Source organism: Grus americana, chromosome 6, assembly GCF_028858705.1.
Source record: "Grus americana isolate bGruAme1 chromosome 6, bGruAme1.mat, whole genome shotgun sequence".
NCBI classification, from domain to species: Eukaryota; Metazoa; Chordata; class Aves; order Gruiformes; family Gruidae; genus Grus; species Grus americana.
In genome coordinates this window covers 10842785-11080683 of record NC_072857.1, presented here as the reverse complement: position 1 = coordinate 11080683, position 237899 = coordinate 10842785, and the positions used below count along the sequence as shown (strand labels likewise).

The 237899-nt window shown below is 42.3% G+C and overlaps 12 protein-coding genes and 1 long non-coding RNA gene across 36 annotated transcripts; 4 read left to right on the top strand and 9 right to left on the bottom strand.

The window, feature by feature from the left end:
• The first annotated feature begins 789 nt into the window (after nt 1-789).
• On the top strand, nt 790-17742 carry LOC129208021 (glycerol-3-phosphate dehydrogenase [NAD(+)], cytoplasmic-like). The gene is made up of 8 exons (XM_054830090.1): nt 790-959; nt 7578-7755; nt 9529-9669; nt 10877-11015; nt 12735-12847; nt 14309-14542; nt 14693-14799; nt 16111-17742. Exons 1-8 carry the CDS (start codon nt 919-921, stop codon nt 16205-16207), a joined length of 1050 nt encoding a protein of 349 aa, XP_054686065.1. The 5' UTR covers nt 790-918; the 3' UTR covers nt 16208-17742.
• Nucleotides 11038-14744, bottom strand: LOC129208022 (uncharacterized). The gene is made up of 3 exons (XR_008577660.1): nt 14624-14744; nt 12238-12306; nt 11038-11232 (listed from the first exon to the last, which is right to left on the bottom strand). It is a non-coding gene; the product is annotated as an uncharacterized LOC129208022 (long non-coding RNA).
• Nucleotides 17743-19300: 1558 nt separating the features above from the next.
• On the bottom strand, nt 19301-36263 carry LMLN (leishmanolysin like peptidase). Of its 2 annotated transcripts, none has more exons than XM_054830089.1 (17): nt 36084-36254; nt 35631-35728; nt 35504-35534; nt 34911-34993; nt 34317-34434; nt 33305-33483; nt 32547-32652; nt 32196-32290; nt 31211-31328; nt 29775-29882; nt 28026-28102; nt 27275-27385; nt 26476-26608; nt 25747-25906; nt 24875-25005; nt 23931-24141; nt 19301-22259 (listed from the first exon to the last, which is right to left on the bottom strand). In XM_054830089.1, the coding sequence occupies exons 1-17, from the start codon at nt 36246-36248 to the stop codon at nt 22183-22185; spliced, it is 2001 nt and encodes a 666-aa protein (XP_054686064.1). In that variant the 5' UTR covers nt 36249-36254; the 3' UTR covers nt 19301-22182. The 2 variants fall into 2 exon arrangements, with proteins under 2 accessions (XP_054686064.1, XP_054686063.1); XM_054830088.1 differs by having other exon boundaries at nt 22153-22619; nt 36084-36263.
• Nucleotides 36264-37946: 1683 nt separating this feature from the next.
• On the bottom strand, nt 37947-60049 carry LOC129207760 (protein mono-ADP-ribosyltransferase PARP14-like). The gene is made up of 17 exons (XM_054829142.1): nt 59481-60049; nt 58393-58532; nt 58267-58300; nt 55811-56050; nt 54982-55218; nt 51425-53715; nt 49605-49841; nt 49120-49341; nt 48608-48671; nt 47497-47646; nt 46744-46806; nt 45177-45344; nt 43593-43799; nt 42895-43503; nt 42173-42318; nt 40674-40848; nt 37947-39125 (listed from the first exon to the last, which is right to left on the bottom strand). The coding sequence occupies exons 1-17, from the start codon at nt 59671-59673 to the stop codon at nt 38836-38838; spliced, it is 5466 nt and encodes a 1821-aa protein (XP_054685117.1). The 5' UTR covers nt 59674-60049; the 3' UTR covers nt 37947-38835.
• Nucleotides 60050-61317: 1268 nt separating this feature from the next.
• LOC129207759 (protein mono-ADP-ribosyltransferase PARP14-like) lies at nt 61318-81443 on the bottom strand. 2 transcript variants are annotated; one of them, XM_054829140.1, is made up of 19 exons: nt 81106-81433; nt 80882-80988; nt 80769-80802; nt 79746-79820; nt 78790-78984; nt 76979-77239; nt 74895-75131; nt 71772-74026; nt 70140-70373; nt 69630-69851; nt 68912-69002; nt 67806-67955; nt 67205-67267; nt 65998-66165; nt 64917-65123; nt 64224-64817; nt 62876-63021; nt 62154-62328; nt 61318-61930 (listed from the first exon to the last, which is right to left on the bottom strand). In XM_054829140.1, the coding sequence occupies exons 1-19, from the start codon at nt 81296-81298 to the stop codon at nt 61641-61643; spliced, it is 5697 nt and encodes a 1898-aa protein (XP_054685115.1). In that variant the 5' UTR covers nt 81299-81433; the 3' UTR covers nt 61318-61640. The 2 variants fall into 2 exon arrangements, with proteins under 2 accessions (XP_054685115.1, XP_054685116.1); XM_054829141.1 differs by lacking the exon at nt 70140-70373 and having other exon boundaries at nt 81106-81443.
• Nucleotides 81444-83657: 2214 nt separating this feature from the next.
• DTX3L (deltex E3 ubiquitin ligase 3L) lies at nt 83658-90555 on the bottom strand. 2 transcript variants are annotated; one of them, XM_054830910.1, is made up of 5 exons: nt 90381-90555; nt 89851-90080; nt 86896-88431; nt 86315-86532; nt 83658-84695 (listed from the first exon to the last, which is right to left on the bottom strand). In XM_054830910.1, the coding sequence occupies exons 1-5, from the start codon at nt 90553-90555 to the stop codon at nt 84626-84628; spliced, it is 2229 nt and encodes a 742-aa protein (XP_054686885.1). In that variant the 3' UTR covers nt 83658-84625. The 2 variants fall into 2 exon arrangements, with proteins under 2 accessions (XP_054686885.1, XP_054686886.1); XM_054830911.1 differs by having other exon boundaries at nt 86315-86402.
• Nucleotides 90553-104491, top strand: LOC129208348 (protein mono-ADP-ribosyltransferase PARP9-like). Of its 7 annotated transcripts, XR_008577788.1 has the most exons (9): nt 90553-90692; nt 91196-91233; nt 93154-93986; nt 94847-94922; nt 95364-95738; nt 96494-96642; nt 96924-96946; nt 97062-97232; nt 97729-97900. XR_008577788.1 is itself a non-coding variant. In XM_054830913.1 (8 exons), the coding sequence occupies exons 3-8, from the start codon at nt 93162-93164 to the stop codon at nt 99434-99436; spliced, it is 1905 nt and encodes a 634-aa protein (XP_054686888.1). In that variant the 5' UTR covers nt 90553-90692; nt 91196-91233; nt 93154-93161; the 3' UTR covers nt 99437-104491. The 7 variants fall into 7 exon arrangements, 6 of the variants coding, with proteins under 6 accessions (XP_054686888.1, XP_054686893.1, XP_054686894.1 ...); XM_054830913.1 differs by lacking the exons at nt 96924-96946; nt 97062-97232 and adding an exon at nt 99129-104491; XM_054830918.1 differs by lacking the exon at nt 97729-97900 and having other exon boundaries at nt 97062-97698.
• On the bottom strand, nt 97684-107777 carry FAIM (Fas apoptotic inhibitory molecule). Of its 4 annotated transcripts, XM_054830929.1 has the most exons (6): nt 107713-107777; nt 105389-105446; nt 104599-104734; nt 103997-104225; nt 103393-103442; nt 97684-102171 (listed from the first exon to the last, which is right to left on the bottom strand). In XM_054830929.1, the coding sequence occupies exons 2-6, from the start codon at nt 105430-105432 to the stop codon at nt 102022-102024; spliced, it is 609 nt and encodes a 202-aa protein (XP_054686904.1). In that variant the 5' UTR covers nt 105433-105446; nt 107713-107777; the 3' UTR covers nt 97684-102021. The 4 variants fall into 4 exon arrangements, with proteins under 4 accessions (XP_054686904.1, XP_054686905.1, XP_054686906.1 ...); XM_054830930.1 differs by lacking the exon at nt 105389-105446; XM_054830931.1 differs by lacking the exons at nt 105389-105446; nt 107713-107777 and adding an exon at nt 107326-107455.
• On the top strand, nt 107489-119473 carry CEP70 (centrosomal protein 70). Of its 7 annotated transcripts, none has more exons than XM_054830922.1 (16): nt 107489-107600; nt 108537-108636; nt 108793-108916; nt 109220-109400; nt 109717-109886; nt 111156-111215; nt 111895-111994; nt 112381-112469; nt 112829-112903; nt 114017-114119; nt 114808-114978; nt 115637-115783; nt 116292-116460; nt 117748-117862; nt 118816-118895; nt 119261-119473. In XM_054830922.1, exons 2-16 carry the CDS (start codon nt 108576-108578, stop codon nt 119320-119322), a joined length of 1707 nt encoding a protein of 568 aa, XP_054686897.1. In that variant the 5' UTR covers nt 107489-107600; nt 108537-108575; the 3' UTR covers nt 119323-119473. The 7 variants fall into 7 exon arrangements, with proteins under 7 accessions (XP_054686897.1, XP_054686901.1, XP_054686896.1 ...); XM_054830921.1 differs by lacking the exon at nt 107489-107600 and adding an exon at nt 107832-107943; XM_054830920.1 differs by lacking the exon at nt 107489-107600 and adding an exon at nt 107925-108057.
• A 458-nt stretch (nt 119474-119931) lies between these two features.
• ESYT3 (extended synaptotagmin 3) lies at nt 119932-153544 on the bottom strand. Of its 2 annotated transcripts, none has more exons than XM_054830908.1 (23): nt 153117-153544; nt 147071-147112; nt 146380-146514; nt 145753-145829; nt 139293-139359; nt 138596-138685; nt 137465-137520; nt 134703-134823; nt 133556-133729; nt 132948-133030; nt 132454-132502; nt 131710-131799; nt 130796-130858; nt 130634-130702; nt 129214-129279; nt 127743-127829; nt 126760-126909; nt 125802-126244; nt 124530-124619; nt 123829-123960; nt 122298-122403; nt 121700-121749; nt 119932-120773 (listed from the first exon to the last, which is right to left on the bottom strand). In XM_054830908.1, exons 1-23 carry the CDS (start codon nt 153453-153455, stop codon nt 120737-120739), a joined length of 2616 nt encoding a protein of 871 aa, XP_054686883.1. In that variant the 5' UTR covers nt 153456-153544; the 3' UTR covers nt 119932-120736. The 2 variants fall into 2 exon arrangements, with proteins under 2 accessions (XP_054686883.1, XP_054686884.1); XM_054830909.1 differs by having other exon boundaries at nt 152868-153442.
• Nucleotides 153545-176420: 22876 nt separating this feature from the next.
• CFAP221 (cilia and flagella associated protein 221) lies at nt 176421-202912 on the bottom strand. Of its 4 annotated transcripts, none has more exons than XM_054830207.1 (27): nt 202777-202865; nt 201869-201966; nt 200123-200211; nt 199059-199243; nt 198515-198615; nt 197419-197505; nt 197218-197313; nt 196636-196736; nt 194140-194243; nt 191850-192009; nt 191202-191325; nt 191004-191115; nt 190674-190782; nt 190002-190089; nt 188187-188276; nt 186746-186841; nt 185498-185588; nt 184074-184201; nt 183549-183629; nt 182466-182573; nt 182146-182322; nt 180531-180689; nt 180021-180115; nt 179384-179473; nt 179063-179182; nt 177705-177734; nt 176421-177101 (listed from the first exon to the last, which is right to left on the bottom strand). In XM_054830207.1, exons 4-27 carry the CDS (start codon nt 199195-199197, stop codon nt 176978-176980), a joined length of 2610 nt encoding a protein of 869 aa, XP_054686182.1. In that variant the 5' UTR covers nt 199198-199243; nt 200123-200211; nt 201869-201966; nt 202777-202865; the 3' UTR covers nt 176421-176977. The 4 variants fall into 4 exon arrangements, with proteins under 4 accessions (XP_054686182.1, XP_054686183.1, XP_054686184.1 ...); XM_054830208.1 differs by lacking the exon at nt 202777-202865 and adding an exon at nt 202650-202765; XM_054830209.1 differs by lacking the exon at nt 201869-201966 and having other exon boundaries at nt 202777-202912.
• A 4749-nt stretch (nt 202913-207661) lies between these two features.
• On the top strand, nt 207662-229647 carry SCTR (secretin receptor). 2 transcript variants are annotated; one of them, XM_054830469.1, is made up of 13 exons: nt 207662-207861; nt 211780-211903; nt 216574-216684; nt 220660-220763; nt 221050-221147; nt 222121-222253; nt 223151-223304; nt 223396-223456; nt 224159-224228; nt 226906-226997; nt 227093-227231; nt 227392-227428; nt 228455-229647. In XM_054830469.1, the coding sequence occupies exons 1-13, from the start codon at nt 207817-207819 to the stop codon at nt 228535-228537; spliced, it is 1251 nt and encodes a 416-aa protein (XP_054686444.1). In that variant the 5' UTR covers nt 207662-207816; the 3' UTR covers nt 228538-229647. The 2 variants fall into 2 exon arrangements, with proteins under 2 accessions (XP_054686444.1, XP_054686443.1); XM_054830468.1 differs by having other exon boundaries at nt 207668-207861; nt 227392-227433; nt 228455-229635.
• Nucleotides 229648-232999: 3352 nt separating this feature from the next.
• Nucleotides 233000-237132, bottom strand: TMEM37 (transmembrane protein 37). The gene is made up of 2 exons (XM_054830467.1): nt 236904-237132; nt 233000-236007 (listed from the first exon to the last, which is right to left on the bottom strand). Exons 1-2 carry the CDS (start codon nt 236922-236924, stop codon nt 235435-235437), a joined length of 594 nt encoding a protein of 197 aa, XP_054686442.1. The 5' UTR covers nt 236925-237132; the 3' UTR covers nt 233000-235434.
• Nucleotides 237133-237899: the final 767 nt, after the last annotated feature.

Here is a 237899-nt window from a genome sequence, read left to right as displayed (position 1 = left end):
CGGTCACCACTGAGCCTACAGCCCCCCGCAGGGAAGGGAGCCTGGGCACGGCAGGACGAGGGGAAGCAAGAGTGCAAGTGCAGGGAAGGTAGCAAATGCAGCTCTTTGGCTTAAAACTGAGAGAGAAGGCTGCTTTGCAGAGGAGAGAGGGTGTAGTGGAGGGTTGAGAGGTAAAATGTGGGCATTTGTAGGGCATTATGCATGGTTAGCCCACGTAGGGGTAAAGGAACAACACTCCATTTCATCCTTCCTTGCAGATAACTTTTATGTGATGTCCCATATTAAGAACTGTGATATAGTCCATGATTGATTTATCAGCTGAATTTGGCTCTGCAGATGCACTCATAACCTTCCTCTGGTGTGCTCCTCATCTGTCGGAGAATTTAAGCCGTTATGTGTCTGTCTGGCAGGACAGGCGGGACCTCGAGACGTTTCTCACTGCCCCAAGGGCCCAGCCTGTATCCCTCCCATACCTCACCACCTTACCCACCCTGCAGAAACCCTCGGGGCTCCCGATGGGCAGGAAGATCCCACACCACAAGAAGTGCCGGCCCCCCCAACCTTCCCCACGCAGGTCCTCATCCCCGTGAATTTCGGAGAAGGCATCATTTTCCCCATTCCCCCCTCCGGGGCACTGAATCCTCCCCGCCTTCAGTCGACCCTCGTAGGGCAGCCCCTCGAGGCAAGGACCGACCCGGGCAGAAAAGCCGCCGGTGCTGCAGGCGGAGCCGGGGGGGCTGGCACTGCCGCCGGGGCCGCCGCCCGCTCACGCCCGTTTCTCCCGCAGGCGCCGGGGGCCGGGCCGGGCCGGGAGGGGCGGTGCTGGCAGGCGGGCCGGGCCAGGCCGGGCCGCGCCGAGCAGAACCGCGCCGAGCCGAGCCGCCGGCAGCAGCGCCGGGCGGGAGGGCAGCCCGCAGCATGTCGCCGCTCCGCGTCTGCATCGTCGGTTCGGGGAACTGGTGAGTGCCGCAGCGCGGGGGGCCCCCCTCCATCCTCCCTCATCCCCTCTGCCCTCCTCCTTTCCCTTTTTTCCCATTTCTTTCCTTTTTTCCTCCCCTTTTCCTGTTCCTCCTTCCCCTCCCCCCCCGCCGCGGGCGGCACACCGGTACTGCCGTGCTGTGCCGTGCCGTGCTGTGCCGTGCCCCGGGTCGGCTCCCCCGCGCCGCTGCCGGGGTCTTCGCAACAGGTCCGGCGGGCGGCCCAGGGTCTCCATGGTCCTGAACCCGCGGCCGCGGTCCCGATCTGCTCCTGCCTCAGCCTGGTGCACTCCTTGGGCAGGGACCGTCGTCCCTGAGAGATGCGCCAGCCAGCGAGCGCTGGAAAGACACGAGGCTCCTCATCGCTGGGGTGTACGAACCATGTAAAGCCTGGTGACAGGACAGCGAGATTCCGGAGAGCACCAGAGCTGTGCCTCTGTGTGCCTGTGGCAGGGCCCCGGCAGCTCAAATGTAAGCTTTGAATAGTGAGGAGAGCTGTGGTGCCCTTTGTATTCCTTTGAAGGAACTGGGGCGCAGGCTTCATTTAAAGCCATGATTTATTGGCACCTTTCACTTCCAGCCTCCTCAGCATGTCGGCTTGCATCTTGGTGCAGATGCAACCTTCTACAAGCATTGCGGTCAAGTCCCTCGTTTATCCTTATCCCCATTCATAAGAATATATCTGCTACTGCTCAGTCCCTTCTAGCCTGGACAAAAGCACGGCTCTCCAGAGCTCCAGACCCCACTGAAGTCAGTAAACTGGACTTCACATCTTACTTTTCCTACCGTTTATGTAAGCTGAGCACAAACAGAACAAGAAGTACGTGCATGCATTTGGGATTAGCAAACCCAGCCTCCAGGTAGTTCTGTGGGTTGTTTTTGTACAAGGAGGGCAAACTCCTTAAGATTTTTAAAATATCTGACAGCTAAGTGGAAGCAAATGCCAAAAAAAATCAATAGGTGAGGGAGTGGTTGCTTGTGAGCTGCTGACAACACGCATAGTTAAAGCATGGCTCTTTGCCTTCTTGCCTTGCAAAACCAGTCTGCTGCTTTCTGAGCCCCCACACGTGTGCTCTTTCCAGATCACGGGCTCCTTGGGCATGACATCTCTCAGATACAGCCTTTCGCATGTAACTGCACAGCTAAGTCTTCTCTGGGAACTCATCACCATGCATCTGCCTTTCTCTGGCCCTGACAGACACAGTCCTGCTCCGTCATTTCTGCACCAGCATTTCCCCAACTGCCACTTTCACCATGTCATTCCAGGGCTCGCGTCCCTCCCTTGCCACCCTCTTCTCCCTCACCTTAACCACAGGTATCCAAGCCTGTGCGGACAGCTCGTTGTCACTTCCAAGCCTCTGAACAGCCATGGCTGCACATCTGGCAGTCAGCTTTTACCTTTGGTCAGCCCATGGTGACAGCCTTCATCATTCTCTTGCTGCATCCTCAAGCAAGCATCTCCTGCCTTTCTCAGGTTGTCCCCTTGCCATAAGGCATTCTCCAAAGCCACTTAGCTGTCTTCCTTCAGATCTGTACTTTAAGGACTTTTCTTTTTTCACAATGTGTACCTACAAACTTAGAAGGAGTTATGCTATGGAGATACAGAGACCCCAGCTCATTCAATACTATCTACTTATTCATACCACCTGTCTGCCTGGGCCCATCTCTTGCTTCCCACCATATACATAGACTGTAAAATATTTGGGGAAGAGATAAACATTGTGCTCTGATGTTTAGATCACATCTATTCCTAGGCTCTGAGGCAGGACAGGTTGTCTTAGCATAACATAGAAATATAATGTCTATCTTTGCCAAACATTTTTTTCTTATGTTCCTCCTGAGTATTTGGGTGACAGTTCAGACTGCAGCTCAGAAACACAGTTGACATGTGACACAGCATGTTGCAATAGCTTGTGTCAGCTGTAGAAGTTCAGCAGGTCACAGGGACTCACTAAGTCAACACTGCCAGGAGGCTCATGAGTGATGTGGTTAAGCGAAGCAAGTGCTGCTCCACATTTTGTGGTTGCCAGCCAGGTGCAGGAGGGTTTGTGTTTACGTTAATCATGGTTCAGTTATCTGTTTTTAAAAATAGAGGTTTAATTCACTACCTGACCGTTCAGAATCCAAAAGCTCTTCCAATCTTCTTAGATTCATTTGGACTCCAAAGTCCTCAGCGAAGATCCAAGCTGAAGTAGGTTCTCGTCTTCAGCATGGACAGATGGCCAGGCTTTTTATGGAGGTGCACGGAAGGAAAACAAGAGCCAGTGGTCATAAATTGAACCATAGCGTGTTCTGACTCAAAATATAAAGACAGGAGGGAAAAAACCCCCCACAATCCTATGAGAATAATAAAGCATCGGGGCAGGTTGCCCAAAGAGGACGTGGTCCTTGGAGGGTTTTTCAAGACTCAACTGAACAAAGGCCTGAGCAACCCATCTGAACTCAATGTTCTTCCTGCTTTGGAGACCTCTCACAGTCCCTTCCAACCTGACCAATACTATAATTTAAAAACTTGGGGTGGTTGGCTAAGAAAGAGACTAGAAGAAGACATGATCACCTTTGCCTCAGTCTTTAATAGCAAGACCAGTTGTGCTCTGCGTACCCAGCCCCCTGAGCTCGAAGACAGGGACAGGGAGCAGATTGAAGCCCCCGTAATCCGAGGGGAAATGGTTAACAATCTGCTACGCCGCTTGGACGCACCCAAGTCTATGGGGCCAATGGGATCTAACCAAGGGTACTGAGGGAGCTGGTGGAAGTGCTCCCCAAGCCACTTTCCATCATGTATCAGCTGTCCTGGCTAACCGGGGAGGTTCCAGTTGAATGAAAGTTAGCAAATGTGATGCCCATCTACAAGAAGGGTGGAAGGAGGATCTGGGGAACTACAGGCCTGTCAGCCTGACCTCAGTGCTGGGGAAGGTTACGGAGCAGATCATCTTGAGTGCCATCATGTGGCACGCACAGAACAACCAGGTGATCAGGCCCAGTCACCATGGGTTTATGAAAGGCAAGACCTGCTTGACTAACCTGATCTCATTCTATGACAAGGTGATCCACTTAGTGGATGAGGGACAGGCTGTGAATGTTGTCTACTTGGACTTTAGTAAAGCCTTTGACACCATTTCCCATAGCATTCTCCTTCAGAAACTGCCTGCTCATGGCTTGGACAGATGTACTCTTTGCAGGGTAAAAAAGTGGCTGGATGGCCATGCCCAAAGATTTGTGGTGAATGGAGTTAAATCCAGTTGGCAGCCGGTCACAAGCAGTGTTCCCCAGGGCTCACTGGCTGGGGCCAGTTCTCTTTAATGTCTTTATTAATGATCTGGACGAAGGGATTGAGTGCACCCTCAGTAAGTTGGCAGACAATACCAAGTTGGGCAGGAGTGTTGATCTGCTCAAGGGTAGGAAGGCTCTACAGAGGGATGTGGACAGGCTGGATCGATGGGCCGAGGCCAACAGTATGAGGTTCAACAAGGCTCAGTGCCGGGTCCTGCGCTTGGGTCACAACAACCCCAGGCAACGCTACAGGCTTGGGGCAGAGTGGCTGGAAAGATGCCCAGTGCAAAAGGACCTGGGGCTATCAGTTGATAGCCTGCTGAATATAAGCCAGTAGTGTGCCCAGGTGGCCAAGGCGGCCAACAGCATCCTGGCTTGTATCAGACATAGTGTGGCCAGCAGGACTAGGACAGTGATTGTGCCCTTGTCCTCAGCACTGGTGAGGCCACACCTCAAGTACTGTGTTCGGTTTTGGGCCCCTCACTACAAGAAGGACATTGAGTTGCTGCAGCGTGTCCAGAGAAGGGCAACGAAGCTGGTGAAGGGTCTGGAGCACAAGTCTGATGAGGAGCAGCTGAGGGAACTGGGGTTGTTTAGTCTGGAGAAGAGGAGGCTGAGGGGAGCCCTTATCGCTCTCAACAACTGCCTGAAAGGAGGTTGTGGTGAGGTGGGTGTTGGTCTCTTCTCCCATGTGATAACTGATAGGACAAGAGGAAACGGCCTCAAGTTGCATCAGGGGAGGTTTAGATTAGATACTAGGAACAATTTCTTCACCGAAAGGGTTGTCAAGCACTGGAACAGGCTGCCCAGGGAAGTGGTGGAGTCACCACCCCTGAAGGGTGACCTGTAGACGTGGTGCTTAGGGACAGGGTTTAGTGGTTGGACTTGGCAGTGCTAGGTTGACAGTAGGACTGACAGTAATGATCTGAAAGGTCTTTTCCAACCTAAACGATTCTATGATTCTATCTTCAAGCATCTAAAGGAGAAAAACAATATTCCACCCTTCTAGAATAGAAATGGGGTTAAACTGCAGTAATAAAGACTTAGGTTAAATGTGAGGATGATCTTTCTAATACTAAGGATAGGAAAGTCCTGGGATGGGCTGGCTGGGGAAGGGAAGAGACCTGTCACTGCTGAGGTCTTTAGGACCTCCTCAGGAAAACTATTAGGAGCAACATAAGTATATTTGACTGCCCTTTGTATAGGGAAGGGACTAGCTGGGGTCTGTTAAGCTCTATTTTTTCCACCAGATCTGATGTATGCCACAAACACTTTCATATTCACATATGTAAATAATGGGTCTTATTGGAGTTATTCTACATCAAAGCTTTCTCATTGTACTGATAGGAAAACTCCAGATAAAAGCTTTCTTTTTCTTAGCAATCACTTCCAACATGAATTAACATAATTGGGGGAAAAAAACCCTGATTGGCAGTTTTCACTTACTTTTAAAAATTATCTAAAAAGAGTAGATCTCTTCTATTATTCTTCACTAAATTGAATTTCAGAGAAAGTAAAACCGTAGCAAAGTCTTTATACATGAGCGTCCTCGGTTTTGTTTGCATGAGCAGCCCTCTTCTGCCAAGCCTGTGTAGTCTGCCGAACTCTGCCTTCACAGACAAAGCAATTCCTCTTCTTCCCAAGGCTGATCAGCGGAGACTGAATTTCAAATGGACGAAGTAAAACAGAGGCTGTAGCCTCTGATCGGAGTCTCCAGCGTAACCTGGACAATGAATTTAGGTCTCAGGTTTATCCATAAAAATAACTTTTCTTCTTAATACACATTTCTTGTGTTGAGCCACAATTCATTCTCAGCTCAGGCCTTGATTGTGCTCTCCGTTGACAGCAGGGTAAGAGAACCAGAATATAAGTAATTTTAAAGATCATATGAACACATCACAGGACTATGCCTTTCTTTCAAAAAAGTAGAACTCTTACGGTAAAGGTTCACCCCTAAAACATTTCCCTAAATATTTTAAAGGCCCAAACTCAATCATCCCTTTAAAAAAGAAACAAAAACAAACCTCAAAAACCCCAACCTAAACAAAAAAAAAAAACCAAACCCACCCCAAAAGCATTACAGCAGTTCAGGTTATAGCATATAGTCAGCGCTGAGCAAAGTCAAACCTGATCTCAGTAGGATTTCTTTATCGTTAAAGATTAAGATGAAGCCCTTACTCTTTTATTACTTATTGAGCAATTCAGCCTTGTGCAAACCTGTTACATTAAAAATGTGATTGAGCCAAGGGGAGCCAGTTACAATGTGGTTTCCCTTTGAACTACTGACAACACAGACCTACCTGGACTTCGTCTCGGATGTACTCGAGACCTTTATCAGCTCCAGAAAACAGACCACGGCTGAATCCTGCTCACGCTCTTCATTGCAGGTGTGCTACAAGTGGGTCAGAGGATAAGAGTGCTGCAACTGAAGCTCCTCTTTCAGTTGTCTTAGCAAAATGGCCAGTACTTGGAAGATTGAAGTAGCATTAAAATGGAAAGAGAGAGCAGAGGAGCAAAAATAATCACCCCTCCTCCTCATGTAATTTAAAGAGCATTAAGCAATGCTTCCAATATTTTCTACAAGGTTTTTAATTCTCTCTTGCCAAGAAAAATAAGTGAATGTTTGCAAGGCTGCAGTGGTGATGGGGAAATAAAATTATTGTCTGAACTGAGAAAAAATGCTCAGCATGACTGAAGAAGAGTAAACTGGATGGTTAAAATATCCTCAGGCTGTAACTATTACAAACCCTGTTATAGTGATAATTAGAACAATAAATAAAGAGAAAACATCAGGTTGAAGTTTTTTTTTTAAAGAAAAGAACAATTTCTGAGGATTTAGCTCGTACATAAAATCCTTATTGCAACTGTTTGGTTATTGGTGGGAAAGTGGGATGCATCCATTTTAGATGAGATGCGCAAAATCCGTCACAGCAAGATCATTCAGCTCTGCTTTACTGCCTGGATTATTTTACATTTGCTGGTCTTCAGAAAAAAAGAATTATCCAAGGAGCAAGAGAAATTTTAATCCCCGATACTGTATTTTTAGTACTGTTGATGGCTCATCACACTCCCACTTTATAATCTTTGATATGACTTCAGATCCCTTATTACAGTTATGTTTTTTCTGGTTCTGCTTTCTGTGTTTTTAAACCGAGGGGGGTTTGGTGGATGGTAGTGGATAAAGCTTTCTAAGAAACGTAGCAAGCACACTTGAACAGCTTTATAGCACAGGCCTTTTTTCAGTTATGTTTAAAGTAGTTTGTGTTTCCAATTCACAATAAAACTATTTATTTCCTATTTATGATCTCGATTTTTGTCTTTTTAAAGGGGATCAGCCATAGCAAGAATCATTGGCAAAAATGTCCAGAAGTCCAACAGATTTGATCCTACTGTCAAGATGTGGGTATTTGAAGAGATCATCAATGGAAGGAAACTCTCAGAAATAATCAACCAGGAACATGAAAATGTTAAATATCTGCCTGGATACAAGATACCCAAAAATGTGGTAAGTTTAAAAAAAAAATAAAAAAAGAAATCACTGAAATATTTTTATTTTTTATGAGGGAGACAACATCTGGCAAAATTAAAATGAGGAAATAATTCACTGCTTCCTTCTGGTTTTCCACCTAACTCACTCCAACATTGACAGATAACTCACTGGAATATAACTCACTTCTGTTACTTCTGTTTGTCTTCTATGTCACACGCAACTTCAAACACCCAACTGTGTCGGGTGCTGGTAATGCAGCATCCTCCTCTCTGGCAGGAATCAGCATAACTCTAGAAATGGCAGGCAGAAATCTCTCTACACAGAGCTGAGATATTTCAAACCCACAACATCATCTGGGAAAAAGAGAGAAAGCTACTGCTCTCCCTTTTTCTAAAAAAGAAAATCAACAGCACAGCTAACAGCTGTAGCTTACAAGGAGACGAATAATGAGCTCTCGGCTCATGGGTGATTTCAGGATAGCAACACACTGCTATAATTAATAATGCTGTAAATTCCACCAAAAATATAAGGTATTTAATTTTCATGAACATTTAAAATACCAAGTTATGCATCTCTACTTAAATTAATCAGCTTAGATAATTTACTGCTACTGAAGCAAGCAAGGTGACGGTTTTGGACTGTTTGAGATTTTGCCAAATGCCACTGGTTTGTGAATTAAAGAAAGTACCACCGCATTTCTGCAATGGTTGCAGTTGTAAAAGGAAGTTAAGACGCTGCACGTGGTGGGTCTCCTTGCTTGGAGAGTGGTTATATTTAGTACTCCATTTAGTGCTGCAATTGCATATTTGCACTCCCGTGGTTTGAACTTGGCACACAGTTCTCCTGGGTTACAACTGACATGTGACTGTTGTTTTTACAACCCTCTAGCAGATCAACAGGCTTGTCATCACTTGAGATCAGTCTCATCCTGTCTATAGCAAAGTCTGAGGCTTTACCAGCAGAAATCAGCTGGTTGCAGTAAAGCCTGGAGGGACCCTCACACCTTCATCTCCGACTGAGGAAAAAAACCCAAAAACCAACCTAACTTTTTCCTTGCGTTGCTCTGCAACATTTTGGAGAGACAGGAGCACTGCCTGTACAGCGCTGCCAGCCTCTGCCCCGCTCCCACTTTGCAGTTTTCCCAGAGAAGCAGCCTTGCTGGCAGCAGTTCTGGTCTCCCACCAGGAATCCCGCTTTCTCTAAGGCAGTATGCTCCAAGGGCGATGTTTGATCTGTGTGTAAACTGCTTGTGGTAGCAGGCTCAAAGTCACCTGCCGCTGCGTGTGCAGCCTGGCTGGAATTGTTGTTCTGAGTAACACTAGCATCTGGAGGAGATACAGCTTGCTAGTTAGTAAGCATGTTGGGTAAATTTTTCTAGCTAATGGTCAAGTTACTATGTATTTAAACCAAACAACCCATCCCACCCCAAATATGATAAAAATCTCTGCCTTTTGATACAGTCTATTCCTCAGTAGCTCTCGGCTGGTGACCTATGGGAAATAAAGACTGCCAGAAGCAGCTCTGTCTCACCACCCTGCTTTGTTCCCGGGCTCCCTGGTGCTACCACTCATTCCAGCAGGACCATGGGGTTTCTCATGGGCTGGGCTGGGCGGCGAGTTAAAAGCAAAATTATAAAAAATTCAAACCTAAAATAGTTAGTCTACTTTGGATATTTCAGAACAGAACTGCCGTTGCTTGCATGAAGAGCTAGCACTTTGGTATCTTGCAAGGTGTGAGGATTCCTACCTGGCATGAGGGGGCTCATTCCGGTTATCATTCTTCTCCCAGGTGGCTGTACCAGATGTGGTGGAAGCAGCAAACGGGGCAGACATTTTAGTGTTTGTTCTGCCACATCAATTTGTTGGACGAATCTGCGAGCAGATCGCAAGCCAGATAAAACCCGGGACATTTGGGATTTCCCTGATCAAGGTAAGTTGTCATCTCCACAAGACTCGATCTGTATGGAGTAAATAGCTAGCTTTAACTTAAGGGTAGGAGCTCCAGTCCTCAGCTGCGTGCTCTGCATAAACATGAGCATTTCTTTCTGCAAGAGTTAAAACTTAGCCAGCCTTCTGCTGCTCGTGTGGCCACGGAGCGAAAAGGATGGGGCAACCCAGCCGGGCAAAGAATAACCATCTTTGCCAACCATCTTTAGCCTGGATCAGTTCCCACTCGGACCAGCCCAGAAGTGAAAACGGGCAGAGGGAGGGCTGCGTAAGCTGGTGCTGCTGCCAGAAAATACTCATCAGACTACAGCCTCAATTAACTCTTAACTGGAACAAGGGCTGGGTCAAAGTGCCTCTTCCAAGTACATACTAAAGCTGTCCTTGGCAGCATTAAAGCGGCACAATAACACTAATAATTTTGCAGAACTGAAGTAATTTCAATCCAGCATGAATTGAGGAATCTCTTTTTAAGGTTAGAGGTACCAGATTATGATAAATCTTAAGAGGAATTAATATTTTAAGAGAATCTTAAACTTAAAGCCAACAGCAAGGCATAAGAATATAGTCTACTGCTTCTTCTATTGCTTGCATTACAGGAAACATCCAATTTAAAATTGTAATGAAAGAAATGTAATTAAAGTTTTCAGACTGCAATACCAGCTCTTCCCCTTTTTTTCCCTATATAGAAATTATCTCACACGCAGCAGTATACAGCAGAGAGGAAGGAAATTCCTGCAAATTTACTTCTTTCTGTAGCTTAAAAAAACCCTGAGACAGTTCAGTATACTCCTTAATACCAATGAAGCACTCAGATTAATACTTAGATCTTGCAAAAAAGCCACTGCTTATAGGCTTAATTTAACAGTCTGGTTCTGTACTAGAGGATTTTAACACGAAGGAAAAGTACAGCATCAAAGAAAGCCTCAGGACAGCAGCTCTGGGTGTGAGGCCTCTTGCAGGGTTACCTTGACTGTCGCTACCTTCTCCCTGAATTTGCCTTAAATTTGCAGTTACCAAAGTACAAACCCAGTGCATATTTATTAATGGCTAATGCTAGTGAATATAAGACCCAAATCCTTCCAATTAAAACCAGAGAGCTGCAGGCAATAGGACTGTTTCTGCTTTACCAGTGCTCTGCTGCTGTCTTTCCTATTCCAATGACTTGGTTTTGACTATCATCTTTTATTCAGGGGATCGATGAGGGTCCTGACGGCCTGAAGCTCATATCTGACCTCATTCGAGAGAAACTGAATATAGAAATCAGTGTGCTTATGGGGGCCAACATCGCCAAAGAAGTGGCTGATGAGAAGTTCTGTGAAACCACCATTGGTAACTATTGCAAAGAGCAAATAGAGCCGCTCGCTGTGGTTTAACTTCACCTGTGGCTGGGCAAAAAGACAACCTCTGGAGGCAGCAGGGGCTGTGACGGGTCCCAGGTGGTTCCCGAGTGGTGCAGTGCTCGCTGAGCTCAGTCAAGGAGGCAGCATGATTTCCAGTGAATTTGGTGCTGGCAGGATTGGATCCAAACTGATAGTGGGTTTCAGTGCTGAAGGATAATTGAAACCATTAAAAAAATTACAGCTTAATCCTGTTTCTGTAGGAGCTGGCAAGAGCCACCTTTTATGTCTGTAAACCTCAACACTGAGTACAGTTGATACACTATACAGTCTAGATAGAGAAGTGTAATCAGAAGCTTGTATGTGCTCATGCTCCCTGAGGTGTATTTCTCCATCTTCAAATTTCTTTGTTGCAAAAACAAGAAACCAAACCCAAACAACAACAAAAAACCCCCAGTAACACTCTGTTCCTCCCTCTCACTCAGCCTGCTTGCCAAGATGCAGCCTCAGATCCTCCTAGAACTGGGTCTGACTTGACTTGGAAAGTTCATCCAGTAGTTTTTTAAAACCCATTGATTTTTTAAGTCAGCAGAAATTAAAGTTACATCCTTCCATAGCTAGGGAAGGAAAAAAAAAATTGTTGTTGCAATACTGTTCCTTACAAATGTTACAGTAACAGTGAACACCGCACCAGCTGGGCATTTCTTGCTGGCAGAGCAACTAGGCACAAATAGGACTAGACACCATGAGGAGAGTTGAGCAATATTGATTTTCTTGGGGGGGAATTTAACTTCTGCTGGCCCAGTTTGAAGCCATGCCGTGATGATGGCACTGCAAAGAGCTTTGTCGCTTGCTTTTGTCCTCATGGAAAGCCACACAGCCCAGAAACAGCCACCTCAAAGAGACTGGGTATCCCCCAACATCAATTATTGTTAAGAGCGAGAAGCAAACCCAAAGTTTCTTGTGAGATGGGGCAGAAATCCCAGAGGTACCAGAGCACGGTGCCTCAGGCTAGTTAAAACACACTGCTGAGCTCTCCCTGAAGGAAACCAAGCCACCTCGTATAAAAATTAAGTGAAACTCCATTCAAAAGTCTCTGCGCAGCTGGGCAGGGGCTCTCTGGATAAAGGCAAACCTCAGCCCCTTTATCACTGAGGGCTCTCTACCCTCCTCCCAATACCTAGGGCTAGCGCTGTAATGACATGATACATCACCTCAGTAGAACTGGTAACAAAAATGTTCCAGCAAGTGCCAACGTTCAACTTCATCATCTGTGGACCTTCCTGTAATTGGGAATTAATTGGACATTAATCATTTGCACCCCATAATAATACTTAGCAATTACACCGCTTTACATTTTCAAAGCGGCAATTATACCATTGTGCTGTACAAAGCGATTTGTGATTATTATCTTTAGCAAGGTTTGTGGTTACACAAGCTTTCTCAGGCAGAAAGACGTGTTAGGGTCTATCTACTTTTAAGCTCTTTAAAGAGATATTAAGCAATGCTTAATGCCCTGGGACTCGCACACATTTAACACTGGCTTCCAGCAGCAGGAACTGATACTACACCATCTCTTTTTTAGCACCACCAAGTCAGGTTTTGGGGTCACAGTAAAGTAGTCCCTAGGACCTTATTTCAGGTTTCAGTTAATTGTGCCTACTCTGAAACACTATGAAAATGCTTTAACTTCCTTCCTTCCTTCCCACAGGGTGCAAAGATGAAAAACAAGGGGAGATCTTTAAAGAATTAATGCAGACTCCCAATTTCAGGATTACCGTGGTGCTTGACTCTGATACAGTGGAGATTTGTGGAGCCTTAAAAGTGAGTGATTTCAAACTAAAATGTTTTTATTAGGGCCAAATTCTACCCTCACCTGGGTCTTCTGTAAGCCACAGGGTCTCACATGAGTCCTGCCACCGTATGAGTGAGCACAGACAAGATGTTCATTTTCCAATCTGTTAAAACGGGAAAATTTATTTAAAAATGTAAGTGCTGGCAAAGCAGTTGAAAATATTTGTATTTTTATCTTTATTTAACCAGAGGCACCTCTGCCTCTGAGGTCAGACTTTAGTCCGCGGTATTTTCTTGTCTGTGTATTGTAGGCAAACGGAACAAAGACTCTTACTACATACAGTAGCTCCCACTAATAACTTATTTTCATAGTTCAAGTAGTAACCTGCTAGAAAGTGTGCATCAGAAGCCATGCTCTGTGTTGGCAGCATGTCTGTATGGTGTTCAGCAATGCCCACATCGAGATCCCAGGCTGGATCAGAGCAATACCAAAATCACCAAGTTTCCAATGAGGGGGCACTTCAGTGAGATTTGGAGTTTGTTACTTGTCCTGGAAGTGACTCCAGCCTGTGATCCATTGTACTTTTTTATACATTTAATCATTAGTACTTCACTAATTCACCTGTCCTTGGACGAGGGAGGATTACTGGCTAGGAAAGAATTGGTCCTGTTTAACCTTACATACAAAAAAAAAAAAAAGAGTTTCTTTACATGCAAAACCAAATACCCCCCAGATTTTGCTTTTGGCCGCAGACTGGAACTGGGGACAGGCACAGAGGGGAGAGAGGTTGTTTCTGCTTTGTGGGCAGTCTTTGCTCTTCTTGAAATCATTGCTTTGGCATTGCCTTTGCTAAAGAAAACCCCCAAACATCTGCACTGGGGTGCATACATGTCTGGAGCAAACACTTCAGCTGCAGTACTAGGTGACATATTGCTTATATACAGGGAGCTACACATACTTAGGGACTTTAGGGGAGGTGGGAAGAGAGGTGTGCAGGACAATGGTGAGGAGTTGTGAAGATGTTTAGGATCCCAAGAGATTTGTTTTATTATTAAATTAGATTATTAAATTAGAAGCCCACAGAGAAAACCTAGAAAGGCATGACTCCATGTGGGATATTTTAAATAGTTAAAACAGAAAGGTCAGTGAGTCCCAACTTGGAACTACCAGAAAAACAAAACATTAATTGCATACACACTACGTGACTGCAATATTACTACATTAAACAAGTTGCTTTGATTTTTGCCCACTAGAATAACAGAGAATACTTTATAATAATCTTCTAGAAGCCCAGCTACTTTTGTTCAACAGTAATTAGCTGTACACCTTCATAATGTGAACTCATGGCCATTGGAAACTGAACCTTCTTGTGAATGGGGTGAAGACAAATGTGTAGGACTTTCTTAAAGCTGAGTGCACGCTGATAAACTGCACGTCTCACCTGACCGTTTCCTTTCCTCCTCTGTTATTTTGCACTAAACTGTTTTTAGAACATTGTAGCAGTGGGAGCTGGGTTCTGCGATGGACTGGATTTTGGTGATAACACAAAGGCAGCAGTTATACGCTTGGGCCTTATGGAAATGGTGGCCTTTGCCAAGATGTTCTGCAAGGGACCAGTATCAATAGCCACTTTTCTGGAAAGCTGTGGCGTCGCTGATCTAATCACAACCTGCTATGGGGGACGCAACAGAAAAGTAGCGGAAGCCTTTGCTCGCACAGGAAAAGTAAGGAGGATTTTGAAATATTTTACACTAACGCAACAAGAAGTCCTTCTGTGTTTTACAAAGGCATCACTAGCTGTTTACCTTCTCGATAACTGCTGGTATCGCAGCAGTATCCCCTCTGATCCAAGTAATCAGTCTCCTCTCTTCTAGTCCATTGAGGAACTGGAAAATGAGATGCTGAACGGACAAAAGCTGCAAGGTCCTCAGACCTCAGCCGAAGTCTACAAGATTCTGAAACAGAAAAATCTGTTTGATAAGTAAGTGCTTTGATTTAAAAAAACCAACTGAATCAACAACAAATTCTGAGTGATTCATAACCTCCTTAATGGTACTTATGTTTAATTATCTTGTTCATTTCTGCAACAACTGCTTTCTACATCTTGGGCCACCGTTAGAGCTCAGCTTCACCTGACTCCTCATTGCCATGGTCAGTAGAATGGGATGAAGGCTAAACAGCGTTAGAAGAAACAAGCCACAGACATATAGGAAACAAAGAAATAATCCAAAGGAGCTACCTAGACATCCCCATCCCCCTAAACAGGATTGAAGGGCATACACACAGTCAGCTTGCAAACATGGTCTGTGGGTCAAAGGGTTTCTTGTTCTCAGTATATCACCGTCACAGCTTGCAGCAATACTGCTCTCAGTGCAAACGTTAACTAGCTTATCTCAGTATAAAACTCAGGACCATACTCCTAAAAAAACATTTTTATATGCACTGAATAGGTAATATGTGCTGATATCAATGTTTCAGTGCCACAAATGATGCTGAGATAAAAATTACTTCTAATTGTTTGGGATGATGTAAGATTATTTATAATTTGAAACCTTTGTCTCAGCTTACACAATAGAAAAGCTGAACTTCCCTCCATCCCATTCCCTCTCATACATTAGCAATATTGAGAGGTCAAACACTGCTAAATGAATGCTTACAAAAACCCCCAAAACCTATTAGAATTAATAGATATGGAACATTCGAGTGGCGTTATCTTTCAAAAATGAGAAAGGAAGAGAAAAGCTCATTTTGACAGGACGTGAACTTTAAATCAAAACTTGATCTAATAAGTATCCCTATAATTGCACTTAGTTACACACTCAGCTCCAAGTCATTCAGTGGACTCATTTTTTACCACATAATGACTAAGATAGCTTGTAAGAGGGAAAGAACCCTTTAAGCCAGGAAAAGAAAATCATTAGACATTTTCATTCTTTTTAGTCTTTTAGGTATCAGTAATGAATACAAATAATATATGCATTTTGAACACAGGAGGAAAAACAGAATATGCAATTCAAGGTTTTTTGTAAATTAAAGGTACCAAATAAGAATTTTGTCTCCAAAACAGCTTTTCTCTGCTGTCACCCCCAAGAATTGCCCCTAGCTCCTCTTAATCACTCTATAGAGTTTTCCAGTAAAGGCACCTCCAAGTTAAAATTACGTTGTAGAGAGAGATAAAAGTTTTCCACTTTTAATGTAACAAATAAGAAAATATTTTTTCCCCATTATAAGTGGAATGGAATTGTTTATATAAACTTTTAAAATTATTTTCATTGCTACGTGCTTCTTTTAGGTTTCCATTATTTACAACCATCTACAAGATCTGCTATGAGGGTCAGTCGATCCAGGATTTCATCGCGTGCCTGCAGAACCACCCAGAGCACATTTAGAGATCCCCTCTCCTCACCTGGTTGCATCCTCATCTTCCCCGGACTTCTGTCTGCTCCATGGCAAATAAAGTAGAGAAACAGGTTGTGTGACAATGCTTGCTGTAAAAGCAACAAAGAATGTATTTCAGTATCCTCATTGTGAGGGTAAAAAAAAAAAAAAAAGCCTTTAGTTTCAACATTATACCCAAGGAACAGGAAACGAATGTACAATTTAGGAGTATTTGATTTGAGTTAGTAATGTGAGCGTTTCCCTAAAATTACTTTCTTGTGGTTTGAAAACAGTTCCCCTTGTAATTTCCAGAACAAGAGCTCTATCTAGCTCGCATGAACCTCAACATTTTGCCGACTAATATTACTTACAAAACAGCACAAGATGCAGAAAAACTGAAGAACACATCCAAACAGAAAAATTATAGTACAAATAAAAAAAGGACAGGCAGCAATAAGATGCAATCACCTGGGCAAATGTTGGGTTTCCGTAATTCAAACACAAATAACATTTTGTATTTTGTGACATTTAGTCCTTCCTTGATTTTGTTTCCCAGTATAAGCTTCTTTGGAAAACTAGGTGTTGTTACTGTGCTCAGACACACATGAACGTTCAGCAGATGTATAAATCAAAGAGTTTGAGAGGCGAGGGGAAGGAGAAAGAAGGGGTTTTGGGGGGCTGGGGTTTGATTCAGATTCAGGACACTAGGAATCCTCAGTAGTTGTCTGACCTGTGTTAACTTACCATATTCTGTTGAGATACAGAAAAAAAAATTTGGAATAACCACATACATTTATGTCAGCATCAGGATTTCTCAGCAAGTCACAGTCATTAATTGGCACTAGCTGAGAGGGGGGAACCGGAGGTTGACAAGGAGGGGTGTGCGTGACCCAGCTTGCAGTTTCTGCAATGCTGTTATTTTGAGGACGTAACAAGTAACAGTAAAAACCCTCTGTGATACTTGACTTTTTTTATATACACATGAAAATGACCGCTAGAGACGCACAGAAATCTTGTAAAATTGCATTTGAAACTGGGTTGCATTTTAACTCCACCAGGAAACTCCACTGGGCTGACACCAGTGCAGCTCCCCAGCTCTTTCCAGACTGTGGACAAACACCCTGGTCCTGCTGCAGCTTAAACAACGCATCTTACGCTCTGGAAGAGAGATCTCTCTCTCCACTTCTGAATTTTAAACACAAACTGGTTCATATACCAGGTTGTTTTTTTTTATTTTGCTACCAGTGGCATTGATTTTAGAAACAGAAAAGTTTTTAAACCTTATAGCTGTACTTGGGTAACTTTACATACCTGATGTTTTTCAGAGTTAAAGCCATCTATGAAATGAACAGGGGCACATTTTATAAGCTTTAATACCCTTTTGAGAGACTCCTATTTTGAGACAAGGCAAACAAAAAAGAAGAGTAACCTACTTTTGCTTTGCTTTATCTGATTTTCCAAAATAGCAAAGAGGAAGGCAAGTGGTTCTTTTTAATCTCTATATATTCACTGACCTATTGCTTAGGCAGGAAAAAACAAAACAAAACAAACCCCAAAAACCTAATTATAAAATCGTCTCCACTCTGCATTTTAGAGGAATGTTGTTATGTTTCACATTTATCAGAGTAATATATATATATATGAATGTATTACTTGTAATTATAAATATAATGTAAAAAAATCTCAGTCTTACAGCTAGCTGGGGTACCAGCAGCATCACTGATCCCTGCTGAACAGCGGTGAAGGTAGCTCAGCTCCTCCAGCTCAGAGTCCAGTCACAGCCAACAGCTTGGGGCTCGGCAGGGCAACGCCAACATTCCTTCCGCTGAAACGGGAATCACGAGGGCAAATCCTTTACACGAAACAGGGAATTATGATCTTCCATTTCAAGTGGAAAAAAAAAAGACTTAAATATTGCGTAATTTTTCAGTATCAAATATGTGAGGATTGGATAGAGAATTTAGGAACCTCCTGACTTCAGCAGGCTGAACTTCTGATAAGTCATGTATGAGCTAATAACAACATAGAACATTTTACCTTCAAAGTGTATCAAACAACAGTTTAATAAAGTGATGAATATGCAGACAATGTAATTTCAGTTTTCAAAATTCTCACAAAATAAATAACTTGTAATGGTGGTCCTTTATTGCGCTTACTCTTGCAGTTAATAACTGTCAGCTCTCAAACAAAAAAACAAAAGTCAGTTTTCTACAGACATTTTATTGATTTTTTTCTTCTTTTGTATGACTTTTTTTTTTTACACAGTAAAATAAGGAAAATTTTACTCCATAAATAACAAAAATTAGCCCTTATATCTCAATCCAGTCAAAATCTATGTAAAATAGTTTATTCTCTATTTACATTCTGTACCAAAATAGGAAACACATGTTCAAGGTCAGCCAGTTCTCTCAAAACAGTTATCTTATCTCCAAGGTAAGCTTCACATTAAAAAGGCAACATTTGCACTTTGGAAGTCTGGTGGTGTAAGATCACATTAGTTAGTATACAAATAGATCCAAATCCTGAGGAGTGATACGTTCAGCCAAGGGAAAGCAGCCTGGTAAATGTCGCAGGGGAGAGACCTAGAGGCTGAAAGCCACTCCTAGGAAACGTGTGGAAGGAAGGACATACGCCTCCCTCTCTACTGGAATATATTCAAGCAGAAAGATTTGCAGGACAGGGAGATTTAAAGATCTAAAAATGTAAAAAGATTTAAGAACAACTGGCCCTTCTAAAGGACTGTGGATATGTCTGCTCTTAAGTGACATCGGTCTTCCTAATTTATTAGTGCACAGCAGAAAGAATGAGCTGCACTGGACCGACAGTCGATTAACAGAGGTCAAAATTCTCTCTCAGTAATTAACCTACATCCAAGGCCACGACAACCTCCCAAGACCTCAACTCATTTCCAGAGGAATGAATTGCCTGCTTTTCACTGTGGATTTACTTGCTGCATACTCCAGCCAAAAGCTATCCTTCCTCCTCGTAATTGTCTGAAAAACTAGAAAAATGTGTTCCTAAAATATGACTTGCCTCGACTTCTAATTGAAGTGTTATAGATTTGAAAAAAAAAAAAAAAAAAAAAAAAAAAAAAAAAAGACTGCAAGACTAATTTACTTCCGTAGCCAACACGGAATGTTTTTAAAAAATTAAAACTGTAGACATTATATGCTGAAAATGTTTCTGCTACAGACAAGCTAACTCATTTATCTCTTGGCGCTATTTCCAGGGCTACCGCTGCTCTGTCTACTCTGCTGAAAACACAAAGGATTATTTGGGCTATATTTCAAAGTTTTCACGTGTTAAGAGATGCAATAGGATGGACTTGCCACAATATGGTCAGGACAACTAAAGCAGCTGCCTGCAAACTTTGTATTTATTTAAAGCCAATACCAACCTTTACTGGGGAAACTACACTTAAGGCTACGTAACCAATTGGCTTAAGCTACAATTTTAGCTGTGTTCTACACTCAAAAATGGCTTACGCTTCCTACTGTATTTATTTTGCTCTTAAAAACCCAAGACATGTTTTTACTTAATTCATCTTAAGATTTGGAAGTTCACAGCAGGCCAGAAGCTTAACTCAAAGACAAACAGAACTGAGGTAGTCAGTTTTACTGAAATATTCTCTCTGACAGACACCAATTAATTCTCACTTTAAATTGAGCTTGACACAATTCTCGGCAATTCCAACACAACTACAGCTGCTAACGCACTGACAGGATATAACATGTTGGATTTTGACCACTTAAAGTACTTTCCCTCCCCGACTACCCAAAGTCACATCCAGTTCTGCAGCTCACAGCTGGCTGAAGGGCTGCATGTCAAAGAAATTATGACTAAAATCTCAGATTATTAAGGCAGTAAGAGCTTTACTTCACTGGATTCACTGATGCAGCTACTCAGCAGGTATGGGTGAATCTGACCACAAGAGCTCTAACAGGAAAATAGATTTTTTCCCTGTAGGTACAATGCACTACAGCCTCTTTCTTTAATTAATGCGTACAATTCAGAAGTAGGTAAGCATTGACTTTTTAAGCCATCTTTCAGTTTTCAGTAAATTCTCAGGAAGAGAGAATAAAAGAAGAAAAGCCCTCAAGATAAACAACTGCGTAGAAGATAAAAATACTCACTTAAATATGACAAATTTCACACTTACACAGACAGGAGACTAGCATATCAAATACGGAGCACAATAAATAAATATCAGTAAAAAAGTTTAACAATTATAAAGTTAACCAGAAAGTTCAGACAGTGCAAATATTTCACAGTAAGAAAAAATAACTGATAATTTCTTTTCAAGTATCAAAAGCATTGTTGTTGAGTGATACCATTTAAACTGTATTATTGCACAACAGACAAAAAATACAATATCAGCCTCTGGGACCTAAGATGTATTCTCAAACTTTCATGTTTTTGAGAAATCAATTTACGCCGACTGTTGATTGTGCATATATTAAAATAATCAGTGTTCACTTATTAATCAGAGTGTTTCTTAATTCAAACTTGTACACATTTAAAGCATTTGATTCCTAATTTGTATTGCTTCTCAGAAACACCTACTTAAGGCTAGCCTAGGCCTTGTAAAATTCGAAGCAAACTTAACCTGCAGTTAAGAAGGGGAACTAGCCCAGTGCAAGGCACGCTCTCAACCGCAATGTCTTCAGAAGGTTTAGGTTGCAGTTTACCCACCTCAGCAGTGTCATAAGAGTTTCTTTAAATAAATAAATAAATAAACCCAAGTCCAGTAGGCACAAAGATTTTTTTACAATTACCATGGAAGTCCCATCATTAAACAAGTTTAATTGTAGCTATAGGAGTTTTACTCCCTATCCCTTTCAGCCCCCTACTTTTCATTTTAGAAAGGGATCTAGTCACTGACAATTCTAACATCACAGCACATTTCTCCATATATTTGCATTTTTTAGTGCACTGGGCACATCTGCTCCCACAAGTTTAACACTTTTCCAAGAATGAAAATTATCCTAACAGGACAGACAATGGATTGGACCACGTGTCTCTTTTACTCCGAACAGGATTATTTGTAACACATTATAGACTCAGAAACAAATAAAAACATCCTTACAAGTGTCCTATAAAGCAGCTGTCCTTAGACAGATTTTGTTAATTTCCTTCCTCTTCTATATTTTGACCATCAAGTGATTAATTTTGTACCAAATTGTGCCCTCGTGTGGTTCAAAATGTCTGATTCTCAACTTATAAATACTATGGATTATTTGAGTAATAAGTCCAAGAAAAAGTGGAGAAAAAAAAAAGACATATTAGACTTTTCTATGCACATTCAATATAGGTTTTGGTCTAGAGAAGTCAATACGGTCCTGTAAGATTATAGCTGCCATTGCTACTGGCTTGCCCTTCAACAAAAAGTGAGAACAACCGCATTTGTGTTTATACTATTTAAAAAAATAATAATGCCATTATTTAAGAAACAAATCAAAGGTAAAAATAATTGGAAAAACTACCCCAATTTTACAGACTGGGTGTCAGTACTGAAGTGCATTTGACTAGCAAATTACTCTGAGAATATTCAAACATTTGATGTATTAAATTTCACAGTAGAACTGGCACATGCTAAATAAGAATGGGATTTCTAGACAGTTGTCTTGGTTACCAGCCTGAAATTCCACTTCATGCATGTAGGAAGGTTTAAATGAACCCCGAGAATTAGCCGCTTTACCACAAACTAATATGCATTCTGAGAAGCCTCAAAGATGCAGAATCCAGGTGTGGAGACAACTGCCAACCACTGGTCCATCCCATTAAATTATTTCTTTCCCCCATAAATTGTAAGAATTGACAAAACAAACAAAGATTCCCACACCTGTTTAGGCCTGGGTTGTTAGCAGTGATGACAACTGATTTTTACATGGCTTTTGAGTAAACCACTGAGGTATAACTTCCAGTTTGAGGCTGCTTTGCTACCAGTCACACAGAGGACATAATAGAAAAACAACCCTCAGTTCTATTACAGAAGAGTTCTCATTTCAAATCGTGACCGAGTTGCCAGGTAGTCTAACACAGTTGGCATAATGGATCTTGTTACTGCATCAAAAAAAAGAAAAAAAAAGTTGCAATTCAGAAAAATACTGGCACTTATTGAGAGGACAAGGTAAACTTTCCTCTTCTCAAACTCTGGCTGCTTTTGTCAGTACCTCCCTGACTACTGTCTGCACCGATACTTGCCAGGAGAGATGAGGTTCAGCAGAAGACAGCTGCCTGCAGAGACAAAAAACCTTAGTGCTCCACAATAAGGAGTGCAACATGATGGTACATCAACTTGGAACATCTTCTTGCCCTGTGCTTAACTCTACGCGCAGAGAAATAATCCTGTTAGCAGGGGAATTAAGTTAGCCATCAACAGCCAAAGGGTTACAACCAGGCTAGACGAGCAGGAGCATAAGTCTAAAATAAAAAACAAAACACCATAAAGCTTATAAATTTGCTGTTTAAAGAAAAGATAAAATAACAAATAGAACACTAAAAAACCCCAAAGAGCAGTAATCTGCACTGATTTATTCTAGCTTTCAAGGCTAGGAATTCAAACCAACCAAATAACATGATTATTCCCTTTATAATTAAACAAATTTCTGCATTCCTTCACTAATAGCAATCAGAAGAACAAATGAGAAACATTTATCGATACTGCAGGAAAAAAGCAGGAAGTTTCCTATGGCATGACTGGGGAGAAGCAGCATTTCAAAACCAAAGACTCTCAAAAGACTGTTTTATGAACACTTTTGATCTGTATGGCTATAAATCATATAAAAACCCAAGCCACAAAACACCAAGCTGAAAAGAAAAGAAAAGAAAAAAAAAGGGGGGGGGAAGGGGAAAAAAAGGGAGGCGGAAAACCTAATACCTGCATCAGGGAGTTTGTCTGTATGGTAGGTAAGCACACAGCCATGAGGCTTATGAAAACCACAGACACAAATGTAAACTTGCACAGATTAAAACCTTTTTCTATACATACACACACAGAGATATATATGTGTATTTGTGAGAAAGCATGAATACAAATAGATGCTAGATGATGTGAATCTCCTAGGTTACAGCTTTCTCATGCTAAAGTCTAACCTATAAGAGTCATTCCACCAACCACTGAAATGTCGCTGAGACAAAACTAAACTATTTGAAATGGTACACACAAACCCAAGTGCACCACTTTGAAAAAAAGAATCGAGTGTGTAGGTAAACTAGGTTTATTTTTTTCCTTGAAAGCTGCAGTAGAGACAGCACATCCAACAATTAAAGAATTAGTTAAAGGTTTAAAAATAAGCCACTAGTGCAAAATGCTACAAAGACCATTCTCTTTCATCAAATGGCTTTTTTGAAAGCCTTCTGTTCTTGACAAAACGCTAACTGGTAGTCAGAGAATTAAGCTTTTTTCCTCCCTCAGAAAGCAAACTGACACCTATTTTTCATGTTCTGGATTACAGCATTAACATTGTCAATGGGAAGTTACACAAGTGAGAACTCACTTTCCACCAAGGTGATGATTTTGGAGGTTATAAAAATGATACAGCCTTCAAAACACAGATCAGATTTTCTCATAAGTTGCTAGGCTAAAGCTAGATTTCTGGGATGATTACCAGAAGGATACATGACATGAAGTAGTTCTTTCCTGTTCCCTGGCAGTCAGAGTCAACACAAACCTTTAGTGTTTTCAGACATTTTATATTAAGTTTCACTTCAGCAAATCATAAGGCAACCTACCAATTGGTGCAGCTCTTGTTAAGTTAGAAGCTGGAGGATCCCGCTCTGGAGGACAGGAGTCACAGAAGTCCAAACAGGCTGGGCAAATCAGATTCCCGACATGTATCCAGCCATTCATTTGAATGCTCACAGTTAATACCTGACCTGAACGGCTGCACAAGTACACAGTGTCCATGACCCAAACATGCAGCCCTTGAGGAGAACAAGAAACCTTAAAATAAAAGAATAAAAGTCAAGTCTGTATTATGATTTACCACAAATATGTTTTGGGGTTTGGAGGTTCTTTCAGTAAGTAAATACTACATTCAGTAAGCAGCCAGTGTTACGGCACAGATCAGCTGCAAGTATTTTAATGCACTCAGAGCAACTATTTGGTTCAAGAATGCTTTAAAGCACTGACTGTACTCTTTTGGTGCAATTATGTAGATCATCAACTGAGAACGAGTAGAATTTGGCTTCTGCTAATGACTCCTTTTTTAGAGTTGTATTGTTGTTGGAAGTGACACCTTTAGTGGGGTAGTCCCAGGGAGGACAATGAAATCTAAGTGACATGTGCACAGTGCTTTCCACCTTTCAAAAAAATCAGAGTGACTAATTAACGTTAAGCTTCAACAACAGAAGATTCCAATATGAGTATTCCAACTTAGCTATGGAGAAAGTGTCACAGGGGTAAGATGGCTGAAGTCCCTAGCAAGCCTGGAAGTAACACCCAAGCCATCCCAGCGGTCACACGCTTAACTTGATGCGTGATCTGAACTACAGGCTTATGGTTGGAAGATATTTATTTTCAAAGCATGGTGTATAATCTAGTGATTTAAGGCAAAGAAGATCACGTACAGTGTCCAGGTGAAGAGTTCTAACAGTCAGAGCCTACATTTTATGCCTGACTTTACCCTTTAGTGTTATTTTAAAAAAATAAAGACAAAAACCCCACACATACTTACTTGGTAACATCCACTACCCCAGTCAGGGTAACTGAGTTTCCTCCTGCACTGTTCCATGACAAAAGCAGATTTCTGAATAAGACATACAGAGTTTGGTCCGTATTTCTCTGCACCATAGTTTTTGGTAGGATCTAAGGTAGAAAGAACATACTGAACTGAAACTTACTGGGGGGGAAAGTCCACATGAACTTAATATGCTACAATTAGTCAATATCTCCACACACAATTCAAGGTGTACTTTTGAAGTCTTTCAGACTGTTAATCATTATCAATTTGGGAATTATACTGCCTTGAATATAACCTGGGAAGAAACCCAAGATTTAAAAACAACAACAAAAAAAAAAGCAAGCGCTTTCCATCAGAACTATGTGGATGTGTTTGCCCCCAGGGAGTGCTGGCTGCAATTGCTGACTTGAGGGCAGAGGGTGTTTGTTTGTTTTTGATACAACTGCACAGACAGGTAATATCCTACAGCACTCTGGAGCTCCACAATATTGAACATTTATGCACTGCCCTGGGAGACAGCCCATGTTCTGTTAATTCACAAAGCTCCTTGCCTTGAACAAAAAATCTACAAAGGTGGAAAGTGGAATAATTTTTCACAGACTCAAAAACAACAAACCAACCCACCCCTACCCTTTGTCTTATATTTGGATCATTTGGGGTTATTTTCTGTTCAGTTATTATGCAATTCTTGTATTAGATGTGTTTGCTGACTCAGTGTACAAGGTGTTGTGCGCTTCTCACCCCAGCACAGCTTTTACACAGCTAGCAGTGCAAAACTAATTTCACATCCAATTCGTTTGAATATATAGCAAGTCCATTCCAGATTATAGCCTCATAAATACCATACTGAAGTCCTGAAAACTGACCTGGTTGGTTTTCAATTATTCTACAGTCTGAGCTGCGTTGAAATTCACCACTTAAATGCCAACTGAACTCTTGGCTAAAGGGACAATAGTCAGCAATTTCTACTGAGCCACCATAATAAGGCAATTCTTCTGATGGTACTCCATTAAGATTGTCAAAATACTGAAAAACAAAATAGGTAGTGAAGCACTTTGCGCAAAGACAAGCGTACAACTATTTTTTAAATATAACCAATCACTACAGCTGTAAGAACATCAGCTATTACTACTCAGGAATGCTTTTAACAGCAACTTAAAATATCGATGAACCAGATAAGCCAAAAGTGTTTAAGAATACTTAAATAATGCAGAGATTCACATTTGCAGGTATCACTCCCCAAAGCATTCTCTGGGTTGAAACAGAATCAGTTTCTTGGCATGCAGTGACAGAAGGCAGCTGGCTGGGTAAAGAAATACCTCAAACAAAACATTCTGGGGGACTTCTGTTCTACAGCAATGTTTCCATCTGATATTTGGTTAGATGGCCAAGTGCCATCCTTATTGTTTTATTAAGATCACAAGGCTTTTTTTCAGCCTCTAGATTCCTTATAATAAACTAAGCAGATATTTTTCACAGTGTCTACTCTTGTCTACTAGTTCAGAAGAAAAAGAATGCAAATAAATACAATCACCTGGCTGCAAAGCACAAAAATGAAAACATGCAGTTATTTGGTAAAGTAAGATCCATTATACCTGATATTCCTGAGGTAACTGCTTTGGAAACTTCTGCAAGTTGCACACTGCTACTGCTCTTTGGTCCTGTCTGCAGGTTAACTGCAAAGGATTACTCCTCAAAGTGTCACAGTATGGACTGATTAATTGTCTCCTTAAAAAAAATAAAAATAAAAAATCATCACGTCAGATCACTGTAACTGCTTTTCATAATTTAACTAAGCAGCCTGTCAAGACTGTTCCCACTCTCCCCCACAATCAGTCAATCACACAAAGAAGCACCAACAGCTTCTCTGGAGGCTAATTATTATTGTTTGTCTGGTTACAACCTTTCTAATTTAAAGAATATTACGCCAGCAAACAAAGTTACAATGTGCTCACCTGTTTAGTTTTAATGACATTGCTTTGTAAACTTTAAAGAAAAAAAAACATACAAGCAAAACAGGCTCACTATGCAGCTGTGCCCTAGAAATTTATGAGTATTGTAACAAACTAACAAGGAAGGCTTTGTTTTGAAGATGGCTATCATCTCCTCCTGTTGCTTAAAGGAGAATCCAGTAAAGCAAACACTTTTCGATTAAGTCCCTCCCCTCCTCTCTAAAGCCTTCTTATAGCATACATACATTCTACACTCTAAGATGTTTGGCTCTGTATTTATCCGTGGGATGCTTCTGTTCTCAGTACATTTGGTGTGCTCCTCCTTGGGTGCGCATTCCTTGTTAATCTGTATCTAACTCTTTTTACTGTGTTGCATATGAAGGGCAAATGTAAACAAGCATCAGGGTTTCCTCTTTATTTTTTAAAAAACCTGTATTCTTACTTTAGTCTCTTTTGGTCGATCCAGAATTTACAGCTCTTCATTACAAAGTCACAGCCTTTATTGCGTCCCCAATCTAATTTCTCTGCCATGCTGTAATTTGCTTTATACCAGCTGTAAAGGTATTTTGAAATGAGAATATAGTTACTTCAAAAATTAGTGTTCTGATTAATAAGACAGCAGTTCAAAGAACTTCATACTATGCCTTAAGGTCTTTAAATGATTAGAAAAAGGGAAACTGCATCCCTTTCTGCCTATAACAAAATATATTACAATTCCACTATTTTCAAGTCACAATGAACTAAAAGAAAATTGTATTGCTTATTTGTTCAACAGCAATGCATCATGATCTGCAAAGGAACAATGCATACAGAAAGATGACATTTCAGACAATTTTGCTTTTCCTCCATGTATGCTTTCTATCTGCAAGAAGAGCTGAAAAAATAATCAATATGTACTGCATGCAACTGAGAGAAGACTCATATTAGGGGAAAAAAGTATACAGACACTACAAATAGTACTATGCATTACAATGCATGTTTTTTTAAGGCTAGATTAAGAATGGATGGGTTTTGAAATACATGAAAAATCAACATAGTAGGTATAACTCCTTGTCTAATGTAATGCTAATTATGGCAGTTATCTACCGTGTTGCAGATGGATAAGCACAAGTGTGTCAATTCCAAATAAAATCAAGTACAATGAAAACCAAACACAAATGAACAAAAAAACCCCCATTCTTACTAATTCTTACCCTGTGTCTTCCATTAACGCTAAGGTGATCCTGGAAAAGACTCGATTCTGTGTATGGGATCCAGTCATTGCTTCATTCTGAAAGTTACCAGTTACTATTAGCAAGCCACTGAAAATCATTATTGTAAGAAAATGCTTCCTATGAAAAAGCATTTTACTTCCAGTCCCTTCTTACTATTGACAATCAAATCACAACCTCTTTCATAAAAGGGATCAAAAGTGCAACTCCCTTCTCCGCTCCACCCTACAAAGCTTCAGAATTCTAGAAGTCAGAAACCTCATTCCAAATTCCAGCTAAACCTTACTCATGACCAATATGTACTCTTTTTTCTTTAGGTAAAATAAACCTCTTCCTTCTTCTAGCATATTTATTAGTAGCAATCACATCACATCTTCTGTCTCCTTTTGGTAAGATAAAAGTGACACTCATTTAATTTTCTGTGCAAGATTGACTTTTAATTTTCATAGAACTTCTAGTAGTCCTTTTCAGGAGTGAGGTGCACAGGATACCTGACTAAAGGAACACAGCACTCCAAAGGAAGCTTTATTAGTGTGGCAGTGGAATTTTCCATATCATTTAAAAAGCAAGTTCACACCATCCTCAAAGAGCAACTGCAGTCACCTTGAAGTTTCCTAATCATCTTATGAATGGCAATTGTAACACCCGCGTCTTTTTCTTCCTCAGTCATTTCCAACCGATAAACTTTAGGCTTACAGCAAAAGTCACTCACCCTCAATTACACAACTCTGGGATTTCTATTACTGAACTTCATCTCATTTCTATTATTTCTTCAAAACATGTAATTTCCCAGCCTCTCCTCTCCACTAGTGTGGTTAGGAGGAGTTACCACCAGCAGACTTATTAGTGTCAAATTTGCTACCACTGCAATACCTAATGAAAGGCGGAGCAAGACCAAAACCAAACTATATGGGTTACTTTCCAGATACACACTTTCTCTGGAAAGGTGTAAAGGAGACTAGTAATTATCTCCTTTTTGCTAATCCTATTCAATGCTTAGAATTGTCCTCATTCTAATTGCGGTCTTTTCAGTTGGCTTTAAACTACTGTTCCACACCAAAGGTCATTGAAAAGCAGGAAAAGCTAACAATTTTGGTCTCAAGAAATACACATTTTTCAAGATCACTTCCACAAAAAAGTCTGTCCTGAAGCATTTTCCTTCTTGTTTACCTCACTGCATACAACAGTAACTACAAAGAGTATCTCTGCCCAAAATATCACACAATGCAAAGTTATAAATAAAAATAAGCTTAAATGTCAGGAGGGAAATACGTGTTTCCTTGATCACACAACATTCTGGCAAAACTGAGATGGCAAAAACTAACCCCAGGGCACATGAACTCAAGATAATGAGTAGACAGAACAATCAAATATTTGATGTATAAGAGGCAGAGGGTGACAAAGCTGAATTGCCTCAAAGTAATATCCCCTTTCCCCTAAAAAGGGAACATACCTTCTCAAAAGGGTAAATGGCAGACAAAAGTAAGAGACATTTAGTTTTTTAGTAATCAACTTGTCTCAAACTTGTACTCTGAGACTTAGCAATAAGGTAAAAAGACACATTTATCTAGAACTTGGATGTTTAAGTATTTGTAGTTTAGTACTGTTCGTGATATATTTCGGTGAGGTTTGATACATCTGCATTTTCAAGGCTCCAGTATAAACCTAAAAATAAAGGTGGGGGGAGCAGGCATTCCCACATCACCCTCCATTCCTAATATCAAGACTAACCTCCAACAATCTCTTCTCCCAGTGATTGAGCTCAGTACCCATGCCACCTTGATTTTCAAGTTCCATTCCCTCCAGAATTGGACAATTAAAATGTTTTCGAGCTTCTTCCTAGAAAGAAATCATTTCAACACAGCTCTCAGAATATTGAGATGGATATCCGCATGCAGTCCTAATCTTCTAGAATTAACTTTTAAAAGTATTTCAGCATTCCTTTGTCTATGGTCTTGTTTTCCCCTGAATGTAAAACACTTCTACTCAGAGGCTAAGTCAGCAAGTAGCTCAACACCAAGCCTAGCAATCTGTCTACTAATCTCCTGGAAATTAACAATGGAAGTTTGCAAGAATAAGACAGCAGCAGAATTAGCTGAGAATAGCACACTAAAGACCATATAAAAAAAACCCAGCTAAAACCCCCAATGTAGGAACACTACAACCCTGCTTCTGTCAAATGTTTCAGAGAAAAATCACTTTTGTATTAAGAAGCTGTATGTGTCAACTAGTTTTGCATAGGGAAGTGTTTTCTGCAAAACATTTGGAAGTCCTAAGAGGCATTGCAACTGCTGTGGTCTTACAGCCAGGAGCCCAGCCTTTCCCAGTGCAGCACTACCCAGCAGCACCTTTATTGCTCTGAACAGTTGGACCAGCATGGCCAATTTTCAAAACAGGGGTAATTACACCAAGTTTGCTCTATATATTGTGTGAGATTTAAAACAAACAAAAAGATTATTTGTGGCCAAATATGATTAACACTGTAACCGATTTCCGATACCAATTTATTACACTTAAGCATATGTTCTGTTGGGGTGGGGGGAAGAATCAGAAGCGCGGGAAGCAAGAAAGATTTCCAAGAGTACTGGAGGAATTACTTTTTAAACATGACAAAAGGTTAACTGCATTATTTTGTAATCCATAAAATTAGAAAAAGATTAAAACAATGCTTTTAAAGAGAAAAGCAGAAAACAGGATAAACTTATAAGTGAGAAAAGCAGTGACAACACTATCTGTCAAGGCAACGGGAGTACTGAGTGTCTAAGTCTGTGGAAAAACATCTAAAAAGTAGGATTAAGGAATCTATCTAGTATCAATTTTGCTTAACCTTTTGTAATTTCCTTCCAAGTCCCTTCATTGTCTCTTACTACGTCAATTTATTTATTTCATACTGTCTCTGTCAACCATTTTCTACTTTACTTTGGATACACCCTCTCAACTAATTAGATTGTCTTAATCGCATAGTCTTTGGGGCATACTTTCAGGAAAAGTGTTAGGTATTACTCGAATAAGAAATATTTATGCTAGGTTATTAAATATTTGTGTTAGGCTATTAAATATAAATATTTATGTTAGGTTATTACTCAAATAAGAAATATTTATGACTGAAGAATGTGATGGCAACCTATGCATACAAGGTGTAAAAGTTTAAGTTAATCCACACTTACAACTACACGAGGTGTTATCAGAAGGTAAACAGCATGGCGCAGCATTTTGCCACCACGTATGTCCCATAATCTCACTGCTTTATGAACGACTTTATTGCTCCACTGATATAAACCTAGACTGCAAGAAGAATGTTTTGGTTACAAATCTTTCCTACAAAGACATGCTACTGTGAAAAGATTTATCTCCGTCAGAAACAGAATCATGAATAATGTCTATACTTCCTCATGCTTTCTGAACTTTAAATTTAATTATCCAACATTTCTCCTTCGTAAGATATGCGTTCATTACATACACAACTCCAATATAATGAGCCAAAGTAAAACTATTAAAAAGATGTCTGTAGACTCAAGATATATTTTCTACTTTTTTACCAAAAGTGTAAGAAATGAAATAAAAATCCTGAGAATTCCTATTATAAAAAGGAAGGCGAACAAAACCTAAAGCTCTCTACCCTTCTACCTCCAAAAAAATCAGAGAAGAGCATTTCTACTAACAATTAAATGAAGAAAAAAAATTCAAACTGTTAATTTCATAACAGGTCAGAAAAATCACACAGCAGACTACACACGCAGCAGACTACACACATTGTCAGTTCTGCATAAACCTCGAATGATATATGTCTTAAAAATGAACTGCACTGACATTAGATAGACTACAGAAATTTGGTAAGGTGTTCAGAAAGCATCGAAATTTAAGCACAGGTAGTTTTAATACTTAACTTCAAGCCTCCTGATAAATAAAATCTTGCCTTATTTTGTAATTGTGGATTAAAAAAGTGCTTAATGCCAATGTAAAGAAAGACGGGAAAAAAAAACCAAAACAAAAAACCACACACACCAACGTTTGAACATAATAAATGCAAAGCATTCCAATAAAGGAATCAAGCTGGATTTTCAACAGGCTGACAGCAAGAATACATTCTAAAAAGGCAACGTGAAAACATCATTCAATGGGAGTACTGAGAGATCAAAAAAAATAAAATACCTTTCATTGAAAGGAGGGAATCCGTCTGCATATCTTGTTGTCAAAGGTTTACCATCATCGTCACGGTAAAATGCAAACAGTCCAGCAGAGAAACCCTTCAAGTTAAAAACCAAGCACAGGGAAACCTTTGTTAAGACATTCATATACCAAGTCAAATGTCTTGAGTGAGTTATCACACCCACACCAGATACACCGGAAGTACTGCACCTCAAAGCAATTAACACACAAATTGAAGGAGGCAAAAGCAAGAGCTTTCCTTCACCAAACATCCTTCTCTTGCAGCAAGCTAAAAGTAAGCAAGAAAGCAGGCACAAATTTCAGGGAAACGCATTTTATAACATCAACCCTTACCAGTGCATGGATAATCTCGTGTTTCACTGTAGACAACATGCCAACAAATTCCTGAGCTTGCGTTGAAATCATGTTTGGACACAAGTTAGCATATCCTGCTATTGGCCTGGAAGACAGTTTTAGAATTAGATTGTTTTCAGTAAAATACTAGCAAATTCAAATCATATTCACTTGAAGAGGCAGAATATTTAAAAGAAAATGGAGTCTAATGTAAAAATAAGTGCTTCCAAACAACTTCCCCAATCATTAATAAATAGCCTGTTAACAATACAGTGACTAGTTTACCGCTGAAATGGGGAGAGATGGGATCAATCTCTATATTCAGTATCCTGCACAGGTGCTGGTGACAACAGTATAGGAGATCTGAATTTTGGGTGAGACACTACAGAAGTACAAAGTCTCTGTTACAATGATTACAATCAAACTAGAAACAAAAGCCACATAAGTAAGGCCCATTTGCATCCTTCTTTAAATTCATGCAAGCATGACGTTCACTTCAACAGAAGCAGGGTCTTGAGATAAAGTTTAGGCAATAACAGTGGAGGATTAGCTTTGACTTAACTGCCTCAGCTTTGCAAGTTAAACGCGATTTGATGCTTTTGTGGTTTTACATACATATAGTGCTGGTCTATTTCAATAACGACTTCTACTTTGCTATACTATACAAGACAGGCAAACAATTAAACTCCACATCTAAACAATTAAAAAACTCAAAAATTTAATTAAAAAAAAGAGTTTGTACCAGAGCGAATACTTGCCTGTCCATTTCAGCTTCCAGTTGGCAGTAGGCCGCATACGCGATGATATTTTCATGGCCGCACCTTTCAGTAGTGAGAGCGCTGACGTAAAGTACAAAGTCAGCATCTCGAACCCCTTCTTGGTCAGGTAAGCCAGTGGGTCCACAGTGCCATTCATTCTCTTTGTACACCCTGCATTGCTTTGACAATGTTCAAATGGAACAAGTAAAATACATTAGCTGTGACAGAAATCTTGTATGACAAAACTCAATTAGCCTGAAGCCAAGAATAAATCCCATTGTAAGACAGAGGAAGATGAGAAAACTCCCTACAAAGACAGTAAAAAACCAACAGAGCAAAGGAATAACTTTCAAATGACTAGCTCTTTTGATTTGTTAGGCACCAGGAAGGTGGCAGCTTTTGAAAAAAGAGCTAGATATCCCAAAATTAGTGCCCTTTATTTCCTACAAATTAAAAAACAATATGGTTCACAGAAATAGTATAGATAAGTAGCAATTGCATTTCACATGTAATCTCGTATTTTTTTAATACTGTAGTTGAAACTTCAAGCTAAGAGAAAGAAAGAAATCTACGGATCACATACTGTAATTGAATCAAAAATTCATGCAAGAAAAAAGTTAGAAGCATTTCCTGCACCATGCCTCTGGTTCAGCAGACAACCTCTTCAAGTAAGTTTGTTGGGGTTTTTTTAAGATCTTATTATTAATTTTGTGAGAATCTGACTCACTGATCAAGGTGAATAATGAAATGACTACTAGCAATTTAACAAGCTTTGAATCTCATCCTCTCTGTACAGTTCATTATAACATAGGCTTACAGAACAGTAATCATTTTTACTTGACTTTTGGTTCAACGGCATTAACTAAAGAAACTCCCGGTAACTCAAGTTGTTCTATTCTGTCACTCAAACTTAGTTATCTCCCACAAACAGGTCACTGACGCACAATTAGTGATATTAACTTCTTTATTCATTTCCACAAACAATAATATTTCAAAGGGATGCCTAGCTTACCTGGAGGTGATTCTCAGGAACTATAACTGGCCCACATCTTGTATGGTCTGCGCAGGCTCCTTGGCAGTATCTGTGAGGGTCAGCTTTCCTCCTTAAATACTGGTTTGTTGCACACTGCCTTCAATCAAACATGAAAGACAGTCAACATTGGTTTGTAATTAAAAAGAAACTGTAGAATAGTCTTACAGCACCCAACAACCCTGTAACACAGATACTTAATGTAACTTCCATGGTGAGAAATGTTATTTATCCTGCTCTGGAAGACACAATGCTTCTGGTCGTTAATGGAGCATCATCAGGTTCAAAGAGAGATTAGGAACAGGTTCATAAACGGGGGTACATGTAAAAGGAAACCGGCAGCACGTATATCCTTTAAAACCTCTGACATAACAAATGTAGGTATTGATTGTAGAACGTGGCAGATTTGTGTATTCCTCCTAAATAGTATCTGTTACCACCACTGGGTCAGATGGGTCACTGGTCTGATTCAGGAGGGCATCTCTTACACTCTTATTCTATTCTTATTTTAAAGGCTATACAACACAACATTAAATATCAAATATAGCAAGTGATCTTCAACAAACTTTCACATACCTGCTTAGTAATATAGTACCCGTGGCTTTACGCACTTGAAATGTCTTCTCCAAATAAGATATAGCTTGTGGAAAAAGTTTGTTCTGAATAGAACAAAAATAAAAGTCACCCAGTAGCAGTACAGACATAACTCATCTTAAAAGCATTAACTACCAAGTTACATGAAACTTGCTAAATGTTGTGGTATAGCAGAAGAGCAGAAATCCAGAGTCCAACAAGTTTAATTGTTATCAAACCAAAATATTTCCTAAATATTTTGGTATTCTCATATTTTATTATTGAAATGACAGAATGAGAAGGGAGCCAGTATTAACTTGAACGTACAGCTTCAAAGAGGCTTTAAAAACGATATACATATTGCTCACTGAAATCTTTTCACCTTGGGAAAGAGCAAACACCTGTCAAACAACATTCAATTTAACACTGGAAGTATTTGGAATGGAGGCATAACCTGTACACAAAGCCGTGGTTTCCCAGACTACAGGATATGAAATTGCTGGTATTCAAAGCCTTTAATTAAACTTGCCTTAAACTTAACTTCATCCATGTAATAAAATACAGACAAACAAAAAGGGGATGCAAATATGACATACCTTTATAAGGTGTCTTTTCTCAGGTAGCAAACTATATTAAAAAAAAACAAAAAAACAAACAAGCTTTAGTTAATAGGATTTCCATTCTCAGATATGGAGAAAAAAAAAGTTGCTACATTATACTCACTCTTCAACACTTCTGTCATATATAATCTTAATTCTTAGCTGTTGATCCACATTTCTCTTCAAGACATGATTTTCCTTCAGAGGAACTTGATAGACAACCTGGCACGGAGAGGAACAAGCCGCTGGATTAGGGGCTCACCCGGACAGCCACACCAACGAGCGCTCCCAACCCTTCACTCCCTCTCGGCTGCGACAGCCTCTTTTTGTCCATTTTCAAGCAAAGCCCCTTCTTGCCCTTCTCCTCACGCACCGCCGCGACGGTCTGTCAGAAGTCGCCCCGCACCCCGCCCGCCGCCACGGACCACAGCCCGGGGGGACCACGGGGCCAGACCCGCCCGGCTCGGCCCGGGTCAGCCGTGAGGGGACAGACCGACGCTCCCCCGCATAACGGGAGCGGGAAACGGGGGATCCCTCGCCCGCACCGCCGCCTGAGGACCCCCCGCGGCGGCCCCACCTCCTCGTCGCTGGGCACGCGGTGGTGACAGGACAAGGAGGAGGAGAGAAAAACGGCGGCGGCGCGGCCGCAGCCCAACAGCAGCAGCGCGGCGGTAAAAGCGGCGAGCAGCGGCCGGTCACAGAGGTAAGACCAGGGGCGCCCGCCGCCCGGCTCGGCGGCCATCTTCGACTACCCTGCCACCGCGTCGCCATGGAGGCAGCGCCGTTGGTAGGGCCCCCGCCAATAGGCGAGCGAGGAGAACCAGAGAGGGTGGGGCGGAGACGACGGACGCTCCTTATTGGGCGAGGCTCACAGAGGGGTGAGGGGTGGGGCGGGGGGGGGGTGAGGTGAAGGTGGCGGAAGGCGTGCGCGATGCCGCGTAAGGCAGCGCCCTGCAGCGTAACGCAACGTAGGGTTCTGCAAGGCAGCGCAGTGCTGCGCAGTCGAGCCTACTGCACAGTAGCGCAGAACAGTAGCGTAGAGCACGCGGCAGCACCGCGCAGGGCGATGCAGTACTGCGTGGAGCAATGCATTGTATATGCGTCTGTGCCGAGAACGCAGCGCACGTAGCGCAACCCAGCACTGCGCAGAGAAACGCAGTGTGCGCAGGGTAACGCGGCACTGCGCAGTGCTTGGAGTGCTGGGAGGGTGAGGAGAAGGCAGCGCAGCACTGTGCGGGGCGATGCGGTGCCGCATGGCGCAATGCAGTGCAGCACAGTCCGGTTAGGTACAGCGTGACACAATGCAATGCTGTGCAGCGCGGTGCAACCTAGTTAGGTCCGCGCAGTGCGGCGGGGAGCTGCACATCACATTGCTGCACGAGATCAGCGCACCCCACAGGGCTCTGTTTGCCTTGCTGCTGTTAAAGCCAGTTTCAGGTTGGGGTACCAGGTCCCCAGCTCAGCAAGACCCCTCATTCTCTCCCCCAGACCAAGCTCCTTGTCCCTGGCAGTCCTGCGCCTTGAGGAGTTTGCTCCAGGCCAGGAGTCTGAAATCTACTGCCTTGAGGCAAAGTTCCCCTTCCGCCAGCCCGCTGTGGCCAACCCAACCCAGGGCTCGAGTAGGGGGCTGCAATTTCATCTTTCACATCCAACACGGCTTTTTTTCAGCTTCTCAGTCCGCAAAGACCATACAACAGAGTATCCTCAAGTTTCTAGTACAGAAACTAGGAGAGAAACTTCTACCACCACCACTGGGGATAAAAATTGTCTGGGTTTTTCTACTGCTTCATCTTGCAGCTCCTGCTGCTTTCCAAGGCGTTCAATTGTAACGAGGGCCCTGGAAATAGAAAGCGGTGTGTCCCAACTCACACAGCAGCTCGGTGACAGCAGGGGGAGAAGCCGGTGGACGCCTGGTGCCGCCAGTTAAACCGAGTCACTCTGGCTGCTGCAGCATTTCCACACTACAGAAAAGCATCTTCACCTTTTCACAGGGAGCAAAATCTATTAAAGCAGGAGCGGGTTAAACTCTGTCTTGCTCTGATTGGGAATTTAGGCAGGACATTCATCTGAAGTGTTGCATGGGCAGCTGCTGTGAAAAGCAGAAATTTTTTATATTGCCACCTCTATGTACCGTAAGCACTTTTCCCTTTGCAGGCAGTGAGAACATTGCTGCGGGGTTTTAAGACATCCTGGCGGCTATTTGCAGCACAGGTCTCCTTTGGATTACAGCAGAATAATTTCACACCTGGCGTATGTCTGTAGGCACAAATCTCAGACGGTACAAGAAAATAATTTTGTCTTCCAAGCCTTTTCAGCTTCTATTTATAGCATCACTGTAACATATTCAAACGTAAAGCAACACTTCTAGTTGTTGCTTTGTGTAAATAACAGTAATACAATGTACCTGTTTGAAACTACTTTTACTAAAACCACATGCATATGACTTTTGATTGGCAGTTTTAATATAATTGTAAGTATACAGCTTGCAAATACATATAAATTTACTCTTTACAGAACTTTAAAAATTTTCAAATGGTTTATGTGTGGTAACTGACTCGCTGCAAATTGGTAATTCTACAGAAAGGTTAATACTTCCATACTGACCAGAAGAAATTCAAAATCCCTCTTTACAGTCTTGAAAATTCCAGAAGCAATGGCTTTGTACATGGAAGTGGATATACATAATGCCAGAGACTGTGAAGAATGGCCCTAAGAAACGGGTATGAATACAGGAATGTATACCTATGGAGTAACAAAGTATGCCACAACAGTGTAAGGGGAGTGAAACAATGAATGCAAAGTGTATGCTCAATATTGGATTTTTTTTTTCTTCAGGACTCTCAGCATCAACAAGGGGGAGTGGATGCCTGAATACACCTTTGGCAAGTGAGGTTATTCCCCGAACGTGGAGTATTTCAAACAAATCCTCACAGGCAGCCAGCCACTCAATGCTTGATGGTGAATACTGGAAACAGGAACACGCATAGGTGCACTGACCCACCCTCTATCTCTTACTTCAGGCCACGTATAAGGCCAAGCAGCTCTCTCTCCTACCAGTCCCCTCTACCGTGCATAGAAACAGGTCAGGGCTGGTCCCACGGTTCTTGCCTACACCTCCACATAACTGAATCTGAAATGCGAGTATTGAAATAGCATGTTCTAAATTATTTGCTTATCCTAGCCTCATTGTGATGATAATTTGAAGGCATATTTAAACACATGGATAACCACTTACCTTAAGAAACCTAGATGTAAAGAAGAATCAAGAATGGCCCTGTTAATTCCCACATGTCAAAGGCACTAAAATTTTCCACACTATTAAGAATATTCTATTTTCTGAAAGTAATAAGGTATTCAGGATATGCCTGAATGTCATTAAATACAACGAACATTGTTGGATTATTCACATTATCAACCACGCTGTCGTACAGGTCAGTAGGATCTGCTGGGTTTTGTGGTGGCGGAGTGACTAGTCCTCTGCTCCCAGCACAGTACTGCCCAGTGAGGACCCTAGCCAAGTACATATATCTTCTGTTGTCTGTATCCGGTCTGGAATAAATATCCTGAGCAGAATAACTTGCATCAACAGCAAAGTAGGTTCCATTTCCAATGGTTGCAGCTGTTTGGAAAGACAACATTTTCAAATATAGTTAGTGTTCTTATTCCCATTAGAATCTCTAAAAAACTGCCCCCCTCTTTTTTTTCTCCACTCTATCAACGCTCAGGTTTTGACTGTCCTTTCCTACGGGGAAAAGGGTTCCTCTCTCTGTTTAGCCTTGTTTAGCCTGAAATCCATCAAATTGCAAATCTTCAGAGCCTTTTCAACTTAAAATGACTATGTAATTGTAATTACAGTTTTCTAGTTACACTTCACAGCAAGAAGTCAGAGCAATCATGTTTCTTTGTCAGAGAGATTTCTTTTTTCTGACATTGGTAGAAAGCTGTTCAAGCCAGACAGGTCCTTCCTATCTGGCTGCTCTGATCTTTGGCTATTTTTGCATGGCTACCCAGCCTCAGAGAAGGGAAGCGTGCTTTTCCTATCGTAAATCGTGGCCAAGATGAAGAGGTGGATGTCAATGCTCACAGGCAGAGAGAGGACATGGGGATCTAGGGTTCTCACTTCCTGAGTAAATCCAACCTCATGGTACTACCAAAGAGCAGGAAAGCAGAACTACATCTCCTCTGGTCATCTTTTAAAAAGAAATGGTGGCTGCCATTTCTATCTGTGCTCAGCCTGGTATATTTTGTATATGTTGGGCTTCACTTTTTCAAGAAAATACCAGCCTAAGTGCCTCTAGAGGATCCAGACAGAGAAATGTCTACTTCTGGATCCAGACCACACTGAAGTGTCAACTAGATCTGAGTTAAGCTGTCCAGCTCTCTCAAGACCAAGTCAGCCCTAGGCACTTACGATTATGTCTTAAGGAAGAAAACATTAAGAACACAAAGTAAGGACTTTTGAAGTAAGATTGCAGGACCTCTAAAAACAACTGGCACCTCAATTCAGCCCAAGTTTCACTTCTTTGGATCCTGTCCTTCATCACTGAATGCTACCAAATAATACACATAAACACGACTGTAGGAGAGGAACTGGACAAAACAGTCTTTGAACTAATGCAGAAAGTCTTTCTGCTAAATATTTAATAGTTACCTGTAACAATTATTAAAGGAGAAGAATTAATTCATGAATTTCAACTGATTTCATTTGCATAAAAATGGTAGAGGAGTGAAATCTTCTGATTGCTTGTGCTGCCCTTATCTTTGGAGGCAACAGGAGAAGTGTCTGCACCCCTACTTTGCTACCTGCCTTTGTCTAAGAAGCGAGGAAGTACCAGCAGTTAGCGGTTGGTATCTTAGCTAAGGATGTCAAACAGCATTCCATGTCCCTTTCTGCAGGCAGAGCATACAAAACATTTCTCAAAAGCTGCCCAGGCTTGATTTCAGAGTAGACGAGCTTTTTCTGATACCCTCTAGATAGCGGCATTCATCAACAAGGGATTAACTGAACAGGTTAATTCCTCCATCCACATAGATTATTCTCTGAGGTTTATTATTTTATTCTCCAACTTTATTCAGTCTTCATGTTGTGCTGACAGTACTATAACACTGAGATTCCTTAGTACCTTATACACATCTAGGAAATTAACTGCTTTGGTTAATGACTCACCATTCTTTCCAGCAAACCCACGATTAAATCCATTGTAGTTGATCGCGCTCAATGAGGATGCAGCTGTCCCATGAAACAGAAACTTCTCATTATTTTGATTTTTGTTCTTTGTAGAGAGAGCGCTTGCTTTTATTTGGTATGTCTGCCAGAGGAAGGGATTTTGTATTCTTTCAATCTGCAGAGTTACAAAATAGAACTATATTTATACTGGTAGGGACCAATATTTATCACAGCAGAATAGCAGTAAAACCAAACCAAACTGAAAGAATGAAAGTAATTTTCACTATGCCCTGTCAGCATGTGGTTTGGGTTGCAGAACCAAATACATGAGCCTCCTGAAAAATCAGGAACTAAGTATCTTACAAGAGGTTTTCAAGCTCGCTTAATTTTGGCATACGCTTGTCTTGCCTAGTGTACCAGGTACATAGGCAATCATGGCAGCTACGTGGTGTCAGTTTTAGAAACAGGCTGTTGTACCACTGCTAGAGGCAATGATGTAAGATGCCTTCTGTACACCCTAATTGTTTCACTGATGATTTTCTCACTAAAGGGTAGACTGTAGTGATAGCATTACGTTGAATTTAACTTCCAAGCTGAGATCTAGAAGAGAAACTTAAAATTACTTCCTTTACCATGTAGCTTAGCAACCCATAAGAAACTCCTATATAAAAATAAATTGGTGGGAGGATAGATGTTGCTGGCTCCCTATGCCAACAATGTGAATATAGCCCGGGGGAAACAGCATATCTGCGTCAAAGTATAATCTTAAAGGCATTGCTGTAACAGCTTTTTTTTTTCCCCCCATACAAAAAGACTTCATGTCATGACCTAATTTGTCTTCTGTTATACAGTAATATTTTGTTCTACTTGTGTCTTAGTGACCATGCTCATTGAATCTCATGATAGAAGAAATTTTTTCAAACACATATTCTCACTCTTAATTTCATTGTATTTTCTCCTATTTATCACTCTTCTTGATTCTGAATAATTCCATTTTCTCCTTTGCAATTAAATCTCTGTGCACTGTGTTACAGGCTTTTCAATAAGCAGGATCAAATCTCAACACTTTGGTTAAAACCAATGGTCTAGCCTGAAAGGCTCTGGGACTGACAGGGAAGTAGTAGTAAAATGGTAAAAAGCGTTATGGCCAGTCTGCAAGGACTTTGTATTTTCCTTTGTATTCTGCATGCATTTGCTCATGCTTCCATTTCAATATAGAATTTCCTAATTGGAAATACCACAGTAACTGGTGAGTGCCACATTAGTTGAACACAGAGTCAGCCTGAAGACTGATGGTCACTGGTTCTGCATTATTAGAAGGCAGAAATGGCAGGGCAAATCTTAGGAAATTTGATTTATATCCACCCTGTACAATCCTGGGGAGACTGACATATGAAAAGTGTATTAGGTTGCAGACACCTTAAAACCAAATATTTAGAAAGTATATTAATGTTTTCAGCCCAATAATTCACTTTTTTTTTTCCACCATAGGATTTCACCTTCTCTATGACAAAGCTGGGACAGGTTCTCTTAAATCTGTTCTGAACTTCCACGTATTCCTGGCACGATGGCTTGAGATTCACCAGTTTAATCCGTTCCTCTTGCATGTCTTCCCACTGCGCAGGGAGCTCTACTGACAGACTATCTGTAAAACAGAGATTGCATTATTACCACAGATACCCGGCTCAGCTTTGTAGGCTCATCTTACAAACTGACTGCACGTAGAGGGCTGAGGACAGTACCTTATGCAATACTTTATACCAAAAATATTCTCTCTCTTCAATACATCACTGGCTCTGTAATGCCTTGTTAAGACTTTACAGTTTCTCTAGTCTAATTATCCCCATACCATTATCTAACTAAAACAAGACTGAAAACCACAGAAGAATTTTACACATTCTTCATACACCACTTTCTTTGTCAGACTTAAGCATGACATCTACGCTCACTAGTCAGATACGTATGGATAATATTTGTATTTAAAACAGATGTTCCAATTTCAGTCATACCTGCAACTAATTATGAAACTAAACCTCCTGGCTATGGCATACCCAGGGAGGGGAAAAGAAAAACAAACAAGCAAAAATGGAGGAGAAAAAAAAAAAAGGAAAAAAGCTATGGAATAGTTTACTTCTTTGGAATACCCGAGTTCACATTTATCAGAATTATCATTCAATGAGAAAAACCTTTAACACTGATTATTAACAAAGCTGTAATTTACCTTCATTCTTTGGCATACGTTGAATGTTTATAGTTTTTCCTTGGTCATCATGAGCCTGCAGAGTATTCAGATCCACTGTGTAGTTGTTCTTGTTAATTTTGACAGAAAGATGTGTTTTTTTACCTATTTTGGCATCTTCCAGGTGCATATTTGTCAGTTTATCAAAAGCAACAAAGCTGTCATTGCTGCCTGAATACCTCCATTCCACCAGGTTACAAACAAGTTCTGCCTTGGATCGTTCTTCTTCAGTATCCTTAATTTTTTTGATCATTTTTTGAACTTCCACAGAAACAAGCCAGACATCCCTGCTAACACCAGAAATTTTAATGTAAGGAGGGGAAAGTTTATTTTCAAGCTGAATGGTAACATGCTTGCTTCTCTGGAGATCTGCCAAAGCTTCAATTTGCCTCTCATCAAAATGTTCAATTAGCTCATCTGAAATATTGATTTCAAACTGTTCCTTTAAAATTAAGGAATTTATCCAGGACTCAGCTGCATCCACATTTATTCGGCTTTCTCCACAAATGTGAAATGTGGCTAAATCAACTTTCTTCTCCAAAACCATAGCCTTTTTCTTCTCAGGGGAATGTTTTTTGCCCCAAAAAAATGCTGTGAAGAAATATATGTTAACTATTAGTTTTAAATAAAAGATCTTTAGTTTTATCTGCCCATGGCACACAGAAAACCCACCTACTTACATTTAAACAGAGACATCCACGAATCTGCTGTGGATGAATCTGAGTTTTCTCTTTTCTTCATGCTTTCATGAAAGTCTTTCAGCATATTTGTCTGGAAGATGATGATTTTAATTTTTTTCAAATGCTTGACTGATCTTTTGCTTGCAAATTCCACTATAGCATCCAACATGTCATCAGCTACCTTTGCTGGACTTTGTCCTGCTTGACCTAAACAAAAATAAAAGGCACGTATCGGTGAACAGTACGTCGATCAAGGCAGCATACAGAAAACAGAGACCACATCCCCAGCTCATACAGACTTCTGTACATCTCTCCTCCCCCATTATGCTTTCTGGCCAAAGCCCCAGGCTTAACCCCAGCTTAACTCCTGGAGCTCACAGGCTTAGATGTAGACACTCTACGCAGACCCAGGAAGCCCTTCTGAGGTTCTCCCCTGCCATTTACTTTGAGGCTCCAACAAGCACTTCAGCCTTAGCATCCCCCTGATATTTTTAAACCCACATATCATTAACTCTATCCCTGTCTTTAAACCAGGTATCAAAGTCAAACCACATCAAAATCAGTGGAAGATTTTGGCACAAGCCTACAGTATATAGGTACATATAGTATATTTCAATAGGAAATGTAGTATATTTCAACATACAAACAGAAACATCAAGCTCAAAACAAATGCTCTCATTCCCCTACAACAAGCCTGAAGTGCAACCCAAAGCTTATCCTGAAACATCGGTGCCAATTTCAGCCACACAGATGATGCTGGCAGTTCAGGGGACCTGCCCTATTTCTGTGGAGTCCACGCACTGACCCACACACCAGCTTCTACCCTAATGTGGCACACTGAGCAAGGACCAGCTCGTGATTTCTTTTTCCAGTCACGGGGAGCCTTGGTCTGAGAAGGATACTCTGCTTTCTTCAAGCCCTGCTCCCCAAACTAACAAGAAGCTTAAGTCAAATAAGCTAGCTTGCTTCTAGCCCTCCACTGGAACAGGTAGGTTGAAACAAGACCTACAAAAGGTATAAACTGCAAATACTCTGTACCCAGCCCACAGTTTCTGTAGTCAGCCATGCAAGGTTTTGGTCTCAGGACAACTCCAGGTTTCTTTGCGTACAAACCCCAAACCCAGCCATTCTGTGGGGCTCTGAAATCCCACAGCAAGGTCTATGAGAAGTTTGAAGAAAGGTGCAGGGTCGCCAGCTGAGATTCACAGTCTGTTTTGGGGCAGAATGTCTTTTATGGAGCAATACCTTTTCTTTAGGTGTTCTTGCTCAATCAATATTGACTATAATATTTATACTTTTTTTTTTTTAAAAGCAGCATTTTTGAAGCATATGAGTGGTGTTTGAACTGACCACAATGAACTCTCAGAAATTTCAGTTTACAAAGGGGGGGGGGGAGGGTTTGGGGGGAGGGGGTGGTGGTGTGTGTGTTTGTTTTGGGTTTTTTTGTTTGGTTTGTGTTTTTTGTTGGGGTTTTGTTTTTTTTTTTACAAGTATACTGTTATCCATATCAGAGGTATTAACTTTGTCCCAGTTTCTGAACTACCTCCATCACAGCCCTCATCGCTTTCCCAAGAAAACACAAACCTGTTCCAATTGCCGGGAAGGCGACAGATTTGTACATCTTTAGCTCACACTCGTGAAGGACTTTGGAGACCTGACTCTTCACGTTGTTATCGTGAATCAAGTGGATGATTTTACTGCACAACAGTTTTCCACCTTGGGTAGTAATAAAACCACTTTGAGACTGCCCAGCTGGAAGAGAGAAGATAAAGAAGGAGACATAACATTTTCAAAGTGGCTATCTCTTCTGATAAGACAGCTGGTTGTATTGATGCTAGTGTACACTGGAGTAATACACACTAGCGGAGAAGTGAAAAAAGCGGAAAGAAATCTATGGTGAGCTACATTATCCTGGTTTTAGTTGATTCTGGTTTTCTCTGTAAATATTCTGATTGCAGAACTTCTTTGGAAAAGTAATTCAGCTACTTGGGTGTTTTCTAATTTCCCGAGATCTCTGCTACAAACTGGTTTCCTATTAAGTACACTTTAAGAATTTATCTTGAATTTAAATACAGCTTGCTTATTTAAAAGCATGCCAATAGAATGTGCACAATTCATGCATATGAAAAAAATCCTTTCTTATGCCCCTTATTCTTTGAAAGCTCAAATTCTTATTCTGCAGAAGAGCTGAATGGTTGAAATAATATCACTAAGGTAATGACCAACTGATCTAAGAACTGTGGTATAGAATCTTTAAAAAGACGTTTGTGTTCTTTCAGAGCACTCATGTTTGATTACAAACACCTCAAAGTGGAGTTACATTGTGAGGATGAATGGATTGATGAAAACAGAGTTGCATACCACTTCACTGGTCACAAAGGTAACGACTGACTGCAAGATGTTCTGCATGCACTGAGATCAGGCTGATAAACAGGAGAGCCTGCAGAGCCAAAGGCTGGGAAAAATATCCAGAAAACTCCATCCTGAAAAAGTTAATTTCTGGACTCAGAGCAGGGACGTTTTGTTTATGCAACCAGAACATGTTCCTTCCTGCGCTCGTAGGGGTCAACCACAGTGAACTGGGATTTTAATGCTCTTCCGGTCTGGTATAATGCAGACTACAGACGAACTCGTGATCAGGGTGATAAGCAGAGCTACATTATTTCAATAAAAAATAATTACGTCTTTGTGAATATAAGCCCAGATTTGCTATTAGCTTTTAAAAAACCAGTCCTGCACATGCCTACCCCTAAAGACAGTCTTCCACCACTTTGTTTAGTTTTAAAATGTCAGCTCTCCTGTAGCTGACAATAGGTGAGCTTAAAAATTATGCTCAAGTCAATGGGACTGTTTCTGTTCTTAAGTCAGGAACATGCACAAGTAATTTCAGGGGTAAAGACCTTAAATTAGATTAACTTCCAAGCATTTATTAGCATCAGAAAACTGTATCCATCTTCTCTTCAGTTGTGAAAAGAAAAATTCTCAAAGCAGGTGTCACGACAACAGGACTTTTCAGAATTCCTAAAAGTGAAAGCTATGTTTTCAGATAAAATAATTATACCGTCAGAATAGAGAATTATAAAACATCTTTAAGTTTTCAGAGAGAACAAAAAAATAATTGAATCAAACAAAATAGTATGCTTTCACATACCATGTTGAGCACATTCTCCTGCTACCTGGGAACCAGCAGCATCCATAATTGCTTTGGAGACCCCTTAAATTATAGAAGAGAAGCATATACATTCATTAAGTCAATTTAGCTATTCCTACCAAAAACTCTACCCAACTTCTATACTCTACAAACACCTCAAATTCTCATAGGCCAAGATGTCTCAAAGTGCAAAACCTTGCCAGTTCCCCTAAGTGCCCTCCATGACACACTGTACTGGCTGTAAAGAGAACGTTGCCTTCATTATTGATTAGAAATCATTAAGAATAACTCTATTTTATTGTTTCACCAGCCAACAGTATGCCCCTCACTAAACTCTGATTGCTTTGAATTATATCATTTGATCTCCTTCATGCTTGCAATTCACAATGTCACCAAAGAATCCTCTGCTTCTTACAGGTCAATTTACCAGGGCTTTGGCTTAAAGTGGAACATATTAGGACAAGAGCAGTTTTGAAGAATTAAATTTGATCTGAAAATTCCCTTTTATTTAAGCATTTTTGTTATTAAACAAGAAAAATCTGGTCAGATGTCTTCTGTTTGAATAGTTTGGAAACTAAAAGGAATATGCAGGACATGTAAAAAAATGTTTAAGATCTATTTTCTGACTGATAACAGCTTTCTCATCTGAAAAATACTTCATAAAAGTTTCACATATGGACAATTCTTTCTCCTCCCCCCTTCTAAAAGATAGCACAAATTTATCACTGATGAGTTAAATATTCAGTACAATACCTGATGTGGCATCAAATGTGTTATTAGAGACGTTTACAATAACCTCCGTATCCTCCTTGGTAATATCTCCACCAATTACTTGGAGCATAATGTCACCAATTTGCATTACATTACCTCCCAGTAATGGAGTTGAAACATGCCTAATGAAACCTGCAACGGAAAGAAAAACACCTTAACACACTCCTCCTCTAGTTTGGGCTATTATTCTCTTCCATTGATAGAAACTTCAACTTATCCTTTTGAGGAATATGCTCTAGGTCAGTTTGATGGACCTAGAGAGTCTCAGCCTTTCTCTTTACTCCATTTCTGAAAGCAGAAGGGTGCAGTATTCTTCCTGTTTAAATACTGTGAAAGTGAAACTATTTCTATTCCTGTAAATTCACATAATATAAATTCAGAAAGGACTCTTGGGCCTATCTGATCTGACCAGCTCTGTAACAGAGCTTCCTGAATTAATTCTTACAAGAAATGGAGTATCCAGCTAAAGCATTTCCAGTAATTCAGATCCCATCCCACTACTTCTGTAAGTTATTTTGTCTTTACCCTCACAGATATAAAATTGTTCCTTACTTCTAGTCTAAACTTATCTAATTCATATTTTATCTGCACATTCTTAACTTCCTTTCACTGATACTCACAGCAACGGAGAAGAGAGCTATATATTCTTATGAATAAGCCTCTGCCGTTGACACAGTTCACTCCTGTTTTTGCTACTGTGTCACACTACTGTCAATTAATAAATGGAAAGGAAATTATCCATTCTGTATATGTCTATATAGGAGATTAAAGGTACAGAAATACATGTTATTTATGGTTTGTTTGGCAAAGTGGTACTAAGTTCTTATACCCTTTGAGTAGGACAAGCTATGGTTCTCCTATCAGGATATCCTCTTCCATGTGGTAAGACTGGCCTCACTAAGAGATGAGCATGTCCTCAACAAAATACATTTCTCTAAGATTTTTACAAATGGAATTTAAGAATGCCAGTCCATTAGGAAGAAAAAAAATGCTTTGTGTCTTGAGGACATTTCATCTGTTTCCTGATACGTATAAAACCACTTTACAGTATTTACATTCCCCCGTGTCCCACCTCCTGCCCTACACAACTTACTTGACTGTGATGCTGCAGCATCGCAACTTTCAGCTAGCCTGCGTTCTAGTTCAGTGGTAAAAGCCTAAGAGGAGAAAAAAAGGTATCAAAGATAGTATTTCAGAATTTATATACCAAATATTTCTACAATTAACAGTCATGTACTCTTGCTGAGCCATCTGATGCATTTATACAGTTGTGTTTAGGTATCATTAACAAAAGTGGAAGCCTCAGTGTGGACAGTGTGATAATAGATACTGTCTTTGCATTGCCAGAACTCCTCTGTCAAAAGATAAGCGAGCATCTACAGGTGCCAGCAGTGAGGCCAATTTTGTCTGCAGCTTGTGCTTGCTGAGAATTTATATTTCAGACACACTGAATGAGACACTGGAGAGATATCCCACCGTCACCCACCCACAGCAGTAAGAAAGTGCTAAATTACTCCCTTAAGAAAGCAATACAACTAAAATACATTGTTAAGGTGTAACTAGAACAGTATGTAACATAGATGGCTTTGTTCTGAGAAAAACTACCTGAACATTATCAATATCTTTTGGATTCAGGAGAAAATGAACATCCTGGAGAGTCTTCCGAGTGTGACTACTACTGAACTTGAATACCACGTCAAACATTAACTTAGAAACAATGGTTTTAGGAAATCCAAATCCTCCAGTTCCAATAGCTGGGAAAGTGATCGAATTCAGTCCAAGTTCTTCTGTTTTCTTCAAGCAGGAATTGATTATATCTTCTAGGGTCTGTAAAACACAGCAAAGATGCTGGTTGTTTTTTGTTTTTTTTTTTTTTAAAAAAAGGCATCATTTATTATTAGTTCCATAGAGACTATGCTGGGATGAGAAAAAGCTCTTAGTGCATCAAGGCATCTTTAAGGTCATGCAAACAGAAGTAAATGGAGTTGAGTCATCTATGCTAGCTATTTTAAATCCTGAAACTTCAGGATAGGATTCCAAATAAATCTGTTTTCAAAATATTGATTTTTTTTAAAATAATTAAAATGTACCTTCAGGGTCTGTCCTTTATTTCCATCCCACACGGGAAGTATGGCGTGAAGCACGGACTTGCAGGCCAGAGCACATCCACTGGTACAGACCACACTCCCTTCACCAGCAACCTGTCTTTGTTTTTCTTCGTCAAACTCTACTTGGAGTGCTGGTCCAGCCTTTTCCAGCAAAGCTTTGCAAAGAAGCCCCACGCCAAACTTCAGATCTGTGCCAACACTGTTGACAATAACATCCGTCTGCAACAAAATTACAACAAAAAAAAATCTATAGCCAGATTTCAAGTAAAATATGCATCAAGACTAATAGCACTGCCAAAGCAAAGCACAACATGAATAACAAGATGCCAACAGAGAAATAACCTGGTTTTCTGCACAGCTACTGCATACTGAGTATTCCTGGACTTGTAGGAAACCTACAGAAGGCAACATCAGACCCACTGTGAGTACCAACATCACAGCTATCTATGTGTGAGCAGGTCATCCATCCATCCATCCATCCAGGCAGAGCTGTCAAGCCCTGCATGGAGGTGAGGCTGTGACTCACCTTGTCCTGAGCAGATGCCAACGTCTGGGCAGGTGAAATAAACCCAACCTCTGCAGTCTGCTTCATCCCCCTCTCCGCAGACTTTCCTACATTTCCTTGTGAAGAACTGCAGCAGCATTGTTCCTTTGTCTCTAGCATCATCACAGGGTGCAACATATATGTATCATATAAGGCACATAATGTAGAAAGTTTAATGTCCCTTTCCTCCTTTTCACTGAAGTGGGATTGTCAGAAAAGCAGCACTTCATGCACCAAAACGAGGTGAAGGAAGATGGTTGTGCTTTCATGAAGTAAAACAGGCAAAGCCCCAAATCCTGGTGTTTGCTTTGCAGTTCCACTGGAGGTCTTTTAATTACAACGTATTTTAAATGTGTTGTATTGAGCTTTTTTACATCTATTGCTCTTTTATTGGAATAGGCTTTTACAGGCACCAAAATGACAATGGAACCAACTAATATTGAAACAATAGGACAATAATGTAGGGACATTTTAAACTCCCAAAGCAGAAAAATCAGGGGCAGTTGAAGGAGAGAAATCTATCAAGATGCACTTTGCATCAGTGAAGAAAAAAACATAAGGGAAAGAAACTACGTCAGAGGTGTAAGTCTTAATGGTCTAGATAAGTAGTAATTACAGTCTTTGTTAGCAAAAAGAATGAAAAAAGAAAATGGGGGGGGGGGAAGAACCTAAGTAGAATCAGGTCTAGACTTTGGCAAAACAATCTAAGCATGCCCTCTTCTATGGGGTTGCTTTTTTAAAGCCCAGTAACTTCTTCATAGACAATGTTTATGTCTTTCACCTATCCAAAGAGTAGGGAACTAAAAATAAGCTACATCCTTGCTAGCATAACTCACAGCAGTGGCCCAGACAGGTGCTGATTTCCTGTGATATCTGACCTGGATAGCTATAGATCATATAAATACTTTCAGAAAGTATTTTAATATTACCCTTTTAGGAAAAAAAGCACACTGTTGTGTTTTTTTTTTCCAGTGTCTCAAACAGGTTGACCTTAGATCTAGAGAATGAATAAAACCTAGCTGGGAATGAAGCATCCCGAAATTCAAAGCTGCCCACTAGAAACAGCTGCAGAAAGACAGATCCCAACCCGAAAATCATCAGTTTCACAAGCTTGTATCCTTGTTTAGGTAGAACGCAGTTGTTGTTTCCTTAGGTAGGAATTGCCTTGAAAAACAATATAACCTACTATCATTCTTTTTCTATTTGAATTTAAAGAATCACATCAAGTTAGAAAGGAACCAGAAAATTAAAGACCTACCGTGGCCTCCTGAATGTTTTTCTCCTCCACTCGGATGCGCAGTCCTTCATTTGTCATAACCATCTGCAAATCATCTCTAGCCATCTGCAGATTCTCTTTCCTCTTCTTCTGGCTTTCTCCCAGCTTATGGTTTTCCAAGTGCTGCGTCAGCAGTATCGAGGAGGACGATTCAGCTGTAAACACTTTTTTTACTGTCTCACTCAGTACCTGAACTATTTCTTCCACGTCATCCACAAGATGAACTTCCTTCAAGCTGCTGTCCCCCATGGATTCTTCCAAGGTCTCCTTGATGGAGGATACAATGGAATTCGCACAGGTCTGAATCGGGAAGCCAAAAATCTCTCCACTTATAGCAGGTAGAGCTATAGAACGATGATTGTATGTTTCAGCTAGTTGTAGACTTTTCTTCACTGTCTTTCTTAACAAGTACACGCACTTTTCTGCTTCAAGCTTGCTCCACCTGGGCCCAACAGCATGAATGACATTCTTGCAGGGGAGTTTCCCAGCGCCTGTGATAACGGCACACCCAGGCTGCAAATGCCCATTCTTCCTCACCAGCTCGTCACACTCCTGTTGCAGCTCTGGACCGGCCGCTTTTAACAGTGCCTCAGCAAGGCCACCGATGTGTTTTAAGTCTTCATTAGATGCGTTTACCACAATATCAACAGGATAAGTGCACAAGTCAGCTTTATACACTGCTACTACAACTCCATCTGGCAGCACTGTCTTGTAGTACAGCATTCTTTTCTCTTTATCATCAACTTTTTCACCCTTCTGTTCTTCTTCTTCTTCCAGACTAATCAAACAGCTAAATTTATGCTTTATCTCAAAAACTAATGCATCTTTCCTATCATTGAAGAGCTCTTTAGCTCCCGGTTTATCAATTGTCACCTTTTTCAAGTGAAGAGATGACAGAATTTCTTCAAAACTGGTGACTGCTTTTGACACTTCTGCTCTTGGTCCGCTCACAGAAATACACGGTGTCTTGGTGTCAAAATGTACTGTCATACCTTTCTCTCTCAATTTAAGATAAACATCAGGTTTTAGCTTCTCTACAAACTGCACTACTATCACCGACTTAGCTGGGATTACTTTTGCCATACGTGTGTTTGTATCTATAAAATCACAAAGTTTCTGATAAACTTCTCTTACAGCATTAGAAAAGCCAGCAATAAGCACTTTATTTTCTTTTCCAAAAGCTCTACCAATGAGTACAGTTTCCTGGGAAGAATTGTACTTCTTATACAAGGAGGCAAGAAGACTCCTCCACTGCTTCTTTTTAATGACCTCAGTGTCCTCCATGCTGATGCACTCATATTCTAACTGTGTCTTCATTTGCTCTTCTGCTTCTAAAAGATCTTTGGGAACATCTCCAAATAGCAACACAGTATCATCCTCAAGCTCATAAAAAGCATTAATTTTTTTCCTAGTGAACAATATCTCTGACATTGTTTTACTATCTACATGCTTTAGATAGCACAAGACATGGTGATCAAGGGTAAGTGATGTACATGGCATATTCAATAGCTTTTCCAGTAAGTCAGCTTTGATTTTATATACTTCCACAGGTAATCCACACAACTGAACAGTTTTTTGTGTGTTATCATACCAGATCTTTAAGCAGGGATATTCTTTGTGAATATTCTCTTCTAGCCCAGCATTGTGCAAAACGGCATACCTCCCTGGTATCACTGGCACAGCAATTTCTATGCTTTGTTTTTCCCTTTCACTTTGCTTCATGGCTTTTTCCATGCATTCCCTGATTTCTTTCTCTGCACCATCCACTGCTGCTCTGTTGCCAGCAATCACCACCATCTCCTCAGAAATATCCGTTACAATCAATGCAACATCCTTCATCAATCTGTTTTTCACGTCTTCCCAATCCACTGAATTTACTTTACATTTTATAGCTATGTAATGTGCCATGATACGCGAGAACCCAGTAGAAGCATCTTGCTTCCATGTCTTGATCAACTTAATCTTTGGTGGCTTCTGTTCAGAGAGGGATGATGACGGGCACAACATAATTTCTGGGTGTGCACAGTCAGTCTGGGGCCATTTTAGCTCACAATGGTAAATTGCCATTTCGTGGTTTATGTCTTGGATCATGTTAGCCTGCCTCTGTAAAAACTGCCAGATGTACGGATCTATTGGTACCCCAATGGGGTCTGGCATCTTGATAGCTGGCCTTTCTTCTCCATAGAGAGCTGTTCCCAGGGAGTGGTAATACGGATGCACAGAAATCAGTGTCTGTTCCAGAAAATGCTGCTTTTCCAAGACAGTGTTTAGATCTAAAAGTTAGCACACACAAACACACATCTATCATTAACTTCAAATCAAGCAAATTACTCTGTTCTTAGAACTGTCACATTGAATAAAATAACTTTTTTTTTTTTATCATTTGAAAGAGTGTCACGGTTTAGCCCCAGCCAGCAGCTGAGCACCATACGGCCGCTCGCTCACTCCTCCCTCCACCCCAGTGGGACGGGGAGAAGAACTGGAAGAAAAAGGTAAAACTCGTGGCTCAGGATAAAGACAGTTTCCTAGGTGTGGTGGGTTGACCCTGGCTGCAAAGGAAAAGGAAAATAACAACAATACTAATAAAAGAATATACAAAGCTGGTGATACACAATGCAATTTGCTCACTGCCCAGCTGGTCCCTGAGCAGCAATCCCTCCTTTCTGGCCAGCTTATACACTGAGCGTGACATCATATGGTATGAAATATCCCTTTGGCTAGTTTGGGTCAGCTGTCTTGGCTGTGTCCCCTCCCAGCTTCTTGGGGAAATTAACTCTATCCCAGCCAAAACCCAAGACTACTTCTTGCTCTCAAAATAAAACTCTTTGTGCCACTGCATTTTTACTTTTTTTTTTTTGCCATTTTAGTTGGAATGCACAAAGGAAAGGAATTATCATGTTGGCAGGGACTTTGAACCACATTACAATGATCCAAATTACATACTAACTTAATGTACAAAATATTCTTAAGCATTCTGAGAGTCAGAAGAAAAACAATCACCTGGTAGATATCTTTAAAAGTAAAGGAATTTACTAAGCCAGTAGTCTCCTAATACAGAGATATTTACCAGAGGTTGTGCTGGCACAAAAACGGGACAGCGATTCAACATGTGGAACAGCAACAAGATTGTTCTTTAGCTCTGTTCTTTCCTGATAACAAATATCTTTGATCTTAATTAGTTTCTGAAAGCTAACTGTGAAAGCTGAAGTCCTTAACAAATTCTGCTTCCTCTCCCTGCAAGTACAACTCATCTTATACTACACATAAAAACTTCTGTAAATGGGGAAAAAACCATCAGCGGGAACAACCCATGCACAAAGCAGGTATTATAATGAACCTTTGGTAACATTAAAACAAAAGATTCTGAAACCCTAGGCACGCAGCAGAATTTCTAAATCCAGAGCACTTCCTAGGAACAGAACAGCATACGCTGGCTTTAGCAACAGCAAGCCAGGCTTCTCCTAACACCCAAGTTTGTGGTCATTTTCTTTCAGGTCCTCTGCCTGGGAGGACTTTGGTCAGGTGAAGGACAGCGTTACCTTTGTGACTACCGAAAGTAACGATGGCTGAGTTCTCCTCAGGGAAGAGCTGGATGTCTGACACGGTTCCCCCTCCGTTCCGCGCACTCTCAAAGTAAACCATCATGTAGTCTGTGGAAACGCTGGCCGGTATGTTTTCAGCCTTGATGCTCCGGGTCAATTCAAGAAGCCTGGCAGTCATTTTGAATTCTTTAACTCTCTTATTTTGTGAACATGTTTTGACAAATTCTTCAGTATCTGTAAAGAGAAGAGCAGTATGAACTGACTGTGTTTTCCTGGGTCATTATCAGCCCTGGCTACCCCTTCTGGCAGAGACGTGAGCTGAGTCTACTTCTCCCTGTCTTCGGTGCCAAAGAACTCTAATAAAAAAGGGGAAATGCACACAGCCATGTTACTCTCTGCTATTCACTGCCACTACATCTCTGTTCCCCTCTTATTCATCTCTTGTATAAACTAAGCACTTCTCACTGTTTCACTGTCTTCTCAAATGGAGACATTATATACTTCAATAATTTGCAGAACTCATCTCCATGCTCGGTCTGCTTCTAACTCTTCTCCATCTAACCCAAAATAAGGTAGAGATAAGGAAACATTCTCATCCAGTTTCAATTAATGAAGAGACCACAATTTTTTTTTTTTTTTCAGTGTAACATTTGGATCACAGGCATTGTCATGGAGCTGTATATAAGACTTACATCTTTCTTGAGAGACTACAGTCCAGGGACTTTTTTAAAAGTGTCCAAATCTCTAATGGGAGAGGAATCAAGCTCGGAAAACTATTATTCGTACATATACGTGGAAATGAACAATGGTGTTCATCCTGTCTTACCGATAGTTTTTATAAAGGTAGCTACGGCAACATTTATTTCAGGTATCACTTCCACAGTGAAATCATCATCTACTGTCAGGCCGCTGATGTTCTCCAACAGTATACGTAAGCATTTTGGACTGCATCCTTGTATGTTTTCAAACACCACCGAACGTGAGGTCTCTGCAGTGTTCTCCACAGGGCCAGCTTCCTCTTGGGATCCACTGTTCAGAACAAAACTCTCTGCTTTCTGCAAGGCTTCTGCATCATTTTCAACAGAAGGAAATAAGCCACATGACATATTATTACACAGTTCCTGGAAGAAACAGGTTTTGCTTACCCTTTCTCTCCTTTCCTTTCCCAAGAAAAAAGATCATCTAACCAATCAAATACTGCAGGCTACCACAGGTCTTTTTGGGATCCAAAACAGCCCAGATGGAACATTCTGCAGGGCTGCAGGCAGCTTCTCTGGTGACACAAAAATAGCCTTGAATAAACAGGTTCAATACCAAGGTCATTAGTATGTCTCTGGGTAAGAGACATAAATAAAATAAAATAAAATGCATTGAGATAATTGGCCACAGTGATCAGGCATGGGTGAGGGCTGTGTGAGAGACCCTGCAGCCTCTGCATCTGTTTCTTAGCCCAGGTGCAGGCATAACAAGCCTGAACATAGCTCGGGACATTTGCAGGCACCATAAGCCACCAGTAGCTCTGTGTGATTTGATGCAAAGCCTCCTGATGACCACTGTGCCCTACTATCAGTGCGGCATGGCAGTGCTGAAGGACCCATGTGCACAGAAGGCTGGCAGGGATGCAACAAAATTTTGCGTTCAGAAAATATAACGGGTGCCCACCGAGTACCCCGGAAGTCGAGGATATTGAACAGCTGCTAGAGGAAGGCACGTCTCCAGCTTTGCAGACAGATGAGGGTGGAGGTGGGAGAGAACCTCCGAATGGGAAGCATGTGCTCCGCCACGTGCCTGAGTAAAGTAAAAGCATCACCTAGGTATGTGGTGACATAACTGTCTAACAAGTCATGGAAAATGGCGGTCACAGAGCACTGCAGCGTGGTGGGGGATTGGCACAGGCCAAAGGGCACCCCAGGGTGCTCAAGATGGCCGTACTCGCAAACAAAGGCAGCTCTCCACTCCTTGCCCCAACAAACACAAGCAGGAGCACAAGCCCCTCTCAGTTTGGTAAACCAGCAGATCCCTGCACCGTGGTGGAAAGACAAGCATCAAACGAAACCCTGGTGTTCACTACCCTCAGTATAAACTTCCAGGACCACCATCTCTGGCTGTGGCAGGTATGACAGAGGAGAGGAGCTCGGTGGAGCAGTTGTACATCTGACCGGGGATGTGGGGGCAGGGTAAGGTCTCTGCTTGCTTTTCCTCAAGAACACCCAAAAAAATCCCTAAATCCTGGGGTAGTGCCCAACAGGTCAGCTGTGGGGGGGCAGCCCCGAGAAGAAAGACAGAGAGACAGGGTGGGAAGGCTGGGGCAGCATAAACAGGCTGGCTCTGCCCACTCGCGGGGTTTACAAGCTCTCCCGAGGTACAACAACAACTGATACCAAACCCATAACATTTACAGAAGACAGCTGCCTTTGAAGGCCTAGCAGCCTAAGTCTAACAAGAGGAAAACAAAAGAAATAACCACAGGAGCAATAGCTCTACAGATGCTAGTTATTAATTTCTAGATCACTGACTGGAATCATCTGGTCCACTATGTCCAATGACAAAAGTACAAAAAAGCCAAAACCAAAAGCTAGGCTGACCCAACAAAGGGATTAAGAGCAGCATCTGGAGATTTTTGAGGTCCCATCTAATGTAACTAAAAAATAGTAGATGACAACTTTGAGTACCTCAATTTGGAAGGAGGAAAAGCACCCAAAATGGCACTGAACAAGAACTTTCTGATTAACTGGTCTGTCTTGGGGCTGAGTATTTACTCTTCACAGATGCAGGTATATTTGGGTGTGCAATACTGTTTTCTAGATTGCTTTCTGAATCATAAAGCTTAGGAGAATGTTGCTGAAAGAGGACCTAACCAAAGTCACTGAGATACTAGGGAGATGCACCACTTGCCTTCACAGACTCTCCTAAACGTAGGGAGCACAAAACCACCAGGCCTGGGCTTAAGACCTTCAATTTAGGTGTTTCTATGCAGATCTTAGCTTAGAGCTAGGATAAGGGAACTAAATCCCTCTCTGGAGACGCTCCCCTGATTAAAAAGCCTATTTTAGAAAGTAAAACTAGGCGCGTGGTCTAAGTCTGGCAAGGTGAACTCCATCCTTGGTGATCAAGTCTACAGTGGCCCTGGCCAGACACCTTTCCCTGTATCACCTGAGTCAGGCTGCCAAACTCAGAAACTTTCAGCACAACTCCACACAGAACTGAAGCCCGCTGTGGAGAAAAGCACCAACATTTTCATTTTACGAAGAATCAGCACGTGGAGCGATGCTAACATTTTACCTTTTGTTTGAAGGTTGCTTGTGGCATCCAGAGACTAAAAAAAAAAAGAAAGCAAAATATCAGTGACTGATTTGATACTCTCACCGCTATTTCAAAGCTCTGGTTAGGATTACAATTTTTATTCACCTTTGCAGGAACTAATTTTTCTTTAAATGACTCCTCTTCAGCAGCTGGTGCTGTTTCAGGCTCTGTGACAATCAACTTCAATTTTCCTTTTTCTCCCAAATGCAGCTCATGAGACTGTCTCTCAAGAACTCGTTGCTTCACTAAATAAAACAAGAAAACCCCAGTGACAATCTGAATAGAAATACAACTTTAAATTACGTAGCACTTTTCCACCATTACATTAGGAGGCATACATTGTCCCACAAAATGAAACTCATAACGCTAACACAGCACAAACGAGGCCTTCCTTCCCAAAAGAAACAAAAGAACAGCAGAGGACACTATTTCCGCAAAAAAACCCCCACCAGATAAACAAAGCCCAGCTCCACCACGTCTCCTGGCTGGCATCCAGTGGGCTGCCCTGCACCAGGGCTGCAGCATGGGGGTCCCGGTACTGACCCCACACCTTGCACACCTTCTTCCAGCCAGTGCCAAAATGGCTTGAGGGTCTACGTCCTGAACTTACCAGCTGGGTGAGTCAGCAACTGGGAAGCATAATAAGGAATAAAGAAAAAAAAAGTGTATGTATTTTAACATAACTGCAACTAAATGCTTTCCACCTTGTTGAAAGTTTATATAAATACATGCACGTTATATATGTCATATTTTTATATATATCTGTAGTTACAATATATATTAAGTGATATTAACATTGTTATTATTCCAAGTGTAACCCAGAGAACACTACTGTGCATCAAAACTAATATATATGTACATATAACTGGTATGATATATTTACTAACTAGTGTTACTCAAAATGCAACCTAGAGGCTAGCACTAAGCACCAAATTTAAGCATCTATATAAGCAAATACACATTATATATTGCATATTACAGGATGTATATGACATTATATGCTATAGGTGCATACATTACACACTAGAACACGTACATTATATGTCATAAGTCAGTGTATATACTTTAACTTGCAGAAGGTTACGACTTTTAAGTTACAACTCGCAACACACTACTCAGTACCGTAGGGAACTCACACACTAACCGGTTCCCCGGCCCCTCCGCCCTCGGTGGCCCCCGCCCCGGCCGCTCACCCTCGGGGTGGATGAAGCAGACGAGGAGATGCCCCGGCCCGGTCCCGGCCCGCAGCTCGCACTCGCCGCCGCCCGAGCGCTTCTGGCTCTGGAAATAGCAGAGCAACTTCTTCCTCAGGGCGGGCGGCGGCTCGGCGGAGCCCCAGTCGCCGCGCACCAGCAGCGGGAAGGCACCCGGCCGCTGCCCCGCCATAGCCGCTCGGCCTGTACTCGCTGCCTTTCGCTTTCGTTTCTCGGCGCGGCGAGGCGGGGTGGGGTGGGGCGGTCCGCGGCCTTTCCCGGCAGGCAGCAGCAGTCGGCCCGGCCCGGGAGGCCGCGGAGGTGGGCAGGCACAGGGGCCGAGGCGGACGCTGGGCCGGGAGGGAGCCTCCCTCCTCTCCAGTCTCCTCCGCTACCGTCACCGTCGGTCGCGACACACCTGCCCCGAGCCGGCTTCTCCTCAGCCGCCCCGGGCGGCCGGTTCCCCGGACCTGCGGGTCACAGCTTCACACCTGCGCCCTTAGGCTCCTTCCCCCGCCAGAATTTCGCAAAACTGCCCCAGCTGCCGCTGGCGCTCCCTCGCGTCGTACAACGCCTCCTCCCTCCCGGGGCTGGCAGCCAGAAGTGCATCCCGCTGCCGGAGGCGCAGGGTCCCCCCGGCCTTTACATTGTAACAACTCGTTTGGAGAAGCGGCGTGTTTTGCTCATCACCTGCGCAGAGCCCACTGCTGCAAGGCTTCTGCTCCGTGCTTGATGCCCTAGGCACGGTAATGCAAGCACTGGTGAAAAAACACCTTGGTCTCCACAGCTTCCTATGGTTGAGAAGCTGAGAACAAGTGCCTTAGTGTCCCCTGGAGAGAGAGTTCAGACTGGCACAAGTGACCCACCGGCTGCAGAGGAGCACCCCGAGCCATCACCTCTGGCTCCTGTCACACTGATGGACCAGCAGCCGCATGTATTTCTTACAGGGATCGATTAAGTCTAGTTATTTCAAAAGCAAAACTTAAGATGTTCACCCCCCATGCCCATACCTTGCTTTCAAGCACTACAAATTCAAGTGTCCGCATTTTTCAGCGGTTAGAAACCTGACATAACCACAAGCAATAAAGCCCAGAGCGAGTGGTTCCAGCACTGCTGCAGAGGGAGCAATGGGGTGTGAACCAACAGGCTGATGCTTACAGCTCTGCCAAGATACTTGCAGGTTCACATTATTTCACACACTTTTCCTAGAAAACGTGTCCCTTGGCAATGTTTACCCTGCAATGATTATTGCTCATGTGGTTACACCAACCCATGGTAAAACCTTAAAGTAATAGCAAGTAGTGGAAGATTTTCTCTCAATCATCCAATCAATTAATAAGTCAAAATGATAGAGTTTAAGGAGTCAACAGTTTCTAGAATGTGGAGGTGCTGCATCACTCTGCTTTTTATATCTTACAGTAGCTAAGACAGACATTTTTATATTCCATCAACATGCTACAAAGAAGATGATGTTACTTTGCTTGGAACTCTGAACTTTGGCTTGCTAATGGTCACCCCCTTGAGATAACCTATTTATTTAAGCCTTAGCAACCCCCCCCAACCCCACTGCGCTTTTCTTTGCTCTTCTAACAGGAAGGTTGTTGCAGCTGGTATTTGACAGCAGAAACACCTTCTCAAAATTTACTTTCCTGTCTCTCTTAGGCTACATATAAGTAACTCAGGCAACTTCAATAACCTTCCGTAGAACCTCTTGTTAACCTGGGTTATTGTATTAAAAACAAGCAAATCCGTATTTGAGATGTCAACTTCATTGAAGTTCATGGGCTGAAAACTAATGCTAAATGTTCAGAGAAGTTTAGACAAACACAAGCCATTAACTACAATTAGTTCTTTTATTGAAACCGCTGTATGATAATCAATGATGCAGATTGTCATTGACAGAGTGTAGGAAGCCATCAGGAATGCAACATCAAGCCGTGAGTGGCTGAGCCCAGGTGTTAAATATGCTCAGCTACTTCAAGTGTAAACAAGCCATCTAGTTCAGTGCTATCAAAAAGTGCCAGAGGTTGCTTAAATGTAACCAAGCTTTAAGAAATTAATTTTATAAAACCATTTACTATTTTCATTGTATATTTTGTTATGTGTTTCTGACCTACACAAAGACTGCACATCTTTCAGTCTTCACTGCAACCAAAATGCTTATCTAGTGAAAGTGATAAGGTATTCTGGGTAAGCTTGAATGTCATTAAATATGATGAACATGGACGGCTGATTCACATTATCAGTTGAACTATCAAACAGATCGATAGAGTTACTAGCATTTTTTGCTGCTGGAGTAATTGATCCTTTTCTCCCCAAAGAATATTCTCCAACAAGGACTCGAGCCAAGTACATGTACTTCTTCCCATCCACATCAGGTTTAGAGTAGGTGTCACTGGCAGAATAGCTGGCGTTCACAGCAAAGTATGTTCCATTTCCAAAGTTTGCAGCTGTAGTCAGAAAAACAAATGTTTGTGAGCGTATCAGTAGCAGCACTCACTTATCGCCATCTACAGAGCCTGGGAATCTCTTGACATTTTTGCTTTTTATTTGCAATAGGGAGATTTAACAAAACAAATAATTTTGCATACAAGGCAGGACTGTACAGATGGCATGGCAAACCAGGCCTAGCCCTATTCAGAAAAACAAGAGTTGTTTTGAAATTCACATTACCGTGCATTCCAGCATAGCTCCGGTTAAATCCACGCTCGTTAATTAAGGTTAATGACTCCTTACTTGTCCCATGAAACAGAAGCCTCTCATTATTTCTGTTGCCATTTTTGTTATCCATTTCACGCTTTTTTATTTGGTAGGCCTTCCAAAAAAATGGGTTCTGTACCCTTTCAATCTGCAAAATTTGGAAGTAAGACACATTAATTTTCTCTAGGTTGCTGTCATGAAAAACACCAGTGTATCAACAATTCAATTTGCTTTCAAGATTCTCTTCCTAGCTCCAATGCATGTATACCAGATTATGAAATAAATTAGTCAAATCACTCCAAACTTTGGCATGACAGACAGCAGAAACCAGCCCAAAACATGACAAAAAGACTCCATGGGAAATAATATAAGACTGTTTCACAGGTTTCTGGGGCATAGATGACTTGCCTACCTGCAAAGCACACATGGCTTAAGCAAGCAAATGCTGTGCTCTAGTACAGCAAAAGTGATTTAAAGAAAGAGCAGTCTCACTGGGCGCTGAAGAAGTGACTGCTTAAGACTCGCTGCAAATATCTTAACAGCAACATTAAACTGATGCTGATTAAAATTAGTGACAGCCATAAAAACTTGCCCAATTCAGAAATCCCAGTGGAATTTATTTTTCCATTGTTATTAATATTCTTCATCACTTGTTATCAAAGTATTTACACTCGGAAATGATGACATGCTTTTACCTTTTCAATTTTGAATGGCTGACAGGTCTTTAGAAACCTTTCCTGCACATCTCTATATTCTCTTGTTTCTGGTTTTAGTTGCACTATTTTGAGTCGCTGGTTTTGCATATCGTCCCACGTTGCAGGGAGCACTGTTGACTCTTGATCTGCAGAAGAAACAGAGTCATATTTACCCAAATCCTCTGCTTAAAATGAAACGTGCCCTGCTACAAACTCTTCTAAATGCCAATACATCTAGCTTATCACTAGTGTCTACTGGTCTTTGTCAGCCAAGAGTATTCCATGGGTCTTTTACCACAGGATTGGGGCGCTGTAGTTTCTAGTTCGCCACTGCACTGGCAATTGATGTGCCTGAATTGGTAGTTCCTAGACAAATCTGTTCTTCACAGCTCAAGAGGGATCCTTTGCAGCATCTTTTACCAGTAGCTTTTCCTGCAAATCAAGTTTTTAAGGACATGGAGCAAATGCAGAAATACCAGGTAGTTAATTCTCATCAACTAGGAGCAAAGCCTCTGAACAAGGAAGGTTTTAAATTAAAAAGTTCAAGAATATACTCTCCACCTGAAAAGCAGAAGTCTTCCCTTCTTTCATTTCACACGAGGCCTAGTATCTAGCTGTATTATCAAACAGTAACACTGACTGATGCATATGCTACAGACATCCAGCATTATAGGTTCCCTCAATTACAAGTAGGAAACCCTTTTAATAAGTGACATTGTTTGGTAAGAGAACAAAAAATAAAAATCTGAAAATATGTGCAGGAGGCATCACTAAGACACTGGGAGCTGCACAGTTACTTAAACCTGTCCACTTTCGCTTTCAAGTGTGGACAGAAAAAGTTGTTCCCATTAACATATAATATGTGTCCCTATAAAACTGAGTCACAGCAGGACAAAGAAAAATAATACACTCGGAAAAGTCCTGTACGGATGAGTAAGAAAAAGATAGCTCCTTATATTGTAAAGGATATTGTATTTACTTATACAATATGTATATTGTATTTACTTCTGGTAAATGGAAGAGGGTACATCTCAAGAACAGAAGCGAGCTGCAATTTAGAATGACAACTGCTACAAACATCTAATTCTTGCTAGTAAGCCTGTAAAGAACCTCTGAACATTTCAAAGTGTTCAAAAAAACACCTACATTTCAAAAAAAAAAATTAAACAACTGCAGATTCCTGTCTTTTTGTTTCCCAATTCAGTTCCTTTCTACATTCTCCAGAAATGGACCTGCACAAAGCTCCTAACAATATTTTGCATATTCTTACCATTTTTTACTCTTACTAGGCTGGATGCAATTTGGTTTTAACGTGGGAATGTCAGTTTGTCAAGATGCTTTTACTTACCTTCAGATTTATCAACACGTAAAATGGTTATACGTTCTCCTTGGTCATCCACAGCACATCTACCTTCTATATCCACTGTGTATTTTTTCCCATCAATGATGACTGAAATATCTTTCTGTTTTCCCAAGAAAGCATTTTCCAAGTGCATATTTGTGAGACTGTTGAAGGGCACATAGGAATCCTTTCCAAAATATTTCCACTCAATTAAGTTTTGTAAGAGTTCTGCTCTGATCTCTTCCTGTTTAGCAGCTTTTACCTTGTGGATCATTTCTTGAACAGCCGAATAAGCAATCCAGACGTCTTTTGCAACACCTGAAATTCGAATAGAGTTACCATCCAAATGAAGAGCAATTTTTAATTTCTTTTGTAGGGCATGCAGTTCCTCGCTCTCCGCTTCACCGAAATGAAAGATAGACTCATCTATGATTTCTCTTTGAAACTGTTCCTTCAAAATTGCACTTTTTAACCAGCTTTCAGCTTCTTCCACTTTCTTTTTGTTTTCACCACAAATCTGCGCAACAGCCATGTCGATTTTCTTTTCCAAAACTGCTTTTTTTCTTTCTTTTGGGGGCTGTTTCTCAGAGTTCCAGAATGCTACATTGGAATACACAAATATTGTAGTTATTATTAACCATTGCCAGCTGGTGCTAAACAGATTGATCTAACACCTGTATTTAAGTGACATCTACTTACACGTGAACTTGGAAAGAAATGATTTGGCTACTGATTTAGGAGGATTTTCTCTTTTCTGCATGCTTGTAAGGAACACATTCAGCAGATGTGGCTGAAAGATGACAACTTTAATAGTTTTCACAGATGGAGCCAACTTACTTCTTGCAAAGCCAGTTACTGCATCTAGCATGTCATCAGCTACTAGAGCTGGATCACGGCCTGCCTCACCTGAAACAAGTTATAAACATTTTACCTTTAAAATGTGTTAATAACAACTGTCACAAATGGTTAAAGCATCTTTCAAAGAACAGTTATGAACACACCCACAATCACTTGGATCATAAACAGGTCAGAAATAACTTCAGGGTGGCAATTAGGAAAGGTTTCTATTTACCAGGAAAAGGAGGTTCAAGACCACCTTTCCAGCAAGGGAAAAAAGGAAGTTTACTTTTGTTGACATGGTGACTGATCAGGTTATGATGTAGAAAATATGGCTTCGTTACCTAATAGGCCACAGGCTTGATGCTCAATGGCCCAGTAGCCAACTGTTTGCCCAAAAAGCAGATCTAGTTTTATTGATGCAAGAGGTCCCTGCATGCATGGGCCCCAGTTCTGGATTCTCTGACTCTAGGAATTTCTGCTGAACTAACTGAAAATAGCAACAGAAGAAAAAGGTACAATCTGGCCTTTTTGACAGGTTCACATTCCATCCGTATCAACCCCACTTGTGCAGCTGCTAGCCACAGTTGCATCATCTACCAGTTTCAGCAATAGAGAAGTAGCTCCCTGGATACTCTCTGATGAGGTGCCCACACATATCAGGCTGCTGTGACAGATATTTATGGTTCTCCAGGAAGTACAGACGTACCTTTGAATCCTTGTTTGCAACAAAGCGTCAGCTCTAGAGCACTCGTATTCTTTACATGCTAACTGACTGCAAGGAGTGAAGCTTTCTAGGTCTTCATAACCTTCTAATAACAGTTTTAAAGTTTCTGAATATATTTTCACCAAAGAATAACCCCTTCAGATAAACCCAACTCATCGCTTGAACCCTGAGATCAGCAGAATCACATGTGCTTCATTTCAAAAAGGGAAGACAGACCTGTTCCAATTGCTGGGAAGGCAACAGAGGTGTACTGCTGTAATTCACACTCCTGAAGCACTGTGGAGACTAGCATCTTGATATCATCATGGGCAACAAAATGAATTATTTTTTTGCATGGCAGGCTTCCCGCTTGGGTGGTGATATAGCCCTTGTGAGGTTGTGAGGCTGAAACATAAGCAGAAGAATGTAATCAATCCACAATTAGCCACAATATAGATGTGTACTACTCCTCATTAGGAGATAAGAAGTGATGACAAATATGCTGCAGGATAAGCTTCAAGTCTCCTTCCACAAACTGTGCAACCCCCTCTCTCTATTTTCACTTTCAAGGCACAGGGATTCACTTTATGTTTGTAAAGTATTTGCCTCGTTTGGCAAATAAATTTTGTGTGCGCCTTTATTTGTCAAGTTTGCTCTGCAGACTTGGAAAACTTCATGCAGACTAGTACTACGCTGTCTTCACACACACACACACACACACACACGTGCGCGCCATCTACCCTCAGGCTGCCGAGCCTGAATTACCCTCTTGGTCTGTGCAACAGAGGTTTACATCTTATCTCCTCCACATAATTATTTTCCTTTGGTTGGTCTTCCAAGCTGACCTGCACATCAGCATCTTTCCTACTTCCCTTATTTTCTATGGTTTTAAACCACCTACTTGTCTATCTTTACTCCTCATTCATTATATTTGCTGAATTTGGTCTACAAATAAATGCCTCTTCTGAGGCAGGAACCCAACTTCACTGATTTTCCTTCTTGGTCACACAGAGGATGTGGTAGTGGGTTGCTAGTTAAGCCATTCGCAAACATTTTCTCACTCAGGAACGACAAAAGGAGTTACAGGTAGACAGTTGCTTCCAGTGAGGTATGGCTTCTCTATTTTCTGCCAACACCATCCCTTATGGCTCTGTTTGATGTAGACTCAATTTTTTTTTTTATCATAGAAAGCTTTACTGGAATAAGAAGATGCAATAATGAATACACTTAGTTCTTTACATATGCTTAGAAGCCCTCTCGTCTTGAAGATTTTTCTTTTCCTTCCCTCATTAGATGTTTTACAAACATCGCATTAACTGATAAAAAAAACTAGCTGATGTAACAGTGCATAATACAGATGGATGTATGGTAGGCACTGAGAAAGTATTCCCACAGATTCTGTCATGCATGAACACCTTCAGAGAGGAGGTCAGAAGTGTTGTACCTAGTTGAGCACATTCATCTTCAACTGCTTTTCCAGCACCGTTCAGAATTGCTCTAGAGACACCTTAAATGAGAAGAGATACATGAAGACACTGTTACTACTGTTAATGCCATTAAAATTCCATCTGAGGCAGAACTGTGTACCACATAGTATCTAAAATATCTCAATCCTGATAACGGTAAACGTTATAATTGAAAAGCACTGTTGCCTAAATTTTAGGCTTATGCTTTTCAATTCAAAGTGATGTCTAAAGTATATAACAAGTTTCACTGAGGTCAAAACCTCACTGATGTTTGTCTTCTCCTTTAGTCTGAGAGATGTCCTATAAAAAGATTCTATTAAAAAATTAGAATGACTGGGTTTCCTTTCTGCAAGAGCCTTAAACATGCTATCCTGTAACATAGATTAACAAGAAAAAGAAAGTTTCAGACACTTCCTAATTGAACCTTCGTACCCTAAGAAGCAAAACATAAAGCCGCGTTGTGAAACAACAGGGTTTGAAACATTGAAAAAAAACCCCAAAAAACCCAACTTCCTACTCTCCTTATGCAGCCCTTCCAACCACACGTTCTGTTTTCACACATAATACCAACTAAAATACCTGTTTTGAGTTTGAAGTTTTGGTTTGTTATGTTTACAATGACATCTCCCTCTTCCTTGGTAATATCGCCTTCCGCCACCTGGAACACGACGGAGCCAATTGTTATTTCATGTGCATCCTGTGCTGGGGTTGAAGAGGTACCGGAGAAAGCTGCAGGAAGGAAATACAGACTCTGAGCAGAAGGGAGCGATGAGGTAAGAGATAAGGGACATGTTAATGGGCACAATGCCTACAGAGACCACAGTTTGCCTTCAGACTCAGCCTGTGAAGAGGACTGCCTGCCACATTAACTGAAAATCACTCCTTCTCACAGGAGTCTCTGATCAACCTTCACCTATTCCCATCATTGCTATTCATGCCGAAATGGCAGAAAAAACTTGTTTTGCTGCATACTTGGTATACAGACACTACTTTGTGACATTTTACTATATAAGCCTTTGCAAAACTCCAAGGTAAGAGAGCAGCGAACTTTCCAAGTCACACTCCCTTGCTCCTCTGTATCACAGAGTTTTCAGGCAGGTTCTCTACTGCATTGCAGGAACATTTTACCTATGCGTTATTTGTAAAAACTTGATTAAGTTTTCAATGTATAACTCATTTTCTACACTCTGCAGTTCCATTAGGCTGGATAACACCAAAGATTTAGTTTGGTTTTTGCTATTCATCTGAATGTGTAAAAGATTTAAGAGTATTCTAAAGAGGCCACTTTAAGACATATAACCAGGATCTCACCTGCCTTTCCAGGACAGATAATTGACTGTTCACAATCTAATCAAGTGCTGAAGCAATAAGAGACAAAGCCCTACTTGTGCCCTCAGCACATGATACCTTCTGCTGTCCCGATTTGGAGGGACACTATCCAGATAATGAATCACAGGTACATTTTTTTTTTCTTAGCATCTCCAACACTGTTTTGGACATTACAGACACTCAACCTGAAAATACTACAGCAGCCACTTACTGTTACTTGGAATTTGGCAACAACATGCTCACCAAACAAATATCTAAACATCCATAATGAAGGCATTGCCTGGAATACTTAAAAGAATAATAATAAAAAAAAAAAAAAAATCACTGGGCACACAACTTCTGTGAAACAAGCTTACCTGTGCCTTGGCTAGCCTTATTTGGAGAAGTCTTCTGCACTTTAGCATCTACATTATTTCTACACCTGCTCTCAAGTTCACCTGAAAATTCCTAAAGAAGGAAATTACAATCAATCCCGGTAGAAGTCTTTAGATTACACAGTAGCAATAAAGGTTTGAAAAGTAAATTAAAGAACATATAGAAAGAGCTTAACGCAAATTACTTCATACTATCTGCCATAATGCTGGTGGCAATTCTTGATACACTGTTGTTCTCAGAAAGCAACATTATTCAGTGTGAGCAACAGACAGAATTGATAAATAGCATAATTATTCTTCCTAGAAAGACATTAGCACTCCATTGAAAGCACTTCTTTTTCCAAGAGTGAAGGCATCTATGCAGGAGCTGCAGCAAATTTATCCATAGGCAAGTCCTATGTACTGAAGAATTAGGTGAGTTTATGAGATAAAGACTAATTACACTTTTGTCTGTATTATTGCGAGGGAACAGAAAAGGACAGAAAGGGAGCAGTGCTGTACAAGACAGGCAGGTGACTATGAGGGATAGAACCAAAAAGAGAACTTTCTGTACAGAGAAAAGAGACTGCCAGCAAACTTTTTCTTTAGTATAAGAACAAGCATCCTGTGGATTCTTTGGAGATCATCAAATAGCCAAGTATCATGAGATAGACTCAAATAAATCAGCATATAACAGAGACAGAAAACCATGGTAACTCACCTGAATATTAGCTGTATCTTTTGGATGCAACAGAAAATGAACTTCCTCAAGAGAATTTACTCTGTTTTTACTACTGAATTCAAACACCTTGTCAAACAGTAATTTAGCAACAACAGGCCTTGGGAATCCTAAATTCCCTGTCCCAATCGCTGGGAAAGTAATTGACTTTAAAGATAGCTCCTCAGCAATTTCCAGGCATTTTGTGATGATGTTGCCCAAGACCTGTAAAGCACAATTATTTTTTTCAATTACTGAAAGTAATATTTTTCCAGTATGTGCAATGTAGCACTTTCCCTTTTAGATATCTCTTGGTATTAAAACACAATAATTGCATACATCACAAGGAATATATTAGTCAACAAGGGACTGGCCACACAGTTAAAAAAAGAACAGGCCAAACTCTCTCATCTCCTATGACACTGTCCCCCATTTCAAAGGCAAAGTGGCATTAAACCCATTATAAAGCCCAGTCAAATTACAGTTCAGGCAAATAAAACCCCTTAAACCAACCTTTGCAGATGTGTGTCTCTGGGACCACGCAGGTACGACAGCATGAAGCACAACACTGCAACCTAGATTGTAACCTTCTGTTTTCAACACAGATCCTTCCTGAGGTGTTTTTTGTCGGCCGCCTTCTTCTAAGCCCATCTGAAGCATTTGCCCTGCCTTGCTTAGCAAGGCTTTAGAGAGTGGCCCATTACGAAGCTGGAGATCTTTGCTAACACTGATGACAACAATGTCTGTCTGAAAAACACGCAAGCAAAGACTCTAGCTTTTAAGTATCAAGTCTTTTAAGCATCAAGTTTAAATTTTGCACTGATTAATCAAATATAGCCTATCTGCTGATTTACAATGTAAATGTTTAGGACAGCAATCCGAGAGTGAACAAAGTTCTGGAATAAATCAGAAAAGTTATGCTCTGTTCTAACACCATGAGCCTGCCCATAGCCACGCAAAAGCTGAGTTAACAGTGAAATTAATTTAAAGCCAGCAGGAGAAACTTAAAGTTCTGCATTTCTAGTCTACTCATTCTACTTCCATTTGAAAAACTTTTACGCAAGTTTATTCTCCAAGAGAAGCTTGCAGACCAAAAATCTGTGTTCACTGAGGTAAGCAGGACCTTCCATACAGGACTGGTCTAGAGAAAAAGGAGAAGCTGAAAACAAACAAGACTGGAGGAAAGCTAAGGAGAAAGAAGTGAGCAAAGCAGTAACTTAGAAGGGAGAGAAATACAAAGGGCTATGAACATTACGTCAAGCACTATGTTCAGCTCCTCTATATTCTGCCCTGACCAACCAGAGGAGCTGCATGCACAAGCTGTGGGAATCATCCACTCCTGAAAGGATTTGCTGGCCACTATGGAAAGGGTTCTGAAAGGAGTTGCTTCCAGTATTGGTGATCCCAGTAAAGTAGCTATCAGCCAGCTAACAGCAATTCAATACTGGAGGCAACTGGAAATCAATTAGTGAAGTTGGTTCTCCATAGGAAATGCAATAGCAACTGCACATTGCGTGCCACTGTTCACCAGTGACATAATGGGTAATAGTTCCCCAGATTGATATACTACAGATGCAGGGAGAACCAGAGGGGTGCTGGGCCCAGGACTCAGAGGTGCACAGCTCTGCTGCCTCAGCACCACAGTGGATCTGGAAGCAGCCCAGCTGCTCTCACATGGCAGGGCACTCATGTTAACCAACACTGAACACCCTCTTTTGCTTTTGCACTAGTACCACACTCCTGTAATCAGGATTTCTGGGAAGGTCAATGCTGTGTGCAGGTGGTTCCTGCCTAGCAAGGTAAGGTCAGGGGGGTTTGGAGCCCAGAACCACCACTCTTGCTGACCACCACTCTTGCTGACCCCAGTTGCTTCTGCTAAACTGTAATGCACTGTGTACCATGGGGATCTGTGTGCCTGTGTTAGTAGCTGACAAAACGCAATGCTACGTAAGACACTCATCTAACAGCAATTCTTATTGTCAGCAGTGAGAGCTAATTTCAATAAGTTGTCAAACACGTTACATTGCTAATTACAGATGGTGATCTAAGGTTAGCCAGGTTTTGGTTTTGCATTTGTTTTTTAAAAACAAAAACACCAAAAAAACCCACTTGATATTTTAAAAGCAGGTAATTTAAAACACTTACTGTAGCATCTTCAATGCTTCCTTTTTTCAGCATGATGTCAAGGCCTTCCTCAGTTGTTACCAATGGGAGGTTCTCACTACTTTGAGTAATTTTGCTTTTCCTAGGCTGATGAGCTGTACTTGTCTGATGCAGTGACCTGCAGGAAGGTGAACGATCCGAAAACACTTCTGTCAGTGCCTTGATGAAAGCCTGAATGTTAATCTCTGCAAAATCCACAAGATGAACCTCCTTTAAGCTGCTGTCCCCCATGGATTCTTCCAAGGTCTCCTTGATGGAGGATACAATGGAATACGTACACAGTTCCAGCGGGAAGCCAAAAATCCCTCCACTTATAGCAGGTAGAGCTATAGAACGATGATTGTATGTTTCAGCTAGTTGTAGACTTTTCTTCACTGTCTTTCTTAACAAGTACACGCACTTTTCTGCTTCAAGCTTGCTCCACCTGGGCCCAACAGCATGAATGACATTCTTGCAGGGGAGTTTCCCAGCGCCTGTGATAACGGCACACCCAGGCTGCAAATGCCCATTCTTCCTCACCAGCTCGTCACACTCCTGTTGCAGCTCTGGACCGGCCGCTTTTAACAGTGCCTCAGCAAGGCCACCGATGTGTTTTAAGTCTTCATTAGATGCGTTTACCACAATATCAACAGGATAAGTGCACAAGTCAGCTTTATAAACCCCTATTACAATTCCACCCATGGTCACCTGCTTATAGGGCTTGCTTATATTACTGTGGTCTTGCTGTTCTTCCAGCTGTTGTTCTGACTGCTCTTCCAGCCTAACTAGACACTTAAAGTCTTGTTTTGCACTAGCGGCAAAAAAGGGTTCTCGCTCTTTGAAATACGACCTTGCTCCTGGCTCTTTAATTACCACACGCTTATAATGCAGGCTGGACAGAACTTGCTCAACTAAGGTGACTCCCTTCAGCACTTCTCTTCTTGGCCCACTCAAGGATATAACTCTACATTTGTTCTGTGTGCGAAAGTCAACTTTCACGCCTCTATTCTGTAAGTCACCCCAAACATTGGTCTTCTCTTTCTCAAAAAACATTATGACTGCCATAGGCTTTCCTCCGATAACCTTTTCTTCATATGTGTTTTCATCTATAAAGTTAAAAAGTTCCTCAAAGGCTTTTGCTACTGCTTGAGAAAAACCAGCAATGATGACCTGATTCGCTGTCTGAGTGACATTTACAGCTTCAGTAGAACAGTTTTGCTTGGTAAGCATGCTCCATTCCTTCTTCTGGAGGACTGACTCATCCTCCAAAGCAATGCTTTTATAGTCCAGTTCCTTCTTTATTTCTTCTTCCGCTTTTAGGAGATCTTCAGGAGTACTCCCTTTCAAGATGATAGCTCCTGTGCCAAGCTCATAAAAGGCATTAATTTGTTTTGACATAAACAGGCTCTGTGACAGGGTTTCATTATCAATATGCTCTAAAAATTGGAAAATATAAGGGTGGATATCAAGTGTTTTCTCTGCCATCTTGCGCATATTATCTAATATTTCTCCTTTTACTTTATAAACTTCCTCAGGCACCCCACACAGGTTAATTATCTTCTGCAAATAATCGTAAGTTATCTTTAAGGCTGGGAACTCCGTACAAACTTTTTCTTCAAAACCAGTAGTCTGTAAAATTGCATATTCCCCTGGACTCATTACCACCATTTCTTCAGTTCTTTGCTTTTCTCTTTCAATTTCTCTGGTGGCCTTTTCCAACAGGAACTTCAGTTCTGGTGCAACATTGTTCACAATTTCTTTTTCACCAACTAGAACAAGTAAATCCTCGGAAACACATGGGATTACCAGAACTTCATTGTGTGTAAAGCTGTTTCTAACTGCTTCCCATACCTCTCTGCTTCCTTGACATTTAATTGCTTTGTACTTCGATATGCTATGTGAAAATGCTGTGGAAACATTTTCATTCCATGTCTTGGTCAATCGAGAGAGTAATCTCTTCTGCACAGACAAAGTAGATGAAGGATGCAAAATAACTTCTGGGTCTGCACAGCGCGGTTCAGGCCATGTTAGTACACAATTACACTTTGCCATTTCACAACTTATTGCCTCAATTAGCCTATTATTTCTCAGCAAGTAACACCAGATATGCGGATCCAGAGGCAATGTAATTGGATCTGGCATCTTTACTTGTGGCCCTTCCTTTCCATATAGAGCTGTTCCCAGCGAGGTGTAGTAAGGATAGACAGAGACTGGCATTTTGTTGAGCGAATGCTGCTTTGCCAAGATATTGGTTATGTCTAAAACAAACAAACAAAATCCCAAACAATTAATGCTAACACTTAAAATGAAAGATCTTCTGGGGTTTTTTTTTAAACTTTCTTTTCTACAAATAATGATTATTATGTCTAAGAATAGTTTTACATTCATTTTCTCCCCTTCCCAGATAGAAATAATTTCAAATTATTGAAGAGTTACTGGTTTTAAATGCCAGAAACCAAGTTAGAGGGAGACAGTTAAGAACCAACACTGTCCACTCCAGGGGGAGGCACGCACAGCGCTGTCTCTGCCCCCACTTCTGTTATATATGGTACTTGGTAGTTGTCTGGGCTGTTACTCAGCAGTATCACATCACAGCTCCTCCCTTTCCCCCCCAAAAAAAAGCATCTATTTTCTTCAACTTCCTTTCAGCTCTCCCCTTCACTGTAATGTCTCCAGCTTCCCCCTTGCCCTCCACCTTCCAGAGATGCTCATGTTTCTTCCACTAGCTGGACAAGCCACAGCACCTGCTCTCTGCCCAAAAAACTGTCCAAGAAATCATCCTCAGACGAGCCAAACAGCTCACATTGCCATGGGGCAGCTGGTGGTGAAGGCGGTGGGGAGAAGTCTCCTGCACTATGTGGGGCTGTGCTTTCTCTGTTGAACTCAAACTCTGTAAGGATCAAGATCTGGGTGAAATAAACTGTGCATAAAAGGAAAAAAAAATCTATGCCCCATGCCCAGCTGGTCCAAAACTTAAGCTTGCACTCCAGTTAGCAGAGACCTGCTGAGAAAGCACCAGATCTGCTGTTTTATGAAGGCAAAGTAGGCATTTCTCTAGAAAATCCACATTTTGATCTTTAAGGGAAGGGATCTCAAAGAAATAAGGGCTTTGTATTTCTGCTTTACCTTTATGGTCACTGAAAGTAATGATAGCTGCATCTTCATCAGGCAGCTGTTGAACATCCACCACTTGCGCACCTCCGTTCTTCTTATTTTCAAAGTAGATGGTTATATAGTCAGTGGATATGTTAGGTGGTATATTTTCAACCCTAACGCTTTTTGTTAGCTCAAGGCACCGTGCAGTAATATTTTGTTGCTTTGCTCTGTGGTTTTGATTGAGCATTTTAGCAAATTCCCCTGCAGCTAGAAAGAAAAGGGAGAAGAAAAAAAAAAATAAAACCACAAGATGAAATTAGGTCACTTTTCTACTATGATGTTAGCAGACTATTGCTGTGTGCATTGACCAAAGCACTGAATTACAAAGCATCTATCAACTTGGAGGTGCCCACAAAGCTACTTCTTTCCACATATTCAGTGCCTGTCATCTAGCATTCACCACATGGTTGATCACAATTGTTGACTACAACTACCATAGTCAGAATTTGTCACTAGTTTTCCTACTGAGCAGCACTGGGTCTCTTTAACCCTGGAAGGGTTTATGGCTTTATACACAACTGATCAGATGTAAGCTAACAGTTTAGATTTGGATTCCTTCAGTTTTATGATAAATACATTCTATTTTTGGCTATTTTTCCTCCTGTTATCATCACAGTAAAAGATAGTCAAGCCACTTTTATGTCTGTCAAGCAAACAGGCAATTAAGTTTTTAAAGGATCCACTTATTTCCTAAAGGTTACACCAGAAGTTTGGGATTGGACCACGAGATGAGAAGTAAATAATTTCTGACTGCTAAAGCAGGAAACCCTACACTTTCTCAGAGACTAAAAACTTCTTTATTTCATTATACCACAGACTAATCCCTTTACAACTTTAAGATTTCTGAGCCAGTTCATTCTTACATATTACCAGCAATACAACTATTCCCATGACATTGACTCAAAGTGGCATATAACTTGTTTTCACCATATTTTACCTTCTAAAGAGATTTAGAACTTTTCCACACAGAAAACAGAATTCTCTCTTTCCTGTCCCACCTCCTCACCCAGAATCAAGCACACGTAAAATCACCTTATCCCTAAAAGGACTCAAGTGCAGCGGCACTGAAAGAATCTTGGAACCAGTTCACCGCTGCCAGTTTAATTCAGTTCTCTTGGTAATGCAGTGCTGTTATCTCCACATCAGCTATGGCATTGGCTTACATCATTTCTGAATCTGGTCTTGTCATACCACTTACTGTTACCCATGTCCTGGGATGGAATTTGTTAATAATATCAACCACAAGTGAACCAGGAAGTCCTTCCAACCTCTCACTGATGAGAAGTAGGAGCAGACACCTCTCCATCACCTGGAAGAATCCTTTGTCATCAATCATTAATAAGGCAGAAGAGAAAATGTATGGTTTCAAAGACGCTAAAAAACAACAGTGGGCACACAGTAGCTTAACAACTAGTTGGTATTGCAGCATCAGGCAAAGCTTATGGTGTTAATTTCACGCTTCACATAACTGAGAGCTGCCACTCTGCATAAGGATAGCTGGACTTGCCTCAGCATCCCAGCATCCATCCCAGTGTCCTCTCTCCAGCAATGGCCACAGCAGGTATCTAGAGAACAGCTGTAAGAAGATGCTGCTTCCCTAATCTTCTCCCAGCCTCCAACTATTTTTTAGTGCAGTAGATTTCCCAAGCCTGATGCAGTCTACTTAATAACCTTAAAAAGCTCTGTTCCACATACTTGTTCAATTATCCCTCAAACCCATTCAGACTTACTACCCATGTAACACCTTTTGACAAGGAGAGCCTTTATCATCGATCTGTTCTGAGACATCCTTTTGTTGCTTATGTAAAGTTATGGTTTGTTTTTCAGTCCTGCCTGTTCTGTTTACTATCTAAATCAGAGCTAGCCCTCTTCTGACTTACACTGGCCTCTATACCTTACAGATAAAAGGTATGTCATTAACTTTAGTAGAGTAAATCCTCATTTAAAATTACAGTATCAGATTAAACCTGTGACAGAAAACATTCATTTCCGGTTTAGTCTCCCTCACACACACAAGTAGCTAATAAGAGAGATCTGCAGCTCTGACTCCTTACCAGTATTTCCAGTAAAAGTAACCACAGCAGCATGCATTTCAGGTATCATTTCCACACTGAAGTCACCATCATCCTCTGACAAGCCACTGATGTTCTCTACCAGCATAATTAACATGCAATCTTTTACTGTCTCTGGCACATTTTCAAGCACAACTATGGTGGAAGGCAGGGATTCTTGAGAGTCCTCCACTTGGCATGGTTTCACAAACAGATCTATTTTCTTCACTGAGTGATGCTTCCTTTGCAAAACTTCTTGGGCATCTAGTTCCACAGGAAAACAAAGATGTGATCTTCCCTTTCTCTCCCACCACAGCAGATCAATATGTTAAATTCCACTCTACTTTAAAAATCTGGCCAGTCATATTTTTCCTATCACAGAAGTAATGGAAATAAAGCAGAACTAGATCAAAAGTTAGGATCCAGATAAAAGCTACTCTATGATCTAGACGAGCCCAGTCTCCTCAAAGGGAGGAAAAAAAAAAAAAGTTGTTACTTTTTGGGGTAAATGCTACCTTCTTTCTACTGCCCTCAAGCACAAGAAACTGTTCTCTGGATTAGTAATACCTAATAAATAGTAAATAAATACAAAGATAAGCAGGATGGAAAGCCTTTAACTATATTTAACTATTTTTCCTGCACAGACAATTTCTTCTTTTTGCATACATCCTTCACATGCTAACAAGAAATCAACAGCACTTTAATGTAAATGAAAACATATGAAAACTACAGATAAACTGAGGCTACTTTAAAATCATTTTCTCCAAAGAGGTGAGCATTCACCTCTGTCTTACAAATTGTCCTGGTTTTGGCAGGAATAGAGTTAATTTTCTTCCTAGCAGCTGGTATAGTGCTGTGTTTTGGGTTTAGGATGACGAAAATGTTGATAACACATTGGTGGTTTTAGTTGTTGCCAAGCAGTCGAGGACTTTTCAGCTCCTCATGCTGCACCACCAAAGAGAAGATGGGGGACACAGAGGAAGCTGGGAGGGGACATGGCCAGGACAGCTGACCCAAACTGGCCAAAGAGATATTCCATACCATATGACATCATGCTCAGTGTATAACTGGGGGGTTGGCCACAAGGCAGGGCAGCTCCGGAACTAGCTGAGCATCGGCTTCAGGTGGTAAAAAATTGTGCTCTTCATCACTTGTTTTGTATACTCTTTTATCATTATTATTCTCTTCCTTTTCTGTCCTATTAAACTGTCTTTATCTCAACCCACAAGTTTTACTTTTTTTTTTTCCATTTTTGATTCTCTCCCCAATCCTGCTGGGGGCAGGGGGTGGTGGGGTGGTGAGTGAACAGCTGGGCTGCATGGTTGTTTTAGCTGCAAGCCGAGTTAAACCATGACACAAATACGTAATATTTACTACCTCTTTTCCTCCCAATCTCCAAAACCCTGGCAATTGAAATGAATATGAAAGAAAATACAGCAAAACAGTATTTACCCATGATCTGCAGTTAATACTGTACTACGCTTTATCCAGTCCCCTGAACTAGAATTAAAGCTTACTTATTCTGCAGTGCTCCTGACATCATTTCTCCTGTATTATTCTCTGTGAGCCTTGATCAAGCATTTGGGAGAGGTCTAGAGAACCACTTCTTTCCCTGTGGGTTATTATAAACACTGTCAGTAAACCATATCTGCATTGGATAGACAGGCACATTTGCTCCTTTTACCTCCTGTCATTCCTTGGCAATACTACGCCATTTCTGCTGAAGGAACGCGCACAAAGAGATCCAGCACCAGCAAAGGCCTATTTTTAAAAGGGAGTTTTAGTAATGTAACATCCATAAGATACAATCATACCTTCCTCATCCTGAAAGGTGATGATCATTTGCTGACCCTTTTTGACGCAGGATTGGATGGTCCCCCCACCGGACTTCTTTTTATTTTCAAAGTACATTTCCACAATCTCATCTTCTATTTCCTTCCCAAAGGCAGTGGTTACTACGACAGATTTCCTAGAGGTTGCTTTTTCTGCTTCCAATTTCTCACATGATTCTGAAAGGAAAGATCATACCCTAATGCCTTAGGCAAAAGTTAAGAAAAAACCCAAGCTTATTATCTTCCAAGCTTTCACACTAGTTTTTGTGCAGATAAGATCAGGGAAAAGAATATGCAAATAAACAGTAATTCAAGTGGTTTGTTTTTTTTTCCCTACAAGAGCCTTTAAATCCTAAACAAGCTGAGCATAGCACTACCTGTGTTGTCATATAAACAGCTGATGAGAAAAGGCTTCCATTCATCACTAGGAAAGGACAGCAGAAGTAACGACTATGAATGCTTCTTCGCAAATCCCCAATGAAGGGAACCATCACTCTTCTGCCTGGGCACCCTCTCCTTTTACAGTTCCAGCCAGTGCTGTGTGTTGCCCCGGTTCTACACGTGCTGGCTGCCACAGGAGCTCAGGTGTACCTGGGGTACACAGCTACGGATGTTCTATCACGGGTCACCCTGGCAGGGCTGATGGAAGCTGGGAAGATCTGGGTAGCAACAGCCTTACCCAGAAGAAAGCTCAGCATCCATTACATATTCTCCCTAAGGAACTGAGCTCTCTGAGGCAGCCAATGAAGTGGGGACTTTCCTAAAGGGACTTATACAAAGAAAAAAAAATTACTTATTTTAGCCTGAGATCACAATTTGTACGTTAGACAAACACCACAAGCCACCCAGGTGACCACGGCACTATCGCAGCATAAAGGTCAATGAAAACCAATAACGCAAGAATACACTGGTCTCTGCTTGATAAGTGGCATGCTTACCTGTCTTCTCCTGCTGAGTGCACACAGAAGCCTCCTTATTCTGGCAGGTGGGAAGAGACACTTGGGGTTCATTAACTAGAGATAGATGACAATGCTTTATCAGTCACTGTACACTTCAAGAAGAAAAAGGTCATGTTCTTGGAGACCCAGGAGCTAAACCAGCTTGAATTTAGTTTCATTTGATACTGCCAGAATCACAGACTTCCTTCTATTCCTTTTTTCAAACCGTATGTTGAATGTGGTTACAGAAATATCCTTCAAACTCAAGAAAGCCTCAGGCATAATGTCAAAAACCAAACTAGCACATAGCCATGCTGCATGAACCACTGTGGGCTGGTCCTCCCATGCATTACAGCACTATCCTCATACCAAAATCGTCCCGTCGAACAAGACATCTGTCCAGGACATCCCTCGCCTGGAGGAAAGAGCAGTTAGAAACCAGGCACTTCTGTAAAAGTGTCTATCACATGACGTGTTCTGACTCTGCACGGCATCTCTACCTGCTAGTTTAAAGCAGTAAGTAACACAGCTAAATTAGAAAACAAAAGATAACAGCGCTGTCTGCCAGACTGCCAATCTTCACCTGTGTGCCACCTTTATTTGCACAAATAAGTAATTTGCATGTAGAGATAAGCAGGCTATGTATGATTAGCAAACTCTGGCCCGCAGGGAGAACACATGTGATGTTAGCTGGAGTCACAGCAAAAACTGCATAGAAAGTTAGTTCGTTCAGTTTTTATGCATGCCTTGGAGTTAAACTTCGGGGCTGTGCTTTAGGAATTAAATTAATTTAGTGCTGGGGGCGGGGGGGGGCAAGAGTACTACAGCTCAACGCCAGCCTGTACAAACACTCGATAGCTGGACACCGGTTTCTGCCGCCTCCCCGCGCCCCCCACCCCGCTCCTCCCGTTCGGCCTCCCTGGGCCAGCGCCGAGCTGCGGGGTGGGCCAAGCCCGGAGCCCCAGCCCTGCAAGGCCGGGACGAACGTTTCAGCCCCGCACCGCGCTTCACGCAGACCCCTACCTGGCGCTTCGGCCCCGCCGGCCCGTCCCACCTCCTGGAAGCGGAACGAGAGGAGAGCGGTTACCCACGGCCCCGCTCCCCCGGCCCTCCCCGCCCAGAGCCGTCCGCCTCACCTGCGCGGCGTCGCCGTCCGCGGACAGCTCGGTGACGAGCAGCGACAGCCGCCCTCTGGGTCCCCAGTCAAGCTCATGGACTCGCCGGGCGAGCACCCGCTGCCTCACTGCCAACACAACAGGCACCGGTGAGGGAAGGAGAGGGGAGGGTGGCGGCCGCCCCCCTCGCCCCCGACACGCGGGAAACGGCCATTAGCGCCCCCTCCCCCGCCCCGGCCGCTCACCCTCGGGGTGGGCGAAGCAGACGAGGAGATGCCCCGGCCCGGTCCCGGCCCGCAGCTCGCACTCGCCGCCGCCCGAGCGCTTCTGGCTCTGGAAATAGCAGAGCAACTTCTTCCTCAGGGCGGGCGGCGGCTCGGCGGAGCCCCAGTCGCCGCGCACCAGCAGCGGGAAGGCACCCGGCCGCTGCCCCGCCATGGTCGCCTGTACTTCTCCCTGCACCCCGCCGCTTTCAGTTTCGTTTCTTCAGCGAAGAAACCAGCGACACCGAGCTCCGCCTGCGCCGGGCGGTCCCCGCGGGTCCGGCCGAGAGGGTCAGCCCGAGGCCCTGTTCCCCCGCCGCGCCTCCTCACGGGGGCAGGAAGCGGCCTCTCACCGCCCTCAGAGAGCAGCCCGGGTTACGCAGCCAGCATTGCTGAGGAGATCATAAACGTAGCGTTGTTCTTCCACAGAGTTGTACGAGAAGCCGATCTTACAAATAACAGCTGTTTTCAATGCCTGAGCTTATAATGGTTAGGCACTAGATAATACAGACCTCACTCCCCCTGTATTATGCTTTCAAATCGAGTCGTGACACAAAGTAACATTACCTGTTTCCATCATTCTCCGTCAGAAATACTTCTACAACTGTGCAAGATTGCAATAGACAAATATTCTCCTCAGACCAACGTGTCAGCTAGCTCAGACATTTTCAACTGTGTGCTCAGCCTTCCCTTTGCAGTTTTCAGCTATTTCTTGCTCCTTATTTTACTAATGTGCTCAAGTATGAGACAATAAAATAGCAGATAAATTAAAATTCCCCCCCTAACTTCACTGAAAGTTCATTGAGGAAGTGGATAATAACCAAATATCATTAAATATGATAAGCACAGGTGGATGTCAGCTAAATACAGGTGTTGTCAGACACGCTGCTGAGCAACCCCTGGGGTTGCCTTTGTTTCTCAGTGGGCAATTAATCTTTAGTTCCCTAATGAACTGTTAGCCCAGGTGCATGCTTTCCTCCCTTGCTGTAACCCAGGCAAAATAACCTGACTTTGATTGCAAATTGGGTAGATTTATTCCTAAACTGTACAGCTATGATTAGAAAGTAAAGGTCTGTGCAGCTGGCTGTAGGATAAAGGCTCGGGAGCTTTCAGTGACAGTTCATAGGGCTCTGTTTCACAACTCTGCCTTTGCCACGGATAAAATGGGAGCCGGTGAATTGTCAGACAAGGGTCTGACATCGGTGAACTGGCTTGTTGGGACAGACAGTGAAATGAGAGACTGAAAGAAGTCGGGGAGATTTGATCTTCACGGCTTGTTTCTGTCTGCAGAAAAGCACAGTCATTTAGAAACAATTGGAATGCTGGTATCTTACTGCACAGAAAAGGGAGGAAACCTGGAATCCTGCGAAAACAGATACAGGAAAAGAAAACCACAGTGGGAAAGTCATCCCAACCCACACAGAAACCAAACAGTGCCCAATACTAAGAAATCTAATGGTCAAGGTGGTAAAGTAGTACTGCCTATTCACAATGTGGGAATCTTCAAAATAAAATAAAAAGGACGTGGCATGCGGCCAAATCCCCCCACATCACAGCATTGCTGGGAAGCTCCTAAATGAAAAAAAAAAAAAAAAGCAAAAAACAACTATACGTATCACCAAGCTGCGTGGTGTGGTCGACACGCTGGAGGGAAGGGATGCCATCCGGAGGGACCTTGACAGGCTGGAGAGGTGGGCCCGTGCGAACCGCATGAAGTTCAACAAGGCCAAGTGCAAGGTCCTGCACGTGGGTCAGTGCAATCCCAAGCACAACTATAGTCTGGGTGAGGAATGGATTGAAAGCAGCCCCGAGGAGAAGGACTTGGGGCTATTGATTGATGAGAAGCTCAACATGAGCCGGCAGTGTGCGCTTGCAGCCCAGAAAGCCAACCGTGTCCTGGGCTGCATCAAAAGAGGTGTGACCAGCAGGTCGAGGGAGGTGATCCTGCCCTTCTACTCGGCTCTTGTGAGACCCCCACCTGGAGTACTGTGTCCAGCTCTGGGGGCCCCAGTACAGGAGAGACATGGAGCTGTTGGAGTGAGTCTAGAGGAGGGCCACGAAGCTGACTGGAGGGATGGAGCACCTCTCCTATGAGGACAGGCTGAGAGAGTTGGGGCTGTTCAGCCTGGAGAAAAGGCGGCTCCGGGGAGATCTAACTGCGGCTTACCAGTACCTGAAGGGGCCTACAGGAAAGATGGTGAGGGACTGTTTATGAGGGAGTGTAGTGACAGGACAAGGGGTAATGGGTTTAAGCTGAAGGAGGGTCGATTTAGATTAGATGTTAGAAAGAAATTCTTTACTGTTAGAGTGGTGAGGCACTGGAACAGGTTGCCCAGAGAGGTTGTGGAGGCCCCATCTCTGGAAGTGTTTAAGACCAGGTTGGATGAGGCTTTGGGCAACGTGGTCTAGTGGAGGGTGTCCCTGCCCGCAGCAGGGGGGTTGGAACTAGATGATCTTTGAGGTCCCTTCCAACCCAAACCATTCTATGATTCTATGAAAAGAGGAGGAAAAACCTGTACAGAAGAATGCAGAACTGAGCAGCTGGTATTTTTATATTTATTAATTATATTCAATAGCCTAACAAAAATGGCTTAACTCACCAACAACTATGGCTTCATTAAGTGAAAGCTATTTGTTTCACACCACCACAAAGGTAATTAGCAGACTATTTAGACAGCACAGAGTAGCAACAAAGTATCTTTATCATACAATTATTGGAAGCAATGGAAGAACATGGTTTTATAGTTGCAAAGCTGACTTAAAAGTTGTATTTAAGCTTAAACACAGTGAAAGGCACAGAACCAGGACTCAGTTACCAGAAGTGGCCACAGGCACTGTTACTTTTCATTTCTCCAGTGTGTCTCTGAGCGTTTGGCACTTCTGCAGGGTTAAAAATACAACAGCACCCACGTACCCCCTCATACATTATCCATGCTATTTTCATGTTTAAAATCCAAACCACTAATGCCATTTATACCCTGAAAAGGAAAAGAAGCAAAAGATCATAACCTGATCACAACTGATACTGTAACAGCTGCGTAAAAATTTTTCAGCAGATGGGTTACATGATGCTATCCATGATGACAGACGTAATAACTCAAAGCTAACGTAAGCGTTTGGTTGAATAAAAGCTAGTAGTGTATCTACTGGTTTTAGTGGTCAGACTGAAGACTTGTGGGAAAAAATGCAGATCAGATTCATTGGTAAAATAAGATACACAATCTGATATTCGACAAGTGCAACACGTACTGATGCTGCACTCACAAGACCCAAAATCTGTCAAGGTTACACATATAGGGAAGCATTATTCAAGGAAGTAAATTATGTGTAAAAAGAACATATATCATTTGATGAAAAAAAATTACTTAGCTGACTGCAAAATACAAGTGATTTAAGTATGACAGTTGAACAAAGTAACTTCTTTCTTCTTAGTGCCTGAATAGTAAATTAATTGCTATATGTTCAGTTATTACACTTAAGAGTTGACGGCTGATAAACTTCTTCATTCAATTCCTCTTGCTTTCAATTCTGATCGAACCCGCTGCAGATAATCAGCATCAGGGTAACCAAAACTAGAAGAAGAAAAAAATTGTTTGGGCTACTTCAGCAATGAAGCACTTGACAGTTCTACAGAACCTTCCCATCAAAATCTCTTAAAACACTTTACAAATTTTACGCACTTGTTATTCTACACAGAAAACAGACCCTATTTTGCAGGTCAGAGAGGTGGTACAGACAGGATAAAGCTAAAAACTTAAGGAGCTGCTGAATTTGGTTGCCCAAACTGACACTAAGAACTTGATTTTCAAAGCTGCCTGCTGTCTCACTTGAAAATGATAGGGTATGCATCTTTCTAAAAATCAGACCTGAAGCGTATTCAAGTGAGCACTCAAAACATGAATATAATGGCATCTTTGGATTTTAAGTAGCGCTTCACCAAAAGTGTGTATGAAGCAAGTGGTAACTAGGGAGAGCATGTGGGCAGAGTGGGGGATAAAGTAAAACCACTGTTTTTTGCTCTTTTATGATCCTAGTCTAGGAAGGAGGAACTAGACACCAATCTTTAGAGCTTGCAGGAAGACACCTGCCCCTGACAGGCTGCAACAAGCTTGAAAGGACTGTTCCAAGCCTCCCTCTTGTCTCTATAAGATTTTTTCCAGGAGCCAAACAGTTTACTGATATAATCTGTAATTAATCATATCTTTAAGAAAGGTCAATTGTATGTGCATCAAGGGGTGGGATGTAATGATCCTGACCAGAAGACCATTATACATTGAGGATTTCGCGATCCACGTAACAGTTAACCAGTGCTGCGCCATGCTGTGCTGCACGTGTGGTGTGGCCTTCAGGCCTGTGTTGTGCTGTGCACATCCTGTGCCCGCTTGACAGGCCTGGAGCTCACACTAAGAGAGCTGCTGTGGGCAGCTCCCAACTCAGTACCGGTGATGACATCACCTGCATGTCCTTGCCGTTACCTGGAAGTGGAGCAAGTCTTCAAGAAACACTGAATAGAGTTATGTTCTACTAAGAAAATCCTGTAATAGCTCCAACAACCAAAATGGGGTAACCCTTTCTACGACAGGGTTGCCATGGTGTCCTGTGCCCTGATAGGAGGCCCACAGAATGCTGCACAACTCGGGGTTCCCAGCATCTAAAAGGACATAACCATATCTATACTACAATCTCTTTCTTCTGGTTGTTAGCTCTAAAAAAATAATTTCAAATCACATTTTACAGAGTCTGAGTGCCTTCTTTACTGGGATCATGATGGACCAGCACCTCCTGGTGCAAAACAGCAGGTAACAGAAGAGGCTGAGATCAGGAGTCCGACCTTAGCTGCTATGAAGAGCTTGCTGTCAGGTCCTGTACTAGAAATAGTTTCTAATCAGAGCAGTTATTAACTGAGTAGGTACTTTGCACAACTCACTGGTGAATGAGTGGCCTAAGGGACAGCAGAAGACTAAGCTCATCCTTGTTCGAAGTGTCCAAATTGGCAAAGGTGATTCAAGTATGGATCCATACAGCATTCCACAACCACTTTGTTAGTGACAGACCAGGACAGATACTTTAGATTTGCCAATGGTTTGCATCGCTATAAAATATCTGAAAGCCCTAATATGGAAAATATTCAGGATAGCCTTCCTGCCCCATCTGAGTAGCAGTAAAATTACATAAAGAGAAGACTACTTACTTAGTAGGTCCTCCAGTCCTGGATGTTTTGTGGTGAATATCATTCCACGTGATAACACCTTTCGCACCAGTAGTCCGTGACTGCCCCACTGTGAAAATCAATTTTTGATTAAAGGCTCTTCTGAGGAGCTGCAGAATTTCTTGCCCTTCCTTATTGTCAGGTAAATACGCTGTTCGAGAAGTTGGATAATAAGGTTTCCCTGGGTTTGGATGGTTGCTCTGTTTTGTAGAAAAAACAAAACCAAAACACATTGTATATCATAAATGCTTTGAAAGTGTGAAAATCACACATCCCAGCATTTGCAATACTTTTTATCCTGTCTTTGAATTAGAAGGACATAGCATGACTGATAACTGATTTTGACGTGTTTTTTTCTCATTAGACAATTTCTTTCATAGAAGTTTCATTCACATTTTCTTGTCATCACTGAAACATCCATTGTTGAATTTGTTTTTTCCTCTTTGATCTCTCATATGCATGTTGCCCCACCCCTGACTTTTTCATTTATCCCATTTTCCAATTATCTAATATTGGTTTTGTTGTAGGAAAAATATCTTTTATGAATCTTTAAATATACTTACAGTTTGAACACCACCATGCATAGTATATGTAATCTCAATAGTACCACAACCGGGATAACCAGGGAGCGCTGAAGACAGCTTTCTAGTTGACATTGTTCCCTCTGGTTGGTCTCCTTTCATGAGTCCATAGACGGTATTACAAATAGGACAAGTTTGCCTGTAAGTCATGGCCTCGTCGATGCAACTTTTACAAAACGCATGATTGCACTTTCTCAGTATTTCTTTATTACTAATTGTCTCCATGCAAATTGGACACATATCTTTGTCATCTTCTGTCTTTGCCTTAGACTGTCCTTCAGAAGAAGGATTATTCTTTTGCCTGCCATTGTATTTCTTCTCAGATTCTCCTGTAGCTTCTTGATAGTTGAGATCAGAGGACAGTGGTGTCCTACTTTTACTTTGTGTTGAGTCTTCAATAAGATGATTCACAATGTACTTTTCAGCAGCATTAAGATGGTTTGGTAAACCACTTAAGATGAGTTTGTCTTCCTCCTTCTTAAGTTTTACATGCAGATCTTCCAATTGTTTTCCATTAATTAGCATATTTAATCTTCTCTTCTGACCTTCTGAAAGCTTCAAGTTGATGAGTTTTTCTGTTAACATTGCAGAGGCACTCTGAAATGCATTGATGAAACTTTCTGTAGCATGTGAAGACATATCAGAAGTTTTGATTCTAGGTGTGAATATTATGAGCATCTTCTGGCCATATGAACTGTCTCTCTTTTCTATTACTGTATTAAATTTGTCTTTAATGTCTTCAATTTCTTTGCTTAGTATTGTTTCCAACAATTTAAACACAGAAGCATCAACTTCAATTCCATTCCTGTATTCATACAGTTCAGATGATATTTTCATATTCTTTTCAGCTTGGCTGTTCTCATCTTCCTCTCTTAGAAAGTTTTTGGCAGCTAAAATCTCACTCACTGGACCACGGAGTAGCAATTCATTCACTGCCTCTTTGGCAAGAAGTTTACTAAACCTGGCATTTAATTTCATTACTGTCTCCTTTAATGTGTCTGTGTTTGTTACGGAAATTGTTTCCTGTTTCAGATCTTTTACATTTTCCTGAAAAGTTCTGATAAAATCATCATTAGCTTTTTGTATTGATGCAGGACTTTTAGCAGAAGTGAACCATACTAATGTGATTCCACTGCAATGATCTTTACTTCTTATACACACCCCAAAACGTTCACATAGTTCTTTAATTTGTTCTTTGCAGGTATGAATAAAATATTCATAGAGACCTGATGGAACTGTAAATTCATACATTTCTTCAGTATTCAGACCATTTTCATCTTTCAAACCATTCTTGCTTTCAGAATGTGAAAAATCATGGTTTGGGTCATTGCCTGCAAGGATATCCTTAAAGTAGTCATAAGCTTTTTCAATATCTGTAAAATCTCCCGTCAATTTCTCCAAGCCATCAATGTCGGGATTTCCTTCTCTCTTTAAATTTGGACATATAATGGTAATTTTCTCCCTTTGCTGTTCAGTGAACATACTGGTATTCAAAGTTGCAGATACTGTAAGAAATATCTAAAGATAAGACAAGAAGATATCAATATTTGTTTTTTCTAAGGTTCTCTGCTTGCTGCTTCTGTATTTTAAGTAAGGAAAAGCTCTGTACATCTCAACAGGGCCAGATACACGCATTTGCACACAGTGTTTCTTTTATGTCATATATACTGACATTACACACAGATAAGTAAAGCAATCTGCTTCTAAGTCAGTAGCAAAAATGAAATTTGTTAACGTCATCAGCATTGCAGAAACAAAGACAATAACTTTGCTACTTAATTTGAGACTGTGACAGGCTGAGAGAGTTGAGGTTGTTCAGCCTGGAGAAGAGAAGGCTCCAGGGAGACCTTACTGTGGCCTTCCAGTACCTGAAGGGGCCTAGAGCAAAGCCAGAGAGGGACTGTTTACAAGGGCATGTAGCGATAGGACAAGGGAAAATGGCCATAAGCTGAAGGAAGGGAGATTTACATTAGATATTAGAAAGAAATTCTTTACTGTTAGAGTGGGGAGGCACTGGAACAGGTTGCCCAGAGAAGCTGTGGATGCCCCATCCCTGGAAGTGTTCAAGGTCAGGCTGGATGGGGCTTTGGGCAACCTGGTCTAGTGGAGGGTGTCCCTGCCCATGGCAGGGGGTTGGAACTAGATGATCTTTGAGGTCCCTCCCAATCCAAACCATTCTATGGTTCTATAATAAAAACATGTTCACATCTCTAGTTTGCACAGACAGAAGTATAGGAAAATTTGCAGTATACTACTACAGATGCCAGGTAACCACTACGTTGGCACATGCTATAACTCAAAAGCTACATCTATGCTACTACACAAAAGAGGGTAAACCCTCTGGGCCAGGTATCAGTGCCTCAGTAGAGCCACATCCACATCATGTAACATGTAGCCTGGCCCTACTCCATGTCCCATGTCCCTAACACACAGTTGATCTTTTCTTTTCTACATAACTTTTAGTTTAAAGTATCTGAAATAATGTTTGCTGTGCTACATCACATCAGAGCAGATTTTTGTAATGCTGAGGTAAGGGATGGAATTAATTAGAGCTGTTTGAAGGTGCAAAACACGTTGAAATAGTGTTAGAGGTCTGCATAGCAGGAAGGGATCCAAATCTTATACAATCTGTTCACCTTTTGTGAGCAGTCCTTGGTGCGTACTATCCCCCAAAACCTGCCAGGGTGCCGCTTTGGGGAGTGGTAGCTGGCATGTGTCAAAGCCATGATGGAGAACATGCTGCCTGTTAACAGGTGTGGATGACCTGTGGTCCAGCACTCAAAAGTCACTCCCTGCCCCCATTTTACTGACTAAGATAATGTAACTGACATTTGCTTGGCATGAAATATTGAAACGCAACAGAAAGCAATGCAAAGGACTTGCAGAACTACAAGCAGAGCAGGTTGTGACACCTTGTTACTACTCTTCCTGATGTACCTTTTTGGTAATGACTTCTGTTGCTGTGTCTCCATGGCTTCGTGCTGCCTGCTGCTCCTCAAACCTTTGCAGAGGTGGGGAAGAGCTGGAAGAGGCGGAGTGGCTGGGGGATGCCTGCTCTGAAAACTGGCTCTTGCTCAGTTCCCCATCTCCTGGCTGGATGACTATCTTCAGGCATCTGCCACCGATTTTCAAGACGTGATCCGTGCGGGATTCCACGCTCTTCTTATCTGCAGTAGTTTGGGGACAGGCAGATAAGGCTGATAAAGTTACCTGAAAACGGGATGGCTACAAGCGGCCTCAGACACCACCTGCCCTTTGCCCGCCCAGGGGCGCAAGATGGTGCCCTCGGCGGCCATTTCCCTCCCATCCCCACGGCTGCGGGGTCTGCGTGCGAACAGCCCTCCCGGAGTGACTGGGGCTCAACTTCATCCCTTCATCCCCTCATCCCCGACGGCGGGGCCCACGGCTTGGCATGCCCCCGGCAGGGCCGCCCCGCCCGCCCCAGCTCCTCTCCCTCGCCTCCGTACCTCGCTCCTGCCGGAAGCGCACCCAGTAGGTGCCGGGCTCGGCGCCCACCCCCACGTCGCACTCGCCGCCCCCCGACCGCTTCTCTGACTGGAAGTAACTGTGGAGCTTGAGTATGGCCTTCTCGCCGGCTTCGGGTGCGGGACACAGCCGCACCAGCAGCGATGACGACGCCATGATGCCTGCCGCTGCCAAGTTTCGCTTTCGTTTCCCGCTCCGCCGCTCGGGGCCGAGGTTCCCCGCCCTGCTCCAACTCCTGGCGCTGACGGGGAGACGGCCGCGCCGCGCAGCGCCCGTTAGTGGGGATCTTCCAGGTAACAGAGCGGGGCTGGAGGCGGGGAGGGCGAGCGGAGGGCCCGAGGGGCCGGGGCTGGCACCTATTCCCCCGCGGGGCAGCAGCTCCCTCAGGGGCCCGCGGAGCTGCGGCCGGCCTGTGCCGAGGCCAGGACAGGCTCTCGGGGGCTTCACGCACCCCGCTGCCAACGGGGCTTAGGCACTGGAGGGGCGGGGGGGAAGAAAAAAAAAGTGCTGTTCTCTGGCCTGGCGCTCGAGATGAGGTAAAATTTCCTGGCTTCTCACCACCCGCGGGTCAGCGGGAGCTAGAGGAACCTGGGGGTAACTGCACCCGCAGTGGTCCGGTCACCGTTATTTCAGCTCTGAATAACATTTTAAATATTAGAAAATTTCATACAAATTTTTGAAAAGGTGATGCTGCCGGTTTTGCTTGCAATAGAACTGCTGCTGTAAGAATGTGGCCCATCAGGCAGTAACGTGCATTTTCTCTTTCTTTTTTTTTTTTTTTTAATTAACAATACAGTTACAGTCCAGAGACTTCAAAGGAGAAGAGCGGTTTAGGTAAGACTCACATCTAGCCATCTGCAAAGTGTGTTCCTGTATTTAAGTTGAAAATTGCCAGCTACAGCCAGCAAACTGGAAAACATCAACATGGAATAGCCAAAAGCAACCTGAAATGTATGAATTAGACACGGTTATGAATCAACATTATTATTCATTACTTCAACAGTACTTGCTTGCATTTCTCTTTTAAAAGTAAGAGCTCCAAAGTGTTTTGATGAATCAGTGTGTATACTTTATAAGTGCAAAACGTTAGACTCTTTATACAAGCACATAGCATAGCCCGGAGGAAAGTTTGATTAAACTCATACAAATTGATTTATGCTAATTAACATAACTATTGTGTATAGTACTGCTGACATCTGCCAGGAGAGGGCTGTATAGCCATAGTGATAATATAAAAACTGCCCCACTCTTTACCATTATTTTTGTTCCCTAAAAAAAGTGGTTTAAAAAGCCCTTCTGAATTCATAAGTTCCATACAAAGAAAGAACTTGCTTTTGGGCTTTAAGTGCAGGCCAAAGGAGAGCCACAGAATTAAAGACAAAGCTCAGCATGAGATTTCTGTGGCACTGACTCTGCAAAGGCCTGGGGTACTCACCCTTGGACCTTGCTGGAAATCAGTAACAAAATGCTAAGAATGCCCTGGAGATGGCAGAGGCAGGCTTCAGCCCTCTCAGCAAAACAAGCTCGGAGAGGGAGAAGTGGTGTTTTCTGCTTTTACAAGCATTTTGAAGCCCTGATTATGGCATGGCTTTTCGCATTTGCTTTCTCAGCTGGAGTTTTAAGGCAAATGCAGCACAACATCATGGTGGCACTGCAGCCGGTTAACAAACCCCTGTAACGGCATCTGTTTCAAAGATATTCCTCTCATATTTGTCTGCTTCCTTTTCCTCCTTTTCGCCATTTTTTCTCAGTCCATTCGGTTGCATTGCTGCATCAGTCTTTGAGGTTGGTGCTCTAAATCAAGTGAAATTTTGTGGTGTGGCGTTTGTTTTTTGTTTGGTTTTTTTTTAATTCAGATTACGTCACTGATTCATTTAAGAACATGTACCAGATAATGGCTGTGTCAGCCTAATGGTAGGGAGAGGAAACAGTAGAGAGAGAAGTAGCAGAAGGAGATGCATTGTAACCAAGCTTCCTCCTCCGGTAAACAGCAAGGTGAACCCCAATCCTGAAGTCACCGCAGGCTCAGTGGTACTGTTGTTGTCATCTTTTAGTGCCTTTGGAGGAAGAATGGGGAAAGAGAAGCGGTCAGCCACTTCTAAGGAAAAGATATTTGCCCAAGGGATCTACAGGTTCTATGCTGGTAATCCCTCTGCTGAGAGGACTCTGAGCATATTTCACCAGGTCTGACCATTTGCCGGGTCACAGGAAGATAATCTTGAAGACACACTGCTTCAGAGGAGGGTGTGTGGTCTCTCAGCAGCTGGCCACTCCTGTGTCTGCCCTTGTTTGGTTACAGAAGGGAGCTGGTTGTTGATTGAGAAAATGAAAGTTACGTATTCACAGGCTTACAGGAAACAGTGGACAGCATAATACTGACTGTTTCTCAGAATCCAAATATGTTAAGCTGACCAGTGTGCTTGAACTTTTCACTTTCCTGAAACTCACAGTGCTGTGATTCATAAGGCTTTGGAAGAAAAGAGGAGAAGGTCTTCAGGAAAGGTGGGAAAGGAGCTACTAGCTGGGGAGGTTAATTTGAACAGAAAAATGAACAACACTCGAAGCCTTGATTTCTTTGCTTAGTTGGGCTTTCTAAGCCTGTGACAATGGGGGAGAAAAGATCAGACTGCCAAAAAATACTGGTAAATAATGAGAGTAGGATAAAATTGAGAGCTATAAACCACACTTCTATATAAAAAGCAATGTTTGGACAGCAGTATCTTGGATTTCACATTATTTTATTCTGTATCCTAGGGCCAAGCATGGTAATGGATGAAGACAGCTTGATGATCCCCATCAATAAAGATGCCTATGAAGCTCTTAAGAAAAGAGAGGAATGTCTAAATAATCTCATTTACAAAAAGTTTGCTTGTACATTGACCTTCAGAAGTACAAAATGCACTGTTGAAGTATACAGGAAAAAACTAAAGCAGGGAATTGACATTTGTGTTTGTAAGGATGATCTCCGAAGACACGAGGTTGATGCTGTGGTGAATGCAGCCAATGAATATCTACGTCATGGAGGAGGCCTTGCTTTAGCCCTCGTGAATGCTGGAGGGCCAGAAATACAAGAGCAAAGCAATCTTTATGTTCAAAGGTATGGAAAACTCACAGCTGGTGACATAGCAGTAACAGGTGGAGGGAAGCTTCCTTGTAAGATAATTATTCATGCAGTTGGTCCACAGTGGATCGCTAATGAAGAGGAAAGATGTTGTAACCTACTTCAGAAAGCTATTGTGAATGTTCTGAAGTATGTCAGTGCTCCAGAAAATACTATAAAGTCTGTGGCTATCCCAGCAGTGAGTTCGGGTGGTTTTTGCTTCCCGCTCAATTTGTGTGTTCAAGTGATTGTAATGGCTATAAAGGAATTTGTTGAGGCAAGTCCACCAAGCTGTCTCAGAGAAATCCGCCTGGTGGACAGTTGCGAGACCACAGTTGCAGAAATGAAGAAGGCCTGTGAAAGATTTCTGGATGATACCAGTTCACTTCAGGAAACTCTTTCAGCTTCACCAAGCCAGACTTCAGCTTTCATCAAACATGAAGGCATACACATGAGCATCGTAAGAAGACTCATTGGAGACCAGAAGGTAAGTCTGTCCCATAATATGTTGAGCATGGAGTTGCCTCCAAGTCTTTGCAGGATGTGGAGCCCAGGAGTTCAGAATGCTATTTGTATCAGTCCACTAAATAGTTACCTTCTCAGCCTGATGAGAATTTACAAATGCTAAATAAATTATAGCTGCAAGGAGTTGTTTTGTTTTGTTTTTCTAAATGGGTATTAAACAGTAGAAAGTTTTTATTTCTTGTTTGTATACATGCTGTTATGGTATAATAGGAGGCAGCTAAAGATTGGATGATTAATAATAATACATCCCTATGTTAATGTTTATCTTCTTATTCATCATGGGAGTTCACATTTTACCATGCATTCTCTAGAAGTCTACTCTTATTTTTGCTTTTTGCTGAAAAAAGAAGGAAAGGCAATTTGCCAGATGCCAAATCCACTGCCTACTAGAGTAGCGCTTCTCAGAGCCTTTCCATGTGTGATCATGAAGAGGAGCTTTGGAGTAAAGGGAGGGGAATAGTCTGGGTTTTAAAACTAAGTAAGGATTCATCATCATTAAACTGTAAGTAATGAACACTTTTATCTACTGTGGTTCTCTGAGTTCCGGATATGTCACAACCACAAGGAGTTGGTAAAGGTGCCATTCAGTGTGTGAGGTGCCTTACCTTAGGAGACAGAAGAACAGGAATGCATTTGATGTTGTCATGATTAAAATTTTGGGAAAAGCTGACAAACGTAAGCTGTTAACAATTTCAGAATTTGGGCGGGGGAGGGAGCACGTAACTGCAGCTGTAAACTGCTTATCTAACAGAGTTTTGAAGAGAAAAATTGCATATTTGACAACAGAGATTGCAAACTGCTCCTAATCTTTTCTCTTTCAAGGTTTTCCAGAGAAAATTTGATTCAGCAGTGCACAAACTTGAAAAAAAGCTGTATAACAACAGAAGTGATCATTTGAGTAAGTAACAAACAGAAGGGGCATGTCAAGTAAATGAGCACTTCAGATTTGAGAATTTGAAATCACATTCTTTTAAAAAGAACTTAGTATTTGCATATGTGTCTTGGGGAAAGGGGGAGGCAAAAATGTGCGAGTGCTTTGCATTTTTACATTAATGGCAATGGAACTGGGCAGTCCCTCATAAGATTTTCAAACATAAAAGTTACCATCAGTGCCTAACTTGTTGGAAATAACTTAGTGGAAGGCAAATAAATTCTGTAAGTATGTGTTGTTTTTTTTTCCCTGGAAACCTTACCTCCTGGTATCTAATCTTTTTTTTTTTTTTTGAGCATGCCAGAAGAGTAGTGTGTTTCTTGCACTGTACGTCTTGGTTAATGTATTGGAATTTGTGAAAGCTCTTCGCTCTTCCAATGCACTTGTATAAAAAAATATATCTTTCAGGTGCAGAGTCAGGCAGTCAAAGTATAAAAGAGACTGCAAGTAATGAACCAGTGATTGAACTTAAAGGAAATACATGTACGCTATTGGAAGCAGCAGAATCATGGATCCGAAGCGTATTACAAATTCAGGGAAGTTGCCATGCTATTATTGAAAACAACTACATTTTTAGCCTTGGTAAAAATGAATTTGCAGAACTATCTCGAGAGCAGCATTCTAGTGTATGTGTGTCAGAAGAAGTGCGAGGTGCAAAAGCAAGACTGAAATTTCAGGGGCCCCCTGATGCTGTGATTAATGCAGTGCTTGCAACTGAAGAATTACTGCTTCGTATGCAAGAGAAGACTACAGCTGAACAAGACAAACTGCTAGACTTAATGGGTACGTAAAGTAAGTGCCTAAACAAGGTCAAGGATGAAGCAACTTATAACCGTGTATTGCTGAGAGTGGACAGATACGCATTCAGTTCACACACATACTGAGCATTTCTTTAATTACCAATATTACATACTTTTATCACATGAGCCCCTGAAAGACCATTTGTTAGCTTAGTTACTCACTTGGCAATATTCCCAGTAGGGCCCAGTTTAGACAGGCACTGGTGGTCTTGTACAGCCAGCTGTAATGCTGGCTTCCTCCAGGACAGCTTCACTTTAAAGCCTGGCCACTGGAGACTTACAAAATCTGCACTTAATTAACACAGCTTTGCTGAGCAATTTTGCTAACTAGAGGTGGAGCACTGTTGCAGGACCCACCAATGGACTTGTTCTGCAAAGAACATTCATTAACAGTTGGTAGAACTCGTGGTGTTACAAAAAGCTACCAAGTGATCCATTTTTTGTCGTGTTGTATAGTCATTCAATATAGATACCGTTATATGAAAGTTGGGCTGTGGAGAGATGTAACGGAGAAGGTAAATTGCTTTTCTTCAGTTCTCTCTCGGATTTCTTTAATAAATGTAGAAAAAATGAATAAATGAATATATATATATATATATATATCAGTCCCTCTCAATATTAGCCTCTGGCATTACTTCAGAGAATATATGTTCTTAACTAAAGTATTGTATCCCTCCTCCTTGCCTTTACTTCAGATATTTTGATATATGATAGTTTTACTCCCTTATTTGTATCCAGTCCAACCAAAAGCAGGTCAGCTTTCAGAACAACACCTTCAGAAGAGAAACTCTACTAAATGTGTCCAGATTTCACGGGTGGAATCAAACCTTCAGGAGTTTAAAGACAGACAGAAACAGTTTGAAAAAGCTGGGCTTCGTGTTCTCAAGGTAAAGAGAGTATTCATGTAAAAAGTAAATCTCAGCTAATATATTTGAACTAGCATGTTTAACATACACTTAAAAACCTCTGATGAACTATTTCATATATTGTTTTTAAAAATTAAGATCAAATCAGCCTAATCCTTAAAATCGATGTAGTCTTTACTCCTAATAAAAATTATTTTAAACATAATGCAAATAATCACTCAAAAAGCGTGGTTAAACTCTGAGAAGTCCTTTTAACTATACTGTATATTCTCTTATCTCATGCTTCAAATATTCCTTTATAGGACTCCAGAGAAATACGAGATTGGTATGTAAGAATGAGTTCAACATCCCAGGACACTAATGCAGTGTCTCTGTTTTCTTCTTGTGAGCTTGACACCAAAAATTAGCAGCTTAATTTCTCAGAGTTATGATCTGATTAGTAGTGTGTTGAAGCTGGGACCTTGCTTGGGCATCAGTGCTTTACTGAATGGGAGGAGGATGAAGCTGTGCAACACAGAGAAGTACAGAAGTTTGTAAAGAGGGATTTGTAGTAACAGCGGGTAACTGGAAATCAGACTGCCATGTGCCAAGCTGCCTTTCATCCGAGAAAGGTATTTAACATTGAAATAATAGCAAATACCAACCGGATGAAAGCAAGCGCTTCTTGATCTGCAGGACTAAAGCCTTGGTTGGATCTCCAAGCAAAAGCTCCGTCAGAATTTAAACCAATGCTGCACCAAGGATCGGTCATAGCTCAGTTAAATGACTTTTAAGAGTTTTTTAACTTGCAGTTCTTTACAAGATTGGGCTGTAAGCATCCACACAGCTTATTCTCACATATGGTTGATAATCTGTTCAGCACAACTCGAGTACTGGAAATCAGTACGCTACGATATATTCCCACTGATTGCAATGAGAGGCATGGGACAGCGGCATGGTTCTTTTTCTTTGCATCAGTTGCACACTTAGATATCTACTACATGGTCAATGTATATAAATTAAATCAAAGGTTCTTACATTTAAGAACATAGCCAGAACAAGAGCACTCATGGATTTCATGGATTATGGTCTCCATTTGCTTATATTACACTTTTATTTATGTTACAGATTGAAAAGATACATAATTCTCTTTTATCTGCTGCGTTCCAACAAATGAAAAAAAAAAAAGAAAACCAAGGTATCTCCAAAATAACCCACAAGTTGTACCAGCATGTTCCTGCTGAGTTCTGTAGCTCAGTATGCCAAACTGGGTTTCACAGGATGTATTCTCCACCAACAGGTAATAACTTGCTTTGGCATCTTCTAATCAAAACGAACAGTGACTGACTACTAAAGTTGGATTAAAATCAGAAAAAATGGCATTCCTAAACAAGAACTGTTTCTTACCTGCCTTTAGAGTCCTATGAGCTTATTTTTTTTTTATCTACAGTAAGAGTTTTCCTGGTTTTGCTTCCTGATACTGTAAAGTCAGTAAGGCTCTGGGAGGATAAGCCTGGATTCTAGCCTAGTCTGGACACTCTAGACAGAATCATTAATGCAGACATAATGCCAGGTCCAAGTTTTATTTTGTTGCATCTCTCTTTAAAGAAAGTCAATGTCCTTCTTTACTTGCTGCAAACATGCATTCAGCAGCTCGATGCTTTAAAACACATTCAAAGGAATCACAGAATAATTGAGGCTGGAAGGTACTTCTGAAGGTCATCTAGCCTAAGCCCCTGCTCAGATCAGGTGTGATTGGAGACAGCAGATAATCTGACCAAGCAGGCTGCCATTCAAACTAGAGTACGCTTAGGAAGAAAGCTGTGGTATCTATGCAATCTTGCAGTAGACAGCATAGCAGACAGATGTTTTTAGAAATGGAACGAATAAGGATTTAGAACTGCATCCTGCAATAGGTGAAGGGTGTGATGTTTTGCTTGTCAAATGCAGAATTGGGATTTTGGGCAATAAACTGTTCAAAAAGCAGAGATTTGCCTTTCCTGGTCTACACAATGTACAGGGCACATTTTCACACTTTCAAAGTAATAACTAGGATGATGGTCTAATTTCATTTCTTTGCACTTTTCCACGTGATACTGTAATAGCATTTTTATGCAGCATTCCCCTTATAAATCCCAAAGCTTATTTTTGTAGCTTGCATTATTAAAATATTCCCTTCTCTGGTGCTTATCAGAGTCCCTAGTACATGATGACAGAAGTGTTTATTAAATACATTATACCGTGATGTTTTTATCATTGGATTAACAGTGAAATCCAAATGGTCACCACTGGAGTAGCAGTTAAATCAGAATGGCCATCAGCTGTCATTGCTCATGATTTCAGTGGGAGGTCAGTGCTAGCATCACAGCCACTTAAAGCAAATTTACTTCTAAAAGGATGGCATGCATTGAGCAGTAACATAAAATGTCATACTGAATCAAGCAGTCTTTTTGTACTACCACCCCAAAAGAACCAATTGTTAAAGGCTTTTTTTTTTTTCTTCTGAAAATTTTTCTTTCTTTTTCCAGAACAAAAATATGGAGCTGGCATCTACTTTAAAAGGAACCTGAAAAGCCTAATCGAGGGTAAAGATACGTGGGAAACAGACTCTAAAATATATGTGTTTGAGGCTGATGTATTAACAGGCTTATACATTAAAGGCAAGCCATCTTATATTATGCCACTGGCAGTGGAGGGGGATGACATTAAGATATATGACAGCTTAGTAGATGATGTAAACAATCCCGACATCTTTGTTATTTGCAACAGTTTTGGGGCCCTTCCACAGTATTTGTTGACTTGTTCCCAAGTCCGGGAGAGTGATATCACCCTCTGAGGAAACCAGCAGCATCCGGAGTAAGAATTAATCAGAACTGTAGCTATTGTGAAGACCCCCCTCAGAACAAAGTCTAATACTTAGATTTTAAGAGGATGTTCTACCTAGTAACGTGCTGGGGTCAAAGTGCCTTGTGCAAAGTGCTCTGAAATACCCGTGAACAAAAAAAGTAAGTCAGTAACTTAAAGAGACTAGAACAAAATTATCTATGAGTGGAAATAGAAGGGAAAGCATCATAAAATACAGTTTAGCATTTATCTGGTCATTTACGTTATGCCTTAAAGTGCTGTGAGCACATGACTATACACTTGATGCTTGCATAGGTTGTCATTCTTCCATTAGATTTTCTTAATCTGAGATATTGCATATATTAGTGAAACCCAGGAAATCATGGTTGTGCCTCTGATTCTTAAATTTGCTTTTGACTTAAATAGGTGAAAGCCGTTTCCTACTTAGGGACGTGCTACTAAATACACATAGTTATGATAAATGTGAGGTAATACTTCATGGTTTCTAACAGTAGTTGCTTGTACAGTGCTTATTAGTTAAGAGGTTCCAAGCATTGTAGATACATGTATTCAAAATAAAAAGTATGAATGACAATGTCAGCTAACCTATTATTTTTCCATATAGTCTTATGAATATGACTTGGACTGTATTTGAGCTTCAGATTTCTCAGTGGTGTTCAATCTCTTTGAACAGCTACAAAATAGTAGAGAACTGGCTCAAGCTACAGCTTGAAATTGCTCTTCAATAATCTACTTTGTAATCTTTAGAAGATATTGGTAGTGTCAACTGTAGAAATCCCCACATTGCTTCTGCAGTGACCTGAAGCCAGTAAACAGAAAAGCCTAAGAGCTATTACACTCCAGTGTAAAAGGATTCAGTCCAGCTCTCAGGTACTTTGAAACCTGTACTAAAGCCTGAAACTATGCCTGACGTTAGCAGGGTTTAAAACAAATCTATTGTCCCGAACTAAAAGCTACTACCATATTTGTCCAATCTGAAGCATTTTAAATCACCACTTTTTAGTTATGGCCCTAACCAAACACCTGAACAGCTTACAACAGTGCCAATATCATGTCTGCTTCTAGAATGAAAAGTCATCTGTGGATAAAACTGTAATTATCTGGGGAGAAGAAAGGTTCACATAAAGCTATTAAAAACCAATGACATCGTCATAGGAAAAACATTTCATCCACATGTAAAGCACTGGGCTAATGGAGAGCAGTCTGAACCCTAAAACATAGATGAAATTAGTGTTTCATAAAACTTTTCAAAATAATTTGTTAATGAATTCCCAGTACATTTGTACTGCACCTGCAACTGCCAAGACAGTAGTGCTAGGAACCACTCACAAGTCCAAAAGAAATTAAATTATAAAAGTCTAATTCTGAACTGTAAGTGAGGTTGCAAGTGGAAAAACTTTTGAGCCATTGCAAAACAAACTTTTAAATTAATATAATAATATTTTGGTTGGGTTTTTTAAAATTATTTTTAAGATTAGCTATGTCTACATTGTTGCAAAAGGGTAGCTTTTGTCACGTGTGAGCCTATGCTCTAGTGTAATGTTAAATGGGAACACCCCCCCTGAACTTGTAAGAACCACCTAACACATACGAGTCTTGTTCTCACAGAAATCCCAAGGTTGCTTTTAGATAGTATGCTGGAATTTTGAAAACAGAATTAGTCTATTTCTATTTTAACTTTTCCATTTAGGCAACCAATTCTCCTCTATTTCTGTCCCATTTTTCCCTCATGTTTCTTGATTCACACATTACTGCCAGGAAAACGCACAGCTGTAGATTGAAGGTTTGTTAGGCAGCACTGAACTAGAATAAGCTCTTCTTTCAGCTTGCTTTGGGAGTTTTCATTTTTTAAAGGAGTTTCATGGCAGGAATTTTTTTTTTCTGTTTTGGAAAAACTCAGTACAGAGTTTCTGAACTACTGCAACAATTTCTAACAAGCATCAGTTTTTCAGAAAACCTCAAAGAATTTTTTTCTTGGCAAAATGTAACATCTTTTCTCCTACTGGTATAGAGAACAGTCTTTATAGCACAGTATTATTTTAATACTGTTACACAAGTACTGGTACAATGTATTTCATTATTAATCTTTTTATTAACTTTGTAACTCTTCTTAACTGCATCTGAAAAATGTTAATAGAAAAAATAATTACGGAGAAAATGTTAACAGCTTATTCCAATGCCCAGCACATGCTTCCTCCTCCCTCCACATACACCCACAGTCTATAAGGATTCAGACTTACTGAATATTTACCTTGCATTTTTTTATAGTGAGATTTTTTTTCCTAGTATATAATTTCTATGTAAGTTCACCTGTGCTCCCTGCACTTAGTGATAAAATATATATTCTGTGTGTCTATATAGTTTTTTAAAAACTGGTAATGTAAGAGGTTGTATATAATGGTTTTCATCTGGTCCTCAACAAAAATAATTTCATATACAGAAACTAGAAAATAAACCCAGCACAAACTAGATGTACCAAGTAGTACATATTAAAATAATTACCACAGTAATTGAAAATTCCTGATCTTAGTCCTACAATAATCAGTTAACTAGAGGTTACTCCACAGCCTCTGGGATTTCTCTGTCATCCACAATAAGGGTATGAATAATTCCTTCCTTTCGTTTTCCACTACTGACAGCCTTAATGCAACAGCTGTGATCACCAACACTGAAGTGAGTTTCAGTCCCATCTTCTACAAATTCACCCTGGGAGAAAGGAGACAGGAATGAGACATGTGCTATTTTAGTAAAACAGAAGCTTGAGTGCATCACACTGTTTCCAAAGTGAAGATCACTTGTAGTTCCCACAATTAGAGCAGCCGAAGGTACCAGTGACAAATACAGCACGAATGCTGAACAAAGCTGCAGACTCTCAGCTAGGGCTTTGTCAAAGCATCCAGTTAAAGATACGTGGGTATTACATGACAATAAAAATTTCACATAATCAGAAATGGTAAAGTTGGAGTTTGTGAATTCATAGCATTGATCTGTGTCAGTAAAACAAAAATAGAAAAGACAGCTTCCTATCAAGCTGTGCAGTACAGCCAGTAAGTACCACACAAACATACGCTGAAGTGACAGTAAAATGTGAAGCATTTAGCGGTGCCTTCTACAGCAGGACAAAGAGATCTCTGAATTGGGTATAACAGTTGTGTAGTTTGGATATGCAACTCCTGCTGCAGTTATGTAATTAATTTTAATATCCTATTCTCAAGTATCGCAAAACTGTTGATTTTACAATTTTTTCTCATCCAGGGGCTTACTTGTGGCAGTAGTAATGACAGGGACAACTCTCTGCTGAGAGCGCACATCCTTCAAGGATGGGGAAGCCTACATAGTATGCATATTGAAAGCCATCGTAGTAGAAAAAGACACCAAATAGTTTAAGCCTTCTCGCTGTCAGCCTGCTCTAAAAATTAATGCAGATGTGACAGAAAGACAAAAGATTTGATTTGTTCCAATGAGACTCTTAAGCCCTAAGTGTTAGGGACCGTCTACAGATGGAAAAAAAATCGTGAGTCATAACAGACCGCACCTGTTCAACTTTCAGCTACCACTAACATGAGCAGGTTTGGATGAGGTGGTTCGGCGCTCTGCATCAAACTCAAGTCCATCCCACTCCCCTGAAAGTTTTCTCCCTAAAAACCCTGGACAACCAACCCAGAAGATTTATTTTGCTTGTCTAAAAAGTGTAAACAAAAGCATTGTTTATCCTTAAATAGAGAGATGTTTGGCATCCTAACGAAATACTGTCAGTTATAAAATACAGTGAAGGACATTCGGAACAGACTAATAGCGTACTGGCTGCCTAGGCGGATGCTCATACTCTGTAGTAAAGTGAGGTAACGTGTCCCTGTGTGGCTTATTTTGCTAAGCTTTGGTTACCTAGCCATAGCTAGTGGAAAGCCTTTGGAAATGATCACATACCGCTGTTTCCAATTTTTGGCCATTGCACCACACATCCATAGTGTCCTTTTCTGTGAAGGAAAAAGAAAACAAAAAGTAGAAAGAACACGATATGTCTTCCCCCTACAGACAAGATGATTTAGGAATTTTAAAAATTTACTGTTGAATTTTACTTTCAGTTCCCAAAAGGAGTTCCTAATTAGCCATAGCACCTTTGGCTTATGATTTTTGGAAGGAAAGCCTGGTTATCTGGTTATCAAACTTACGCACACAGCAGGTTTGATCACAATAAGATAACGCTTCTATAACATGCTTCACCTGGAGAACTGTCTTGCTAGGGAGAAGCCATAACTCCTTCCAACCTTTTTTTTTTTTTTTCTCTCCTGTTTTTGAGTCTAGACCATGCTGCTGTAGAATAGAACACTGACAGCAGGCTCACATAGGTGTAACAAGACCATTATTTTTCAGACCATCTTGGCATCTAATTCCAAACTTCCAGACCACACAGGATTTTAAACTGCAACAGAGTTAGCCACTGAACTGTGCTTTCTCTTAATTACCAGTTATTAAATGCATACAAGTTTATTCAAAGGCAGCAACGTTAAGTCATTCAATGTTTACTTACCTAGAACAACTCTATAGTCCATACCACCCAAGCTCAGTACCCAAGTATTGGTTGTTTTTGACCTGTTCTCCATATACTTCTTGAGGCTCTTTCCATTGATCTCCAAAGTATATTCATATGCAAAGCCACTGACTGCATCAATGTTAATAGTAGCTTTTGTTTTGGCTGCTCCAACATTGAAAGTTTCTTTACCCACTAATTTAAACATCCATTCTTTTCTTATTTCTTCCTGTAGAATAAAACAAAGACAATGGGTATTAATTGATAAACTTGAATGCATGTTTTAGTACATAAAAAAAAAAATTGAACTAGAGCTCGGGAAACAGCTCAGTACTTAACTATTATTTCAGAATGAACACATATGCAATATTCTGTACGTCTACAGTGCCTTTGCCCAAGGACAGCAAAGCATTTCATGAATACTCACACCTTAATTGTGGCTGAAAAAAAGAATGATGCATTTCATTAAATTAAGTAAAGTTAATCAACTGAATATACCTCACTTGCATTTATTAGTCTTTTGTTTGTTCTGATGCCTGTTGCATGGAAGTGCACTTATATAATCTGTATCATAGTGAATTTTGAGCACATAGCAATTTCACCTTTCCATCAACATAGACAACACGTTTTCCTGAAGTGGTCCCATGTTCAAATTCAATCTTATGAACACCATCACTTAAAGCTACTTCCCAAACAGCCACCAAATCTGTCATCTTCTCTAAGTAGCTGTACCGAGACCTATGGAGACACCAACAAAGTAAATTAATTCTTGTTGAAAGAGTTCAGTTACTGATGCCTATAGTTCAAAGCTTTACCGCTTCAGGGCAAGTCACTTTTTACAAATGAAAAATGAGACTTGAAAGAATAAGCTTACAGAACTGCTTATATTTTCATGTTTTTTGAACATTCAAATATGACAAAATATCACAGAATATAAACAGACAGTTAAACAGACTCACTTTGACAAACACTATACAAAGACATATATATCCATCTAATCTCTAAAACTTCCATTTCAGCTGACAGTCTGGTTACAAAATTATAATTAGAATTCAGATTGCTCCTGGACAGTTCTGCGATTTCTTGGCAGGCATTAAAATACTGTATTTTTATTGGTCTCTGAGAAAGTGTTTTAGCCTTTTAAACTTGAAAAATAGGATGATCAGTTTAGCTAGTATCTGTTTTAACAGATTTGTCTGTAATCTTTCTCGTAAACATTACCTACATCATTCAGAAATGCAACTCAGCACACACAGACGCCCACAGGGGAGGAGATCTGGCAAGATATCCTTTCATTTAAGTAATTTTTAAAGTTTAGATACAGTCATATGTGACCGCTGGAACTGTGGATATCTTTCCAAATCTCCTCATACCACAGTTCTGATTTTTTACCTTACTTCATCTTCACAGACAGTAATCTCCTCACGGGATGCCATAGTAACCAAAATGGCTTTTAATCCAGTTAGCGGCAAGAAAAAAAAAGAAAAGCAGAATAGCAGCAGAGAAGTGCTGAGGCCTAAATTTTCCTCATTTTCTCCATTTAAGATAAAGGACATTTTTAAAAGCATCATGAACTATCATGCACTACCGTAAATATGATGAAATACAAACAGAATTCTTCTTCATAGACAAAAAGGCAAATATAAGTATTCTTCTGCAAAATTAGTATGTGCAATTTATCCTAACTTTATTAGCACATCATAACTTTGTCAGTTATTTGATGGAAAAATGGTTTGCCAAACTTGTGAGCAAAAGCTAGAAACAAACAACTTGACCAAAGCAGGAACCAGAGCTGCCCATCTTGGTCACAAACCGTAACATACTAGGGACTGTTGCCACCTCAGGGAAAATGAAATAGCACAGGCAACAACAATTTCAACCTACTCATTTTTCTAAACCACTATAGTAGTTTTGAACAATCACATTAGCAATTTGACCTGTCAATTCAGTTGTAAAGTCTACATGAAGCGGAAAGAAATCACTTGTTTCTTAGGACATTTTTAGATGACGACTGTGTTTTACAACATGCTGATATTTTTAATTTATCATTTTCAGTAAACAGATTAATTTATGTAAGAGCTATCTGCATTAAGTCTGTGCATATCAATAAGCATATTTTAAGTAAGTGCAAATAAGTGATTTTTGTTATAAATTGTACTTTTCAGTGAAAAATTAATTAAAAGTAAAGTTGTAAGTTCTAGGGTCTCTTTTCAGGATAACAGAGGAGTGTACATTTAAAAATTAAAACATCCTTTGCTCTGACCTAAGCTTCTATTTTAAAAGATGCTCAAGTACACTGCTGTATTACTGGCCATGGTTTTGTCAGTAATTACACACATTTCTGTTCATAAACTGAAAAATAAGCTTTAAAAACACTGAAACTGTTTTAAGGATGTAAGGACTTAATTCTCACAGTAGTGAGCAGCATGCACCACCTAATAAATGCCATGGAGGTTGCTTTGGTTGTTCTTAAATTATGGGTTGTGAAGGTTCACAGCCTCTGGCACATGGTGGAACTCAGGTGGGGTATATTTCTGCGCTTCCCCCTTCCCCTTCTCATAAAAGGAGCAGGCTCCAGGGCCTCAGGACAGACCCAGGCTTGTCCCTGCCAGCTAATCCACACAAGAAGTGGCCTCAAGCATAAGAAGAAATGCCAGCAGAGGTGGCACCTGGAGCACGTCTACAGGCTGCCCGCAGGGACGGCATCACCCCTGGTGGTACGCAACCCTGCTGCATGAATTTTAGGATCGATGCTGAAAAGGTTAGGAAACATCTGAGAACACACAAGTTCCTTTTTTTTTTTTTTTTAAACAAATAACAGTAATATGGTAATACACTTTTTAATCAAACCTGAACCCAAACTCTAGGCCAGGTTTGTGTTTTCTGAAGGACAGTCCGATGGGAAAAAGCCATACGCTACCACAGGACCGGGAGATGCCTGCCGCAGCCAGCCCTCGAGCACTCACCGCTGGCTCCAACCCAAGGGAGCGGATTTGTACTAACCGCCCACCGTCTCGTTTCACTGCATTTTCTGTTAATCAAGTCAGCAGCCCAAAATGAGATTTACTTCTTTATACGTACGGGCTTGTTTTGAAAACTAGGATAGGATTACCGCTCTGCATCCACCTAATCCATGCCCGCTAGCAGACAACGGGGGGTGATGCACTAGCAAGTCTATGAACTCCAGAGATGGCAAATTTCTCCCCACCACCCGTGTTTATTGTCAGCAAAGCGGTGGTTGGTTTTTTGTTTTTTAAATTAAGTCCTGAAAGCGACGTTTCTAAATCCCTACTCAAGCAGCTTATTGCTGACCGCGAGATGCTCCGTACCCAGAGAGAACACACAAGTCCGAACCGCGCTCGCCCAAGCCTCAAGCCGCAGAGCCCCTGCGTGCCCCGGTCGGCTGGCCCGGCAGCACGCAAGGAGGTTTCCCGGCACGTCCCACCCCTCCTCGGGGCCCGGCCCGCAGCAACAGGCGGAAGCACACGCTGCCGGAGACGCAGTCTGCTTCCTTCTGCTCCTCCTCTAGCGTCCGGGCAGTCTCCAAGGAGCCCGGGAAGACGCTCCCTCAGCCCGGGAGAGCCCGGCCATCCTGCCTCAGGCGGTAGATGTCGATGTGTCGTCGGGACGTCCCCGAGGCGGGAAGGGAAGGCAGCTCCCAGGCACCTGAGAAGAGATCAAGCAGAGCCCTACCCCACGCCCGGCCCCGCTCCTACCTCCGCGGGGCTCTCCTCCCCCTCGGCTCCCCGCGCCTCAAAATGGCGGCGTGCGGCCAGCGCCGCCCTGTGGCCGCCCGCCTCCCTCCCCTCCCCTCACGGCGGGCGGGCCGTTACCCCCTGCCCCGGCCCACCGCCCTCCCGACCGGCTCCGCGCCTTCCCGCCACGAGCGGTCCTGTACCAGGCCGTGATCGGCCGCTGCCCGGGACCTGCTGAGGCTCCGCGTCCTGGTAACCGACCCCTTTCCTCTCCTGCGTCCCGGTGGCGGTCTATGGGCGGCGGCGCGGGGCCCGTCCTGCTCCTTGGCGGCGGTCCGAGAGCGGGCGGCCCTCGCCATGACAGAGGTACCGTGGTGGACCCGAGGTGGCTGTCGTTACTGCTTGGTAGTAAGAAACAGGACGAAAAACAAGCAAACACAATAACCCCCCCAAAGCAGGCACTGTGTCCTCTGAGGCGGGCAAGGGGAGTCGAGGCCCACCGCTCCTCTGGTGCATTGGGGTTATCTGAGAGCTGGTTTTCTGGGTTTTTAAAAAAATAAATTCTGTTCATTGCACATGTTTCTCCTTCTAATAGTGATCCGGAGAACTGAGTATTCTGTATATTGTTAAGTATGCTTTTCCCCAGTATTTTTTACAGATTTTACTGGAACGTCTTACAAACCCTCCTATACTGGCTGGGGCTTATTGGGAGTTTGGGGTTGGTTGGTTTTTATTTGGGGGCGTTTGGTATCCTCCACTACCTGCACAACAGGACAGATGGGAGACTGTGAGCTGATCCTGAGAACTCGGGTTTCTGTCTCTTCTTCCCCTTCTCCCAACTGCAGCAGGAGAAAGCAGAATGGGAGAACCTAAACAAGTTATTAATGCGTCATGGGTTGAAACCGGTGAGTCTTGCTGCCCCACAAAGCTGCAAAAATATAACAGGTAAGGAATTGCTAATTTTACAAGCTTTTGAAAATAGTAAGGCTAAGTTCATAAGGCATCTCTGAAGCTGTCACTTCCAAATGGTAGCAGAGATGTGATGTCCCTCAGCTATTAAAAGCCTTTCATTATGACTTTGCTTATTTTATATATCTCCAGATAAGATTGTCTTAGACAGTCAGTCTTCTCTAGGAATAAGACTTGCATTAAAAACGCTGGTGGAAGACACCGACCGACAGCAGAAAATGATGCAGGGGCTTATGGAAGCTAATCGTTATCTTAGGTAAGACGCAGTGGAAGGAACTTACTTGCTAATGCAAAGCAAAAGCAGTATCAGTGTCCATCTTCTGCCAGGTGGAGCTCTTGTAACACTCGAGGCCTAGGACCTTTTTGTCCAATATGCAGCAATGTTGGCCTAGTTCCTTATGAACTCTTCCATTATTTCATCTGCTGCTTCTTCCTGTACCTGCTGCCACAGACTATTATTGAGTGTCATAAGATAATTTTGTCAGGCCTGTGCTTCCTTCACTGTCTTCAGTGAAATGAGTTTATTGTAAATCAAAAATTTTTTAATTTTTTTTTTCAGAGATGAGATACGACAGGAACGAGGTCGGGCATCTCGACAAGAACAGCGGGCTAATGATTTGGAAAATGTGGTGAAAAACATAAAGTCCAAAATTTGTCAGCTGGAAGATGAGACGATAGCTAAAGTTTGCCAGCAACAGAATCAAGTCAAAGAACTTCAAAAAGATCAACAGGTTTCACAGGTAATTCAGATAGTGCTGTCTGAGGATTCAGACTTTTGACTTGTTTTAAAAGGTCTAGAAATATTTACATTGGTCAAAACAAACATGACTCATAGAATTAGTACCCTATTTATAGCTAGGATATTTCAATCCATGCAGAATTTTTCTAGAGATAATGTAGAAAAATATCTGTATCCTTCTTCCACTGCCTCTTCAGTATGGCTAAAACCCAAGTAGTAATTTTCCTTGGGACTGGGTGCCTACTTGGGCACGTACAATACAGTCTCCAGCTTGTGGGTTAGAATAATTTCATAATGCTCTTGTTTTCTCTTCACAGGCAAAATATCAACAGCAGCAGGAGAAGCTGCAAGAACAGGAAGAGATTATTGCCCGTTTGCAGAAGGAGCTATGCAAAGTTGGGATGGAGGAGCAGCGGCGTGTTGCCACTCAAAACAAAATGTTTTGTCGGTTTTGCAAAAGAGCTCCCAAGTCTCTTCTAGATCAGCAGTAAGCAATCTTCTTATATTGGTGAATGACCTGTAACATTAAATGAAGAAATGGATTTTAAAGTAACTGACTGTTCTCAATAAATACATGGGGGGAAAAAAGCTGGAGACCTTAGGAGCACAAGCTGAAATGAATTCTTGTAAAGGTACATCAACACAGTATTTTTTTTCTTGTATAATAAATGTGAGCTGGATAAATCTATGGCAGAAAGTAAAAAATTATCAGCCCTTGTATACACTAGGTGTCAGCAAAGAGAAGGGAATGATTCTCTCTCCTCTGGAACTGCAGTATCTGCTAGGGTGATCTCATCCTGGGGTTCTAATATTTTAAAATGTAAATTAAAAAACCTGTCCAGTTTGCAGTCAGTTCTGAAGTGCAACTGGTCTTTGCAGCTGCTGGCTGCGTGCTTGCTGTAAGGCTTCCCAGCTACTTTGGTGACAGTTCTGAGAAAGTATTCTAAGCCCATGTCTCTTGCAGTAAGATCTCCATAGTTCTGCTATACTCAGAGATTTACCAATTCTTAGGTCTCAGGTAGCCATCACTTTATTGTGCTCACATCGCCTGGTTTTCCAGGCCTGTCTAGTAACCTTTACCTGGAAAGCATGTAAAAGGGGTTGTGAGCAGCCCTTCTCTTGTGCCTTCACTGTATGAGAAGAAGGATCACTGAATTTAGTTCCCTGTGCTTTCTCATCTGTCTCTCCAAACCAGACAATCTCAGAGTGCTCAAGAAGAAAGACAGTTTCTCAGCTGTTCAGTTTTTGTGGTGCTTTTTTTTTGTTTTGTTTTGGTTTTGGTTTTGGTTTGTTTTTTGTTTTTTTGTTTTGGTTTGGGTTTTTTTTGTAACCACTTACTTTGAAAGCACTTTTAGGTTCTTTGGAGATAGATGTTCTTAGGCGGTGTGGGACCTGTGCTCTCCACTTCCTACAAAGGTCACTGAGCCCTAGCACTCGGGGCTGTGCCACACTGTTAAGATTGATGGGTAAACATAGTCACAGGGTGAGGAGGCTGTCACGTGGATTTAGCTTTTGCCTCCTCTTGAATAATTTTGCCACTTTTAGTCTAGTATAGAGTTTGTGTCTCTACTTTTCTGGTTTGGAAAACTGTGACTGTGTTTGATACGAGAGAACCCAGTATTTGATGCAGTCACCTGTGAAGTGCAGTGCAGTTCAGTACCCTGGCCTGTTCCTGTGGGATGGTCACAGTATCTTTCAGGCACGATTTTTTTTGAGAATATTTGAAATTCAGAATACCATTTTTCCTTTTTTTCAGGTTCCTTTGTCTAATTGATTATTATGAATCTCAAATTAGCCAAATGAAAAAGGAACTAAGGTAGGTCTTATGTAGTGCCTTGTGGTTCTACTGTTCAAAGTTTTCTTACTCCTTACTGTTCTTAAAGCTTGGAATGGTAAATATTCTGTGTTCCAGACATCACTAGCATGCAAAAAAAAGCAAAGGATTGTAATGGTCTGGGAAGTTTGGATTCATCTGGGGAATAGATGTCAGTCAGGCTAAGCAACTGCTCAGTCAGGAGGCTAGTACAGCTAGGAAGCTGGGGGTATTTAGACACTTCAGCTATAATTCTTCTTTTTTTTTTCCCCTTCCCCTTTTGCCATGGTTCACAGGCAGAATTACTGCATTAATTGTGCTTGGTCGACTGATCTCCCTAAACAAAAGGAATACCAGCTTCTCAGCTCTGTCGCAGTGCCTACATGGTACAAAGCAACAAGCAAATCCTTGAGACATTCCTATAATTTGAGATTATTATCCTGAAAACTGGGATTTGCTTGTACTGGAATTTCTCTCGAGGAATAAGTGCACTTAATTAGTATGTGAAACAGCTTCCCAGAAGTAACAGAGCAGAGCAGTGCATCTTAGGGCAGAATTTCTATTCTGTTTACTTTGCAGTTTATGGAAACATTATTATTGTACATAACTGCTAACTAAGCCAACTTAGATCTTTGAGCTAATCGAATTACAGTAAGCTGAAACAATTTATTTTTCCCACTAGGCAATACAAAAAAGATGAAGACCAGGTACAGAGAGAAGTAAAAAGCAAGGAAGAAATCTTAAATCTAGATGCTACTCCTAATTATAGAGCACTGCTCACGGTATGGAACTGCTAAGAATAAGTCAGTGCAGATCTCTAAATGGTAATCCCTTCAGGAGCCACGTAGAAACGTGTGTGTGTTTGATTTCTATCCCCTCTATTCTATGTTTTCTTAATTTGTAAACTCTGGGCAGGGTTCACTGTCTTTATGCAAAGATTCAGCACGATGTTGTGAGTTGTCTTTGCTGGGAACTGAATAGACCTCCTTAATCCCAGGTTTTCCACCTGCGGTCTAATGCAGCAGGCTCTTGATCTTAGGCGACTAATTCCTCATCCAAGCTGTCGTCTTATACAGGCAAATGGGAACCCTTCTTAACACGTATGTATTTTAAAGTGGTCAAGCTTGTTGATTATGGAATGAGTGAAATAACACAGTCTATGTTGCAGTCTTTCCAGAAACAACTTATTGAAACAAAAGCCAGGAATGAACAGCTTTTGGTTGAAAATATAAATCTCAAGAAAGATTTGGAAATAAGGTGAGAAAGGATAAGTATCATTCTTTGCCAGGGCACTTTGGTAGACTTTGCTTTACAAAGAAAGTAACCAAAAGCACCAGCAGTTGTAAAAGCGTAGTATGAAATCTGCCTTTAAAAGCGATGCATAGAAGTAAGATACGGCAGCAACAGTCAACGTTCCCTCCCTATGCTGTTAATAACAACAGCTGCTAACGGCTATTTTGCTGTTTGTTGCTGTCGCCACGTAGAAATGTTGCAGAATTTCATTTCCGGCATGATATTGCAGCACTGGCAAAGCTTTCTTTCTTTTCCACTTGGCTGAGTTTTATAGGTACCTTCAAATGCAAGACATAAAATCTGGTACTTTTTCTTTCTAACAGACCAACTGCACAGGAATTAAAGCTTTACAAGCACCATGTGAAGAAACTAGAGAAAACTTTAAAGAAAACTATCCAGTAAGTATATTTCTTCAGTAACTTTCATGAATCCTCTGAACTTCTTAAGGCAAAGATACTCTGCAACCTGTAACGCAGATAGTAGCTTACAAAGCATGTACCTTATCACCAGTCTTCAGAGCCTGGTTATGGGCAGCAAATGCTGCTGTATCTCTGAAGACACCCTGTGAATCTCTGAAATGACAGCGTGGTCTCCAAATGGGGGCACAGCAGTGTGTCTTCTCTATTTCATTTTGTCTTTCCGTTTTGGATTTGAATGCTGTCGCAGGCAATATGGACAGGACCAAACTCTTGTTTGCTGCTTCCGTGAGCTATAAAGCAAGCTACTGGTTACATTATGGGTTATGAATGAGAAAGTATGAGTTGGCAAAATGTTACAGCTACTGAATTAATGTCCGTATTATTCTTAGAAATTGGCTTAAGGTATTTTTTCTGAAACATTGTTAGGAAAATACATTGAAGGTACTAGCGATCCAGTATTGACAAAGTGGTTTTTATCTGTTTCACTTAGTCATTTGTGTGTGTGTGTATACTGAATGCTAAATATTTTATAGCCTGAAAAATACATCACTTTTAAACTTTAAAAATGTTCAGTTCTCCATTTTACATCATGTATATTTGAGTGGTCTTTTCTGTCATGCAGTGGGCAAGACTTAGATGGTAGTTTTAGAGAAAGTCATCCTAAATTTGACAAGAAGTGTGGGGAGCTATATATATAGTAAGCCAGGAAAGATGTTCAGGCAGAAGCAGATAAAGACTGTGAGCATGGAATTTGACCCTTTTGAGTAAAATTCTGGATTTTAAGTCTTCAGCCATAGTAGAACCTCTGCTAACAGAACAACTGTACATCTGGTGGTATCCCTTCTAAATTAGTATGAAATCTGGAATAACCTCAACACGGAGACTTGACATAAATTAGTGATATTTACATTAGGTATTATATTCTTCAGCTGGTTCAGTTTGATGGAATTCTATTGGCAGGCATCATAAAATGGAGATATTACTTTGTCGGTGTAAGTATATGTGCTACATACCTGCTTCTTTAATGAAGTTGAAAGTAGTATCTCCTGTTAAGGCTACTTGTGTAACCCACTGCATGTATTTGGCGTGTAGATCTTCAGGGAGTAGTAGCGGAGAAAGAACAGAAGAAAAGAAAGAACCCGAGAGTATCGCAGGAGTAGATCAGCTGCAGGCAGTTTGCCAGCAATACTTACAGGTATGCAAATTTTATCTGTACTGTGTGTATCTAGCACTGTTACAATGAAATGTAATACATGAATTTTCTTTAACTATGTAAACTGAAGCATGCTATTTTGAATCTAAGAGTTCATATGAAGTCGTCCACACAAGATGCGTAATTTGCATTTGGCAATTAACGTAGCCTTGTTCTTAATTGTTCTATCTTTGTGTAAACTATCTGAAAATACAGCAAGAAAGCAGAGTCTAGGTTGGCAAACATCAAGTCAATGATTTAGCTGAAGTCTTTTCAGGACAGGGGATTCGTTCAAGGACTTGGGCAAAATAGATCCTCATGTTACGGTTTTAAACATGCCTGAGGAGATGGTGGCTTTTATTTTTCTTTGAATAAAAAAAAAGCAAAACCACAAATATAATAAAACTTAGCAAAATGTAAACTGTGGAAGTAACAATGCCTGAAGTGGAGAAATGTTATATATCCCTCAAAGGGAAGTATATTTGCATTACTTTTACATGTCTTCTAGCTAGTACATTTTTAAATCTTTGAATCTATTACATATTGAATGCATCTGTAAAATTCATTGATAGTAACTTATTGGAGCTATTTATGATTTAGTGTTTAGACAATCGTGACTGTGGTGGAGAGGGATTTTATTATAAAATGTCAGACATATTTGAGCAATAACATTTGTTATTTGTTGTTGAAGGTTTTGTCCCATATTGATTCTATTTTGCGAAGTCCAAGAGCTCCTCCATTAATATACAGGCGCAGTAAAGGGCCAGTGCAAAATTACATAAAAGAGAATGGACAGGAATGTGGATTTGAGCACCTTCCGCTCACTATAGAAATGTGGGCAGATCAGCTACTGGCCCTAAAGGTAACACATTGCTGTACTTGGCTTTATATTCTTCCTTTAATCTACTGACCACTCCTCGGTTCTTCCCTACATGTAGGGTTTGGGGTTTTTTCCTGCGTGTAGCTTTTGTTATTGCCTGACCTAGTGTTAAATTTTAAAAATAATTCTGCTGTACATTTATATACCACTTTAAAACATAGTAGGGTGAAAAATGTGCAGTGTTCCTACAGGCCAGCGATATTCCTCTGTGTATATCATTTAATGTTTTTGTTCACTGGCTGAGTCCCTAAGAAGACACTTAAGCTTTAGACTCTACGTACTTCACACATTAATAATAATGCATTCTCTTTCTTCCTTTTGTCTTGCCAGAACAGTAACTTTTTGATCTAAATACAAGTGAAGTAATTTTGTTTAAAACCAAACTCTTTGTGACCCACACTTCTTATTTCACTGAAACTATAATATAGGAAGTACTTTAATTTTTAGGTTATCAGTGTTCTTTTTAAATCAAAGAATGTAAGCAAGACACTGTGCTTAAATTTCATAAAATTAAAACCTTACTGTCTCCAGTACTGGGAAGTTTTTGCATATGAGAAACAGAAAATCTGCCCCTTTCTATAATAAAAACAACTTTAAGCAGTTACTAAAGTAAGTTGTGTCCCCTCCTTTCTTTTAAAAGGATTTGCATAGGTCCTTGAGAAAACTGTCTCTGGAATTGGTGCCCTGGCACACTGCAGATGCATCGGATAACAGAGAATCCATACGCGTTGAGGACCTCCAGTTCATGGTAGATGCAATTCTGGAAGAAATAGAAAATAAGGAAAAGGTAATTCTTACAAGGGGTTTATAATCAGTTACTGTGGAATTCTTAAATTTGTTCTTCACACAGTGATTAGATTTGTGCATTTGAAAGCCCTGTGGGGTTTAAGAAATAGCTGTTTGAAGACATTCAATAGTCAAAGACTATTTTAACATAATGGATAAATTCACCTTGGGGAAGACTGCTTTAATCAAAGTCATTTGGCCAACGATGAATTTGCATTGCCCTGTAGTCTCAGGTATTATCCTCTTCTGTCTGTTTCCCAGTCAGTATCACTAAGCAACAGAGAAGAAGGCTTTCAAAAGAGTATTTTTGGTTTGCTGGGTATTCGTGTCTGAAAACGCTATTTAAAATATGTCTTCAGATTTAAGAGTATTTGAAATGCTGTGATTTAGTAAGGGAAGTTACACCCATTTTTCTTCATAGACTAGTTTTAAGAATGTTTCACAGTTTAGAATAATCCTTGCTTCATTAAGCAATAACATTGATGAGTTATTCTTTCTGCTTGCCACAGAACAGCCAGGCACCGTCCTTACCGACCCTGTTTGCAATAGTCTCTCACTTCCAGAAGTTGTTTGACGTGAATTCTCTGAACGGCATTTATCCACGAATGAATGAGGTTTACACAAAGCTCGGGGAAATGACCAACGCTATGAGAAATCTCCACGAGCTCCTGGAACTAGGTAAAGACTTACCACCTACCGGTTGTTCAGACCGTTTCCAAAGGAAGCAGACGACAAGTGAAAGGCTCGTCTCTTCATAGACAATAAGTTGAGCTGCTGAGAAATGAGTAAACTAGGTATATTCTTCATTAGGAAGATAAAAATAGGTTGCTGTCAATTGGGAGTTTAAATAGCAAAACCCCATTATTTGTAAGCCTCTAGCAGTTGCTGAGGAATACTAGGGAGGCTCAAGAAAGGAATAACAGATGAAATTGAATTTTTAAATGACTTATTTTTTCACAACACTTTGTTTCCTGTGAGCTGACTTCATAATTCTTCTTGACCATCTTTCATTCTCTACTTGAAAGATTTCAAGTTTAAGAAAAAAAAATAACTCAGCCTCTGCTGTAGATTTCTACTCAGTAATTCATTCAAGTGTAATTATGTCCAGGCCTCAGAAACTTCTGTCTTATGCTGCTAAACTTTAAAAAAAAAAAGCGCACTGTTGAATGCCAAAACCAAAGTGCCAGTACTCAGAGGCACACTTAGTTCCTTTCCAGTACCTGTTCTCCTCTGGTTTGTACTTCTGGAGAAGAGCAGAAGTACAAGCTGCTCTTGGGTTTGAAGGTTTGGTAGGATGTACAGCCAGAGGGAAGGCTCTTGGACTGCTAGGGCCTTCTGAGCCCCATTCGAGGAGGGGAGCAGCCTTCCTGCCTGCAGCCGGCACAGGAGACGAGGGAGTCTCGTGTGCCCTAATAATCGCAAACCAATGGAGCTCCGAGGATGCCTTCTCTAAGCCTAGTTCTTCTGAAATTGGGGGAGAAAAGGACAAGGAGCCTGTTACCTTCAGTCACAGCAGTCAGAACAGGTGAAATCCAATACTGAAACAAGTTCTGGCTGTTAGCAAAGTATTTATTGAGCAGGTTCCTTGTTGGCCAAGCCCCTATGCCATGCTTCTGCTGTGTTACAGGAACCGAATGTATAACCCTTTCTCTATATATATATATAATTTCAGTGGCTGATTTCCACTGACATTGTAGGGTGTCCTTTAGTACCATCTCTGCTGTGAAAATACACAGCTCTGACAAGATATTTTAGCCACTAAAGGCTTAGTGAGATTCACCGCTCCAAGCTAACAATACTTTGTTTCTGACTGCAGGCTCTCTGTTTTCTGTGAATGATGGAACTCATATGCCTAGGTGTGTGAAAACCAAATAAAATCTGGGCACCTGCAAGAATGGGACTGTCTCTAACATACTTTCCTGTTATTACTAGTACAAGAAACATGAAGTGTTTGTTTTGCCACAGACAGTTCAGCCCCACCCACAGTGGTAGTGGATACTGTTGGGAAACTGTGTGACATAATTAATGAGAACGTGACTGAGCAGGTACAGCAGCTTCTGGGGACCCAGGACATCCACAGGTACGTGGGGCTGTTCCATTGGTGACTGTTCTTCAACCATCAAATTTAGCAATTGGGAGAACTGGCTAAAACTGATACTGAAAGAAACTTGAATAATTTGTTATAAAGTTGGTGAGCTGCAACAGTAAAGGAGTTAGTTACTACTCTTGAGTACTTTCAAAAGGATGAAGCCGGCAAAGAGAAAAAAATTAAGGCCAGAAGGTTCCAAAACACCTTGTTGATCTGCACGGATGAGGTGATCAGCTAAGCCTCAACAGGATGGGTGTTTCACAAGGAGACAAAGCAAATACTGCACATGGGTGGGGAGGAGAAAAGTGTTGCAAGGTTTCACCTGTGAGTTGCTAGGAGAACATATGTATGCCTCAAGCTGCCTACAAATATTTTGGGAACTGGACAAATCTCATTCTGTTCTTCAACAGGTGAGAACACACATATTCTTGGTAGCGGACTATAGGAGCTCGCATTCAGTGTGGGCTCTGCAAACAGCCTAAGCATTAATTGCAGCAGGCAGCACGTCTGACACATGCAGAGTTAACAATTCTAACTCACTCCTCAGCCCTTCTGCACTCCTCAGTTTTAACTAGAGAATAGCTGCTCATAAAACAATCCTTGCTCCACTTATGAGGCAGTTGTATCACCTGCCCCCAGGCAGTATATTTAGCATAGAAAGACTGATGTTCCAGTCCAAAAATTACCTGGTGCCACAAAAGGAGGAAAGGAAGGCTGTGTGTAGGGCACAAATAGTGAAATTAGAGATCCTCGTTTGACAGCTAACACTTCTTGGCTGTGGTTTTCAGAACTTGAGAATGCATTTTTGGTGTAGATGGTTCTTTTTATACTGCTAAGTAGTGGTGTTTTCAGAAAGTCACGTTGTAGTATGGCAAAACAGCCACGGAGACGGACTTAAATCGCCCTTGCACTTTTTATCTGACAGTCTCACTTGCACATTTCAGTATAATCACTAAGCTAGAAGAACACGAGTGCTTCTTTCCACCATTTCAAGCTCTCATTCAAGATTTGCTCTGTCTTCTGGGTGAGTAATATTTGCAACAGTTGTAATTATCTTCATGCCAGTGCTTCCTCCTAAAACTTTAAATAGCTAACGTGTTGGGTTTACTCCTGGTGTGCTAAAACACAAGGAAGGATATGAGGGAAGGTGCTAACTTTTGCCTCTCCTTTCTGTTGGAAGTAACCAAAATACTTTATCTTGCATGTATTCAATCATATTACTCCTAAGATAAGCTAAATTGAATTTTTTTTTTGAAAAGCATTAAAAGGTGCGGGGAGTTTATTTCATTCACTAGCTGTATTTCTAACGTTCACAGAAGAATTTTGGCTGAACTTGAAGATGTTGTAGGTACATAGGCCTTACCGGTTTTGCTTTTCATTCTGTTTCAGAGATCAGTAACCTGGATGACATTGTGCCTACTGTGCGAAATTTGAAGTTGGTAGCTAGTTAGGAGTTAAATCTTGCTAGAGAAGACCAGACTCTTACCTGTGAATGTACCTGTTGATGCATATGACATAACAGCTACCTCTACCCTGTTACCCTCATCACCAGTTTCAGATTTTTTTGACATAAATAAAAGCTGTTTCATTTTTTCATTTTTCCTAATTCTTGTTTCATGATGAATTTAAGAAAAACTTACTATAACCACTGTCAGCTGGTCTACTCCATCCCAGAGAGAGAACCAGTACACTGGATGCAGCACCCCACCAGACATTCTCTGACCACTGAGCGTGTTGAACGTTGCTGACACAGTGGGTAGGAGATGACAGTGCTCCAGCTGCCTCGGCTGTCCCACTTTCATCACTTGTCCATCTTGGTTTTCTGGAGAGCCTCTTTTAAAGTGCCTTTTACAGCTTCAGCTCAGCTCAGGATGCGAGCAAATTGCTACTCAGTGAGTATTCTTTCTGGTTGTGGACCGACACAGACCAGATCAATGGCACCTAGGCCAAAGCTATTTGAAGCGTGCTTCAGGGGGTGGTTTATGGGTTTCTGCTTAGTACAGAGTTGAAGTTACTGTGGTCATATTTCAAAAGTCGGTTTGAGAAAGGCATAGGTCAAGTTTCTTATGCAAGACAGTTAGAAGTTTATTGTACAGAAACAAGTACACCAAGCTTCCAAAAATATTTTGGTATATTTTGCTCCAATATTAATAAAGCTTAGTTTACAAGACTCTGCTGTTCCTCAGGCAGAAGGCATTACTATCGAGGTTTACAAGATTTTTGAAATGTACTGTAACAAAGAACAAAACACGTTAAGGCGTCACAAACTAAAACCTTAATGATGTCTTAGTAAACTACTCCCCCCACTTTGGGAAGCTCATTATATACATCCCTGCAGCCACAATCTGCTAAGGTACTTCTGAACAGCAGAATATCCATTTCTTAGTCTCTCAAAAAACAATTGCTATTAGAGTCTTAAACAGTTTCTTTCAATGAGTTCTGTAGCCCTACAGATGAAGAATGCTGGTTAAAAAATTGTTCTTTTAAAAAAGTACAATGATTTCATGTTAAAACAACATGAAAGTAAAAGTAATGACACAAGCTGGCAGTCTAAAAATCTCTCCAGGTACAACACTGCCTTCAGAGTGTATTTGTACGTAAGGGTTCTTTGGGGAAGATGTGCCAAAACCAGCCAAAATAAAGGACGACTTCTTTAGGGAAAGTTATTCCCAGTGGGGGATGTTTTTTGTTTGTTTGTTTTTCTTCCTTCTGTGAGAACTAATCTCCAAGGAAGATCATTGAATTTACATGTCCTGAGCTGGAGACTGCTTCAAATTTGCAGTGGCTGTTCAAAACATTAATTACAAGAAATATGTACATTCACATAAAGGTGAAAACTTAGTAACTTCTGTACATGAGACGAAATCACATTTTCTTGCGTCTACTCCTTGTCAGCTCATACCTGCAAGACAGACACAAGAAGTAATTATAGTAGTTTAAGACTTTCTTTAAAGTTTTACCTGCCACAATGGAGAGAACTTGGGCTGCCTTATTGCTTTTGTGCTTCCTCGGTGGTGTGGCAAAGGAGGCTTCAGCAATGGCCTCAAGCTTCAGCTCTCTACCGGGAACTTTAGATGAGTCATTTTTTTCTCCTACTCCAGTAATTGCCACAAGCTTACGTGGGACACAGAGGCCAGCTGGGCCAGGGGAACTTGGTTTTCCATCCTGCTGGCCACTACTGGCTCACTGCCTGCCTGGGTGGCAAGCTCCTGGACTACCCACACTGCATTCCTTGGGCTCCATTGAAGGAGAAAGAAGGAAGAGCTATGGCCATTAACTACAGACGTAGAAGGGGACAAAAAAAAAAAACCCCACCACCCTCGTTCTTAATCTTGGCCTCAGACCAATGCTTAAGGTTTAAGTCTGAACCACAATGAACATAAAGGCACAACTTAAGTGGGTTATTATAATAGTTTCTATAAATGCTTTGTAATTAAAATTTTATCATATATATATATATATTGCTGATCAGAGGGTTAATTTAGTTAAGATCTTTATCCAGGTTAAAATTTGTTGCAAGGTTACTTTAATAAACATAATTCATTTACTTATGTGTCCCAGTGGCTTTTATGGTAACTTAAAATATGCTGAAGACTATAATTGACATACAGGCCTCTTATTAAAAGTGTTTCACAGGGCAGGTGTTGCACTAGCAACTGGATTAACACACAACTTAGATAAAACTACCTGATTAGTTCAAGTTAGTCCTGCATTTGCAGGTCAAACATTCCTCTTGCTCACCAAACTCCACAGCCCAGTTGCCAACAGTCCTGCAAACTCCCAGCGAAGCAACTGGCAGGGTTTGAAAGTACGGAGAGGAAAACTTACCATTGCGCAAAACCTTTTATTAAGTCCTCCTGTGATAAGTCGATCCGCACCTATAAAAAGCAAATTTGATTTCTGTGTACATTATTGAGCGTACAAATGGATGAGCTAAGCCAGTGCTCCTCCCGAGTCAGACCCACTTTCGCACAGGTCAAGGGAGACGAGTTTCCTGCACTCCCAGTGCCAGGCATTAGCCAGCCCCAGCCCTGCCGCTCGGCTGCTGAGTGGCACAGCTTGGGAATTCATCACTTCTCACAGAATCAAAAGCTTAAAGCACCGTTGGCAAATTCTGGGTTTAATCACACGTCTTTTCTCAGCGCCATGTTTGCAGTGCTGGAGCCATTCCCCACGTGCGCAGGAGCAGAGCCCAGGAAACATGGTTTTATGTCAGCAGCACCCTTCTGAAGTGAAGCAGCATGGCACACGAATCGCATGAGACTACACAAGCTTCCACACGGATAGAGCCTGATTTCAGGTGAAAATCTGTCAGAAAAAGTTGTTTCCAGATGGCTGGTCCTATCACTGACACTCAGTTAGTAGAACTGCATCGCTCAGACTGCTCAGCTCTATCAAATCAGTTGTGTACCTTCTCTACACTTACTTTCCCCAGCTCCTTCCGTTCCTGTGAAATGAATGGCCGGCTGTTCTTCACTGCAATGTCCAGTGTCCTTTTCTTGACATCTTCCAAAGATTCAAAGAATTCGAACCTAAAAGTGAAGTTTTGAAAGCAGAGACTTCAGTCAAAAATTAAAATCCTGTAAGCATCGGTGGCCAGAATAGAGTGACAGAATCAGCAGCCAGGACTTTAACAGAGAAAGGACGACACAGAAAAGGCAATTCTATAGTTAGATTTTAGTCACATTGTAAGAAATCTCTTCCAGGCCTCATGAAAGACTGCGACACTGTTTGCACCAGGGGGAAGTAGGAAAAACGCATCCCTGATGAAATGCTATTTACCCTCATTTTCCCCTTCACAGGAAGATCAGCGTGTTTTCCATGCAACCTGTGTTACTCAGAGGAAATAGCTGAGCCAACCCCCCAAGTTTACAAAGTAGGCTTATACCACATTAAGAGCAGACAAAGGTTGAAACCTGTGGCAATTAAATTCTTAATAGCTCTGACTCAGGCCTCTGGCACACGTCATCTGTTGCCAAGTGAGTTTTGTCCACCTAAATCACTTGAGTTCTGCCCACCTGAATATCTTTTCCTCAAGTCAGAGCTGTAAAGCAGGTAATGTGTTTTGGAGCTGAGTATTGCTCAACCTGTTGTACTTAATTGAGGATGTACAAGAGGCGTCAATACTGAGGGCGAGGGAAGAGATGCTGTTCCTAACAGCTGTGCTGGCACTAAATCAGTGGAGTACATGAGAACAGGCAGAAGCAACATCTGCAACTCTAGTGTTCTGAGTGGTAAGATGAAATATTTTAAAGTTTTTCCCAGTTTCTGACCTATAATGACATGTACAGAAAGGACTCAATGCAGGAAAAAAAATGAGTCACCCAGATCACCCAATATTCCCGTATATGTGTGTACCTTCCTCTAAATACGGGATTAAAACCACCTCTCAAAAGAGCTGTGTGTCTAAGCATTACTGTGGTTTTATACAAAACCCATTTCAGTGGCAAAGCTGTGGACATGCCAACTGTCAGCAAAGAAGTCTCAAGGACAACATCCATCCCTCTGCCCAAAGAGTGGCCAGTCCCAAAAGGCTTTGTGTTTCTGCCGTGGACTTTGGGAAAGCTGTCAGAATGAGCATCAGGCAAAGAAGTACGCACAGAGGAGCAGGCTTTGCAAGGTACCCCAATGGAAAGCGTGCCTTCACAAGGACACGGAGCTAAACACGAGCTTTGTGTGCAAAGCAAGTGCAGCCTTCATCTGCAGGGATGGGAAGGGGGTGGGATGAAGCTGTGCCCTCCTGCAGGGGGGACGGGGATGGGACAGACACCCCCATAGGCAGAACAAGGCCAGCCCTAAGTACCTGCAAACCACAGTTAAAGTGCCTTTTTTTTCAGAAGGCCTGCAAATGTTCACGAGACAATCCTTCAGCCCAACAGGAGCATACCCTATGTAAGCCCTTTATTATACAGAGATGGTAACTATTTCAGCAGCAATCATAATTAATGTTTTCTTACTTCTCGTCGTACTGGGGGTTCAGAGTTTTTTTCTTAACGGAAGTCTTCTTCCTGCTTGCCCATCTTCTATCTGGAAGCAGGTATATACGAACATATGGATCAACTCCACGATTGGAAGAGGGTACTAAGTTTCTGTGAAAAGAAATACAGTGTTGACAAGCAAGGCAGGTTCTCCCACTGCGTGCTTTAACACCTTGTCTCTCTCAGAATCAGACCAACCCTTCATGGGTTCATGGGCCAAAACCATTTATCTTGGGAGTTGGAATGTAAGCAAATGAAACTTCAAGGATGCGAAGTTAAACAAAATTTTCAATACTGAGTGTGTGGCCACTTATCAGGGTTCCTAAATTAACATTTACAAATTCAGTCACAGGTGTCAATCCTTGTCATGATGCCTATCACGACATCCCAAGATGTGCAGCAGTTGTCAAAGCTGTTCAGAGGAAGTTTTGGGTGGATGAAAGTTAAAGTATCTCTACTGCAGCGAGCACTACTTGCTGGCCACTCTCACAGACCTGCCACTTGGCCCACTGACCTGGGCTCAGTCAGGCTGCATAGACTGCAGTCAGCCAATGCTGGGGGCAACTCGGCTGGGCAGCTTACACCGCATGTGGGTCTGCTCCTGCTTTGCTGAATGACACAAGCTCAGAGAGCTCTTCCCCTTTCTTTTACAGGAAGATGCAAGCAAATATCAGCCTCACCTGCAACCATTCACCAGCACAATGAGACTCTGCCGTATTGAAGCATACCGCACTGTCAGCTGAATCTCTCCCAGAGGCATTTCAGTCCCGCTGTAAGACAGTTGCACAGTCAAAGCTTTTAAATACAGGTATTTAACAGACCACATACACAGATCTAGCAGCACAAAACAGGACACAAGCTTCAGAAATTGGTGATGTATTTTCAACTAAAACCAACTTTCAAGGCACTGCTGTTCTTTCTGGCATCCTAAGGCTTGCTATCTAAAAAGCAGCTGGGCCAGAGAGGCTCCACAGAAACAACACTCCTGTTAGTGCCAGCACTGCCTACCCGGCCTTCTGGACAGGTACCTGATTTCAGTCCCACAGCATAAGCGGCCAAAAAAGCGCCCGAGTGCCCTGCTGTAGATGGAGCGGCAAAATACAGGTTAGCATGTTACACAGCTCCTTCAAGGATGTCTGCGTATGCCAAACGGGACCTTTGTTACATCTTATTCTGCATGTTGTTAAAGTGGTTTCAAATCCAAAACGTTGCTTAAAAATGGCTTTAAAATGGTTTCTAAATGAGGCCCTGGTCAAAGCTAGAGAACTTGCCAGTCCAGAACTGGAGTTGGGTTTGATGTTCAGGTTGATAACTGCTCTGATGCTCTCTTAATTGAGACGGACCTTCTTTGCTACTTAAGTTCATTAAGGATTCTACTAGTGCCATTCTGTGCTGCAGGAGAATAGATCTGGCTCGCCGTCCTCCTAGACGGAGCAGACTACCTGCGGCCTCCCACTTCGCGCTGTGGGAAGGACACACACACAAGCACACCTATCCACAAAAACTTTGTTCACAGCATTATCAGAGTCTTAAAATTGGTTGGATAAGACACAGCATCCAAAACGTTAAGCAGCCAGATACACTTATCAAGAGTTTATGTTTTTACAGAAGTGGGATATTCAGGCTTCCAATATCCTGTTGCTAAAATTATGAGCGTTATGGGACCCAGGATATTCTGTGTGAGAGGCTCTTAAACAATATAAAGCCACCACATGCAGCATCTCTTAGGAGAGCCAGAGAAGACAATGCTTTCACTTTACACCTGATATGACAGTGACCCTGTAATTTACTTCGCTGTTGACTGGAATACTTCAGTCATTTTTTTTGTGAGGTAATTTGAGACCCAAGACTCCAAATGACTTAGCAGTCTTGAATTCAACTGTATGCAACAGTGATCTATAAAACCTAAACCTTCCCAAGAGAAGAACAATTCAGCTGGAAGAACCACCTACTTATGAAGCTCCAGATTACTGCTACTTAATTCAAAGCAAGAAGAAGGCAGAGAACCCAGTGAAGCGACACTGGGCGCAAGCCTCAGTTCCTGCACGACCGGCAACGCGGGCGCTACCGCTGCTCTGGTATGCAATGCTGATGACAGGCGATGCTCTGGATTTTGCTCGAGCTCTGCCTCATTAAGGCCAGCAACAGTTTCACTTGGTACAGGTGCTGCTGAACTGTCATTTGTGTCCAGGTTGTCTCTGCTGTCCTTTTTCAGCAGGGATTCAAGCGCTGCAGAGTCTTTGCTCACATGAGGTGTTTTTGAGACTTCTGGGTTTGGTGGGGAGCCAAACTTTTGCTGGTTTCCACCCTTCTCCATGACATGCACAGGACCTTGCTTCAAGGCACTGACACCGGCCTTGACTCTCTGTGGATCAGGTTCTTCAACATTCAAAGCCTAAAAATGACAAGGGAGAGAAATGAGTGCTGCTCCCGAAGCGCGGGGGTTAATGCCAGCATTACCACCTAGGGTGAAATTCACCACAAAACTATAATCTGCCATTAGAGATGAGAGAGGTTTATGGGATTAGGCTGTGGTGTTCCCTTCCCTTGTCCTTCTGTGTCTAAGCACTGATCCAGAGCACGATGAGAAAACAATTCCTAAGGATCAGTCTCTCTTACTGTTTAGCAGCTTGGATTTCCCCAGCTTAGATTTTTCTCAGTCCAAATCTTAATTGTCATGAGAAGATTTTCAGCAATGGCCCCACACTAAGCTTTAGGAAGCCCCAGGGATACCTTTCAGCTCCACCATGCGCTCTTAATTGCTCTTAAAGACCTTGTCACACTTTGACTTTCTACTTGTCTGTGAAGCAAAGCTGCATTTCTCCACACCCACCTTTCATCTCTTTTGCCTGGTAGGAATCGAATGCTTCTGCTGGGGAAGCTGAGTGAATACGGCAAAGAACAACTTACCCGCAACACAAGTTTCATCTTAATGAAGCTGTCTGAACTGGAATGATCCAGCTGAAATCTCTGATCCAGAGTCATGTTTGGGTCCTTCAGTAAGTGGGAGAGACACACTACTGAAGTTCCCAGGGCACTGTCCCGATCCTTGTCTTTTATCTGGGAGGGTAGGAGGGTGGAAAAAGTTTTTATTAGATGGCAAACTGGAAAGCATACCACTGGGAACAGCAAAGCAAGAAGGTATTTCAGACAGAGACCAAAATCAGCTTATTTACTTCTGGACACACTATCAAGTAGGGTTACTTCCAAATGGGTGACACCAGTGTTTCAGGAGTGTAACAAATCAGTATGTTTGCAGTAAAAATCCCATCTATTATACAGAGAAGGAACTGCCTTAGCAGAAAAACTCGGCCCTGGGATCTACTTGACTTTCCCTACTTGCTCTGGGGAAAATGTCCCAGGCAGCTGGGATGACAACTGGTCTACGTTTTTACAAGCTTTTTAGGTAATAGTTTGTTTAGCCTATTTAGCCTCAATACACCTTCCAAGTTCACTGGGCTACAGAGGTGGATTTGAACAGCCACAGACCTGGCCGTGGCTACAATGTACACTAGTGAAACACAGGATTTCATACTCAACAAAATACCAAGGTGAAGAGAAAGGACTCTGGCTGAGAATTATGAAGGCTGTGATTTCTGGCAGCAAAATATTCATAGCTTTACTACACTCAGACCTGTCTAAAACCTCCTTTGCATTCTGCAGCCAGAAATGTCTCACGTTTTGAACTAAGATATTATGCATTACATGATCCTACAGCAAAGGTAGATACCAGCATTACCTAACAGAGAATTGCCTGTGCAACAGGTGCTTCTTCCACCTTTTAAGTAGGAGGACCCCAGTACAAACACACAGAAACAACCAGCACGGAAATCACATCCACCATAAAAGAGGTTTCTTCCTCTTGGACTTTAAAGGAAAGGCTTTTCTCTCACCTCAACATGGAGTGACTGGGAATGAGCACTGTGGACAAAGAAGGTGAAAGCCTGGCCCCACGTGGGATCTTTGCTGAAATTGCAGGTCTGCAACAAGAAGATTGTGGCATATACATTAGCTTATTCTGTAAGCAGCAAAGAATACCCCGACACTGATCACCGGAGAGGGTCATGGTGACCCTCTTGTTTTATTCAGTGATGCTACACCCCAGCCGTATGGAGAGAGTGAAATTTCCAGGTCGTAAGCATGCAGAAGCAAAGTCTGGCAAAACCAGAACAAGTTCTGTGGGGCATGGAAATGCTGAAGAACAAGTCTGGTGAGCTGCAGTTGGCCCCAACCAGCACTGTCTGGACCAGCAGCCTGCCTCACCTGCAGCAAGGCACTGCTCCCTCCCTCCCTCCTCTCCACTTAGGAGGGCCAGAGTGCTGCTTCCAGCCTGCAGGCACCCAGAGCCAGCTCCCAGAGCTGTAGCAAGCTGGTGGGGAAGGGGAGAAAAGCTAGAGGGGCAGTTTGAGGGGTATAGAGCTCGTGGGAAGAGTAGGAGGACACAGCTTCGGTGCCATCCACTTCAAGGATGAAAGAGCATGGAAAACATCTGCAGAGGGCTGTGGTTGAGCCCACTCCATAAACCAGCTGCTTCTGCCAGGCCACGAATGCTGGCAGCAAGGGCAAAGGAGCAGGGGGAAGCTGGAAGTCAGACCTAGCTTGGGAGAGGCAGGTGATGTGGTGGGGAAAAGGGAAAGCTAAAAAGGTAAAAATGCAAGCAGAACCCAATTTCTGGATGGAGCAGGTGGAAGAAACAAAGGAAAACAGGTGCCAGCCCCACATGCTCATGCGTAGCCAACAGGATTCATTCCTTTTTGTTGGGTACCCAAAAGAATGTAGGGCCACCTTCATCCGCATCCAGCTGCGGGGCAATAAACACAGCAGCTACTGGGAGGGCAGAACTCAGCTGTTGCTCATACTCATCAGGCAAAAGCAAATATTAAATAATGAAAAAGGAACAGAAAGTGAAGTGGAAGAGATCCAGATATATCTTGTCCAGGTAAGAAAAATTCAGTAAACCTGTGAAACACAGGAGCCAGGAGACTCTGATGAGGGAACAAACACCAGTTTGATGCAAATGACACTCTGCCCTGAGAAAGCATGAACCAGATTGGAAACCTATCATTTTTTTCCTCTTCAGCCCTCATAGAACTTGGGTATCTTGGCCAACATGACCTCACGGCTATGACCACAAAGCCACACATCTGTACAGCAGCTGATCAGGCATCTGCTAATCGAGCACAACTCTGTGACACAGTACTTCCACATGCTGGTTGGCCCACACCTCTGGCCTCTGCAGCTAGCTATCACCATAACTACAGCTCTTCAGCTTCACTAGTCCTACTCTTCCTAGGGGCTACTAGGAGATACTCACCCATAAAACGGAAAGTATTTCAGGAAAGCAGAAGAGTCAAACAGCCTCACCTTGCTTTTCTGAGTCTTGTTTCCTACTGTGAGCAGGACAAAGGAGGAAGGTTCTCGTTCCATCTTCTGTCATTTAATACAAGGAAAAAAAGAAAACAGGAAAAAAAAAAAAAAAGAGACATTTATGGTTTACAGGAAGCTATATCAAACCACTGCTCTTACTTGAAATAAAAGTTGCTGGAAAGCTGACAAGTTTTCAGATGCAGGACATCTGAAGAGTGCAATACACTGGAAAGACTCCAGCCATAACACAGCACAGTCTTACCCTCTACCACGAAGAGTACACATTTAAGCCAAAATTTTCATAGAATCATAGAATGGTTTGGGTTGGGAGGGACCTTAAAGAGTGCGACCACCCAGCCAATTCCTTATCTACTGAGTGGTCCAAGTAGTTTTATGTATTTAGGTTTCAATAGGTGAGCAATTAAAAATTTGTCAGAAGCTGGGAGGAAACAGAGGAGAGACTTGAAGTTCAGTGGGAAGTCTTCATCCTTCCTGAATGAAACAGGACTCTCAGAATTGGTTTCCAAGGCTCAGGACTTGCTGTAAAGCAGCTAGAAGCGTGTCTTTGGCATCAAGTAACAATTCCTCCTTTCCAGAAGCAATAATGAACGTCTTGTACTGTGCTTCTCTGCACTAATGCTATAGAAGTTGAGGCTGAGGATCTGCTCTTGGCACAACATTGTATACAGAGTGAATATAACGAAGTCCAGAATTAAGGATTGTTCAATGTGATGTGTATCACAGTCCTGGTAACTCATGTAAATTGTAAAGATTGCATTTAGGAGGGGAGCTACTCAGAGAGAATGGGAAGCTTTATCCATTGCTCAGAGCTGTGGTTGTGTATAGCTTGTTCAAGAAAAAAATGGAGAAAAACAAGCTTCCCTATACCCACCATTTACATCACAATAGAATAATGCAGTAGTTGGGGGAAAAAGTAAACAGAAGCAGAGAGAGAGGAGGCATGAATGACAGAGTGACTTCCAAATCCCTCTAAAACTGAGGGGGAAGGAATCTGCTGGTCAGGTCTCCAGTGGACAGGAAGGTTACCACAAACAAGCATATTCCTCCCATCCCAATTGGGGGAGGTCAAGCTAAAACAGCTCAGCATGGGAAGAACCCCTGCAGCAGCAGAAAGGATAACATGACTTGGTCTGATGTCTGGAAGCTCTCTGTCCAAAGTATAAAATAAAAATAAAGACAACCCCACACACAATCAAATATTTCTATGCTGCATTCCCCCTTGGATCTCCTAGAATTTCATGGGGGTGGGCTTTCAATCACTATTTTGAACCCCTGGTCACTTAGATTCTGACAGTGAAGAGATTATTTCTTTTAAGGACAGCTAGTTTCAGTTGCTATGATACCGCATAACCCAGAATGTTGTTTTGCAAGTATGGGAGAAGAATATAATTTTTACCTTGAGGTACTTGTTATTTTTGATCTTCTTTGCTCCACATTCACCATTGGAATACTCAAAGTGGTTTTTCTGAATTGGTAAGAGAGTATTTAAAAACAATTAATTTGTGGGTTTTAAAAAAAGGTTAGAAGTGAAGGCTGCCTGCATGCAGTGTGTACTTACTGGAAGGTTGAAGGCGCTGTCCAAGTAGACTATCAGAATAGCTGTAGAAAGACCCTTCTTATCCTGCGAAGGCCAGGAAAGACAAAACAAAACACAAGGTAAGCATGATCACCCATCAAGGACAACATAAAGCACAACAAAAATTCAAAGGACAGTTCCTGAAAGCTAAGCAGCTTTTCACCTTTCTCCTAAAACTTGCAATTTAGAGGAACCCAAGCCAATACAGCATGACAGTTTTAAGCAGACTAGAAGAGGTGTCTTTTCAATTCACTGGCCTTAATGCTCTTCAATCTCTCTAGTGCAGAACTGTTTGGATTCCCCAGTGCAGCAAGACACCTAAAAACATGCTCAACCATGTATATCAACATCAGTGATCCAGTGTCAGCAGAACAGCATGGAAACAAATTTTATTCACTCAGTGGGACTCAAATGCTTTTGCTTGATTATGAAAAAACAGCATCCTTGGGAGATGGGCTTTACCCAAGCAACTCTGCTGGACATGTAAGACACCATTTGGAACCATGGCCCTACCAAGCACCAGTGCTGGGTAATTCTCTATAACTAGTACAGGTTACGGACAGGGGTCCTACACAGATCCTAGATGGAGAGGAAAGGGAAAACTTATCAGAGAAGGGAACTGTGAGAGGCCACCTTGCAGTGAGTCAAACAAAGCTTTGCTAATTCAAGCAAAGAGAGCTGCCAGATTTGAGTTACTCCTGAATTACCAAGGGACCTGGGGCAAGCAAATGCCCTTCCTCTTCAGGAGGAGTGGTGGGGGGAAATCACATCAAAACTTTGTCAGACCAAAAAAAAACCTCCCACGAGTTTGCTTGGGGTTCCTAATTTTACACACTCCTTTGCTGATCACTGGACAGGGATCAGAGCATCTGAATCCTTTAAGCAAACATACTGACCTCATGTAGATTTTCTTGGTCATTTACTAGTGAAAGCCACTCCAGTTTTAAATGCAAATGTCCACTTGTTGTCTTACTTAAGGGAAACCACTAAATGGAGAGAACAAAGAGTAACTTGAGAACTGTGAGACAGAATAATTTTATGTATACATTGCAGTCTCTGAGACTTATGTACAATAGACAATATGAATAGTACTTTGAGCGCCTTAGCTTGTACTTTTGACACTTAGATTGTAGCATGCCCATCTACTTAGAAACACAAGCCAGAAAAAACAAAAATAAGATACCCACGTACACGCAAAGCACACAGATATTTCCAACCAGCAGCAGCACAAGACAGGCACCCTGGCATTGTTTGCAGAGTGCTGGGTTGCAGGATGAACCACAATAAGATCGGATCATTTCTTCCCTCAGCAATCAGACTGCTTCACCAAACTTTATCTGTAGCCTTGTACAAAACATTTGGTACATACAGGACATGAGATATCAACACAAGATATCCCACTGCTGGCTCAGCATAACCTCAGGGCTGTCTGAGGTTGCCAGCTTGATTGTAAAAATTATTGTAATGGCTACTTTAGGTTTTCTGAGCGAAGGTATTTTCTTTTTGTGAAAATACCACAGCACAAGTGTGCAAGGCAGCTTTAAACACACAGAAACAATGTAGTAGCAGAGGGAGAGCACAAATGAGTACATGTAAGCATACATCACCAACCACATTTAGAAATAAGCTGTGATCTTTACCTCATCAACAGTTCTGTCATTCATTACATCCACTAGGCTTATAAGCAAGCTGAAAGACAAAACCCAAACATTTAAGTGTATATTTAGGCACACAGCATCCTGCAGTTGGGGGGAGAAGAAACCACCACCAAAAAACCCCACGCTCAAATCTGTTCCAAATAACAACTTCTACGCATTACCTGAGTGCGTGTGCACTGGAACGCACTTACACTTCTCAAGTGTCCCTCTCAAAATACTTTCAAAACTAAAATAAATTTGAAGTAAATCTCAAGTCGTGTAGTAACCATCACTTCTGATGGCTTCCTAGGATTCTCTGCAGGAGTCTGGGACTATTCTCTACCTTGGTCCATGCTAGTTGCACTAGGAACTAATCACTTGTATCACTATCTGGACAAAGGGCATAGGCTCCCTCAAAATTAAATTTCCAGTATGAATAATCTGGGTGTCCCGTTGCACAGGTTACCAGACCGTGAACAAGGGTCATATTAATTTACCTGCCCATAAAGTCATCTTTATCTGGATCTTCATCGTACAAGTCCACTTCTAAGTCCTGACCAGGCACTTCATGAACAACAAACTGGGGCAGAAAGATGTATTGATTAAAAATAAAAAGCATTTACATAGGTTCATATAGGTTCAGGACAAGAACATGACACTTCATAGCTATACAACACATTAAGGACATTCCCTGCTGTTTCGTGGCTAATTGCGTAACAAATACAATTGATTATAGGTGAAAATATTTCAGAACCAGTTTGCTTGGTTTTGAACTACAAGCTAAACCCCTCAAACTGGTATCCCTAATAAGCAGAGAGGAATCAATGCTAGAGCAGACTACAGCTGCACAGACTGCTGCACTGATTGATATTTAAAGCAGTGCTTTGCACCTCCTCCAAAAACCCACATATGTAAATCAGATCAACCTGAATGACATTTCAAGTTTGCAATGTAAATTTGAACTTGTTTAAGGGACAGAAGTGCCTCAATCAAGTAACAAGGAAGTCCACCTGCTCCAGTGCAGTCAGCTAAGAGTAGGTCCTCCAAGCACAGGGATGTAAACAGCTGTGTGTCCTACAGATGGAAAGATCAACAGATTCAGTACCTCAAATGTCTCATTCCAAATGGGATTAAGATCTCTGGAAACTGTCTTGCTTCGATACTGCACCGTGCCAACGCGCAGAAGAGCATATGGGTCAGACTTCCCCCGGATTGCACCAAGGAAACTGTCTTTCTGGACAAGGTTTTCCGCTTCTAGCAGATGAACCCTTATTACTCCCTGAATAAAATAAGATACAAAATTGGTCATGAAAATGCAATCTTTGGATAATTATAATGTGCCACCTCCTAAAACCAGTTATTTCAGGCAGCAAGGGTAGTCACCATGACAGGTTTGCAAAGACATCTGTGTTGATGCAGTGTATTTCCAATGACTGCTGTATTAAAACACTTCTTCCACCATTTACCTAGAGGGGAAAAAACCACCTTAAACAGACACACAATCCAATCCAGATAATTGCATAGGAAATATTCTGGAATTTATTTTTAAATCAGAAACGTACATATGCACACAGGATTACAGCCACAGTCAAATCAAGTGTAGAGTAAAGATCAATTCCCACTGACTGAAGGGGGAACCTAGCACCCATTGGCAGGTTCTTATTTTATTGCAGTGTGGCCATTCGAATTTGATTTGGTGATATGAGTTTGCAATAGGGAACATCGCTTTGTCATTCATTTATATTTAACTTCATCAATGAGTGTATTAGGTATTTGATGGATGAAGGAGGCTGAAGATCTGAATATGTTGAGCATTTAGGAGATTTGTTATTGGAATTTTTTCCTTAAATTTTTTTCTGTAATGAGATGACACCCCTTGAGCTCCCTATTTACACTCCTTCACAGCATTAGTAAAAAACATTAAGTAGCTTTACACTCATTGCTCATTTATTTACCTTCTCTAACTGAAGCTCTGTGGTATTCTCAAATGAGACTAAAGGTTCGAATTGGTAAATGAGCTCAGTGTCTAGACAGACTTCTTATACCACGTACAGAAGGTAGGACCCCCTCTCAAATTATGAACTATCCAACATCTGCTTTTATATTTCTTAAATATTACCTACAATCCAGGCTGAAACAGCTGATGCAGGAACCTAAGACACTAAGCTTGCATGAATCCACATTGCAGCAAATGTACAATCATATAGATTAACACGATCACTGAAAAAAAAAAAAAACCCAAACCAACTCACATGCGGGATAGGGAACCTCAAGTGGGCAATGTTCATGTTCTTCTTCAGAGGCACTGTGATCCTATTTGGTAGAACCAGCCGTGCAGCAATGAGGTCTTGAATTAGTGAGTCTGACATTACACTGCAGGTGGGGGGGGAAGAAAAAGCAACCTAAATCTCTACAATTGATCACAATTTCATTTAGGAGGAAGGAATGAGGCACAGCGCAAGAAATGAGCACTGCAAAATGGGCGATATTGCCAACCTTCCCCTCACTGCACATGGGCAGTAGAAACTCATGCTTGGGACATTTAGCTTAGAACAAGAAGAAACGGAGAGGACAGTTTAACATAGAACCAGTCACCAAGCATAGATGTGAATCACTGTGGAAGGTCAGGCTGTCTCCTATCAATAATTCTTGTCCAGTTGAGCTGCTGTGGAGCAGAAGATGAGTGTGGGGCAGCCTCTCAAGATCCCTTTCAATTTTATTCCCTATCGTTCTGCACGTAATTGCCATTGCCTTGTGGCACACACAGTGCAGCACCCACTTGCACACAGGGATGTTCCAGTCTAGGGTCACTGGGGATGGATGTGAGTTTGGTTCCAGCAGGTTGTAAATGATGAACAGGAGCTTTGGCCATACGATGATGTTGTCATGCACCCAAACAAGTCATACAAATATGCCTTCTGGGTTTCCTTGGGAATGCTGACACCAGAGACAGACAAGGTGAGGAGGGAATCTGGAATTTTCAGCATTTCACAGGGGGCTCAAGACCTTGAGGCAGTTTGTTTTTAGACTTAGAACATGGCACCAGCTCACACTGCTGTCTGCTCTTGGCCACATCCTGAGACCTTCCTGTAAAATGGAAGAAGCCAGCCACATTCAAAACAAAATGAGGTTGGCTTTTTTTTTTTTTTTAAATAGAAGACCAAGTAAAAGATGAGACTCTATATCTTGGTATATTTTGCACTAACAAGGAAAAGCTTGTTTGGCACACAGGAGATCACACTGGCTGAACTGAGAGTACTGTCTGTCCCGGAGTTTAGGGAACTTTCCTTAAAATTTACAAACTTTTAGCTGTTCAGTTTAAATCTTTTCTTTAGAATCGCTCTATTATATGGTGGGGACAACTAATTTGACCTATTTCTCCTGAGCAAGAAGTATACGGCTATTGCAGATGTCCAATACCCTCCAGGTGATTAATGAGAGGAGTTCAACAAATAACTACAACTCAGCATGAGCAGAAGACAATATTAAGAGAAAAACCCAAGAGCACAAAACACCTGAAAGACTTTCATTCTTTTGATAAATCTAGTGCTTATAAGGCAGCTTCTCAGCATAAGACTGTGCAACAAAATTGTCACAATTCACAGATGAGGCTGGATTCACACAGAAAGCCCTCTCTTACTCCAAATGTAAAACCAGGAGCCTGAAAGCCCTCGGTCAGGCTTTCCTGTCAAATAAACCCACAGGAAGGTCACAGAATCGTCCCTTCTCTTGAGTCTCAGGGTACAGCCAACTAAACACAGCTTGTACATGAGGACAGACTGCATCCAGTTTCCTTACTCTCTTAAGTAAGCCCGATTAATTTGAAAGGGAGAGCTCTTGTTCAACCTGTACTTCAGCCTATTCACAGTCAGGCATGTTTTGCTCCTGGCTTTCATGTGTAGTGCTGATGAACAAGCAAGGGTTTCTGCATTCAAATCCCTGTGAGAGAACCAGGGAGTGAAAATTTAGGACACCGAATTTGCACTTAATTATATGAGAGGCTGTAGGTTGGAACACCTACACACCTTCTCCCTGCAAGGATTAAGGAAACCATGTTAGAAAAGAAGAGATTAATTCCTCTGATAAAAACTGGAGCTCTCAGGGCAAACTTCGGGGCAAAAGGCCACTCTGGCCTGAAATTAAGAAAAAAAAGAAAGCTTCCTCTCACTCAACATCAAAGGTCTTCAGAGGCCCTTTAATGTATAAACTGGCACCTAAAGTAGCCAGCCACTTCCTATGAGTCTGCAAACCATGAGCTGCAGGGGAAGAAAGGGGAGCAGAAGTGTCTGCATTTGCATTTAAAGGTAGAAAGGCAATGGCTGAGTAAACAAATATATTTTCTTCTTGTGTAACAGATTTTCTCCTTACACTGAGGGACAAGGAAAAAGCAAATCTCCAATCTGTAGAAACAGATTGAAACTTAGGACTGAAAACCACTAATGTTTTCATCCTTGCTGTGCAAGTTTTATGTATCAGATCAACCCAAGAGGCATTGGGGAAGAGCTACGTTTTTCTGCTCACCCTTTAGGTTCTTCAGAAGAGAAGGACATTTCTCCTTATAAATCTGGTGCAGTTTGCTTTATCATTGATTGTATTTCAGTCTCTCAGAGGGACCGCAACTCTGTGATACCTTGCCTTTTTTCACTTTTAGGTAAATAAACATAAGCACAGACTGCCAGTCACCCAGATCTACCTCACCTACCTTTGCAAGTAACTGGCACATGGGAAATGGAAGGGCTTGGTTTTTTAGTTGATAGACCATTGTAGTTTTGGGGATTTACTATTTCCGTCCTGAATCCCAAATGCAATGGAGCAATTCAAGGAATTTTGACAGAATGTAAAAAGAACTCTTCTCAGGTTTTGCAAACTCCACAGTCAGATATGATGGGATGAGTATCAGCACGACACCTTTTACACAACGCTCGAGAGTAGCTTTGATGATTACTGAAGAACGCCATCCCAGTTTCCAAAGGCTTTTTAAAGAAGAATAAAGCAAAGCAAAGGAGACACTCACTTAATCCCCGGGATATCCAGGACGTTGCTCATGCCTGCCCAGTTGATTTCCAAGTGCTACAAGAAGATCAGGGAGAAAAATATACAGGACCATTAAAATTTATTTCAGAACAAATGTAGAATTTCAAGGGGCAGTAAATGCTTCTGAAACAAAGTCAGTTGTTTAAAGAAAGCAAAACCTGCACCAGTAAGTAAGTGACTGCACCTGTACATTAAAGCCAACACCTGCTATCAATTCCCTTATCTATTTTACCTGCCATACCTGAAACGAGGATGTCACTGGGACTTACCCTGCAAGCACAGGGAAAGACAGCATTCAGCCCCTAGCAACGGCCACTGGCAGATGCCCTGGGGTCATGTGTAGTAAATCTGACAGCTCTACCTAGACTTTGAAGTTGTTTCCTCATCCTTTCACTTAGGGGTTGGCCTATGCCCTGAGGCAGGGGGATTTACAAACACCACCTGACTTCAGAAGTCTGTATTTCTATTCACAAAATAAACAAAAAGGATTTTTTCATGTGCTAAAATAACGCTACTACATCTAAACACAAAAACACCTCAACCGAAATCAAAAACGTATGACTTCTATGAACTCAAGCAGAGCATAACCCACAAGCAAGCAAAGTTGTGTGCTACAAGATAACTGGGTCTTACAAGACTAGAAGGTTTCTCATATTTTAGTAAACCACAATTCAACTACAAGGCACGCGATCTTACACAGGCAAACTTTCAAAGAACAACCATGACTGAATGGTCTCCAAGATGACTGCATTTAAAATCTACGATTGGGAAGATTTAAAATCCACCTGCTAGGAACCTTGCAGCAAAGGCCTATGAAACGGCTGCTGTGCCGTCACCATCGGAAAGGACTCCCACTCTTAGAGTGAAGCAAGTAACTTTTTAGGCACTACTACAAAAGAATAGGGCAAATTCATTCCCATTTTCTTAGGGTCCGAGAGGAGCAGTGAACAATCAGGAATTTGCTATTCAAACAACTGCACTGCAAGGCATTCAGCCATGCAGTTTGGGTTACAGCAATGGACACCTTGTGTCACTCGCTGAAGATCTTTCCATGCTTTAAGACAGACCAAGTATCAAGAAGGCTGCAGAGTGCAGTTCACTACTGACTCACCGGTTTCTGCATAAAAAACAAGGTCACCGCTCCAATAAAAGGTGGGTCAGTTAGAAGAGGTTCCAGTATCACCCGCAGAGTCCCATACAACTGCAAACAGAATAGACCAAGGAAAACTGAGTCTGAAGGTACTCTCAGGATACAGTTTCAAAACTGTGAGCTTTTCAGTGATGGAGATAATTTTAAAAATCCTACTTGAAATCATTTTACTAACAGTTTAGTAACAACAATAACTCCCTCCCCCCAAACCATTGCTATTGACATCGGGCAATGTTTTCTAAGTTTGTGGAATCTGCCTGCCATCCTGACTGCCATACAATGGAGTGATCTGCCTACTAGTTTTCAACACTGTATGAACAGGTTGTTGGTCTAATCTAAACCAGTTTACAAACACACTGGCAGAACTGGCTCTTTTGAAGTTCTCTACCAACACACAGCCCCTCTGAACTCCAGTGGCAGAAGCTCAACGCTCTAGCACTGATTTTGTTTAAAAGTCACGCTAAGAAGCTTAAAAGTGGTATTTAGGTACTTTCCAAGGACGGCATCATTTCCCCAGCCAAAACACAAGGAGATAAAGCCAATCATTCCAAGCCTGCTAGTTGGTGGTTTCCCACTTAAGTGTCGTGACCTCCCCACTGGGACATGCTACCTCCTGCCACACACCGCCTTGAACAGACAATGTTACCACTGCACGCACCTGTATGCCTTTCACTCCAAGATTAAATTTCGATATGTCCATGTGAATCTCACAGTCCCCTATGTAGCTGAAAGAAAATTCTCACATTATTTCACAGTTTGCAATAGTCCAATGACAAATTTTGGGCTGTACAGAGTATAAATTAAATTAGTTTAGTGATTGACCCCACAGGCAGAGACAGATTTTCAAGCAACTGAAAAGGGAAAGTTAAGCACATTGAACAAGGGTCAGATCTTCACAAGACAAACCCTGCAGTCAGCTGGGATACTGATTTACCTGCAAAATGTCAAAGCAACATCTGTATTTCAAGGTTACTTTTCCATTCTTAAGACTGGCAGTTGGCTGAGGCAAGCTGGCTCCAAGAAGGGGATCGACAGGCTCATTTGAAATTCAAAGTCACAGGAGGGCACAAGTCAAGTGCCCTCTTGCTCCATTCTCTGCCAAAGACCTGACCCTCACTGCACAACCTGGTGACCCAGCTCCCAAGCTGATGCAGAGTCATCCTGCCATCACATATGGGGTCCTCATCTTGCCCACAACCCAGAAGCCCACTTGAAGGACAAATTCATCACTAAAAATAACCCGGTTTCCTTGAGATTGAATTAAAAGAGAGTGACTGATATCAGATTTTGGTCAGTTGCCATGGAGAACATCAGGCTTTAAATAAAACGAATGCCAAGCGAGGTACTTTTGCAATTTGGAAACCACCTTAAACTTTAGTAAAAGTACAAACATCACCTTATGCAAAAACTGATAGCCACTCCCCAGGGAGAAGAACCTAGCAGATTTGTTGATGCCTCTGGCAGAAAACAATTGAGGGGAGCTACCAAGTTCCCTTTCAGTTCTCTGAGAAATAGCTCTTTCTGGATGCAGACACGCAAACACCCTGCAGGTAAAGCAGAGTGTAAAGGTACCGCAGCATAGTGAATGTGCTGTGCTTGCCACCTGTGTGCATAATTTCACCCTATAATCAAAGAAAAATGACAAAATTTTTGCTCTGACCACATGTAGATGGGCAAATAGTGCTGCAGTTGCCACTAATTCACACTGTAATTTGCATACAGACAGATTCCCTCCTCCCTCCAAAAAAGCTGCCAAGAACGTATAATCCTGTGAATTTGTCTCCACTTTTGCAAGCAAAGTTCTCAAATATTTGTTTACAGAGAGTCACTTAGCAGAATTTTAAAAGCTCATAACACACAAATTAAAGCCTTTAATGTTAGAGCATTCTCATTTCTTAAATAATCAACCTCACAGGCCATGCCAAAATTAACACAATCTTCCTTATAAGCTAGTCACAGAATTAAACAAACTTACTTTTACGTTTATTAATTTCTACAATTTTGACATTATCTTATGGCTCATTACACTGGGTGCTAATAGACTTTGTCGCAATAGAAGTCTAAATGAGAAGCCAAAATGAGTTCCTCAATTTGCAGTAATTAATCCAAGAGGATTTAATTCAGCTGTTGCCAGTGTCCAACACAACAAATAATAGTTGTGGTGTTTCAATTTACAACCTTTATGCCTTTCCACATAGTCAAAAACTCTTCCCACCCAGTCCTAGATGTTTCCTTTGTCCAGTAACACTTTGATACATGCAATCATGTTTTAAAGTCTAGATGTCAGAGAAGTCTTTACCCCTTTTATCAGAGCCTGAGCCTTTAATTATCCTTAAGTCTGCTTCATACTGGCATCACCCAACGCCAGGGTGCTTGGTAGAAAGGATGCACTCTTTGTTCATTAGTTTTACTCTTCATTTCCAGTCCAAGCTGCTCGTGCTTTCAACTGCCCCCTCTGCTCAGTGTAACCCTGCTGTGCTCTGCTGTCCTCCCCCAGACAGAGCACACCTGAGCCAAACTCAAGCCTTGACACTCAGAAGTGTGTAGGGCTGAACCCATCTGCCACTATCCACAGGACCACGCTTTACCCACCTGTGAGAGGTGGAAGAGGAATCTGTTTCTCCTAAATTGCATATGGCACAAGGAAATGCAGATAAGCACGCCTTGCACTGTGAACGAGAACTGGAGAAGCTTGTACAAGTGCATGTATCTGTATCTTTTCTATACTCAGGTGGAAAAGCTGGGCCCAGTGTTTATGATACCATGGCAATCCATCAGCTGAGGGCAGAGACGCTACAAGAGCGCCCAATGACAGGTTTGACTAACTTGGATTTCTACATATGCCTTTAGAAAGGGCACACGCAATTCTCACCCTATAAAGTAACTCCCTATGGGCCCCATCTTCTCATCCGCCTGCATGCTAAAAGTCAGCTTCGGTCCAGCCTTCTCCAGTGCTTTGTAAAACAGACTACTGCTTATTCTGCCTGACTTTGGACTTGGGTAAATGAGCAAGCAGTATCAGACAAATAAGAGAGACAAGAAAACATGACCAAGTACCACAGAATACGAGAAAAAACAGACCACCTCTGCCTTTCCCCTTTGCCTATCAAGTCAGGCTCCTGAGGGCAAGCGTTCCTTTTCTGCTCAAGACTGACAAGTTTCCAAAATGCTTTTAGTTTCTTGCGAGATCCTACAAACTTAGTCAGTCCAAACTCCACCAAAGCTCAAAACATTATCGCACACTTCTTTTGACTGCTTTCTCCAATTCTGCACTAGATGACAGAGACTGTCTTTCCAGATCTGAAAACTCGCCAGTTAGGAAGTCCAGAGATTCTCTTTTAAGAGTAAATTGCAATGCACCTATATTTTTAATTAAGATATACATACTAATTACTACACTATTCTTCTATGACATCTGATGTACTGTAAGTGCCACAGAAGAGCATGGAAATGAAAATTCAAAACATTTCCAATGAAAAATTGAGTACTAAATCAGATTAATGAAATAGCAAGCAACTGGATTCCAAGATATTCTTTTGGGAGGTAATAGTGCCTTCAAATACTTTGAAACTCTGATGATTATAGCCAGTGATTACATGGCTACACAGTGGCTCAGGCAATTGCAGAATTAGTGGGATGAAAAGCAGCTGTAGGAGGCCAAGTGGCTGCACTTGAAAAGTTCCCATTTTGAAAAATGCACCATTGGAGAACGTTTCTAGAATGCTTTGACATTAATTCATTTGGAGAATGCAACTGTCAGCTCCCTATGCTCAGGGGACAGATTAATGATTTAGATCTAGGGGAAATTGTTTGGAGATCCCAGAGTATTGCCAGTTTATTTCCAGCTAGAAACTCATATTTCAGATTTGGGGATTTCAGAGCCCAGTCTGGTGGGGATCTCATATTTCATTTAGCCACTGCAAGAATCCTGACACTTTCTTACATGTCACGTGAAAGCTGTAGATCAGGTATATTTGTGCTGGAAAGCAGATACATGAACAGAGTACAGACACCAGGACCTTCAGATAGATAAATGACAAACTTTGTTATTGTACGGAAGACCTGAGGGTAAGCAGTGATTATCTCAACATTTCTGTTCAGTCCTATAAGCCGTGACAAAATTTACACAACTTGATTTACACCAACTGGGTGCATCATCTCAGGGACCAAACAACAGATTTTGAAAGAAGACTTATAGCCTTCTTCCTTGCCTTTGCCAAAGGTTCTCTGCCTCACAAGTAATTACCTCTGACCCTTGTTTTTTCTGCCAAAACCTCAAGTATAGTCCTTGCACGTGGGACAGTCAAGACTGTAACGAGACAGCATTCTATGTAACCATTCCCAATGCTCTGGGTGTGTAAGCTGTTATTAACGGATTTAATCAAAGTGACTTCTCAAGCTCATTTTGGTAACTCCGCGTGATAACAGACCTACTGCATCACTGGCTCTGCTGACAGGTACTGCTCATACAAGTAAGGGACCTCTAAGTGCTATTTTTCACAGTTCCCAAGCAAAGGATGCAATTTCTGATATTACATCACAAATTTAACACAGAGAAAAGGAAGCTCTTCTTCACACGGCACAGACCTGAACCACGGCATTCAGCGCCACATCATGTTATGGAGATCAGGAGCACAAACACATTAAACGAAGCACTTGATGGACCATATGCCTGTGAGTGGCTATTAAAACGACACAAATTATTCCATACAGACCACAAAGAAAGGCTAAAAGGGAAAGTTTTTTTCTACTCCTGTCCTTTTCCTGTGTTTTTCCCTGGCCAAGTCAAAGACTCTCAGCTTCAGAGACCAGTTGCCTCCTTGATAAAACTGAAGGAAAAAAATCCCTCCTCCTGTACTGATGTGAGACTGAACACAAGAAGCATTTACAGAGCCTGCTGAGATTTCTGGATGCAAGACACTGCCTAACACAAAGGGTAACTGGAGCGGGGCAGGGCTGCTGCCGAGGCTGGAGTGCTGTCCACCAGGATAACAGCACCCTGCGTGAAGCAGCTGCTCGGCCTTCCCCACTGCAGCTGCCCTGGGCAGTGCTGCACGCAGCAGGCAGGTCAAGCTCACGTGGGTTCACCAGTGAGGGAACTCCCACAAAATTACAGCTAGCAAGCACCAAGGCAAAGGAGTCATGTTTATAACATGCAGACACGTTCATCCTTTAATGATCACTGCAACATAGCTACGCTTCTCTGAAACTTAATCCAAGAGATGGAAGTCTGCAATGCCGAGACCACAGTGACTAAGTGCCCCGCACTGGCACACACAGCACATCCCTCTCTTCTCCAGAGCTGTGATGCCAGGATGCAGCTCTGTGAATATATCCAGCCGTTTAAATCTCACCAGCATACAGTGATCAAGAGGTAGTGCAAAGGGCAGCAGCCTCACATTGGGGCAGCTCAAGTCCATCTGCTCTAAGCAGCTCTTCTCCCAACGCCACTGCACCAGTGCAGACACCCACTGCTATTCGTGTAGCTAAGAGAGTCTATTTTGTAATGGGGGTTTGCCTTACTCCAGAAAAGTGGAGATTGCCCATTTCTTTTATTGAAGAAAAAAACCCCATGTTCCTTTGGCAATCCAGAAAAAGGCAGGTAAATAACACCACTGTTCATATATTTGTTTCTGCCCATCCCTGGAGAGCATGGACACTGTACCCAGCTTAGCTGCAGAAACTGAAGTTAATATCTTAACATAAGAGAAGCTGGGTCCTTTATCACAGCCCAGGAGAAGAGACCCCCATCAGAGAGACGAGGTAGTCTGTACACTCCTGTGTGAATACAGAAAATACTTCGGTTATCAGATGACAGTTCAGGTTTAAGACATTGTCAGGATGAGGAACAGAAGTGTTTGGCCAATTTGGAGATGCTGATGGGTCTGCCAGAGGGACAGGAATGAGGAGGTGGGGGAATCCCTCTGCAGAGGATTGTTAAAAGACAGTGAAAATGAGTATGTGGGAGAAGCAGCCTGGAGAAGTAGTTTGACAGAGAACAGCAGCAACCTCCTGCAGAGCCTTAAAGGCATCAAATCCCTCAATCTCAATGTGGAAAGCCCGAATGATTTGCCAAAGGCCCTAAAACTGGTCCGGCTATTACAAAGAGCACTTCACTGACAGCACTGAAGCACAAGAAGTTCTGGCTGAAAATCAAGCATTTCATTTTGCAGGGAGCAATGGTGCTCTGCCAGGGCTAGGGATGCTGCCATGCCATTGCCACATTAAGCAGCAGGCACAGTTCTGAGCAGCTCTGTGCTGTTGCCAAGACACTCTGTAATCTCACACTGCTTTTTCCTGGCACTGCCATGAAGAAAAGCCATTTAAATTAGGCAGCTCAATCGCCCACTAAACTTACAGAGCTACAGCAGCACGCAGGTGGTAATTCCCCCAGTAATTCCATTCTCCAGGCTAAACCAGGAGAGAGTTTAGCTCTGCAGTGGCTCTGATGTTAACAAAACACACAAGCTCATTCAAAACAGCCTGGGAGGTATCAAATGTTTTATCTAATTTTGTTGTTGTTGTTGTTAATAGAGCTAGAGGCAGTTTGCTGCTCAGAGAACAGCTGTAATCAAAAAAAGCAAATGTGTTGGGTGGCATATGGAACAAATGGTGAGTAAAACAAGAGGATTAATCTAGGGGAAGAAATGAAAAAATAAATAGCACTAGTAGTTCTGGAAGAACTGGAGAGGTTGAACTGAAGAGGAACCATAACGGGGCAAGACAGACCAAGCACGTCCATGCCCGAGAGCTGTCAGAACAGGGAATACAGTTCCAAAACCTGGGTTCTTACTGCCATGAATGGCAAAGCCAAGGGACACATTCTTATACCCATGGCAGCAGTGATGGGCCAGAGTAGGTAAAACCTAGAACTGTGCAGGTGACACTGCTTTCTGACTTAAAGGCTGATGCACAATGTCTAACTTCTGTAAGTATGGAAGACACCAGCTGGGGGACAGACTATCTCATATCATTCTAGGTTGATATAAGATAAGGATTTCTCCACTTCATGCTGATCTTAGTGGACCACATGTCCAGTCCGGCATGACAACTCACACACAGGTGTCAAATGGGCAGTGAGTTAAGAACCATTTACATAATCATTGATTCAATGTTACCATATCTGCAGGTCTAGGATAACTTGTCTTCTATCGATCTCTTTGGTGTAGGTTTTTATTCCATTGATTCTAGGGCACTGAAACATAGACAAACAAGATACAGCATAGTTAATATCTTTCAAGTTAAGCCTAAGTGAAAAGTCCTACTTGCTTCAGTCAATTTGAGTAAAGAAGCATCCATTAAAGACTTTGCACAACTGCATGTAAACTATGAGTAAATCCCACAAGATTTTTGCTTAGAGAGGTAGCGTGAACAGCCTTGGCAGTCCTCAAACACAGGGCTGGTTGCAAGCAGCCTGGGCTGCAAGCCTTAGGAAGCACTGACAACTCCTATCGCACAGGTATAACAGAAAGAAATGTGGATACATGCCCCTTTTTCTATCTCCAGTCCCGTGATACTGACGGCCGGTGGGAAGGGATGTGTGTATCTCGTATATGATCTTTCCTTCACAGTGAAGACACTCAAGTCAACACGAGGAGGTAACAAAGGAGGCAGCAGTGTTGTGTTGCACCAATACCATTTTGTTAAACACTCAGAGCTATTAAGGAGCTGAACATCAAACTCCCCTTGCATCTGAACTTTTCCGAAGAGAATGAACTGCCAGTGTTGCAAAGGATTCACACTACCTTCTCGCCAAAGTGGATCTTGGTAAACGTGCATGTTTTCAGATGTACATTCTTTGCTCTGATTTTTGGTTCAAGAACTTCTTTAAATGTTTTTTCCATGATTGTCCCAAAGTATGGCCAAGCCTGTACAAGGACCTAAAGAACAGCAAAAGCAGAAACACACTGACGATTCTTTGTATAAGACACCTTTTGTTGAGAAACAGACACACACATTACAGAACACCTGGCTATTAATGCCTGTCCTTTTAAAATACCAAGTCACATTTGTGCTCTTAAGTCATCCTTATGGAAGGATCCATCTCAGTTCCTCAGAAAAGGAATTTAAGGGTGAGTTTTCAGCACCATAGAGTCTATTGACTGCTTCTAACCACAGCGCATACACACATATGTATATACACATATGTATATACATCTATATATACACACACACTCATTTTTTGTTTTTAATCTCAGAATGAAGTGTTGTGGTCAAATTCATCGAACCTGTATCAGCCAGGCACACATTTGGTTCTCACCAAAACCTCAGTGGTGACTCTACACTTAAGTGGCTCCAAGACTTAAGCACAGACATTGATATGACTGAGCCATATTGTAGTGATTTGATAACTTCCTCAGACTTGGCCCGCAGAGTTTGTGCCATGATGCAGCTCAGAGCAGATGGCCTCATGAACTGGAGTTCAGAGCTCCTCACCTTGTTCAGCCACTCCACTCGTTCAACATCAGGGAAGTGAACCTGCATGCAAAGAAAAATGAAGTGAGTGCCACATGCCATCTGTTTCTGCATGCTGCAACACATGCAAAAGATACTCTAAAACTTGTTCCACGCTCCGTGGTAAGCCGAGATCCCGCTGGACTCATACATACATCCTTTATAATTTACTACCTGCTTGAAAAGTTGTAAAAGGCAAATAAAATAGTAAAAAATAGTAAAAGGCAAAAGAACACACGTGCATTGATGTACCAGTATGCCTCTAGGCACGTTTATATGATTAAAGCAAGTGTCATATCCTGTTCATGATGTAAAGCAGCATTAGATTTCTCATCCTTCTTTTGGTCATGCCTTGGGAAGCCACGAGAACCTGTTTCCCTTCAAGATCACGAGCTGTGCAGGACCTGTTTCCTGCACTGCCTCACCTTACCCAGGACACCGCACTTTGGAAAACAAGAACCTGCTTGGGAAACTCAATTTATTGGTTGCGGCAGCATTTCTCCTCTAATACTAACATAGTGCCAATGGCTTCAGGGAAAAGAAGCACTGTAGGAGTTGAAGCCTATTAGCATACACTGTCATGTAACAGTCCAGTATTTTCACCTCTCAGAGCTTTTTAAGATCTAAGGACAAATTAAAATGAAGTAGTCATTAATACACCATGTTTTCAAGTTGGACACATCAAATGCCAACAAGAAGTGTGTGTGTTCGTTACAGAATCCCTCCAGTTCCCTGAAGCGATGACTTGTTTAATCAGAATCAGGACAGTCAGATATGAGGCCACTCTCAAGTAACTAACTGATCTCTCAGATGTCACCAAGAGGCTGCTGAGTGAAGAGCCACAATCACCTTACTACAATCACACATGAAAGTCTAACAGATGCCGTATTTTCACCCAGTGCTACAAGCTGGTAGCAGGTAACTGCAGAAGCGAAGGATGGTGCAGCAGCTTCTCAGAATGGGCATTTGGGCCCTGCTCAGCTCTACAAAAGCACCCGAATACAAAGGGAGTCCTTTGACTATCATCTAGCCTGATAACAGTCAGTGGGTAGGACAATACATTACCTCCTGATACAAGAGCTATGAATTACACTCTTCAGTCAAAGGCTTGCTGTTTAATTCAGCAGCTTTCAGAGAGGTGCTCAGAGATGTTGGGATGGAACGGACAGCACCTTGCCTTTTATTCCAGCTTGATGTATGTTTTCAGAGCCCATTTCCCTTGCTCAAATAATGCTTCAAATTATCTCCAATTATTACATTAAAAAAACCAAAAGTGATATTACCTTATTCTTTATAAGCAATTTCTTTTGATGCTTTGAATAGCAACTTTTTCATTAAACAAGACGATGCAAGTTCACTGAAATGTCAGCCTACCCAGCCCTATTTGCATGATAAAGTAAGAATACAGCACCAGAAGGGACAATCAATACTGATAAAACGCGGCTGACATTTTACAGTAAGGCTGATTATGTGAATCAAGGGACCTCCACTTCACCTGCCAGCCTTTCATCTTTCACAAAAAGGTCCTCCACCAGGGCACGTAAATCCTGGGTGGCCTGAAGGCAGTTGGTCCCCAGCTCCAACACAACTGCCAAGCACCCATGTCGCACAGCATTTGCTCCACAGCCCCGGATCAGTCACAGGCAGGGTAGAGCAAGGACAGAAGTAGTGTGATGAGCTGTCCTCAAAAGATCTTACAGCGAGGAAAGGGACGTGACCCAAAAGGAAGGACAGACCAGAACTCAGAACAACAGTTAGACCACCACATCCCAGTGAGAAAGCCCTTGTGTGAGACCCACCAACATTAAGAGGAGAAACATAGCACAGTATAAATCACTAAAATTGGCTGGAATTATTCACTAGAGCCAAAGCTGCTAGAGGTGCAACTGCAAGAGGCATCCAAGAAGGAAGCTGGTGTCCAAGGAGACTTGGAACAGCATATAGGAGCATCTGGAAATAGGCAAAAACCATGAGGAGGAGGCAGCAGCCAGACCCACCTTAAAAAAAGCAAAATTGAATTAACTATTTGAGCCACAGACACCCAAACCAGACAGCCAAGGGCAAACTCCAAAAGCAACCACAATGAATCACAGATCCCTGTATCACACCTCAGATTGCTGTGACAGGATTAGCAGTGATTGTGGTACGTTTCCATCCCACTTGGCACCCCCTCATTCATGTGTCTGCAACACAGATCCTACCCAGGCACTTTGTGCCTCAGTTTCCTTTGTCAGATGGAAGAAATAACACTGCTGTAGCTCAAAGGTACCACAGACCACCAGGAGCTCCTTGGCTAACACAACAGTGCTCTCAGAGAGGCAAACGCCATAGAAATTGGCCAACTACATGTCTCTGCTGAAAAACAGCTTTCTGCCTATTATGAAAGGCCACCAGATTTCAGTCGGTTCCCTATACCAAAGGTCACCTGCACTCAATGGTATGAATTCAATGAGCAGTTCTGTAGAAGACACAGAGCTTGGTATCCAAGTGTTGCATCTAGATCATCTGCTGTCTAGTAAGACATAAACTCTGAGCAAAGCCTCTCCTACCCACAGGGTATTCCCATAGCATGCATGTCCCACTAACAGAAGATGAGTTCTGCTCTAGTTGAGCCCAGAGCTCACCAAGCTCTCTTCTTGACCCAACAGCTTACTCTAAGAACTTATTGTGTCCTAATACTTTTTGGGAAAAAACCATCCACAGTTCCATACTTTTTAGCCATGTGCTCTGGACCTCAGACTCACTTCTGACCCTCATTACTGCTGAGAGCCCTGGCAGCAGGGTCTCATCCTTGAGTTTGTCATCAGTACATCACAGGTAAAGAGAAGCACAAAACACTTCCTACTATGCCCAGAATCAGCCACCAAGAGCTGCCGAAGTTAACACTGTCTCAGAATAAGACTTACTCCTGTAGCCTTGGGCAAGTTACACTATCAAAATCAGTTTTCCCTATTTACAAAAGCAGGCATACTTTTGCCAATATTTTAGGAATGCTGCAAAAATTACTTAGCATTTGAAAAGAGCTTTGAAGATCAAAAACACTAGGCAAGGGCCAATTACTAGGAGGTAAAGAAAATGTGTAAGTTTCTGCATGGCTCCACCTTGCCCTGGAGCAAGCTACACCAAGGATCACAGCAAAAGCAAAACCCATGTCTGACACAACAGTGCCATTTTGTTCAAGTACAACACAGGAATCTATTCATCAGGGGTTTTTTGTTTGTTTGTCTGGGGCTTTGTTAGGTTTTTTGGGGTTCTTTTTTAAGGGACAGGTTTTTTAGCTCCCAGTTCAGGGGCAAAAAAAAAAAAGTCTAAACAAGCCTTTTGCATGAACAAGGAATTTACAGGCAAAGTTTTAGAAGGACTGTTCTGTACCCAGTAATATCAATTTCTCCTGGTAAAAGGGATTTTACATCAGGAAGAAACTCAGCATACTCAGATGTTCTCACCTGCAACCTGCTAACAGCTGCAAAAACAACATGGAGAAGTCACCACCACCCCCAGGAGCCAGAAGCCTGGCTCCCTCTGCTCTGGGCACTGACTGGTTCTACAAAAGTCAGGCTAAAGGCTGCATAGGCTGAAGCCAGCAAGTCTCACCTCTTCAAGACACAAATCTGACTCTGCTCAACATGAGCAGATTTCCAGCCTGGTTTCCTAAGGAAGCACAGCCTGCCCACGTAAGCTGTCTAGCACAGGAATGCCTCTATTCCAAACTCACTGGCTGGTTTCAGCCAAGAAACTGGTGCTGCAAAGTAACCCTGCAAATTCCCTGAAACAGATGGTTGAGTAGACGAGGGAAACCCTCCCAGCGTCCCCCCTGAAGGAAAGGCTGCAATATGAATGCATCTCCTAACAACTGATACCAGGACTGAGCAGAACCTGAGTCACATTTGAAGGAGCCACTGCACTGCTCTTACGGAGAATGGTTTTTAACCAACTAGCTCCATCAGTGACTGGTCTTAAATCTTCACTGGGCAGATCCTACTCATTTTACTAGAGGGCATGTGAGGAGACAACTATTTACCACTCTCCTAAGACACTGCCATTGCTTCACACCTCCAGAACCCTTCCTAGGATTACACACTGCAAATCCAACCCATGCTCCCCCTAGCCTGAAGTGTATTCCTACTCCCACCTCTGCATATCAGGAGAGAAGAACAGAAGGGACATTTTTAGAACTGTTTCAATTGAAGGCTCATGAACACTGAAAGGCAAAAATGAAAAAGAGACAACATTGCAGAGAATATACTGAATAGACAATAGGTGAGAATCATCCTCCAAGATTAGCACAGAGAAGTAGATCACATTGAGGAATGGGAGTTAAAAAAACATCAAGTACAAGCATGGAAGCAAACACCAACTGATGAAGAACAAAAGTTACTGACACAGAAAAGGAAAGGAGGAGAAGCGGCAATACAGATAAAAGCTAAAACTAAAAGCACACAGTGCAGCCCCTTTACCCTTAGGTCCTACATCCTGCATTCCAGCAGCCAACTCCAAGAATTCACAAGTCAGGAGCAAGGCCTTGTAGAGAATCTGACTCCACTTTCTCTGCGAGGATGTGCTATGCAGTAGGAGACGGCGGTGACATACCCCCCTGAGGATCCCCTAAAGGAGGATGAACGGCCCCAGCTCCATTGGCCTCTCCTCACACCCCAAGTGCTCCAGCCCCTGATCATCTCAGTGGGCTCTGCTGCAGTCTTCCCATTTGTCAAAACCTCTCCTGTGCTTGGGGGACACAGCACTCTTGGTGCAGCCTTGTGAATGCCAAATACAGGGCCACCAATAATCCCTTCCATCAATTCCCTGCCCATGCACTAATGAAGCCTGACACTTTCAACCACAAAAACCCACAAACTTTTCAGATTTTGTGTGTGTGTGTCGAGGGGATGAGTCTGATTTTTCAGTGATGACTAAGAAACTCAGTTTCTCATTACCAAGATTCAGGGCACTTCAGGATAAAACACAACACTATTCTCACAGCATCAGGGCAAGAGCTGGCACCACCACACTCATTAATGCTCTGAGTTGTTTTAAATGCTCTGTCAATACAAACAAGCAGAAACCTTATTCAGAGACAGATGTCGGCACCCGGCGGGAGGGAACATGTGCATGGAGCTGCACCAGCTCTGCTAGGAGACCCTGGCCTCGCTTCTCAGAAGTTCTGACTGCCTTCCTTTCCCACAGTGTTCAGGAGAGCCAAGTGCTGTAGGCTATATAAAACAGTTTGCTGACTATAAATGTCTCCATGCAACATTCCTTACAAATAGACCTCTTTGATATTCTCTTTCTTACAAGAAAAGCATTTCCCTACCAGTCGCTGATATGTTTTTAAATGTCAAGCAAATGACAAAGAAGAAAAACCCCCTCATCATCCTTTTCCATTATCCAACTCAACAAATAATCAAATATGTAGAATAAAATGTTCAGTTTCAAGTTTCATCACTTTAAAACCTAGATTTGCTAGGCACAAATATGAAGAACAAACAGGGGTTGGCTTTCCATACCATCAAGAGATGGCTCTTTAAAGTATTTGGGTTTTACAGGCAGAGAATATTATGTTTACAGATTTTTTTTTTTTCATATGATACTAAATAGAAGGGGAGAAAGCCTTCTGGATGAGAAGGTCTAAAATAAGTATCCTCTATGTCAAAATAGCTGCAATGCAACAGCACATATTTGAAAGAAGATTTCCCTGGGGATATAGCATTCTATTTTACAAGCACGCTTACAGCAACATGCACATTTCCTGGACTAAAACAACTTCCACTTTAGTACTCACTTTACTGAGGAAGACTTCAAAATTAGAGCCGTTACTGCTCGGTCCAAGCCCTTCGGCTGCTCACTACAGAATACCCCGCTCTCTATACTGAGCCGGGCGCTCTCCAGCCACGCAGCCCAGAGCCGCCCGCCCGCCCGCCAGCGGGAGCCCGCAGCGTCCCCGCTCCCAGGGGCTCCTGCCGCTGCTGCAAAGGGATGCTCGGCAGAGCGGAGGGCGCAGAGCATCTCTCCCCCTCCGGTCCTCACTCACCCAAGCCGGCAGGTGCCGAGCGGCCAGGCCCCGGCACACCGCCTCCCGCTCGTCTTCCAGCAGCGCGAAAGCGGCAGCCAGCCGGTCACGCTTCCACCGCCGGTTGTGTCCCCAGCACAGCCACAGCGCCAGCCCCAGCAGCACCCAGCTGCCGCTCAGCCCCAAGTACCCCGCCAAGTAGACGGGACCAAGCCACAGCAGCGCTCGTGCCGCGGACGAGAGCAACAGCCGCGGCAGGACACCCGACCGCCGGGTGGCGGAGCGGAAGGCAGCCGCGGGATTCATGGTGCGCGCCGGAGCCCCCCGACTCCGAGGGGTCGCCCCTACCGAGTGCGCCATCCCCGCACCGCTGCGGCAGCTGCCTCCGCCCGGCGGGGAGGCGCGCCCCGCGCCGCCGGGGCACCCGCCCGGCCCGGCCCCGCCGCCAGCGCGCCACGGCCCGCCCCGCCGCACTATGGCGCCCCCCAGCGAGCGCGTCGCGAAGCACCGCCGGGGCAAGCCGCGCCGTGGCGTCCCCCGCAGCTCCCCGGGCCGAGCGTGGGGCGTCCCCCGCTGTCGCACGCAAGGGGCGGGAGGCATCCCCGGCCAGCCTAGCTTCCCCCAGGGTCACCCGGCACCGGCCCTACCGGTAGCCTGCCGGTGAGGGGCAGTCACCGTATCCGAGCGGGTGAAGTGAGGGAACTCATCACATACGCACGTAGAAAGGCAGGGACCAGCTGATGAACAGCTGCTGAAAAGGGGTCGCTCCCACCTGCCCAGGGCTAGGTGGGGGATCACCCATTACTGAAAAGGAGACTGCCTCTAGAGGCGCCTGGTTCTTCCAGCCATTTTTTTCCGTGGATCTAACCAAATCCCACGGTGATTGCTTGCTGCTCAATACAGAAGGATATGAGGCAGAAACAACCTGTTGGTTCTAGACACTCACTGCTTGGAAGAATACAAGCACTTTTTTTCTCCTGCTCCGTTAATTTTGATGGGGATATTGTAGGGGTTCAAATTTTGAAATACTGAGAATTATGCTTTAGGGAATGCAGCATTATTTGGGAACCATAAGATACATTTTGAGATGCTAAGAGTAACCCAGCAATATTAATTCTATACCTTTCTGCATACGCCTTAAGAGACAGGCCACAATTGCATAGTTCTACACTGCGTTTTCTACTTCAATTTTCCCTGGATCAGGCAAATGCCACTCTTTGTTCAGTGGATAAGCCTGGAACATCAGTGAATAATGCCAGCTTTTATTGTGGCCCCTTTTTGATATTGGCTGCACAAGAAAACAAATGGTGAGCTAGACACAAACCTCCAAGAAAAGGAAGTTGATCACGACTGGGGAGAGCTAGGTTTGGTCTCCACTTTGCCATGGAATTGGTATTTAACTATGGGTCAGTCAATAAATCAAACAATACCACAAGTGATCCTCATTTGTATGTTAATCATTGTGCATGACTGATCTGGGAGAGCAATCAGTTCAGGCATCTGAAAAAATCAAGCCTCAAATGCCTCACATTAGACAAACTCATGCATGAGACATCTACTATTAACGGGTACTTTTAGAAACAAACCCCATAATCTTTCCCTTCTGTCGAATGAGAAAGAATATGCTGTTCTTCCTGGGGGTGTTGCAAAGATAAATCATTATAAAACACACTTAAGAAAGTACTTCTTTACACAGTGGGCAGTAAACCTCTAGAACTTGGAGGAGGCTGCAAGGCAGACTGGTATCAGCGGGTCCAAAAAGGGATTAGATAAATTCTCAAACAAAGCCCATAAACGTTCTCACTAACATCCTGGGTACAACAGTTGTGGATTCTGGGGGAGGTTGAGAGGAAAGGACTACAGAAGATGACTGAGCTCGTGCTCTCTCCCTAAACAGCAACTCCTGTCTCTACCGAGAGCTAGTGGACCAGTGGTCTGACCCCAGAAAGCATGACCCCCAGAAGTTAGATCCCCGGATGGATCCAACAGCTGAAGGAATATCTGCCCTTTTGATATCATACATTAAAAAACACACAATGGTTAGTTTGCACAATTGCATATATCAGGAGATATGTTTACATGCAAAAATACACCTTTTTTTTTTCTAACCGTGACCAATGACTAAGGCTGACTTGTTATTTATTTTTCCCCACTGCCATTTAAAGCTTTGTAAAACATTTTCAGTATGACATTTCAGCCATGGGGTGAAACTCCACATGGATAATCTCAGCCCCAAAGTCTGACCTTTCAGAAAAACAGAAGCTTCTGAAAAAACAGGGCACTCTGTTAGTGCTTTGAAGACTTAGAACGTTGCTTTTGCTACCAAGAGAAGCTATAATAAAAGGCAGATCCAGTGTTTTCCTCCTTTGAATTACTACTCTTACAGAGTTTGAGATATTTAGCTCAAACTCAGAGAGCTATGCAGTTTAGAAGCACCAACAGGTGGCAGCTTATTGAGTAGGAAAAACAGTGGCACTGCAGTGAAATACATACTGGCTAATTTAATAAATAACCTACAATTTTTTTGTTTTTTTCTTATTCTTCACTCAGCTGATCACAAAAAGCCTAGGTTCAGGTTAAAGGATGATAAGAGAGCTCCCTCTGTACAAATGAGCACAGCACTTTCAGTCCTGCAACACTGCCTGCAGTTGCTGTTTAGTGAAAGAGATGCTTCCATGAAAGCAGAACTCCATCCCATCCTGCACTCTCCCCCAGCCACGCTCTCTTGAGCACTGCTTGTTCCTTTGCTGCCAACTCTTTACCTTGTGAAGAGACAGTGTCTTTCTAGTTCTAAAGACATTCTAGAAACTTTAAACAATTACAGAACTAATATAAAATTTCTTTAAACTTAAGCTCATACTACTTAAAATTTTCAAAGTTGAACAAAAGAAAAAGAGTAGAGGTGAAAAATTACTTCTATCACAACAGGTTACACAGAGAGCTCTTCTCAAACCAAATACTGTGCTCATGAGAACAAGATGAATCAATAGCCTTTGAGACCTCTGTTAACTCTGTTTATGATGGAGTTACCATTTAAAGAATAATTGTTTCTTGTGGTTTTCTTACTTGTCAGAGGAAATATTGAATCGTCAATCAAGAGGACAATTTAAGACCTATCCATTTCCTACTGGGGAAAGTATGACCTTGACTACAGCAGGCTGCTTTCAAGAACCAGGTGTCTGAGCCACTTGAAGCCAATCTCATTTCCAATTACAGGGAAATTCCACAACCTGTTTCTCCCAATATACACAGGATAGTCACTAAGGTAATGACCCAAGGCTATTGTTCTGGCTTGTGACAATCTGCACCTCTGATTGAACTTGGCTAGACTTCACCACTGTGGCTTATTAACATGATGATAAAAGTATATGTTGTAGCTGATTATGACACAGAGATTTTACAGAAACTGCAGGGCTTTGAAAATGTATTAGTACTAAATTTGCTGTCTCTCAAGCTGGCCATGGTAACTAAGGCAACACACTTTAAAGGTGGGGAGTTACAAAAAAACACTGCCAACGCTTTTTTCTTTTAACTATAGAGAACATGCAAAGGAATTAATCTGAAATACCCATTTAAGCACATACCAATGAGATATCAAAGGGTTTACTGAAGATGACTTTCTAACTTTCTTGTGGCTTCAGGGTCTGTGACCAGTGTGCAATTTCCACATTAATGCTAGCAAATATTGGAGGTGTACTATGTCTTTTCTCTGTGCATCCACAGCAAAAAAGAAAACACTTATGTAAGGATAAAGCCTTACTCCTTGCATTAACTGAATGACTTCTGTATCAAGACCTGATTAAAGTAGTTGCCCCTTTTGGCACTCCTTGTCACTTGACAGGGAATTATTGTTCAGTTTCCTCTGGGTTCGTACTCTCCATCCATGTGCTGTTCACCCTGTCAAGAAAAGCCATATCCAGACTCTGCCTATCACAGGACAAACCTCTTGTATCTACTCCTGCTGTCTGCGCTGAGTCTGGAAAGCTGTGGCTCCTCCATTCTGTCAAGTTCTGTCCAGAAATTAAATATGAGCTGGGCAGCTAAAATGAGCCTGTGTTACATTGTTCAACCAGGTATATTATTCTGGCTGGAGATGTGTAATTTGGTCATGAAAATAATTATGAATGTATGTCCTGGTTTGGGAATCATTCCAATTCCTGTTTTGGGAATCAGAAAACAATACCAACCTCAAGCCTAGCTGTGGGATACTGACTAGCTAAACCATGCCTAATCTAGGACTCACTGGTATTAATGATAAACCTGGTCTGTACTAGTAAAGCTAGCGAGACTTCTTCTCATGAGGAAAATAATGATGTGTGGAAGACTGCAAGACCAGGGCTTTAGTTGGGAATATGTGCAAAGCCAGGCTGGGAGTACATGACCCTTGCTTTTAAAGGCTCTGCCTCACTGAGCTCACTCCCCCGTACTGTGCCTTGTGTCTGCCTTGTTCATGGCTTCTCGCTGCTTTCATACAATGGGCAGAGAGGCACTGAACAGCTGGTACTTTTGGCAGTATAACAAACACAGCAATTTATTTCACACATCCACTTGTTCTTTCTACAGAGGGGCCATTAATGTGATGGCAGTGCAGCAGGATGCGGAGTATCTGCTACAGCAGGTAAAAGGGTGGTGTGGCTCAGAGCCCCTTGCCTAACCCTGCCAGCAAATTCCACACTGCTCTGACACTGTAAGTCACAGTGGCCATCTGGGTTAGCAGAGCACTGAGAAAAGCTCTGTTTTGTATACACAAATTATATAACAGAACAGGTGAGGCACAAGAAACTGAAAGAATACAAAGTGCAATCTGTGACAGTAGTGGAGGGGAGAAAAAATAAACTTCCCTTACAGTGAGGGCAGCATTTTCCAGTGCTTCCAGAGATGGGCTGTGAGTTGGAGTGTCACTTTCCTGGCTCTGGGGACGACTCAAATTTTGTCACAGGACACATCAGCACAACTTCGTGTCATCTTGGAGCCTGCACTGACCCGTGAGCAGCTGGTGCCACCTGCTGAACACAACAGCTTTTACTTCAGGTAGGCAGGGTACAGAAAATAGAGCTAGAGCAGCGCTTAACTGAAAGTAGTTATGACCTGTTTGCCTAGGACAGATCCCTGGATGCTGTCACAAGGTGGCTTAGCATCCCATCATAGATGTTAGTATATAGACTAGATTTGATAGGTAATCTGCAATCTGGATTGAGGAAAAATAATTTCTCACCTGAAAAGTCAAATCTTGCTGAAATTAGACTGTGTAACAGAATCAGCAGAGAGCTGAAACAAGCCAGGGGAACTTCAGCTCATTTTTAAAAGTCTTTGCTGAGTACAACTTCTGTTATCGTAGTATACATTTTAATCTCAGAAGCACAGCCTGTTAAATCTGTTTAAAATTTTGCCATTGTTATAACATGAATTTATTCCATTTTTCAGTTTGAACTGCAACAGGATCTGTGAGTGCAAGATACAATGTCTTCAGTCTAAAAATAGCACAACACATTTCTTGGAGAACAAAATATTTTATAGATTTTGTTATGTTAGCAAAAGGCAGCAAGAAAACTCCAGGAAAAAAATTGTCTCCATGTCCTTTTAAATCCTTTTCTACTTTGCTGAGTGAACGAGCATGCTGGTACAGGCTACTGACACACATTAGGCTGTAAAAATTGCCTTTCAAGTCCATGATGAAGTTCCAGAACAAGCTTATTAATAATTTATAGCATAGTCTGTAATCTGTATTCTGTAAACTGTAAACTTACATCTTGCTGTATTTTAAGTGCTTAAAGGACTTGACTGAGCTCACAGAAACCTTTTCTTTAAGGAATTTGAGTGCTCAACCTTTGTGAAACACATTAAAAGTGTCAAGCAGTGGAGAAGATAATCCACGAGCTACAGCACTGCTGTCCCAGCTGGTACCTCCCCATCAGTGGTGAAACCAGGAAGGAGGAACTTTGTGGGTTATGTTTCTTGGGGGGCTACATCTTGTTTACCTGCTACTTTCCATTTGGACTGTCACAAAATAAAGACTTTTCTTGATAAACAGTACCTGCTTTACCTAATAACGCCATCCCTGTGAAGCTACTTTCTTTATACCCAGGCTTTGAAGAAGTAATGGATACATCTTCTGCTACGCTTTCTCTCCCCAGAAGGAAATGAGGGAGGTAAAACCTGATACTTTCTGCTCCTTTCTTTCTGCTACAGGGCTCAGTCATAAATGTACCTTTAATAAAGTCCATTTAAAGTGCAGATTTGCCTGAGGTCTATTCATGTCTGTGATCTGTATTTCACACAGCATGGGACACAGACCAGATTCAGACCTACAGAGTAACAACAGGAGTAACAACGCATGTGAAACTGTGAGGAATGCTGTTTGCGTTTTTGCCTGCTCAGACATCCCTTCATCGTAATGGATCCTGACACAGGAACACCTGCCTGCCATCTCCCACTCGAAGTGTGGGCTGCCAAAGACGGCACAGGCACAGTTTGCAACGGCACAGCCAGGCTGGCACAGGGCTGGGAATTCAGTCAGTCAGAAGCCACTTTCCTTGAGCCAAGTTATTGCCAGGGAGCAATAACAGCATCTTGCCTCTCTGCGAGGCTGTGCCCCCCAGCGCCTGCTGAGTTTCTGCTTAGTGTGCTTAGCCTTTTCTTTGAGAAAGGAAAATATATACAGCCTGACTGAAGAGCTCCCTCTGAAGAGCTCCTACCACCTGTTTTCAGGGTGTGGTTTCAGCAAAGAGCTGATGCTTTATAATGAAGACCTGAATTTGGGGAAGTGCTGCCTTCAAAGCTCCAGAAGGGTCAGTGGAAAGCCTGTTCACAGCAGTCAGTGCTGAATCCAATAGTGTCCTGAAACCATTTTGAGCAGGCAGAACTGCTCTGTGCCAGAGTTTTACACTTGAAGACATGCACTGGGTGAATTTTCAGATGACTTTTCTTAGCTTGTCATGAGCAGCTGCAGCACACAAACAAGCTCAAGACTTAAAGGAATTGCACAGTACTGTGGAAGTAGGTTACTAAGCCAAAATTGGCTTCATTTACCCAATGCTTTGCCCTTTGCAGCAATGTGTACCCTAGAACTGAATGAGGTTAGGCACAGAATGATGAATTGTTCAGACTGGGGAAAGACATGATGGTATTAGGTGTGTTTTATAAAACCCAAAGGGACTGAGAAAAACTTGAGGAAAGAAGACAACTTTGGAGTAAGCTAGCACTGCCACTCACAAACACAAAATCCCCATCAAGAGGAACATGAGATTACAGTAAACTCAGCAGATTCAAAGCCCACCTCAGCCACTTTTGCTGCATCCCTGTGACACAGACAGCTGGGCCCCATGGGCTACACCTGAGCTTTTACAACTGTCCATCCAAAAAGGATGACAGGCGACATCTCAGCTTGACCATTAAACCCTGACACGAGCATGCTGACAGTCTGTCTTTGGGTAGCTGTACCAAACTGCACGGTGTTGTTACAAAGTCCGCCCTAGCACTGCATGCAAGTAGAAGAGTATCCTGGATCTCTTTTTCTAAAGAGTTTTCCCTCTGCACCTGCTGCAGCTCATTGCTGGCAAGCACCAGCCCACTCAGAATGCAGACCAGCAGCAAAAGCAATATTCACCCCAAGATTATTTTAAAAAACATAGAAAGTTTGAAAACCCTAAGAAGATTCCTTCTTTTTAGTAAAAGTTCTAATGCACAGCCAAGAAGCTATCTCTCCAGCAGTGAGTGTGCTGAAGGAATTCTTCCTTCAATCTCTTAGTGGCCTCTGCTGGCCAGCACTGAGATACAAGCATCTGTTTAGGTGTTAGCAGTCCTGAATCTGATTTACATAGATATTTTATTGGTGACAACAGCAATAATAATTAATAACTAATTATTAACAATGCATTAATAATGCATGTTGCTCAGGTCAGTCTCTGACAGCAATACAATAGTAAGAGCCTTGCAAAATAGCCCAGCTTTTCTGTGTCTTTCCTACTTCACTTTTTTGTGCAGGTGCAGGGTATCCTTGCTGGTATGGAAGGCTCTCCTAGCTCTATGTCCTAGAGAAAACTCTTCCCAAAGACTTTTTCTGTCACCCAAATTTTTGGTAAGTGATAAAAGTGCGTAAGTGGTATGTAAGGGCCTAAGTGTTATATTGAGATTGGTACTCAAGGGTAGATGTCCTCCATTATGGATAAAAAGAGAAGTGCATAGAAAAGTAAGCAAATGCTCAGCACTGAGGAATACCAGAATAAGTGACCAGAAACACATCACTGGCTGTTGCAAACTATTTTGGCTCCATTACATTTAGTGGAGCCAAATTAATACAGAGCAGCTGATTGTCTGACCTGCAGTTCAACATACATAACACTAATGCTATTAAAGCCCATTTCCAAGACCAGAAACCGGGGTAGAGAAGTTAAACAACTGGCTCGGTGACACAATGAGGAATTCTAGCTGGTCTCTGATTTCCAAGCCAGTGTTTGCAGTGTATTTGTGGCCTTGGTCTTATTCAGAAAGCAGAAGAGATAGAGTTATTGAGTCAGGGAAGCCAGCACTACATCTGAGCTTGTGCTAACTGGAGTCATTGTTTACTACTCTCATGCTTAGACTTCCAAGGTTTTAAAAAACTCAAAACACACAACCTCCGAATTAAAATCATATTTTTTGCTTTAGAAAAAAGGTAGCAGTTGATATAATCTCGCTCTTTTATGAGTTTCATTTCAGATGGCAAATACTGTTCATTCTCAGGGTAAATTCAATTGTTGCATATTAAGTGCTCACAAACAGGTGTTTAGGAAGTAGTATTTCAGTGTGACCACCTGGAGCTCTGGACAACAAATTCTTATGTTTTCACTGTGTATTTGCACCAGAAAAAACTTTTGTCTGGAAAATTAGCTAGCTTCTGCCACTCAGTTTCTACAACTTCAGGCTCACTACCTTAATTTGTAACCATCCTTTACCAGGTCAAATTTAATACACAGGAAATTTAAGGAACAGAACTTTTTTTTCTGAGGAAGTATTTGTCAATGAGAGAAGAAATTCTCCTCCTGCCAAGAGAAGGCACAAGTGCCTGTAGTTTCTCACAAGCAGGGAAGGAAGGAGAAGCACTGTCACTGGCCGAGAGACTTTCCTTAATCCACACAGGGAACATTATTAACAGAAGGGCTATATTAATTTTTGTACTCTTTACTTTTTGTACAATGCTATCCTACCGTATCTCGTAGTAGTCTCTGAAACGGCTTGAGACTGGGAAAAAAATCAATGAAAAAATGAGCTACCTGCTGTCCAGAGCATAGGAATTTGTATCTCTGTGTTATAGTACACTGTGTTACAGAGGAACCATGGGGGAACGGACTTTGTGTCACTTGCTCCTGATGTCCTCACTTTTGTGGCTTGGAGCTAGCTTTGTTCACTATAGTCCTTTTTGGGCTGACTACTAAGATACCAGTTTTGCACCTGGCGTAGAGAGCAGCTGTCATTTCTGATGAACTGCTTCTGTCACTCAATACAGAGGAAAGACCTAGTGGAGATAAACTTCCTCATATTAGCAAAGTGATCGGCATTTTTTCCCCTAAACAGAGGGTGTTTTCAGTCCAATACATTTGCTGCTGGTAGTCCTGTCTGGCTCACAATTGTTGTGATTACATGATGCAACCTTGTTTCCAGATCGCCACAAGCAACAAACTAAAAAAATAAAGGATCCGTAGTCGTATCATAGCTTTCTTGAACTCATTTGTCTACATTCTTCCACAATACAAGTCAGTCTCTGAAGAACTTATGATCTAATTTAAAGATGGATGCAACAAGTGGAGTTGCAACAAGTGTACAAAGAAATCAGATGGATTAGGGTATGTTTAATAGTGACCTCAGCTATGTGAGACAGTTTTTCATTAGTTCACTTTCTTTTAAAAAGACATATATACAATAAACATGACTAACCCCAGCAAAATAAGTCTTGGGGAAAAAAAAGAGGAAGAGAAAAAAGTATCATTATGAAATATTTTTGGGAAAGAGTTTAAAGCCTAAAATGCTGTCAGGATCCGTGTGCAGTGGCCTGGCAACAGGCCAAGGAACCAATTGAACACTGAGCTACAAAAACTCACAGATTGTTTCACATCCGTGTACCCAACAGGAGCAATTTCAGTGGGAGACAGGAATCAAAATGGTTCATGCTAAGACACTGCTCAGAGAAGTGGCCAAACAAGTGACTCAGGCTTGTACTGCTGGTGTACAGCACATGCAAGGTGGCACTGTAAGTTAGAAATAAGTTGAAACAGGAAAGACATAATTGGTAAAGACAAAGAATGGAAAGTCAGGTTTGTAGGTCTGGCATTTTACATAAGAAGATGACATATAACAGATCGGAAAACACAGAGCTGATAGAGAGAGATTCATGTCAGTTCCTATATCCTTACCAAGTTCAGTCCTGATGGCAGCAGAAAGTTCTCACTAGAGATCACTGTTCCACTACAGCTTCTTGTTTTGGATATGAAATACTTCTGGCAAAAAATCTTGAGGGGTGCAAATCAAAATCACTGAAGTTAAACTTTGGATGTGATTCCTGTCTTTGGATTCGAAATTGAGTCATCTGTTAAACCTTCAGGTTTATGTGGTGCTGCAGGAATATCATAAAAGAATACACTGACTGGGAGTGTGCATGGCTGAGTGCGATCTACTCTTCCAAGAACAGCATTTTTATGGTAAAGGTGTGAACAGAAGTGCTCTCAAAGAAATGGAAAATATTCTGGTTACTCAGCACTTCAGCTGAGAAATCTTGCCAAAAAGACTGCAGAACGCTTATGTCTGCTATTTTCTGACCATCAGAAAAACAGGGCTGCTTTCCTGGTGTTCTCCCTAGCAGAGTGTATACTCAGCTTTCCAGTTTATCTTGTTTTTCTCCTTACCTTCTCAGTGCTAGGGAATATAAATTGTCTGCTGTTAGAAGAATATAAAGTTACACTATCATTATAAAAAGGTATTTTTATCTTTGCTTCACTATGGGAGGTTGGTGGTCTTCCACTGCAGGATTTCTCTTTGAGAGATATCATAGCTCCATGTTTTTTCCCTTACCTTCCAATCAGCTTCCAATATTTTATAGGCTCTTGATTCCAGTAGTTGCCTATAGAAAAGCCTGTTGATACAGAAAAGAGAAAGGTTGATTATTTTATCTAGAAAAAAAAAAAAGTATCTCCTCTTCCACTCAGGAGAACTCCTACAAATTTTGGGTTTCATATACTATAAAGAAAAAAAAAATTAAAACCTTCCTCCCCCTTATTTCTCTGTCATGGTTCTAATTAAAAGGTTTAAGGGAGATTTTGCTTTTAGCCTTTTCCTTATTGAGATCATTAAGAACTTCTCTTTCACTGCAAGAAAACCAGTCATTAGAATGTAAGCTTAAGGTTGCCATTAGCATTGACTTTATGTGTAAATAACTGAGATACATGCTACCTTGCAGCCAATCAGTAGCCAAAACTATATCTGCTAAGAAATGTAAACAAAGACTAGGTGCAAAAGCACAATGTTTTAAAATAAATAAAAAAGCGAGAAGACTCAGAAAACTCCAAGGCAGGAATGTTCCTATCATTCTCTCTCACATAAAAGAATAATTGTGAATCTTTGGGAAAAACACGACAGAAGGTTCTTTATGCCATGGGTAACAGAACTCTAGAGCCCCTCGCTAAAGGAAATTGGAATGGAAAAAAATCACGTGGATTCCAGAGGAAACTGGACAAGTGCTGAAAGAAGAGGTTTGTTGAGGTTTAGCACATCAGGCACAGGAAATCCCTGAGATGAGAACACCTGGAGACTGGAAGAGTTTTGGGGGAGTGTTGTAAGTGCTTGTCATTACTCTTCCCTAAGTGGTTGCTTATGGATACCTGGATAACTCTGGTCTGAACCCTTATGGTCACTCTTATGTTCCCATGACACAAGGCAATAGGGTGGGGTGAGAAGTCCCCTTATCCCCTCACAGGGTATGGTCACAGCTTGGTGCTTTCCATTACATATTGCTGAGGGACGTGAAGGCGGGAGTAAGGCAAGGGCTAAGCCCACCCTGTGGAACCCTTCAGCACAGTGTAGTGGCTGTACTGTGAGGGCAGCTACCCTCCCAACTGTACATCCCACTCCCTCACACTCCCCTTTACAGTGGCTGGGGGCCAGATGCAAACCATTTGTAGATCTCCACCAGCAGAACTGCTCCATTGTCTTTTTAACGACATCCACTGTGGTGGCAAGAGAAATCATAGATACAAACTGAGTCCTGTATAATTCTTTTTTAGGTGAGTTCTTTTGCAAAAGGCTAAAATGTTCCATTTGTTTCAAATAAAGTGCCATCTGGGGATGCTTCTTCAACAATGGCAGAGTCAGAGCGTCCCAATGTAGCCTGTAGGCTAATAGTAGTAACAAAAGCTTGTCCTATCCCATCTACCAGCAAAATCTGGTGAGATGGGATATGCCATTCACAACTGAGTGAGTGTGAAGAAGACAAAGATACTGTTTCCTGAGAAAATGTTCCTCTTCTAAGCACCATGGCAATAAAGTCATGACTGATTTCAAACTGGAAACACAATAGTAGCCCTGTTCCTTCTCTTTGTCCAAGCTCTTTTGCATCTGTTTTCTTCTTCCTGGAAATTAGCTTATAGCTGAAAAAGCTCTTTTCTTTCCAGTTCCTGCATTTGTTCTAACATGTTTATTACCATGAAGTCTTTTGTTAAGAGGAGCAGAGCAAAGGCCCACTAGACTTAATTATCTCCTTGAGAACTGTTCAGCTTTTCCAGTACTACTATGTAATTTTGGTTGGTAGTTTTCAGTAATGCTTTTTCTTATAGAAAATTTAAGTCAGATCAAAGTTCAGAAAATACATCCACTGGAGGGCAGGCCTGAATCTGGCAGAACATACTGAAAAGGCCTAGAAGGAAAGATAAAAAAGTTATGTTCTGCTGAATGGAAGCTGTCATGAGTCAATCAGAACTCAACAGTTAAGAACTAAGAGACGGTCTTTTTTCTGAATGGTTTCATGACTTGAGATGTATAATCTATAAAACAAAGGCTTTAATAAGAAAGGTCTAATAAGGGTTCATGTGTAATAAGAAGGGTCCTAGATGAAGCCTCTGACTTTGACTATAATTAAAATAAACATTTCATGACAATTATTAGTTGAAGTCAGCAAATCCCAACAGTGCTGATCAGACAACCACCAAATGAATTCAGTGGAGATGAATTCCGGGGCTGAACTTGGCCCATAGGTTTCATGTGTTCTCACAGCAGCACTACTTTCGGGCATGGGCACGCAGGAGTCATCATCTCAGCTCACTGGGGTGAAAGATACCTCACAGGAGGTCCTTTCTGTGCCTGTGCATACAGTCCAGAGGCACACTTGATGTGCACACGCAGAAGTGGTGTCTGACTCCACCTCAGACTCACAGCCAGACCAAGACATGCTCAGGAAAGAACTGTTCTGGGTGGGCACCTGATGTCCTGCTCCCTGGACTTGCAATCTGTGCACTCTCTACTGCCAAGTCCCCTACTACCGTGGAGATGGCTCTGCCTCAGAGTTAATTACATGTGACTGGATCAAATACTTCATACTGCACTTGTTTCTAGCAAGGACTGAGTTTGCCTCAGCAGTTTGAGATGCTAAACCTTTGACAAACCAGATACCATTTTTTGCTTTGAGTGCCATCAAAATCAGAACACAAGAGTTTATTTCGTGTGGCAGCTGAAGATCCCATATTTAATGCGGCCTGACTCTCTGAACCCTCAGTTTTCTTTCAGACAAACTGAAAACTCAATTTTCTTTTTGCAGTTTTCATGGAAGCATATTAAATGAACTTCCTCCTTTCATCAGTGACTCACTCCTGAAAAGGCTCTTTCACAAGTACTATCTCCGTTCCAAAGGAAACAAGCTGTTCCCTCTTACATTACTCGAGTAGCTGCGGACAAACTAAAATACATTAAGTCAAAAGATTTCAAAATGCATTAGATAGATAGCTCAGAGACAGTAAGCTTTTTGTCAAATAGTTTTCTGATATAAATTGCTGTCTTTTAATGAAATAATTCAAGCCAAGTTCTAAAATTGACTAGAAATTCTGGGTGCCTGGCTGGAGACACCTTACCATCACATGGAGTCCCTAAGATCATACCCCTCTCGTGGTTTTTAATGTTGGTCACATGAAATATCTATAGCCTTTTCTGAAAACCTCACCCATACAGAATGCAGCTAACACGATTAGATAGAAACTAATACAGTTCTACAGAAATTGTTTCAGCAATTGAAGGCTGGTCTAAATTAGAATCAGGATCTAAGTCAGAATAACTCAAATTTGAGATTGCTAACAGCCATTGAGACATCTGCTCAAGTCTACAGCTGCTGCTTTTACATAAATTATTATCTGTTTTCTACCATATGAACTAAAGCCTTACCTGGACATGTCAAGAAGGTGATGATACGGGTACTTTCATTAGTAATGATTACTGATGTGTTTAGAGTTGCTGCTGCTGCTCTCATCAAAGAAAAGATGCTAAGAATTCCTCAAACAAACAGTGAAGTGCCCAGATAAACATTTGGAAATAGATTATCTTGACTGCATGGGTCTGAAAAACAGTCAGGCCTTTCTTGTTGAAGAAAACCAGAAGTATAATCGTATCTTGAAGAAAAGAGAGAAAGACTTTAATAAGAAACAAAATATCTCCCTGGCAGTGTCTAGTATAACTCAAGAAAATGCAAAACTGTCATGTTACATGTCAGTCACAGGAAGAACGTATTTGAAAAAGACTCTTCTGGGGAATATTTGTAAAAGGCTGCATGCCTTAAAGCATTCAGTGGTTCAAGTGTTAGAAGTGCCCAGGAATCTTTGCAGCTGAAAGAGAGTCCATTAGAGTCAAGTACCTTTCTGAGATCTGGCTACCATGGGTGAAGCCAAAGGACCAGTAACTCTGATATTACACTAAGTGATAAAATTAAAAAATTATTAGGGTCTTCTCCTTGAAACTCCTGGATTGTACTACTGTTGGCAATGTAAGAATTCATCTCAGGTATATTATCTGTAAATATGCCTTCCAAGAATGCTCCAATAATACCAAGAAGGTACTATTCCATTGCTATCACTGGAAAGCTTTGTGTTGTTAGACTTCTGACGGGTATTTATGAACACTGTTTCTGTTACACATAGCAAGTGCAACAAATACTCAAAGGGAACAAGATCAGAGATAGGCAGATGTAGAAATTACAAAACCAAACAAGAGTCTGGACATATGCAAGACTTTCCAGTGCTGAGCTGTATATAAATGACTTTAAACTGATCTGTGTTCTGCCTGCAGGTTAAACAAATAATTGCTGATGTGAATAGTTATTTTTGTCTCTGTGTCCTCATGTCTGGATTTCTTTACTTTCAGGGGCCTGAAATCAGATTGCAAACATCACTTCCTCATATTTGCATACTTTAACGGAGACAGACTAGTATATTCACTTATCTTAAGGATAAGAGAAACCATCATGACCTCTTGCATGGTCAATGTGTTCAGTCTCATCCAGTAACTTTCGCTTAAAGCCAAAAAATCCAGTGATCAAACACAGGGACCTCTTTCCATCACAGATGCCCTCCTTTGGTTTTCTTTATCAACATTTTATCAGATTTGGATTGTTCTGATTTGATAAAGAGACCCTTTGGGAAAATATTTTTCAACTGGGCTACTCTCATGGACTTTATCTATTCTCAGTTCATCTTTTTGGGAAGCACTTTCTTCCACTATGTATCCCTCCTACCTTGAATATTTATTTTAATGTAATACATAAACTGCACCTTAGCAGTGACATTTAATTCCATCAATCTCCAACTCCTGGAACAGACACTCATTTAAATAATAACCATAATCACAGTAATAGTTCATCACTTCTTTCCCAAAAGTACATGAATAGCTTTACTTCTCCTGTGTGAGATGTCATCAGTACACCAAGTGGGAAATTTTGACATCTTTCAGGGTACTTACAAAGTTATGTCACCATGTTTCATGAAAAAGGAGATTTTCACTGTGATCTGGTATGTTTGTGGGGTTGGAACAGCAGATAGGATAGTTGTGCTTTTCCATTGCCTCCTCCCTGATATTATTCCACAGCTTTTTGCTTATTTTTAGAGTGATTAGTATAAATTAGTAATGTTACTCTGTCCCTTTGGGAGTCTAACAGACTCCAGAGAAATAAACGCAAACAACCTGTGGGGTCTGAGAGACTGAAGGGAAGACTGTCCACAATCAGCAAGTTGCTGCAACGACTGAGGTTAAAGATTCCTTTGTTTGCATTCTGGCACAGCTCTTTGGCTCAAATCTATGAAGATATTCGGATGCTTCAATGCCAGCGGCATCAAAGGGAGTTAGGTACTTGAATTCCTTGCCATCTGCTACCTCGGTGATTTGCAGCAGCATCTGATGCCATTATAAACATACAAGATTTAACAGAGAACATTTAACAGCATTTCACAGCAGAACAGAGCAAAGGCTTTCCAAGGAAAGCAGGCTACTGTCAGGCCCCTCCTGTGAAATCCCAGCCTAGCAGGATGAAATGGTCTCCTGGGTACCAAGTTCCAATCTATCACCTTAAATACAGGATTATGTCAATGGCAAATGTTTAATGTAGCAAGAAACGTCATAGCCTAAAAGGGCTAATACTAATGCCATTGATATCAGTGACAAAATGCCTGTTGTTTTCAGCTGAGGCAGATCAGAGCCAAAACTCAAAACTGAAAAAAAATCAGTATGTCACTTTTGCAAAACTAACTTTCTTTTTATCTGCCTATTGGTATAAACAGAGTATATATTTATATATATATATATATTATATATATAAATAATACATCAGGATAATGAATCCAACAATGGCTAGACATAGCCACAATTATCACACCCAGTCCAGATATGACCAGGAATTTCTTCTGACCAATGCAGTGTTTGAGTCCCCAAAGGAAATGGCAGAAAAGTAGTTTTAATGGTAACACAGACTCTGCTGTTTACAGTTTAACTCTTACAGAGGTATTCTGTTGAAGTTTTCTTGAGACCTGCTACCCCTTTGCTGCAGCTTCTTTGGACCAGAAAGCATCAAGGATGACAGCCAGTAATTTCAAACACTGACAGGCAGAAAGAATCAAATATATCTAAACATGGTGATTTTTCAGAGGCTTGATTAGCCCTGTAAAAACAGGACCAGACCCTAAACCAGTCTTCAGGTGAAGCTGGTTCATCTTTATTGATACCAGGAGAGAAATATCAGTTTTAGGACACCAGCAGTAACAGCCTGGAGTCTCACAGTGTCTGGTGCTGTTATAAATGACTATTTTGCAGATGATTAAGCAACACACTTTTAAATTTACTATATCTGAAATTAAGGTTCCAGCTTTCATAATTTCAGACAAAGCTTGAGAATGTAGTCTGAGCATAACCTTGCAGTTCAGAAACCAGAAGTAAAAGAGAAAAAAATGCAGATTGAGTAAAAATAATTCAGACATTCTGGAGATCTGGCTCGAGCTTTAAATGTCTGCGTTGGGCGTTACTGAGCACATTGGCTGAAGATCTGACCAGCATTCTTGCCTTTTGACAGTCATTTGTAATGCTGAAACCACACGGACCTCTTCTTCCCTCACTTCCTAAATATGAACTACAAACTACACAACATTAAAAATTCTATGTGTTCTCAGGAGAGGGCTGGATCAGTTTACATCAGCTGAAGCTTCATGCTGATACCCAGGGGTTCTCTTTCAGATCTCCACTTTTTTTTCTGTTGGTTATTTGAGTAATCAGGATCGCTCATCATATATAACTGTTATTTTTATTCACTGTTAACTTTTAATTCTGAAGAAGTAGAGTTGCACTCTAAAATGCAGGAGCCTTCAAGCATTTCTCTGCTAAGGTGGGAGGTGTGACTGCAGCACAAAAAAGCTGTCCATGCTAGTTTTAATCAAGGTTGATTTAAATGTGGGCACTGCGAGCCTCCTTGGATGCTGGACACTGATGTCAGTGACCAGTCTGCACTGGCATCTGCCTTTTTTGCTACTAGGATTTGAATTGTCCAGTTTAGCTTGAGTCACTCCTCCCAGTAAGTGTGTGAATGCTTATATCAGTACCATGAATAGAAGCTCACAGCTGCTATTTCACCTGCTTTTAGCAAGGCAAGAATGTGACTACACTAAATTGACTGATAGCAAAATGATGGATGATGTACTAGGAATGGCACTGAAATTCCCCTGGTTCCATAAACCAGTATTTCCAGTGGTGTCAATGACAAGGGAAGGCTGTGGACAGGAAACCCTCGCTGGGCTAGGACGGTGAGTTTTAAAGAAACTCATCAGTAGGATCTCCAGGACTTTCCAGGAGGAAGGATACGTTGAGGAAGAGTGCATACAAGCAGGTAGAGAGGTGCTTGTAGAAGGGATGAGCTGCCAAGGTGGGTATTACTGTCATAGCAGACATAGCGGCTTTGTTCCTTTTCGGCTGTTCTACAGTGTTACCAAACAGCTACTACAAATTATGCTGTGTTCTGGCAGTGGATGGAAATACTCCTCGCATTGACATGGAGAGGTTATTAGCAGGAAGAGCTGAACTTCAGAAATTTGAGATTCCCTGTTCTGTTAGCTATGAGGGGAATCAGAAGCTTTTCATCTACTAGCTCTGGTGGTGGACACTGGTCATCAACAACACTTTTCAGCATCCTGAGCTGTATCTGGCTTTCTGTACCAATATATAAAATGACTGTCCATGATTGCTGACAGTACCTGTGTGGGGACATCTGTGCCTACTGTGTTACCAAAGTAGCAAGCTTGTTGACACAGGATGCTGCCTGCAGGGAAAGGTGCTTCAGAGGCAGGGAAGCAAAGAGAGAGTTGTTTGAAAGCAGTTCTCTCTTGATACTTGATGTCCATTTTCAAGGTAACATACAGAGAACTAATCATGCAAATACAAACTCAAGGGAAATAACCCTCGGTTTCTTCATCTGGTGCTCTGAAACTCAGCCAGCAATACATACAACCAATATCCCTGAGGTGACAAAGTGCATTGTTGATTTGTAGGCAATGCATATTGGATTACTGGAGACTCCACACTGTGAAATGATTATAAACCAGTAATTAGTTGGTGATGGAGGTATAATTTGGTTCAGAATTCTGAAGTCAGATAAAATAAACTGATTAAAAATAATGCACTGTTAACTCAGTCCCTTGTGCAATTAAAAACTCATAGAACCTGACTGAAGTAGTTAGGCCTTCTAACAGCAGGAAAAATTGCAACCATTTAAAAATGCACTCAATTAGCAGTAGGATTGGGTCCTGGAAATTTTATTTCTTTAAAGGCATAAGGACATACTATTGCTCTTCACCCTGGAGAGCCCTCACCCACTTAAATGCAGTTTAACCTTTGGATGGTAAAACATGAATGTGCTGGAACTAAACAGTGCCTGGCACAAGTGAGCAGCTCATCAGAAGATGTTTTTTTGATGTACCAGTGCTTTGGAAAAATTCTTCCTGCAGGTGTTCTGAAATCACCTGGAGTTTTTCAGGAGCTGCTTGATTTAATTTTCAAGTTCCTGCTGTGGTCATACAGACATAATCTGGGAAGTCCCTCACGACCAATTAGCTTCTGCAGGTGTTAAGTGGCACAAGATAGCCCTATCAGATGTGTCTGGTTTTTTTGTTTGTTTGTTTGTCTGTTTGTTTTTTTGCCAAATCATATGATTTCTGGATCTTTTTTTGTGGTTGAAGTTATTGCCATGATATTGCACTGGTTTTCATTTTGATTAATTCAGCTTTCCTAGAGGACACAGAGACATAGCCAATGAAAGGATGGCTCAGTAAAGCAGTATTTATGGGAGACTTCTGACGAATTCCAGCTTTGTAGAAATGACACATGTTACTTGAGATGTCCATAAAAACGAAGAATCACAAGACTGAGAGCCTGCTACTGACAACACCACACACCACAAGGCCCGGAGAAGAACTGTATGTGACAGTAGCACTGTATTCCTCACAGCTCTCCGAGCCCTACACCGAAGCAGCTACCACTGACCACCCTTTGGCAGCAGGCAGAGCTGGAGGAGGTCGAAGAGCTTGCTCAGGCTAGAAGAACTGATTCCTGTGCCACCAGACCAAACAGCTGTAGACACTGCTCACTGCTTTAGAAGTCCTCTCTGAAGGCTTTTTACATTTTGAAAAAAAAACCCCAAAGGTTTTGAGAAGGCTGTTTTATCACTGTATACTGCTAGCCACAACTGTTTGAAGAAGAGGACTCATTCCAAGCAACCACTGTTGGCACTCAGTGCGCAGGCTGACAGCAGGAGTAACAGAAAACAGAGGAGGAAAAAACAATTTTAAACCAATTCTTCTTTAAAATAACTTCTATGCAAAACCTAGGTACATTGGTGACAGCTCTGGTTTTCAGAGGTCTTAGAAGGCCTCAGCACATCACCTGTTTGGTGTTTCTCCAGGAACTGTAGGAATTACGCACTGCAGAGCACCACTGCACAACTGCATTTACAAATAAATTTACCCACACGAGTACATAGAGAAGTCGTTATTCTCTGCCTTTATCCAGCTTTCTAAGGAAATGACACTGTGTGTGTATCTCACCTGATAAATTCCAAACCTGCTGGCTATTTGCAACCAAACTGAAGGAGCAGGAGACATCTCAGCAAGAGTTAAAATCCTCCATGGTTAAACAGCTGGAGAGAAGCCTTCACAGTGTTTGCATAAGGCAAAGGATGCAGTGTGAGCATAGCTCTTATTAGACACAATAAAACCTGTGCAGGAGAGAGACCAAATAAATGCCCAGACCACAAGAAAAACTTCAACTGGAGCTTGGTATAACTGAACCTTGTGTTACAAATCCAAAGGTAACAAGGGTTCTTTAGTTTAGGGTTCATGAAACTATTCTTATAAGCTGAAAATAGAATTTCACTCACTTCTTTACATCAGATACACAATGCTGTTTTTCTCCCAGCCTTCTTATAAAATATAATTGATTTACATTGTAAAGACCTTGATGGGTGAGATTAATAACCCAGTTACTGAGCAGTTAAGCTCATGGATCATTGCCATATAAAAACATGAACATTTTATTCATTTTTAAAATGCATTTTTTATTTGATTTAGAGGTTAATGCTCATTTCTTATGTAATTAAAGGGAGAAAAGCTAAAGCGTGACTCTGCGTTTACTAACCTTGCTAATAAGACAGGCTTTTTCAGGTAAGATGAATATATCTTAATAGGTAAAACTGTTGCACCGTCATTTAGCCAATTAATCCTTTCCAAACATGGGAAGCAGCAGCGATTTCATTTGCAGTGAATGGAAATAAACTTGTCACATCCTGCATATCAATTTACACATTCTTACTTTCCCACTTAAATCAGTAAGAATGCAGCCCTTTGATTCCCAAAATAAATTAATCCACAAATTAACATTAGAATGTATGGAAATATGGCTACATATAATATATTAATTGATCTTAGTTTGCAATCCGTATGTAAACTCAATCTGCACATTCATGGGATTAATCTAGAATTGAATGCTACACTTCCTTCAAAAGAATGTGATTTGCATCTTTAGTAGAAGTGTAAGAAAGCAGATTAAAAGATGCCTTAATAAACTGTTTTCCACAGTTTGTAAAAACATAGCCCTAAGGCTGAAGTTTGTACTAATGCTGTTTTAAATAGCACTGATGTTGAATGTTGCCATTTCACACAATTGCTATTGAATCCTGCTGGCTGATCCTTAAAACAGACCCTGTAAAGCATCCAAGTGTTTATTAACAGGTAGTAGCAGTCTGTTAAAGACAAATATATATATACGTGTCTTTCATACACATAAATGCACTCCAAAATTTATGCTCTGGTTCAGTACATTATAGATGATAATCCAGACGATAAAAACAACTGTCAGAAATATTCCAGTGCACTGGGTAATGTTACACCAAAAGCACAATTTCCATTACATCATTCCTTTTTCTTCCAATTTATTTTCTGTAATACCTCAGTCCTTTTCATGAAACACTGAACACACATAGAACTGTGAATAACCACCAGCTGCAGGTTATAATTCTTATAGTTTATATCCTATTTCTGAAAGTGATCTGTAGTCAATCAGGAGGATATTTAAGTGGCCTCATATATGAAAATCTAAGCCTTCTAATTATTTAGCCAAATTTTGTATTCTTAGACACAGCTGGATTGCCTCTGACAGCTTATCACCTTGAGAAGAGTTAACTTCATATTATGAGGTATCCTGGAGGGATATAATGCACAGAGGTCTGTGCATCACTAGCTGTTAAAACAATCCCTTTGTATTTTAGGAACAATTTATGGTAAGATAACAACTTTTTCTTACCTTCTCCGCACACTGAAAAGCCTTAAAACACATAAAGGAGGATGACTTAAACAGAAAGGAGGTTCATTTCTTTGAAGGCTGATGTCTACCACTGGAGAATGGAGAAACATGACTAGTTTCCATTGGGATGACCAGGAAATACTGGAGGAGAAAGGAGGAAAGAGGATACTGCTGTAGGAAAAAAAGAGATCAACTCTGGTTAATCACCATTTTTTCTGAACACTTACTCCATCTTCACTAGACATTGAAATTTAACTGATGGATAACAGTTCCTAAGAATTATCTATTCTTGATTTAACCTAAACTGTGAATTATGAACTGTGAATGCTTTCACTGTAAACTGTGAGAACGTTTTTGTCATGGTCATGTTAAGAAACATGCTCAAGTCTTAGTGTGCCTCTTAAAAGATCAACTGCTTCCCTCGAACTTGCAGAAGAAAAAAAGCAATGTGTACATATTTAAGCAGTTGTTTGTAGTCAGAGAAGCTCTGCAGATATCCAGACCTGCATTCTGAACAATCCCTTGCTGATTAGACACTTAGCAGAAACTTAACAGCTTTTTATTTCTTGGAAGTAAGCAGAGATAGCATGTAGCTAGTATAATACAGGCTATTCTGTGGCTTTTTTTTTTTCAGCCTACTTTCCCATTTTCTGTCTCCCTGGGCTTTTTATAGTGTGTCTACACTGATCTCCTCTCTCTGGAATAAACAACTTTTCTTAGGGCTTTTAAGTATGTCTGGAAAGAAGTATGGCTCCTAGGAATGTAGTATGCATTTTTGCATTTTCCATGCCTTTTAGTATAGAAGATATACGTTCTTTTCAGCACAAATAGCCTGGACCACTCTTCAATTCACTATGGATAAAACCAATTTTGTCTGCTGTCCAGCTTGCCCACAAGAAAGTAGGAGATATCGCAGCTGAAAGGTGATATGCTGAGAAATCTCCTTTCCTAGGGAATACACCCTGAGGATTACAGGTCTCTCAGGAGGCTCTGGAGTTCATCGCCCAAATCCATGCACCCTTTTGCCAAGAGAGCTGTGGATTGTATTAAACCCCTGAACAGCTAATGAAATCTGTTTGGACATTTTCTTTGTGGACAGTAACTGTGTTCATCTTCCCTTTCATTAAAAATCTCAAGTCTAAGATTTATAGTCAAGTCTGAGACTTAGTGACTTACCCACAAAAATTCAAGGACAGGTCATAACTAAAAAACCAGAGAATTCAGTCATGAGGACTTTTCCCATTTTATTTGAAAACAGTGGGCTGTAAATTAATTACCAAACTATTTACATGGTAGTACTGTGGTTTTCTGGTCTTTCACACCCAGACAAAATGAGCAGGTACACGGCTGAGGATTCTCATTAGAGCAATTACAATTTGGGGTAATGGTCACAGTGACTGTCCTTGACATATGTGCCATTACTGGTGGTTCTCTTCTCTGTGCATAACAAGTTGCTGACCTCACTGAATATAAGTACATGTAGCTAGGACATAGAAGGCCTCACGCATTAACAGCATAAGCAGTGCCAAACCATGGACTTCATAAAACTACTCTTATCCCAGAATAAGGGTTTTATTAAGTGCTTTCAGCTTCATTTTCTCCACGTGTTTTTGAACCTTCTCTCTGAGCTCGTTGTTTTGGGGTTGAAAATGTCCATCTGGATGGTTGTGCGGGTCTCTGCAAGAAGTTTAAAAAATCATTTGTATTTACAATAGTCAGAGGAGCTACTTAGGAATGCTGACAAAAACAAAGGAAGCGACACACATAATTTCTTTCATTTTTATAATGAACACAGAGGGTATTCCATTACTGATGCAGAACTAGAAAATGAGTGAAACTGTGAAAACATTCACTCTTGGCTTGGCCAGTTAGGAAAGCTAACCGACTGATAGGTAAGCAGTAAACTAGACTGAATTTTACATTTTATCTATGAAGGAGCATATGCTATAACGGCCAGAACAAGAACATCCACATGAAAAACTGCCTTAAGGATAAAATGCTGAAACTGCTGCAGAGGAGCAATGTGTGCTCTGTCATCTAGTGAAACACCACCCCATTGATAACAACGAAGAACCTTCCAGTGACAAAAGAAAGGATTGGGACTTCATTGTTTATAAATAAGTTTTTGTTCCCCTCTTTACAAAGTCAAACAAGTAGGGAAGCTTTCAACAAGTAAATATCAATACCTAGAGGTATTTAATATAGAAAAGTATTTTCATTTTTGAAGAAAACATCTAAAACTTCAAAAAGAAAGAACATTATGGTTATAAAACTACTTACCCAGCAAAAGCACCATCCAATACTGTATCACTGTGGAGAAAAAGGTCACTCTTTAGTTACACAAGCTATCCCAAATCCCCATGTTCTGAAAAGCAGTGTCATAGAATGCAAAAAGTGGCACCGAGTCAAACACACCTGCATTTTTACAGCAAATTATTTTCAATCAATGTTGTAGTAATGACAATACAGCAACCAGTGTTTTGTCAGACAGCTCATAATAGGCAGCACTGTTTTAAAGTTGCACAGGATTTGAATGTCAATCAAATAATTTCCCTCTAAAAGTAAGCAAAATGAGACATTCAAATCTCTTCATGGCTCTGAAAGTTTCAGGCTATTCTGCACATCCTGACATCAAAGGCACATCATGACTACTTTTTTAAAGAGAGGGAACTGTTGGACAGAAAGATTAATTCACCTGCTTCAAGCCACACGAGGTACCTGTGAAAACACAGGGTCAGAACTCAGCACAATCTCGTGTGTTGCTCTGCAATCACTTATCCTACCCATACTGCCTGCTGCTCAAGCCCACTGCCCTCTGTGTCCCACTTCCCAGCTCATACACATCCTTGCATCCTTCCTGCAACATCACATACCCCCAAGTTTCACACAGTGCGTTCACTTCTGCTTCCAGGTCCACAGAACTGCTGGGCAGTTCTGAAATGCTGCTCTGAAGCCATGGTGGTAACCATCAAGCCCATCAGAGACCCATTTGGCCCTCAGAGTTTTCCTTGTCCTCAGGTTCCCCCTCAAGGTTTCTCTGCTGAGCTGCAAACGCAGGACATTGGCCTGACAACACTGGAGGCAAAAGGCAGAATTTGGCCCTTACAGTAGCCAGTTTACAACATTTTAGGGAGTAGGTAATTCTGTGCTTATGAATACAAGTTATTTTACATGCTGTGCTGTATGCCTAAAACACAATGTGTGTTGGGGAAGGACAGCAAATGTGACTCACTCCTAGGAAGAGACTATGAAAAAAGCACCATGCCAGGGGGAAATTCTAAGGACTCATTCTTCTGCCAGCACTAATAAATTCCTAACCAAAAGGGTCACTAAAAAGGAAATGCCACTGGTCCAAGAACATGGAATATCTCTGCAAAGGCAATAAAACTGCCTCAAGTGTTAGATCATATTGATAAAACTGAAGTCAGACATCCACGCCAGTGTGTCACATTCAGAGCTGCTTTCTGAAGTCCAATCCAGAGATCGCATTTGCAGTACAAATTTGCTCAAAGTACCAGATCTGCATCCCACTCATGATGGAGCCCCTAGACTCAGTATGACTTTCTACATAATTCTGAAGGGGATGTTTGTCTTCAGATTTGTCCCATTCCTCTCCCCTAATTTCAAGTTATACCTACCTGTCGTCTTTTGATGATTTCTCTTTGCCTTCTTCTGAGAGTGCCTGCCCAATTTGTGGAAATTCAGCTCTCACCATCTCTGGAGTAAGAATCATTTTGAACTCAGTTTCATCTGTCTCACTAAAAATTAGTATGAACAATCAGGCTTTATCCTTCTGAAAGTATTTTTTTAGCCAACAAAAAAATTATTATGTTTTATGCTAGAGGGACTGTGTGCTTTTGCCTTTGAGGATCTCTTGGGACTCTCAGGTTTAGACATATCCATACAAGTGGTTAAGACATAATCAATCACACTGAATACAAAATAGAGGAGAAACTTACTGATCAATTATATTCTCCCTGTCTCTCTCAAGTAAGTCACACAGCATTGGTGGTACATCTCTTGGAAGCATATCTAAACTGTAAGGATCCCTGTGATAGAAATGGTATTAGTTTAAGATGGACAGAGAGTAACCGCACTCAATGCTTATATTTTGAAGCTTCAGAGTAGTCATAATTACAATGAAGATGATGTACTTTTAAATATTCCTGGAAAATCTGAGTACACCAGAAACTGCTGTGATATGATGCAACGTGAGCCTGAGAGATGTTGGCTACCCCTGGGTGCAGGTGCCCATATGTTAAAGGTTTTACCATTCATACTTCTGCAGGACAGACAGAGTTTGTACCTCCAACGTCTTCTGGCACTGAATCAAAAAGCATTCAGAAGACATGTTATTTAAAGTCCAGACTGGAACTCACCTTCCAGGGTTAGATATTTACTCTAATGACACTGTTCTTAACCCACTGTTCAAGGAGGTCAGTAAGGGTTTTCCCCATTGGTTTTAGATTTCCAAGCAGCAATTAATTCCACCCGTAGGCCCCCTTTTATCTGTGGGACTAGTTACTGGTCAATGTAGTTACAGACAGCAGAAACTGGTGCAGGGTAGAAGTACTGCATATTCAAATTCTTTCTTACCTAGGTGTTGTACTTGTCAGTGTGGGAGTGCTAGAAAAAGTGGAATACACCACTGGCAAGAATCTTCTCCATTCCATTACTTCACAAATCACTTCCTGAAATGACAAGTGCTACAGCAATCAGACCTCTAACACATAATGCAGTGGAGAGAGAGGCTTGCAGGACAGAACATCTGACTTCTTGGCTGAGAATTGCATCTGGGGAGCTGTGGTTCTCCATATTTAAAAGATGCTTCCTCCATTGCAAGGTCATGAAAATACAATGGACAGTGAAAAGAAGGAAAGAGCAGAGAAATATTCAGAGATAAATAAGAAACATGGATAAAGCCTAACAAGAACAAATTATTCTGACCCATGTACTGACTATTTAGGTGCATGTAGAATTTGTATTATTTGAAAATGTCTTCTATCTAGGATGACTCTTCATGTTCCTTTTTGATTCCTTGGAGCAAATTCTTAGCAGGAAAATACTCAAGCCAGGTACTCATACAATAAACCCAAAAGGCCATACCTTGTGATGCAGAAATTTCTTTTGTGTGACTGGAATACTGGATCCTTGTGGGCATTCCTTGGTAAAGGTATATTTTGGATGAGGACAAAGATGATATTCAATATTTGTTTCAGAATAGGCCAAAGGAGGTAAAACTGGAACTAATCCTGGAGTAGGGTTCTAAAAACAAAGAAGAGATTATTTTAAAAATTAATTCTGAGCACCATAAAGAACTAAATGGATGAAAACTCAGTTCTTATAATTAATGTAGTCTCCCCAGATTCACACCTTTGTGTCATTGTGACTGTTCTGTTCAGTGTGACCCATCTCTTCCCCTCATCACAGACCCATAATCTGGCTGGCTCTCTGCTGTCTAAAATACAGCAATTTAAGTGTTGTTTCCAAGTTTGGAAGAAGGAACTATTGCCTGATCACTCCAAAATCCATTGCTGAGTCTCTGGACAGCTCAGAATCCAAGAATGCAAACTGGCCTTGCTGTGGTGGAAGCTAGTGAGCATTTTGCCACCTATTTCATTGCACCAGCATCCGTTTCTGAATAAAGTCTAACGCTGGGTAGTGCGGGATCAGGCTGTGCCTGGCTCTTACATTGCCATGACAGAGGGATGAAAGATGTACACAGAGGATCTCATCAGTAAGTTCACCGGAGTCCTGGTCACATGCAGTGAGGACAAATCTATACCACATATGTTATGCTAAAACCACCAGACTAGCACACTGGGCTCTGGGCCATTGCAGCTAAGTAGTGCTGAAAGACAGAGCCACCCAAGTCAGGCACGGAGCCATGCTGGCTTGGAGATGCTGCCTGTACCCACGCACAGCACTTCACTGAGCTATACATCTGTCTCTGCCTGCTCAGAGACAGCTCAGGGACCTCCAGGCTGTGCAGCACTGTGTGGAAAATACCTTCTGTTGTTGGTGCCAAGTAGCACAATCTACATGACAATTAAGTAACATAAAATCTTCCCATGCACGTGGTTGTGATTTTTTGAATCTCTGTGCCTAATAATTTGGAAATGTGGTTTTGGGATGCTATGTGAACTGCTGGAAACTCTAAGGCAGCAGGACATGATGTGAGCACAGAGATTGACTTCTCTTTTCTCAGTTTACCTAAGGATCAGGCAGAACTGCATTTCCCTAGCTGAACAGAAGGGAAAGACTGCACCTGTCCCACCTACCTGGGCAAGAGCATGAGGTTATAGGATTGTTATGCCAAGATCATGGCTTTACTTCTAACATCCAAATGGGGAAACAAACAGAGAAGAAGGGAGGGGCCCTGTGGTGTTCCAGGGAATCCTGGGATCAGTGACCATTTGTGGAGTGTGAGACTGGAAGGGTGTCCAGTTCTCTGCCATCACTGGCAACTTTGCCTTATCATCCCTCGCCTAAACTGATCAAATTCCCCCTTAAAGTGAAATGGTGCCTTTTTCAGCAGGATAAGCTCTGTGACTCCTACATACCAGGGCTTGCACCTTGAAGGATTACTCTCACTCTGGATAGTCATATATACCAATCTTAGTAAGAGAATTGCCCACTGATTCCACATCAGGCTTCTGATTAAACAAACACGTTTTCCCCTCCTTTCTTAAATTCCTTCTGGAAGTCAACTTCTACTTACAAAAATGCGAAGTGGGTTGCTCTCTGTAGGGTAGACTAAAGCTTGGGGAGGAACCAGTTTTAAGAGGCTGATATTCCTTTCTGCTGCTTCTTCTGGGGATGTTTTGTGAAAATCCACCCTCTGGGAGACCAGGTTAAGTTGCCCCTCTGGGGAAGAAACTACTTGAACCAACTCATCCTTGAAAAACACAGACATCAAAGGTTTTCAGAGTGTAGTAAGCCTTTTGGTATAAAATGTTGAGACAAAAATAATCAAATAATTGTAGAAATGTAGAATTGGGAGTGACTTCAGCAAAATTTGTACTTGAAATGACTTGTTACCTGGGCTCCCTGCCTCAGTGGTCGGGAAAGTTTTCGAGGTTTGTAACTTGTGGCTGCATGGTGTGTACAAAATGGCTGATACTTCATAATGCTGAAATGCTGAGGAACCTAAGTATAAAAGAAAAAGGGGTGTGCTGCAGGAAATTACAATAATCACTTTTGATTAACTTATAGATGGAATGGAACATGGTAAAAGATACTTGGATCACTATTCTGGAACAGGGTATATGACCAAAACTTTGAGAAGCCACACTGCACCAGGACAAGCTGAATGAATCCATAAAGGAGTATTTCCATTCATTTTTCTATGAAAGATAATGGATTTAACAGTTTCTTGATCAAATATACTGAATTTAATGGGGTGGAGAGAAGCTATGTTAAGTAATATACGTAACATTGCTAGATGAACCAATGTGTAATAAGGGGGAAAGATACTACAAGTTGCTACACCACCTGAAAAAAAAAAAGAAGTGGACATTGAGCCAAAATCTATATTGATTTGAACCTGAGGAAATATTTTACTTTGATGGGATGCAGAATTTGATTTTTTGCTATTCAAAAACTGGAAAGAAAAGGGTTTAGAAGTCAGGAGAACAAGATGTTTCTGTACTCATAAAGTTGAAAAAACTTTATATATTTCAGGAATGAGATGTTTGCATTTCCTGTGCAGGAATGAAGGAACTAAGCATGTAGAACTGGATGCCAAATAAACAGATGACTTCCATTACTTTTTAAAAGGAAGGACACTTTTATAATGTCACTTTTATAAAAATCAAAGAAAAAATTGTGTGGCATGCAGGGCTTGCAGTATCCTCATTCATAGAAGGATTTTGTTGTTTGACATATAATCATTTCAGCTGAGGTGATTCATCTCTCCCTCTGGAGAGAGGGGACTATTGCTGACTATAAGCGTATTCCTTATGGAAACAGGTAAGATTTGTTTTTAATAAAAGCATGCTGATCACACAGCCATATTAAGGTAACATTTCTACTGGGCTGCACAATGGAGTCACTGAATTGGGCAGGAAACATTTAACTGGAAGACAGAAACATGATACAGCTGAGGGAGCTGTACTGACTCACCTTCAAGTCATAAAAAGGAAGAATGTGTCTGACTTTGGCATCTACAGGTTTGATAGGAACTAGGCCAAGAGCATCAGGTGCCTGAAAGAAAACAGTATTTAAAACCCAGTAATATGGTTTGCATTTTGTTTTTCATTGGCAGCAATCCATCAGCACAGCTACTTGAAAATGTATGGAAATAATTATGCAAACATTTTGTTTAATATTTCTCCTGTCCTTTCTTGGACTTTGGCATTCCAGTTACTTTTCATTTCTTTTCTTCTGCAAAATCATGGATGTTAACTAACTCTGATCATTAATGTATTACTCAGAATTTTAGAATGCAATTAAGAGAATGCAAAGATTTTCTTTTTATCATTTTCAGCAGCACCCTTAGCATATCTGAAGTCCTGAATTAATTTGTGGGAACCCCAGAACACCAGTCACATTGTGAAATTTTAATAAAGGCAGTACCAGGCCTGGGGCCGACGACTTCAACAAAATTTTGTCTTGAGTGTTGGCCACCATTTTAGTTACGATACCTACCAAATCACGGTGAAATTCACAGGAACTGGAAAAGGGGAATTCAAAAGGCACTATACGATCTTCGGATATCCTGGAAGAAATGCCCTTACATTCTTCACTTCTCTCTGGTTTGCTGAAACTCCTGCTTTCTATCATGAATGGAAAGCAAATACTAAGATTTTGTAATATATCTTAATACACTGTTTCAAAAATAGAATCAAACCACAAAATATATTTAACATCTTCCTAAGGCAGGTTGTGTTTAGTCATTTAATATAAAAAGTAGGGTAATATTTCCTAAAGGCTTTAAATGCCACATCTACAAGACAGCAGGCACAATACCTTGACTAGCAGACAGATCTAATTTCCTCTTCTAAAACGACATTACAGCCCCCTCATTCCAGCATGGTTCTCCATCTCATTCCGATCAGCAAGGCAGAGACAAGTCAGAAGGCCTCTCTTACACTAACTGCCTTCTACTTGAAGCACCCCTGCAACTCCTGCAAACTGGGAATTAAAAGTGCCTATTTGCAGAAGCAGGAAAAAGCCTGATATGGAAACGTGTTTCAGCAGTTGTCAAATTGGGTGTGTATGAGGGAGTAGGAAATAAGAAACACAAATTCTCTTCTGTCCCCAGTATACCCAACTGTGACTCCCATCCAAGGCCAGTTTCCTTCTATGATTGTTAAAGTGGCTTTTCCGGGCCAGTACTTTCATGTCACTGTAAAGAAAAGTGATTTCTTGAAAGCACTTGTATGAGAAAATTATAAGGAGGAAAACTCAACCCAGTACCGGACACCTAGCCATGTGTCTCATGGTTCCTACCATCCTACCATTTCACTGAGTTCAGATATCTTGCCTTCATCACACTCAGGTGTCTTTCCCTCTTCCATCCCCATGCGATAAATTCCTCCTATCCGATGTCTTTAACCTCTTGGGCTCCACCTGATCTGTTTACCTACCTGTGTTTTTCATATAGTCCCATCTGCCCTTTCCTTGTTCCTCAGGCCTATAAGTAGAATCATAGAATGGTTTGGGTTGGAAGGGACCTTTAAAGATTATCTAGTCCAACCCTTCTGACAGGGCAGGGACATCTGTCACTAGATCAGGTTGCTCAAAGCCCCATCCAACCTGACCTTGAACACTTCCAATGATGGAGCATTCACAACTTCTGCTCCGTTATTAAGTAGATAAGCTGCAGGGCTCCTAAGAAGAGTTAATCACATTTTTTAAAATCTGGCAAATAATGTGCATGAAAAATAGATGTATTTTGACTATAGCCATTTCTACCCTGTCATACTTCTCTTTTTTGCTTCAAGAATCCTTTGTAGGGACTCTGTCTTTACATTTACATGTCAGTATATATGTAACGCACCTGACACACTGCAGTACATCCTGAATTATCATCATTCATGGCCAAAATACCAATTTGTTCTATTCCTTACCAGACACAGAGCCTTCCTCCAAACCTTTGGCTTTTCTGGTTAGCCCACGGAACAGAAGCAGTAAGCGATTTAGCCGAATCTGAACCACAATCTGAGAGAATGATTTTAAAGTTTAATATTAAGCCGAACACTCTAAGATTTACAGCCATAGACATATAGGTACATTACAACTGTATTTATTCTACAGAGCTCACTCATACATCTCTATTCTCTATTTCAGAATTTTTACTATAGTTTTCTGTTCAGGAGGGAGAAAATGGGGAAGGAGAAATGTAGAACTGATCTCAACTCTACACTACACTACACAACAAAAACAGTTCAAACCTTCATTTAGTCTTACACATTAACGAGACTTTTTTTGGCTAGGTCCTAATCCTTCTGCTGTGTCTGCTGGCATATACAGATTTAACAATGGGTAAACAGTCAGTTGATCAGGGCCACAATGAACACTTGTGGCTATATGAATGAGGAGAATAAGTAGTAAGCTTCCAGACTGGGTGGGATCTTAGGAGGGCTAGTTCAACCTCCTGCTCCAAGCAAGGTCAGCGATGAGATCAGACCAGGTTGCTCAGGGTTTTATCCAGTCTGGTCTTCAAAACATCCAAGGATATAGACTGTACAATATCTCTGGGCAACCTGCTGCAATGACTGACTGTCCTCATGGTGAAAAAGGCTTTCCTTATATACAGTCTATACCTCTCTTATTTGAATTTATGCCCATTGCTTCCCATGTTCCCACAAAGAACTGTTGCAAAGATCCTGGCTCCATCATCAATAACATCCTCAGAAGTGCTGGAAGGTGCTGCTCTCTCCCCCCACTTTCCCTCTCCAGGCTGAGTAAGTGTCTCCTCACAGAGTCTCCGCACAGAGTGCTCCAGACCCTGACCATCTTGGTGGCTCTACAATGAACTCACTCCAGCTTATGTTCGTCTTGTACTAGGGGCCTAAAACTGGGCACAGTATCTGAGATGCATTTTGAAATCTCTTTTTTGTGCAAAAGTATTTTTTTAAAAAATCTGAATTCATCTGTATTTGTTTAGTATTGATTGCAATACTAAGGACCAGCAGAAGCACCAGCTGAATACAAAATTTACTCCAGATCCTTATTTCCTGGTGAAGTAGGGACATATTTATCAAACTAACAAATCCCTGGCTAGCTGTGAAGACTCCTTACGTGCTCATTTGCGTGTTCTTTTGTGCCATTTCCAAGGCATCATGCCATCACTGCATTCTGGTTGTTCATGTTACCTTGTATGCTGCTTGTTGGAATTTCCTTAACATCCTGTTTCTGTTGTCCCAAGGGTCATTATGGAGCAAGTCAAATGTGGGATGGACACTTGGACACTGCATGGTGTTTTTTTAAAAAAGAAAAGGAAAAGAAAAAGGACACCCTTTTTACAACTAGACAAGGGAGGAATTTCCTCCAGCCCAAGCCATTCCTTGGCCTGAATCCATATGTTATTTCCAAACACTGAAATTAAGTCAAATGAAAACATTCACAGTACTGGCATTTAACCAGAAGCCTTCACTGCAGGGCTTAATAGGAGGTAATCACCAAATATTTGTAGATGCAGTATGGGGAATGCAGAGATAAGGTAGCATGGTCTGCATCCACACATAAATTACAATCATATACTACGATTTAAATGCAATATATGTGCAGTCAGACAGTGGAGAGAATGGACTAAGTCTCTACTGTGCACACACTTAATCCTGCACAGACCTGAAGTTGGAATAGCTGTAAGGGCTCAAACCAGAGGCCCAACAAAACCAATATCCTGTCTCCAACAATGGCTGATAGCACATACCCACAGAAGGGTGAAAGACCAGAGTAAACTAAGAGTGATAATTCCCCAGAATAACCTCCCTGCACCTAGTGATCTCTGGCTCTTGAGACAGAGGTGGTGTCTCTATATTTAACGCCTTAAATTGTTTTATTTGAATGCTCTTTGAACACAAGTAAATTTGTTTCCTGATGCATTAATCTCCTCTCCAGTTTTCAGTTGATGTGACAAAAGAATGTGGCACTAGAAGAAACTCCAGCGGCCCCAGAGTACAGTACCTCTCAAAAGGAGGGCAGCCACTCAACCATTTAGATTAGGAAGGTCCTCAGAACACCAACTCCACGCAACCCCATGCCGTGCCTCACCAAACAATTTTCAGCACTTTCTAACAGGTATAAGAGTATAGTAAAAGACCAACTCCCACAGCTATTATGTTCCTCTAGAAGGCGGCAGCAAGGATCCTTTATGTTGCTAACATTCAAAGTTCCTTCAGTAGTGGGGTATCTATTAAACAAAGATCCCAATAATGCTAGGAAATGGATCTTAGGAAGTACCTCACACCACAGAGAAGGACAAAAAAATCTAAGTACCAGAAAGGTTCCTGTCAATCTGACCTGCAGGTAAAGGTTGCAAATCTTGTAATATGCTTAACGTTATGTTTAGGCATGAGAAAGCTACTGCTGAGAGAACTTTCAGAAACAAGCAATGTGAATCTCAGGTTAGGCCTGCAGATTTCCACTTGTCTCTCATATTAGATCATCTACTGTACTAAAAGTAAAATGGGAAATAAGACATTGACACAGAAATGAGAATATTAGGAGGAAAAGTATTCGGTGACAAATATCTATGGCTGTTTGTTAGCTTAGTAGGTGATAATAGCAGGTGATAACAACATATAAACAAACCTGGTCAACAGGCCGGGTAACACGTCTGAAAGTAACTTCTACTTCGTTCCTTTGAAACTCCTGTTCTATGATAGGATCTCCTCTTTGGATCTAATTTGTCACCAGGAAGAACAATCACATTAGTACAAGCATCCAGTGAATTCTTTTCTCCTTTACAATTAGTGGAACTCACTTACAATGTAACATTTTGGAGGTGCTTGACAAAACACAGACTTCATTCCCTTCTAGGGAGTGACTACTGGGACCCTTGAGCAAGTCAAACAAAGTAAATGTCATTTTGGGCCTGAGTTTCAATCAGATCCCCACCCTAATGAAACACAGTTTGCTTTGCATAGCCAGAATCAGCCAGGGGTTACAGAACCAACACTGTAAGTTAGCACCTGAACAGATCTTCCGAGACAACGGTGCTACAGAAATTTCCTGCAGTTTTCCCATGTTCTGTGAACATCTCTGGCATGGTTTCCAATGGTGTCAGCTCTTTAATCTGTCCATATGTGAAAGAGTTTACTACTGATATAACTTCACTTCTCTGAGACCCTCTCAAAGTGTTCAGGCATGCTGGATGAATACCAGTGCTTCTTTTCATTGTGCCTCTTCCGTCCCGGTCCTACTTACCTGTCGTTTCATTTCCAGGATACTATTATGTCTTAAACAAAGACCTGGGGGTTATTTTGCCAAGTGAAATTCCCATGATTGTCATGTACTGAGGTTCTAGTTAGTACAATGGAAGACAGACCAGTTAAAGGTCTCCAGGACAGCCACTCCCAGGCTGTATAACATAGTGGACACTTGAGCAAATGACAGAGGTATAATAAATACTCTGTGAGGTCTAATGATGCTCAAGGTGAAAAAATTGACAGCATGAGTAAAAATATGCCTCCATCAGAAAGTCATGGGGGCAACTGTGAAACCAGCCAGAGATCTCCATAGCCCCTGTGGCCAACAGGTAAGTAAATAAATGTTTCTAAACAAAGTTAACATACATCTAACTCAGTGATACAACAATCTCACAATTTAGATCCTCTTTTTACTCACTTCCTCCTTTGTTAGTATTAAATATGTTTAAATTACTTCATAGTGCCTAATTCAGAGTATAAATTAAGCCTTTACCCTATCTATAAATAATTTTACTCCCATAAACAGCTCCTTGGAAGTCAGTGGGATGTCAGGAGCCACTTAAATACCCAGGAGGCAGGATAAGAGGGACAAGCCCCACCTGTCCCTGAGGGCTGTGCCACATGGGGAAAAATATTTCCTGCTACCAAGTATTGCTGCTGTTACCTCCATGGAAGATGACCTGCAGTCTGGGGTGACTGGAAGAAACCAACGAAGGAGGATGAAGGTGTAGAAGAAAAACCTGATGATTTATCTCCCCATGGCTCTGTGTGAGAGTACTGACTGGGTGTAGCTCTTTGACTGTGAGCCATTCAGGACATCAGTTCTTCAGAGAGGTACAATATAAGCAGAAGGCTGGATGCAGCCACAGTGCTGACAGGATTATGCTGCAATGTTGCACTGTGATGTGGCTGGGTGGCTCAGTGCAAATCTGCTAGGCTGGGCAAATATCTAGTTACATTTCCATTAATAACTTATCTTTCCCTTTGTCTACCTCCAAGATAAAACCACCTCAGAAACAGTGATACACAGGCATAATAAAAATATAACTGCAACAAGAAGTACAGCTGGTACAGGTTTGCAGTGATGTATGAAGAAAAACTGAAGATGTAGAGAGCTTGACAGAATTCAGTAGTGCAATGCATAATCTGAAAGTATAAATTTGATTTTAATTTTATAGAAAAAACAGCAAAGACTAACCTTGTATTGCTCTTCTTCCCTCTGTCGGTTTTCAATAACCTCTTTTTTAAATTCCACAGATATTGGATCTTTGCCTTTATGAACTTGCCTGTATTTACAGTGAAAGCAAGAAAAATGCTTTACTTAATGCACAGTTTGCTTTATTTAAAGGCTAACAGACTTATTCTCCTCTTCCTAAGGTGTCTAGGGGTCCATAACATTCAGCATATGAGCAGATCTATGGATTGCAAATGAAACCATGGTGTGCTTACGCACACGACTACGTGTTTTGCTTTACACCATTTGATGTACATGTGGAATTCTGTTCACTCCATTATATATTTTAGCCTTGATTTATTGACAACTGTGGCAAAAGCTTCCTTTGCCCTTAAGGGCACAAGATGAGATGCCTGAGAACAAGGTTAGGTGAACAAGGTTTTCAGCAGGTTTCTTTCTGAATGCAACCATAACACAATCAAAGACCTCATTGGGTACTAGTATGGATTACTACTGAGACTGCTTTTAGGCAGAAGAGAAAAAAAAAAAAGTAAAACAACAGTAACTTAGTTGTAAAACAAGCCAATCAGGACATGAAATGGCACCATTATGCACTAGTGGATATTGCATACATCATTCATAGAAAACCTGGTTAAGCAAACCCCAGTGTTGTTAATGTGGTTAACTAACACTTACCACTTTAGATGATTTGCTTCCTCTTCCTGAATATTTTGTTTGACTTTTAGTTGAAATATGGCTTCCTTCATCTGTCTTGTTTTTATCCCTTCATTGCCTTGGCAAAAGGCTGCAGGAATATCAGAAAGCTGTATCACATCTCAAACTAGAATGAATTTTTAATTGGGAAATCCATCCATTATGATAACTGAACTCATTAATACATAAAGCTAAGGTGACATTTCTTATAGAAGCTACAGTCACATCACATCAGCAATTCTGAAGCTGAGTTCCTCATCAGAAACCTACAAATAATGCTAAGACCAAGTTTATGCTGCTTAATCACATTACCTTCTTTCAAGTCCTTAATCTTCAATTTGCCTGGTTCCTGATTCAAAACAGTAGCTACAGCATATGGATTTGACAAGTCTGTGGGGAATCTGAGGTTCTGGTATTCAATTTCCTACAAGATATAAGTTGATAGGAAGAAATAGAAACGAGACAGATGTTGAGCCCAGAAAAGTACTTGTGATTATTATCTCTTCACACCTTTACTTTTTGAATAGGCCTCGATTGTGGTTGGCTGAATTGGCCTCTTCTCCACACAATGGATTTTCCTGCAGATGCAGCTTTTTTCTCTGGACGCCTTTGCTGTTTGTTAAAATGTTCTTTTCTAGGTGTCAGAAGGACAGATATTGCTCTTTTAAGTACTCTGTAAACGGCATATAAGTCTAGTACATGCATTTACATCTTCTTTAAATATACAAGGAGACTGGAAATTTCTCTCCCGAATTACAACTGGAACCCAACTTTCTAATCTTCAGAGTTCACAAAAAATTAAGTACATCCCAAAAGACCTTATTGCTCAAAAAATCTTTTAACTTGCAAGGCCTCAGCGATAAGAATAACATAGAGCAGGCATAACAGAAGCTGAGGATGCTCAACACTTCTTTAAGGATATGTAACTTCTCATTATTCTTATTTTGGTACAGTTTCACTTCATACAGATTAAGGGCACTCTGAGCAAATGATGTAAGAGAGCAGGTACATGTGTTAACAGTTGAATTACATTAGTGCATTTTAAGTCTCCACAGACACAAATGCTTAAAATGGTTACAGCAAAATGGCATGAAATCCTATTACACAGGATTTTTAACACTGGGCAAAAATATTCAAAGATCAGTCAGCCACACATACATTAGACCCAGATGTGGTGTCGAAGTTCCTGTGAATACACATACATAGGGTTTTGAGTGAAACTGTGAAATTCGTAACTGCATTGTCATTTGTGCTGTTCCATACTCAAGTGGGGAATATTTCACAGTTACTTCCACCTTCCCATTGCCTGGAATGATTCCTGTGATTAAAAGAGAAAAACAGTAAGAGTCCATCTAACATGAGCCCACATAAGTATGCTGAAATTAATTCTGGACTACATTTTTTAAAAACAATATTAATGTTTGAATGAATGGCAGTAGACATGGAAAATGTTTCAGGTCTCAAAGTGTCTTTCAAGAACTATCCATTGCCAGATAATGGGAGATATTTCACAATAGAATAGTGATTTGACACTAAGGCTATAATATTTCCTACTGTTGTGAAAATGATTGCCTGCTTATATGTAGAAATTCTTCACTTGCATCTGCCAGCCTTAAGTCTCTGGCACTTCCTGTTTTCATGAACAAGGCATTCTAAACATATTCCTCTGTGCTCCTCCAAGTTGGTGGAATCATCTGGATTTGATACATTACCTGTCTCTACCTGGTCTTACTTCCTTATTACCTATTATTTTCTCAAGCAATTTAACCACCCTTCATATCCCTAAACATTCAGTGCAATCCCAGGATACACTCCCTGATGGTCCTAGGCATTTCTGCAACAAGGAATTTATTCAGCTCATCAGAAATATTAATTTCTCATCTCTGTAAAGTGACCATTGCCTGGTTTTCTGCATCCTGTAGTTTTAAACAACAGTTAGTTTCATTGTGGGAGTTTGTGTGTGTGTGTGTGTGCACGCATGTAATTTGTTAGAATATATCATCATTACTGATCTCAGAGCTCAATGGCTTAAGTAGGAGCTGAAACTTCTTAGTGCTTTTCAGATGGCCTTCAGCACATCCGAGTTTCTAGCTACCAAAGTTTCTGACTTAACTTTTACTGGGTTGATGTTTTTTTCTGGGATATTTTTGTTCCCCTTTCTCTCAAGAACTAAGCCAACTTACTTAGCAAGCATGAATTAGTTCCAGCCACTTTGTCTATGACCATGCAAAAACCCAAAAACTTCCTGACAAATTTTACTTCTCCCCAGTTTTACTGAATTGTAATACTGTTCCTTTCCTCCCTTGATATATCAAAAATTCTTTAAGTACAAAGTAAGAAGGAATACTATCCTGAAAGAATGACCCAAAACAAGGCAGCAGCATGTTTGTGAACCACACATCTGATAGAATCCAACTACTACCTCTGAAGAATGAAAATCCATCTGACAAGACAGGGCAAATTCATATCATTGTACATACAGGAACAATGGCAACTTTTACTGAAGTGCATAAATAATCAGAGTTTAAATTCCAGTGTCACAAATGGCACTAAGCACCAGATTTATGAAGGCTTTTATTTATTTAGGTCTTTATGCATTTTCATGGAATTGACCAGACTGCCTAAGTGAATTATACAGCCAGGTCTCATGCACTTACACGTTTTTGTCAGAACACCTGGGCACTTACATGCTACTGCTGGCACCTGGTAAATGTAACAATGGTAGCAACTGACCTGCAAATAGTTATGTCTGTCCCAAGACAGAGTCCTCTCCAGCATTAGGCATGAAAATAGCCAAGCATACTGTAGCCTAAAGTCCCTGCCTCTTGTGAAGCCCATACACAGAGGTCTAGACTGAATCTAATATCCACTGCCGCCCCATGAAACACCTGCAGTGGTGCGTTTTGTGCCCATCACTGTAATGACTTCTGAAGCAACAGACAGTTCTATCAAATTCTTCCAGAGCACTAGGGAAAAACAGGTATGGGGATATGTTTGATAGAGCAGAGGTCACCTTTTATTTCCTCTGTGCTCCCAGTCAAGTAATATGATGTATACCTATTCCACAAAGACAGGTATGTGTTCCTTTAATGGGGCAGGAGACAGTCCTTGGGGAAAGGTGTGATAAAGAGGCGAATGCTGGGCTCCCTGCCCCTCTCCTCTCCAAAGGCCATACTGGCAAAGGCAGCAGACAAAGGCCGGATGGACTGTTTGGGACATCCCATATTTTGCCCAAGGTCTGTAGCTGGGCATTGACAAAAGAAATCTACCAGCCACAGAGGGCTATTTGCCATGAGGCTGCATATGGCTAATATTTATCAGCCTGCATTTACCTGGAAACATTCTGAGGCAAAGGCTTTTTCTGTACCACACTGAATACACTGTCACAAGTAACTACACTCAGTAAATATGGATTTAATGTTTAGAATTTTAAATAAGTTCAATCTACCAAATGTTGGCTGGACAGTGAAGGCTCTATGAGGCTGAATAAAATCAATGTGGAATTCAAAGTCTATTGGACAGCTGCACTGCAACGGGATAACATACTCCTTACTGAAAAGAGAGAAAGGAAGAAAGAAATTAATGAAACTACAGTTGATCATCAATTACAAGCTGGAAAATCATATTATACACAACATGCACTGAATATATCTGTGTTCAGAGGGATGGGTTAATTATTAATGCGAAAAAATAGCTGTTCTTTGTTGTTCCAGAATAGCAAAATATTTCAGATCTTTCACTCAGTGAGGAAATGAGAGCTAAATCTTGATTTGAGTGCTGGGTATTTTACATCTTGACTTACTTTCTCCTACCCACAGAGAATCTGATTACAGAAATATTTATAAAATTTACTTTTTAGAAGTTAGTTATTTGTATGCTCACATTCTTACAAACTACAATATCTAGCAAGTACAAACAATCCAAACTGGAGCAACAATAAACACAGAACCAGAAATCAACTTCCTCCCATGGCCCTCCTTGTGGAAGACAATGAGAAAAGACAGTGCAGTGTTGAAAATTCCAGCACATCAGAATAACCAGACTTTAACCACTGTAGAGATAATGATGCCATGGCCTGATTTTCATAAAAGCCCTTTATGTCTCACACTGGTAGTGCGAGGGGTATTAGCACACATCTTTTCAAGCTGTCTTGCTTTCGTATGCATTTATTTTCATGTATCAAACTGAAATACGAAAGCATTGATGTAACACCATCCATCATCCTACAAATCAAGACCAATTTATCCAGACTTATTTCTGTTTCTTGTAAACTGACTGAAATCCTATCCTGCTGATTAGCAAAGAATGCATGTTATACACAGTTTTCCTTTGGAAGGTACATTTTGAAATGCCTAAGGAAATAAAGAATAATAGCAAAGTCCTTTTTTCTCTGCCTTAATATGACCTGTTCAGGAAGAAGATGTAACAGCAGATTGGGGAGGCAATTTATTTTAAGGAATAGTGCAGCTTCTACAGTAATCAAACTGTCTTAGAAACAAGACAATTATGCTGCCTGTTGCCTTATGGACCTTCTGTACCTAAGGAGAAAGCTGGGTGGTAGAATATATGCCTTATCCTACACTTGTGGAAATAAAAGGCATTTTTTCCATTGACCTCAGAGCGCTATGGAGCCCATAGTCCCTTGGGTTCTGTACAGTACCAAGTATCTCAGAGAACTTTCATTTTTAGGAAAGTTTTCAATAGCCTAATGATGAAAAATACTGGTAAAAATTAAGGTTTGAAACCATCAGTTTTCTCTTCAGGAACTCTTCCAAATTCCCTCAGGGGCATCTCTGAGCATCCCTGTTGTATTAAAAAAAATTCCTGTTATTTAAAATTGCATTTTGTATTCTGTCTAATCCCTTTTCTATATTCTGAGAGTATGAAAATTCTGTATACCTCAGCACTTGTTATAAAAATGGAGCAAATAAACAGAATCACATCATGCCTAGAGGCACCCAGAAAGTCAGGAGTTATGTTCAGTCCTGTGATAAAGCTGAAACATCACTTCTGACAGATTCACTAGAGTTTAACAGATTAAGGGGGATTAGAAAAACAAATAAACAAAAAGACACAAATGTTCATTCTACAATGCTAGGCTCAGTTTTACTGCAGAATTTAGCATTTTCCTTGTATATGCCTTGCCTATTCATATTTCTGTGCTTCAGTAAAATTTATGAGTTACTTCCAACTCACAGGCTAAGACAAAAACTAGCTGCTAAGACCTTCAGTTCCTAGAATTCACAGAAATCTTTACACTAACATTACACCATAATTACAACTAATATAATCAATATACTACAGAACTAGACCCTAATCAACAGGATCTTCCTTCTCCTTTTCCCCTTCCCAGTTCCTATTAACAATTATTACCGATTACTTCATGAGAACAGTCAGCATTACATCTATGCTGCAGACAGGAAGATGAAGTCTATGCCATTTAGAGCTCCACATCAGAAGAGCACTTTAAATATTTTTAAATAGAAGAAGCAAATCTAATAACTGATCAATCTCTGGACTGAGGTTAGCTATTTGCTGTCACACCTACCATTACCAGCTCAAAACTGCATTTCCAGAACCCTTCATCTTGAAAAGAAGATCCGTTCACTTAGGACTTACTAATGCTAAAAAGACATAGTACTTGGAAGTGTACAGATTATGAACAGCAGCCATATTACTTCACCATACAATGAATGGAGTCAGCACTAGTTTAATTAGCTGAAATCCCAGTTCCATCTATGTATATGTTTAGTTTGCACAGCATTTACTTTCCTGTGAATGTGCACCTGAAACATTTCATATACAGAATTATTTTGCAGTCAATATGATAGCTGACTTCCTTAAAGCTTCCGAGATGTTAAGTTGTACAAATAGAGGAAAATGAGATTTTTCAGATTTTGTGCATGTCTCTCAAAATGTGGACAAATATCTGTCCTTAACTCACCTCTTACCAACTGATACATCAGACAGATTTATAAATGATGGAAATTCTACAACATTCACAGCAGGGTAAGCATGCACAGGAATGACTAATGTATCTTCTCCCTGAAAAAAAAAAAAAGAGGTAAATATTTATTTCTTACAATGAATAAATGTTATGGAAAGAAAAAGTTTCTGTAGTAGTTGGCCAGTAAGTGAGCATAAAACATCTTCAAGATGATCACTGTGTTGCACCTCAGGATATTGATATTCTACCTGCTTTCAGTATCCATCTGTCTTTCCATACTTTCGGCAACTACAGAGCTCCTTCAAGCCTGCTAAGCTAAGACATTACATCAGTGTGGCACAAAGACTGATCTGGCAGAGAGTAACAGAACAAGGAAGATATTCTACCCACAGCTCTGGGATGTTTAAAGGGAGAAAAATTTTAAATGTTTAAAATGAAATACTCCAATCCAGACTTACTGGGAATAAACCCATGTGGGTCTAGGAGATTATCTGTACATTTACTTTATCATTATCATCATGTCCTAATAGTTGTTTCAGTCCATTACAACTGTAAATATATTTTATAATAAATCCTCACCTGACAGTGAATTCGGATGCAGTCATAGTAATACTGCCACTCATCAGGACAAAAATCAACAGTAACCACATATGACAAGCCAGGGACAAGCCGGTGCTAGAAAATGACCCAAAATAATATAGAACACATGTAAAAGCCATTTATATGACACAAAACCAGTGCTGCATGCAAAGAGCAATGTGAAGCCTTTCTGACACTTACTGTTTTGTTGTATTTGATCTGAAAATACTTTGTCTGGGGTGGTATTATGTGAAGGTTTATTACATCACCAGATATATTTATCAGTTTCTGCAGAATAAAAGAAAACAAAAACCAAAAACCACTTTACAATATAAGAGGTCAATTGAGAATGCCAATTGTACTTTTTGTAAGACTATCCATAGCAAAGAAGCTGTATTAAACAAGAAAGTAAAAATTTTTACTTTAGCAGAAATAATTCTGATTATGCTCTGAATTTAAAAGAAAATTATATAAACCTTGCATCCTGCATTTTTATTCTCTGGAACCAAGTCACAATTCCTTACCAAGCAATAACAGTCTTACTGTTGAATCAAATACTGGTACTGTTTTACTTATGTGCAAAAGGAACAAAAAATGAAACAACCTATTGACTTTGCTTTTACAGAGGTCTGAAACAACAGAAATTATGTAATATTCCATGGTTTTGCTTTCAATTGCAAAGCAACAAACCTTTGGATGGTGACAGTTCAGCCTGTAAAGCCTCCTGCATCTTGTTTACTTTCATTATATCTGGAGAACCCAGTCCACCATAATCACCCAACCTCTGCCTCAAAACACTTACCACATGAATAAAGAAGGCAGACGAAGGGAAAGCAGAGAGAAGAAAAGGAAATACCCAAACTGTTCACAAGGAAAGGAAATCAAACCTATGCATGGAGTTTCTTTCCTTGGATTAAATTGCTCTTGGCAGAAGGCCAGAGGTGCTTTCAAAATTTTCCCACCAGTGAACATGCTTGCAGACACAGTGACGGTCCAAGTACATTTTGAAAACAGTCCCTTATGGAGTTAAAGCATTAATCCTTCATTCATGACGTGCAAGTTACATATCAGTAACACTGCTCACAGACACGGGAAAAAGAAAGGTAAAACAGAGACTGTAAAGAACAGTGATGCACACACCATGGTACTTGTCTGTTTTGTTACCGCGGGGCTGCTGATTTTGAGTGCTGCTTTTTAGAGCACTCCATAGAGCAAAAGGCCTCATGACCACAAGTAGTCTGCTCAGCTTCTGTTATCCTTTTATGAGCCCCAAGAGGATCCCTGCTCTGACACTCACCAGTGTCTGTTGGTGATGTTTCCCAACTTTGTACCCTCCATAGTGTAACACAGCAGGCTCAGCCTGTACAACCTTGCTCTTCTCCAGTTCTGAATAAATCTCTACAGAGATAGATAATAAAACAGGGACAAAAGGAGACCAGGTGAAACCAACATGACTGTTACTTACATTGATTAAGTATATATATGTTGCACTCAATGTATTATATAGAAAAAAATGAGACAGAGATTATTTCTTCTGCTAAGCAGGCATGACTCTTTAAATGGAAAGTTAAGGCGGCATCTACTACCCTAGCAGAGCCATGATCCTGTCGCCAGTTTATGTCTTGGAATCAACAAGCCACCTCAAAACTTTAGGGCCAAGGCAGGATCAGCACAGCCACTATTTCTTTCCTGACTACCTCTCCTATGATTTGGGCTCACAGGAAGATGCAATTTAAGCAGCAGGATGGGAGTTTTGCCTGTGTGTTGTGAAAAAAAATAATAGAGAAGTGCCTCCTAGGATTGCTCCAAGGTTGGAGAACAATCAGAGAGCAGAAACTTACTCGATTCCAGCAGGTGACTGGGGACAGCATGTCTTTTTTTAGGTTCTTCCACTAGGCTGCCCAGAAGGACACTGGGTATTTTCTTGAAGGATTTCTTAGCAATCATGATTTCTGTGGTGGCTGATTGAACTATGTCCATGTTAGGACAGAAATGGAGTCTGAATGGTACTAAAATTCCTCAGCACCTGGAGGCGAATCAAAATAACATAATGATCAAAATGTATTCCCTTGCACTAGTAACATCTGATGCATAAAACTGCAAAAAAACCCAAAAAAGAACTCACATTTAGGAAAAGGAGTTACTTTTTCTCCTACTGAAGTATATTACTCTATATGTGCTGAGTACAAGGACAGAGTGATTCCAGGAAACCTTGCTCCCACCACAAGCCCTAGCATTATGGGCATGTTCATCTGTTCTAGGGCATACTGGGGACATTTGGCTCTCAGGACTGCATAAAACATCTCTCTCTTCCTTCACATCCCCCAGCACAGAGAAGGAGAGAAGGTTCTTCTGATAATTCCACTATCCAAACTGATTTCTGCAGAGATGTTCTTCCAATCTCTCCTGAGTGTTTGGGTTGTCAACTTGCAGATTCATTTTTAATTTTTAAATATTAATATGAGGGATAAGAAAACTGGCATTTGAATCTTTTGTTTGGATAGCATCATCTGGGTTATTTGTTTAGTGAAGATAACTGTAAACCCAGAAGGCCACGGGTGTTCTAGATCCTGTGTTAAGTAAGCACAGTTATCAGAACATAAACTTCTCTAATGACAAGTGCAAATATTACACAATAAGGGCACCAGACACAATCCATCCACAAGAAATTATCTTCGTAAATATAACACATAGCCCTTGGCTCTCCTATGAACTGGAGAACTACATGGAGAAAAAGACAAGATACTTTTGGAAAAAGTACCGAGTTCAAAAGCCATGCTGGGTTTTTCAACCCTCAAGAAGGGGGTTGAAAACCCTCCATTTTTTATCTGTTCTTCATGAATGGGAATGTGGGTGCACAGCTCAGGATGGTGCCACATTAATATCAATTCACACTTCGACTCACCCGGTGCTAGACAATATAGACTTCTCTTGCCAGGCTTCGGTCACAAGGCACCTTCCGGCTCCCGGAGCAGTGGCACAAAGGCTGATTAGCTGCTTGGACAACAGAGTTCGGTTATATAACTGGCTGAATGGCAGAGCCCAGAGGGTTGTAACAAGTGGCACAGAGTCTAGTTGGAGGCCTGTATCTAGTGGTGTGCCCCAAAGGTCAGTGCTTGGTCCAGTCTTATTCAACATATTCATCAATGACCTGGACGAGGGGACAGAATGTACCCTCAGCAAATTCAGCCAGGAGGAGTGGCTGACACACCGGAAGGCTGCGCTGCCGTTCAGCAAGATCTTGACAGACTAGCGAACTGGGCAGAGGGGAACCACATGAAATTCAATAAGGGCAGGTGTAGGGCCCTGTACCTAGGAAAAAACAACCCCAGACACCAGTACAGGTTAGGGGTTGACCTGCTGGGAAGCAGCACTGTGGACAAGGACCTGGAAGTCCTGGTGGACCACAAGCTCTCCATGAGCCAGCAATGCGCCCTCGTGGCCAAGGCGGCCAATGGTATCTTGGGGTGTATTAAGAAGAGTGTGACCAGCAGGTCGAGGGAGGTTATCCTCCCCCTCTACTGTGCCCTGGTGAGGCCACATCTGGAATGGTGTGTCCAGCTCTGGGCTCCCCAGTTCAAGACAGACAGGGAACTACTGGAGAGAGTCCAGCGGAGGGCTACAAAGATGATTAAGGGACTTGAGCATCTCTCGTATGAGGAAAAGCTGAGAGAGCTGGGTCTGTTTTTAGCCTGGAGAAGACTGAGAGGGGATCTGATCGGTGCTTATAAATATCTAAAGGGTGGATGTCTAGACGAAGGGGCCAAACTCTTCTCAATGGCGCCCAGTGACAGGACAAGGGGCGATGGGACCAAACTGGGTCACAGGAAGTTCCATCTGCATATTAAGAAAAAATTCTTCACTTTGAGGGTCACCAAGCACTGGAACAGGCTGCCCAGAGAGGTTGTAGAGCCTCCTTCTCTGGAGATATTCAAAACCTGCCTGGACGCAATCCTGTGCAACATGCTCCAAGTGATCCTGGTCTATCAGGGTGGTTGGACTAGATGATCTCTAGAGGTCCCTTCCAACCCCTACCAATCTGTGAATGTATGAATATGATCCACACTAGGGTAGCACTTTAAGACTCAACAGTACCAAAGTTGAATCATTAGTATCAGGAGCAGCATTGGGTCTGTTTTGTTGTTTTAACACTCTTATACTGGCTTGAATGACCTTAAGGAGCCCTAACCTAAAATTAACAGCAATCAATAAAAGTTTGAGGGAAGAAGGGCAGAGGGGAGCATTAAAGCAACGCCCAATGTACCTGGATCAGCACTTTTGAGGACTGAAGAGGTCCACCTCCCCCATTACATTTTATGGTCTCATCTCTGGTATTTGTCTGGTTTTCTAGTCTGCTTTAGATCTTTCAGGCAGAAGCTGAGAGGTGTTTCAAGCTCATAAAGTGCTGGTTTGATTTATGGCCTTGTGCAGTATTAAATAATAAATAAGAAGCTTAAAACAATGTGCTACCAGTACCCTGGCCTCAATAATATTTTCCACTCCATGGCTCCAAGTACAAATTTTCCACTTGCAACAGAAAATCTGTAAGAGGAACTGTATTATTGTGCAGAACAGTAAATTTCTTCTGAGGTAGTGAGACCAACCAAACACTGACCAAAACATGCTAAAAAATTCTAAACATAAGGCTTACATTCTTTCCACTCGAGTTGTTCAACTTTAATCTATACAACTGCCATCCTCCTCCTCTTGCTCAGCATTGCCCCTCTCAGGAATACAAGTTTTGAAAAGCTGTAGACAGACTTATATTAGCAAAGGATTCCCAATGTAACCTTATCAGCAATTTAAAGTGACACTACCATCACCACTCACCAGCTTTAATAACACACTGTAGTATTCCTCAAAGGGCTAACACAGGATGCATATTTATATGCCAAGGTCCTGCAATTGCTGACTGATCTTCTTAAGTTTTCCAGGATACCTGTGTCTATCCTAAACATTACTTCTTTCTTTTTTTTTTTTTTTTTTGAAAGCCACCAGTAGGAGAACTCTGGGGCTGTGAAATTCTGGTTCCCTTGGAAGCAATGGCAGAACCCACCCCCAATTCCCTCAGGTCAGGGTATCACCCTTCTTTTCTCGGCACTTGGGCTTTCTAATCCCTTCGTGTCCCACAGAGCTCCTCGCACACCTCACCACCAGACAGGGATGCAGTTTAATGCCATCACATACTGCGTCAGACTTGCAAAGCATCAAAAGTGCTTTAGAAGCAACGGAAAACGTGTTTTTAAGGTCCGCTCTATATAATTAGGCTAGCAGAGTTTCTTGGCAGGCAGAAGGGCGTATAGCTCCACAACACGTACCCTGCCGGTGCCACATCCTCCTCAACCTCCAGCCCGGTCGAAGGGGAGCTGGACGTCCCGCCCCAACCCCTTTGAGGAGAGCGACGCGACGCAGGCCGAAACAAACACACGCACCCATGCGTCCTCCCGGCCCGGAGGGAGCCCCTGCTAATCCCGCTCCTCCCCTCACAGCGGCTCCCGGCGCCCAGGGGCCCGACAGCCGGTTACCCCCCTCTGCGGCCCGGCCCGGCCCGGCACTCACCTCAGCGCCGCGGCAGGCCGCGGCGGTTGCTTGGCAACAGGGCAACCATCCTCCACCACCACCACCCCCCCCGGGCCGCACCATTCGCGGCTGGGGGGGGGTTGGTGCTGGGGCGGCCCGCCGCGCTCGGGGGCGCCGATTCGGGCGGGGGGGGGGGGGTGTCCCCTCAGGGACGGTGCGGAGCCAGCGCTGCAGTTCAGCTGGCTCTGGCGGCAAAAGTACAAAAAAGAAACAAAACACTTTTTTTTTTTTTTTTTCCCCAGTCAGCGTCTTTTTCTGGATCCACAGTGTGGCCTCAGACAAGGCAGAGGCGCTTTTTATCCTTAAAACCACTGGTCTATTAACACATAAATTGTGTAAGGCTCAAATAAAGGTTGTCTGGGGTGAGGTGAGGTGACACGAAGCCAGCCGGGATCGTGCGGTGTCCGCCGGGACCTGCATTGGCTTAAAACCAACTTTGAAAGTTTTATTACAATACTTTAAAAAGAAGAAAACATCTCTTTTACCACCACCTATATATTCTCACTTTTCAGTATTAAAGAGCAGTCCCTTGAAACATAATCCTGAAAATATTTTTCAGTGTATTGCTCTTACCACCGATATTTTTTTTTTATATACTTTTGCCTGCATGTGGACAGAGGAGAAGGGAAAGCCCAATTTTTATTTTTTTTTAATTTTTTTTTTCCTTCAGACAGGTGATCTGGACAGATTGATGAGACCAAGAAATGCTGAATTAAACGCGGCGGTATTGCCAGCTTGCACAGAAAGAACCTCTTTTGCTGAAGACACCCTGGCATCCTTTGCAAGTGTTGTCCCAAACCTGTGAGCCCTCCAGACTCCCAAAAGCTGGTGGAAGAGCCAAAGAGAAAGATTAACACCAAAGAAATCTGCACTGATATCCTGCATCAAACATCAGAAATACATTTGAGAGTATTGGCTGCCCCGGCTCCTTCTCCCATGGGTGTATTATGTTTGTCTTGGGCATGAATGTGTGTTTGGGTCAAACTGTTCTCATAGCCCTGCTAGTTTTTTTCATGCTGTCTCAAGGATGTTTAATATAGAAAGCCAGAAATATTGCCAGAATTTTTTTTTTCTCTTACATATTCTAAGAATAAAATTCTTCTTTTTCAGCGTTTCTAACACAGAGGTAAAATGTGACTGAAAGTAGTGCAACGCTCAGTTTGAATAAAAAAGAAAGCAAGAGAAACTTCAGATTATAAAATTCAGCCCCCAGAATGTAGTTCCTGTACTTAGTAAAATGTAATTGCAGTTGATTAGGAAAGAATGACATGTACACCCTTGATGAGAGATGGGGAGATATGCCCAGTGATGACAGCATTCAAGCTGGGCTTCGGGGAAAATTCAGGATCAGCTTCTACATGGGCTTCGTGTGGACTGCAGCAGCTCACTGCCCCACCATTTCCCAGCACGTTTTCTGTCAGAGCTGGTCCTCACCTCTGTATGTGCCCTGGTGTGCTACATCACTCTAAAGGTGCCTAAACCCTCAGAGAGGTACGTAAAACACCTCCTGCCTGCCAAACCTCCCGTCTCAGCCTTCCTTTCCTGGGTGCGTGAACCTCTTCCTCCTCATAGCTCCATGTGTGCAGCTCTCCGCCTTTGGTGGAGCTTGGACCATTTCAAACATCAGGGGAGAAAGCAAGCCAGCGCTTTTCCAAACTATCCGTACACCTCGGCTGAGTAAACAGATTAAGGCAGACAGATTATTCTCCACCTGACAAGTTGGGCAGATGGTTAAAATTATTTTCTCTTGCAGAATGTACCTGCTGGAGAGCCCTCACAGGGGGATGGGCTGCTCAAATCGGCTCCATGGGGAAAGGGGAGATATTTCTGCAAAATGTTATGGTTTTTTGCGTGGCATGGTTTGGCGCTGAAAATAGACTTGCCAGCTCCAGAGCTTAATCACAGTGTCCCACGCTGAACTCGTTTAGGTCTATGGGTTTGCCGGGTTTTTGTTCCTGTTTCCGAGAAAAAGGCCGTGGGAACATAGTAGAGCAAATAGCATGTTAACATACTTCTCCTCCCACAGAAGCACAATTCACATGTACGTCTGTCTGTTTGGACAGTGACAGTCGAGTGTAAACCAGAATCCATCCTCGCTTCAGAGGAACTGAACATGAGGCACCTCTGGAAAAGCACTCTGTAAGGTAGCAAATCAGTGGAAAAGGTAGGTGAAGAGGGGGGATTATCAGGCAACAAATCTGCAGATTTCCTTGGGAAGGCTAGTATAAATAAAGGTTGTGAACTAGGATTTAAGTAGGTGATTCTCACCTCAGTTTTATCTCTACATTCCAAGTATGAGATGAAAAATGCATGGCCTGATTGTCAAGCTGTAATAGAGGTATTGCAAACAATTTAATTGTTTAGCAAAGGAGGGAGAAAAATGAATTATTAGGCTGAAGCACTAATGGAAATTTTAAGTATTAATAAATAAATATTTAACATCAAAGCTGGTTAGTGTTTGATGAGTAAGCAACTCTACAATCAGAGTAATACAAAGCAAAGCAATTTCTTTTATTTACTCCTAAAGTTACAATTAAAAGTCTTTCAAGATTACATGAACAAATTGTGATGTTTTGTTTCTGGTTTAGATTACAGACTTGAAAGAAATTCCAGCTGTGACAAATTTAAAATGGATATACTGAGTAGGAATAAAGGCAGATGCACACAGCCAAGTGCAACGCTACATTGTTTAATTAAACAAATGCCTCATTTCAGGATAAATGAAATCTTGGTAATAATTCTCTGCAGTCTGCTGCTGCTCTTAGGTTTCCCACTCCGTGGTGTCTGTCCCTCTGCGCTGTGAGTCACGCAATGGTTTGCACAGGTGAGAATTTTCCAGGTTTTATTTTGCATCCATCTTCTTTCAAATGCTCAGCCTGCACATGAATATAATGGGAGGGTCACAAAATATTAGGCTCTTCATTCACACCATTGATGTTTAAATCCACTGTTGTCTCTCTGAAACTCCCGGGCAACCATTGCCTATTTCAGAAAATGCCCCACATTCAGAAGTACGTTCAGGACCAAAGCTCCCTCGACTACACAAACGCGAGCAAGAGTGGTGGCTTTCAGGGGAAGCTGTTACAATATGAATGGAATAATAAAATATTCCTTCAGTCAAAGGAAGAGAGAGAATGACTTGGCACCCCAACAAGATGATGCAGCATTGCCAAAGTGGTTTCTCGAGACTACTGTAATGGCATTGTCTGGCTGCCTCTCAGACCCCCTTTTAACAATTTGTTTAACCCTTTGACCAATTTCAACCAAACTCCATGGGAAAGCAGAGCTCTTCAAGAAATGAATGTTTCTACAAGTTTTGTGTGGACAGGGGCAAGGAAGACTGAAACATTTGCCCTTTGCAAGGGAAAGGATGCTGTGTGAGCATGGCAGCCGGGCAGGTGGCACATGCAAACTGGGCGGCTGGGCAGGGTAGACGTAGCGTGGTGTTAGAGCAAATGCTGCCATTTGCACAACTCCTGCTCTGGAGATGTAGGGACAGATGAGGGTGGTGTATATGGAAACACAGAGCATTGCAATTCAACTGTCCTAAGGAGCACATATAGGGATGAGCTGGAGTTACTGTGGTCAGAGTGGGCATGGGAAAGGGCAGCACTTGCTAGGAAACATGGATTCCTTCATTGTGCTGCTCAGCGGATGACTCGCTTAATCCAAAGGCTGAATTTTCAATGCACAGGTAACACACCATATGTTTTATGGCCATAGTCATTGACTTTACTGGTAGATCTGGAGCACGCCTGCGTACTGGGCAGCCCCTCATCATATTTGACCTGTCTGGGGTGATGGCTGGTGGTAAATTGGAACAGGTGGTAAAAAACGTTTCGAGACACTTTGCCAAGCTGAGGACTGCAGTGCTTTAAGAAAGAGCACTAGTGCATGGTGCAGACTTTGGCTCTTTTTTGGACCCATATTCATTATTGTGCTACAAGTGAACTTGGCAAGCAAGGGTTTGGAGCGCCTGCCTTGGCAGCTGGGAGCTCACACCCAGGGTAAGCACACAGCTCCTTTACAATAGTTTTTGCCACAGAAACAAAACCTGGAAAAACAAAGAGCACTCTGCTGAAAGGGAAGGGGACTGCTGAGGAACTGCCTATGGGGAGCCCAGGACGGCTGGAATCCACATCTCACCAACAAGGTACCACAGGGATCCAAACACAATGACATCTTGCAACCTGTAGCATGGGGACAAAATGCAGACTGACTGTTTCTCTGGATGTTGGATGAGGGGGTGAAGTCTAGGGGGCATTCAGAGTCCTCTTGGGAAGGAGTGGGAAGAGCAGATCCCCTGTTTGCCCTTTCTCTGGTGCCTACCCCAGACTCGAGGTCGTTTTCACCTCCGGCAGCTGTGCTCGCCTGGGCTCGGTGGGAGACATGAGTAGCTGGCTGTCCTGCAGCAGGCTCTGCCAGCCTCCTGATTTCTGGCTCTCAGGGATGTGTGCTCACTGTGGGAGGCATGTGCAGAGCTGTTGAGAGCAGAAGCACTGCAGGCAGCCTGAATCCCATTCCTCCAACCCTGTTTCTCAGCAGGGCACTTATTCCAGGGCTGTATTTCCCTTTGATTGATTACCTCTGCCATTGTGGGGCTGACATCTTACACGGGAGTCCTGCTTGGTCCCTTATCATGGGAGCGTGAGAAATGATCATTCCCCAGCGACACCCATTGATAACAGTGAATAATAGCCGGGAAGTGAGGCAGACGATAGTAGGAACATGCTCAACGGAGGTGCTGTTATTCTTGGGACAGGAGGCTTCTGCAGAGGAGGAGCAGAGCTTGGAGGGTGGACAGGGGAGGGGGGTGGAGGGGTCCTGTCATTGCTGATGCTCTCTAGGGCTTAGCAGCTGGAGAGAAACATTGGCTAAGGATGGTCAAAGCTGGGAAGGAAAAAAAACGAGGAGGGGAAGGGATAAAGTGAAAGGAGCTAAGAGTCACACTGGAGAGCGTACAGACAGCCCAGTGACCTCTGGTGCGTGAGGGATGAAGGAAACAGCCTGTGATTGACTATGTGGACCATCTGGGTGACCATCTTCTGGATTTCAACTGTCCTGGTAGGTGCTCAGAGTTATTTATTCCCAATTGCATGAATTCACATGTTGTCTGAGTAAGTGCACCTCTATTCCATGAAGTCGTGGTGGTTTTGTTTAAAAAGGTCTGTGTAGAAGCTGGGATTTTTTAATTTTACTCTTGCTTCTGCTACTTCCTGCACTAATTGACAGTGGCCAGATGGCTAGATGATGGATGCCTCAGTTTCCCCACCTACATAAAGACAGCAGTATTACTAGCCTGTTTTGGTAAACATAGCAGGTTCTGTGATGAAGGAGAAAAGATTTGATGCCATTTAGAGAAGCTTTGCTGATTTACACCACCAAGCAATCCCCTAAGGGGGAATGCCCACCACTACCAAAGCCTCCCTTGACTTAGATTGAAGGAATGCAAACCGATGTTTGACCCACAAAGTTTGGTTTCTTTCTTTTAGCTTTATCACTTTACTGGGAGTTTATGTGACAGATTGTCACTGCTGAGCTCCGGGTGCTCAGACCCGTCAGGAAGGACAACTGAACCTGGGCTGTGATGACCAGGTGTGGCTCAGCTTATTCATATTTTGAAAGCATATAAAACCAAGACTGAAATATGTCCAGTTTGAGTGTGAGAAGTTGGAAAAGGATCAAACTTCCAGCAAGTGTAAAAAAAAAAAATCACTGTTTCATTGCAACTAATGGAAAAATCAATCTATGTGTCCCAGCAGGGGATTTGGTTCAAACTGAGAAAACCCGAGCTCTGCCTAGACATTTTAATTGCAGAGGGAAGGCAATCGGCAAACTTTTTTGCCTTTCGATCATCTTCCACAATAAAAATAGTGACTTTGATGGTTTTCTCATCATTTATTTTCTTATTCTTAAGTATTACCTACAGGACTCTGTAAATAGATGTCATTGCTCAGGGTGCCACTGAGAGCATCTCCTTCTGCTTGTTCTCTTTCTAGTCCTTCAAAATAACTATTTTGATTTTGCCAGGCATCTTTTGTTCTCCTTTAAATACTCTCGTTAAACTAAACCCACTTACTTTCAAATTAAATAGCTGTGAATTCTGCAGCTGCAAATATTATTTATATTACATATTGTTTAAGTCCGTCCATTTCACAGGCTAAAAACTGTAGTTGGCTGTTGCTATCAATATGACGAACTGCAGCTTTCTGCCTGTTCTGGACATCTATTTATCACAGCTATTTCTGTTTGGAATGGTTTTGGTTCCTGACATTTTCTTTAAACAAAACATGAGGATGTCTTGCCTCCTCATCAAAATCTGACAGCCTGTGAGCTGGGAGCTGTTTCAGTGAACTGTTTAGGAAAAGACCAAAAAAACCCATGTAGAGGAGCCCATTTTCCTCCTCGATTTCAAGGTGCGGGGGCCGTCTGTTTGCTCCCAGTTGCAGGCGGTAAACACGAGCGAGACCGAGCGCAGCTGGCAGCGGAGCGGGGTTATCTGGCTGTGGCACGGGAAGCGGGATTTGGCGTCGCTCGGCAAACAGCCGTGCCGGACCTGCGATGGCCCCACTCACACACAGCCTGCCCCGTCGGATGCCGGCGTTGGCAAAGACCGTCCGAAGGACAGTGTTTGTGGAAAACAAGGGCTTTAAACCTGCACTTGGAGGCTCTCTGCTTTCTCTGGGTTTAAAATCTAGTTATGCGCATGTCTGTTACCAGACAGCGGTGTCTGATCAGAAGAGTAGGGTGGACATCACTTGGTGGGGTTAAACACTAATTGTAAAGCATCAGCACACCATATTCCTGCTTGAGCACACATTTTATGTAAGAAATTAGTGCTCTATCAGATCATCACAGTGGTCTTCACAGCTGGACGTGCTAAAAGCATCCAGCCTCATTCTAGCTATAACGATATAACGTAGTCTTTAAATCTCATGTTAGAACAAAAGCTTTCTTAGGCCCTACATTTCTCAAAAAGAAACGGTGGCCACAAGATATATAGCCTTGTTTAAGGTGAACAGTTTTCCTGTTTCTGAGATGATTGTTACTAACGTGATTGCTAGCATTTATTTTTACGTACGTTCGGTATCATGAACAACCCGCATGCAAACCAGACCGGTTTTGTTGGCTGCTTCAAATGCTCAGCACTAATATTGGTTTTTAATGTATTTTCAAGGTAATGTTCGGATAGCGATACTACAGTAGAAGTATGTTGTATGTCTTAACTGTCACGTTTGTACTTGTGAACTCTGAAAATGTACTAAATTGCTTTACTATAGGTAATCAAATAGATAACAATAGAGAGTTATAAATAATGCACATTTAAAAAAATCTGTCAATATTTAGAAATTATCAAATTCAGCCTTCAGCTAACAACTAAAACTACTAAATGCTATTACATTTCTTTACACATGTTACTCCAATCAGATATTTCTATTTTTTCTGAAGATTAAATGGATTTTTAAAAGTCTTTTTTTTTTTCCAAATATGACATGGATTAAAAAAATGCATTTAAATCCTGGCATCAGAGGATAGTTTATTTCATCTGAATTCTTTGCATGTGTGATTCCAGAAAATTCATTACATTATGTAAAACCAAACGGTTTTTAGTTTATTTATTTCATGACACACAAAGGGAGAAGTTAAACACAACAGACAATTAGATGAGGCATGATACACTGCTGAAAAGATCAAACTTTGTTCAGAAATACAATACCCAGAGTACTTCCAGCTGAAATGAGTGGGAATATAGTTGCTGATGTCTCTTAGGCTAAAATTTAATTGTAGAAAAGGAATAGTTCTCATTACAAGGTTTTCAGTGATCATTCTCTCTTCTAAATCTAATCTGAAAGTGATCAGCAGTGCTACAAGATTGATTAGGTTGAGTAGTAATATCATGCTGCTGGGTTAGTTTTTCCTGCACAAAGTACATAAAAAAAATTATATCTGATACTTTTCAAATATTACTTCTTGATGACTTGCTTTTAATCTTTTAAGTATGTGTGTGTATATAGGTATGCATACATATAGACATATAAGTTCCATAGCGAGAATTTATAAAGATTTTCGGTTTTGTTCATGAGGGAGGAATTATCTTATTTGTTATAATGGAAACCCGCTTATATTAGTATTTTTATTGTCAAAAATAATAGAAAGTGGTAAAATAATAGAGATAGTAAAAGTACTTTTTTACTGCAAGACATAACAACTGGGACCTTGTCCTGCAAATCATTGTGCAATGATTTTTAATACATGCCATTTTGATGGCGGGTAGCTGTTTTGTACATTCATTTTGGTCCAGCCACATATAACATAAACTGCACATTTAATTGCCACATCAGAATTGAGTTAAGACTAACATTTCCATGCTGCTTTGTGAGAAAGGAGGATGGGACAAGATGGGAAGGTGAGAAAATGACCTTAGGACAAATTACCATCTAGGTTCTCGCAAAAATCTGGGTGAGATTCTGCTTTCAGGTTGGCTCCTGCAGCTTCATGATCAGTAGCAGTGAAACAGGCTTAGGTGGTCTGCAACCAGTGGACGTATTTGGGTCACTTGTGCCCGGGAAAATGACCTGCCAGGTCTATGGTTTAACACTGCCAGGGGCGAGTAATTAATTCTCTGTTGCTTTAGGAGAGTCCAGCAGTGCCCTGGATGTTTCTGCAGTCTTTTGGAAGAGCATCCTGCTTGTGTACTTAATTTGGCAGAATAGCACATTCATTTTTCTCAGTAACAGTAATGTCAGCGAAAGGGAGAAGGCAGAAACTCAGTCTGTGCTTGCCTGCTGCTACTATAAAAAAAGCAGACTTAATTAGGAAAATTGACTGTATTTCAAGGAAATTGAATGTATTTCAAGAAAATATTGCTCACAATCACTTGATAGGGCTGCAGGGGGAATGTGAGCATAAGAAGGGTAAATCTTGTTGAGGAGTTGTAAATTTTAAGATGAAAAGTGATTCCACTGCTTTTAAAATTTGCAGATCAGAGCTGTCCCACCTGTTTGTGACCTCCTGAGTGTCCTGAAAAAGGAGGAGGAAAAGTGTGCTGAGACTCTCTCCCTGGAGGCAAAGAACAGAACGCCTGAAAACGATCTACTGAGCTCAGGTAAAGGCTGAATGAATGTACACCATAAAAACTGCTCTCAAGTGAGCTGAGTGGCCTCAAAATCAGATACCCCACTTTCCGCCCCATTGGAGGCATGCACCTTGTATGCATCTCTCATTTAGGAGCAGAAAACCAGGTAAGATCTGTTAAAAGGCTCCAAGAGTGCGATTTTGACCTTACTGTGACAGCAAGAGTCATAGGAAACTTCTAACTCAGCTGCTCAACTGCAGTCCTCACAACTAGGGAGCACATCAGCAACAAAATCCTGCAAACTGCAGATAATTTAGAATTCTTCTCATCCTGGACAAGGATTTTTTTATAAAGTCAGCCCAATAAGTGCAAATTTACTTAATTATATTTGCCTTCAAAATCAATGAATACCAGCAGCCAACATTTAAATCATGTGGCCTGAAGGTCTTTGTTACTTCCTCCTTGTTCTAACTTACTGTCACATAACAGAGCACTTGCATTTCAGAGACAGTTTATCATCATATAAAGGAGTTTTTTGGCCTGGGAGGGTCTTGTGGTACTGAGTCCTCATCATGTTGACAGCTTTCCTTTCACTGCTCAGCAAGCGTGTTCATGTGCAAGGGTTCTCAGAGAGATAACTGCAAGCAATTAGTGAAGCTTGCCTATGAACTGTTAGCTTCCCCAGGCAGCAGCTGGGTCAACATCTCACAGGGTATGTTGGATGGAGGCAACAGATGTGACTATTTTTTGTGCGTGACCAGCCATCGTCACCAAGGATGAGTTTGTGTCATTCACAGCATCTCACAGACTGAACTCTTTCTGGGTGACTTTTGTGGCCCATGACATGGCAAGATCCTCACCAGTGTGGAAAGTGAAGGAACTCCCATGGGATGTGCTGTGTGCAGCGTGTCCCGGCCAGAGATAAGCTACTGTGTGGAGCAAGAGTTGAGATTTTTCTTAGGTTCAAAGCCTTCCTCTCTAACAGAGACCGTTGGAGACACAGAACTGTTTCACTATGACTTGGTCCAAGGGCAGGACTCAGAGGGACGATCTATTGCCTGGTTTCTTAGCATGCCTAGCGTTTTTCTCCATCTTTCTTTTATGCCTGCGAGCCTTGCAGACTGATGGGTGTGAGCACAGCTTCAGGGCATTACGCCCATGTAGCAGTGACAGGGTACCTTATGGCAGGTTATGCCAGATGCTCCAGAACACAGATCTGTCACATTGCATATAAGAAGTTTGATGATATGAATAAATCAGCATTGTTTGTTTCCTTCCCCGGTGCCCTTCACTGAAGAGGAGGGTGGTTTGATAACCTATCTATTTTTCTGCTTTGCTCCTGTGACATGGCTCTAATGGTGAGTTCTGCATTTCCTCTGCACCAGAGCTCCGAAGATGCAAACAAGTTAAACTTCACAGGGCCATGCAGGTGTGGACCAGCACTAGCATTAGCAGGCAGTATCATTTTACAGATGGTCTCATTTTGTCTCAGTAAAATAGTACCTCCTCAGCAGAGACTTAATCCAGTTTTAAGTTGGATCCAAATTCAAAAATTCCCCTGAAGCCTTTTGTTACTGGAAATTTTTAAACAGGATAATTCTACCCTCTGTGCCCCTCTCCCCAAATCTACAGAGATAGAAGTTAAAAGTATAGGATTGTGTTAAATCTTTGAGAAAGCATTTCCAATGACTGTCAAAATTGTTCTTCTAACAGTACAAGTCAGATCAAACAAGGCATAGTGCTGTGGGCTCAGGGCTACCCATTAAAGCAGAAAGCTTTAAGCTGGAAGTGGCCCAAGTGACCAAGCCTGTCTGTAACTCTGCAAGCACACCTCCTGGCAGTGAAACTCAAGAAGAATAAACAGAAGTAAGATGCACATCTTTCCCCAAGTAATGGTTCCTGAAAACAGAGACCAGGAACTTCCTTCTGCTGGTCTTTACACAAGGAAGGTTTGTTACCTTGGTAAATTATGGAGTAATGCTTTTATTCTGGGAAATAATGCATCTGAAAATACCTCCAGCCTTCAATTATCTGCATGTCTGAGGTCTGTGCAGACAAAATCCCATACGGAGACTTCAGTTTCAAGAAGAGAGAAACAACGCTCTGGGGATTCAGTGCATGACCTCGGTGGTTCACGCAGGGAGAGACAAAGGCAGCTTTGCAGTGTGTAGGTCGCCTTCCATACCCCGTCCTTCCTGCACCTACCCCAGAAGCTTTGACTGGTACAAGCAGGAAGAAGGGCACAGCAGGGGACAAGCTTCCACTGTGCCATCTCTGCTCCAGTGCTCACATCTCTCTGAAAATGGCACAGACACCCAGGATTAGTTGTGGGTGAATCAAGCACAAAGTACCTGAGCAGTAAGTGGTTATATCCTCCTGCAGTGTAAGGAAGAAGGGACTCTGCCCTTGTGATACCCTTAGACTGCAGAAGGGATAAATGCTACATTAACGTAATCCAAGTCATGGGTTTGCTCCTTTTTTCTCATGAGCAAAGATGGAATAATTCTCTCAGGTGCAGGGAGCAGGGGAGGGAACCTGCTGGAGGTCTGGGACCTCTGGTTGTGGTGACACCATGTATTGCTGCTGGTGGAATGCTCTGTTTGTCAGGTGAGGGAGGTCCCAAAGAGCAGAGGGATGTCAGGGAGGTGCTGCTGTGCTCTGCCTCCACCCAGGAGGCTCCTTAGCTAGGTAGGGGTGGGTGCCACTGCCTTTGCTCCTGAGGAATGGCAAGAAGCCCACCTGCAGCAGGAATGGCTCAGCTGGTTTTTGTTTTCTCCTCCTAGGCAGAGACCATCCCAACATCATAATTTTGCCAGATTTTTCTGTGCACTGAGTCTGATTTGGGGGCTTTATGCCAGTGGTGTTGGCACGAAGGTTCCATAATCCAAACAATGCCGCATGGCTAGGCATAAATATCACCCAAGGTGATGTTCCATTTGTCATTAAACTATTGCTTTGAAGTGAAAGGTTACCAAGTCCTATAAACATTGTCACAGGGAGGACACCAGAGCTGAGGTGCCCTGTGAAAACTCTGTATTTCCAGGCACTAGGAGCGTTGTGCAGGAGGAAACCATTACATTTCTAGAAATGTAAATATTTTTGTCAGGCTAATGGAGGCTGGCCTTATAAAGCATGAAGCGTTTGAAGAGAGCACTCAGCACTTCCTCCACTCCACTTTCAGTGAGCATGAAGGGCGTTTGGCACACACTGGGACCTGCTAGGTGTAGGGTGGTCCTGGCATGCTCCGGTGGCCTTTTTCCCTGTCATATTACAAAACCCACAGACAAGGCTTTGCAAAAACCAGTGATGGTGAATGGAGGCAAAGGGGAACCAGCCTGAATGCTTGAAGGAGAAGAGCAAAATAAGAAAGACCAGGATTGCAGTTTCTCTGTGGCACAAGGTCCTTATCTATTAACACTCTGCATTGCAGATCAAAATTCATGCATGCCAGCTTCAAGCACCTAAGCAAGACTGAGATCACCGTCATGCTGTGCTCCATTGACCATCAGCTCCCTGCTGCCTCTCTGCCACTCCTACCAGAAGGCAACACAGCCAAGCCGAGGGCGCAGCTGGGAAACCCCTCACACCCTGACTGTAGGAGGGGACCACAACAAGCCTGTCCTTAACATAAGCAGCTCCTGCACCTAACAGGGAAACGGGGTGGGTCTGAGCAGTGTGGGTCCGTCCCTGCAGCTGATGGAGGCCTCAGGTGGCAGAAGGTGCAGGGAGGGCAACCGAGCCACAGGCTTGTGCCTGCAGAGAGCCCGGCGGGACTCCAGGTTCAATGGTTGCTCTGAGATGGGTCCTCCAACAGGCAGGTCACTCTGTCAGAGGCTTGGCCTCAGAAAGAACAACAGTACAGGCAGATTTACCAGCATATTTGGTATGAACCCATGTTTTGCCCTGGGCTGTAAATGTGATGATCTTCGCTTTACAGTCCCAGAGATTGACAGAGCTTGGCAGAGTTTTGCTCTCCTGCAGCAGCAAAGCCACTGAGACCCCCAGCCAAGCCCAGCGAGTGGTCTGTTGGCGTTACTCACTACAGCACGGTCTTGGCATAATGAAAGAGATGAAAAGCAGAGGGGTGTTTATGGTGGTACAAGGATGACATGGATACTGTTCCTCTCTGCCCTTTCCCTAGTATCATTCTGAAACTGTTTAAACTCCTAGTCACGTTGTATCTTTTTCTGTTTATAAAAAGATAATGTAAGGAAAACATCAGGGTCACTCAAAGTGGAAGCTTTATAAAGACTGAAAAGTGAGCTAAAAAATTCACAGCTGGTTTCCTTCATCTTTCCAGGGCCATACAATAGTTACCAGAAGGCAGACGTGTAGGCAAGGGTCTGATGCAAAGTTCACAATGGCCCAGGTTGCTCTTTGTCTGGCTAGTAGAGACTAGTGGAGTCAAGGACCAGAATGGGATGGGCCTGGAGCTTGCTGGGGCTGGTTTGAAGCAAGCAAGACCTGTTCTGTCCTATCCAGGACTCAACAGGTCTCAGCAGGACTTGTTCTGTCTCATCCAGCTTGCTCTTCAGAGTACTGAGCATCTTTGCTCCCGTAGCTGCCTTGGTCCTTGGGAGACATTGCATGGTGTTTCATTGCTTGCAGATGTTTAATAGTGTTTCATTGTTGGGAGAAGTTTCATGGTGTTTTGTCACTGGGAGATGCTGCATGGTGTTCTGTTGTTGCCCCCCCCCCAGGCCAATGTGCTGGAATGTGGGATAACATGAGCTGCTGGCCTTCATCCGCCGTGGGACAGACTGTCAATGCTCACTGCCCCGAATTCTTCCAGATGCTGACTGGGAAAAAAGGTAACACTAAAAAGATGCTTTTCTTGCCCAGGTGGTTTTTATTATTATTTTATTTTTTAAAAAAAAATCTGTTACAGAGATGCCACTGTCAGGTATAAACTTGAAGTGAAATTGTGTCTCTGCTTCTTTTAAAGACCGATGGTCACTTAGCAGCTACATGTCCAACACTAAGTTAAATGTGGGAAAGCCTGGAATTAAAGCAGCAAGATGTTTTAAGTGTTTATTTTTCTTAGCCAGGTGGAGAAAAGTGCAGGAAGTATATGCTATCCTGAAAAGCAGTTTTTTAGCATGGTTCCTTAAAGAAAAGTGTTTTCTCCACTCAGGCTCTGTGTTTATGTATTTCTGCCCATCTTTCCCCTTCTAATAACTCTTAGAGACAGTGGCTGATCTCAGCTGAACTTGGCAGGGACAAAACTTCACCTAGCGTTACGTTCATACAAGTTTTGGCAAAACAGCCAGCCAGGTAGGGGGAAAAGTTCTTTTTTTTTTTTTTTTTTTATTACTTTGCCTCCATCAAGAAATCTGCACTGGGGGTTCATCCTTTGGCTGTGACAAGCTCCACACAAGTGGCACAAATTCATGGCAACTCAGGTTTCATGGCTCAAAAACTTACTCAAAAAGAGATGAGCTCAAGCAATGTTTGTTGTCCTTTCTCTGGGATTTCTAGGCTAGAAATGAAGTGAAATTTATTCCTAGTATACTACAGTAATCATGAGCCATTAAGTAGGAGTTTCTGCCTGCTTTCTGTTCCGTTCTACTTTTCAGCAATGCCCAAGAAATGTGCTTACATTTCTCTTTAGCGAGTTAATGATTCAAATTGGAAGAAGGTTTTGCATTCTTTGGTTTTAGGACACAAATTAGTGAGGTCCAGTAGTTACAGAAAAGCAGACAGATCCATTTTATGGAGGGAGGAAAGGGAGACAAAAGTATTAGGCTGTCTAATAAAGATTAGATAAGTCAGAGGAAAAGCACTTAGTGGTCTTTAAATAAAATCAGAAATGAGCCCTTCAGATTAAAATAAATACCGTGGTACTTTCTGTATGCACAAACAGTAGCTGCTCATTGCATCCTATAATCTGGTTTAAAGACAGGGGATAAACTACACAAAGACATAGATCGCTGAAGAAATCATCCATCTGCCATGCGCTCACAAATCTTCAGCATAGTGATACCGGCTCTTAAATGCATTAAATGAAATCCCTGCTGGTACAGCCACTAGAGGGAACTGCTCCCTGCCTCTGGCCTTCGCACCGGGGAGGAAAACAGGAATTTGTACATCCAAAGGTCATAATTACATCTCAAATGTGCATTGCATTATCTTGGACATAGTCTAACAGCTTTAAACTTTAGTTGCCCTCCTTATCGAGAAGCTGAGAGCTGTGCTGCTTCTGATAAGCAATAACCAGAGTGACAGTGTTCCAAACAAAAAGCTGAGACATGGTCCATTGGCATTTGCATCTTATTTTGGCCTCTGCATCTGGCATTTTGGGTCAAAGTCAGCAATAGTTTATTCTCCTTCTCATAGCCACATTCTTCTCTGATTTTATACTGCGGTTGGCTTGTGACTCATGCGTTTAATTACTGCTACAGTCGTCGTCCTGTTTGAAGCAATTTTGCAAAAGAAAAACAAAAATCTGTTTGCTTGGAAAAAAAAGCGCAAAAGTTTTCTCTCCTCACAACTTACAAAGCAGATGGGGAGCCACAAATGCCAAAGACCCATACATTAAGGGATGCAGATAACTCTGAGCTCTGGCCAAACCCTAGTCTCCATGCTGTTGAGCTTTGTGCTGACATCTAGACTTGCATTTGCAGCCCAGACTGTCTGGCCCCTTCCCGCATAACAGACCAAAGAAACAAAATAATCTGGAATCAGGTAGCATAACTGAAGTTCATATCCACACCTGCACATTGTGTCTCAGGCAAGAAATGAGGAAAGGTGTGACGACTGTGAGGATTCAGAGGCAGAGGAGAAGGCCACATTGGATGGCCCGAGTTCCACAGCCATCCCTTTAGCCTTTGTGTTCCCCCTTGCCTAGGCAACACCGAAAGACTCCAAGGCACCAGTAAACACCAAGCACTGATGGTCAGACAGACTGCAGACCCCAAATCTGCTTCGAGCGGGGCATGCTGCAGTTTCCCCAGTGTGTGTGTCACCCATAAGCAAGTAGCATTGTTTAAAATTGTGCTCATGTCCATCAATATAATATGTCCTGCTTACTCTCCCATGCTTTACATATAACACAATTGCATGTGCACACCGACACAGAACTTCACCTCTTCTTGTCTGATTTGACATCCTCAGGCAAAAACCTGTTACAGGCATGTTTACAAGAACAACACTGCTCTGAGTTAAGTACATGTGTCTCAATAATTGAAGCTGAAGTAGAGAACTTGCCACCATACCACTCCCTTGCTGTGTGCCAAGGCTGGTTGGGGAGAGCTGTTTGGGAGAGCTGTTTGTCTCCTGTTGTTGCTGCACTGCAACAGGGTATAGAAAACCTGGCTTAAAAAGCAAGCCTGGTCCTTCCAAAGGTGCTAAACTGGAACAAGATGTTCCTAAAAGTATCAGAATAATAGTCTGACACTGACACACCCAGAACTCTTCCCACTTGGGGATCTCAGCATGTTAGCTGTGCCTTGCAGTTTTACAGAGGTGAGTTCAAACCAAGTGCAGAATTGCTGTCAGATCACCAGAATTAGCCCACAGGTAGCAGGAGCCCTGACTGTCCTGACAGTCCCAGCAGGGCTCCGAAGAGCATAAACTAGTGCCAAACACTGCTGCATATGCATCTCTCTCCACGCCTTCAATGCTGCAGGGATGTTTTGCAGGAACTGGGTACCCTAGAGTCCCCATAAATAAATGCGTGGGCAAAAACAGATTTTTATAGTGCCTTCTGGCAAGGCTTCTACTAAGAAGCGCTGCTGATTTCAGGCACTCTCTAAGTCCTTGCTAGTATTGCCTTACTGCAGCAAAGCCAGGATTTCACTATGTGTTTCTCAAGTGTGGCTCCTACCTGACAGATTAATGTGATTAGGACAGTGGGCAGTGGCTTTACTTCTTTGTGAAAGTTTCTCTTCAGCGCATAACGCACATGCCTGCTAGGGTCATTTTCTTCCAATGAGATTGTAAGGTGTGTAGAGCAGGACTTCCCACTTCCACTTTAGTGCCAAACATGAATATGGATGTGTTCAAACATGTCCTATTGAACCATGTGCAACATGCTGGGGATCCATCACACTCAGCTTTAGGAGTCTAAAAGTCAGATGTCCCAGCAGACATGGGTCAGACAAACTGCCCTCTGCGGATGTCTGTCTGAAAACGAGACAAATGCTGCAAATGCCTCTTTTTCTCCACTGACTAGAAAGACAGCCACAAGGGACACAGTTGGACTCAAGAATTTAGCTTTCAGAAGTCTAACTTAAGTGAGGAGAATCCCATCCTAGCCTTTAATTTGCAAGTAAGCAAGGAAATCAACAGTGTAAGATAATGCCCAGACCTGGCATTTCATTTAAATTTCACCAAACATCTGTGACCATCTGAAGTTTTGTGTTCTCTTCAGACCATGACAAACCACAGTAAGGAGGTGGGAGCATTCAGGAAAGTATCAGGTTTGCATGGTGTATGAATCTGTGATTGAAAAAGTCATGGTTTTGCTGATCTTGGAATACTGGCCAAAAAACACCAGATGTACCGAACAGTATTATTTATGTTGCAGTTAATAAAAACACATCCATCACAGTCATCCCTGAGTTGGCAAACAATACTATGACCCACACGAGTACACTGGGCAAGTATCAACATAATTAGCTCAGCTGCATTTCACCTCCAGCTATGCAGAGTGCACTGCCTGGGGGAAAACATTCTCTTTGCTCTTGGAGCAACCCTACACATCGGTGACTGACCTCCGAGGAGAACAAAGATACAGTTAGAAATGATCACACCTGATTTTGTCTTTTTTTGTTGTTACCACACAGGTTTTGTCTACCGAAACTGTACGAGCGAGGGTTGGTCAGATCCATATCCGAGACCCGATATCGCTTGTGGCTACAATGTCAATGACACAACAAACGAAGCGAGAGTGAGTCTGAGTGCCTGTGACCACAGATCTGCTGCTTGGGGACACAGGGGCAGGAACATGTTAAGGAGGGACTGAATGATATTGTGATTTAACTCAGGTGGGGTTATTGTTACAGGTGTTTTTCAGCACAAATGCTTCCTCCAAATGATCAGAATGGGTTGCTCAGGGTAAAACTACAGTAGCTGATTTTACAAGAAAATTTATTTCTTAAGTAAGAGGAGACTGATATGGGCTGATTTCTATCGGACAGTCAAAGGTAAAAGTGTGAATCAATGTTCCCCTGCAGCATTCCTATTTCATGACTCTGAAGACCATGTACACCATTGGATACTGCACCTCCCTCGTGACGCTGATGATAGCCTTAGTGGTCCTGGTCTCTTTTAGGTGAGGAGAAGCATCTCTGGTTTGTGTTTGGCCAGGACTTCTGGTCATCTCAGCTGACACAGATCCTTCTGCTGGCTTTCAGGGCAAGTTAAAAATTGAAGTATTTCTGAAAATCTTCACAGAAATCAGTGACAAAAATGATCTCTCAGTCTTGTCTCCCAGAAAATGTCAGGGCTGCTCCTCATATTGTGCTCTCCTGTTCTTTCCAAAATGCAGGTGGATGTATTTTTGCAGACTGATGTTTGCACCACCTCCCTGCTGAGGTCTTTCCATGACTTCAGTGTCCCCCGGGCAGAGTGTCTTTCACCCTGCTGTTCTTTTCCCCACTTGAAACTGTGGCTAAAACTTTGCTCTAAGTGCTGCTGCGCTGACTTCTGGGAAGGTGTTTCAGGTTTACAGCAGACACCTGACAGTTGGCTTATCTTCATGAATCCTTATAACTTGGAATTTGTACTTTGCTGCTTATTCAGTGAAATTAATTTCCCTTACAATATCAGGGAGGCACCTCTGGGCAGAAGGAACCCCAACTACTTTGCAAACTTGTCTTCAGGGTGCATGGCCTCCGGGTCCAGATTATTTGGAGATTTAATACAGAAAACATGGCAGGCAAACCTGCACTGTGCAGGCAAATCAAATAAATCCACCCAGGTGTGGATAAACACCTTGGGTTCACGTTACTCCAGAAAGGAGGGAGGGAGGCTAGACCAGGCATATTGGCATGAAATCGCAGTTCTTCTGGCAATGTTCAGCTTTAGTACCTGAGTGGAGCAGATGTGACTTCAGCTTTTTAAAATCTTCTCTAGGATATCCTTCTTGAGAAATGCATTAGTCTTCCTTTCACAGACAGAAAAACAGCGTTCTTAATTTGTCAGTTTAGCATTAATAAGGATTTAAACCTGCTGTTTACAGCCACAAGCTATCCGCGTTGGCTAGAAATGTAATTTCATGGGATCAATCTCTCTTTTTATAACAGAAGACTTCGCTGTACGAGGAATTACATCCACATGCATCTCTTCACATCGTTCATTTTGCGAGCACTGTCCAACTTCATCAAGGATGCTGTTTTGTTTTCTTCTGAAGACACAAATTACTGCGGGGCATACACGGTAACTTCTGCCTTCCAGCTTGCTCCATGCCTCAGATTCCCGGGAGGATCCTAGCAGTAGTTAGTGTGCAGGGAAGGAAATCTCCATCCCAACTTTCTATTCAGCATAGGGAGTTATGGGGAAAAAAGGGTATGTCCCTTCTCCATCACTCAGTCCCACATGTTGGTTGTTTCTGGTGGAGATTTCCCTGTTTGGGAGTATTCTATGTGGCTGAGGGAGGCGTGAGGATGCAAAAGCGGTCCAGGCTGGACCATACACACAGAAACCTAACTCAGTTAGGTTCCTCCTGGCTGTAGATGCCCTTACAAGTATTGGAGCAGAGGGCATCCAGGTCAGTCTGAAGTAGGTACCTGCATTCATCATCTTGATTGCATTGACTTGATGGCCACAGAAGACACCAGGAGTTGAGCACATTGAGACAATGTTCAATGCTTTAAACCAAAAGAGGAATTAGGGAGGGAGACAAAAAAGGGCTTTTGTTTGTTTGACCTCCCAGTTTTGCTGGATTTTTGTTGCTGACCAAGAACATTTTGAGCAAATTTTAACTTGTTTTCACTGACCCTTTTCCTTAGGAAAAAATTACTGACAAATACAGTCACGTGCTTCTCTAAGGTGGTAATAGTGCTACTGATACTAATAAGGGAGTCATAGTGGAGCTCCTCTAAGTGAGACAGTAATCCAAACCCATGTGTCCATGACACATTTGGTTCTTACTAGTGAGGCAGTTGAGTGCCAGTCCTGCTTTCTTGTCATGCAAATGCCTGTCTTGAGGCCACCCGTTCAGTTTCGTCCCCTAATGGCTATAAATTCTCTGTTTGCCAAGATTTATTTACAGCTCACTCCGTTAGAAGGTAGATACAAACCCAGGCAGAAGCTAATTATCCTCTCTTTCCTCAGGCTGGGTGTAAGCTTACCATGGTCTTCTTTCAGTACTGCATCATGTCTAACTACAGCTGGCTCCTCGTGGAGGGACTCTACCTCCACACTCTCCTGGTTATTTCTTTCTTCTCGGAAAGGAAGTTCCTTTGGAGGTTCATCGCCCTCGGATGGGGTACTGGTTCTCCTTTCAGTAAGAATAACTGTGGGTTTGTTTTGCTTTTGGGATGGACTTGCGGAGCAGTAACCAGCTTTTCCAATTGCAGGAGCCCCAGCTGTGTTTGTGGCCACATGGGCGACTGCTAGGCAACTCCATGAAAATATTGGGTAAGTTGTGTGGAGGGGGGGAAGGTGGCACATCGGGGGAGAGCATGCAGCCCCCGCACAGGCTGCTCCACAGGGTCCTGCTCATTCCTAACCTCTGGCAGCCAGGCAAACCAACTACCACAGCAGAATCCTAGCGTGGGCAGGAGTAGAGGTCCAGCTGAGCAACCTGAGAAAGAGCCTCAAATTTCATTTGAGTATTTTCAAGGGTAGGAGGTAGCCTTCAAGTATGAATTCAGCCCACAATGTTTTCCGCATCTGTATTTGACTTTCTGACTGGTGAACTTTGTCCCTTTCTCCTCTCCCTTCCAAAATTTTGAACAGTGGTTGTACTTTAAGGGCAGGATGTACTTTTGTCCTGCGCAGGTGGAGAGTTTTCTGTTCAGAAATGCTAGAACCATAGAATGGTTTGGGTTGGAAGGGACCTCAAAGACCATCTAGTTCCAACCCCCTGCCATGGGCAGGGACACCCTCCACCAGACCAGGTTGCCCAGAGCCCCATCCAGCCTGGCCCTGAACACTGCCAGGGAGGGGGCATCCACAGATTCTCTGAGTAACCTATGTTGTGCAGCTAAGTGAGAACAGGAAATTAATTTTGTGGAAGAAGGGAATAGGAGCCTATCTGAAGTGCAAAACAGACTAAACCCCTTTGAAAAGACACCAGTGTTTCGATAACTGACTGCACCTTCTCTTCTATTTTTACAGGTGTTGGGACATTAACGCTAATGCCAATACCTGGTGGATCATTAGAGGCCCTGTAGTTTTGTCTATTTTTGTAAGTCTTTTCTGGGACAAGCAGATTCAAAGTGTATTTTCAAATATTGTGAAGTCAGAGATCATCTACTCAACAGCTTTAGAAGTGTGTTAATCAACTGATCTTAAGACATGTGCCTGAACTGGTGTGACACATGAATTACTGCTTAAGCAACTTCTGCTCAGCAGGATTTAGTCAGTAACTAATGCCCTGAAGCTAAGTTCACAAGGAAAGCTAGAGTGTCCTCCCAAGAAGCAAGAGCCTAAAGAAGATCAGGTTTCCACATCCTGTTGATTTCATATGAACTTAGCTGGCTTGTGGAAGCTTGTTTTGGACTGTTTCAAAGAAGGCTCCGGAGGAGAAACGAAATGGCTGTACATTTCAGTACAATCGCCTTTGTGTCTCCCGGTCAATGCCCCTGTCAGCAAAGCCAAAACCAACTTGCCTTACATGACCATTAGCTTTTGTTTTAAGCAATGAAAGCGGCTCACAAGCTGCACGCACCATATCTAAGTGCACTGCAATTGCACTGGTATGGTATTGCTCCCTGAAATAAGGCATAGGCATTGAAAGTCAGTGTGAACCTGCCCAGTACAAAGCAGGAGCAATGTAAAGAACAGTTTGGTACAAATAATACTCAACACCTATGATTTGAGCATTTGCTGGTGGTCACCTTCAGAGCCTTATGTACCAAGGGGCTGGAGATAGTTATTCTGCCCAACTGAGAAGCTCTGGGGCAGACCACTCTGCAAAGATCAACATGAAACCCTCGTACAGAAACACTCAAGCTGCTGGTTACTCTACCTACTGAAGCTCCAAGTGAGAACCCAGGAGATGGTTGAGGTTTTTGTGTTGCCAGTAGCAGCCATTACATTTGCAAAACACAAACTGCAACACTTGCAGGCTCTCTTGGAAACCCAAGCAGCAGAGGTGGTGGGTTAAAGTTCTGCTCCCGTTTACCACTGAGCAATCCTTCACCCTCACAAGACAAGCAGAAGACCACACAAGTGATTCATGATCAACTTAATGAGGCCACAGCATTTATTTTTCTTAATGAATCAACCCTTATGCTCCAGGAGCCACTCAGCAATATTTAAATGCGTTCAAGGCCCAGACATTCTGCAAGGCAAAAGTACAATTTAAACTTATCTTTTGAGGGCCACCCTATTCCCTTTCAAGTTTCCTTAAAATCCTGATCACATCTAGCTTAGCCACTAAAGCAGGAGCCGCCTGCATTGCTCTGCCTCTTTACCTAAAAGAGGCTTTTCTCAAGCCCATAGCCACAGACAAACAAACAGCCAGTCCTTCAGAATTCAGATCTAATCTCTTTATTCCTCACAGCCACAGTCCTTAGCAGTTCAAAGGGCAGAAAATCAACACCGATAAACTCCTTTGTGCTCCTAGGCGAACACTCCTTGCTGTGCCGCCCACAGGCAACCCTCCCAGCAGGAATCCCGCCGTCCCCCCTTCCCCAGCAGTTTTTCATCAACAAAAAGTCCTGCTCAGCCTACACCGCTCCTGCCTGGCCTGGTGGGTTAAAAACCCCAGAATCCTCAGACCTGAGCCTCCTTTCCCCCCCTCCCCCAACACCCCCAAAAATATTTCAGTCTTTCCTTCATGTTCCCCACCCCTAGCTCCTCTCAGCTCTGCTCTTTTCCTCACCCCTCCCCAGCTCCCCAAACTTCCAGCCCTCTCCAGACATCCTCAGCAGCCCAGACCAGTTGCTCCCACTTCATCCAATAATTTCAGAAACCCAGGGACATCCTGGATCTGCCCCATCTAAAGTAGACCTGCTTCTCTTAGGGAAACCCACCACCTCGGAGCCCTGCTCTAACACCCAAAGGCACATATCAGCCACCATGAAGAGGATGCACCACTGCGATGGTGTTTCTAGGTGTAGGGAAGGGTTAAGGGCCTGCCATGGTGCAGGGTGTTGCAAAAGGGCCATGGGTCAGCAGGCAGTGCTGGGGGCAGGAGGAGCACAGGGTGACTTCGGAGCCCTGATGCAAAGGGCAGATAAAGCCCAGGTTGCTCCCTGATGCGGCTTTGGCTCCCCTTTGACACCCACTCTTTGCCTGAGGGTCAAACAAGCAGAAACAGCTATTGCTTCACCTTCTCCCAAACCAAGCAGCAGATCAGCGTTTTTATCTGATATCCACCCTTGGAGAGGGGGAAGATTTGTGCTGACTCTCTCCTGTCCCCACTTTTAACCACTTTGCCTCCATCATCCCAAATCATGCTGTGTCTTTTGGCAGGGAACAAATGCCATTTGCAGTCCCAGTTAGCGAGCTGTAGCTCCAGTGCTGCCCCTTTGCTGGCACGCAAGGTGGAGCCAGACTGCACCGAGGCTGTGAACCCCACAGCCAGAAGAGACCCTACCGATGCGCCTGGTCTCACCGCCCTTTGGTGATTTGCCTGGATAATAAGCCCTGATCATGCCCATATCTAAAGCTGCAACAAACTGGTGGGGAAAGCAGCCAGCACCCAAGCCCAGGGTGACCAGGCAGGCTGGAGAGGCAGGGGCAGGGTCTGGGATGGAGACAGGGACACAGGCAGGCCAGCCCCAGCCCCTGCTCAGCTAAAACACCCCAAAACTGGCTCTGCTGATACCTGGCAGATACATAAGTGATTACTGGGCATTTGGTTTTGATGTTTGCTTGTGGGGTTTTTTTCATGTCCTGCCTTTTGTTTTTTTCAGATTAATTTCATTCTTTTTGTCAACATTTTAAGAATCTTGATGAGAAAGCTCAGCTCACCTGAAGGACGGAGCAGTGATTTCAACCAATACAAGTATGTCCCTTATATCACGACTTTATGCCACGTGAGCCCACCTGAGCTCCTCTTGCTCCTTCTACACTGGCTTTTCCCTCTGTTTTCATTCTCAGGAGACTTGCAAAGTCAACGCTTCTCCTCATCCCTCTCTTTGGGATCCACTACATCATCTTTGCTTTTTTCCCCGAAGACGCAAGCAGTGGCACAATGGAAATTCAGCTGTTTTTTGAATTGGCTCTTGGATCATTCCAGGTAATATTTCACAAGCTATTATTTCTTTAAAATAAGAAAAAACAGAGCAGAGTCCCAATGGCAAAACCAAGCTGTCTGATTTCCCCTGAGATGCCTCATCTCCATTTAAAAGCTGAAACTGCAGTTCTAATTCTGTGACCACGCTTCTTTTATCTTTTAGGGCTTTGTCGTGGCTGTACTTTATTGTTTTCTTAATGGTGAGGTGAGTTTTGTGTATACAATATTCTTTTTCTATCGCTCAGGCATGCCTCATTAATCAGTAGGATACATTCTCCAATGAATTACATGTTTTGTCTGAGGGTTTTCTTCCCAGCTACCTAACGTCACTCGTGAAATACCTCCTAGACCTGGCAAGCCCAAGTAATTGTATGCCAGATGTAAACTTCACCCCTCAACTATTGCAGCCCTTTTGTAAATCAGATAGCATTATTACTGTCTGGGAACAGAGGGTGGGAGTACCATCCTGCACACAGTCACACTGACAACCGACTGGTTCTGATGCGTGCTGCTATTACCTGTCATCCCACGGCTGTTTTCTGTGCTTCATCCTTGGGAGGGAATTTATCAAGAGCTGTATCCAGTCCAGACCCTCGCAAGGTAAAGCTTTTAGAAGAGGGACCGTTTCCTTTGTAGTCGTATGATAACTTCCAGGCTTCTGGGCTAGAACTTGCACTCTGAAATGCTGCTGTTGGTAAAGGTGGGGGGAAGCATTATCCAAATCTGGGAGATCCTGAGGTTATTGGAAAATAATAAAAAAACCCAAACATTAGTGCCTAAGGTTGGAAGAAAAGATCACTTTAAAATGGAGAGGAGGTTTGAAATACTTTGATACTTAACAGGGTTCAGAAAAAGTGGTTTTGAAAAGAAAATCTGCATTTTTTTTAACCTTAGACTGCTATAGTGTCCCATTTTTATAACTAAAATAAAAATATTGGAAAAATCTAACCCAAACACTTACTAAGGCCAGGTAGACTCCATGAGCGGTTTCACCTGCAATTAAACAGAAACACAGGTTAACAGAAAATTGTGTGGTTGCAACAACAGTATCACTAGAAGTGACAAGAAACAGGCCCTATCCTAACCCCTTAAACTGGGGGTTAAATAAATAAATCTAAACCTTGGCAAAGGTAACCCGCTCTCCTTTTCCTGTTATACTGTTCTCCGCAACGCAGGGCTCCAAGATAAACTAGCTGAACTAAGTATTTTGTGACCTTTCTACCTAGGTTCAACTGGAAGTTCAGAGAAAATGGAGGCAGTGGCATTTAAGCAAACATTTGCGTCAGCATCTCAGCACCTCAGCAAGTAACGGAGGAAGTGGCTTAACTCAAGAGATGCAGACAGTGAGGTTGAGCCCACCAGAACACAGGAGAGCAACCCTCCAAAGATCAAGCGTGCTTTAACACTGTATGCCTGGAGGATATCTCTGTGCTCAGATACACATGGTTAAGTCCCGTGGACGGTGCTGGGAGTCTTGTGTATGTATCCGAAAGTGGGACTTGGCTGTAGATCAATGGTTCTTGAAGCGCATCTGTTCATCCACATCCTGTGTAGCACCAGAGTTATTTTGTAAGGCAAAATGGCTGAAAGATTATGCTCTTCCTTAGGTTTCTGGCCACAGTCATTTGTGTTTCTTTCCACACTGATATTTTTCAGCTGCTATTTCTACCTTAAATGTGACCTTTCATCTTCCATGTGGCTCTCCAACATATTCCAGGCTAAGCCAGGCTGGTGAGTTTTAGATGTTCTCTGTTTCTTCTGCTGTTGAAGCTGGGAGGATGTGCATTTTGTACGATGAAGGTTCTGTGCCATTCTTTAACACAGCTCATGGATTCAAAATGCAAAATTAATTCATCCCTAAAATTTACCAAGATTCAAAGTCTTTCTTTTGTGGTGATGGATGGTGGACACTGAGAACATAAAGCATGGCTGAGCTAATGGTTCCTATCCAGCTGCATATCCATTGCTCAGGTATGCTCCAGTGATGGTGGCAGGTTCAGAGAGTTTTCTTCCTTTGCCTCTTCTAACAGGGGAGATCTCGGAAATAACAGTTTGGATTTTTGTATGTTTTTTGAAATGGTAAAAAAAAAAGCTATTATAGCATATTCCAAGGGTGGCCAAGAAAACTTCAGTAAGATGGCTCTTTTCTATTGCGTCTGTACTGCTGAGACTTGTCCTGCTAGTCTTGGAAGGGAAGCAATGAAAGCCCTCAGGACATTTAAAACTCAATTGAACTGGACATTACAAGGTATCTTGTGAAAAACAACACCGTAGTGGCTGGCAAAAATCTCTCTACAGCCCATGATCACTCAGCGTGCAGAAATCTTTTACAGCTTTATGTTCATAAAGATAAAATTGTTAAGCAAATTTCCCTGGTTTGAGTTGGAAAGAGATAAAAGAATTCATTCCACAAATGCAATCAAGCCTCCTACTTGATATTGTATCTGCATTTCCCCAGTTGGGGCAATTCTTGCCTGGTTTTCTTCAAGGGCAAATATGACTAAACAGAAAGCAAGTGGTGTTTATCACACTTCACCCTCCTCCTGGTCACCTATAAGACATTGGCAAAACGTGCATGGTATGTCAAATGCTGACTAAGTGGCATTCCCCAACCACTCTGCCAAAACTGCTCTAACAGGCTTTTATTCACAGCAAACCCTTGTGGTAGACTTCTGCCATTTTAACAGAAGGCAAACATGCAGAGAAATTCAAAGGATGCTTTCAAAGTTAAATTACCTGGTACAGAAGCAGATTTTTCAGTGCTATTAGCACTGTTTCGAAGATTCAGGGAAAAATGCCTTTTTTCTCTCTGCCGGCGCAGACAGTTCCCCCGGGGAAGCAGGCACTGCAGGCAGCAGCACCGCTGATGGCAGCCAGGTGAAGAAGGGCACCTCAGCAGGACATTTGCTCTGGCCTCCCCTGCCCCGTTGGCTTTGCCCAGCAGTGGGAGAGTTGAACCTCTTTAAAACCAGGAAAAAAAAAAAATCAAATACAAAGCAGTGAACTGGTAAGGGTTTCCAGGAATTAATTTTAAACTTACTTTTTTTTTTTGAAAATGCAAGGTTTTGAGTTGACTTTGTCCTTTAAAACTCAGCCAAAGCAAGCAGAAGGAAGAGCAGAAGCAGGATTAGTCCCGTGACTGAGGGAGAAATGAAAGCCCCTCCATGCACGTTTGGGTGGAAGATCTCACTTCTCACTGACTTACCCAAGCCAAGCAAAGCCTCCAGCCTCCTCGGGTATTCACTGTGTCCCAACACATTTAGCAAGTCAGATACTTCCAAAAAGATACAACCATTAGCCTAATTTTCTCTCTCGCCTAAAAATAAGACAAAGAAGAGTGAAACAACTTGTATGTTCCCTGAGAATTAAACATACATCAGTCAAGCCAAAGCAGCTGTTTGTTTTAAATGCAAGTGCCTTCTTCCGGCATAAATGAAGAAATATAGATTCAGAGATACAATAACATGTAATTAATTAGATCTGATGCAATTATTGGCTCTCCCACAAGCCAGTAAGAACTCAGCCCTGCAGCGTGTAGTTAGGACAAGCACTGATGGCACAAGGTCTGGTGGAGCCCAGGCTGAGTGTGATGTCTATTTGTACAGGAGTCCTGGTAAAAGAGGGACAAACCACATGCCCTGAAATAAAATGCTGCTGGTTTTTGTATTTAAAAGAAAAATATTTAGGATAAGTTATTGTTTTATACAGCCATTTCATTTTTATTTGACTTGCCTGAAATAACCATAAAAAGGAAGTATTCCCAGATTCTGTATTACATGTTTGCTTCAGACATTCGGAGTCCTCAGCTCTTCAGGAAAAGCAAGTCCACTTGGGCAGGTGCCAGAAGCAGGCAGCCCCAGGCATTACGGTGCCGTGACCTGGATGTCGAAAGCTGCTGCCAAACACCACCATAGTAGGATGGGTTCTCACCTCGCCCATCTTCTGCACAGGCGATGCAGAAGCACCCTTCCCTGATGGGGATATCTCTCTCAATTAACTGTACTGAAGAATACTGAAGCAATGAGCCACTTAACTCCGGGAACACCTACATGTTTATAAGCAGATGAAGAGAAATAGGGAAGTAAATCTCAGCAAGTGATACAAAAAGCTGGAGATGAACGGGTGCAAGGCACGCAGACTCCAGCATCAGTGGCCTGAAAATGCTGACACAGGCTGAACACAAACTCCATATTCAGAGTTCACTGATTTCCCCTTCTCTGTCCCTGCTCCCCAGTATTCAATGTAAAGCAGGCGTTTGTCATCAGTAAATAGGACTTGAGTACCATCTTTCAGACGAGTAGTTATCACTGTTCTGGGACACTGGTGACAGCCTCTGGCTCTCCGCTCCAGGTCCCCCAAGAAGCCAGTTGCAGCTCTACAAGCCAGCAGTGCAGCCAGCAGCTCCTGCAGCCCAAACATCAGCTGTTCTAAGACCTACGGCCGAATTTAAGAGGAAGTGATTAATGGATTTTCTCTCCCAACACAGCAACAAGGAAGTTCCCAACAAAACCGTCAGAAGCAAAAAGCAGTATTGTTGTGCAGTGAGTAATTGCATTGTGCAACACCTGGCTGGGCATGGGGGGGGAGCCGAAATGAACTCTTTCAGGAGGGGGTGGTGCCAATGCAGAGGGGCTGCACCCCTGTGAAGGTGAGAGGCCCCAGGCATCCAGCCAGCACCCCTCCAGGACACTCCCCGGGACAGACCTTGCTTTCACCCAGAAACGAGGCCCTTCTTACATGTGCAAGCTGAGGCGGTGAGTTTAGACGAAGGGCTGTTACCTGCTTACCATAGCCCCAGCAGAGGGGAAGAGAACACAGGTTAGGGCACTCCTCTTCCTGTGATCACCTTCCCCTGGCTCACAAAAACAAAGCTCAACCCCCAAACCAGGTGTCCCTCCAAGCACAGCTGATGAAGGTACTGTAGACTTAAAATCAAAACAGCAGTAACAGTCCAGGATATCTCCCCAGCTAGCATGCCCTGTACCGTTACTTCCTTGTTCCTATCTGCAAGCAATGATTTGTGCACAGGTTTCCAATTAAAGTTAGCAACTGAGCAAGTCTAAACAGCTCATTAACAAGAGGTGATGTTCATTACCCTGCTTTTAAGAGATATTAAACCATCTGAGACAGGCCAATAACCTCTCCCATCAGAAAGAGAACACCAGGTGCTAATTAACTTCCTTGAGATTACATAAACTAATTCAGTGGTGAAGCTGGAAATCGTTTTTCCTGACATTTAACTAAATCTTTTAGTACAGTGAGCTCAGGGGAAAAAAAACCTGCATAAATACATTTGTACTCAGATACCACTTCTGCAGGTCAAATAAGCAAAGCTGGGTAAGAGAGCAAGGATGCTTCAGACAGAGGGTGCGGTGTGGGAAAAGGGAGGTGAAGGACACAGGAAAGAGCTTTTTAGCTGGTAAACAGAGCACATGCAACAGCAGGAAATCATTAATAGCCTACAAGGTTATCTCTAATTCCCACGAAGCAGCACAGCTGACTGCCCCTCTTGTTCTGCAAGACAAGAAAGCACACTGGCTGCTGGAGTTGGTATGGACATGTTGGAGGGGAAAGGAGAGGGGAGCATGCAGCTGCTCTGTGGCCTCAGCTCCCTTGGTCAGAGCTCAGCAGAGCACCAAGCAGTCTTTTCTGCATCGGTCTAGCTGGGTAAACACACAGAATTGGTGCCTGGGAGGTTACATAAACCCCGCTCATCCCCTTAAACCTGCACCCTAATATCTAAATATAAAGAGAGAATTACAGTTATCTTATTTCAAAGAAATTTATTTAAGAAACTTCAGGAATATTGCTTGACACTTCTACAGACCAGAAAATGAACAGTTACCCATTGCTGCACAGGCTGCTGTATATATGTTTGTCTCAGAGACAATCAACCTTGTTTTGTAGTATTTAGCCATCAAAGCGCATCTTCTCCCAGCATTAGTAAGTCAAGCAGTACTATACAAAGCCAGTCGGAAAAAATGTTACTGTATTTTCCCTAGAGGATTCCCTACCCCTAACAAAAGGCCTCTTCTTCAGCTAGCAGAGGGCATCCCAAAAATCATTCACAATTGCACCAAGTCTTGGGTGAACTCAATGGCCAATTGTCCACTGCCTCCCTCTAACCCGAGTGGATGGCACCAGCCTGGTACTCCGTCTGGCTACGGCTGCCTTCCCCCAGGGAAAGGGCTGGGGGCACAGCATCCCACTGGCACGAAGGGGAGTACATGCAGAATTGATTTCCAGTTTTGGATTGTCACCAAGAAGGCACTCTGAAGTTACATCCATGTTTCTAGGCAAGCCATGGACACCCTTGACCTCGTGTGGGGGAACTGCCCTGCCTGCCATGGGCACCCAAAGGCACCACAACTGATTTACTGGTTAGTTAAGGCACTCTTACCACCTGGAAACACCCAAGTGCAACAGTTTGGGACGAGACCTTGCAGAACCTCTCTGGGGTACATGGCTATGTTAAAGCCAACAGCACTGTTCACGCAAGCACCTGCAAGTTCAGCCCACTAGCATGTCTTCAACGGTGCAATTCAGTAAGTCAAAAGCACCTTCACAGAGACACACACAATCACAGTGCAGTTTTCCAGAGGCAGGTCAAGGGCACAAGTCCTTGTCCTTGAGAGTGGGTCAAGAAACCCTGACCGAGCCCCAAACATTGCAAGAGCTTCAGGAGTTGGCTAGGTAGCACAGCTTTGTGCATTATCTCACCAGGAAGATGGCCAGATTCTGTGCAAAAGCACAACTAGCACTGTCCAGAGCAAGCCTGGTCTAAAACTGTATCGCAAAACAGACTTAGGAACATTGTCTTAAAAAGTTACGGAAATCCAAGGAATGGAGACTGTCCTCATGAAGGCAAGTGAGTCCACAGGAGCACATTCAGCAAGTGTGGATGTATGCTCAGGCGGGCTTATGATTCCTAGCTTTCAAAGACAAAGCTGTTTACCCGTGGCCCACCTACATGGCCTTCTTGGCCCTTGTGCTTTGATGCTTCTGTTTCAGGTGAAAAATTGTGTCAAACTTGCTGCACAGGAAATGAAAACCTTCCTCAACAGCTATCAGATAACCTACAGAGATGAAACATGTAGAAACATTTGTCCTAACACAAAAACACAAGCAGTCTTACCAGAGGATACAAAACAAACATTAAACCAGAGACCCTGAAATATTCTGAAGACACTTTTGTCTGTGGTCATTGGAGTGCTGTATGTTGGGCAGGGAGGACACACGTCGGGCAACCCATCCTCTGAGGTCTTTTCTTATTTTACGTTAGACACCAAATGGAACTTCAAAGCTGCAGCAGTTGTAGAGATCTTGACTCAAACGTTGGCAGGAGGAAGACCAGCCTTAACACCTCCCAGAAGGTGCAGTGGTCTCGGCATGGTCCGCCCAGCCACAACACCCACCTAAAGCCCCTGCAGAGCTTGTCCCTCTTGCCCCAAAGGGACAAAAAAGAAACCAGGAAGAGCAATGCAGCATTACAGTGAACTTTGCAAGGGCTGCAAGAGAGTCAGTTTGGGTGACTTACTGGCATGTGTTCTACAGGCAGCTACATCTCCCTGTGTTTCTGTCAGTGGTGTCCCCAAAAAACTCAGAGGAAAGGACAGATACAGAGAATGTGCCAGCAGGAAACAAAACTAGTGACCAGACCAAGATCTGTGTGTCTTCTCTTTTGAAAGACAAATGGAGGAGTGAGATCCAGTGAAGGTTTTCAACACTCCATGCCAGTGACCATGGCCAGGCACAAACCATCTGTCCCTGAGACAGAGTAAAGCCATGAGATACACCAAAGTTGTGTCATGCTCTTCACAGGCTCGAGAGTATGAGGGAAAGCCCAGCAACACCAAGCCCACAGCAGTACAGGCTTTGTGTAAGCCTCAAAACTGAGTCCACATGTGTGGATCGCAGTCTGCCACCCCTCAGGACGTTTGATGGGACACCCTCTTCTTTAAACCGCTCCTCCAGAAGAACGCATTTCAGCGGCAGCCAGTCTCAGTCTCTGTTTGCTCATGCTGCGCAGCCCTCCACGCTGACCAGTGGGTGGATATGTCTTCTACAGGCATCAAGACTGACTCATACTTCCCCTCCTTGCACACAATTTAAGACACGGTGTCCTTTTCAAACTTCATTAGACTCCCTTTTTTCCAGTCTAATTGGCAAAGCTGATTACACAAAGGCGAAGGTACACCCTTTGCACCTAGATTTTGCCTACCCTGTTCCTGGGGTGTGTGAGGCTGTTGATGTGAAGTCCGCTGATCCCATTAAGGAAGAAGAGGAAGGCAGCGATGAACTCACACCAGTATGTCAGCGTGAAGCCCATGAATGTGAGGTGATCCTTCACAAGGATAGAGAAGCTCAGAACCCCAGAAGCCGACAGCAAAAATGAGCCAAGAATGAGAACCGAGCCCATCGACCACTTCCGCCTTGCATTGGCATCCTCGCAGACTTGGGACACCATCAGCAGCTCCAGGCCAAATATGGCGACTACAACAGCAAAGGACACCATGCTTCTTATGGGAATCACCCCCACACTCAGCCCCTCCACCTTGGCCAGGCTGAGGTCAGTGACGCAATTCAGGACGCTGCCATTGCTAATGGTGCAGAAGTGCCACAGTCCGAAAAGCTGCCCCCTTGCAAAGAGCCAGCGGCCATCGCAGACAGAGATGGACGACAAGACCACCGCTATCGCCACGCATAAGATGATCAGGCTCCTGATGAGCGTCTCAAAGAAGGATTTCTGTGATCGCCGGTGTGCCAGCAGCCTCGGCGCCTTAGAGGATAGTTGGGGGAAAGAAAAAACATCTGAGTTAACACTGCTACTTAAGGGTGAAATGAAACCAGAGGGACAAAGCTGTGGGACTTACGCATTTTAAATTATTTGCTTGTGCACATCAAACCCCTTGTAGCAGAGGAAGGCAATGCAGTTACAGGCTGGACTCAGGAGAAGGGAAGGGTGGGTGAAGCTCTCCCAGTTCCCCAGCTGCACGAACAATGCTCCCATGTCCAGGCCCGGGTTCGGGATCACAAAAAATCTGGGCTGAGCAAGATCCCTGCCCCGCGGCCCCTGCGGCTCAGTATCCTGCTCTGGCAGGGCTGGAGGAGACCACTGGCCCCTGGGAGGATGGAAGCCGACGGCTAGGACGGGGGAGGTGGCAGAAGCGGGGCAGGGGGCACCCAATTACCAGCACTGCCCTCCTTTTGCCACAGCCCCCCCCGGGGCTGCAGCCAGCCGGGCTCTCCTCCTCTCGCCGGCAGCAGCAGCGATCCGGACCCGGCTCCTCACCCCGGAGGCGGCACGGCTGGGGGACGTCTCCGGCTGCACGCGCCCTCCTCCCCAAATCCTCCTAATTTAATTCTAAACCTCGAAATGTAATTAAAGAGAAGCCAAGCACCCCGCAGCCCTCTCCAGCCTCGCACGGCAGGCGGTGGTGCTCAGAAAGCCAGGTGCGGCGGGGAGGGGAGAGCCACGGAGCCGGGGGAGCTGCTGCCGCTCCGGGGAACGGGGGGATCCGGCCGCCTGCGCCCCGCGGTTCCGGGGAGGGTCGGGGCGACCCTGGCCGCACAGGGACAAGCCGAAGCAATAGCCCCACGGCGGGGCGATGCGCGGCCCCGGTGCCCGGAGCCTCCCCCGTGTCCCCGGCCCCGCCGGGCCGGGCGGCGACGTACCTGCGCCCCGATGGCGGTCATGCTGCCCGCAGCGCCGAAAGACGCAGGCGGGCTCCTGCCGCGGCTTTTTATGTCCCCGGAGGGCGGCGGGCAGCCGGGCCGCCACGCCCGCGGGGCCGGGACGCCCTCCGGGCCCCCCCGCGGCTGAGTCAGCAGCGCGGCCCCGACGGGCGGAGCCGAGCCGGGCCGGGCCGGGCCGAGCCGGGCCGGGCCGGGCCGGGCCGGGCCGCTCCGCTCCTCCCCTCTGGCCCGGCATAGCGGGGAAAGGCAGCGCTGCCCGGCCTGGGGCATTGGCTTGTCCATGCACGGCCGTCCTGGGAGAACGTGTCCCGGGCGGCAGCGGCTCCTCCCGCCGTCCCGCGGCCTCACTCCCTCCCCGTGTGCCCGCGTATCGCCGGCTACCGGAGAGCTCGACGCTTGCTTCTCGAGGCAGCGTTTACAGCCCCGGTGCCAGGCCTTCGTGGGATGGGCAACGAGCCCCAGACCTGCTTGCCCACCCACGGGGCCTGCAGCCCTTTGTGGGGCGAGTATTGCACTTCACCAGAACCGTGTTGCAAAGGAGTCCCTGTGCACTACTCCGGGAACCGTTCCTGGGGTTGCAGTGCTGTGCACAGCGATAGCCAGCCACAGAATACAGCAACAGCCCCGTCCTGCCCTTCCCCTGCAGCTGCCCAGCGGTATCCGCTCCTGGTGTTTGTCTCCGAAGCCACTCGGACACATCTCTCCTCCTTGCCCGCTGTAATTACGGCCTCTCACCTTGGGCTGTGTGCGCGCTCTTATCTGTTACCGGCGTACTTAACCTCATGTATCTCTCCCTACCTGTACCGTCAGCAAAAAATCTCTGCTCATAAACTTTTATGCCCTCGCTCTTTTCCTCACTCATGTTTTGCCATCCTCTAATGAATTACTGATTGCTTTACTTTTTTTTTTCTTCTTTTTTTTTTTTTCTTTTTGGTCAGAATCAGCTTTTAAAAAAAAAGCCCAAGGAAGTTGGGT

Bases quoted from the DNA above. Each gene is read 5' to 3' on its own strand.
- LOC129207760 (XM_054829142.1), bottom strand. From the start codon at position 59,673: ATGGCGGGGCAGCGGCCGGGTGCCTTCCCGCTGCTGGTGCGCGGCGAC. The intron at 58,301-58,392 runs GTGAATAAAAAT...TTTTTTTTTTAG, and splicing joins AAAAATTAGTTCCTGCAAAG to TCTCTGGATGCCACAAGCAA. The intron at 53,716-54,981 runs GTAACGCTGTCC...GCTAACTTTTAG, and splicing joins TACTTTCGGTAGTCACAAAG to ATCTAAACACTGTCTTGGAA.
- FAIM (XM_054830928.1), bottom strand. From the start codon at position 105,567: ATGATGCTTTTAAAAATGTCCTTTATCTTAAATGGAGAAAATGAGGAA. The intron at 103,443-103,996 runs GTAAGTAAACAT...TTTCCTTCACAG, and splicing joins GGACTATAGAGTTGTTCTAG to AAAAGGACACTATGGATGTG. The intron at 102,172-103,392 runs GTATGTGATCAT...CCTTTCTCCCAG, and splicing joins GCCAAAAATTGGAAACAGCG to GGTGAATTTGTAGAAGATGG.
- LOC129208348 (XM_054830913.1), top strand. From the start codon at position 93,162: ATGGTAATGGATGAAGACAGCTTGATGATCCCCATCAATAAAGATGCC. The intron at 94,923-95,363 runs GTAAGTAACAAA...TATATCTTTCAG, and splicing joins CAACAGAAGTGATCATTTGA to GTGCAGAGTCAGGCAGTCAA. The intron at 96,643-97,728 runs GTAAAGAGAGTA...TTTATGTTACAG, and splicing joins CTGGGCTTCGTGTTCTCAAG to ATTGAAAAGATACATAATTC.
- LOC129208021 (XM_054830090.1), top strand. From the start codon at position 919: ATGTCGCCGCTCCGCGTCTGCATCGTCGGTTCGGGGAACTG. The intron at 9,670-10,876 runs GTAAGTTGTCAT...TCTTTTATTCAG, and splicing joins TTGGGATTTCCCTGATCAAG to GGGATCGATGAGGGTCCTGA. The intron at 12,848-14,308 runs GTGAGTGATTTC...AACTGTTTTTAG, and splicing joins AGATTTGTGGAGCCTTAAAA to AACATTGTAGCAGTGGGAGC.
- ESYT3 (XM_054830908.1), bottom strand. From the start codon at position 153,455: ATGGCGCACTCGGTAGGGGCGACCCCTCGGAGTCGGGGGGCTCCGGCG. The intron at 147,113-153,116 runs GTGAGTGAGGAC...CTTTGCATGCAG, and splicing joins CTCGGCACCTGCCGGCTTGG to GTTCACTTCCCTGATGTTGA. The intron at 130,859-131,709 runs GTCAGTATGTTT...TGGCCTTCGCAG, and splicing joins ACCAAGAAAATCTACATGAG to GATAAGAAGGGTCTTTCTAC.
- CEP70 (XM_054830920.1), top strand. The intron at 112,904-114,016 runs GTAAGTATATTT...TTTGGCGTGTAG, and splicing joins ACTTTAAAGAAAACTATCCA to ATCTTCAGGGAGTAGTAGCG. The intron at 116,461-117,747 runs GTAAAGACTTAC...GTTTTGCCACAG, and splicing joins CCACGAGCTCCTGGAACTAG to ACAGTTCAGCCCCACCCACA.
- TMEM37 (XM_054830467.1), bottom strand. From the start codon at position 236,924: ATGACCGCCATCGGGGCGCAG. The intron at 236,008-236,903 runs GTACGTCGCCGC...CTATCCTCTAAG, and splicing joins TGACCGCCATCGGGGCGCAG to GCGCCGAGGCTGCTGGCACA.
- CFAP221 (XM_054830209.1), bottom strand. From the start codon at position 199,197: ATGGACATAGTTCAATCAGCCACCACAGAAATCATGATTGCTAAGAAA. The intron at 197,314-197,418 runs GTAAGTGTCAGA...GTCATTTTCTAG, and splicing joins AGATCAAATACAACAAAACA to CACCGGCTTGTCCCTGGCTT. The intron at 192,010-194,139 runs GTAGATTGAACT...TTTTAATCACAG, and splicing joins CACTGTCCAGCCAACATTTG to GAATCATTCCAGGCAATGGG.
- SCTR (XM_054830468.1), top strand. From the start codon at position 207,817: ATGTGGACCATCTGGGTGACCATCTTCTGGATTTCAACTGTCCTG. The intron at 216,685-220,659 runs GTAACACTAAAA...GTTACCACACAG, and splicing joins GATGCTGACTGGGAAAAAAG to GTTTTGTCTACCGAAACTGT. The intron at 224,229-226,905 runs GTAAGTCTTTTC...TGTTTTTTTCAG, and splicing joins CTGTAGTTTTGTCTATTTTT to ATTAATTTCATTCTTTTTGT.
- LOC129207759 (XM_054829140.1), bottom strand. From the start codon at position 81,298: ATGGCGGGGCAGCGGCCGGGTGCCTTCCCGCTGCTGGTGCGCGGCGAC. The intron at 74,027-74,894 runs GTAAAGCAGAAA...TGTTTGTTTTAG, and splicing joins TACTTTCAGTGACCATAAAG to ACATAACCAATATCTTGGCA. The intron at 67,956-68,911 runs GTAAGCTTGTTT...TCCTTCCTGCAG, and splicing joins TAAGGCTAGCCAAGGCACAG to CTTTCTCCGGTACCTCTTCA.
- DTX3L (XM_054830910.1), bottom strand. From the start codon at position 90,555: ATGGCGTCGTCATCGCTGCTGGTGCGGCTGTGTCCCGCACCCGAAGCC. The intron at 90,081-90,380 runs GTACGGAGGCGA...AAACTACTGCAG, and splicing joins GCGCTTCCGGCAGGAGCGAG to ATAAGAAGAGCGTGGAATCC. The intron at 86,533-86,895 runs GTAAGTATATTT...TCTACAAAACAG, and splicing joins TGCATGGTGGTGTTCAAACT to AGCAACCATCCAAACCCAGG.
- LMLN (XM_054830088.1), bottom strand. From the start codon at position 36,248: ATGGCCGCCGAGCCGGGCGGCGGGCGCCCCTGGTCTTACCTCTGTGAC. The intron at 35,729-36,083 runs GTGGGGCCGCCG...TCTCCGTGCCAG, and splicing joins GCGTGCCCAGCGACGAGGAG to GTTGTCTATCAAGTTCCTCT. The intron at 33,484-34,316 runs GTAAGCTAGGCA...ACATTGTCAAAG, and splicing joins TTCCTGAGAATCACCTCCAG to CAATGCAGGGTGTACAAAGA.